This window comes from Serinus canaria, chromosome 7 (assembly GCF_022539315.1).
Source record: "Serinus canaria isolate serCan28SL12 chromosome 7, serCan2020, whole genome shotgun sequence".
Lineage (NCBI taxonomy): Eukaryota > Metazoa > Chordata > Aves > Passeriformes > Fringillidae > Serinus > Serinus canaria.
The window spans coordinates 29,182,569-29,451,359 of NC_066321.1; the positions used below are offsets into that span (position 1 = coordinate 29,182,569).

The 268,791-nt window shown below is 45.7% G+C and overlaps 3 protein-coding genes and 1 long non-coding RNA gene across 4 annotated transcripts; 2 read left to right on the top strand and 2 right to left on the bottom strand.

Annotated features, from left to right (window-relative positions):
* Positions 1-36,828: 36,828 nt before the first annotated feature.
* TMEFF2 (transmembrane protein with EGF like and two follistatin like domains 2) lies at positions 36,829-167,719 on the top strand. Its single transcript, XM_030241541.2, has 11 exons — positions 36,829-37,026; positions 38,388-38,497; positions 44,315-44,444; positions 47,121-47,147; positions 113,239-113,335; positions 133,752-133,900; positions 135,002-135,061; positions 158,960-159,083; positions 161,210-161,368; positions 166,058-166,144; positions 166,547-167,719. Exons 1-11 carry the CDS (start codon positions 36,846-36,848, stop codon positions 166,641-166,643), a joined length of 1,221 nt encoding a protein of 406 aa, XP_030097401.1. The 5' UTR covers positions 36,829-36,845; the 3' UTR covers positions 166,644-167,719.
* LOC127059824 (uncharacterized) lies at positions 159,678-233,294 on the bottom strand. Its single transcript, XR_007777998.1, has 4 exons — positions 233,204-233,294; positions 232,649-232,701; positions 162,162-162,239; positions 159,678-161,082 (listed from the first exon to the last, which is right to left on the bottom strand). It is a non-coding gene; the product is annotated as an uncharacterized LOC127059824 (long non-coding RNA).
* On the top strand, positions 194,742-205,304 carry CAVIN2 (caveolae associated protein 2). The gene is made up of 2 exons (XM_009088120.4): positions 194,742-195,146; positions 202,746-205,304. The coding sequence occupies exons 1-2, from the start codon at positions 194,742-194,744 to the stop codon at positions 203,529-203,531; spliced, it is 1,191 nt and encodes a 396-aa protein (XP_009086368.2). The 3' UTR covers positions 203,532-205,304.
* A 17,930-nt stretch (positions 233,295-251,224) lies between the features above and the next one.
* Positions 251,225-259,400, bottom strand: NABP1 (nucleic acid binding protein 1). Its single transcript, XM_009088121.4, has 6 exons — positions 259,078-259,400; positions 258,831-258,969; positions 255,779-255,850; positions 254,355-254,427; positions 254,009-254,075; positions 251,225-253,206 (listed from the first exon to the last, which is right to left on the bottom strand). Exons 1-6 carry the CDS (start codon positions 259,166-259,168, stop codon positions 253,019-253,021), a joined length of 630 nt encoding a protein of 209 aa, XP_009086369.1. The 5' UTR covers positions 259,169-259,400; the 3' UTR covers positions 251,225-253,018.
* Positions 259,401-268,791: the final 9,391 nt, after the last annotated feature.

Consider the following 268,791-nt stretch of genomic DNA (forward strand, 5'->3'; position numbering starts at 1 on the left):
ATCACAGCAGAAGATGGAGGTAGAGAAGAAGAAAGGCTGGACAAGCCCAAATCCTTCCATCTTGCCCCCAAAACCCCTATTCTAAAAATCCCAAAAATCTACTTTTGCACCCAGTGATAATTTTACTATGACACTCCTTAAACTGCTGTGGCTTGCAGATCTTCATCCGGAGCTGGCAGTTTGCTCCACGGGTCATAATGGAACCCACAGGTGCTCTGGGCTGTGTGCCAGGGTCTCTGAGCCCCCTGGCAGGGGTCCCAGCAACTCTGGACACCCAGAGGGATGTCCTGAGCTCGGACAGGGAGAAGGATGGTAGGACCTGTGCTGAAGTGACTTGTCACAATAGCCCAAGACACTGATCCCACAGCAGTGAGATGAGCAAGAAAGGCAAATTGGCACCCTAATGTTCAGTTGTCCTTATTCCGAAATGCTCTCCAGTTATTCCCTCTGTTAGTCGGGTGAAATTGGGCACAGCAGGCTTAAAACTTGGTCCTCCCCAGCAGAGATGCTGTCTGGGAGAAGGGTGGTTTGGAAATGTTGTCTGGAGTGGCTGTGCTTTGGTCCTTGAGTGTAGATCAATACCTATTGGAATCTGTATGTATTTATCTTAAGACAGAAATAATGTACAGACATCTAGAGCCTGAGACATGCTCCATAAAATGAAATAATTACACTTAATGCTAAATATTCCCTGCATAAAATGAAATAATGACGCTTAATGCTAAACATCCCCTACAGGGCCTGCCACTGTGGGAGAATGTAAGGAATTTTTGAAGCGTCCCAGACTGTTCCAGTAATGTTTCAAATTGCATCCAAAGCGTTGCCAATACTCTGTGTTTCACAGCAAAAGCTAATCCTTCCCGAGGTCTGAGGGCGTGCAGCCTCGTTTGCTCCTTGGCTAATAGCAGGCTTCAGCCACTGACAAGTCAGCCAGCCCACTGATACACAGCATGCAGGGGTAGCTGTTACTGCAAATGGACAAAAAAATATAGGTTCAAATGACTTGTATGTCTTTTTGTGCACTTGGCACGCAAGCATCATCTTGTGCAAAGGTTATTCAGGGCCACCCCAGCCCTTTCTGTACTTTGCTTAATTGGAGTCCAAAAAGCATTTGATAGATAAAAAGCTGCTTCTGCAAGCACATTTGAATGGAGGTCTTTGAGATTTCAGAGAGTTTCCTCCTGCCTTTACCGGTGTGTAGGACCAGGCACCCGGGGAGCACTTTTCATTCCTGCAGCCACAGCTGGTGGGCTCGCTCAGAGTTGGGAGGGCAGGCCAGGCAGCGCCTCCGTGCTCTGCACAGCTCCCTTTGAAGCGCTGATGTGATGCCATTCCGGGGTGATGGCACTCCTTAGGACGCCTAAATCCCCATCCCTTTCAAGAGACCAAAGGAAATAATTGGTTTGTAATGGTTGCCAACGGGGCAAGCACTGCGAGAGGGCTGTTATGTGTTTCTCTGCTCAGTGATCACTCCATGGGACCTGCTTTACCCATTCTGAACACAGCCGGGGCAGCTTCCAGTACTCCTGCAAGGCACCCCTCTGCGAGTGCTCTGCTCAGGCTGAAAGAGCCTGGAAAAGCTTTGGCTGCAGCCCTGCAGGTGTGTGATGTGGGCCCACACTTGGTGTGTCTGATCTGTGCATCTCTTCTGCACGCACTGAGGGATTGACAAATGGTTCTCAACTGTTAATATTGTTGGAAGGTGGGTTTTTTTCAGTCTTGGCATTTCCAACACCTATCACCTGTGTTAAACAGTGAGTTTCTGCTCTAAACCAATCTAAAAGTGCCAACATCACAGCAGAAGACAAAAGTAGAGAAGAAAAAGAAGAAAAGCTAAACATGCCCAAGTCTCTCCATCTTGTCTCCAAAGCCCCTCTTCTAAAAGTCTCAAAACCTACTTTTTCACCCAGTAATAATTTTATTATTACACTACTTAAACTGCTGTGGCTTTCAAGTCTTCCTATAAAGCTAGCAATTTACTCTACGAGTCATAATTGAACCCACAGGTGTTCTGGGCTGTGTGCCAAAGTCTCTGAGCCCCCTGGCAGGGGTCCTGGCAGCTCTGGACTCCCAGAGGGATGTCGTGAATTCCAACATTTCAATGATTTTTCAAGTGTAAAAGCCCACCAAACACCATCTTTTCTCAATGAGGTTGTTTTAAATAATATCAGTTACTTTACTCCTTCTTTGCTTTCTTACCTTGCTTACTTTTCTCCAGCAGTCAACACTGAAGCAATGTATCTATGAATAATTTTTGCCTTTGAATGCAACAAATAATTAAAGAAAACTCCCCACTGCTGATGTGCTACTTCCTGGGACTTTACTCTCATTATCAGTGTGGAGTATAATTGCCTCTTCTTTTGTTTTTTTTTTGTTTTCCTGAGGAGGGAAGGAGGCATGCAGAAGTTTGATCAGACACAAGGATTTCTGTGCTTGTTCTTGGTGTCCTCAATTTCATCACCCTGTAAAATTAGTCTTGTTCTGCCCCTTCTTTTTTTTTTTTTTCTCTCCCTTGCTATTTTTGGTTTTGTTTCAGTTTTTTTTTTTTCCTTTTTATGGTAGTGGCAATATCTATAAAATAACCCAGCAGTACAAACTATTTGAAAGCTCTCAATCTTTATAGAACAGTCTTGAGAATTTGTGATGAATTTTATCACCCTTTAAATGAAAATGTTCCTCACTTCTACCTGTTTCCTGTTCTTTTGGAAGGTTTAGTGTGAAACCCCAATGGGTGAATTGAGGCCAAGCACAATGGGTACAGGGGTGTGTTTATCTTGGAACATCTCTCACTGTGGGGGAGAAGAGAAAGGAAAAGGGAGAATGACCTTTCCAATCCTGTCTTGGCCTTTACTTGTTGGAGACAGAATGGAATAAAAAGGAGAAAAAGACATCTAGGTTTGCCAAAGAGCATCATTAAAATGAAAACAGGCAAAACTCAACAGACAAATTATCCTCCTGTAACTAGCCAGCTACAGGTGTAAACTTAGATTAAATCATGCTTCTCTTATGGCAGCAACAGAGTTTGTGACAGAACAAAATAATTTTGATATTTAGATCATTTAATTGAACATAGAGGGGGTTTGAGACTAAAAGCAAAGCTCTGGGGGCTCCCCTTGTGCTTCTGGGGCATGGTGATTTTTGCTTGGGAGTCCTGCTCCTCTGCTGTAGGAGCACAGGTGTCCCAGATTTCCCCTCCCTACCTGGGACTGCTGATTTAAAACAGAAAGGAAAAAAAAAAAAAAAACCTAATGAGCCTTTTTTCAATTTATATCTGAGGGGTGTGGAAGGTGCAGCAGAAGATAAATGCAAAATCAGGCTTCCTGTCCATATGAAACAAGTAATAACTGATGCACTTTTAACTGGGTGCACCTCATTACACAGCAGTAAATGTTGGTGCCAACATCTTCCAGCTGGCTTGCATTTGAAAGCCCTGCACGTTTAATTGGAGGGCACCATTTAGAAGGGAAACTCTCCTCAAAGACCACACAGGCATTACTGGAAAGGATATTGTGGTGTGGGAGAGATCCAGTGCTAGGCATCCAATGGTTTGCTTCCACCTGAACTTAATGGATGGTAATGCATCTTTTATGTCATGTATAATGATAAATTTACTGCTCTAATAGGTCCATATGCCAGAAGAATAGACCACTGCTCCAGTAAGTTCCTCTCTTCTATGAAAAATTGCTGGTGTATTGAGGAGAGGCTGACAGATAAATTGCTGGATGCTACCATCTTTGGTACAGTGATGAACTACGTCTCTAGTGAAAACTATTAAATCAAAGTCTGTTAATGAAAGAAGGAGGGGAAAACAAGAAATTAGGTAAGGAAGAGAATCACTACAATTCTCTTAAGTAAACATACAGAGAATAGGACTGCTATAAAGAAGGGCTCTGCTGGACTCCTGAGCTGCAAAGCAATTCTTAAAACTATTCAAATATTTACTTCTAATAATACACTTCCAAGGCAGTTGGTAATCCTTTATTTTTCTTATTACTTCAGCATTCAAAAAATATGTTCCACTATCTATTTAAAATATATTGAACTATCAATCAAAAGATATTCAAAGAGTTTGGGTTTTTTTACAAATTCAGAATTACTTGTAAGAAATCTATCCAATACCTAAGATCTCTCTGAGTCCCTCCTTTCTCTCTCATACTTCCCTTTCTCCCTCTCACTCTTGTCCTTCCTTTTACTTTCATCCCCAGTGTGCAGTATGACATCAGCTTAGTGGCAGCAGGGAAATACACCACAGAAGAAGCTACAATCACTTTTTTAGACCCTAAATGCAGATGGTCTCCCTTAAAATGGAGCAGTAGTGCAGCTAGAGGAGGGGAAGGTGCTGGCAAACAGGTGTGTTTATTTTTTTAAAGGCAAATTTTCATTGAGTAGGTGAAGGACCTCTGTAAGAGAGGCCAGGAGATCTTCTGCTCTGTGAGGATCTGAACTGCATCATTAGCACACATTATTTTGGCTTAACTTTAGCTGAAATATTTTAATGTAAATTAAAGGTAGTTTTTCTTACTGGAGATCTCTTCAGCAGCCAGAAAAGCATAGGGAAAAAAAAAAAAAAAAAGATTTCCATTTTCAGCAGATTGTCAGAAATTTGGACCAAGTGGAACTGTGTCAGCTGATCCTGCTGGAGGTCATGGCTCAGGCCTTTTGACAAAGGGACTGGATGAAGAATAGATGACATTTGTCAGAATCAAAAATAAACACAATTATCATCATCATTACAGTCTCATTGTTTGCTGCACCAAAGAGGGAATGTCACAACTGTGGGGGTTTTATAAGGGCTATTATTAGATCTTGACCCTGAAAACATGTGCCAGAACTCTGCTAAAAAGAACGAGAAAGGACATTTTATTTGAAAGAAATTCATTCTCCTTAAGCGAAATAAAAGCACGAATTTAACACTCAGCTATCATCTTTGAAAAGGCACAGTAGAATTTCTTCTTTGTGAATAACGAGAGAAAATGGACAATTGCCAGCCAATTTCTGCTCCAGGGGCTTAAAATCATCTCTGCCAGTGTCATAGAAAAAAAAATCCAATTAACTCCAGTAAGCACTGGGTCAGGCCCATATTTTGTAGGGTATCTTGCTCGTAGAGTCTTCCCAACAGTCCCAAACTCGTGGGCAAAACAATTATCAGTGTCAGGCTGCAGTCTACAAGGGCTGCATATGCTTGCATCAAAACTCAATATGATCCCCCTTTACTGCTGCTGAAATATATGTCAGCCTTCACTGTGCTCCTTTCCTGCACATTTGATTAAAGAATTATATGAAGTGAAGCTGTTTGAAAATACACACATGGCACTTGAAGGATTTCAGATTTTTAATTATTAGTTTATCATGCCTTATAAGTAACAGAGAGAAAAGTTGTGGTCAGGGCTGTGTGCATCTTGGTTTTCCTTTCAAAGCAACTTCAGACACTGCTCTTGTACTGCATTAGCAGTGCTGATTTCTTCTTGGTTTTCCTTTCAAAGCAACTTCAGACACTGCTCTTGTACTGCATTAGCAGTGCTGATTTCTTCTCTGCTGGGGCCCAGGAAATGAAACCTTAAACAAGGGCTGCTAAACCAGTAACCCAGATGTCTTCATTGACTGGAAACCTCTGCAAGCAGAGTGAGCAGATTTATTATGTTTCCATTGCTATTGACATGGAAGTAGGCAGTAAGGTTACAGCATAACAGCTCCCATGCAAACAGATTTTTGGAGGCAGACTCAGTTCACAGTGATGATGAGGAAAAGCTTTTTGAGCTGCAGGTCTCAGACTCCTGAGTAAGCTCTATCCAAGGTACCCTGAGTACCAAAAGAAATTATTTAGTGGCCAGAGTGTGAAGCCACCTTGCATTTCCTCTTTGGATTTGAAACCTTTTTCGTGAGCCTTGTTCCCAGGGACTGTGGCAGTGGAATTAACATGCAAGGAAGAAAGTGACTGTAGGAGTTTGTGAGACAGAGGTTGCACCCAGTGACTGTGAACAGGGAGACCTGCTGGAGGCTCTTTCAGCAGAGGACATTTGTGGTTTGCAGTTCTGCTCTCAGAAGCTGTTCTTGCCATGCTCAGGTTTCCTCAGATGGCTCCACCACACCTTTACTCTTTGATTTTCAGTCCTTTGCCCCAACCTTTTGATGACCAAAATGTCTCTCTCTACCCTTGGCAATCTGGGCAAATTTCACCTGGAACTGGGTTCTCACTCTGATATGGTATCAATCATTTGGAATAATGCAGAATTCACCTCTTGGTTTTAAGCTGTGCTTACCTAACAGGCACACAGTTCCCAGTCATAACTAAGTTTTTATGCTTATTGTGGCTATGCACTCCTACAGAGCACTGGAACAGTAGTCAGTGCACGTATCATTAAATGCATAGCCATTTTCCAAACATTTCCTGGCAAATCCCACTAAATTACTCTTGAGAATAAAAAGCTTAATTAATTATGCTGAATGTTCGGGCATTGGATCCAAAATACCACAATAGAGAATTTAAGGGAGGAAAAATATTTGAAAAGAAATCTTGTTATGTTCCTGTTTATGCCAAAAGCCATATAATTGTTGAGCTTTATTTGTGAATGTAAAAATGGAAGTTTTATCCCCATGATCATTTTAGCAAGGAAAATACAGATAATATTTGTCAACCGTAAACAACTAATTCTAATGGGAAGGAAAGACTCTAAATTGATGAAGACATGAGCATGAGATAGGAGTTTATCAAGGAATTGCAGGGGACTCTGCCTGGGACAACAAATAAAAATAATTAATTTCTCAGTATCATTGCCAGCTGAAACAAACAGATGTTTTAAAAATAAAAAAGAAGAAGCAAAAGTAATTCTCACATCAAAATGTCTTACCAGTATTTCCTTAACTGTCTTGCTTTCAAGAAAATTTTGTCCTCCTTTTCCCCTTTGGCTTGTACCCAGTTTCAGGGCTTTTTCTTGTGGTAGCCTCTCTTTGTTCTGTACCTGTGGCCTGATGCTAATGGAACTGATGGTCCCCAATATTCAGAATGTCCTGGCAAGAGTTTTTGGGTACACACAGCCATTTCTTCTGCAGTCCTTCCCTCTGAAAAGGCTGCTTTTCATGTAAGCAAAGAAATGTAATTCAGGCACAGGAGATCCCATTTTATGCTGCCTTCTAATTTATCTAGAAGAATAATCTTCTTGAGAAATTGAATAGTAATTTAGTAGTCTTTCAGATTCTATTTAAGATTTAACTATTGTACCAGAATGGAAACTTACATATCCTTTGGTTTGACTCTGGTATGAATGACACCAAGCCTCCAGTGTGTCCCATTAATTTTCTTTGGGAAGGACTTGGGCTGGATGCAGCTACTGCACTGCATCTAGAGCAGAGCTGGATGCTGCATCTGCCTCTGTGATCCAGGCATCCACACTTGGAGAGCTGGAGGGAAAAAGCCAATAGCCTTGCTATTAATAATGGAGGAATATTGTATTTTGTGGCCCCAGCTGAGGAACAAAGATGTCACGGAAGAGTGGAATTGTGAGGCATAATTTTCGTGTGAGTTCAAGTTCAAACCCATTCTTGAAAACAAACAGCTTCTAAATTTAGCACATTTTATCTACTCCTTTTCAAGCTCCCTCATCACCACTTTGCACCCATTAGGCTGTGACATCCATCATCCCCTTGGCCCAGAGAGGCAAGGGATCTGATCACTGCAGCTGGAGATGAGCAGAGAGAGCCTGACACCATCAGCCAGGGCCCACCCAGGCAGAGTGCTCTGATCTCCCTCCACTTTGAAATATTCAATTAAAATAGGTGTAAAGGATTGACAAGACCCACTGAAAGTGGCTCAATATTTCAAAGAGAAGAACTTGTCATGCTGGGCTGCAGGGTGTGAGAATCTACATAGGAGGGCAAAGAGAAAAAGATTTTTAGTTATAAAATATTCAGGAATATCTTGCCTCAGCTGGGGAAAGAGGATAGGAATTTGCTGCTGGAAGATAAAGCTCACAAGAAGAGTGTTTCAAATTTAAACATGTCTGTATTATTCATCCTAGCTTGAAAGAGATCAGGCGGTCCCTGTGCTTGGAGAAGTTGGTTTTTGTTTTTTTAAATCCTGGGTTTAAGTCATGGCCACTGTGGCCATCTTGACAGCACTGATTAGGCTCTTGTTAGGTGGGTGCAAAGCCCCTTGAGTTTAAAAATGTGAATTTGCAACCCTAGGTACAAACAGCCTTTTCACTCTGGGCTAATTGTTGGCTTTTCAGCTATGTTTTCCCACAGTGGCTGAAGACTTTCTTTACTCAGGTGGTTTTGAAATCTGGTTTACTCTGGCAAAAGAAGGAATATTTTCTCCTCCTTTCTCAGCAGACTCACTGCAGGCTGATGTTTTATGCCTCTGACTCCTTCCACTAAGAGTAAAACCAGGTTGATAGCGAGCTTTTAGTTATTCTTGACACAAAATTGTGTTTAATCCTCTCCAAGCCCACTAAAAATGCATTTAAAGTTTTGCAGATTTTGAGTAGGTGATGACAATTTCCTGAAATAACAAGAATCATGAATTCACAATCAACCTGGTGTTCAGAGGAGCAGCCACGAGCTGTGCTTGCTCTTGTGAACCATAAGTGACAGCACTACGAGGATTCCCTTCAGATCTCAGCTCTCCTGGTGGTACCTGAGCATCCTGAAGCATTGAGGTGTCTGTGACTTCCAGCAGTAGCTGCTCTGTTCTTACACACTGCAAGGGGTGTGTAACAAGTTGCTGTGAGAGAGCAACAAGGGATAACCAGAGAATCTGAGTCAGAGGGTCCAGAAATGTCATCAGGAGAACACTGAGGATATGCTGTAAGTCCAGCTTGCTCCTTCCTCCCTGGCACAGCTCATTGAACAGACCCAGGCAGGTTCCTGGAGAGAAATCTCAGCAGGTGCAGCAGCTCTGTCACGAGCTGTCCTTGCAGACGGTTTCATGGTGGTTCATAGGGGATCTCAGGGTGCAAAAAACCAACACGGTACAAGGGGGTTTGCAGTAATAACCAAAACAAATGCACCTTAATTGAATGGCCACAGCAAAAATGGGATAGAGGGATTAAGGGAGAGAAAAAGAGAGAGAGAGAGAAAGTGGGGAATATAGCTACCAAATGTAGAGACAATATCCTTAGGTCCAGTCCAGTCGAGGATCCACCTGTTACACTGGGGAGATCTCAGAGATGCAGTCCATCTGGACTCCAGTGATGCACTTTGTGATGGGGGGAAGGGATTATTTCAAAACAGAATCTGTTGTATTGGGGGAAAGAGTGTTATTTGGAAAAGGGCACACACAGTCCATCTCTCAGTGGGTGAGGGCCATTGTTTTCATGGTCCAGTGCCCGCACCTGCAACATCCATCTTGCTTTGGTCAGCTCACCTCCCCCATGCACCTCCCCTGGGCTGGGGGCTTCAGTCCCAGTCCTTGGGGAGTGTGAGGGACCTTTTCACATGGGGATTTCACATCTCGGGTTTTTTCTCTGCTGGAGAGGCTTCTGTCATCTCAGCTTGTCTGCCACGGTGGTTGCAAACGAGCAAGAGGGGTCTTCTGTGGGAGACCACCCAAAACTCAGGAGAAGTCCAGCCAGGCCAAGAGGTGGGACAGCTTCCAAGGCTATTGTTGCAAAAAGGGCACAGTGCCCCCTTCTTCTTCTACAGCAAACACACCTGTGAAAACAAGAGCTTAGCAATGCTCTCAGCCCTCAGGGCCTTCCTGTAACTTTCTCCTACAGAGCCAGAGATTTTAGACAGGGGGGTCTTTTCTCCAGTGGTCCCCCAATGACAGTCATGAGGCAGCTGAGGGATGTTTTGGACAGACTCTCACAAGCTCTTGCTCACATCCCAACAAATCCATGGGCAAGGCTTGTTTCCCTCCTGACTTATGTCTCCTCTTACACGGAGAGCTCTGCTACATTCACAAGATGTATAAATTCCCTTTTCTCCACCCAGTTCTATTCCAGGCCCCACCTCGAGTGCCAGCCCAGGGATGTGAGCTGCTGTTTCCTGATTACTTGCTCACAGCCAGCATGAGCACATCCTGCCATATAAATGATTTGTGGGAGTTTTTTGAAAGTGTCATACACACATAAATCTTGGGATGATCCTACTCGTGCTGGTTTGTGGGGCTTGTCTTTGTGAATTTATAGTTTACAGGAAACCAAATGTGCACCCTACTAGAAATTACTGGAAGAAAATGCTAGTCTTATTTAACTGGAATGGGGAAGGCAGTTTTTCTAGCACTTGTGCAGATACTCCTAAAAAAGCAGTAGGAAAATTATTGGTACTGAATTTCTCTCTTCTTCCCTCTGCATGTGGAGCACACAGCCTGCAGCCTCTGGAAGGCTGTGATTTCTGACTTCTCTTGTAAGAATTGCTAGTCACCTCCAGCTCGAGGATCTTTCTGTGGGTTTGCATTTTAGGGGCTCCAGTCCTCTACACCAGGGAGCTCAGGTACTCTCTGCTGTTCAGTGGTAGGAAATGCCAAGAAATCTCACCCCTCTGGGTGTTCCTGTCACCTCTTTGAGCCACCTTGCCAAAACCACAGTGCCTGGAGGCTGCTGCCTCCTCCGGGAGGGCTGGTGGGTGTCCCATGTGTCCCCAAACACCTCCACCTTCAGGCAGGGTCCCTTGAGGCTGTGCAGTTCAAGCTGCAGTGTGGAAACAAAGGGAGGGGTCTGCTGGACACCTCCACTTAAGAGGAATGTTAGAGATGTGCTCATCCAAGGTTTCTCCTCAGACCCCTTTTGGGCTGTGCTCCGTTTTAGGCTTAGCTGAGCTCAGCTGGGTTCTGGTGGCAGCTCTGCAGTGCTCTCCTTCCTTTTGTCCTTTTAGCAGGAGGGCATAAGGTAGCTGTCTTCCCCGTGTCAGGGAGAAACAGGCTAAGGATGGTTAAGGTTGGGGTTGGGTCAGGGTTCACCTGGTAAAATGAGGCTAAGGGGATCACTTGGAAAGTGCTATAGCCCCTTCAATTCTGGGAACAGGTAACAGCTCAAGACAGGGTTCAGGTGAGAGCTGAGGGTGCTGTTTGGGGGGAAGAAGGTCAGACAAGTTCACAGACATTGTCTCCCTCTATTAGTTTTTGCCCATGTTTATTTTCAGACCACAAACCCTCAGGTAACTACATCTTTCCTTTAAATGAATGCTTTTCCATCCCAAAAAAATGCATTCTGTTTCACAGCTGAAATACATGCTGGAAGAATGAGTTCCTGCCATTCCTACACCACTCCTGTTTTGGCACCCCAATAGTCTTTAGGATGCCACTGCCACTGCTCTGGGGGGGCCTTAGGGCTTTGGTCCTTATCACAGATCTGTGCCTGGCCTGGGCACAAAGCAGATCTTAAGCTCTTGTTTCCCATGGTATTTCAGAACAGCTTTATTCTTGACTATCCAGTGGAATTTGGAAATAAGGCAGCTTTACCCAGCTTTAAAATCTAAACCTTTTGTACTTTCCAATATTAAGTGGAGGGCTTTGTTTCGTTTTGCTGTTCAAGGAGGAAATTAGGTCTGGCATTCCATTAAGTGACAGAGGAATGGATCCCAAACACATTTCCTTGGGTTTCAGGATGGAAACCAAGCAGCATGAATTAAAGTCTGTGCACACCCTCCCTCTTGTGCACACATGCTGAAATGTGTGTGGTGCCAGCGTGGTCTCCTGCAGCTCAGCAGCAGGGTCTGGAAGGACCCTCTATCTTTGCCACTGTGTGGAAAAGCAGATCCTGGTATTCTGGAAACCTTGGTGAAAACTGACATAAGGGGAGTAACAATTGTCTCATGGCAACTTCCTTGTCCACTAATGAATAGTGGGAGTTCAGGCTCCTCAGCTCGTCCCTGTCTCCTGGCAGGGACAGGAGATGACAGCTGGTCACATTCTGAAGTTCAAGATGGAATTTATTACCGACTACTGTTATTAGCTCTGGGGTTTTTTGTTGACAAACAGGCATGGGAGTCTCTCTTGCCACCTCACACTGACACAGGAGAGCATTAAGTGAAGATAATAGTTAACTCCAGCTGCAGCATGTCCCAGGCAGTGCTGGTTACATCTGTGCCCTGAGCACTCAGCCCTGCTGCCGGGGATGGACGAGGCTGTGCTCGAGCTGCTGTGGCTGGCCCAGCTCCACCAGAGCAAGCAGGACAAGGTGCTGCACATGCACCAGTGCCCTGATGTTTGCCCAGGTCAAGTCTGCCCCCAAACATGCCAGCTTCAGTGCACTCTGGTTGGGTCATGCAGCTACAAGAACATTGTTCTGTGACATGGAGTGATTTCCATGGGAAGAAGCAGGTTCTGCTCTCATTACACTCACTGCTGTGTTTCAGTCCTAATAGCAAAGTCTCAGAAATATTCCAGTCATCTTAAAACATCTCTCCCTAATTAAACAATATCCAATTCCTTGTGTGGAAGGAGAATGAAGCAATTCATCTGTGTCATGGTTCTGAGGCCACGACGAACAGTGTTTTTTACTGTGTGGATTGAATAAAGACCTATGAAATAAATTATTTCAATTCTTCAAGCTTAATCCTTGCCAGCCTCTCAAAATACAAAATTGAATACAGTATTAAATATTGAATCCTTGTTTAAACTGCTGTATTTCCTACCATGCTGCTTTATTTTGAGGGCTTTTGCTGCAACCTTGTGCAACTCTGTCAGGAATTTTTAATATTGTCTGATATGTGACCTAATTTGACCAAGCAGAGGCATATTCAAGAATCTAAATTCCACTGGGAATTTATACCAGGGCAATCAGTATATTGGCATCAAATAAGGTTTGATCATTGTTTTGCTATTGAATCTAAAGCTGAAGCTGGTAACATGGAGTAGTTTTCTGAAGTTACATGCAACTCCACCAGAATATATTCATTGTTGTAACGGTCCATGTTGTAATATTGATTATTTATCTTATTTTACAATTGTTGGAAAGGATCATCAATCAGAAGACTGTGAGGAGAAGTAGCAGAATTCCACATAACTCCCCTTTCTGAACTTTTCTTCAAGATCTTTCTCCATCCTCCTTCGTTCTGCAAGCAGTGCCTTAAAAGTGAGCTTAGATTGCTGTTAAACCCTCAGTGCTCCCCAAGCTTATTGAGGCCAAATTTAGCATAGTTTTTAAAATGTGTTCCTTGGCGTGCACGTACATCAGGACAATGGTGTTAAATTAAGCAAGATGTAATATTTGAAAAGGTTTATTGGGTATGTCCAACCACTCCAGGAAATGAGAGGTGCCAAGATGCCATCTGGGGAAGTTCCTACCTACAGTTGAGTGGGATGTGAGCAGTGAAGGTCATCACAGAGGGGGGAAGGAGCACTAAACCTAAAGTTACTCCCTAATTCTATGATCCTTCAAAGCCTGAGCTCTCCAGCAGCATTCAGCTGAGCAGTTCTGTTAAATATAGTGTTCAGCTTCAGCTTCGCGCTTTGGCTGCGGCTGTTGGAGTTCTCATCCAGCCTCCTCCACTCTGTCTGTCTTGGTGGCGTTCCTGCTTCCTTTTCCCTGCTCTTGGCACTCTGTCCCCCAGCTCCCTTGCCAGCCTTTCCCCCCTTCCCACCATGCCATGGAGCTGGGGAGGGGCGTGCTGCCCAGCGTGGCCCTGTGGAATGGGACAGCAGGACAGCAGGACAGCAGGACAGCAGGACAGCAGGACCCTCCTCCCCACCAGGTGCCAGGCACAGCAGAGGCTGCAGCAGGAGCTTTCTCCTCGGATGGATAAAGGGCAGCTCCTTCACAGCCTGCTTCATAGACTTGGGAAAGAGAGCAGAGAATGATAAGGGCTGCTGCTTTCTTCAATTTTTTTCAGTCCTTCATCTCACAATGCACCTGCCTCCTATTTCTTTAAATCTGCAGCAGAAAGATAGGCAGGAGGCTGGACAAGGAAAAAAAAAAAGTTTTAAAACCATAACAACAGGTCTCTAAGAAAAAGGCAAGTGTTATCTGCTTCAGCTGAGGCAGACTGTGACTTGAATTCTGCCAAATTCTTTGTCCATCTTCCTTTCCAGCAGTGCCCTTGTCTGCCCTGATCACAGTTCTCACCTTCTCTTTTCTTTGGCTATCCCCACATGTCGGAGAAATTCATGTTCTCATTTAAAATGCTAGTGTTGCTGGCTCTGACTCCTCATATTTTCTTTTCCTCAGCCTCCTGTGGTACTTGGATGTGTTTTTCTAGGCAGAGCTCAGGAATCTAAGGGTTATGTGAAAAGCTGTTTTTGTTTAAAGGAAGTATTTCTCTGGACTTTTGTTGGAATACGAAGAAAAGTTTGCAAAATAACTCAAATGTTCTCTAGAGGCTCAAAAGGCAGCAAGGGTGCAATTCTCTGCTTATTGATATCTTGGGGTTTGATCAGCCTTGTGGTTTTAGGCAATGTGACACGTGCTGGTTTAGAGGTGGAGGTCAGTAAAGCTGGCTGAAGGGGCAGTTTTCTGCATCTCCAAAGAGCAAAATCAAGATCTCACACCCAAAGAGGATTCACTCTCCTGTGCAGAGTCACCTCTCACTGCAGTATCTATGTGATCTAAAGTACCACATAAATGTCCCTTGAAAATATGCATCTAGTAAAGGCCTCGTGTTTATTTTTGCATGTCAAGGCCCAGAAGAGGCCAGAAAAATAATATTTCCAGTAGCAATATTCCCTTCCCATGGCAGTACCTGAACTCTGTAGTAACAAGGACTGAAAGGAACCCCTCCAATACAACAATTTTCTTTCTCTGGTAAGAAACAAAAGCTCTGACACACAACAGCTTTGCTGCTATTTAGGAGAGAAGGAGGAATATGGTGTTATGACACTTGTGCTGGGGAAACTGGAAAGATTGAAGACGGTATTCTTATTTTTATTGCCCTGACAGGTCTACGTCAGTGGACTGTATGAGTACTCAGCAGTGCTGCCAAGAGCTCCAGAAGTTTCTCTCCAAAGAGAGCTCACTGCTGGTGCTGTTGATAGATTCTAGAGTGGCCTCAGAGGTCATGGAGCACCACCCTGAAGATTTCCATGTCTCTGCCCTCTTCGTGGTGGGTAGGAAATGGGAAATTCAAGGCAAGGTGTATTCCTTGCACCTGAAGATCTTCCCCCTAGCAGTGGAGCTCGGTGGCAGGTCAGTCAGTGCCGTGGAAGGGTTGAAGGGGGCAGTGTGTTTTATTCTGTATCATGATGCTCTTGGACCTGGAATTTTGAACTTTCCACCAATACATCAGGCAATCTATTTAGTGATTGGTGTTGAAACAGTTACCCAATATTTTTGCCTCAAAACAGAGGCTGTGTATTTCTTTTTTTATACCAGATTTGTGCAGAGCCTAGAAAATAGAGCCCAGATCTTTAGTTGCGTTAATTCAGTGACTGATGTGATTATTTTTTTTAAATTATGAATACTCATGTGGTGGTTTGATGTACTGAGTCAGTCCAATGTTTATTAATGTCTTTCATTTTATATTTGCTTCCTTATCTTTTTAATAAAATGAGCATATTACTGAACAAATGAGGTACACTTTCAGTGATATCAGCAAAAATGGATGCGATGACTGAATCATGGCCACAATTAAAGAGAGCAGATAAATCTGGAGACTCAACTGAGCAAATCACCAGATTAATATGGCAGATAACTTGTCAAGGGTTATGCGAAATGGATTTGCTGTGTGGTGCTTTGGCATGAGGGGAAGTTGAAGGGGACTGTCTTGTTTCAATCCATGGCTCGAGCCTATCCTGGGCAGCATGGTGTGGTGACCTAGACAGCAAAGATAACACCAGTCCCTTCTGGCCTTAGGTCCTTGCCAAGTGACACTGCCCAAAACAGATGGCAATCCATCCTGGCTGGTTTAATTTGCCCTCGGCAGCTCTCTGTGAGTGCGCTCTCGTTAAATCTCACTGTTGTTGCAAGTTTCTAATTTATTGTTGGTTTTTGTTACTTATCCCTTCTGCACAGTAAGACAGAATCTGTCAGCCACATAAATGCTGTTTAAATCCTACACATTAGCAGCTTTTAAATGACATTCCTTGCTGGCTGTGGACTGCACAGAAATGATGGTGGCAGACCCAGAAAGGGGCGCTTTTGGAAAATGAGAATAGCTAAGGAGTAAATATTATTAAAAGATCCCTAAAAAGTGTGTGTTCACATTCATTACTGGAACATGAGGACACTTTTTCATCATGATAAAAATGAAATGCCTTTGAGTTTTCTCTGCTTCTTCTTTCTTTTTTCCTTCAGTGTAATAATGTCCTGTGGTTGCCAGTGGCACTACAGCCAGTCTCTGCTGGAAGCTGTCTGTCAGGTTTTTGGGTGACTTGACCAGGCAGGAGAGAAGAGGCAGGTGACATTGATGCTGGCCAGAAAACCAGTGCTTTTCCTTCCTTCTGCCCTGCAGTTTCCCACAGTCCTTTCCCAACAAAGTGGTTTTGGGATCCTTAGTGTCCTGAGCAGCCTGGTGGGAAGGAGGGGACACGCTCCCCTGGCACCCATCACTGATGGACTCCACATCACAGTGGAAAATCCCAGAGCCAAATAAGCATGGATGCTGCCTTTCTGCTCAGTTTGTTTTGGGTTTTTTCCCTGGAGTTGTCTCACTCTGTTGTAGCCAGGTGTTCTTCCAGCAAAGCAGATTAGGGGGAGGCAGTGGGTCCATGCCAGGAAGAAGAGTGTTAATGCTGCCACTTAGGTTAATGGACATTAGTTCTGCTGACTGTGGGTCTAATGATCTAATCTCCACAGTCACTGCCTTTTCCTTACAGTTGGTATTCCTTGATCTAAATTAGGAAATTAATACTTGTAAGACCATAAATTGCTCTGATGACTTTTAACCTAGAATCAGAAGTTGTTCTGCACATCTCCAAATAGATTTCTTTTCTAACTAAACAATTAAAATTTTCCCAACTCAGCTGGAAGCTGAGCCTGCGTCCCTCATGTGTAGTCTAAATTGTATGTAATTAGCTATTTAATTTCTATTAGAATATGAAACAGCAGCCTAAGGTTCAACAAAGACAAGACAAATCCTGCAGCCTTTACAGGAGTTAGTTCCATGTTTATGTGGTATCAGACTGTGGTCACAGGGGCAATTTATTCAGAAGTAGTTCTGGTGTTCTCTGCAAGGACTCCAGCTTCTGCCTTTTCTCCAAAATAAATCCCTGTTACAGAGAGTAGATCCCTGCTGATGATGTAGAGAGAAAAAAGCAACAGTAGGTGTTGGAGAGCAGAAGCCATTCTGAAAGCAGGCAGGAGCTGGGCATGCACCCATCTGTGACATTTGGTTTCTACCACTGGAAGAATCCTTTTCCCTTAAGAACAACCTCTCCCTTCCACTCCCACCCCCTTTTGCCTCATCTCCTTGCCAGGAGCAGTGTTTTGAAGTGCCCCACCCCAGGGAGGGCAGGGACAGCAGCTCACCAGCCCATTGCTCAGTGGTGGAGGGGGGCAGACACGGCCACAAGGCCATGTGGAAATATTTTCCTGTTTAACATCTTCCATAAGGAATTGCTGATTGGCAGTGCCCTGGGAGAAGGGTCGATCCAGCTTTTGTAGGGGCTGTGCTTGCTTTACATTATATTAATATTTGTTATTTTAATATTTGGGGATTGAAGAACGGTGCCTGTGTTGGCTCCTGTATTCAGCTTCTTACTGCAATTAAGTATTTAAAATGTCTCCTTATCCCCTGGTACTAGAAATATTTAGACAGCTTATTGTGTTATTTAGACAGCATATATCTCTCCTGTAATATAGGCTGATGAGGTTTTAAAAATAAAAAAACCAAAAAAAACACCCCAAGAAACTGGGGAAAAATGAAAAGGTCCAGGGGGGGTTTGTCCATTTCTAGGCATACATTTGTGTTGTGTGTGGCACTCTGTGGCAGTTACTGTACAGCTGGAATATTTCAAAATTTTCTCTTCCTGCAACAAATATCCTACTAATGGCCATTTTTCATTACTGAGACTGCAGTAACCTAGGTGTGCTATCTCTGTTCCAGAGACAGGAGCTGAGTCTCAGAGTCAGATAAAATCTAGAAAGAACAGAGGCACAGAAACACAAGAGTGAGGGCAGGGGGGATGCAGAATCAGATGATCACAGCAAAAGCTGGGAAAAATCTCATCATTTTAGATGCCTGCTTGGTTTTCTCTGTTAAACACATTTATTTCTCCTTTTCCCATCATATAAAATCAAATCAGATAAATATACTGACAACTCACGTGGATTTATTAAACAGGTCTTGAAATAACGTAAGCAAAGATACCTCTTCATATCTCTCACAGGAAAAAGAATCCTGTTAAAATTTCACTTTAAAAAATGTGAGTGGAGTTGTTTTGTTGGGGATTTTTTTTGCCATTCACTATTGTAGGGCCAGGATCCAAGTCAGCCATTCATTTCAGAGTAAATGCCATCCTTATTTTACTCCAAACATGGATACTGTATGTGTCTTGTATATTATTAAAAGCTCCATCACAGTAACTCATGCTATGCTCTTTCAAGAGACTGGAGCTTTGTTTTGTCCCTGTTCTTCAGGGCACTGCCAGAATCATTTGGCTGAGGTCAGGAGACACTGACACCAAGCCAGTCTAAACCACAGATGAATCAAACCACATACCTAACTCAGATATAGTTTATTCATTGCTTGAGTTTGGTCTAGATTTTGTTTTTCTGATCTCTCTGCACACACATGAATTTTGTTTCCAGCCATCATCTGCTGGGAAAACAGAGATGCTGTATTTAGCACAATCTAACTCAAAGCTCAGTGAAGAGTGCAGAGGTAGTCCTGTTGATAACTGAAATTTAGGTTGGACCCATACAGTTTTGAACAAAATTCACATTATATTGATTAATCAAACTCTCAAAAGCTAGAGCATTGTCCCACCTTTCCAAATGGCACAGCTGTTTGCAGAGGTGGCCTTCCAGCACATGGGAAAAGCAGGATCTGTCCAGCAATCTCCTGCCAATGAATCACAAATCCCAGAAATTGCCTCCAGTGAGCATCCTCTACCCAAGGAGAAGGTAGCTAGAGAACAGCTGGTTTCCAGGTGACTCAGAGAAAACAGCTGCCACCAAAACAGCCACTGAGCACTCAGCACAACCTCAGCCAGGATTTGGAAGTGCTTTCTAGGTATAAAGCCAGGACTTAGCAGCACAGCATTTGTAATTTGCAGGGATAGGTTTGTGTGGAAGGAATGGAGCCAGCAGGAGAGGGGGGAGAAAAAACCAAAACCAACAAAACAGAACAAAACAAAGCCAAAAAAACCCCAAATCCATCAGCAACAAAACCCCCAAATTCTGCTTGCACAGTAGATGCAAAGAAGTGAGGTTTTGTTCCAAGATGGGGAAGAAGCAGAATGGCACTTCTCGCTTTTGGGTGAGCACATATACAACAGCTGTTGTATCTGCATAACTTTGTGAAATTTGTGGCTACTTTTCAGAAAGCAATTTACACCAGATGTCTTCAAGGAATGAGCAATTCAGAGGTGTAATTGGAACCAAACTTTGTGAGCAGAGGAATGATCATTCAGTGGCCCATCTAGAGCTAGGAGATATACTTTGTTTTGTCACTCAGGATTTTTTGCTGCTTTGGCCCTCATTAATTTGGCAGTGTAATAGACAATGTTGCCCAGGGATGTTCTTCGAAGAGCTGCTTAGATATTTGACATCTTTGGATTCTGTAGACCTGCTTGGGGATGAGATTTGGGGTAGTTCTGTCATTAAGGATGCATTTAAACATAAGTCAAATGATCTGGCAGTATGGGAGTGCCTTTGCTTTCTTCCATTATTCTCTGCACAGCAGTAAGATGACCCAGGACTAGACATAAAGACAAACCACTTGGTTTCTGGTTTTGTCCTGGAGTGCCTACTGTGTATGAAATGGGTGATTCTCTTTTCATCTAGATAAATAGAAGTAACCTTACTTTAGCATTTGACATGTCAGATTTGGGAGTTTTGGTTTTATGGTTGTTGCTTTTGGTGGTGTTTTCTTTTCCCCAGAAAGGGAGATGCTTTGAGAACCACAAAAAAGTAAAGAGAAAGTGAAATGAACTTAAGTAGAACAAAACTTCCACCAAATGAAAAAATTTCAGCTTGTAAGATAAATTAATTAATTGGGATGGGAAATTAGAAAACACCCCTGTACACTATAGTTATGGAGATACAGGTTTGTAATGTGTGTGCCCCTTCAGAGCAGCTCCCTCTGTTCTGCTGTGGTATCCCATCCCTGCAGACAGAGTGCATCAAAGGGAGTGTGGCTCTGAAAGGACACCAGGGCTTACCCTGCCCACAAGCAATGACTTTTCTCCAGCTGCTGGGAATTAGTGGATTAGATGCCATTCCCCATGCCTGTGGCTCTTCATAGCTGATTGCCACATATATGCATCTTTCCTACTACTGATGGTTTTCTTTGGAGACCTGTTGAAATTTTTACAATTTGGGATGTTAATTTTATAATTGTCTCAAGAGAAAAGTTACTGGGGGTGTATTATTGCAATCAACAGGGCATGTAGATCAAACTGCAGGCAGAGTAGCAGTTCTCTGAAAATCCCAGCTGTCCTGGGATGCTGCCTCTTCACTGCCTTGGACTCTCTTCCTGAGGCTTCCTTCTGAAGCTGTGAGCTGTTCCTCTAGTGCTCCCCAGGCTGATTATGTATCTTGAACCACCTTGTAGGAGCCAGCTGGTGTCAGAGGATAGACAGAAAACAAAAAAGGTACAAGAAACAAGATATGTAAAAATGAAATCTAAGTTATGCATTAAGTGGGAGAAAGGGAAGCCTGTGTGGTAACTTCCTAATTTTCTCCAGGGTCTTTGAGGTTCCTTCTTTGTGTCCCCACATTGTGTGAGTGCCTTACTACCTGTTGCATCTTTATTTGTAGAGACCAAAGGCATCATCATCCTCATTTTAGCACCATAGTACAAATCCCAATCCATAATCACACAGAGGTGTGTGGCAGGGCAGAAATGTCTCTCCAGATTTTAGGACAGTGTCCTAACTTTGGACTGCACTTTCAACACACTGAGCACCCATGCCAAATGGAAGGGACACGCAGCAGCTGATGGCAGCTAGCACAGATTCCCCAGCACTAAAATTGTGTCTGAGAGTGTGTAATTTGTCTCTAAAGACCCAAACCAGGGTCAGAGTTTCACGTGGATATTTCTTGTAGTTGGTATCATTAGCTGAATCTCCTCTAGAGGTTCTTTGGTGTCTATTAAAAAGAAGCTCTGTTCAGAGCATGTCTGGGCTCCCTGTCCTTTTCCTGTTTGTCTGCTTCAACGAAACTTGTAGGAATTTAATTACTTTGAAGAAACCTGTGATTCTCTAGTTTGGTTGAAAGCAGCCAATTAAATAAATAATGTATGAGGGAGAAAAGAGTTGCATGCTCATAATCAATGTAATCCCATAAGCCCTGTTTCCCTGGAAAGGAGGCTGGGACCTGACCTCCCTGCAGCTTTTCTCGTCTCTAACAGCGAGGATGGAGCACGAGCTATCTGCACTAAAAATGAGCAATAACTGGAAATGATTAATGCCTCCATAAAGAAAGAACACATAAGAATTTAATACTTGGGTTTGTTTGAAGCTCTCTACGAAGCTTTTTTCCCCCTAAAGTTTTCACGGCGTGGTTGTAGGAAATTATTTAGCCCAAATGGGCACATACACTCAAAACAAAGGTTGCAGCTGCAGCAGGGTTAAATAATTTCTCATGACAAGTTACTTTTGTTTTGGTTGTTCCTCTAGTTAGATGTGAACCAACTGTGATTTCATGAATAGCTTGCAGTGTTCTATTTCTTGTGGAAGTCCTGATCTGAGTGACTTAGATTTCGAGCAAGAGGGAGATGATCTCATTATCATTCAATAAACCAAGCTGGTCAGAACTGCTGAAGCTGGTGGGACAAGGACTGTCACTCTTCTGAGTGCCCCTGTGATTGCTTCCTGAGGGTGTTACCTGGGAAGACTCTTAACATCACACACCAGTCCCTGTTTTGTCCACCACTGCATGATAAGTAACAGCAAAGAGAGGTCTGCAGTCCTGCTAATCTACTCTTTGCCAAACTGCATATTTTCTAAATGTGGCCAGAGCAAGACAAACCACTCCTTCTCCTTTCTCAGCATAGATGAAATGACAGAGTGGGAAGTGATTTCCTCTGTACTCCAAAGGTTTCATTACTTTTTATAAAATAGAATATAGCCTGTTAAAAGGAATGATAAATTATTAATTTTAAATTACAGTTCTCTAAATCAATACACAATATACATTTTAGTCACAGTGTTTTTTCCTCTCCTTCTTCACCCACTTAGTAATTAACAAAATTCTGTAATGTGCTGTGGGTCTCCTAGGTATTGCAAACACAGAGAGTGTGTGGTAATTGCAATTGAGAACCCCAAGCTGGCTATTTATTTAATGCTGATGTATCTTCCTGCTTTGTCACTACCTTGTTTTCATTTTGTGCATTTTCCAGAAATCTCACTTCTAAGCCATTTGACAGTCTTGAACAGAGGTGTCCTTTGCAGAGTGCAGTTGAGCACTTGCCCCTGGAGCACCATCTCTCACGGGCAGGGCTTCTCTGGATGAGCAGCCTTGGCTCCGTGGCTCCTCCTCAGGCTCTCACCTTCCCTTGGTGGCTGCTGGGCTGGGCACCCAGCCAGACCCCAGCACCAGCCCTGCTGGCTGCAGGACCTGCTGGCACAGGGAGGGACAGGCCACATGCTCAGTTCCTCCCCAGCAGGACGTCAGAAATGCATTTGAACTCGGATTTGGGAAGTGCTCTGGAGCTCAGCTCCAGCCACGGCTTCTCCACCTCTGGGGGTCTGCTGTGAGCAGCAAATCTGCCTTGGGGGAGCCTTGGTGGGCAGCTCTGCTAACGAGGCAGGGAGACATTGTCTTTTAAGTCTGTTCTGGGGCTGCTTTCCAGCACAGAACAAATTTCTGCAGTAAAGTGCTGGCTGGCATGCTGGTTTTAGGAGAGAGAGGTAGTAGTGCACACGTACTGGTGCTTTAAAGAAACTGTTTTCTCTAAATTTCAAGGTGCCAAGTTGGTTAAAAGTACTCTTGAAGGTCAAACAAAGAAACAGATAATTTTGATACAGCAAAATATCCCAGATGTGGTTTTGGCAGTTGTGAAGAGGATCTGACCAGGCAATCCAGAGCTCACTCCCCACATCTTCAGGGCCATTTTACATCCTCTGAATGACAGATTTGTCACCTGTGTATCAGAACAGATGAATATGACTGGGAGGGGTGTTTGGACTGGATCTGCCCCATCAGTATCACTGAAAAATGCACTGTTATGGCAACACAAACCCTTAACAATGGTTAAGCCTTAGAGAAAAGAGACAAGAATTATATACAAATAATCTGTGCATGAAATAAATATTATTGACACAAAAAAAGAGAAGCCCTCTGCTCTGAAAAAAAACCTTAAAAGTCCTAACTAAAACTTGCTGCTTGAGGTGTGGAAAATCCCCAAGAGTGCCAGAAGGTCTCTTGTACAACACCTAGTATGTCACCTGGCTGAGCAGAGCTCTGTCCCTGCAAGAACACATTAAAAATCCTCCACTGGGCTCATGAGCTCCTGAGCACTCACGTTTCCACAGCACATTTAACAAACTGTGTGAGAGCAGCACTGCTGCTACCAGCAGCTCTGCCTTTCTCACTCCTGAAGGCCTTGGATCTGGGATTATTTGGCTTCATTTGCTGAAGTCATTGGCAGTGAGCTCCACTCTGGAGACATGGGATGTTAAAGAATTTTGTGCACAGCGTTCACATCCAATCCAGATTGTTTTAGCTTTCTATTTGGACAAAGCTTAGAAGGTGATAATCACCTTTCCATGTCCCAAAGAGGGGTTTTGCCAGCACACAGCATTAGCAGGCCCCACAGATCTGACTGTGCACTGTTGGAAAGTGTTCTGCCTCAGTATCAGAGAGCATTTCAGGCAGCAGGCTGTTAAGGCAGCCATCATTTAAATTGAAAAAGATGCTTTGGCTTAAGTGTGGGTAATAGACATTGCTCTCAGAACAAGGGCTGAAACTTCCTGCTGCCACCTGGCAAATGAGATGGGGGAGATGAGAGGGAGTTCAAACCTCTGTGATCCCCAAACATTGCTCAAACAATTGTTTTCAGGTGTGTGAGGAATTTCTGCCTTCTGGTCACTCAGCAAGTACTTGGGGTTTTTTTCCCTCATGGTCCCATATCTGTTCAGAGGTGGATTCAGGAAGTACCAAGATAAATAAAAGGGTTTTACTCGACTGCTAAGTAAGCTTTTCTAAATCTCCTATGCTGTACAGTTTGCATTAGTTTTAGATTAAGTTTATTTTTTAGATTATCCACACTGGTTCAGCAATCCCTTCTAAAGCCCAAACCATGTAATAAATAATAGCTGAGGAAATCGGGAACCAGGCTCCACGTGGAAGAATCTTTTTAAGGCACACCAGATGTTCAGACTGGGAGACTGAATCAGGGCACAGGTCCATAAAAGGAGAAGCATAATAAGTGAAATTCATTTTAGCAAATTTATCTTGAAAAATTCCCATCACCACTAGGAGAACAGTTCTGTAGGGGAAGCCATGAATTCATTAGATAGCCTGCATTTCCAGAACCACCACCTTTTCTTCCACACTTCAAGGTGAGCTTTTCTTTAATAGTTTCTAGTGCTGTAATAAAAAGAAATGAGCACAAGATTCTCTAAAGTTCAGAGGGAGATAATAGCATGTAAATCAAGGACTAACTATATTAGTCATGAAAGCTGATGGGAAAAAATTCTGGCTAACTAAAATAACTAACTCACATTTATTTCTGTGGGATCAGAATGTCAGCCAGCTTCCTCCCAATGCTAATACCAGCCTCTACCTCCTCACATGGGAGCAATCTGGGGTGGAGTGGAAAAGAGAAATGATGACCTTGGATAAGAATGGAAGCTTTTTTCACATGACTCACACAGCTTTTGGTACCCCCATTAATACCAGAAAGGTTCAGTGATGTAACTTAAATTAACATTGTTTGAGGTCAACAGTTCCTTCTCAAACCTGAGAGCAGAGTTCCACACAAGGCTTTGGAGACTGCCATGGATTAAATGACACTCATCTTCTGCAAAAAATGGGGTTCAGAAAACCAAAGTAAAGCAGTTTGCTCCTTCCTCAACTCAGCCCAGCTTCTCAGTGAAAATTCATCCTTTTTTTTTTTTAATAGTCTGAAATACTAGATACTCTTCATGCAAAACAGGTGGCAGACCTAACTTACCTGAAAAAACTTACCCAGCTGCCTTCCTTAAATTCCCTCTGTAGCCTGTGGTTGGACTGGAGTAGGAGGAAGCAAAAGGAATGACATGAACACAAACTTGGGAGCAGAGCTGGAAATTAGGAAGTGTTGTTCCTCTGGAGGGCACAGAGGAAGGTAGCTCACTCAGGACTGGCACCTTCACTGGTGCCAGTGCAAGCCCCCTGCCTCACCTTTGTTTTTTTGTGGATGGAAATGGTTTGGGCACACTGTCTAATAATGCTGTATTATGTTATTGTCTTATTCTACCTTATTTCATAATACTCTGATATTCTGCCTACTTACACTATTGCTTGATGGGGTTGAAATACTACAAGCCTGCATTCTTCCCTCCTATTATAATGGGAAGCAGCAGCTCTACACTTCTATAGATGCCTTTATGGGGCAAGAAAAGGGAGAGAAAAAGGTATCATTAGTCTAATAATGAATGTGTGAGATTTTAGCAATCACATTTTCTCCCCACTTTGCTCCTGGAAAGTGCCAGGAACTTATAGGGAAAGAGATTATGAAAGTTAGTTTTATTTTCTTGCTAACCTAATGACTACAGAAACATACAGAGATGGTGTTCCCTTCGCTGATTATTTAGTCAGCAGTCATTCTAGCTGTCCCTGACATGAAACCAAGAAACAGAAAGGGGTGTAATATATATAGGCTGGGGTTGCTGACCAGGAAAATATATCACAGCTGACTGGCAAAGGCCTCAGGACATGCTTAGTGGAAAACTGCATTTAAAGTAACAATAAAACCAAATTTAATTTAAAAAAATTAATAACATTTCCAGCAGAATTTCTAGTACATACATGAAATGGCCAGTTGTCTGTAGAAGGTTGTGGTGTACAAACCCTCTTCCTTGTTTTAAGAGTGACTGGATAGCTTAAAGAATTTGGTTGCTTTTGTTATCTCTATATTTACTCAATATCACAAAAATTAGACTTGGGAGATAAATTGCTGTCCAAACTGAGAATGAGAGTCTCTCCTCTCCTCTCCTCTCCTCTCCTCTCCTCTCCTCTCCTCTCCTCTCCTCTCCTCTCCTCTCCTCTCTCTCCTCTCCTCCTCTCCTCTCCTCTCCTCTCCTCTCCTCTCCTCTCTCCTCTCCTCTCCTCTCCTCTCCTCTCCTCTCCTCTCCTCTCCTCTCCTCTCCTCTCCTCTCCTCTCCTCTTCCTCTTCCTCTTCCTCTTCCTCTTCCTCTTCCTCTTCCTCTTCCTCTTCCTCTTCCTCTTCCTCTTCCTCTTCCTCTTCCTCTTCCTCTTCCTCTTCCTCTTCCTCTTCCTCTTATTAAATGTTATCTGCTGTAGTTACACAGTACTATAAATTCATTTCAATCCTCTGTAGAATTTCTAACTGTGAGCATCCCTCCTGGACCCCCTCCCCTTAGGGGTGTTAGTTCATGTATGCTTGAGAAAATCAGCTCTAAATAGACATAGCTCAACTGTTTAGTTAAGAAAATCTGGCTTATTAACTACATAACCCCGCTGGGACTGGCAGTACCTCTCCTTGCACACTACCAGGGCTGCTGCAGAAGCAGCATTATCTCAGCTTTTCCCAGCCTACTTAAACAGCCCTTAAATCTCATTTAAAGAATTAAAAGGAGATTTCAAGCGTGTTTTAGTGAGGAGTGCATCTTTGCCTTGAATTATCAAAACTAACAAAGCCAAGAACTTTGCTGTTTTGAGCCATGTCTAGGGAGAAGATGCCCCAGTTCCACGCCACCCCTGTCCTGTGCCCAGGTCCAGTCTGAGTGGCTGTTTTGTTCCCGGCATGCAGCAGCAGCCCTGCTCCCCAGGGTGGCTCAGCCCTGTGAAAGCCAATGGCCTCATATCTTGAGAGCCATCTACTGGCACCTCGTCTGTTATCAGCAGATTGCACATCCACACACCCTGCTCGCTCACAGAGCTGGCACAGAGCAGGATTTACATCTTCCTGCTATGGTGGAGGTGAGAACCATTTCAGAGCAGTCTGAGCTCATGAAACATCTGCAGGGGATCTCTTGGAGTCCTTCTTGCACCAGACTCTGTCACCAACGTGTTCTATGAAAAATCCTTTCCTTAGGATTTTCCCTCCTGAGTTGCTGAGAGGCCTCAGGAACAAACTGCAAACAATGATTCTCTGCTGCTGTGGGATGCACCAGGTGGGGCTGGGATTGGTCTCTGTGGTTGTTTCTCATTCATGGCCAATCCCAGCCCAGCTGTCCAGACTGTCTGGGTCACAGACAAACCTTTGTTATTCATTCCTTTTCTATTCTTAGCCAGCCTTCTGGTGAAATCCTTTCTTCTGTTCTTTTAGTATAGTTTTAATATATTATCTATCATAAAATAATAAATCAGCCTTCTGAACATGGAGTCAAGATTCTCATCTCTTCCCTCATCCTGGGACCCTTGTGAGCAGTGTCACAAGACTCCTCCCTGCCCTGCCTGCTGTGAGGCAGTGGCTAATGCAGGGCAGGGGTCTGCAGAGAACTTCTCAGAATTGCTGTGTATTCCTCCTGCACTGAGTTTCATGGCGATTGCCTCTCACCAAAGCTGGGGCAAGTTTTAGGAAGCAAAGGAAAAGCAAATGATGAAGGTGTGTTCTGGGCAGAATGTGCCATTTCCTTAGGAAGCCAAAGCCTTTGCCAGTCCTGTCCTTAGAGCCTCACCCATCTGGGACTGAGATCCTCCAGCAGGGCTGCAGCAGGAGGAGGGTGAGCACTGAACCAAGACAACTTGAGCCAGAGGATCTCACTGCTCCAGCAGTGTGGGACAGAGGGACAGCAGGGTGTGTGCTGTGCCTGGAATCCTCACAGCACAGGGAAGAGCAGGGCAGGGTCAGCAGAGACATGGATCAGCAGCAGAGGCAAACACAGCTGAGAGGTTGTGGACAAGGGTGAGCGGCTCTGTGGATATCTCAATTGCAGGGATGTCTTGCTCACCTTCAGTTTGGGTGTCCCAATGTTAGATGTAAAATCCACTTTTCCTGCATTGGGCAGCAAATACCCGGGATGCTTTCTGTTTGTGTGTCACAGACCCATGAAAAATTACTCTGCCACCATTTTCAGAGTAGATGGGAGTGGTATTTAGGACTGCACTCTGCCTTTAATTCCTCTTTAAATGGGAGCTATTAAACTTTCTGATTAAGGCAGCAAGGAGTTCTGTATTCTTCCAGAGCTTTACTTGATGTACTTGACAAATCTTTTTTTTTTCTTTTATGTTACCATTTGTATATATAATTTGACATCATTTTAGCTAGTGAAGAATCTTCATTTGCATTTTTTACTGTTTTGAGTCAATATGCCTTCAAATAAAGGTAACTATTATGTAGAAATTGTCTGACTGATCATAAAAAATGTTTCTATCATACACAAGCAATGACATTTTGAATTAAAATTTAATTATGTGGAGTGAACTGTTTTCAGGTTTCAACAATACTTCACTGTATTGCTGTTTTGTTTCATTTAAGGTAAAGTTAAATGCATATGTGATAGCTTGCAAATCAGTTAGGAGATTAGTGTGGCTTGCTAAGAAACTCTACGAAAGTATTGATGCCATACATCAAATAGGAAACAATATTAATTTTCCTTAGAACACCATTTCTGTGCTTGCTGTTGGTAGCCTGTTGTGTACAATGTCAGTGTTGACAAAACATCCCTTTCAGATCCTAAAATGATGCTTCACAGAACTGTAGCTCTTCCAGGCCTCTCCCTTCTCAGATGTGGAATCTGATTTCATAATATCTAAAGCATTATGTTTCATGCATGTGTGCAGGTATGAGTGTATTTGTGTGTGTGTGTGTGTGTGTGTGTGTGTGTGTGTGTGCAAAAATTCCCAAAGATTTTGACTTCTGACCCAGCTGCAAATCCTTCTGATGCAAATCCTTCAAGAGCCTTAGTGGTTTTTCTCTGATACCCAATATTCATTGATGCTCCATTCCCAGGATCAGCTGGCAATGCTGCCATGACCCTTCACTCTCTGAGCTGGGACAGGCCAGCTGAAGGCTGTCCACCAGGCTCTCACTGAGCAGCACACAGCCCCTCTGGTCACCACTTTGGCATGATGCCACCACAGAGCAGTTGAATTATCCCAATATTCTCCTGGGGTGTACAGGTGCCCTTTAGTTCCCAAACCCTCGTGTTTGACAGGTAGCAGCGTCTTTGGGTTCACACCCTGTACCCGTGTGCCCAGGACAGCAGGGATACTCTCAGGGCTATGGAAGGGACACTCCTGATGGCAGTGGTCAGACACTGCCCATGGATGCCTCCTATGAGTAGGGACACAGGTGCCAGATCTCCATCCCTGCTCAAAAGGAGAGCGTGGGCAGGATGTTATCTGTTAGAATGATTTAGCAATATATCAGAAGACACAGAGCAGGGCTCCCAGAGAAGGGCTGGCACAAGGTGCTGAATACAAAATGATTGTTTATTGTTTCATAATGCATGAAGTAGGAGTATCAAGTGATGTTAGCAGGAGCTGAGTTTAGGAGAGTTATCTTCTCACATGGTTCGTGAAGCTCGTGACCACAGGTCCTCCTGGCTGCCATATGTTCATGTGCTTCGTGGGAAATTCATGGAAATAAAACCTATCAGGAGCTATTAACCACAGAGAGACTCCCTCTTAGCCCTGAGCAGCACCATCCACCTGTCCTCGAGGCTCTGCTGGAGACAAGCCAGAGATGGCTCCTGTGATGAGCCGTGCTGCATCTGTCTGTGGCTGGGCTCTCTGCTCTACAGAGAGACACAGCTCAGGTGTCTCTGCTGACAGCACTGCCAAGCACAGACAGGAGGGATAGGTCAGACTGCTTGGGATTTGTTCAGGTAAACTATGAACTTCCCTTGGGGGCTTGCAGGAATTGTATATAGCTGGAAGGATACAGAGTGGTCAGTTGAGGTGAGCAGAATGCAACTTCTGCCAGCTTCACTTTCACAGAGGGTGAAGATAAAAGTTGACTGAGAAACACTATTTGAAAATGCTGGTTTATGTCTGAGTTGTTTTTCTTTTTCATTGAAACTGATTTATTACCTGCTAGGAAGAAAAGCAATCACTGCAATTCCAATGAGGTGAAGTAGCTAGAAAGACCAAAGGTATGCTAAGGCTGAACTTACTTTTACATTATAATCCTTTCAGGCCCTTTGTCTTAAAAACAACTCTGGGCAAAGGAGCCCAAAGATAGAAAATGAAAACAAGAAATAGATGTTATATTTCATCAGACAGAAGAAATTATTCACATGGCCACGAAACTGATGTCACACAGAAATTATATCTGTGGATAACTGTTGTGGGGTTTCTTCTTGCAGGCCCTAGTTCTGAATTTCCATTCAATACTGTGCTGGGAAAAGGGCTGCAAAAGTAAAGCTCAGATATCTCCACAACAATAAAGGTTCCCCCACCACCACCTCTTTGAATCCATTGCAGTGCTGTCTGTCCTGAGAGATGGAGGTGATTCCCACTGCTGATAGCAAAATGTCCAGTGTTCCAAACACGCTCATAAGAGCAAAGGTCTTTGTAATCAGTCATGAGAAAAGACTTTAAAGTTGGCTAACCCTGGTAGTAAACCAGAGTTTTGAATTTCTTCTTCTCCCTTGAAGGTATTTTGTTGTTCTTCAGAAATAAACACAGCTGAATAACCATGACTTTTTATAAATAATACACTTCCTCCTACAAGCTGCATGAAATGTTAAAACTCCAGAATGGACTATAAAGGGATTCATAAATCTTTAGGATCCATGCATTTCAATCCATCTATTTAAAACTGAAGGTAAAAAGATCACAGTATTTATTTACGTTTTCCGTGCCCTTTGTGCACTTTTTCCTGGCATCAATTTCATGTGTGGAGCAGCACAAAATAGTGTTCCAGTATAAATTGCAATACTTTGTTCTGTCCCTTGGCATGTGCTGGCAAATTCAGCTGATAGCAAAGCGTAACACAAGGCAGCTTTTTTGGCACAACAGGTCACCAAAGCAGGGAATGTTTCAGTCAAAACTCAGAGTGTGAGACGTTACTGAAAGGCAAGTTGTCTTTCAGGCAAAGCTGAGGCCTTTCTTCATCTTTATACATGAGAAGTCTTGCTCTGAAGCAGTTAATTACAATGAAAAACATGGCATGGTTTTCTCATGACTGTACACGAGTTGTGCTTGGATTCCATGCTAGTTCCAGGGAAGAACAAGAGCCATATTTTGTCTCACAAGCAAGGGGGGGAAGTCTGCCATGATGTAGATGAATGTAATCTACTTGTTGTTTATAGACCCAAAGGATCCCTCAGAGCATTAAAAATCCATGTGATATCCAAGAGTGCCATACTTTGCATGGAGATATGTGATTTAGCTGAAAGTTGTATAAAATCTGTAAAACTGCATGTAGGCAAAGAGCTCCCTGCTGCCTGAGCACTTGAGTGAAGCCATGTGTGCTTCTCCTGCACACATGAAAAATAGATGATCATAAAATCTGCTAGAGATTCACAAACTTCTGACAGAAACATGTGTCTAGGCTAAGTATGCCAACTTTTGGTCAAACCAGGCCTGAAAATACACAGACCTGAAATAAGTATTGTTCTTCCACGGTGAGGGGAGAAATTCCAGCTTCATACACAGCAAGTGCATGCAGATTTTATGTCCTTCACTGGTCTCCTCCTGGAATAGGTAGCATCCATTCCTTCTGCCTTAGGTCTTTCAGCTGGCAATCTGGCTTCCAAGCCTTTTCTGGTGGGATCTTTTGAAACGTGGGTCTGAACCCATGTTTTGTCAAGAAGAATTACCACTGAAAATTGGTGAGCCCCACACTCCATTTTCTTTAGGATTGGCTGCGACCATGTATGGGCAAATCTCTTGTAGGTTAAACAGATTTTTTTCACCTTTTTTTCCTTAGGAGCTACAACTAGTGCAGTAGTTGTAGTTCTCTCAAGAATTGTGCAGAGTGGGGTTTGGTTGGGGTTTTTTCAGTTCTGTAAATGTGTGTTTCATAAACAGGCAGTGATGTGGTGGCAACAGGGAAGAGGCTAACTCAAATGACCCTTGTAATTTGGTGGGACTTGTACTTAGCAGCTGTAGAATGTTAGCCCATACTTCTAGTGCTGGCTCAAAGAAAACATTGTTCATGAATATTAGCTGAACTGTAAGAAACCTTTTTTCACTGATATTCTTAACCAAAGTTACCTTCCTAGGCTTTTAGAGACATCAGACACAGGACATAAAGTGTTTTAAAGATAGGATCCATGAAGTTATCTCCATAGTCATAGCTTCATAGATAGTCAGAGAAGAAAGAGAGCGGGTGTTGTGTACCCAGAGCTTGTGTAGCTAAGGAGGTTTTGATACACTCATCTGTACCATTTGGCTTCTCCCGAGTTCTGGGAAACTTTTTGGAATCTGCAGCCTCCCAAGAGCAGCACAGCCAAGATAAAATACAAGTGTGAATAACTGAGGTTGCGTAACTCCTCTCCAGTACAGCGTCTGCTGGCCAAGCACAGCAACAGAAGGCATTACTCAGACGTGCCCATGTGGGACTGGGATCAGGTGCAGTCTGGCCCCAGGCCCCCTCTGCCAGCTGCTGCTGCCCAGTCCCAGCTCAAGGAGTGCAGTGCACAGCCAGAACCCACCCTGCCCTTGCTTTGGGACGTTTGAGGGCCTGCAACTCCTCAAACAGCTGCTTGTCAGCCAGGAGCTGATCTCCGAGCACAGGTACACATGGCATGGCCACGTGTATTGGATAAATCTGCATTGGTATCAGCTGCCTGGGAACACACTCATCAGCCTGTTTCTTGGAGCTGAGCATCTCAAAACTGTCCTGGCCTCAGAAAAGCTCTGCAAGAGGTGGGTTAGGTACTCAAGATGTAGTCTGCCCTCATCATGTACAAGGAGGGCTCTTCCAAGAAGGTTGTGATTTTTTTTGCTCATTTGGCATTAGAGTCAAACATGCAGCCACAAGGAACCCCTCTGGTGGCTCAGTAGCATGACCTCAGCGTTTCAGGGAGGAGATGCTGGCTGCAGTTTGTACCTCACACCAGCCCAGCGCTGCCTGCGTGGTTTACAAGCAGTAGCTTTTGTGCAGTGGTGAGATGGGATGGGCACATCAGGGAGTACAAGACTGTAGATGTCAACTAGCCTAAGTGTTGAAGTATAGCTGGGAATAATGTGCTGCTGAGAGATCGTGTGTGCAGTGTCGCATTAAGAGGGTGGAATGCTGTGGAGCCAGGAACTACATGAAAAAATGATGGTATCTCAGTCTCTACAATTCAAAAGAAATTGCTAGAGAGCATAATTGAGAAAAAGGGGCTTGTGGGTCCAGCCGTCCCTTTTGGTGCAGACAGATTTTTTTTTTTTTTTTTATCTCAACAAAATGGTTTTATAAGTGGAGTTTTCATATCAACAAGGAAAATCTTTTAAAAGGAAGACACCAGTGCTAGTCAGATTAAAAACTGTCCTGCTCTGCCATAAGGAGATTGCCCTTCAGGCGCTTTGAGGTTCACAGGTTCATCATGCTGTGGCAATTCCAGGACCTCTGGTAGAACTTCCACATCCCAAAGTCTGAGAACCTGACTATACAAACACAGGGGCTTCTTCATCTCCCCAGGCAGGGCCTTTTGTGTGAGTGTGGAAATGAAGCAGGGTAATTGTCAGTCAGCACGGTGAGCCTGCAGCTCGGTGGCTGCGGTGTTTTACAGCACTCTGGGGACAGCACAGGCCAGAGCCAGGCTCTGCTGCAGGATTTAATGGTACTCTGTGAACACCGGGTACACTTGTGGGATCATCTGGAGCGTGAGTTATTGCGGCAGGAGGGACACGTCACAGAGGCTCTGGCTGCTCGTCTGGGAAAGACTGACCCAGCAGTTTCATCCCCCATGGGGTCTGGTTAAACTGGTCCAGAGATGAGGCCAGCAGTGCCTTTATGACCTGTAGCTATGTGGAAATGAAGGCAGGCTGGGGTGGAAGAAGGGAGGAGAGTGAAGAAGAAGAGAAACTGCAGGCTTTGCTATTTGCAACCAGGGGAATGGAGAGGAGTGAGACTGCACAGAAGAACCAGGGAAGTAGGAAGAAGAAACAAGGGAAGAGCAAAAAGATAGGAAAGCAGAGGAGGACATTCCCCTGGTGAGGCTGTGTGACTGTGGTACCTGTGGCCAGCCAGGACATTTTTGGTTTTTAACCATCTCAGTGATATGTCGAGCAGAGAGCTGAGTTTTAACAAGCAATAATAAATATGAGGGGGAAAAAAAGGAAGAAAGTTAAAAGAAAAAGGAAGAGGGGACGGAGGAATAAAAGGAACGTGCTAGTGTATGAAATAACTGAATGACATGAAAAAGCCATGAAAATAGATAAAAGGAAGGAAAAAAATTGATCTGGCACCAGGTGCTCAGCTGGCAGATGCTCTGTAAGTCCACAGAAGATGAAGGATAAGATTCAGTACAACCACTAGCAGGCAGTAAAAAATTAGTATTTTCTTTCTGCTTAGGTCTTGATTAGTAAATAGGAAACTGTAGGCACGGATTTGTGTGGGTCTTCATCAGAGCTTTAGAACATATTGGAATGTGCAAATTGATACCCTTTAATTGTAGCAAAGGCTTCTGGAGAACAGGTGGGCAGAAGAGGTCAATACAGATAGCAGCAGGTGGGCAGAGCAGGGAGCAGACACAGATGTACAGGGGAGAAAGGAGCCAGAAGAAAACCTAGTTTAGAGCTTAGGGAGAAGCTTGGCGGGGATTAACTGAGCGTGAAGTATTCCTTGGCTCCCGCACACCATGCCCCTATATGAAGGGATAATAAGCAGTAGCGCGGGTGTAAGGATTTGTGCGGACACTCAGCTTAGGGGTCGAAAAGAAGGCCATACTTTCGGGAACAGCAAACTTCCAGCAGGGTCTCCTCGCACACACTCGGGGGTCTCAGGCCCAGAGGGAGCAGTACCCCACTCTCGGAGCTCTCCCGCGCCGTGCTGGAGCCCTCGGCGATGCCGAGCTGCCCCCATGGGCGGAGGAGGGGGCGGAGGAGGGGCAAGGCCAGCCCAGCTCAGCTCAGCCCAGCCCAGCCCAGCCCAGCCCAGCCCGCCTGCCCGCCGCCCGGCATCCGCGCAGAGCCCCGGTCTCGCCCGGCCCGGCTGCTCCGCCTGCGGCTCCCACCGGCACGGGCGGCCGCGGGGTCCAGCGCCCGTTTTTAGAAAGCGCTTCCCTGCTGCCATCTGCAGAAATCGATCCGATCTTTTTTTTTATTATCCACCAGTCTAAGGCGTCCTTGTCGCCCAAGCCGCCGGCCGCTCCATCCTGCCGGCAGCACGGCCGCACGTTAAGCGCCGCTCGGGAGCCAGGGTCCGATTTACCTGGCGGGTGTCTGCCGGCTTCGCTGCGCCCGGGCGCCGAGCCCGGAGATGCGCGGAGGAGAGGGCGAAGTTGGACCGCCCCGAGCCCTGCGGCGGGGGCCGGCGGCTCCCAGCACCGGCCGCGGGGGGAGGGTGTGGGGAACACCGCTGCCGGGCTCCCGCCGCCGGGAGAGCGAGCGGAGTCCCCCCGACCGTCCTGGCAACCGGCTGCTAAAACTGACGCCCCAGATGGGAGGAGGGAGGAGGATCCGCGGTGCAGGGCGCAGCGAGGGAGGCGGCTCCCGCAGCCCCGTGGCACATCGCCGGCTGGAGGCGGCGGGATGCTGCTCCGGGGCTGCGCTCCGCCAGCGTGCCTTAGGTGTGGGGGCCAGAGCAGCTCTCTGTGCTAGAGTGATGGTGCATTTTCCTCCGGCTCCGTAGCGGGGATAGTGGGATGTGCCGCAGCCCGAGAAGACCTTGGCCGCTGCCTGCCGAGGCTGGGCAAGATCTTCCCTCTCTCCTCTCTTCTCCCTGCTTTCCCCGCAGTGCTCGTTTCTTCCCCTCGTCACCTCTCCGGCCCCGTGCCCGCTCCAGACCCTACAGCCGTGACGGTGTTTTATTTTCCTAACGTCGCAGCCGCGCGTGGTTAAACACCGGCACCCGGGCGCGCGGTTGGCAACTTCAACAGCGCCCGGGCGAGTGCGGTGTGTGTGCGAGGAGGGTGCCACGGATGTCCCTGCCCGCGGGCGCGCTTGCCACCTGCGGCTCGGCGCCGGCCGGGGTGCTGCGCGCACATGTCGGGGCGCGGAGAGGCACGGCGCTGCCCGGCCCGCGCCCCGTCGGGGCCGGCGCATCCCTGCAGCCGGCGGGACGGCGCCCCCGGGAGCAGGGGTGCGGAGCGCCGCCCGCGGCCCCGCCGTCCTCGCGCCGTCCCCGCGCCGCCGCCGCCTGGCCCGGCCCTGCCCCGGGCGCTGCCGCGGGGCGCAGCGGCTCCGCCGGCCCCGCCCGCCGGGCCCCGCATCCCGCTCGGCCAATGGGGGCGGCGCGGCGGCGCACGTGACGCGGCGGGCCGGGACCTGCTGCTTCCCCCGCGCAGAGGGATGCGGGCGGCAGAGCGGGGCAGGCGGCGGCGGCGGCGGCTGCGCGGCGGCGGCCCCTCCGCGCCCTCCCCCCGCTCCCCGCCGCCCGGCCCCTATGGCAGCTGCTCCCCGCCCCGCCGCCGCCCGCACCCCCGCGCCGCCCCGCCGGGCTCCGCCGCTCGCCCCAGCGTAGCGCCCGGCCGCCGCTCGCCGACCCGCTGCCGCCGCCGGCCGGGGCCCCGGGATGCTCAGCGGCCCCGCCGCCCGTCCCTGCCGCCCGCCGCGCCGCCCGGGGGGCACGCCGCTGCCGGAGAGTTGAGTTAGGAAGTCATGGTGCCCTGGGAGCCCTCCCCGCCCCGGCAGTGCGGCGGCGGCGGCTGGACGCTCTGCGACTGCTGCTGCTGGCTGCTGCTGCCCGCCGTGCTGCTCGTCCTCGCCCGCCCCGACAAGCTGGCGGCCTTCCCTACCTCCTTAAGCGACTGCCAGACGCCCACCGGCTGGAACTGCTCCGGTAAGCACCGGAGCGCCCCGCGCCCGGCCCCGCCGTGCCCCGCCGGGCGCTCGGAGTTGCGCGGACGAGCCCGGAGAGGCAACTTCAGAGGGTGATGCCGCGTCCCGTTGAATGCACGGGAAGAGCGGAGGGTAAAAGTCCCGGGCGTCGGGGCTCGCCGCCGTTCCCGGTGCGACCGCAGCCCCCGGGGCCCCGCTTGCCTCCTGCTCCGCGGTGCCGGGCGCGGCAGCCGCGCCCTCCGCCGGTGCGGGAGGCTCCCCGGGCAGAGAGAGCCCCGGCCCCGCTGAGCGGCTCCGCGCTGGAACGGGGCACTCGGCGGGCGGCTGCGGGAGACGGGGCCGCGTGTGCGCATCCTGCGGGCGGCTGCCGCCGAGCGCACCGAACGGAGAGCGGATCGGGGTACCGGCGTCGCCACACCGGGAAGCCGCTGCCCGTGTCTTAAAGTCGGGCTGACCTTTGTAACGGGTTTCCTATGCAGGTCAGCAGCCGGTCCTTTTCCGATGCCTAAAATAATTCGGGAATTAGACTGTGGTAGCCTCCTAAGGGGAAGAGCGTTATTTGGGGTACTGCGTGGATCGCACATGACGTGTTAGATCGGAGGAATTTGCGCTGTGAGCTCTTCGTTTTAAACATATAGCGATACGGTTAAGAGCGCTCGGATGGTTTTAAAAAAAATCAATGGATTCAGATCTTAATAGGTTTGGAGTCTGATATAGCTGTTTTGCTTAGTATCTCGCCACTCGCTGTTGGAGTGGGAAGTCAGCTAGCGAGATCTGAAATTCATGCTTGTATTCGTGAACTGAATGTTCAGTCAGATCTGTTGGTTTTTCCTGGAGAATATGAAGGCAAAGAGCTCGGTTCACTCAGCGGCTCGTGGGGAACCTGGCACTTCTCCTGTTAACTTAGAGGTCATCAATCTTCATTGGGATCAGGCAGACCATCACAGAAAACACACAGCCTGTTTGTCTTTATTATTGGGGGCTTTGTTGTGTCATGGGCTGGAGAAATTCCGATTTGGACTTTTGTCCAACAGATTTGTGATGGGATGGGGGTAAGTTGATGACATTTCCAACCCGGAGCCATGAAATAGCATAATTACCGGGTGACTTTTGAGGAAACCGAGTCTGTGAAATGGAACAAAAAGTGTGTGAGGTAGTGGGGAATAAGAACTGAGAGAAACACCGAGGGAGAAACGAGGAAAAGTGAGAAGCTGAGGACAGGGAAGGACAAAAGGAAATCTGGACTCTGTCAATTTCATCAACAAGGTTATTGTGCTGTGTGCACTAGAATGCAATCACCCCGTTTTGTTCCTCTTGCTAGACCAAAGCTGACTTTTTTTTTTTCCTCTCTTTACATTTGAGGTTACGATGACAGAGAAAATGATCTCTTTCTCTGCGACACCAATACCTGTAAATTTGATGGGGAGTGTTTAAGGATTGGAGACAGTGTGACTTGTGTCTGTCAGTTCAAGGTAAGAAGATTGATATTTCGTTCTCCAATTCACTAATGAGAATACAAATCAAGGAACTGCCTTTATAACCTATCACTTGGCAATTTATTTCTCTATGTGCAGAGGGCAATTTATTTCTCTATGTGCAGAGAAGTTAGAGGGCAAGCCTGGCAGTGTGTATAAAAGCTGGCAGGAGAACCAACTGGTGTCAAGAAGACATAAGTTTCTCTGGGAAAATGTAGATGCTGTGGCTTTAAATGTCCCTTTGGGTCTGCACTTTCAGGTTGTGCATTTCTGATTTTCCATCCCTGCCCTTTTAACGAGGATTTAGAGTCCTTTCTAAATTCATTTCTGATACAGATCATGGCTTATTGTATTCGGAGTTCTGATCTAGTTAAAGAAATGGATCTGTAATGTGCTTATGCAATATTTTCAGGAAGGGCTGCATAGTGACAATGCTTCTGCCTGTTTATCTGCCCAGCTGATCAGATTAAGGAGCAATCCCTCTGTTCCAAAATGATGAACTTCCTTTAGGTTTTATATAGTTTTAGGAGAGCTATTACTGAGTAGTAAGGGGTTTTCCTTCTATTTCTTCTCTCTTCCTCTCTCAGCTACATCTAAACCTCAGCCCTTCTCAAAGTCAGATGATTTCATTATGAAGGATTCCATTTAATGTTTTAGCTAACTCGCAGAACAGCTGGTCTTTAAATAATGACCTGAATAGAAACTGCACAAATTAAAGGAGTTTAAAGCATGGACCAGCACAGAGTTGTCCGTGTGTTTATGCACCAATGTTTTTCTGCATTTTAATGTGGATTGGTGAAGTTGTGAAACTTACAATGCCGATTTGAGTGTTTGCAGGCCAAATAGTGAACAGCTCAAGACTGGGCACATCTGTAATGGCTGTGTTAATATCCAGCTTTGATAGATGTTAAAGCATTGCAAGTATCATTTATATTTCTAGAGACAAACGTGCCTTTGGAGATAAAACCCAAGTGATAAGTTCCTTCATTTGAAACAAGGAAGGAATTTTCTCTAATGAGAGCAAGACAGCAGTTCTTAAATGCTTGTGTTTCTCATGTTGGAAGGGAATTCATATTGACTGTGGGAGTCTTTTATTCCGTTTGGAGTTTGCATGCAATCAAAAATTCAGCGTGAGAATGCAGTTTTGAGCATTTCCCTTGGCTCAGCATATGCAGTGATACAAGGGTTATGGTCTGGTCTGTTTTATCTTTCTAAGAAAAAGCTGTGAGGCAGTGAAATGTCTGTGACTTGTCCCATAGCCTGATGGTAAGCCAGGGCAGATGTTGTGCTGTGAGTCTCAGGAACTTAGAGCAGCCACTGAGAATGCTTGGGTCTTGTCTTTGCTCCCAGTTTGGTGTTGCCATCTGGAACAAAGCAGTGAACTCATAGCCTGGAGGGTGCAAACTCAGATGTTGCCATTGGCAAGGAAGAAGGCATTGGGAGCCCTGCTTTCCCAAGGCAGGGGGCTAATGCCTGGTGGGCATTGGCATAGCATTTGGGGTAAATGGAGCTAGGTAAACCTCTCCAGGCTCTGTGGTCCCCTCTTTGAGAGGTGAACAGTCTAAGTATGCTGAGTTTAGCAGTTCTCTCGGGGGCAGTTGAAACAGATTAAAGGAAATCAGGCAATTGGTATATGAATATGTAAATAAGATCAAAATAATGAGTTGGGCAACTGTGGGCCGATCACTAGGAAATGGGTTGAAATCAACAGCAGTCTTTGGTCTCTGTGGCCTTTGGATCAGGCCCTGCAAGCCCTCAGAGCTCTCTGTGGAGCTGCAGGGCTGACTGTGACCTTGGAGGGCAAATTACCTGTGGCTGATGCTGTGCCAGCGCTGCCAAGGGCGCCCTGGTGCCGGGGGCTTCTGTACTCAAACACGAGTGCTTTGAGACAGACAGAGCTTGGAGGGATGTCAGCTGCTCTTGTAACATCACTGGACACTGTGACAAGCCAAAAAGATATGCCACTGGAGCAGAGAAATAATTTCTAGTGTGGTGTGTAAGACTGGGAAGTGAGACAGAGAAAGATGGCCAGGTAACTTCTGTCACGAGTAACGGGGACCCCCATCAGAATTCAGGGCTCCCATTTCAGTGACAGCTCTCTGTGGTGATAGTGAGCAAATCAACAGCAGACTCCTCATCACTATAACTGTGCTTTGTGTCTCCTTCAGATATTTGGCAGAATAGACAAGGATAGAGAGCTCATTTTGCCTCAGTACTGATGAAAAGCTCTGGGCTGACTAGCCTGTGTCTTGAGGGGCTGAGAACATGGAAGTGGAGAGCAGGGCTTCTGCAGTCTTTGTTTGGGGGTTTGTTCAAACCAGAATTACAGATGCTTCATGTCTGCCCAAGTGGAGTTAAAATTAATTTATTTTTATTTGAAAGTTTGAATATGATCAGACTGCTCTGGAACACCCAAGTTAGGCTTCCAGCCCTGGAGAGCCAGCAGGCAGGTGCTGAGAGAGGGCTCATATTGGCTCGTTCTCTTGTCACAGTCTGCTGTGACAGCTCTCAGTGAGACATGTATTTTATTGAAAAACATCCTGTCCCACTCTGATCAGGATATGCAGATGTCCCCAGTGCAGGACAAGCCCAGACTTTGGTGCTGGCAGGGAGGGAAGGCTCTGGGACTGTTCTGGCTCCTGCAGGAAGGCTGAGCATGTGGGAAACCACCAGCCCTTCCCTCCCTCACACTCAGTGGGTCCAACAGAGGGGGTGTAGAGCTCTGCCAGCAGGCAAGGGGCTGGAGACCTGGCTTGCTGGGGTCTGTAGCTGTTTGCCCAAAGCCATAGGTCTGGCAGCTGGGCTCTTCCCTCTGACATTTCATGAACATATCAAGAAATGTGCCAGGTGTTTCCATCAGTGTCTTTCCTCTTGAGCCACCAAGCCTGTGGACAGTCACTGGTTTTTATGGGAGGAAGGAGTCCTGTTTTCATGCATTTGAGTCTTCCACGTGCTTCAGTGTTTGTGGAGCTGCAACATCACCTGTCCTGATGACCTGTTGGACATCACCTGTCCAACCTCCAGCCTTGTTATATTTCCAGAATATATCTTTCTGCTGCTTGGTTCAAGATGTGGGTGGCATTTTGGGAGTAGTTGATCCACGGAAGTAGGAGGAGGTCAAGCTTTTAACAGTGTTACCAGGAGGAGGAGGAGTTATACAGGTTACAATTATCTTTGGGAAACAAACCACCCACTTTCAGTGCACAGCAGCGATCCAAAGGCTCCCAAAGATGGTTTGTCCCTGGCTGTGACAGTGGGCACTCGAGGCTGCAGGTGCTGAGGAGCCTTTGACTGGCACTTGATGGAATTGCATGAGTCCATTTCCCTGCTCTACAGCTGTGTTTTAAAAACTGGCACGTGTGAGAGAGAGGTGAACAGCATGGCACTGTGCTGCTGGTTCAGTGGGTGTTTTAACATGGATTTCCCTGAGGCCTTGCTCAATTTCCTTGGGGGGATGAGCAATCATTCCTACGTGTAGGGCCTGGTCTAGTGAGCCCTACACCAGTGACAAAAAGATGTCACTAGGCTGACATGCAGCACGTGACATTCTCCAGCACGAGCAGGAGGTGTTTGTGACTGTGATGAGCTGTGAGAGCAGGACTCAGCCTGGGCAAACACAGGAGTCTGGCTGTAGTGGGTTAGGAACCACCTGGTGACCAACATCACAGCCCTCTCATTGCTGGGCTTGCTTTCTTTCCTGGGTAACTTCCCTTACAGTTTCCAGCTCAAAGCCAAGGCAGGATCCATATGGGTGATACCCTCCCTTTGCTCCTTATGGCTCCTGCCTTTCCCCTCTGAATCCTAGTTTTCCAAAGGTTCTGGTGGGAAGAGTGGACTGCTAATACTTCCTGGGATCCTGATGTCTCTCAAATGCATTTTAAAATTGGCCAGCCTTTGGAAGAAGTTCCAGCCTAGCTCGTAGCACTGCTCTGTGTGGATTGGGATTTCACCATTTCTGTGAAAAATTGGGATTTCACCATTTCTGTGGGGCTGTCTGGCCTTTCAAATCTGCAGCTGAGTCCGTGTCAAAGATCATCCCTTGCCCTGGGTGAGAGCAGCAGAGGAGTTGCCTCTGTGCTTCTCAGGCAGAAAAGTTGCCTCTGTGCTTCTTAGGCAAAGAATCCAACCTTGTTTCTACATGTGAGAAAGCCTGCTGAGATACTCCAGGCCAAATTCCTCCCAAATCCTTGGGTGACAAGCAGATATTACACCTAGAGCAAGCATGATTTGATGCTTCATGCTTTAAAAAACATGCACGATTGTGTTAATTGTCCTGGTTATGTATTCCAGATCAGCCTCTAGCAATTGCTGCTGAGCTTCTGGATGAAGTTGGCATTTTATGCTTGAAACGTTGCTCAGATTTGGGACATAATGGTGAAAATAGCCTAGAAACATTTTTAATCAACAGTTTAAAATCTCTGCATGGAGGAGCCCTTTGTGAGGAGCAGAAGGAGAGGATTTCTGCTGTTGTGGCTGCTGTTTTCCTTCCTTGTGCTGCAGGAAGAGGGTGCTGGGGGTGGGCAGCGTCTTGGGAAGATTGAAGAGAATACAATGCAAAAGGAAAATGTCATTTGTTTTGGCCCAATCAAAATGTCACTCTGACCAACTATGAATAATTTCTTGGCAGCTGCTCTGTGTGGAGGCCTGCAATTAATGCAATCTATGCAATTGTTTGTGTTAATCACTTCTGTAGTCATTCAGTTTAAAGCATTTTTGATGTTAATATCCCTGATATTTCAGTTCTGTGTGTTACATTGTGCCCAACAAACACACCTCAGATGCATAATGGCATGATACAGCTAAACAGGATGTATGATTTCTTCTAGATTTTTACTTGGATTTAGGCAGAGGTGAGCATTTGTAAATAATAATTGTGATCATTCCATTTGTTCTAATTAAACAATGAGGCATACCAGGAGTAGGGTAATCACGAGATAATAATGTCCCTGGTGTAATTGCCATGTTCTGGGCACATCCAAGTATTTCTAAGCCTCCAAGCATGATTATCTTGTGATAACTGCACCCTGTAGGTTGCCCAATTTTCAGTCTAAAATGAAATGATTATCTTTTTTAAACGAAGGAGAAGGGGCAAAACTGTCTTCCAGTGGGAGAGGAAATCAGGCAGAGCTCAGCAGGAGTTTGAGCCCAAGCAGGGGTGTGTGGTGGGAGACACTCCTGCCCTGGCTGAGCTGGCTGCAGTGCTGCTGCTCCTGCCCACTGGCCACCGTGGGGAGAGCTTGGACCTTGATGGAGCATCCCAGCTGCAGAAATGTCAGTGCAGAGAGAGGGATGGGCTTAGATGGTTGGTGTCTCAGGAATCATTCCCCTCTGCCAGTCAGTACTCCAGCAGCTGGACACACACTGGTGTGTGCAGACCTCTGTAGCACTGCAGGCTGTGTGTGCAGGAGCAGGGAAGAGAGAGCCTGTTGATTACTGTTTGTCTGGAGCCTTCCAATGGTAGCACAGGAGCTGTGACTGCAGATGTGAGGAGTCCTTTGCCTTATTCCTTCCCTGGGAATGCCCCCTGCTCCTGCTGGCAGTCAGAGACCTCTTGGGGCACTCACTGAACACTTTGCCCACTCAGATTACCTTTCCTCTAATCTCTTCAAATCTGATTTTTCACTTTAAAAATACCCCTCCCTCTCCCCAGTAGCTGTAAAGGTGAGGGAGGAACGTCAGTGTCCCCCTCCCTGTGGTTTTCCCAGGGTTTTTAAGCTGGCAGGGAGCAGGGTGTGTGTGTGGGGGCACCCCAAGGGGTGCAGTGTCCCCTGTGCTGGTGTGACTAACGCTGCTGCTCTCTGTCCCTCCCCCCAGTGTAACAATGACTACGTGCCCGTGTGTGGCTCCAATGGTGACACCTACCAGAACGAGTGCTACTTGAAACAGGCTGCCTGCAAGCAGCAGAGTGAAATCCTGCTGGTGTCCGAGGGATCCTGTGCCACTGGTAGGTATAACTCACCCCAGGAAAATGGCCTGGGGATGGCAAAAACCATTTGCATTCTTGCTTTGAGTTCATTGCTGGTTAACTTTTGTGGAGAAGTCGCTGCCATCCTTCCCTTTTAAGTACTTTCCTACAGGCTCACAGTCCCTGACCCACTGTACCCCTGGCGCTGTTTGGAAGAGTTCAGCACAGAAGTAGATTTGGTTTTTAATTTGTGTCTTGTGCTCCTGATCATCCTGTGCCCTGCCTGCACTTCTGAAGTGAGCTGGTAGCAGATTAAGTGAGCAGATGTCTGATAAATGGGCATCTGGATTACCACAAACCTCTCCATAATCTGGAGAGAGAGAGCTGCACCATGATTGCCTGCAATCCAGTTCCTTAGGTTTTTTTCCTTATCCTTGTAGGGCCAGATCCCCAGCTGGTATGATTCACCAGAGCACTGGCTGTAATGAGTCCTGCCAATTCATACCAGAAATTAGATTTAGTCCAAAGCACACATCATGAGCAGGTCTGTGCCACAGGTGTTTTGTTCTGGGCTTGAGCAAGCTGACTGGTGTGTGAGACAGCTCTGCTCAACTCTGAGCCTCGTGAGCTGTTTATGTCTCAGCTTGCATGAAAACAGCTAGAAAGGTGAATGAGCAAAATCTGCCAGGAAAACCCAGTTGCTTGTGTGCAGCAGTTCTTGATGTTTTCCTTTCGTGCTCGGTATCTGTTAGAGGTGGGCAGTGAAGTTACCTTGAAAAGAGCAGGAGTAAGCCTTTGTTCTTGAGAGAGTTCTTTAAACTTAAAGCAGAATTTTTTCTTGGCTGAGGATGGAGGAGTCAATAAAAAGTACATTAGACAAACTTTTTTCAGTGCTGTAATTTCATGTTTCATACACCTGAGAGAAAATAAACTCCTTTCTCTGGAAATGTTGTTCCTCTCTGAAGCTGTTACCTGACAATTTTCAAGAAGAAAAAAACATATGCTGCAATTTTTTTGTCCATAAATTGGTATTAAATGGAGCTCGGGCTGACAAAACCTACTGTGGTGTAGGATTTGTTCAACTTAGGAAATTCTCTCAGCACAGCAACTGGTCTTTTTGGTTCAAACTTTTTGATTAAAGAGATAATTTCAGCACATTGCTACACCTTTTCTGAAACTTATTTGCCTGCTGGCAATGACTGTGTTGGCAGCGTTCTCTTTGAAACACGTTGTGGATTTCAGAAACAGAGAAGGAAATAAAAAAATATTTTCCTGAAGTCTTGCTCAAGGTCTTTGGCCTCTTTTTCCTTTTCCCAAGGAGGAGCTCAGTGGAGAAGGGAACAGCCATTTTTTTTAGGTTTTCTCTATGGGATGGGGCAGAGAGAGAGGGTGCTGAAGAACCCCAGCAGAGTCCTGGGCTTCTGGGAGAAGGCAGGAGGAGGGACACGAGGTCCTTTTCTGCAGAGAGCCACATACCATGGCAGCTCACTGTGGCAGGCAGCTGACAGCAGATGCTCGTTTCTTTTTCTGTGCTGGGCACATCTGGCACAGCTGGAAAAGCAAAGCTTCCCAGGGCCATGGGGGCACTGTAGTGCAGACCTTCCTTCCCTCTTTCCTCAGTAGCTCATTTGGGAAAGAGCACCAGGAGAAAGGATCAGACCAGGAGAATTCAGGACATGGTCACTGGGAAAACACTGTTATTTCTGTTCCCTTTCTCAGCCACCTTTTGCAGCTGTCCTTTGCAGCCTTGCTAAACCTACCACTTGAAGCAACTCTTGCAACCAATTATTTAGCAAAGATTTTCCTTTTCTTTCTTAGTTTTGAGCAGTGATGGCATGTGCAAGTTGAGGTCCACCAGACCTTGCCGTCAGTAAATGAGATCTAACAGTTCTCAGGGTACTTCCATCCCTAAGCACAGCTTCCAAACTCTTTCTGTTAATCTTGATGCTGACCAATGCATAACTGCTCCACCAAGGGGAGGATAGGATGGCAGCCTCCCTCCCTTCCCTGCAGAAGAAACTCCTCTTAGGCATTATTTTTGGTAGCCCTGTGTGTGTGCATTTCCGTGCTCTGCCTTGCTTAGAAAGTTTCTTACTGAAGCTCTGGGCTTGGCAATTTTGTGATGTTGCACTTTCTAAATTTGTGGCTCATCATTCCAGCCAACAAAATGTCGAGCAGAGGAAAAAGAAAGCACTCAGTCTTGAAACTCAGCAACAACCTTGAGGAAAATGGCATTGTACTAATTTACCTGAAGGCTTTGAATAATAGTAATTTAATGGTTTATTCCAGCTAGTTAGAATCTGATGAGATGTCCTGTTTCCTAAAGATAATGATACAAATTTACAAATGGGCTTTAAAATTTCACCTTGGTGAGGATTAGCAGCGACCAATTGGAGTAACTTTGTGCTACTGCTGGGAGCAAAGATTTACTGCTCTAAGTACAACAAAACGAGGTAGGGACTCCTAAGGACATTGCAGCGTTCTGTGGCTTACATTATTTTCATCTGATAGAGAGACTTTAAAGGAAAAAAATAAAACAGAGACATGAGAAAGATGGCTTGAGTGAATTACATTCAGATTAGATCTCTATAATTTACCCAGGGATGCCATCAAAGGCGAGCTGCACTGTAGAACACTTCACTGAAGCCTTGCTTTGCATGCTCCCAGCACATACTGGAGCACATGAATATCAATTCCTTTCTGTTCTTTTCTCAGATGCTGGCTCAGGATCTGGGGATGGAGGTAAGAGCCCTCTTTTAATATCTCTGTTCTGGTGTGTGCACACATTGTCTTCCACAATTTCAGTTGTAAGTGGATATACTTTGCAATCTAAGTTGTTGCACTGCATATTGTCTTTTGTTCAGCTCTCTCTTTGAAAAAAGTGGTGTTTTGCATTTCAGTCAAGCTGGAACCTAATCATGACATGCTGTTTTCCAGGGAAATTCAGAAAGCAGTGTTACTTCTAATAGGACTTGGAATTATTCATAGGTTGTGCTAGGAGCTCTATCTCCATCTACTGTTACAGTTGCACTCATTTGTTTTATGTTTAGGGTAATATTACTTTTGTTTTTAAAACATGAGCCATACCCTTGGCTCCTCCTCACTGGAGGATTCAAGCCAAATATTTTGTGGTAGAAGAAAGCATTCTTTCAAAGATATGAAGAAATGTCACAGGGAAAGAACAATGTGTTTTTATAAGAACAGCAGCAACAAAACTGAACATGGAAATAGCCTGAGCCCTTTGTGGCATGCAAGGGATACTGTAAAATGCAGGCAAACCAGCATTTAAGTAGGGGCTTATTTTATTGTTTTTGGGGGTTTTTTTTCCTTATTTCTTGGTGCAGTCGTGGTGAATTTGCTTGTCTGACATCAGTCCTTCTTGGGAGTGTAAGAGTTGGGTCTGGGTAGTGCCCTGCCTTGGGGCAGGGAGTGTGACTTTGGGGCTGGTGGGTTCTCTGGGGGGCCAGGGCTAGGCTGGGTAGTTGGGGAAGGCTGTCCTGGAGAGCTCCACTCCCTCCTGCCCCAGCTCCCTGAGTAAGCTCCAGGAGCCAGGGAAGGGCAAGGCCAGCATCAGGCTGGGGGGCTGCCACCAGGAGCTGAGCCAGCTTTTGGTGTGACATGGACAGCAGGGGTGGCTCAGACCCAGTTTTATGGCTACTCCTGGCTGGATTCAGGTTTTTCAAATACAATCACATCTCCTAGGCCTTGTTTGATGTTGGAAACCAGGATATCAGTGAGGGCAGTGTGTATGGAAGGCATTATTTTACCTGTGAAGTGGTCAACAGCATGAGCATGAGGCACTTCAAGGGGTCTGGTTTTGCTTTCTGGAACTCAGGATGCTTCAAGATGCTTCAAATCTGGCTCTCCCAAAAACTGCAACATGAAGTATTGCTAGTTTTTCCCAGCTATTCCTATTTTACTCTAATGTTCTTTTAGATTCTTTTTAAACCATTACACCAGAAAAATGCCTTGTTCAGTGCTTACTAGAAATCCACTATTTGATTTATATGTACTATAGGGTTTTCACAACTATGGTCAATAAATTGGTTTTCAAATGAAGTTGCACTAAATTCATTGTGCATGTACTAAGGAAGACAGATAAAGTTTTCAGTTTGTTTTGTAATTAGGAGATGGGAGAACAAAGTTGGCCACTTTTCAGAAAGTAATGAATTGCATTCTCAGAAAGCATTGGAGTTTAGAGGTGTGATTTCCAGAGACTTTCATTTTAGAAGCTTGTGTGGACAGAAGATGAGCAGAGCAGGGCCTTGGGACTGACTGTGCAGGTGGTAAGGAAGCAGATTTAGGAAGCAGACAGAACCAAGTTGGTACATGTGTTTAAAGGTCTACAAAGCTGCCTGGTGTTATTCAAGATTTAGTAGGCAGCTATGGCTGTTCTTGAAGCACAAAAGTATATTTATGTGCCCAAAGAAGCTAAATCCAGACAAGTAAATGTTGTCACTACATCACTCTTTACTAGACATGCTTTTGTTGTAAAGCTGTAATAAATTTTGGATGTCATCACAGTAAGTCTTGTGAAATCCACTCCAGCAGTCATGAGTGGGACGTGTTCCTGTGAGAAGCCCAAGGTCTTAGGCAATCTTCTGTGGTTTCTGATTTTTATTGAATTGTTCTTTTTTCTTTCTTATGCTTCTCCACGGAGTTTTGGTGAGCAGAATAACCAGTGCAGCATCCTTTTTAGCAAAACTCCTGCCTTAGGGATGGTCCCAGCCAGCTGTGAGATAAGGGAACAAAATTTTCAACAGCCTTGTATCTCCTGGTTGGATTTCTTTGCTCTGATGCAAGGAATGAGCTCAGCTTGTGTTGTTCTGGTTCTTAGAACATGGCAAGTTTCCAGCTTCGAGGTGGTTTCGCCCATGACTGACACCAGTTCAGCTCCCAGTGCTGCTGCTCCTTCAGTGGAGCTGTCACATGGGAACTGTACTTGCTGGAGGGCTCAGAAGTAGCTGGACAGGGGTTGGTGTGAGGGACAGAGGTAGGTGAGCACACCTTCTGGTCAGACAAGCCTCCTTTTCTCAGGAAACTGGCCAGAGCATGAGCAAAAGAGCCAGGGACTCTGTTTTGCTGCCAGGTTTTCCTTTCAGGTGCTCCCATCTGGGTTGGCAGGGAAGTCTTCTCAATTCACTCTGTAGGATTTGGGGTTTTTTTGCTTTCCTGTCATGGATGCTGAGATCAGAGGGGTCTCAGCTTTTCAGCACTTTAATGATCTTGAGGGCTTTCCAGAGGTGATTTAATCTTCCTTTATGCAGCAATAACATACAAAAGTCCCCTTATTTGTAAAGTGATGAGGGAATCTTAATCTCATTTGATTACTGAGCCTTCAGCATACACTTTTGGGGATATCCAGTAGATGGGTAGGACAGTAGGGGTTCAAATTTCTTACTGCAGAAGACATTTTTCCCTGTAAATGAAGATGAAAAATGCAGAATCAAGAGCCATTTCAGTGTTTTGATTGCAGAAGCTGGGAGTGTGGTGTGGAATTATTTAAAAACCCACATCCCAGAAAGATACTAATCAGAAAGCCAGAAAGGATGAATGTGAAAGACTTTATACAGAGAGTAATTTAAAGAGATTCCATTCATTTTCATCTATGCCGTTCTCTAGACAACTGGGTTTTTTTAGAACCCAATGATTCATGTTTTGGTCTTGAGCAGCTTGATAATGAATTCTTGCTCGTTTCCTGGCTTCCTTCTAACAGCAACAAACTCAAGATGCAGTATTTCATTATAGCTCCTAATGGGCTAAGAACATCTCTCCTGTTTCATTTTCACGCTGAGCACTCCTTTGCCCTGCCTGCATTGTCTGCACTCCCAGCTCTGTGGATTGGCTTTCACTCGCACTCTGCTGCATTCACTGAAGGTGACTGTCACCCTGGGTGCTGCTGTGACCCCCCAGCAGGACAGTGCACAAGCACCTACCTTGAATTCCTTTCAGAGACTTCTTCAATTTCCATTCAAGTCCTAATGGCTTTGGTGGGAATTCTGTGGGGCCTTGGGTACACACATCTTATCCTAGTTTGATTTTTATGTTCATTCTTTATGATCTAGGCTACAGCCAAATGAAAACAAACCAACCAAACGAGTGATAATTCATCGATATCCTCATCACCATTTATTTCTCAGTAGCATCTAGAGGTGCTAATTCCAAGAGTAGGACTCCAGGGTGGTACACCCTGACACTGTGAGGCAGTTCTTCACAGCAGGGGAGAGAATAAAAACTGTGAAGCAGTGCCTGGGTGTTCCAGCTGGGCAAGGGCTGGAAGCTGCATCACATTCCAGGGTCTGAATTGGGAATAGCACGTGCTGCTTCAGAGCCAGCCCAGAGCTGGGGCTTTTGAGCCCCAGTGTTTGTCAGCAAGCCCATGTGACATCCAGAAAGAATCAGAGATTATAGTGCTCTTAAACTTATTCCTGAGCTGTTAGACAAACCTGAAAGGCAACCACCTTACAAGACACCTTCTTTTCCCCCTCTCTCTGCCTCTCTTGCTTCGTGTGTGTATTTTAAGGATGAGCATGCCTTGTTTGTTTGTTCATTCTTTCAATTTATCCCTTCAGTCTTAGCCAGGAAAAAAAAATGAAGCCCTGCAGCTTTTTGTAGGTGCCAACATGTAGATTTAATGATAGATTAGGTATTCTGGTCTGCCTTTCCTGTTGACTTAGAGATGTGTGAATAAACACATACATATTATAAATCTATATGGAGCAGCAGTCATCATGAAACACTAACCCAGAGAAAACAGGCTGGAAAAAAATTAACACTTTGGAGCCCATGTTATTTTTTTAAGGCAAACCACAATGCAGCATGTATATGCTGTTTTGTTTTTCCTTTAAGCAACAGGTAAATGGCTGCTCTGACCCAAATGCCTTTGCATTTTCTCTGTACTAGTTTTGAGTGGCGTACCTGAATTCAGCAGCTCTGCTGCTTTTCCAGTGATTCCCTTTCTGCTTTATTACAGTGTTGATTGATGGGCAGGGCTATGCAGAACACGCTGAATATTGCTGTAAACACTGTCCTAGCTATCACACTTGAGCCAAAGTACACCATAAAACCTGGAGTGTATATTGGTTTGAATGAAGCAGGGTATAAAATGCAGTGCTGATAAATACACACATACACACCTGTTCTCAATATGGGGGAGAATGCTCTGACTGTTCTAGTTTAACCTTGGAAAGAAAAGGAACTCATGTTTTGAGCTACAGATTCTTTTCCTGGGTGTAATAGGTAATTCAAGCTTCTCTCATGTGAATTCAGAAGATCTGCTGACCCCACGTGCGATTGTCAACTGCAATAAGGAAATAGGAAAGCTTCTTCTACTCTAATTTGATTTGGGAGATATAATTTAAAGCAGCATCAGAAGGTACAGAATCAACGTGCACCAACTGGGTAAATACCTCTGGAGGGAATGTTTAAGTCTTAAATGATTGACCTGGCTGTGGCTGGTCAAATATGTCTCCTTTGTTAAACAGGTTTTTACCTTGTTAACCTCAGCATGGCACTGAGCCCAAACCAATAAGCTCTTGGAAAGGCCGGGTTTATTAGCTCAGCCTCTTCGTTGTCCTGACGTGATTACATGGCATCTGACCTGTATAAGAGTTGGGTCATGGAAAGGCAGCTCATGTCTCTTTTTGGCCTTTAAAAATTAGGAAAGGATGAAGTTCCCATGTGTTTTTGTTGACCAGAAGAGAAGCACTTGGGCATTCGCAGGTGCCGGACTCCTAGACGCCTGCCAGGGCATTTTGTGCTGAGTAGGATGCATTAGCCACTTTGGAAAATCCTAGGAAGTGTGGAGATGACAGATTTAAGCTAAGTGCACTGAGCTCATCAGCCCTGCTGGGCTGAAATGCTTGAGCAAATCCCCATAGCTCCTGGAAGCTCCCCAGGGCTCTAAAGGACCAGCCCTGGAAGATGGTGGGCTTGGATTTCCTTGCCTGGATCTTGCTTGTGTTTGGCTTGCTGCTTCTGAGGCTGCAATGCAAGCACCCAGTGAAAAGTGCTGTGTGTTCTCCCAGTGTTATTGATGGGCAGCAGTCCTTGCTGTGCTCCTGGTCCCATCAAGCAGGCACTGAGAAATGCCACGGGGAAGGAAGAGTTTTGACGGGCAGGGAATGATTTGTGGCCCATTTTCAGCCATTCATGCAAAACTGAAGAGAATGAATAGGAGATGCCATGAAGATGCACAGGCTTGTGTAGGCAAGAAGTATGAATGACGTTCATTCATAGCCTCTTTCCTGCATTATGCAATCCTTTAGGTTTTTGGCACTTTGTGTAAGTAGTTCAGAGCCACACAGCGATTCTATGAATGGAAGATGTTCACCTACATTAAAAACTACTGAGGATGGCCTGGTTTTGCTTTGGAAGTCAAAATTGCTTCTCTGCATAGAAACAGGGGAAAAAAAAATCCAGAATATGCTGGCTAATCATATGCAATCTGTAAATCCACTAATAACTAAGTCATCAAATTATCAAACAAATCCTATGATACTCCAGCAAACAGATTAAAAAAGCAGTGCCCGATCACAAACGCTCATTTATTGGTCTGCTATTGTAAACACAGCAAGAGAGAGATGTAGTGGTCTAGATTTGTCTGCTACATCTCTGTAAACCTGGATTAATTTTCCTTGTGCCAACTGTGGAGTCACTAGAGATAAGCCGTGATGACACTGAGAGGCAAATCTAGCCCACTGTTTTGCTTTTTTGTGCAGGAAGATCTTCCACAGAGGAAAAGAATGGTTTTTAAGTTTTCAAATGGCTCTTCCAAGCTTGCTACAAACACCTTCCATCATGGGGCAAGAGCATGTGTTCAAGTACATGCTTCGTTTTTATCACACGCTTAAAAGCCACTGACTTCTAAATTTCTCTTCTGAAGGGGGATATCTCGCACAAGTGGGATCTGAGGCAGTCTGGGAGTGACCAGAACTGCTTCAGATCCTCATGCCTCTTGTCATTATGTATTCTGTGGTTTAGTGGTGGAAGAAGCTGATTCACTGTCCACTTGCTTTGAGCAGATTTTGGTGTGACATAGGATTTTGTTAGATGCTCTCATGAGATCTTAAAAAGAACAAATGGGATGAAAACTGCCAAGTCTCTCTAAAGCTTTGTGTTTTCACTTTTTCTAACTCTTGCATTTCAGATCTCAGCTGCATCTGGCAAATTTAGTATATTCTGCACTTGATGTTTTAATTCCCTTTTGTCTAAGAGGTTTTCTTTCCTTTCAGAGATTGGGAAATGAAACCAGAAATTTTGCCTGCTATATTTGAAGTCAGTGGGAGTTCATCTTCAGGAAGGGCACAGCTGATTCCTAGACACTTAGCAAACTGGAGACACAGCCTCCTCCTTTATGTAAATGCACACACAGGACAAGTTTCATGAGTGTGATGCAAGCCCAGGAATCCAGAGCGATTCATAGTCAAATCCAGACGAGTTAGTATTTTATAGGAGAGCACTACCAGTTCTTAAGATGCTGCCATGAGTCTTCTAGCCCAGGTTTTTGAATAGCTTTATAGAAGAACATGCTTAGTTTCTGCTTTAAAACAAGCACACAGCTCGTTGCTCAGGAGAATACTTGAATAGAAGCCCAAAGTGTTCCAACAACAGGGAGATCTCTAAACTGCAGTTTGAAAATATCACAGCTTGGGGAAGGAGAGGTCAAAACCATTCCACATTATTTCACATGATTTTTTTTAATGCCTTGGACTTGTTTATGCCATTTCTTCTAGCTGCATGGGAGTTAGATCCTGATGGTGCTTATTTAAGCCCATTGAAAAAGCAGATATCAAAGCAGGGCTCTTTTAACCCCTGCAGCCCCAAATATCTTGCAGGCAGCAGTGTAAAGAGAGCTGGTTGAGGAATTTTAGTCTTGGTTTTCCATAAAGGTAAGAACATGGAAAAGTTCTAAAGGTCTGAGAGAATGTAGATGTGTAGGTATTAAAAAGGGTAAGGGGGGGTGAAAAAATCAGATATTTATAGGCCTGCCAATCTGACATTGATTGAGGTAGAACAGGACATGCAGTCCCGGACCTGCTCAATAAAGAAATAAATGAGAATTAATGCTGAGCAATGTGGGCTGATGTAATAGATTCTGTCAACTAATTGAAATGTTATTTATGAAGCTACAAGTTTGGTTGATACAGTGTACGTGGATGTCAGTGAAGCGTTTGGCATGCTGCTACATGACACTGATTAAGGAGCAAGAATCGTGCAGAATTGACGTGGTGTGCAATTAGAGGAGTAAAAACTGCCTTTCAGGATGTAATTATAAGTGGATTTATCATTGTTAGATAGGCAGCAAAAGGATCTGCCCTGTGCTCTTTATTTATTTGTTTGTTTTATAGTGGCCTAGGTGGGCACATACTGTTCTCACTGATCAGGTTCTCAAGTCATATCTGGTATGAAAAACACCAATCACTTGTTCTTAAAATTTTAAAGATTTAATAGTAATAAAATAGCTATAAAAATAGTAATACAATTAGAGTAATAATAATTTAGGCAATTTGAATTAAGACAGAATGAGACAATACAAACAAAGAGTTATGGACAGTCCAGGTACCTTTTCTGGGCAGCACAAGCCCGAAAAAGGACACAGTTAACAGAGGATTAACCCTTAAAAACAACAGCCTGTTGCAAATTCATACACCTCACACATGGTGCATAAATTCCATTCAAACACAGGATTCTGTCTGGTCATCGTCAGCTCTTCCTCCTAACCCCAACAGCACCTTCCAGGTGGGAAGAAGTTCATTTCTTCTGATAATGGAGCAATAAATTCTGAAAGATTGAGATGTCCTGTGGCAAGTCCTTTCTTAAAAAAAAGTATCCTACACAGCATAGTTTCTATTTTAACATTTTTTATAACCTAAAACTATATTTACCACACTACTTAAGAGAATTAATACAGCATTGCTTTTTAACACAACACATCTAATATTCATTTTAATATTTGCAAAAGCCAATCATAAAATAGGCATTTTTTCACATCTGGGAAACAAATGAGTGGCTCACTGTCACAACCCACTCTGATTTACGTGGTACTCTGGTGCCAAAGCAGGTCCTTTCATGTGGCCAAACATAAAGCCACAACCACGGAGCAAAGACAGGAAAGCAGAAAGTGGGTGGGGAACAGTGCTGGAAACAGTGATGCTGCAGAGGAAGCTGAGTTTTGGTAGTGGGCTGGTGTGAGAGTGCTCTGCACACACAGCAGGGCCAAGGGCCACTGGTGTGTTGAAGAATCAGGCTCTGGAGCAGGAGTAAGGATGTCAGATTACTTCCACCTTCCCCAGAGGAGGTGATGCAGCTCCCAGGGCCCTGAGAAGCAGGAGACAAAAGCTTTGATGCCTTAGGCTTTGTCCAGGAAAGGAAAGGGTTGCTCAGGTCACCCCCAGTCAGTACCAGTGTGGGGAACACAAAGGAGCAGCAGGCTCTTGATGCTGACAGACAAGGGTCTAACGAGATGCTGGGCTGGCAATTAAAGCTGGACAAACTCAGAGAGAAGTTTATGTGTGTTTGTAAATGAAGGCAACAGCACAATGAAGTGATTAAAAGTCAGGTGGGATTCTGCAGCACTTGAGGTTTTGACCCTTGGGTGTCGGGAATGCTCTGCTGAAATGGGGATGAATTTGAAACTCTCATGGAAGATCACAACAGATGCTCAGCAGCTCTTAGTTCTAGGTACCATAAATTAGTTTACACATGAATTGGGCAGAGTATAGCTTATTTTGTGCAGCAAGGTTGCTGTGCTAAGCAGCCCAGAAAGGGATTGATGATGTGGATATATTTGTTCATTTCAGAATCCACACAAGTGTGTTTCTCCCTGCCCTCTCCCATCTGACTGTGTACATTTACATCTGCACGTAGGGAAGCAATGTGGGCTTTAGTAGCAAGTGGAAAACTTCATGCATAATGCTCTGCTAATTGCTCTGTATTAAAAAATAGGCCAGACTGCACTGCATTGCATCCTAACACTTCTCTGTGCTGCCATTACTGGGTAACTTCAGTAGCTCTGATCTCATCTGAGCTGTGACAGGCCCCTTGGAGATTCTCTCTGTCCTGCACTGGTTCCCTGATTCCCAGTGCATTTACTGGGCTATTCCAGCTGGTGCTTGGAGGGAGTCCTGAAGGGCAGGAGGATCCCCAGATGTCTCTGGAGGATCTGTCCAGGATTGTTTTCCCTCTCATTTCTCCAGGGGAGGATCACACCCAAGGAGCTCTGAACCAGTATTCTCACCAGTATTGGTCACGACTAAATATAATTTGATTTTTATCTGTTGCTACAAGAGAGCCTCCCTGTGTTTGATGTGGTGTGTGTGATGTGTTTGGGAGGCAAAGAGAAAAAGTAGCAGAGTAGGCTGGAATTGCTTTGGCTCATACACATTGTCCACTAGACTCCGACAGAGAGGCATCTTCATATTTGTTACAATCGGGCCTTGATAAATAAATAACTAACTTCTTCTTTTGCACACTGCCTGAAATGTTCATCAAAAGAGGAGGAAGCCTCTTATATGAATCACAAGGCCAGTGCAGGACAGGTCTGTGCCATAATTCATTTAGACAAACGTGGAGGTGAATTGATGGACTCAGGTTTGTTTAGATTAGTGGCCTTTTGAAAAATGAGTTGTCCCGTGTGTACATTTTTTCAATCTGTTTACATCTAATTAGCTGTTCAGATTGGCTAAAATGAAGCAGTGTCACCTGCAATGCATTCAGAGGTGAGGTTATGATAAAATAGCTCTTTCATAATCTCTCCAGCAAGTGCCTTGGAGCACTGGCATAGTGTGAGCTGAGGGCGTGTGGCAGATCTGTCTCTAAGGTGGAAGCAAATATAATCAAGCTGCAGTCTCACAAATGTAGTGAATTGTCTGCAGCACCTCTCTGGTACTGCTTCAGAGAGAGAGAGAGGAAGTTTTGCTGCCATCCTCTCCCAGGGCTCCTTTCTGGCAGATGTGCCTGCCTGGCTGGGGCAGCTGCCCTCGTACCCTGGCATCTTTACCTGTTCCACCACTGATTCCTGCAGGCTGCACAGTCCTCCCTAGAGACAAGTCATTTCAACAGCTTGAAATCTAAAAACTGATTGCTGCAATGTCAGGTTTCTAATTCTGCAGCACAGCTGACAGCTCTGGAAAGTCCCTATCAGAGGCAGAAAATACAACATTCTTCAGCAGACTTTGTTCTGCCACCATACGGCCCCAGTTCTATTTTACTGCTCCAAAGCCTACAGGCTTTCACATGTTTCTGACCAAAAATTCTGCTATTAATATGGAAGCTTCCTGGCAATTAAGCTGTGCTTTTTGCTGCATCAGTGCTTTTAGACCGTGACCAGCAAGCAGCACCCTCTGCACGGCAGCAGCAATTCACTTCTCGTGCTTAGTCATGGATACACATCCAAGGAGATTTTGGCACAGGTTTTCTCAAATATTTTTGGAAGTTTTTGTTAGTCTGTTCTTTTTTTTTTTTCCTTGGCTCTCTGGAAGTTTTTGCTAGGGATGTGCAGAGCAATCCCCTGTCCTTGTATAGCAATCCTCAGAAATGAGCATTTGAGTGTTTCCAAAACTGTGAGTTTTGGGTGCTGTCACCTGGCTCCTGCCTCCAGCATTCCGTGACTTGGCACAGCAGTGCTGTCCCCTCTCAGCTGGACATCAGCCCCACCATACAGGACATCATGGGCTGTGCATGAGTCCCCCCTCCCCATTTGTGCAAGGAGTGTCCTGGTGTCCTCTTTTCCCAGGATCGGTGGTAATGCACCTGTGTGTCTGTGCTGGAAGTGAAAGCTCAACAAAGTGCTCAGAACTTCAGGGGCAGGGTCCTGCCATCCCTCAGGTGGCCCAGAAACAGCAGCAGGGGACCTCTGAAAGCTGGCCTCACAGGGCTTGAGTGCCCTGGGAAGCCTTTGCAGGCTCTGGAGAGGCTCTGCAGATGGCTTGGTGACAGCACCCAGCCCCTTTGTCATCACAAGCCCCTCCTGACCCAGCTCCCTTGGACACTGCCACAGCTGCTTTTGGACCCCTCACATCTCCCAGAAGGAGAGGGAGCTGGGGGCACTCAGCAGGGTGCACAGTCACACCACGAGGTCTCAGGGACTGGGCTCATGCCAAGCCTGGCTCCATCCTTGCTCTTGGAGTTCTCTCTGGTTTCCTCCTGGGGTTTCTCTCCTCCTGCCCCCTTGCTGGGGTGTTGTTTGAGCCACACCAGGTTCCCTTGTGTCAGCAGGGAAAGGTTGCATCTTTCCTGTGCTGTGGCATCCTGGAAAATGTGTTTCATCAAATCCGAGGCTCTGGATCCCAATGCTTCATCAATCTCCTGAGGGTGAGGGTGACAAATGACTAAGCAGTGTCTACAGGCAGCAGCAGTAATTTTGGGTTTTTGTTGAAATGAGAGCATTTTACACGGAGAGGAACTCTTTTAAACCAGTGGAGTAAATCTGTATCTGAACCCATTAGTGCTACTTAAGGCTCAGGATACAAAGGTGCAGCATGTACAGCACCTCTGCTATAAGGAACTCTTTTCTGGACACCTTTAGCTGCATAACAGCTGCTTTTAGGCTGAAATTTTCCTTCTATTGTCAGAAGGATTTTCTTGGATTCCCTTTTTATTTGAAAACGCCACCATGAGCCACTTTTGAATTGACAATAATACATAGAAAAGTTTTGGGTGTAAGGCATTCATTCTTACTTGAAAAGAGTGGTTTTAACAGGCATGAGCTGGCACTGGGCTGCCTTTCACAGCATTTTCTGTTTTCCTTTGTGCCTGTCCATCTAAGCTGTACCTGAGATTTAGATTTACTTCCATTCCATCTCAACTCCTGTGCTACAACATTTGTTGGTTAAAAGAGAACCTGTTGATTTCCATGGGCAGTTCTGGTCAGGCGGATGTGTTTTACAGAGATCAGCTACACTGAGGACAATCCATGGCTTGATACAGTCTCAAGCCAGTACAAACAAGTGCTCTTAATTTGGAAGTAATGCTGAGAAAATCTGTCAGTGATTTATGCATTGGAAAGAATATCTGAAGTAACCTTCTAGAGCATTTCAGTGGTCTGCAAACAATTATAAATGCAGAGCACAAGAAGGTTTAAAGTTATTAAACAAATGGGAAGAAACTTCTACTCATAGTATCCTGGGAATTCACCAGGCTGCTTCACCATGTTTTCCTGTCTTCTTCTCTAGATTTTCCTGCTAGATTGCTTTTCAGCTTCCCAGGAAGGAGAGATTTTGCTTTGTCTTAACTAGGGAATTAAGCAGCTGCGAGGGGCAGGAAAGAAGATACCTCTCCTATAATACCATCAATCTTTGATGGTATTATAGGAGAGGTATCTTCTTTCTTGAGGAGATTACTGGTGCAATCTGTGTAATCAGGAATACATACCCCCATTTGTTTTAAACAGCACGTGGTGGCTGTGCACGTAATCTGAGTTTGCTCCCTTCCCATAAAAGTGCTGTGCCTTCAGGATCAGGGCCATCTCTGTCACCTCTGCATTTTCTGTGCTTATGGCTCTGCAGAACTGGCTGATGGAGTGCCATTCATTGGGAGGGATGTGCAAGGAGCCCAGGATCCCCAGCAGACCCTGCTCTGACTGCAGTGAACTGCCCTGCCAGACTGCACAAGTTGCTGAGGCCAGGTTAAATTAGTGCCCAGTTACTGGAACAGTGCTAGCTGGTGCTAGCATGTGTGATACAAGTGTCACCACAGAAACCCCTGCAAATTCCAGCCCTCAGTCAATGGCACAGAGCATTCCACGTCACTCGTCAACTGGCAGTGTCTCAGAGTGGGGCAGGCAGTGAGAGTCCTTCTGGTTTTTAGGACTTAACTTTTAGTGCTGTTCCTAAGAGGTTGGACTGGTTCAGCTTGATGTCTCAGCTGAGCTTATGAGCAGTTTTAGCAGCCCTCATCTTCCTTACATCCCCTGAGGGGGAAAAATTGTGGTGAAGGTGGCATCATCTCATGGAGACAAAAGCAAGCAGACTCTCCTAGCTGTGTTTGTGCATAAAGAGGGGTGGGAGGGGACCTGCAGAGCACCCTGGCCTTGTGGCCCTTTGGGATCCAAGAGAGGTGGGGAGGGAACTGGTGAAGCACAAAAGAAATAAGTGATGAGGAAGGGAAAGCTCTTCTGCTATCTATCTCATCCTCCTTGCTGTGGTTGCACTGTTATTGTCTGGAAAGATTTCATGCCAGAGGGTTTCATAAAAGGCAGTAATCCTGCAGGCTGTGTTACAGAACTTGTCTTCCTTTAAGGCAGGTGGTCACACAAGGCTGCTCTCAGCAACAGCAGCCAGTAATGCCATAAACACCATCGGGACAAATGTCACATCTACCAGAGGCAGCCCCCAGATGATTTATCTAAACCTTGGGCTGCTGCTGGCCAGGCTAATTTTTGGAATATTTCGCATTACACTGCCATTAAAAAAAATAAGAAAAATAATCCTCTCCTAGCTTGAGTTTCTTCAGAGAGCTCAACAAAGACTCCCCTCTGCTTGGAGGAAGGGCAGACTGTGTGCTTTTCAAGAGCTCCTGCTGTAAGCACCAGCTCACTGGGCAGTTTGCAGGCATTGTGGAGGATTAGCTAGAGAGCAGTCCAGAGGTGCTCTTCCCTTGTCATCCTGCAGCTGACAGTGTCATCTGAGGGGGAAGAATGCAGGTAAGAAATGCAAATAAGCCAAGGAGAGTGAAAATGTTGCTTTTTCCTTTGGCTTGTCTTTCAGAAACAGAATGTAATAATTTCTGATCCTTTAAACCCACCCATGGATGAAAGGATGCCCACGGCATGCCCCAACACATTTCCCTACTAGTGCCTTCTGTGTGGAAGCCACTCTGACTATGAAAAGCTGTGCCTCTGCTTTTACATTCAGAATTGCAATGTTGTAAAAAAAAGGGGAGTTTTTAGGCCAACCACAGTGTCCTTGTGAGAAAAAGAAGAGAAAGGTTAGTGAAGCCTGTCCTTGATGTTAAGCAATCCCACCTGACATTGAGAAAAGTGGGGTGGTAAACTGAGCCATGCTGACATGGAGCAAGCACAATCAAGCTTTGCACTCATTTCAGCTTCTCCTGGACAGTCATTTTCAACTAGATCTAGTCTTCAGCTAGATTTAACTGAGGAGCTGGTTTTACTAATGAATTTGTAGGTTTTTACTGGCCCTGGAAGTTTTTGCTGCACTGCACTCAGTATATTATATTAAAAATGTATACCACAACTGAAGCAGTTTTGTAAAGCAAGCTTTAATGCAGCATCTGCTTATTTGTGCCTTGGGGATGTGAGACAGCAGCAAACTGCTTACTGCTTGAGAAATCAGCACAGCAGCACGGGCATTGCTCTGGTGTTAGAAGTCAGGGCAGTGCCTTTATCTGGATGCAGATCAAATTGCTGTGTTGATAATTAGAAGACAATAAGCTTGCATGAAATTGAACCAAGATGTATTGGAAGCAGGTAGTAATTTTCCTTAATGCTGACTGGAAGCAAGCCATGTCAGAAGGTAACCAGAATGCATTATTGTTTGCCATTATAAAAAGGTCCATTTAAATATCTCTCTCTCACTCAGGGCTGTTTAACCTTTTGTAGGTATGAGCACTACAGGGGAGCCTAATGCATATTTTGTGTGCATTATTCTGCATAAATGCATGCTCACAATTTTTATGTTTCCATGTGCATATTCATCATGAATCAGACTGGGGTCAGTGTATTTCCAAATCATGTCACTGCAGATAGCCAGGAGCAGCTGTTTCCCAAGAAGGTGAAAGCTTCATCCTTGAGTTATCCTAGTGGAAATGGCTCTCTGGAAACCACCAACAAATGTTTAGCTTGTGCCTCAAGATGGGAGTGTAAATGTGAACATGAATGGTCTCATGCAAAAAATGAGTTTGTGTGTGAGAACCAGCTGTGAATAAACCTAAATGCTGAGGTATGGTGGTATGATAATGATCCTAATAGTGATTCCTTGGCTGGAATGAAACCAATTTCTCTGGATGTTCTGTTTCCTTGGATTCTGAGAGCTGAACACAAGACCCTTCCAGCTGTTGAGGACCTTTCCCTGTGCTGCCCCTTACTTTGTTTGCCTCTGTCTGCTCCTCTTAGCTCTAACTCCTTGGTAAAAGACAGGTGGTTTTTTGGGGGGCACTGCTCCTCTTGGGAGCACTTCCTTTCCCAGCATTTCAGCTTGTCCATTTCCCCCCTGTGCTTTTTGCACCCTGCTCTTGGTGCTAATAGGACTTTCCTAGTTATACCTGTGTGGAGTACTGTTACTGATTGTTAGGTGTGTTCCCACAGCCTGACATAACTGGTTTGTTGTGTTTCTCATAGCCCTTCTTTCAAACCAGATGAGCTTGTGCTTGTGCTGATCAGTAACTAAAGGAAGATGCTAGGGCAGCGTTTGGAAGCTCATGGATACAGTACGGCTGTGAGCTTTGGTTGGCTCTCATCAGCAGCCTTCTGGTGGGTTTAATTTGGAAATCATTATTTAGACAAAACTGGGGCAGAGCTGCATCTCAGCTGGTCCTGAATAACCTCACAAACATCAGCCTCTCGGTGCCCGTGCAGCTCCGAGAGCAGATGCGCTGTTTATTTACAGACAGATGTAACTGGAAGCTCAGATCTACGCCTAATTTTGTTCTGCCACAGTGAAGAGTTCTGAAATAACTCTAAAACGGGCACCTTGCCATCACCCAGGCAGCAGGACAGGAGACACATCCTGTGAGCTTGGAAAGGTAACATCCCAGGAACTTGCTTGACTCCTCTCCTGCTCTCAGCTCCACAGCACCACTTCAGGTGGTGGTAGCAGCACAGAGCAGAGTGTTAAGATGAAGTGTTGTTTCCATTTATGGTTTTAATTCAGCTATTAAAACCATCAGCAGAAGCCCCTGGTGAAACTGGAGGCGTTCCTGTGCTGTTCATTTTGGCAGATGGATTGGGAGAGTGTTAATTCCCTTTGTGCACTCCGTGCCAGAGCAGTCTGGGTGCAGGCAAACAGAGATGACCAGTGACTTTGGCTGGGGATTTATCATTTCCAAGGCTGCAGCTGGAGGAGTGAATCTGGTGGTGGTGCAGCTCTGCCTGAAGCCTGATAGCTAAATTAAAGCAGCCACAGCAGTGTGGAGGCATTTAATGCTTCCCCTAATCATGTAATAGTGCAGAAGGAAGTACAGGTGATCTGCAACTTTGCTTCCTGAAGTCTGATGCCTCAGGAAATGCCTTTGTTTCTGAATTGTCTGCGTGTAAGTATTTATTCAAATACTCAAGGATCATGCAGTCAGGTGCTTACAAAACAGATAAATTCCTGGGAATATGTTAAATGTTTTTCAACTATAATGTCTTGGAAAAAAGTAACCTCAGGAGATCCAATGACTTGTGCCATTCCTCAAGGGGGTCAGGATTCAAAGGTCTGAGTTCTGTGCCTTCTGCTTAAAGGCATTTGAGTAGGTGATCCTTTTCCTGCTTTGTTCTTCTGGAAGCTCACTTTGTCTAAATATGAAGGCATTTTGTGGCTATTTCTTAGACCACAGCAGAAGGAGAGAAGAGCTGTGTGTCTGTCAGTGTTTGCATATGCATCACATAATATATGGGCATATAATAAGCAAGACCGAGTTACTTGCATTTTTTAAAAATCAAAATGATTGGTTCATTTATTTTTAAAGCAGGATTGTCCTTTTTTCTGTCTTTTTGAAAAAGGCCTGCAGCAGGCACAGGCTATGGAAACCTGCATTATTAAAATTGACAATCACAATAATGCTCTAAAATCCACAGGAAGAGGCTCTGATGATTGAAAAGCCAAGGAAATAATCAGTAGTCAAGGGCAAGACAGGACTCCTAAAGGGATTCCAGCTTGTAGAGAAGAAATAATACACCAGGAAGTAACAAATGGAATTAATTGGTTCTTCAAGTAGAACAGTTACAGAAGGAAGGAGGATTATACATATGTATTATTATTTAAATAACGTGGATGAATAGAGGACTACAGACCTGCAGGTAGCACACAAACACTACTGAGAGACCCAGGGCTGCTGAAATAAATCTGCATTACAGCTGGGCAAGGAAAGAGGATAATAAGGTGCAGCAGGTCCACTTGAACTTACTTTTGCTGATGATGAATTTGTTAAAATGTTAGACCTTCAGGTTTTAAAACCCCATTTTTGAACACTGAAAAGTTCCATTTGCTTTTCATTTGGGTTTTTTGTTGTTTTTTTTTCTTTCCTCAGGTCCTTGGTTGCTCCAAAATAAGCAGCTTCAGAGTTAGAATTCTGCAAGCCTGACATTTAAATGGCAGTTTCAGTTGTATGTAATTTCCTTCTTCAGTCCTTTTGGGAGTATTTTAGTGTCCTATTATGCAGTGACTATACTACAAACTGGAGTTGTCTGTGTACAGTGGATTGCATGTCCTCTTCCATTTCATCTTTGGCTCTAGGTGGGAGTTCTGTGTGGGAATCTCTTAAGATTTGAGAGATGTTATTTGTAGTTTGGCCATGTGCTCTTTAAGTATGGAGGTGCTGGATAAACATAAAATACTGTTCTAATTGTGAGGTGGAAAATCTTCAGCAAGTCTAAAGGCAGAAATTGGTCATAGCAGCCACGCTGTTTCTGTTAGAGGAAATCCCTATAGCATCTTTCAAATAGACTTTGTGTGTTTCTCCTAAAAGGCATAAACCTACTTTTTTGCTTTTCCCAGCTCTTATAATTATAAAGGATAAAAATGTTTAGGATTTCATTGAGCCTTTCTGTGTGAGTGCAGATGTGACTCTTGGTGACTCAACCATTTCCCAGAACTTAACTCACCCTCTATGTAATTATTTCAAAGAGTTATCCTTCCAAAATTAGAAGGAAAAAAAACATGTAATTACAACTGCAATATTAACATACTTAATGTCTGCCTAATGTCTGAGCATCAAGTCAGAGACTGTATTTTCAAGAAGTATATAAACCATGAGCAAAATTACTTGGGCCACGCAGTGTCTTCAGCAAAGATGCTAAATATGTGAGCTCTGCATCATTTATGCCATGATTGGCCTTGGAACTCAAAGAGAAACTGAGGAAAGTTCCATCTCACTGTAACTGCTCTTTGCCTACCCTCTTTCTCCTTTCCATATTGATCCGGCTGTTTTGCCGAGCGCAGCAGTCCCAGCTCAGCCCAGGTCCTGCCCTGCCTTTTGCCGGCCTGGCGCTTTTCCCAGCCCCTCTCAGGACAGCCCCCAGCAGGAAACAGCTCCTGTGCCCACGGCTTTGTCCTTGCCCACTGTTGCAGTGCAGGGGCTCAGCAGAGGAGCCAGGGAGGGTGAACCTGTGTCTGATGCTACGTGGTTGGAGTGGTGAGCAAGGAGCGTGGCTCTCAGTCCCACTGCTCTCTCCTTAGGGAAGAATTCACTTTTTAAAAGGAGCAAGGGCCTTGTCGGAGCTCAGGACATCCCTCTGGGTGTCCAGAGTTGCTGGGACCCCTGCCAGGGGGCTCAGAGACCCTGGCACACAGCCCAGAGCACCTGTGGGTTCCATTATGACCCGTGGAGCAAACTGCCAGCTCTGGATGAAGATCTGCAAGCCACAGCAGTTTAAGGAGTGTCATAGTAAAATTATCACTGGGTGCAAAAGTAGATTTTTGGGACTTTTAGAATAGGGGTTTTGGGGACAAGATGGAGGGATTTGGGCGTGTCCAGCCTTTCTTCTTCTCTACCTCCATCTTCTGCTGTGATGCTGGCACTTTTAGATTGGTTTAGAGTAGAGGCTCACTGTCTAACATAGGTGATAGGTATTGAAAAGTAATTGTAACCATGTTATATGTAGTTTTTAGTATAAAGAGATAACACTGCCCTGAGGGCAGGCAGAGTGCCTGGAACTGTCCTGCTGGACGGACCTCGGCAGGGCAGGAGAAAAATTTGTATATTTAAGATACAATAAACAATTCTGAGACTGAAAAGTGAAGAATTTGACTCATCCCTTGAATGTGTGGGCTGAAACAGAGACCTTGCATCATCTCGGGCTCACAGTGCTCTGCACCTTTCGAGAGTGCCTGTTGTGGAAGAAGGGGGGCAGAGGGCAGGTCAGGCCAGAGGTGTGTGTGTTAGCATCAGCAGTGGAAGAGGAGGTGCTGTTGAAAGCCCTAGAGCTGCATTCTTTTTAAGGGATTACTCAAACAGAAACACTTAGGTAAAGTCAGGTTGTATAAAATGAGCAGCATTTATGAGTTTTGGTGGTTGTTTTTTGTTTTAATATAACACCTGGTTGTACTCCCTCTTTTTTTTTTCAAGAGGACTTTGTTTCGTGCAGTAGTAGTTGGTTTGACTCCACCTATTTGAAAAATGGGTTTTGGGCTTGCTCAGCCTGATTAAATCTTGCTGGACTTCTGCTCACAGGGAGCTGTGAGAGCTGGAGTGTGGGAAAGGAAGGCAGCAGACTCACAGGAGGGGTAGAAAATGTAACTTGCAGCTCAGTGCAACAGTTATGTGACGTGACATGCTCATGTGAATCAAATGTGCTATTTTTACAGCATGTATTAAATGTGAAATTCTGACTGGTGTTAGAGCAGTGCCAGAACTCCTGCCAATGTGCCGTGTAATTTTACTTTAAGAATGAAAGGTCTTGAATGAGAACCCTCTATTTCCAGCAAATTTATTCCATTTGTCTAGGGTCAGCTATGCCCACAGGTCGTCGGCCCCTTTATGTTTGATTTCTTCCCTACACAACATTTGATTTCATCTCAGGATATGAGCAGAGGAAGCCTGGGTGGCTTCTGCAGCTGTAAAATCGTGTACAGCACACAAGAACAACCCTTTTGTGTGAGGTGTGCTCCACACCCTCAGCCACTGTTGACTGAAGTCACTGGAGCTGTGTTAGCACAGTGGAAGAGCACAACCCAGGAGATGAAGAGTTGAAGCACTCTTGGCTGGGAAGTAGCTTCTCCCAAAAGTGGGACACCAAACCCGTGGCACTGTGCACAGCAGAGACAGCCTAGGGCTGGGTTGTTAGCACAGAGGTGATCCCAGAGCATGGTAAATAGTTTGTGGATCCCTGACTTGAGACGTTTTGTTTTGCCATAAAAATGTAATGTTTCAGAGGAGCTGGCTCCCCAAAGTCATGCTGTGCCAAGGAAAATGCCTGTCTGCTTTAAAACATGGGCATGGCTTTGATCCCTCTGCATCAGGAGGAGGTGATTAACACCAGGGACAGACTGGAAATGGAAAATGGAAATGGAAAAGTCTGGTGGGCACCAGACTCTTGAGGAGGCCAGTGGGGCAACAGAGAAGCAGCAGTGTGTCATTGTTTTGGCTAATTGAGGTCTGTCCAGTTAAGTACAAAACTGGGGACAAAAGGAGCAATATGCAGATGAGCTCGGCAAAAAAAAGAGTAGAGGGAGTTCTGATATTCACTTCTGAAGTGTTTCCTCATCTCTCATTATGTTCACCTAAGTTCAGGTCTCTAAAAATAAGACTTAAAAAAAAGAAATCCCACAAATATAACATGATTTCAGGAAATTATTTTATAGTAATTATAGCTAATCCAATTAAAGGTGATTTGTAATGGCTGCAAATTAATTACAGAAATACTGGATTTAATGAGTGGATTACTATTTGTTTTGATAAAAAAGGAAATGCAAATATCAAGCTAGACTATTTAGTTCACTTAGATCACGCTGAGCTCAATACTGCTGGATTTACAGCACCATTTGTTTCCACAACAAGGGAGAGCACAGTCTCAGCTGAACTCATGGGGACAAATACCAAGCCCTCTTCCTTTCAAGGAGTCTATCTGAGTCAGACTTCCATGATTTTCCTGTAATGGAAATCAGATGTGATGTCTGGGGTCAGAGCTTGGTGTGATTGTTAAGTACAGAAGTGTCTCTGTTTTTAGTAGGTTTTTTATTTTATTTTCAGTATGGGCTTGCTGGCTTGTACATACATGGGTTGCTGCTTGAGAGGATGCTTCCAGGGACACACCATGTACCTGTTCTTCCATCCACAAGAAGCTGAATCATTGCTGGCTGGGCTGATCCCATTATGGGCTGATCCTGCAGCTGGGAGGATGTGTGGGGAAATAAAGTGTGTGTTTGTTTGTAGTCAGGCCAGGCCACTGGCAGCCTGGCAAACCCAGGGTGCTCTCAGAACAGGCCTCAGCAGTGCAGGAAATGCCATGGATGTGGGAATATTGCATCCTGCAGCTCTGAAGTGAGGCAGGGACAAGGGCAGGGTTGGAATGTCCAGGGCTTTGGGGAGTGGTGCTTTTGACTGTGGGACACAAAGCAGATACCACAGCTCTGCTCCTGCACTTTCCTGGGCTCAAGAAGAGGTGTGTGATGTTATCCTGCTCCCCATGGGTCTGAAATACAGGGGAATTTGAGAGCCAGCACTGAGGGCTGCCTGTGTGTGTTGGAAGGCTGTTGATAAGGCTCAAGTTTTGGGAAATCACCAGGTCTATAAAGCCAAGAGGAGCTCCCCTGTCAGGGAACACAAGCGTCTTGAGGTTCTGATGGGGGACTTGCCAAGTTACTGAGCACTGCACGAGTAGAAATGCAAAGGCTTGTTCCAGAGAGGTGCACAGACCTCAGCCAGGTGGTTCCTTACTGGGCTTACCACCTTTTTACCACCTTCACCACCCTTCCCCTGCCTTTTTTTCATCTCATCAACCCTGTCACTTCATTTTGGCTGTCCGTCAGCTTCTGAGCTATCTGCCACCACCACACCATCTACTTGGTCTCCTGGAATCACTTCATCATCAAAGCCTTTGCAGCTCAAAGTCAGTCTTACAGCCTTGGTAAAGAAGTTGTATGAGCAGTTTTTCTAAGAATCTAACTCTGGTTTTGCTTTTGAAGGTGATTGACTAAGGAAATGGAAATGAGCTTCCTTCCCAGCAGCTCTTGCAGCAAATTAGCAATGGAACAAACTCTGGTTCCTAAGGAAGTCAGAAACTACTGAGCAACCTGTAATCAAGGTTCTCCTAATGTTGTGTTTTAAGTAGACCCATTATCATAGCAGCGTCTTCCTGAAAGTATTTAGACTTCATTACCCTATTAGAGAAATTAGCATATTTTAGCTGATAAGCTTCTGGTGCATTCAAAAACTTGTAATAACGCTGGGTGTTGAAGCTACTCCAAAACATGCTTTCATTAAAGGGGGCTTGTGCCACATAGGAAATGTATAAATAGAAAAACCAAAATTAAAATGCCACATTATCTTGTTCTAAACTTAGTGTGTCTTGAAATCTAAGTGTACAACACTATCTTTAGAATTTTCCAGAAGAATTTTTCCATTTTATCAGTATAGAGAGAAAGAAACTGCATGTGTTTTTTTGGTTGGTTTTTTGTGTTGTTGGGGTTTTTTTTAAGAGCTGAATTTCAAATATGACTGTAATAACTGTCTTTTTAATGAAAAAGTTGGAATAAGTCTTTTTAGACCGGTTACCGATTCTAAGAGGTAACTGATCATCACTGTGGTATTCAGAGGAGAGATTGTACAGGAGCACATCAGGAAGAAATGACAAGGAGGATCAGCAGGGTCAGTGCAGAGCCCAGTGAGAGCGTTGTGTGTAATTGCAAAGTCAACAGAGAAGAGCCGGTTTATGCCAGGATTTGATCTCGAACAAAAATGAAAAATAACAGAGTCCATAAATATGGATGTAAGGAGACCTTCCTTTTTCGCTTTTTGCAAAAATAGCCAAAATTCAGATTTCTGAAGGCTTTCATGGCCAGAAGAATGTATAAAGCCAGTTCCTGTGGTTTGGGTTCACAGCAGCTCTCTCCTGCAAAGGTCCTTAATGCAGCATGATTTCTAGCACAGCCTTTCCATCAGTGGGAGCTCCGGCTGGGTATCTCATCTGAATGAGGCTGCCTATTCTCCTGAGGCTTGTAGGGAATTAGTATTCTTTTAAAATCTGATCCAAAAGTTGTGGGAGTCATGCAGAGACTGACGGAAAGAGCAAAATCAAAAAAGTTATTGTGCTTCTCTAGCAGCGATGGAAAGTGGCATGTGATCTCTGGAGGGCGGATTTAACTATAGAAGAGCTAAAACATTTTTGTATTTGCAGTGCAGGGCTGCCCCACTCTGTTCCAAATCAGAGTCGATGCCTGGCTATAACAGAGCTGGGAAAGCTCAAGCTTTGCAGCCGTATGCAGAGCGCTGCATGGGCCCTGGGGTGACAGGGAAAGCATCCAAGGAGAGGGGATCAATACAGCCACTTGATTAGCAAAAGGGTGATGCAGAGCGTAAGGCTGGATCAGTGGGCAACCTCTGATTGTAATTACTGCCACCTCTTCCAGGTCATTTCATGGTCTTTCAACTCAGGGAGAGATTTTACAAGTTTCGTCTTTTGAAGTAGTTTATGTTTAAAATTAAAAATAAACAAACACACAAAAAAAATAAAAAGCCTACCCTCGTTCCTGGTTCATTCACAGAAATTTTAGACCTATTATTCTTTGCACATTCCCATAAGTTAGACCTATTTCACCTTTTTGAGAGGGACTGCAAACAGGGCACTGAGAAATCTCTCATGAGCAGGGGAAGGTTTGAGTGCTCATACTTCTTAATGGGCCTTGGATAATTGGCTGCCTTATTAGTCAATAAGTGACCTTCCGTGTGCTTACAGAAAATTATATCTTGATTGATTGCAGGCGTGTTGTGTGTTTCTGTTTGTTTGTTTCTGCTGATAGGGAACACCCCAGCAGCGTGGCCAGAGGCAATCTAGGTGTCTTTCCCTGGGTGCAGCTTTGTGATGTATTGGCCAAGCTGCACACAGAAGTAGCGAGTTCCCATTCATCAGCCTGAGCTCCAAAAGCGTGTCAGGAGAGAGGGCTGTCTCTGTACTAATGATCTAATACACACTGTTTGTATCAAAGCTGTCACAGCAAGGACACTGGTGGGAGTAAGAATGCAGTCAACTCAAAGCTGTGCTGCTGGCATTATCTGGCACATTGGCAAAATACGTCCTCAAAAATGTAATTATGCAGAATTCACAGAGGTCTTTTGAGAAATGTGTCAGGCTGGATGTTTATTGCGATGGCAAACCAACTCTGGCATTGCTCTCTGGGATGAAATGGGTGTGTTATGGTGAGTATTCATACACACACATAGGTGTATGAATCTGCATGTGATACACAGACAGAACTTGTGTGGCATTGTCTGGGTGCATATTTATGTGTTTGCTCTCTCACACCTGCAGCAAAGAGGTGATTAGATGCCAAAAAAAGGTAGATTTTCACAATATCTTTGTGAGGCCAACATGTAATTCTCTGATGCAGCGTCTTACATAAAAGTTTCCATGTGGCTCAGGCTTAAATCTATCTTCCTCCTGTGCTCTAAAAGTAAGTTCTGTATTTCAAGTGGGGTTTTGAGGTCAAGGGAGCCGCCTCACAAATGCATGGCTGCTGGGTTACCTGTGGTGGGCAGGTCAGTGGGCAGCAGGGGCTCGCTGGGCAGGAGGCAGCCTGGGAGCGTCCCAGATACAGCCAGGACACAGGTACAGGCAGTACAGGGACCAGGGAGCGCTTCCAAATCCTGCCTTGGGCCTGCCTCTGCCTGACTTTTAGCGCAGCATTTGACTTTCATGGCCTCTGCTGAATTTATAGAGGTGGTTGTGCCAGGAAACTCCGCTCTGGAAACGCTGACGGGCTCCGCAGAGCAGGCAAGCAAGCGGGCAAGGAAAAAGTAGTAGCTCTCCTTCCATTTTACTGCTAAAGAACTGAGATGCAAGAGATTAATGGATGTGCCCAAGGTCATATTGGAAATCTGCAGCAGAGCCAGGCGCTGAATCCAGATACTCTGCATCCTAGCTCAGTGCCGTAGCCATATTTTTTTCTTCTGATAGTATTTAGAAGAAATACTGTTCCTGGAGAGTGGAACAAATCAGAAAAATGAGCTGGTGGTGTGGGAACGAGAAAAGGTCATTTGTCCTGTTTCATCACTTTGTTGTCCAAAGATCTAATTACTTTGGGAATTACCTCAATGGCTTTCAATCAGTGCCTGTCTGTCTTAGGTCATTCCACACACCTCACCTTGTCAGTTTAAGGTGCTTTGTAAAGATTTTTTTTCTCCCTCTTAATTAAAAAATAATGCTTCTGGCCAGCTCTTCTGCAGGTGTTTTTCAAACCTATGCATGAGGCTGAATAGCAGCACTTGTGCTCCTGACATCTGCTGATTGCCGTGTAAGGAGCGAAGCTGTAATCCCTCAGAGCTTTCCTCAGATTGGAGGTGACTGGTAAATTACACTGGGCAACTTCTTCACCTGCCATTGAAAAGTAATCACTGGGGTGCTGGGAGGTGTGGGCCACTCAAGAGCACAGAATTTTTACACTGTGCCATCCCTGGTGGCACGTTTTAAAATCAGAAATTACTCTAAATCAGCTTGTTTTAAAATAATGTTTCTGTTCTGTTATTGCATTTCGGTTTCGGGATCTTTATAGTACACTTATATTTTCAAGGGTTTTTTCCTCTGCAGTCATAGAGCTGGGCAATACATCTCCTCAAGCATTCCCCCACCCAATCCACAGAATCACTTCTGTGTTTGCTTGGTTCCAGCACACAAGGCCTGAGCAAAACCAGGAGGTGTCATACATATCACAGCAGAGCCCTGACAATAGGTGGCTCTCTGCAGATAGCAGGTCATGCCAGCTCTGACCTGGAAGAAACAGAAAATCAAAAGTAATGTGCTCATTCTCAGTGAACAGTGCTTTCAGCCTGAAAGGTACTTGGGATCAGTCCTCGAGTGCTCCTCTCCCACTCAACTCTGTAACTCTTCCCATTCTTTTTTACACTGACCCAGATTCTGGATAGCTGGTTCTGGTGAGGGCTGTAGGTATATCCCTGAGCTCTCAGGAAAAGCTTCTCCTGGCCTGGCTTCTGGCTCGTTCTGATCTGGGCATGGAGAGGATGGTTGCCTATTCAGACTTTGATGGGTTGAGTTGAGTGTTAGATTGAACCTTTCTCTCTTCTTTCCACTCTAGCTCATAAATCTCAAACCACATTTTGCCAGCAGCTAATTTCAAGTGAGAGCTCCAGAAGTCCTTCAGCAGCAGCACAGCTCCTGGCACTTGTCCAGCCAAGGCTGGCTCACCTTCTTGGCTTGGAGCATTAATATACTGGGGTGCAGGAGCTCTGGTCAGGGACACAGTCTGCATTTTGCAAGTACTGACAAGAGCCAGTCTTTGCCCCTAGAAGTTTGCAATCTAAGTAGGCCAAATCTCAGTTAATGGCTCGAAAATAATTTTTACAAAGCTATAATTAGGTTAGATTGTACCTTACCCTCTTTTCTTTTCCCCTTCTATGAATGGAGTCAGTGACCTAAAAGCTTTGTGCCTGACTCCATCCCTTTGTTTCTATAATTAACACTGTTTACTTGGTATTTTCCTCACTGCTGAGAGGGACAAAAGCTTTTTTTGTTCCCCTTAGATGCAATTTGTATGATACTGTGTTTATTTAGAATTAATGACAATAACCATGTCCTTTCTGGGCCCTTATGCAATTAATCAATCTCCCTCAAATTCTTCAGGCATTAATGAGCTCACTTGGGTGGCAGAGAAAACACAAGAGTGAAGTTGCCCCATTTCACAGCTTTCCTAAAACTGTACCCTCATTTTCTTTTCTCCTCTTCCTCCTCTCTCTGCCTTCTCTTGCTCCTTGTCTGCTGAACCTGATCAGTGTAGCACAACCTGATCTTTACCTGAGAGCATCATTGCAAATTTAACCCAGAAAAAGTGCAAAGTGGCTTCTGAAAGGAAAGGAGAGAACTTTTCACTTTTCCAGCTACACCTTACAGCATTTGTTCATCTGGGGACATAGAGGAATAACTTCTCAATGGGAAAAGTCTGTTTTCTCAGGTCCTTGCTTCTTTAGTGTTAGGACATTAGCTTTCCTCAAAGATCCTGAAAGCAATGGACAAGCCAGTTCCCTGGTGACTAAGTAGAAGAGCAACAGGGGAAGTCCAACATTTTTGTAACAGCTTCTGTGGCTCTGAGAGGCCACAGATCTTTGCTGCTCTTAGTGTAGAGACTAGCACCAGGGGCTGAGTTTTACAAGAGAAACACCAGTTCACCTGAGCTAAAGAAATCAAAGAAAAGTCAGCCAGTGAAATGGAGCTCCACACTTTGCCGAGCTCTGCAGAGTGCAGACACCAGTTATCACCCCAATGGGAGTAACCATGAAATCCTCACTCTTGGGGATGTAAGGTGTGAATCAGGGATTTTGGCAGTGCTCTGCTGAGGCTCTTATTTGCTGGCATTGTGGATCAGATTTACATTAAGCCCCAAATTGAATAAAGCCGTGTCACTCTGCAATTCCTTTTTCATGTCAGCAGCTAATTCAAGTAACTGTTGACCAAAGGTCCTTTCACAGTCACCTGGCAACTTCTACTGAATCACATTAATCACCCTCATAAAGATGTGCAGAGGTGAAAGAGCTTTTACCAGTTTCAGACTGAAAGTGTCTTTTGAAAGAATAAATGGAATAATTTTGTGGCATTTAAAATACCACTGTGCCACGCTTCAGCCTGCACATCCTTGGGTGAGTTTAAAATTGCCCTTGTGTTAAGCACAGTGAAAGGGTCTCTGCAACACTCTGCTGCAGGTCACACAAAGGATTGCTTTTTTCCCCCAGTGGGAAAAGAATAGCAATATCAGCTTTGAAACTTTTGGGCTGATCCGTCAGCTTAGTCCTTTACTCGGTGTGACCTTTATCATCCCAAATCTTATTAGAGCCAGAGATTAGTGATTTGTCTTTTGAAAGATCAAACTCATCATTTCCAAATGCTCTTTCATATCTGTATATTTATATCATACTCTCCCTTGGCACTTCAGTGTGTGGTGTGAAGCACTGGGTTTTAGCTCTAACAGTTCTAAGAGGGGAAGAACAAAGCACTAGATAAGTGTCAGCATTATTACAGCTTAAAGAAGAATATTACAGTGTTTGCAGTCAGTGTGTGTCTTCTTGTGATGAAGCTACGTTCCTCTCTGGGAAGAGTACAGTTATTTTACAAATAAGCAATTGAGATATAAATAAGCATAATAGTTTTACTGAGATCGTAGAAGGAGCTTTGAGAGAGCCAGTTCATCTCTCATAAATCTGATCAAATCAGCTAATGGAGAAAGATTTACTAGAATAGAGAAAACAGAAAGCACTGGGTGTGTGCAAGAAAACATCCATAACCACCCCAGACTGGTGCTTTCAGAGATGTCGTCCTTTGTACCTGGAACTTGGTTTCTAACTATTCCCTACAGTGAAGTAGAGAGAATTGGTGTTTATTAATGCTCTCCTTTGGTCAAAGCTGAATGCTCAGCACAGTAATTCTCATTGTATATGGGGTAATATTTCGGTCAAGTGGTAAACCTAAAGGCTGATATGGAAAATCTTTTTTTTTTCTTTTCCTTTTTGAAATTATTATTTTTTTTTTAGCGAGAGCCAAACTTTGTAGTATTTGTTGAACAAAATACATGAAAGTTTATTAAGCAAACTAAATAGAGAAAAATCAAAATATTTAATCATACAACTACAAAGGGAGGAATGAAACAGCTTGGCAAATTGCATTGGCAGCACAGTAAAATGTGTACCGTGTCTGCATAAGTAGTAAATCAGCATTTTTATAGTACTACTGTGTGAAGCCTCAAACTAGAGATATGTAAATATTACAAAGTACAGATATGTTTGAATATAAGAATGTAAATACACCAAACCATAGACCAAAAAGAGGCAATCACCTCCTAGTAATTATCTGTAAACATCCTGTTAATCTCAGAACTCTCTATTTGGTGTTTCAATGCTCTGCTCGGGGATGATGTGAGGCTGCATTCAGACAGTCATTAGTTTGCAAGTTTCCGTTGTTAGCAGGATACTGGGAAGATAAATGATGAATTGTGGTTTCCTGATTCCATCTTTGCTGTGCTCCCCGTTGGCCTCGTGCTGTCTCCTCTTGATTTATGCCGGAATCAGAACTTGCTTTCAGTCTGACTGGTCTAGTCTGAGTACAGGCTTCCTTCTGGGTCTGCAGCAGGGAAATCAAACCCCTTGGGAGCCGCCACACGTCTTGTCCCTGGGGCCTAAGAAAACCTTCATCCCCACGCTGCTGGTTCTCTCTTCCATGGCTCACAGGCTGCCTGTCTCTAGAGGGCTGCTCTGGAGGTCATTAAAAGCATTGGGAATGCTGGTATTGGCTTAATGGCTCCCTGTATAGCTAAATATTGTCAAGAGAGTTGTAAATAAACGCTTTGGCAAGATGGTTCCTTTCCCAGCTGCGCATAGCAAGGGGTGGCATTTGCTGCCAAGTTTTGTGGTTTCATCATGGGCTCTGTGGTCTTTTGAATTTATACACAAGCTTAGGATCCTCTACATGTGATTTAATGAAGATCTGAGATTTCTTTGATTGCTTTCAAGGAGTTTGTCTTGTCACTCTGTGGTAGAAAGCAAGCTGGCAATGCAGTCTCAAAACCAAAGGGGAAGGAGAAGGTGTGCTTCAGATTGATCATTTTTGATGAAAGGTATTTTTTGAGCTGGATTCATGGTTCCTGGGTCCTCTGAATGCTCGTCCTTGTTTGCTGAGCCCTTGCTCTGCAGCCATGCTGCTTTGCTTTCTCACTCCTCTTAGCAGTGCTGGGCATTGAGGTGTTTTATACTGTTCGCCCAGTTTACAGTCATCCAAGGTAACTACAAAGAGTGAAAACACAAAAGAGGCCTAAAGAAAACCTGTGATTAAAGTGGAGGAGAGGGTGGAAAGGCAGGTCCAGGATTCAGTCCAAATACCCAGCTGAACAGAAATCTTTTAATTGCAGATCAGACCCCGAACACAGATGTGCTGTTGCTGTGCTTTGAGTCTGAACCTTGATAAAGCACTCTGACATGAATGGATCTCTGGGAATAAACAGCAGGTTGCCAGGATAAGGCAGTTGTTCCAGGGCTGCCCGGGCTGTGGATGAGCTGCTCATTGCTCAGGGCCTCTGCCAGCACTTTGACAAGGGAGCACAAGGGAGATGATGAGCCAAAGGAGTCAGGGACCTGAGGAGGAACTTGCTCCAGTTAGCAGAAGGCATCTCATCAGCCCGAGCTGAGCACGGAGCACACTGGGGGTGAGCTCCAGCCTTGCCTTTCCCCTTGAACAGTTACATAAGTGTTTGGAAAAATAACTGTGCTTGGCAGAACACGGTGTATGGAAAATGAACTCGTTCCTCATGATGATTTAGATGCCACAGAGATTATGAAGTTAAGGCTCTTGTTTTAAAGGGTTGCAGGCTTTTAACAGAGATCACAAGGAACATCACGCTTTGGGATTTAACATTTATTCATTCAGTTCATCAAGTACTGGTGTGCACATAGTACTTTGTTGCAAGCATCACAGTGCTGATAGTAGCCTGAGGTTATGAACAAGGGATCTCTAGACAGTACAGAAAAGGTTGGCCTTGCATAGTTCTAACCCAGTTGTCATATAATTTTTCCTTAGATCTGACTTGCACGTTTTGTACTTTGAACAAATACAAGCAGTGCTTTAGCTCACCTCCCCTGCTTTCTGTTGACAAAGGGCTTTACCAATTGATTCTCCAAGGAGCAGTGAAATGGGTGATTTTTCTTTGCAGTGAGTTTCAGCCATACCAGGACTGTGATAAAATCACCAGAGCCTGCCTGTGCTGAGCACCAAAGTAATCAGAATGAACATACTACTGAATTTCCACAGAAGCCTTTGAGTTAAAATTATTAAATACCTTCCATTTCCTTTGAAAACATTAACACAGCCCGGGTTTGCAGAGATCATAGAGTGATCAGAACAGGGTATCAGCTGAGTTCATGTCAGAATTTCACGGGCCGCATTCAGGAGGAGGGAAGGGGACATGATAAACACAGTGTCATGTTATCAAAACCAGTATCCATTGATTTAGCTAAGGAATGATACTTCCATGTGCATTTCCTTCTCTCTTGTGCTCTATTTTCCCCCCATTTTTAAAACCTTACAAAAATGCTGTCACTTTTTCCATAGAGGTGAAAAGTTTAACAAATAAATTCCAGCAGAATAGTTGGATCTAGTGGTAATTCCCGTGTGTGGATCTTCCATCAGGAGAGAAGTTGTACAGGTTCACAGTGCAGATTTCCTCTGATGAGAGCCAGCTGAGTAGCTACACACAGAACAGGCAGAGACCCAATGGCCCAGACCCAATGGCCCACTGATCCCAGACCCAATGGCCCATTGATGCCAGACCCAATGGCCCACTGATCCCAGACCCAATGGCCCATTGATCCCAGACCCAATGGCCCACTGATCCCAGACCCAATGGCCCCCTGATCCCAGACCCAATGACCCCCTGATCCCAGACCAATGGCCCACTGATCCCAGACCCAATGGCCCCCTGATCCCAGACCCAATGGCCCCCTGATCCCAGACCCAATGGCCCCCTGATCCCAGACCCAATGGCCCACTGATCCCAGACCCAATGGCCCCCTGATCCCAGACCCAATGTCCCCCTGATCCCAGACCAAATGGCCCACTGATCCCAGACCCAATGGCCCCCTGATCCCAGACCCAATGGCCCCCTGATCCCAGACCCAATGGCCCCCTGATCCCAGACCCAATGGCCCACTGATCCCAGACCCAATGGCCCACTGGTCCCAGACCCAATGGCCCATTGATGCCAGACCCAATGGCCCACTGATCCCAGACCCAATGGCCCACTGATGCCAGACCCAATGGCCCCTTGATCCCAGACCCAATGGCCCACTGGTCCCAGACCCAATGGCCCACTGGTCCCAGACCCAATGGCCCACTGATCCCAGTTCTTTCCACTTCTTGACACATGTCCTCTCTCTCCTGACCAACAGTATCCTCTGACAGCCATTGCACTTCTTCTTAGGCCAAACAAGCCAGAGTCTGTGTACCTTTCCTATTTCCCCTTATGCGCAGAAACTAGGTTGAGAAATTAGAATTCATTCAGCATGGCCACTGGAGCACTCCAGGGACAGGAATGGCACTTCCTTGGTGGTGAAAACATGTCATCTCAGAAACTCTAAGGTGTTTTTGCCTTTCTCATGGTGGCATCAGATGTTAGGGTCTGTCCATCACTGCCTTGCTGCCCCTGTGGTGTTGCTCTATCTGCAGTGTTTCTCATGACTAAAGGAGTTCTGGTCATTGCTGCTGCCATCTGAACTTCACTCCAAAGTCTTGATGCTGGGACATCACTGGAAGCTGATGCTGGAAGTGACTTTCCTTTGGTTTCCTGGAGAGGTTTTTATGCTCAGATAGTTTTTTAGTGCCCATCTACCACTTCAGCTCATGGCAAGTTGTCTTCTGCATCACTTCTCCAAGGAGGCAAGGAATGCAGGTCAGGCATGGGGGTCACTTTGTCACAGGCACTTCCTGATAGATAACATCAACAGAGTCTGTGCTTTGATGTGCATGTGGCTGTTGCTCACAGGAGCTTTTTCAGCATTTTGCTGACTCGGAGTAGAAGGATGGAGATGATGTTGGTTCTTCCAGTCAAGAAACTGATGATAGTTGATGAGCTGGATGGCATCAGGCTTGTTCTCCAGTAATGCTCTCTGTAACTGCACAGCACAGTGCCAGGATCCACTGCACACAATGTGTTTTCATTTGCACCAAGCTGGCTGAGTCTTTCCTCAGGACTCAGCCCTCTCTGTACTCACAGTAATGTTGTCCTAGAAATCTTCAGGAAAGGTCATTGCAGCTGTAAGACAATTTGATGAAGCAGCACTCTTAATGCAATTATTTAAAACAATGATCACAGAAATGAGGAAAAGACATGTTGAAAAACCTTACTAAAAAGCTGGTAAAAGCAATATTGCTCACACTGTTGATTAACAGCATTCAGTTGCTTTGCATTGCTTGTTACAATGAAATCAATGGCCTCGCTCACTTCCTTTTCCATTTGTGTAAATACAATCCATGCTAATGAATATGATGTTTGGGCACATCCAAACTGTTTGTCTTGGGGACTACAAGTAACAGTTTATTTATAACCTCATTGGAATCAGATCAGCATCCAGGCCAAGCTTTTTTTCTCTCTCCTTATTAAGAGCATGGAGTAGCTTTCATACAATTATATATACATTGCTAGAGCAAAACTCATGTAGTGCAGGGGAGCTCATAGCACTGGATTATTTGCCATGTCACTAATGTTTTCAGTAGCTGAAAGCTAAACCTTTAGAAATCAGTCAATGCTTTCACTAAATGGTAGCATCTAATTTTTGAGTGCTTTTACAAAATCCACACAGTTGATGAAAGCAGATTAAAGGAGCATGAAATTAGTGGGGCTTGCATCTCTTTATGGTTTGTGAGCTGAACTATTATTGGTCTCTAGACCTGATTCAGAATCTCAATAAATGAAGGCCAAAGTTTCTTATATTTAGATTTTCTAAATAGAAGAGCTTTTAAATTACCTTCTTCACACCAGATGAGCACCAAATCTCTTGTACATTTGTGTATGAAATTACCCTCTGTTCTTCTCTTTAAGCTGTAACAAAAGAGAGTAAGATGTTGAACGAACTAACACTTTGGCATGAATTTAAGGGCCAGTGGTGATTACTAGGGCCTAGGGAGAAGTGTTCCCTGGGGCCACATTATTGCCTTGATTCTAATGATGGGCTGGCGCTGACTGCATTTGGAAATCAAATAATGCACCAGACTGTTAAACTCCCATTAAATGGTGGTGTCTGTGGATCAGAGCTTGCATTATTAGGCAAACCCCAATCCAGAGTTGAAGAAGAAATGCTCTTTAGGAGCACCTGGAAAGGATCTGGGCTTGTCTACTTGTCCAGATGACTGTTTTATTATTTACTGTGATAATATCCATGCTGGGTTAAAATCCTCCTGGTGGAAAAAGAGGACCTTGAGAGTTCAAGTTCTTCAAACAGAAAGAATAAGTAGAGACTGATTTTGCAAAAAGACTACAGGAAGTAAGCAGAGCTGTAAAAACTGTTTGTGGTCACACCTCAGTGTAGTAACTTCCCTCTTCCTTTTACGCTGGTTTTGTTTCCCTTGTCAAGTATGGTACAGAAAATGATGATCAGGAAGGTTTCATGAAGGTTTATGTACTTTCTAGGTCTTCTATGAAGGCAAGAAAGCAATGGATGTATGGGTTTGTAGTGTTTGTAAGAGCCACAGAGATGGGATGGACACCAGGAAGGGGCCAGGGATGGAAACACAGTGGGAGGGAGCCAGGGAAAAGTGTTGTACTGCTGGAGGAGATGTACTGTTAAAGCAATACTGCACTCCTGAAGAGAGAAAGGCTGGTCAAAACATGTTCTGAGGATGTTTTTACAGGCAGAGAGTCCTGTGTGTGTTTGCCAGGTGAGACAGGCTGTAAGACAGCATGGAAAGGATCAAATCAGGCTCAAACTTCTAGAAGCAAGAAATGGCAGGTGGAGGAAGGTCCCCACTGTGTGATGCAAGACAAGGAGAGCACAGTGGTGGGTTTGGGCTTGGTTTGTTCCCTCTGGGGAAGAGAGACATCGCTGGGATTTATTAAATTCTCTGTAATCTTAACTTTTCCTTAGGTTGCTGTCTGAAGAACTGTTGAGCCAGCAGCTCCTTTTGTGATGGCATTCTCTTCATGTTTAGGGTGGCTCAGTTGGTATTTTGGCACGTTAATCTCACTTTAGACACATGAATTTAGGTGCACACACCTTGAATGACTGCTCAGGATGTGAGGGCATGGGCCACATCAATTCCAGCCACCTCTGAAAGGAGCTGCAGTGACAAAAATATTTTGTTTGCTAAGAGGTTTAAAACCTGTGCTGCCAAAACCACTTCACTGTTAAGATCATCTGCTTTCATGCCAAAATTAAGGGAAAAAAAAAAAACAGGGAAAAAAATGTTTATGATACAATCAGAAGCAGAACAATCTGTGATTCCTAGAAAGCTCTGCTAAGCAAGGCTTCCACAAATGTGAGAGTCTATAGCTTAGAAAAAAGAGATGGGAAAGTAAAAACTATTTTCCAGATGAAAAGTTACACCTTGACTTTTGGTATTGTTTTCATTTTTAAAAAATTATTCCATTGCCTTGGTCACAAAAAACCTGGTTTTATATTTAATATTCTTAACTATCATGGGTTCTCAGCCATCCCCAGATAGTTTTGGTTTTTAAATGCAAAGACTTTTATTCCTTTGCCTTGCTCTTCTTTACAGTTCTATAATTTTATTCTTTTTTAGAGCATAAATACTCCTTCACCTTCACAGTCTGTAGAGATACAGAGGAACCAGCCCTACTGGCATTGCCACGCTAGGACAATATGGAGCACAGAACTGGATCCCAGATGTCTCTAATATAAGAAAAATGCCCAGTGAATTGCAGCTTATGCCTGTTTACCTGCTCTGAGCACAGAATAAATGTGTAGTAGCAGCTGGGGATGGATGGCAGGGTCTGCTACCCCGAGGAGAGCCCCTGTAAAATCAGGTGTTTGCAGTGAGCCTGCACCACGCTGTAATGTACAGCTAGAGGCACCAAAATAAGAATATAAGCTTGAGTTCTTGCACAAAAAAATCCAAAACTTTTCATTGAAAGCAGAAACTTTGCACTGAACGCCACAATTGGGTTAAGGACCTTTTTTTTACTGGAGAAATGTTAAATTTTCAGTGAAATTTAGTTTCTTATGGTTTCATTTTTCACCCATCCATCCATCCATCCATCCATCCATCCATCCATCCATCCATCCATCCATCCATCCATCCATCATCCATCCATCATCCATCCATCATCCATCCATCCATCCATCCATCCATCCATCCATCCATCCATCCATCCATCCATCCATCCATCCATCCATCATCCATCCATCATCCATCCATCCATCCATCATCCATCCATCATCCATCCATCATCCATCCATCATCCATCCATCCATCCCTCCATCCATCCATCCATCCATCCCTCCATCCATCCACCCACCCACCCACCAAGCACATGAGCAGTGTCTGTGCTGCCTTTGGTGGCTGGCTCAGCTCTGGGTTGGAGCACAGAGAGCTGTGTCTGAAGACAGCTGTCAGTGCTGCTTTTAGTGGGCAGAGCCTGAGTGAGACCCCTTCCCTCTGCCAGGCCTTGCAGAGAGCTGGAGGGTGACCCAGCAAAGCAGACAAGCAATCTGCCCAGCAGAGAGTTTCACCTGGAGCCTTTTCTGTGCTCCTTTTTTATGTGCTGGGTTATTGCTGAGTTATTGCGCTCATACCAAGGTACATAAACGTTGTGGGGTTTGGGTTTTTTCCTTCTCCAAATGCACAGCTATAAAACCCTCCTAGCTGAGAGAAAAGGCAGTGTAGCAACCACGTTTTCTTCTGTGTCTTTTTGTTTCTGTTTGGTGTCTCCAGCTGAAAAATATTTCAGCCATCAGAGGTGTGATCCAAGCCAAGAGAATGTGCACATCCCTCTGTTTTCAGCGGGAGCTTGCGTTCATAAACCGCTTTTGATTAATATTAACACCAGGTTTTAGACTCTCAGTTCAGATGACAGGAGAGACCTTTGAATATAGCTTGGCTGCATTGCCTGCATACTTAAACACCTTCACATATTTCAAGACTGAGCAAAATCAGCCCTGTGCCTACAGTGGTACTTTTGAGGTGAGGGACTCAGAGAAGGCCAAGCAGTGACCTCTGAGGACATCTCACAAAAGAGACAGGGCACTGTGATATTATGCAATATCACAGGGAAGGAAATCAGAATGAATCCTTTTAATCAAATAAAGATCAGAGTGTTAGGACCAGAAGATAACTTTTTCATCTATAGGAAATGAAATCCCAGATGAAAAATTCTCGCCAGATACTCACAAATGTATGCTCACTTCCAGCTAGCATAAGAGCAAAGATCAGACTTGCTGTTTCACCTGTAAACAATTAAAGGAGTGAGAACTCAAAGAACTGTCTACCAGCAACCTTAAAATGTGTCAGAACCTGGATTTTCTGGCAAACCTGATGTGAGTCTCAGTCCCATTAAGTTCTCAGTAGGCCTTCAAGTTAGTTGTTAGCATCAAGGAAAAGTAACTGTTGGCAAGTGATGGTACAATGGGCTAGGTGTTCAAAATAACACTTAGCTGTTGTGTGGTTTGCTCAGAATTTAATGAATGAGCACAATATAGATCCTCTAGGACAGGTGCTCAGTTCACTGATGGCAGTGGAGATCTTCATGGCTGGCAGAGTTGCTCTCTGAGAAATTGCCTCGACATCTCTGAGCTGGATTTGTTTTGCTTTGGTTTGATTTAGAATACCATTAATTTTGAGGCCAGGCAATCACAGGCTATTATGATTTCTTTATCTTGCATCTTGCACAAGAAAAGCATCGTCCAAAACTTCCTAGAAGGTCAGTCATAATATCTCATTTACCTAATCACTCCACAAAGGGGTGTGAGCCAACGAGCTGTGCCAATGCTGTTCTGCAGCTGGTAAGCTGTTCTAATCTGCTACGTGAGGGTCAAAGCACAGAGAAACCAACCTAAAACCTCTGTTGATTTTGGTAGATCATACCCTAGATTTGAATGGAACATTATAAAGGACTTTTTTATTCCTAGTCTTTCCATTTCATTTGCTATCACAGTTAAATTCTGCATTTTTTTTTAAATGATTTGTCTAGCAAGCACTTGAAAACACAGGCTACCTCCTGACTGAGTGAATGGTCTAAAAGTTCATTTAAAAGAAATGGATTGACCAAGATAAATCCAAAAGCATGAGTGGCAAACTAAAAATTGTATTTTATTTATTTGCCACCTTTTTCTGCCAAAGACCTGTACACCAACATCGATATCTGAAGAAAGGAAAATTGGTTCAAACAACATAAAGTTCCTGTTGTGTTAATGCCCACATTTGGCTTGTCATGCCTGATTTTCTAACAGTCCTCTTTGAGTTGTGTGTGTGCTCCTTTTGTGATAGGTGCTAAGATTATGGTGTTCATAACTTGGAGGTAAATCTGAAAGGTTTATCAAACTTTCTAGGCTCCCTATCAGTGATATGATTATATCTGTGATCTTTCTTGAGATTCTAGCAAACTGGACCTAGTGTCTCACAGGGTCCCTTCCAAACCCAATTTTCTAAGATAAGCACATTTCTGAGATGGTAGGAATGGTGATTTGGGGTTTTCTCACTGGATCTGATATTGGGCCATTGCTATTAAATGATTGTAAAGGCCACTGTGAGGGGAGAGGTGCTGACTTTCAGACACAACATCATTAACTTATGATCATTAGAAAAATCCCATGATACTTTTAGAAAAAGTAGAGTAGTTAACCTTGGTGGCTTGGCCAGATTCCAGCTTTTGTAATTGCATCCTGCCTAACTAAAACTGCATTGCACTCATTCAATTGGATGGTGTATTCTTCACCTTTTGCCCCAAGCTGCTGAGTAGTTCTGTTCAATATTTTCTATATTTCAACCCAGAAATATCTTAATTCAGCCTTATTTGTTTTGAATGATAGCTCCTAAAGTGCTTTGAAATCCTTCTGGCTGAAACTTGCTGTCAGTTGTAAATGTAAATTTTCTTTGTTGCCAGCTGTAAAATCATACAGGATTTGACATCAAAAGATCCATGCCTTGCACCACTATGATTTGAGCTGAAGAGCTCCTGAAAGCCCAGGCAGAGTGTGCTTTAAACACAGCCCTTTGCTGCGAGGATGGCAAAGCCCAGCAAGGAACATAATCTACCTGTGGATCAATAGTGTGCCCTTCAGGGACACTGATACTGCCAGGCACTCAGGGAATTAGCTGCATGGTGTGGGTGAAAAACACCAATCTCTTGTTTGTAAAATTTAAAAGATTTAATAGTAATAAAATAGTTATAAAAATAGTAATACAATTAGAGTAATAATAATTTGGACAATTTGAGTTAAGGCAATATGAGACAATAGAAACAAAGAGTTATGGACAGTCCAGGTACCTTTTCTGGGCAGCACAAGTCCGAAAAAGGACAGAGTTAACAGAGGATTAACCCTTAAAAACAACAGCCTGTTGCATATTCATACACCTCAGACATGGTGCATCAATTCCATTCAAACACAGGATTCTGTCTGGGCATCCTCAGCTTCTCCCTCCTAACCCCAAAAGCACCTTCGAGGAAGGAAGAAGTTCTTTTCTTCTGATAATGGAGCAATAAATTCTCTTTCTCTGAAAGATTGGGGTGTCCTGTGGCTGCTATCTCCCTGCAAGTCCTTTTTTTAAATAAGTATCCTACACAGCATAGTTTCTATTTTAACAATTTTTATAACCTAAAACTATATTTAACACACTACTGAAGAGCATTAATGCAGCATCACTTTCTAACGCAACACATCTAATACTAATTTTAATATTTGCACAAAGCCAAACATAAAATAGGCATTTTTCACAGTGTGCACATGCTGTGATGGTCTCAGCTTTAGGAGAGCATGGCCATGCTCCAAACACTGCAAGAGGTCAATGTGCTGTGTGCTACAGCCTTGTCTGAAATGGGACTTTTGTAGGCAGCCAGGGGAAGATTTTTTGCTTGTTTGCACTGAGACCTTTCAGGGGAGTTTGGAGTGGACTGTGGTCTAAACACACTGGTGATTGTTTTCTAAGCAAATCTTACAATATTTTTTGACAAAAGTCTTCCATCCGTGCATCAAAGCAATTGCACTTCAAGGGGCTTTATCTCTGTAGATAAGGCTATGTGATACAGGAATTAGGAGAGGAATAAAGCTGGAATTAGTGCTAAATCCACAGTAATATTCTGCTGTGAGATACTTCGACCCACAGTTCTTTTCAAGTTGCACTGTGTGCACTGCCAGCCCGCTGTATGTGCTTGTAATGAAACATTAAAGGAAGTTTCAGGCACCTGAAGGTGAAAATCACCTGTTTATTGTTCTCCTGGTAGTATCTACTGTGAGAGTCAAAACCTGCCCATGTCCCCAGAAAGCAGGCAGAGAATTCAAGGGTGAACATGAAAGAGGAAATAAAAAATCTGCCTAGGGAGAGAGGTAATAAAGACAAAGCTTTGTGCTTTGCCCAAGTGTAAATTCAGGATTATTTTCCCTTCAGATAATTCTCTGTATTTCTTCTTGGGTTTTTTTTTTTCCTGTGGGATGCAGGCAGACCACACCAGCACAGGAAATTCTGCTCTTGGGATGGCTTTTGCTGGCATCTGTGGCTTGATGCAATGCTGACCAAAGGCAACACAATGCTCCCTGTGGACTTAGCGAGTTTGAGAGCAGAAAGCTCAAGTGCTCCAACAGTGCCTTTATTCTGCCAGCCTCTTCAGAGGGCAGATGCTTAAAGCCACCTTTCATCCAAAAAGCCTAAAAGTTTTCAGGCTTTCATGTGCTCAGACTGGGGAAGTTTTTTTCTGCTGGGAGCCAGGTTATCATGGGCTGATAAGCTGCCTGGTGCTTGATCTGTCCGAGCAGAGCACCTTTCTGTAGGGCTCACAGAGCCCAGCAGAGCTGCTGCCTGCAGAAGGGACAGGCATTTTCCAGCCAGGGCTGTCTCCTGTCCTGTGCAGCACTGCCACTCAACAGGCAGTGTTATATTATCTGAGACACAGCTTATAAATGTCACCAGAGGGCCATGGGTGTAACAACTACGGCCCGAGGAGCAAGGCTAACGATGGCTTTGTGCTGAGTGTGGGGCTAATCAGGGACCCTTGGCACCAAGCATATTTTGTAGTTCCTTGTCCTGGTGGAATTGGCAGGCAGAGGTGACAGCCTGCCCACAGCCTCTGTTGCAGGGGTTTTTGGGAGCAGGGAGACCTTCTCCCATCCATCACGCTGCTTCCTGGCGAGACTGGAGCAAGCAGGGAGAGGGGAAACCATTGGCAGTTTATAAAACAAACAGCTGACCTCTCCAGTCTCCTGGCAGCCCGGCTGCAATCTGATTTCTGATCATGTTTCAATGTATTCAGCGGCAGCCGGGTTTTACTCACACAGAGCCAGCCCCCTTCCTTAATGTGATGACTTTCCTTCCCTCCCCAAGGAAACACTGTACCCACCCTTCTTCACTTCTACAAGTGGTTCAAACTGAGCCCACAAGGATTATTTACTCATCTGCGTGCCTCGCTTCGTGAAACACTGAAGTCTGTGAAATGAATCATAGGCAGGGGTGGTTTTGTTTTTTAAATACCATGATTAACCCTTGCTCTTGGCTCTCTTAATATCCACTTGTATTCAGAGCATGCAGAACTGCTACCCAGACATTGTTGCTACAGCAGGCCTGGATGTGCTTATTATAAATTTATTAAATTGCTGCTGGTAGTCTGGATTCCCTTAGAAATGCAAAATCCATAGAAATATGAACTTTATAGTTGAACTTAATGAGTTGGCAGTTTGAACAGCTGAAGATGTATGGTCCTATTTAGCTGGGCAAGGCACAAATGTTGATGTAGTTAGCATTGCTCCTCCAAAGCATTGTGATGGGAGCCCTGGCATTCTTTGTCATTTTATTCTGTGCTTTTCCATGTGTTCTGCCAGTACAGGCTGAATTTCTGGTTATCTCCATGCCCAGCCATTTTTCCCAGGTATTCTCCAGCTGTGAAGACAAGGCCTTATGGAACACACTGCTCTACTGGAAGCAGCTCTTCCACCTCTAATGAAGGGTGGTGTTGCCGTAGTAATTTCTTCTCACCTGCCTGTGGAAGGTCTACCCTGTTTCATTGCCACAAATGAAAACCTTTCAAAGCCTTCAAAGCCTTCTGCTCCATAGAGGGATGCTTCCAGAGGAGCAGGGAGAATGTTAGCCTGGGCTTCTGCCGAGCTGAGCTCAGACTCTATTCCCAAAGACTGTGGCTGTGTTCTGGTCCTGTACAAGGAAGGCACACAGTGCACAATCCCGTGTGCAAAGTGAGAAAATCCAGTGCTGTGGCCCCAGAATGAGTCCAGGTCTGCCAGGCAGTGGGAGCATACAGCTCTGCAGTGCCCACACTGTGAGCAGCCTCAGCACAGCCTCCCTGCTGAGGTCTCTCCAGGTGACGTGTGGACAGTGGTTTTCTCTCTAGGAAATGTTCCATGCAGATACAGACTCCTTGCAAAAGAAAGCTAGGGTCTAAAAAGGGCAACTAAGACCTGTGAGACACTGCAAATGGCCATCAAAACCATCCTGCCCACTTCTGTTTCCTTCAGCATCCATCAGCTGTGCAAACATCCAATCTCCTGTGCAAAGCCACCCCTTTTCTCTAGCTCAGAACTCACCTGCTGCTCCTGCAGCTAATCTCTGCTGGGAATAGGTGTTTCCAGGATGATACTGATGAGTTTTTCTGGGGCATTCCACAGACTGGAGAGCAGGTGACAGGTGGATGAGAATGTGGTAGCTCTATTTTGGTTACTGTAGTCATCTCACCAGAACGAAGCTCCCCGGGCTCAAGGGACACCTCATCAGAGGGTGAGACCTTTGGTGGGGGTGTTTTGGGTAGCACTTATCTCTTGTATACTAATGGTGGGATTTGCTGTCATGTGATCAAAAGGTGATGTCTTTGTTTCTCTTCTAGCAGAATTTTTCTAGAAGATTCTTCATCCAGCAGCAGAGAGGTTAGCTTTGAAGCTTACAGATGGCCACATGGAACAATAATCTCAACACCTAAAATAGCAAACCCAATTAAAGCATGAGGATGGGTGCTAGAGCATCTAGAGATAAGAAAAATGTATCAGCAATAGTCTGAAAGCATCATCTGCACCCCTCAGCCTTTTCAGTGGAGCAGGGTGCAAAATTGCTAGGAATTCAAGTGTACTTAAAAGGTTTGAAAAAACAGATCTGCAACAATATAATGATCTGAGTAGACAGCAGGGGTTATGCTTCCCTCCTTCCCATATAACTCCAAAGTAAGAGGCAAGAGTGACATTCAAAATTTGTGGAAGCAATTAAGGAAAAAGCCCTGGTGTCATGGGGCCTGTCCAGGATTTCAGGACTGGTTTATGGGCCAGCTGGACAGTGTGGAAAAACAGGCTCAGCCAGAGCAGCGTGGAAGGGAGGAATAGCAAGGAGGTTTGGCCTTTTGCAAAGTACACACCAGGGAACAGTGTTCTGAAATACTATATAGGTGCTGGGGAGTGCACTGAAATATTATACAGGGGCTGGGGAGTGCACTGAAATATTATATAGGTGCTGGGGAGTGCACTGAAATATTATACAGGGGCTGGAGAGTGTACTGAAATATTATACAGGTGCTGGGGAATCCACTGAAACATTATATAGGTGCTGGGCAATCCACTGAAATATTATACAGGGGCTGGGGAGTGCACTGAAATATTATACAGGGGCTGGGGAGTGTACTGAAATATTATACAGGTGCTGGGGAATCCACTGAAATATTATACAGGTGCTGGGAAGGGCACTGAAATATTATACAGGTGCTGGGGAGTGCACTGAAATATTATATAGATGCTAGGGAATCCACTGAAATATTATATAGGTGCTAGGGAGTGCATTGAAATATTATATAGGTGCTGGGGAGTGCACTGAAATATTATATAGGTGCTGGGGAATCCACTGAAACATTATATAGGTGCTGGGGAATCCACTGAAACATTATATAGGTGCTGGGAGTGCACTGAAATATTATATAGGTGCTAGGGAGTGCACTGAAATATATAGGTGCTAGGGAATCCACTGAAACATTATATAGGTGCTGGGGAGTGCAGTGAAATATTATACAGGGGCTGGGGAGTGCACTGAAATATTATATAGGTGCTGGGGAATGTCTGCTGGCACCAGACCAGTTGCAGAAGATAAATAAAAAAGGGAACAGTGTTACCAAAGACTCCCTGGAAATAAATCATTGAGCTCTGATTAAGTCTCAGGGATCTCAAGCCCAAAGAATCTGAAGAAGGAATGCAGATAGGCTGCAGGAAATTGAATCTCCAAGAATGACCCGTATCATTTTTTCCATTTGTTAATGATACCTTTGATGTGATTTAGAGCTCAGCTAGTTGGACTATTTGGATCCATCCATTTGGATACTGGTAGCAAGAGAAAAGAGTAGCTCACAGAGACAAGGTGTTTATGACTCTGGCAAGGATTTTTGAAGCTGGCTATAATGTTTTTCAACTGCTTAATGTCCTCATTGGCTTTGAAAGGGTTCTGAACCAAACACTGGAGAAGTGAGCGTATAGCAGGTGCGCCATTTCACCTTGGCAGTGCTGAAAGACCACAAATTATTTGGGATAGCATTTACTCAGGTGCTTAGATTTGCCACTGTTTTAGAAGCATGAGAAATAACATGATTCAAAGCCAAAGCTATAGTACTGCTTGGTAAGGAGGAGTGTGTTTCAGCAGCAGTGTTTAAATAGAACAAGAAGAGCCTATTCTGACCTGTCAGGGAGGCAGTGACAGTCAGGGAAAAAACAGGAGCCTGTCCCACAGGCATGTGTGACCACAGGCTGAGATGAAGCTTCTGATGCTGCATAACTTCTGGTAATCTGTTTTTATTGTAAATAAAAAGTAGCCATTGAAAGAGCAGTAGGGGTTTAACCCCAGACAGTCGAAATACAGCGTCACTGTGAGGAAAATTAACTGTACCTCAGCCAAAATCAGCACAAAATCTTATGCTTCCAGACGGAATATAGATGATCTGTGCATGTTAATATCCAGAGTCCAGTCTAAGTTTGGACTTCTGTTTGCAAATGTATTTTGAAAAGGGCAGGAATTAAATAAGTAAGAAAAAAAAAATGTAGAAGCTGATAGAAAAACATAATGGTGCATATGGCACTGAGATGAGCTCAGATGTCAGAGCAGGATGCTAATAACACCAGGGTTGTGGGACTGATCCCTGTATGGGCCATTCACTTAAGAGCTGGACTCAATGATCCTTGTGGGTCCCTTCCAACTCAGAGCATTCTGTGATTCAGTGATGGCATTTTTTCCTCTTTGTTTCAAATAATGGTGGTTTGGTAGAATAGCTTAATGGGTGTTTTCCCTTTGGCCGGATGCAGGTCCAAGAGCAAAATGGAATCCACTTAAGTAGGAAATGCATATATGTCTTATAGGTCACATACTGCAGGGAGCATTTTAGTAAACCTGACCACAAGTCTCTAGGCACTGCTTCTGATAGCTGAGAGTGTCTAATGCACACTGTTCTTGAGGGTAATTACCAGGAAATGCAGAGGGATCAATCATACTTGATGCGCTGAGCAATTATATTTATTCCCTGAAAAGTCTTTAATGTTCATGGGATGCAAAGTGTGTGAATTTCATTTTAGCACGGAAATATTGTTAGGAAAACAACAGCAGAGAGGCACAGTGTAAGGCCACGAAGCTGCTCAGACATTAGGGAGATGATTCCCATAAAATAATCCTATTTTAGATATATGAACTGAGAAAGAAGTGGAAATTTGCAGGTTGGGTTTGGGGTCTTTGAGAAGAGCCATTCCTTACGTGAAGACCAAACCCATGCAGGGGCAGATGTGGTGCTTTTGTCAGCGAGGGCTCTGAGATGGGAAATAGTGAAGTGAGCCCATATCCAGGTAAGGATGTGATGAAGAAGGCCGTGCCTGATTCAAGAGTGATAAATACCAGGTTCTTCGAGATAAGAGAGAGCTGTGTTTTGTGCTCTGCTGCAGGGTTTTGGATGTGCTGGCGGGCACTTGGAGCTCTTTGCAGGCTTAGCTCCTGGAAGTGATCCCTTGTGCTGGCAGAGCTGGGTCGCCCGCCTCGCAGCCAGCTCAGCCGCCAACTCTCAGGTCACTGGAGGTTTCTGTTCCTCCAAAGCATCTTCCTTGTAGCCAGCACAATGCATGCCTGTGTTTTTCCCACTTGCTTCATTAGCTCTTTGATTAAACTACCTGTGATAGTAAGACCAGAAAAGGGGGTCTGTGTTTGGGTTAATAAAGTGGTGACTTGGGAGCCAGGCAGAGCATCTGGTGGGTGCTGGTCGTGTGGTGCAGCTGGGATCTCCTCAGATGGACTCCTGCTACCCACCCTGACTTCTTCCAGCCCTCCCCTGACTTCTGCAGCTGTCCATGGTGTGCCACTGATGCTCCCAGCAAACGCTGGAGGGCAGAGTATGAGTTCTGCTCTGCCAGAAAGCAAGAGCATTAGTGAACTTCCTACAACCACAGTTATCTTAGGAGAGAAAGGGCTGCCAGCTCTGGCTTGGACAGCTGGGATTTCCTGGCCTGCCCACATTCTGGGCAGTGATGCAAAAGCCTGTGCTGTCCTCCATGAGTGTTCAGATTCAAAAGAAAGCTGGAAGCAGAAATCAAAGCTGGCAATTGTTTCTGGTTTGTTGGAGCAGTGTGATCAGGAAGGAGGCACTGCCCAGAGCTGGGGGCGGGCACCGGGGGTTTGCCACCACCTTCTCCCAGCGCTGCAGGAGCCACGATGCCAGCCCCAGGGAATGGAATGGGCAGGAGGAGCCAGCAGCAGGGCCTGCCTGTTTGAAATGCCAGAATAAGAGATGGGATGCAGACCCCAAGTTTTGTTAAGCTGAAAGAAGGCCTTATCAGATGGCAGGTCTTTTATGGATCACCTCTGTGCGGAGGGCTGCAGCTCATCGGGGCTGCTGGCATTTCGAGTAGTGATATTTAACCAACGATTTTTCTTTTTCTTCCTTCATTTTTGCTCTTTGAAGTATCTCCCTGAGATTTGTGATGGGGCATCCCTTCCTCCCACTCAGCCATCTTCCTCCTCCCACTCAGCCAGGCCAGACTTTTTGGGGGAGCTTTTTGCTGCTGATGCAAAAGGATGAGAACATTCTCAACCCCCATGAGGAGAGCTCATAGCAGGATGTCTTCAAAACATTCAGGTGCTAGGACTGTAGGCAGGTGCAGAGCCCATGTGGCTACTGTTAAGGGGTGAGTCGTGCCTGGGGTATAAACCAGATCACACACACCACATAAAATCCAAGCCTGTGTTTGCTCTTCGCTCTGTCAGTGCATTAACATGATTCCACTTGCACCCAAAATGGGAAAGCAGCTTAAAGAAGGCATTTGGAAAATAAGGCAGGCAAATAATCAGGCTACAGAGAAGAATGTGTCTGGTTTTTTTTAAGGTGTATTCACAAGTTAATTCAGGTAGGAAATTATTCTGACAGGTAGAGAGTAAAGTTTACTCCTGTAGGCTATTTGTGCTTTATTTAGGGCTTAAATGAAGCGCAAAAGCTCATGAAAGACAGAAAATTCTTCAACGTGGAAGACAAGCCTGTGGAGGTGAAATGTGGCTAATCCAACACCACCTTGCCCCCAGTGATTTTGAGTGCTGCCTGAGAGCAGAGCAAGGAGCTTGTTAATCCAGCCCGTGGCAGGCTCAGGGACCAGGGTCAGAAAGCTGATTTCTCCACTACCTCTCTCCACATATAAATGGACTCTTTTAAGCTTTCCTGTGTATGCTTCAGGGTGCCAGGCTCCCAAGGAGGATAAAACACCCCTTGGAAACACACATGGTTGTTTTCAAAACCATGCACTGCTGCCAGGGGGGTTGTGAGCAGCCTGAACTGGGACAGTGCTGGTAGCTGCCAGAGGGCTTTTTAATGTGTGCCTTTCCCCTCAAATGAGTAGTTTTCTGTTTTTCCTATGGTTGAAACATGGATACAAGCTATGCACCTTGCACTTACATTTTAATGTAGAAATGTTATTGCAGAGTCTGAGGTAATTACCTGGTTGTTCCTTTTACTGCATGTAATTACAACAAAATTCTACAGGGATAGTTTATAGCAACTCGGTGTGAAAATAAGGTACTTGAAAGCAATGGTTGGGTTAGGTGATGTTTACGCTTCTTTCACTCTGAACAGGATTTGAAAAGAAATGTACCCACATCTCCCATATGCTAAGCAGCTTTTCCTAAGAAATTTTCATAGTCAACACACAGGGCTTGGCCCCAACATGTTAGAAAGCAGCTCTGCTCCCCTGAAGTCTGATGGGCACCCACCTGAGAGGAGCTGAAAGCTCACCTCCCATCCATGAGCTAGGAGGCACATCCTGCTCCTTCACCCTGCTGTGTGCCTGGGGCCACAGCAGTTCCTGCATTTTAGGCAGGCACATACCAGGTAGAATTTATCCCCAGGGCTTTTCCTGAAGCCAAATTTTCACAGTGTCTTGAGCAAGAACATCATTGCATCTTCTATAGCAAATACTTAAATGTGATCACTGAAGACTTTTCCCTACCACACTGGGCCAGATCCTTTTTTTCTGCCTATCTGTGTGTACACATCAAATTGCACTGCTTAGCTGTGTTTACATTGCTTGGCTGTGCATGGAGAGTCTGACTGCCTTACCTGATGCTTAGCTGCCATTTCTGTGGCAGGGCTTCCTTTATTCTTACCTCTCTGCTCTGTCTACTCAAGCAGACATAAAGGGTTTAGTGGGATTGTTAGCAGAGGTAATGGAGAGAGTCCTGTTGATTAGAACAGGACCTGAATCAGACCCTTCATTTTTCCTGGCTGTCACATGGGACACATTTATTGTTCTAGCCTTTTTTTTTTTTTCTTAGATCAGAATTCACTGTGGACATTTTTTCTATCATTATCTAAGAGTTTGTGGAAGGAAAAGTTGCATTTTAAAAAGTTCCTGCCTTGCTTCAATTTATTCTGCTCGCTGTTTCCTGATTCTAGCTGTGCCCTCTTGCTCCAGCAGGGTTATAGAGGTTGAATTTCCCCAGCACTAAGCAGAGAGAAAATCTCAAGGTGATTCAGGAACCATGCATGTAATATTCTTAATTGTTTTGTGCATCATTAAAATATTCACACATTTCTAGCTAAAAATTGCCCATTCAGCTTTAACAGGTAATTACAGGAGTGACCAGGCATTCACAGGGCACCCGTGTGCTTTTTGGAGATGACAGTTGGATGTGCCTGCACCCAATCCACTTTTTTGAATTTCCTTTCTGGAAGGCTGTGTTATCACTGTGCAAATGAGCTGAAATCCTGCCCTGGGCCTGACTGCTCTCCAAGGGAAAGGAGGGGAACAAAAGCACACCCTGTGTGGCCCCCAGCAGCTATGTGGAGTGGGCACCTGAGGCTGAGGAGCCACCAGAGGCTGCCTTGGCTGTGGAAGGGCTGCTGTCTTGCTTTGGAAAGACAGGTGCCTGCTAAAGAAGGCAGGAGCCTCCCCTGCAATGGAGAATGCAAACCCTCCCCACCCCTCCAGATTGCTAGGGATTTTAAATTAAGGGGCTCTCAGGCAAAATTATGGGAGCAGGAAATAACAGTTCTTTAATAGGGAAGAAAAGAAAAAGGATAAAATAAACAAAGCAGTACACTGGAACACCCCTGACAGGGTCAGAACTCAACCTGACACCCTGTTGGTCAGGGTGTTGGTGGCAGTCCAGTTGGAAAAGTGGCTGCAGCCCTCCTGAGGTGTCAGGTGTGGTTCTGTTGGAGCAGGGGGGTCCTGTAGAAAAGGGTGTATTCTTCCTCTGCAGATCCTTGGAAGTGGAAGCAGCTGCTGTTCCTCTGGGAAATCCAGTGGAGAAAAGCTGTGTTGGGGTGTCAGAATCCCCAGATTATATCTGGGTAGCAATGCTTGGCTCCTCCCTCTGGGCAGGGCATCTCCCAATGGGATGGTATAGTTCTTATCAGCCATGCAGTGACATTCAGTAGCTGTTATCAGCAGGTGTCCCCTGCCAGGGAGGAGTGCTTGTGATGGTAATAGAATACATCTTGCCTTGCAATTGGAAGCAGGAGCAGAGGGGACAGACTTTGTGCTGTGCCTCTGGCAGGTGTGCTGCAGAAAGTGCAGCCCCAGGGCACAGGGAGCAAAGCCCCCCCATGAGCCCCCTGTGAGCTCTCGCACAGCCCACCCAGGCTCTTGACACACATTCAGTGTCAGGCAACGCCCTGGTTGGAAATGGAGCTCCCTGGGGTTCCCAGCTTTCCTGTCCTCAGATTTGGAGCTGGCATTAGGAGCTTCAGTGCTTCTGTCACCTCCTGATCTCCGCATCAGGGCGCAGTCACCACAGGCAGCATCATTTTGGCGTGAGGGTGACGAGCTGAGTGCTAGCACTAGAAACTCATCACTGACTGCTCTGGGAAATGCATTAGCTGTATTTCTGTATTAACACAGATTTTGCAGTCCATTTAGCAATTTTTTTGAAGTGTCTTGGTTTTAAAGAGGACTATGCCTCTTCTCTAAAAGGTGTTTTATTATAACGGAACAAAGTCTTGGTCAAGTGGAACAGATATATTCAAATCACTGTGTCCAAGGGAATAAACTTCCCTCCCGAGAGAGGAAGATGTGGTTGGCTCCCCTACCTCTTCAGGATTAGATGAACTGAATTCTTGACCACAAGGTCTTGGGTGTGACCAGATCCTCTGTATTTGCAGGAGTCAGAAACTTTCAGAGATTATGCAGAAATTTATGCTGGCCCCATACATGGGCATTCATCACACACCCAAATGCCACGAAGGTGCTTTAATTATGTTACCAAAAAGTGTGCCATGATTTCAGTGGGGATTTGTGCAAGTGAAGATTTGAGTAGTGCACAGTGTGGAGCCCAGCCATTCCCTGGCTTGCTGGAAAGGTGCAGTCACAGGCACATAGCTCTGGAAGTAGCTTCAGCTGCTCACCTCATCCATCCTCCTCAATCTGATGGGAACAGCTACAGTTAGACTGTCCCTCGCTCAGACCTTGCATGGAGCAGTCTTGGAGCCACCTCTGAGCACACCAGCTTCACCTCAGCGCAGCCTGTTCCAGCCCACAGTAATTATTAGAGGTTGAGGGGACAAAATCTCCTAATATCTAACCTAAATCTCCTCTGCTGTAAATTATGTCAATTATTTCTTGTCTCGGGAATAATGGATGTGGAGAACAATGGACTATCCTTCTTTTTATAGCAGCCTTTTTTACATTCCTTTTTGTATCAGACAAGTAGTCCTCTTTCAGTCCTCTTTTTTCCAAAGTAAAAAATTTCCATTCCCCTAAGCTCATCATGGAACTGTGTTTCCCAAACCTTGTCATCCTTGCAGCTCTCCCTTGGACTCTGCAAAGGTGGCTGTTCCTTCTTAAATGCTCTGCTGGAGCGTTTCTCTACATGAAACCACAGCAGCATCAAGCAGAGTGGGATAAGAATGCCTTATAAATGTGTCAAAATGTGCGGGAATAAATAGGCATCAGACTAGCCAAAATATTGATTTTTTTTTTAAGCTCAGAATGAAGCTGGAATTGAAGCTTCTAAATTTCTTCTGCATTTCATATTTTCTCTGCCAGTTGTCCTGTTTTGACCTTTCCTGTCCCCAGGAGGTTTGTACTGGCAATTTCTATTGTATTATAACAATCTGGTCCTGGTTAATCAATGTGCAAAGCTCTCGGTCTCTACTCAGCTACATGTCCGTGTTTCCTCCTCTAAATCATTCATGCTTTCTCTGTTTTGGTGTTCAACCACTCCACTAGTGAAACTTTTGAGAAAATTGCTTTCCCTCTCCATCAAAGGGTAACATCTTGCATGTTTCTGCAACTCGTAGGTCTGAGTTTCCTCTAAGTAATTGTTCTTACTCTGCCTTGGATTTCAATTTAAAAAAGCCTTAACCTGATATTTAATCAGCATTGGCAGCAAGAGCCCATTCATGGGGTTTTATGTCCTGTGGGTAAATAGCTCGTTCCCTTCATCGTTCATTACAAACAAATACAGTTTGCACCCTTTGTCTCTCCCCTTCAAACAACAAAAAAAAAAAAAAGAAAAAAAGAAAAAAAAAAAAAAAACCAAGCCAAACCAAACTTTACTCTGCTGCCCACCATCGAATATTTCATTATTTATTGTTTAACTGCTGTTTCATACTTGGCATAAAAGATGTAAAACAGGGTGGGCCTGCTGGAGGAATAGTTGTTGGTGGCGAGGGGGAGCAGCAGACCCAAGCCAGCTGCGGCAGTGCCATTTCTCAGCCGGGGCTGCTCGGTGCCATTAGCCATGACAGCAAACCCTCTCAGCCAGCATGCTGAGCCCTCACACCATGGAGCTCTTGGGATGGCTCCTGGTGGTGCTGCAGCACGGAGAGACACCATTGCCTGACTCCTTTCTGTTGGGTTGAGATGAGCTGCACAGTCTGCGGACGCGGCCTCTCCAAAGGAGCCCCGTGCTCGATCATCCTCGCCGTATTTAACTGGGGCTTGTAGTGTCCACTTGAGTCTACTGACACAGCGGGTGAGAAAACAGAGAATTAATCTCCTATCACATTGCCTTCTGTAGAGGAATTTCCTAATTAAACATAGCAGAAAATTACTTTAAAAGTCGCGAGGTGGGGGTGGAAATCCTTCCTCTGTCGTGAGCATGGGCAGTATTAATTGCAAAATTGTAATTTATTCATGCAAAGCTTCTAACTGCGCCTCATGTCCGCAGTGATTTTGCCAGCGTGGATTTTGCTTTGCCCCTAACAAGGACCTGTGTTAGGGAAATAGAAGAATGTACTGTAATTACTGTTTTGCTTCTGGTCGGTTTGCTTCAGCTTTTCGGTTCCTATTTATCGGTGTTTCCAAATTTGAGAAAAATCCCTTGGTAATTGCCTCTTCTCTAAGATCTCACTGTGACAGTTGTCACACACACTGAGAATTTTCTATTTTAATATTCCACTCTATTAGCTGCTAAGAGCAAAGATAAGATAACGAGAAATGGAAGTCCCTTTTTTAAGCATTTTTGTTTTAAAGTGATAACTTTAAATGTATTACTCTGTTTAGGAAGAAAAATCTGAGTGGATGGCATGATGGGTAATGATATGTAAATGACCATTCATGCATGAAAATCAGGGCCACAGTTGAATGTATTAAGCAATGACTGATATAATCATTATTTTGGATTTTGCATCTGAAGAAGGGGGGGATTGCAGATATCAAGTGAATTGCATATTTAAAGAAAACATTAATGTGCATGTAGAATAAAGAATATTTATTACATTTTTGCATTAAGTATTCTAGTGTTGTGCTGTTGAGCTTAAATAAGGTCAATATGCTGGGTTGATGCTTTTTGTATTAAGTCTGGCTCTCGCTTTGGCAGATCCTCCCCTTCCCTGTTCGTACAGGACACCATCAGAGAGCCAAGTTTGTAATGTCAACTCTTTCCAGCTCCCTATAATGCAATTTATCTACAGAAAGCTGCCTCTTGCTCACATGGGGCAGAGCTCAGGGAAAGCCAGTTGCTCACATTTTTAGAGCAACATTTTAAAGTTTACCATGGCTGTGATGCCTTTGTCTCTCTGGGGTTTTACAGGCGCTTGCTGCATCAGTGGGATGGTGGGGGAAAGTTGGTGCTGCAGGTCTGCTGGAGCTCTGGGGGCTATTGCCCAGGAGGGGACAGTATAACTCACTCCTTTGCCTCCCAGCCACGGCTCTGCTGCTGCTCTGCTTTCATGAGAAGACTGAGATAAGGAGAGGACAACTTGAGAGGGGTAGGCACACAGTTTGGGAGTGGGGCTGGCCCAGCCCCATCCCCAGTGGGCACAGCTGTGAGCAGCACTGACAGCAATGAGCCATGGAGTGCCCAGGGGCACTGAGCAACCACCACAGGGAACAGAGGGCACACAGGTGCCATGCATCAACAGGAGGGGATAAAAGGCTGGGCTAGAGAACCATAAGGGCAGATGCTTGAAGCCTTCTGAAGTGGTATAGTGCTACTCATGGCCATCCTGTCTGTGACATATGCTGTGACAGAGAGTGGTTGTTTTCCTGTCTCATCTCATTTTGTGCTAAGATCTTTAAAGGAAAAAGAAAATTCTGTTCTGGCACGTGAGAGAAATAAGCCCCTGTTATACAATATCTACATTAACAGGTTCCTTGCATCAAAGGCAGAAAAATAGCTATGGTGCTAACTAAAATTAATGCACCTCAAGTTTGGAGAGCATTATGCTGAATGTCCACGATACATTCTCTGTCCCCCTTGGCAGTAGCATATGATCAATTTTGCTACTCTGTCCTTGCCTAATTATTGCTGTTGCTAATGAAGGGAAGTAGAGAAAAACATGTCTTAGTAGGTTAATAAGCCATCCAGAAAATTATATTAGCATGATCAATCCTTAATGATTATGGTTTCTCATAATATTAGATCACCTGAAAGGTGTTTTTGGCAGAAATGTGAGGGGCAGTATGTATCATTTTGCAGCTGTTCTTCCAGGAGTGCTCAGTTGGTGTTTAGAGAGAAATTCAGTCTAACTTTAGCTCAGGAGTTTTGACTGCTCTCACGAGCATTGATTTACTCCATGGAACTGGCTTGTTTTATCATGAAAAGATCTGGAAGGGCAGCAAGTATGGGGGATTTTCTGCTTTCCCTTCTTCCACAAATACCTGTGGGCAGGCAGCGTTCATGTTTTGTGTTGCTTTCCATAAATTTGGGTGAATAAGCTGTCAGTCTCAGATCAGTCTGACCACCTTGCAGCTGGCATTTCCCCCTTTCTTCTCTCCGTTATTACCACCTTCATTTGCAGTCTGGTATCTGGATCTAGCATCTCTCAGGATTTCTTTAATTTCTGTGGGGTTTTTGTCATTGTTTTTTTCTTTAAGTAACCCTGTAGCCACCACTGCAGCTTGCTCAGGCATGTTTGTTCCAAGGAAAGCATTTCTCTTAGAGCATGTCCAAAGAATTAAAGCAAATAGCAGAGGGTAACGATCCTCAAACATCAGACTCATCAGACTCCTTTTTTTATTTTATTTATTTAAAGATTTCCCCCAAATTAAACTGAATCACAATCCTCCCTTTTAATTTGTTAATTACACTTCTGCAATGGTAATGCAATCAGTGAATATAGCTAAAGTGTTTGTGTGTGGGAATCAGTATTAATGAGAAAGAGCATATTTGCAAAGTGTGATGTGTATCAGCTGTTTGCCTTGTGTCTGTCTGCTGGGCTGAGGCTGCTCTCAACTGGACCCAGCTCAGCCAAGGAGGCTCAGCTGCAGGAAGGAAAAGGAGAGAGTCCCTTCCAGGTCATTCATTCCCTACACTTCCCATGTTTGGGGGATGCAGGGGCAGGGTGCACTGCTGTTGGGGCAGGGGAGTGCCCCCATTTGGGGCAGCAGAGCTCAAGCTCAGCAGCTCGGCAGCTGTGCTCCCCTGGCCAAAGCAGCAAGCCAGGGCTTTTGCAGCCTGCATGCCCTGAGTGCCCTCACAGGTGACAGAACTCTGAGCGAGTTCACAAAGGTTAATCACGACTAAGTGGGAATGAAATCTGGCATTTCCCTGCTGGGCTTCCAATTTTCTGTATATGCAGTGTATTGAAGCTAAGTGAGATTAAATGTTTAAACCTTTTGTGCCATGTGGCTCCCCCTATATCATAAACACATCTGTAAAATTATACTCAGAAGGGCAGCATTGTTCTGGTGTGAAAGGATTCAAATCCACACTTCTCTGCTGCTTCAAACTCAAGGCTGAGTTGGAAGTGTCACACTCAGCCTATTTGTCCTTTTAGGGGTGGTCTGGGAGGCTTTTTCTCCCAGTTATGTAAATTCTGTGTGACAGAACAAAATTAGATCCCCTGTTTATTCACAGACCTGGTTCATGGAGGCTCTTAAATGCTGGCCACCCTTGCAGGAGGGGCTGTGCTACTCAGGCAAGGAGCTCCTTGCCTTTCTGCCTAGGTTATCAGCAGTGCTGCCAGTATTTCTCATGGGTATTGTGCTGGACACAACTATTTCACTGCCTAGACCATAAACCAAGGAGTGCTTTAAGCCAGTACTCGTGCACTGCCTCAGCCTGCCCACTAATAATGGGAATAAAAGGGGGAAAATGGCTTGCTTGGGTTTTTTTTTTTCCCATTTGTCCCGAAAGATTGTCTTCCTACCAAATATTTTCATGCAATTAACGAATGCCATATGTTTTCATGTTTGTTTGTTGAAGAGCAGGGTTACATAAAAGACAAGATCTATGTTGCATAAATATTGTATCTCCTCCAGCAAGACTTGGAGGCTTTGCAGCTGCCCTCGTCTCAGCTTCTGGCAAGTTCTTTGGGTGCCAGCACCGCCGTGCACCCCGAGCTGCAGCAGAGAACCAAGGGCTCCCTGCCTACAGCCTTGGGAAGGCAGAAATACCTTCACAGGTCTTACCAACTAGCTCTGAGATGCTTTTTGGCTTTCTGTTTCTAGAGGGAGTTCTCACAGGGAAGGAGCAAACTCAGGGATGAGCCCTGGCTGTGCAGTTCAGAGGCTCAGACCAGGCAGTGCTGCTGCAGAAGGACCAAATTCAGTGGCAGGAGCTGTGAAGGTGGGTTGGGGATGCACTGAGCTGATGCTGAGGAAGGAGCCATCTCTCCTGGCTCCCAGTGATGAGGTGACAGCCTGGCTGGGCATGGGCTGTGACTGTCAGTTTTGGCACACCACTGGACTGTCCCCTTCTCAGATCCCACCACTAGGAATGAGCTTGGCACCCAAGCTTGATTCTCCCCAGCCCCAGGGCAGCTCCAGCTCTCTGTTACATGTGTGTAATCTGAATTAACACCACAGAAATCAAGAGAAAGGAGTAATACATGGAAGAAAAGTGGAGAGGGAGAAGAAAACTTTGTTCTTCTTGTTGCATCCGAGGTAGATCCAAGTCATTTTTACAGTGGATCCACTTTACACACCACTGATTATGTAAATGGGCATCAACTAAATTGGACTTTCACTTGCTCTGGCACTGCCTTCCATTGCCAGAGTGATTTTACAGCAGCTTTAGTCTAAATTAAAACCAGGACCAGTGTCTGCCATCCATGTTTTAGGATTTAAAACCAGTCATTTCCCAAGATAATTGTGGTGCAGTCAAGACCAGAAGCAGCTTCACAAAAATTGGTTAATACCCAGATTTGAGTTTCTTCACTGGCTTAAATGGAGTGGAATATTATCTCCTCTATAGTCTGCCTAAAAGATAGATTTGATGTCTGCAAGCAAAGACATGAAATTGCTATAGGCTTCCATTCTTATAGCCTGCCACCTATTTGATTTATGTGATAAGTGATCTCAGATGACCCTCCAAGGCACTGAACCATTAGAGAGTTATGTTGCACAGTGATAAGAAATCTTCAGAGATACCTAAATCTTCTTTTACCACTGGGAGTTTCATCTGTTCTGGAATAAAGAACATTTTTATGTATGATGTTGCTATCTTGCTAGCCATACTAATATTCAAAAGGATACACAGACTGAAATCAACAGCAAAGTGACAAAGATCTTAAAACTGAAGTAGTCACCAAGTGGATGCCAGACAGCTCTTTTAGGTTTTATGTTTGTTCCTTTCATTCTGTTTCTTGAAAGATGAGTAGCTGTAAGGCTACTCATTTAAGACTCCTGTTAATCTTTCCACCAGGTAGGAAGCTGGCCAAAGCACCCTTTCACTGTGGAAAGCCCTGGAAAGTCACATCACCCCTTTGGGACTTGCTTATTTTAGGCTTTGTGAAAGCATGGCTTTGGATATTTTATTTTTTTTCACTGAATTTCTGTAAGTTTGGTGACGAGGGCTTCTTTCTCTCTGCCTAGAATGAATGGAAATGCTCCGAACCTCAGGTGGGAGGTGAATTCTTGGCAGAGGCCAGGGAAAGCACAGATGGGTGATTTCTGTGGTTTGTGTCCAAGTGTAACACCTTCTCCAGAGGAAGGCAGCGCTGCCTCGTGTTCCTCTAACTGAGCCTGCACCCCATGCCGTATTTCTCCATGGAATTTGTGTTGTTCCAGCATGTGTGGGGCCCATCCATCCCATGTACAGAATTTCTGGCACACAGGACCAGCCAGCCAGAAGCAGCTCACACCTCCAGGGGAGGCTGTGATGGCCATTTTCTGACAAATAAGAGAAGCGTTAAGACATTGGGCACTTTCCTGGGCTGCAGCTGCCTACCTGCCTTGGCACAGAGCTGAGGTTAATCACCTGTGTGGCCAGGCAAGTCAACCTGAGGGAGGAATCAGACATCATCTTTTTTTACTTCTCCTTGATCCTGAAAAATCTTCTGGTCCTTGCAATTTGGGCTACAGTAATTTCCTTCCAGGCCCTTTAATAATTGCCTTGATTGGTGACCCGTGGCTTTGCATCCTCCAAGCTGTGGCCATGTCCACCTGGTTATTCTCTTCATCCTGTGGTGCATATTGAAAGACATAAAAGCAGGGACTGATGCCACCGAAGCTCTGGCAGTATTGCAGGCATGTTTTCCCAAAAATGATGTATCTATTTCTTGAAAACTCTCCTCCAAGGAAGTGAGGCTTCTCTTTAAATTAATGCAAGGCAGAGATGAATAGTCCCTATGTGCTATTTTGGCTTTTTACTCCAAGCTGTTTATGAGGGGAAGCTCTTGGCACAATTAAACGAGCCTACTCTTCCTCATGCTGCAAACACTGTCAGTGCTGGTCATTGTACACCTTCATAAAGGTGCTGGCACCTAAAGCTGCACTGCTGGCAGCCCACAGACACCAGGCAAACATCAAATTTTGCAGGGGGACCACACAGTGGTGCAATAAGCACAGCTGCTTCACGTCAGCGTTCAGAAAGCTTCCTGCAGGGTTTTATTCAGTGAGCCATTCCTTTTGTGACACCATTTGAGTTCTTTGCTGGGAGAAACTGGCCTCGACAAATTGCTTTTAATTTTTTATCACTTGCACTGTGGGAGCTGCAGGAATATGCATGAGACAGCAACAAGCAAGTGGTGTTTGTTTAGAATAAACACACTCAGAGCAAGAATCGAGTCCATTCCCTCCTGGCCCCGGCTGTAGAAATGCAGATGTGTCCCTGCAGAGCTCTGTGGAGGTCTGGCTTCAGACAGGGGTGCTGCAGGAGCACCTGCTGAAAGGAGAGAGCTGCAGGCACACAGGTGCAGAGGAGCAGCGCTGTTCCTGGGAAACCATTCCCATCCCAGCCTCTTTCCCATCCCAGCCACTTTCAGCCACAATCATGGAGGTTTACAGGGTGGGAATGCTGCCTTGAGCCCCCAGGCCAGGTGACAGCTGGAGAAGGCTCCTGAGCTTCCAGAGCAAGGGGCCAGCTGGGCTGACAGAGCTGCTCCAGGTGTTTGGGAAAATGCTGCTGGAAAACTGGGGGTGGTGGGAAAAGGAAAGAAGACCCAAGAGAGTTAGAAGGCGTGCCAGGAAGGAAGACATGAGGTAAAGACAGAGCAGCAGTGCTCAGTGATAGTGTGAAACAATTTTTGTGCTAGTTATTCCCCATACTCAGGGCACTCCCAGGCAGTTTTCCTGCACTACAGGGCTCCATATCCAGGGCAGAAGCACAGCCTTCATCCACAAGGTGGGGGTGAACCCCTGTGCACGAGGTGAGCTGCTCCAGAAGTGCTGCTTTCCTGTCTGACAGCAACTCAGCATTGGAACCAAAAAATCATGAATCAGCCCTGCAAAAGTAGTTTTTAAAAATAATAAACGCGAGAGTTTCTGGTGTTTGTTGTACTCACAAGCATTTTCTCCACTGCTCCAAAGCTTAGGCATACCTTTCAAAACAAATATATACATGGAAGCTGAGCTCCTTATGCATTCAGATAATCCACTGGTTATGATTGTTAAGAAAAAAAGACCATAAGCTGAGAATCACAGTAGAAATACAAGAGCTGAAAAGCACTGCAAATTGAGTCTGACTGGCATCAAAGCAGTGCCAGGCTCTATCTACATGGTCTTTAGCAGTAAGATAAGAGCACATTTTATCAGCAATCTGAGCTGGCTGGGTGCATCTCCTTCCTCCTCAAAAGCCCTGCTAGGTATCTACATCCTGCCAAAGCCATCCCATTAACCTTTTCCAGCGTTTGGCTGAGGATGGCAAGGCAGAGGTACCCTAGGATGGGACCTGAGGCAGAGTAAACCCTGAGAAAGGGGCTCTGATTTCCCAGGCAGCCAGCTCAGGTGTGGCACAGCCTCCCTTGCTGTTTAAATCACCCATAGAGCAGAGAGGGGTTTCAAGGACTTGCCTGTGGTGCTGTGTAGGAACCACAACTTGCCTTTGTAGGAATCAAAGGCACGTTGGTGTGAAGGAGAATATTTCATTTCAATATTGAGGAGTCCTGCGCTGGGTCCTGAGCGGGGCACAGACGCCGTTTTCCCCTGCAATAAGTGATTTCCCCAGAGTGTTTATGGGTGTGAGAGAGGGCAAATTTGTATTTATTGAGATGGAGCCAGCTGGCAGGAGTAAAGCAGGGCAAGTCACGTCAGAGTTGGAATTTATTACCAATCCTGTGGGCCATTTTCCTTTCCTTGTGACGATAATGCCGCTCTGAGCCTCTGCCAGACTTGGAGGGCAGAGCCTCTGGCGAGTTGACCCCCTGCTTTGCACCCTTCATTTTTCTCACTTTGCTGGTTTTGACAGAGCTAATGCTTTCAGGAAAAAAGGCTTATTGATTAGAGTGAAGTCGCTTGCAGCATCTGGGCTTTTACTGGTGCAGTTTGTGAGGTGTTGTTAGCTGTCTGGTAGTGCTTGTTCTCACACATTCAGTAAATTCTTGCTGGCTTCTCTGCTCTCCTTGCTTAGACCTTTCTCACTTTATCTACTCACCTTCTCACCTGCCCAGAGCACTCCTGTTAGGACTGAAGCGTGTGGCAGGATCACCTCAGCTGGTCTGAAGATCATCCTCCTCCACTACGTTTTGATTTGCACATTGTCTTTCATTCTGCAATACAAAAATGGCCATCAGCTCTCATCTCCACGGGACCTTTGTCTTTACCTAGATTTTCTAGCTGAAAACAAGCATGAATCCTGTTAGGGCGAGCTAGAGCAAGCCTTTTTTTGAAGTTTTTCTTTCAACAATATCCCACTCTGAGGAGTCAAGTCAGAATCAGGGGTTGTGATAAGCACGTGTCTGATCACATCGATCAAAGGAAGGCTGCATCAGAGTAGTCATAATTCATAATTCATTATAGTCATAGTTTGTATATTCATGTTTTATATTGTTTCTTTGTTGTGTTCTCCTGTGTAGTTGAAATATATCGAACAAGGATTGTTGTAATAGTCCTAAAAAGCTGCGTGAAGCCTGAGCTGAGGCTTTCTTGAGTTTGCCCTATTACCTTCAGAGTCCTGTTAGCAAAGAGGTTCAGAGATTTGTGTCCAGCCAACGTTGCCACCTGATTGTCTCTCACTCCTGTGGCTCCCCAGCTGCTCTTTGTGACACTGTTCTCAGGGGTCCCAGGATGAGGGAAGAGATGAGGATCTTGACTCCATGTTCACAAGGCTGATTTATTATTTTATGATCTATATTCTATTAAAACTACACTAAAAGAACAGAAGAAAGGATTTCATCAGAAGGCTGGCTAAGAATAGAAAAGGAATGAATAACAAAGGTTTGTCTGTGACCCAGACAGTCTGGACAGCTGGGCTGGGATTGGCCATGAATGAGAAACAACCACAGAGACCAATCCCAGCCCCACCTGGTGCATCCCACAGCAGCAGAGAATCATTGTTTGCAGTTTGTTCCTGAGGCCTCTCAACTTCCCAGGAGGGAAAATCCTAAGGAAAGGATTTCTCATAGAACATGTCAGTGACAATTCTTCCCACACCCCTTCACTCCTCACAGTATGGTCTGTGGGGCAAGGTCCCTGCATGTCCCCTGTGGCACTTTGTGTGCCAGATGCTGTGCATACCCTTAGCCATCCCCCTGCTGCTGCTTTTCTGGAAATTGCAAGGAATTCATTCCCACCCTGGCTTTGCCACTCATCAAGCACCTTGGGAAGACATTGAGGAAGGGTTATTCAGCAGCTCAAGCACTGAGATTTTGATGTCTGTTGTGAAAAATGCTTATTTTATGATTGGCTTTTCAAAAATATTAAAATGAATATTAGATGTGTTGTGTTAGGAAGTGATGCTGCATTAATTCTCTTAAGTAGTGTGTTAAATATAGTTTTAGGTTATAAAAAAAATGTTAAAATAGAAACTATGCTATTTAAGAGACTTTTTTTTAAAGAAAGGACTTGCAGCAAGATAACAGCCACGGTACACCTAAGTCTTTCAGAGAAAAAGAATTTATTGCCCTCTTATCAGAAAAAGGCGCTGTTAAGATTCAGAGGAAGAAGCTGAGGATGCCCAGACAGAATCCTGTGTTTGAATGGAATTTATGCATCATGTGTGAGGTGTATGAATATGCAACAGGCTGTTGTTTTTAAGGGTTAATCCTCTGTTAACTGTGTCCTTTTTCGGGCTTGTGCTGCCCAGAAAAGGTACCTGGACTGTCCATAACTCTTTGTTTGTATTGTCTCATATTGTCTTAATTCAAATTGTCCAAATTATCATTACTCTAATATATTACTATTTTTTATAACTATTTTATTACTATTAAACCTTTAACATTTTAAAAACAAGTGATTGGTTTTTCACATCTGTGTTTTAAAACCTCTAAACCACTGATCCAGCTCCTAATAGAGCCTGAGTCTGGGAAGCTGTGTGGGTCAAGTCCTAGCATGATTTTTTGGGGCTGTAGCTACAACCATTTTGTAGGTCTGTACCTCCAGAAGACTTGATGCAAAGAGATTGAATATAAAGAGAAATTAGAGGTGGCTACAGTGGCAGTGGGCATTTTTGGGGCTTTTAGTTTTCTCCTGATGTTACAGGAAATAAGCACAGGGTCAAACCAATCTACTGATGATACTTTCAATCTGGGTTTTTTTCAGCTAGGGAGACAGAGTAAAATGCCTCAGAAATGGTTTCTTTCTTGTGGGACCTGCAAACAATACAGACATTCTTGAAATCACAGCTATCTCATCAGGGCACTGTGAGAATGCCAGAGAAGGACCAAATGATTAAAACAGGAGCTGTTGTGGTTCCCACAGTCCATTGACTCTGTAAATTGTGTGTGGTGCCTTCACAGCTGAGAATTTATATTGCTTAGGAGATTGACTTAGTCTCTGAAGTGACTTTCAAGTAATGTTAGTGACCTTCTAACCCTTGTTAGCACATTTCTTTGGACTCTGAGTTGATAATATTGCTTAAAATTTCTCAGTTGTGTGAGAATGAGTAATGAGTGGTGGCCTTCAGTGATTAGCCTCCCTGGAGCCCTACTATGTTCCTGCAGGGTCTTGGTGTTAAAACCTCAATTGTTGCTAATATGAAAACTACCTAACATGCATGAGAAGGAGACTTATTCTCTGATTTAGAAGAGGAATCCAGAAACTAGATTATTTTTTGCTAACAATTTTCTCCAGTTGGGTTAGGAAAGAAGTGCAAATCAGCAAGTGCAGTGAGGGGGGAATAAAAGAAAAAAGAGTCACCTTAGAAAATAAGCATCCACCAGTCCTCGAGCTAGAAAGCAGCAGGAAATATTGGGAAAATAACTCGTTGTAAGATGTCTGATTTATCAAAGCAGTTATCTGCACAGCACGGAGGAAACAAGCCCTGTGTGTGTCAGAATAATCTGGGTGTGGGTGCATATGCCAGTGGGTATGTTTGTGTAGGGAGAGAAAACACACCTGTAAGAAATGTAAAGAATCGTGTTGTCTGTATTACTGACAACAGAAGGAGCATGAGCAGGAGATAAACAGCTCTCTGTTTTAGTAAGGACTGCTGCACATTTGCACATTTAATGGCAACATGCACATTGACTGTGGAAAGCTGCTCACTGGGCTTCTCCAGAAAAATATGAAGGAGTGACCTATTATTTTCAAATAGAAATGCAGAACTGCAGTGTGCTGCAGAGTGGATGGTCTTCTCCAAATCAGTTACTGCTCTTCAGCATGCTCAGTCTTTCAGATGCCTTTTTTAGGGGTTTAAGTAGCTGTTTCACTTACTCTGTGATGTGGAGCTGTGTGAGGTCCTGGCCAAGTGACACGTGCTGGGCAGTGATGAATGGAAGCCTTGCAGGGAGGAAGAGAGCAGGGCATATGTTTTAAATTAAAAGGAAATGCAAGGGAAGTGATTTGCAGAATTACAAAATAAAGAAATTAAAGCTCCATTCCATAAAGTATGTATTCTCACCCTCCTGGACTGGAGCAATTGTCGTGTTTCTGATAGGTGAGGAATGTTTGGCTGTTGGAAAAAGTCATCTGCCCTTAGGTGCCAGGACACTTGTTACATGTCCTGCCTAATATCTTAACTACTGGAAATCCCCTGCCACGGTTGGCTGTCAGAGTTATCTCCTCAGCAAGAGAGATTTCTTTGTTTAAAATGTAAATGAAACATTGCAGGCCTGGGTGCAGCTGCAGGGAGCTGGGGAGGACCTCATGTGAGCCCCGTGATGCTGTGGGGCCAGAGTCACACCTGGGGCAGCAGGTGGGGATGCTGATGGTGTGAGGGTGTGGCACCTGGACTCCTTGTCCACCCTCACACCTTGGCTTTTATAATGTGTGAGCCTCCAGAGTTTCTCAGTCATTCAAGGAAACAGAAAAACCACAGCTCAGACCTTCCCTGCAAAGCCTGACAACACAGTAGAACAAAAATCCAGAGTGTGTTTTTCCTGGTTTCCCCTTTGTTTTTTTGTACATTAATTTTATGGATATAAAGGTGAGCAAATTTGTACAAATAGAGCAAAACTACCTTTTTTTTTTTTTTTTTTTCCTTTTGGGATAATCAGATAATCAGCATGCTTTTCATAGGTGATTTTTTCTCAGTTTAATATAGTCTAAATTCAAGCATGACTGATAGAAAATTAATGCAGCACAGTCCATACCTAAAAATACCAACACTTCCTTTGACTATATTAAGGCTCAGGAAAAAAGCATTTTAGATAAGATCTACCTTTGGTATTGCTGTGATTTCCATCAATATAGTATCTAAGCTTATCACCATATTTTAATATACTTGTTTCCACGTTCTCTGTTGGGAGGAAATGATATTATTCCTGTTATCACATAGTGGGAAGCATAGGTTATGTAACTTGTCCAGGATAGGGAAGCAAATTTGTTGAAAAACAGGCATTGGAGTCACCTTTAATCTTCTTGGGGCAGAAGCCCTTTCTCCTCAAACAGTTTTGAGGATGGATGACAATCCCAGGCTTTTTTGAGTGAATAACAAAGGCAGCTTATTCAAAGTCAGAGCCCCCTGACCCAGGAGCCTGTGGTAACACCCTGGATGTACATCAGGCAGGTGATTTGTCCTGTGGGTGTCACTGGGGCTACCAGCACAGCCCAGCTTTGGTGGGCTGCACCACCACAGTGCTGACTGCAGATGCAGGAGAGGTGACACTGCAGAGGTTGGTGGTGCAGATAACAACATCAGTCTGAGCAGAGCTGATTGTTGGTTAAAGTCTGTGTTGGTTTAATAACTCTGCAGCTGGCAGAAGGATATCTCTAGGTACAGTGTCTTGCTCGAGTGTGGCATCTTTCAAAAGGTACCAAAGGGTGTTTAACGCTTCAGTAGAAACATAGATAATGTTTCTTTTGGATCTTTTAGCAAACTTACTTCTTGGTACCTTCCTCAGTGGTCTCTTTCTGTCTTTCAGCACTCAGCCATCAATATCTTTTTTTTTTTTTTTTTTTTTTTTTTTTTTTTGCAGTCCTCTTACACCCAAATTGTGGTTTTCCCTTTAGTCCCTTCTTGGTTTTGGCTTAGGGGCCAGGTACACACCTTACACAATTGCAGACATGAGCATTGACTTTGCCCTGGTCTCAAATTTAACCTCTGCTGGAGATTGTCCTCTCCTCTGGACAGCACTAAATCTTCCCTGCCAGAGATAACTAGTCCTTGGGGCTCATAGCTGTGCTTCTGCAGAGAAAAGTGTTTTGCCTTTGGAGTGGGCTAGATTGCACCACACAGCAGGTAATTTCAAAACATTTTGGAGGAAAGCATCCCCTTGGGGCCACCTCAAGGCCTTCATGGGCAAAGGACACAGGCAGCATGTGATGCTATCAGTGCCCCTCCATTATTCTCCCAGGGAACAAAGCAGCAAGGCTCAGCGTGGACAAGACCTTCCTGGGCTGCAGCTTGAAAGGGTCATTGATTAAGGGGAGAGGGAAGAGGAAGGGTTTTTCTCTGGTTTTCCTTTGAACTGTGTAATTGAGGAGTTTGTCACAGGCCAGCATGGAAATCTGTGTGTTGTTGGCCCACTCAGGAGCGCTGCTGGCCAGCCCTCAGCTTTGTCAGCAGCACATTGGGCTGATGCAGTGAATAGATTTTTCTAGAGAGAGAGAGAAGTGCTTTGCTACAGGGCTGTCTTTACTAATGTGTACTCTTCTGCTTTCCATCAAACAGTCAATGAAGGCTCAGGTGAAACCAATCAAAAAGAGACATCGACCTGTGACATTTGCCAGTTTGGGGCGGAGTGCGATGAAGATGCAGAGGATGTTTGGTACAGTAATTTGCTCTACTCTCCTCTTTTAATGAATGTTGTATTATTTAAAGGTGCTGTGGTTTGGAAGGCATTACAAATGTTAGATACTCTGTTTTCTGCACACAGAGATTCATCTCAAAGTGACTGAGGTGGTTATCACTCTGAAAAAATGGATAAAACACTCTGGTTTATAATTTTGGAACACGCACGATTTAGACCAAGTTTAGAAACACAGTTATCCATTTTGTTGCCATTATAACTTATGTTGTTCCATCTGGGGTTTTATAGCTTCATACTTCAGTAAAAAATAGAATTGGGAAAAATAATTGACCTAAAGCTTTTCCAGTTAAAAAGTGTCATTAGTATTATCATCATGTTAATTCATGTGTGGCATGAGAAAGGCTGGGAAATCTGTCTCGCTTTTTCCTATTTTGTTGGAGTTGAAAACCTTGCCCTCAAATGCTTGAAAAAATGAGAGTGTACATTTAGACATTTTCTCAATGGAAATGGTTTTAATTTTTATTTTTTAAAAGGAGTTTCAAAATTACTCAGATTTTTTTTTTTATTTTAAACCTTAATTACAAAAGCTGAAGGGAAATAATTCTCTCAACTCAGACTGTTATTTTTCATTTTGCCTAGGATATATGCAAGCTTGCATTAAGCCAACTCTGAGCTAATAATTTCATGGTGATTTTGGAACAGCCAATAGATCAAAAAGGTCACTATTCACAGAGCTATATTTCTAACACTGCCCTAATGCCACACCTCACGTTTCTCTCTAACTAAAACAGATTTAGAGAGACAGCAAAACAACCGTGCAAATGTCAGAGCTGCTGTGTGGATGGTGCCTCTGAGGCTGTGGGCTAGTGGTGGCTAGAGGATGGCTACACAAACTGGGCAGTGAGGTGTCAGAAAAGCACTGAGGCCAGAGCTGTGGTGTGGAGAACCAGACTGGAGCAGAGAGCAGACAATAAATGAATGGTGAACATGATAGCTGGGCAGTGTGGGCAGCTGACCCAGCCAGGCAAGGCATCTGTGCACCCCCTTGGTCAGGCATCAAATTAGGAGCAGTTCTCCTGTTGAGTGAAGAGCTCAGGAATATGGTCATGGTTGTCCATCTGTGCTCTTTTTGGTTTTGTCTTGCCAGCCTCTTAGTAATCTCTGGTTCTAGTCCTTAAAAAAAAGCACTGGGTCCTTGCTCTGGCTTCAGTCACCAAAGGAAATTGTGGTGTTGAAAAACAGGAGCAAGGTGCATCATGGTTATAGGTTTCAGTAATGTAATGAAATTTGTGAGTAAGAAATTGCCTAATGTTGACTTTGCTTAAGAAAATTACCCCAGGTGTTATGATTTTCATTGTCTCCTTGACTGCTTGTCCTTGAGAGCTTTGGTGGTGCAGTGTAGAAACAAAACCACGGTGAAATTAATATATCAAAATTCACAGTCTAGTGCTCATGTTTTCATAATTAAGTGTGCTTCCAAATTGGAAGGCAGGAGAAGAGAGGGGCAAGGAATAAAATTAGCTACAAGATAACATTATTAATCATAAGCGCTGAGCAGCAGTGTTTATTTTTTTCCAGAAATAGCTTGCTAAAACTGCCTGATCCAACTTACCCCAGTGTTCCCACTGCAGCTTCTGCACAGTCTGATTCCTCCCCTTTGAAACAAGTTGGCTTTTACAGAGCAGCAGGATGATGGCAGGAGCTGGGGTGCTCAGCCTTTATTGAGAGGCACTCTTTCTGCAGGGGAAGGTGCTTCTGGGGCAGGAAGCAGGGAAGGGCTGGCACTGGGAAGATGCTCCCAGACAAACTGTTAGGAGGCAGGAAAACCAATTCCCATTCAAAAACCCAAACCCCATCTAAAGCCTGTGAAAGGTCTGCTTTGAAGTAAGCAACTTCACAAGCCATAACTGAGATCTGTTTTACTGTCCTTGCCCTCTCTGATTAGTCTTGGATAAGCATCTTCCCAAACAATGATCCTTCTCATTATTTTTATTTCTAGAATAAAAGTGGGCTGTGTATGGAGGTTGTAGATCCCTCTTTCCAATATATGTTAGCTGAATTTTCATGTTTGGCATCAGAAGCACTTGTTGCCCCACTCCCCTTGCCAAGAAATGTCAATTTATTATTTGTTCACTATTTTTCTGCGGCTCAAGTATCAGATGTGAGCAGGGCTCCTTGAGCTCTCTCACCTGACTGGTGAGGTTTGTAAAATCCAAGCCAGGCCAGCAGTTCCTGGTGGTCCTGGGACCTGCTATTACAGGATGTCAGTGCCAGCACCAGCAGGGAATCCCTGTCAGTCAGGAGCAGTCTGAGGGGGCAGGGGCAGTGCCTGATCTGCCCCAGGTGAGAGGAACGCAGGCTGGTAGCAGAGCCAGAATTCAGAGAGCTGAGAGGCAAGGCTGGCTGTTTGCCTACTATTTCTAGGGTGGCAGAGGAGATCAGAAAAGGGAGCACAGGTGTGATAGCAGATGTGGTTGGGCTGCTGATGATTTAAAGTGACAATTGACATTCTTCTGCATTGTCACAGCCTATATTTTGCAGAGCGATTTCTCTGGTTTAACTCTTTTTTTTTTCTTTTTTCTTTCTTTTTTTTTTTTTTTTTTTTTTTGGTTATTCATTGCCAGTTGTCACTCATCTAAATTGTGCTATTGTACTCTGTCCCCATTATTTTTACTTCTTTTTATTTGTGAAAAACCAATCTGTTAATGGCTAGACTCCTGGGATTCTAATGGGGGTTTGGCACACAGAAGATTTCTTGAAGGGGTAAGATTTGTGTGAACATTTTCTGGAAAGTACAGAGGAAAGGCAGGAGAGAAACCTCTGTAATAACAGGTTTTCCATGGCATGCAGAATCACACATGTGTTATTATCCCATTCTGCAGTCAAGTATCATGAGAGTGAATGCAATTTGGCATTCCATTAGTGAATCTCTTTCTCTAAGTTAAAAACAAAGACTGTTCACTTGAAAGTCTTTAACATCTTGCTGCTTTAATATGTGAAAGCTTCTTGTCACTAAGAGGATCGTGCATTACTGGCATTATTCCCACCTTTAATGCATTTTGCACCAGTGGGCTTCATGAATATTTAAAGCAGGCCAGTGGCCACGCTCTTTAGCACAGGGCTGCAATCTATTGGTAAATCAGACATTTGGTGTTGCTTGCTTTGGCTTTTATTTCTGAGCTGGCTAAGGAATAATTGATTTTGTAAGACAGGGCTACTCAACAGAACACCCTGAGAGATTTACTTAAAAGGAATTGAAGAATGAGGCGTAACGTTGTGGTGGATGGCTCAGCTCTTCCAAAAAGCATCTGTGAAACACTCACTGTACATCAACAGTGCTCACCAAATGGAGTGCCTGCTCTCTGCTGGGGTGGCTTAGTGTCAGTGCAGAGCCACCTCAGAAACCTGGGCACCAGCACTGATCTCCTTCTTGTGAGCCAGAGGAAATACCAGCACTCCCTGCATGGTTTGGTTAAATACTGGGCAGCTGTTTCAGAGGTCCACCAATATGTCCAGAGTGGAAGGAGATAAAGAATAAGAAAGATCCTTTGGTTGAGTTTCCAGTTGGAAAATGCTGACAATAGAGAGGACAGGAATATTTTCTTAAAACGAGATTAAAGCCTGCAAACCTCTGACTTGCAGAGTTAATCGAAATCAAAATGATGAATTGGGGTTAAGTATGCAAACTTTCCCTTTGCATTCCAATAGCAGCAGGTCAGCCAGCAGCAGAGTGGAGGTGCAGCAGTGCCCACAGTAAGATGCAGGATGCTAGCTGCAAGGCAGGCACACAGCAGTGTGCTCAGAGAGAGCTTCCAATGCAGCCTGGCAGTGTCCAAGGAGGTGACCAGGCCTGTTGGGAAGGATGAAGGTTTGACAAGAAAGTCTCACAGATATGGATGCTTGGCAGAAAGATTTTTAAATGTGGAGTCTGATGACGGAATAGAGTTGGAAGCAAGTTTTGGTATAGAAGAAAAGAATTGCTGAGCCAGTCTGACTGGATGACCAAGGAGGCAAAGGGTGTGTGAGTTAGAAGGGTTTTATGGCTCAGAGCAAAGGATAAACCCACCCCAAACAAGAAGATGTTTTTACCAAGCAGGAAGAGAGCACAGGCAAACAAGCCTGCTGATGTGGCAAGTAGAAAAAAGGGCTCAGAATTTTCCACTGCAAGAAAATTGAATAACAACTTCCAGCTTAAACTGTAATGTACTGACTGTGAGTGATTGGAGAACAGTAACATAAATATGGTAATTACAGCAGTTATGATAGGCTATAGGTAATAGTTCAGGTATAGATTGGTTCTGCTGTATGAAGATGCTCAGCAAAGTAAATAATGCACTGTAACCAAAGCCAAAGGGTCTCCAGGCCTGCCTGCAGCTGGAGCTGACAGCTGTGGGCACAGCTCTGTCACCCACAGCCCTGGGCTGCTGTAACCTCGTGGATGGAATAAACTGCATTTTGGAGAGCCCCTGGAGCCCCACATCCCTCATTTCAGCTCTTACAGAGGCCTCCTCCAGAGTGCTCCTCTGCCTGCCCCTTCCTCCCTCTGGAGGCTGCAGGTGGAGGAGAGAGGCAGCAGCTCCCTAACCTTGGAATGGGCCACTCAAGTGTTGGTACCAGAGATAAAAAGGTGCCTAAATGCCCCTGCTGCTTCCTACTCACCCCAAGGACTTCTCCTTGCCTGGGAGTGGAGTATCATGCTCTGCAATAGGCACTGTGCACTGTGCTGGGGAACTTTCTGCCCTCCTCACAAGCCCACACTGGAGGAGCCTTTTCCATTCCTTGCAAGTGGGCAAGGATCCCACTGGACAGGTTCAGCTCAGGAGATACTGAAGCCATTCCTGAGGGTCACTGATGACCCCAGGCTGGGACTTGGAGGGAGGCATGCAGGCCTGAAGGAAGGAGCTGGGCTTGTTCAGCGTGTGGGTCAGTGGGGAAGGAAGGAGGGCTGGTCCCAGGCATGCTGTGCCCCTGGGTGGCATTCCCAGGTGAAGCAGTGACCCTGCAGCATAATTACAGCAGGTCCCTGCGCCCTGTGCCTCTGTCCACGTGGCTGGGACAATAAACTCACCCACAGCAGACAGGCAATGCACAAAAGGTGTTTCTGAGATGAGCTCTTTCAGTGCCTGGTTTGATATTTTACTGCTAATCACTGGTGCATTTAGTTTGGGTAAATGCTCCTGTAAGGCAAGCAAACAGCCAGGAGCACGTGAGGAGGGTGAAAGCACATTCTCATGCAAATAAGTGGCTCTGTACATGGGAGCTATCTGTGCAAATCATGCAGCTGCCATCTGCAGCGACCCCTGCAATCAATACTGCCCCAGCAGTCAATATTTATCTTTATTATTGCGTAGAAAGAAAACATTAAAGAAATTAATGATTTTGCCAGCTTCTGGACCCACGCAGCAATTAGGTCAGTCAGCTTTGGGCCCCTTCCCCCTTCCATCAGTTGCTCTCAAGCAGAGCATTTGCAAACAAGATGCTGTGCTGCTATCAAGTACTAAAAGGTGGTTTGAAGTCTCACATACATTACACGGGTATTGGCTGCTTCATGTTCAGCAGTGTGTATAATAACTGTGTGTGACCTACTTGTTCCAGATGCAGAAACAACGAGCTGCTTTAACATCTGCAATGTCCCAGGCATTAGACAGTAGATATAGTGCTGTTTTCTGTTGCTTTTCCTTCTCTTCTAGTGAAAATATAGAGCTGTGTTCAGAGCTGGGCATAGCACTTACACATACGTGTTGGACTTGTGCTCAAATAAGCACAGGAATGGAATAAAATCATTAAAAATGTGCAATTCTGCAAAAACTTACATTTCTGCTTAACTTGAGATCATACCTAAGGCACGAGGTGAAGCTGCTGCTGCATAAATCTTCACATGGAGATTAGTAGTCATGTCTAATAAGAGTCCAGGCAAGGGTTTGCAGAGGGAATTAAAGGCACTGGAGCACAATCTCTGCATTGCACAGCAGCAGATGACCAAGCAGGGTGCACCCTCTCACGCCCATGTCACTTATCTTAGCCCCAGCCTGGTAGCAGAGCTACCTCCAGTGCCTGCCCAGAAATCAGCCCACTTCTGTCTCTGTTACCTGGTAATATTTCATTTGGTGTGTCTCCTGTGGTTTAAAGATTTTGAAATAAAAGGGAAGCAGCTGACTTCCAGGGAGACTGTGGAGATAAGTGTAGGGACACCATTCAGTGGGCTAAGAGTCAGCAATACTGGAAAAAAATGTAGCCTAAGCCACTGGAAATTAGTCAATGAAGCACTTTGCAATGAAAGGCAAAACATGAGGAATATTATAAAAATCAAGATGATGCCTACACATCTGTATGTTATGTTTTAATTACAAAGGCAGCTCTAAGAAAGAGCCAGGTTGGAGGCTTTTCCAGGAGGCTGGTCAGCCAGATCCTGCTGCCAGGAGTATGAGAGCTGAAGAGAGAACCCAGCCATGCTTCTTCGTTCGGGACTTGGGGAAAAAAATGCCACGTGAACGGACACAAAAGGGGGAAAACTAGCAAAATACAAAATTGTGGCTGGAATTGCTGTCCACAGCACAAACAAGAAAAACATTGCAGCAGCTCCAGCTTGGTGAAAGGTTTGTCTTATTGGACACCAGTGTCTTGACATCATGTTAGGGTCAGAAAATAAGGTCCCCAGGTGAGCATTGCATGAATGCCATGGCTCCTGTCAGGTCTCTCTCTGGCAAGCTGCTGAGGTGTTGTAGCACTCTTTCAGAGGGCAGTCTCAACCTAAACTGGCCTAGGTGTAAAAGTGACTTTGTTCCCAAACATAAACAGGGAAAGATCCCCACAGCCTTCAGAAACACCCTAAATCAAGCCAAAATTAGGTGGTTTTCCTCTTTCTCAGAAGGAGCCAGGAAAGGTATGGAAAAAGCAGTTGGCTTTATCTTCAGCAGCCCTGAGAAAAGCCATTGTCCAGATCTCCAGAGGAGGAGGAGGAAATGAGCACCTTGTGTTTCTAAACTGATTGCACTACTAGTGGCCTGACTAGAAAGGTAGTGCTTGGAAAAATGATGGCTTGTTTGTCCAGCTGGTGAAATTGTTGTACTCTATATATATATATATTTTCTGGGTTTAACTAAAACCAGCCATTTTTCCCAGTCAGGTGAGTTTCACAGAATCACTTTTCCATCTCTGCATCCTTCATCCTGTGCCCAAATAGCCTATTTAATTTTGAAGTGAGACTGATTCCCAACTCCTGTAGGATGATGGTTGGGAGAATTTGAACTTTCTCTCTGTTGAGTCAACACAATCCTTCAGAGACATGTGTTCATTTGAGTAAGTCCTGCCTTTCCAGATTCTCAGGATTTATTTTCTTAATAACATGCTTAAAAAAACCCCAAACTTGTTTTAACATAGCCAAGATTGTCTGGAGTTACTTATACTTCATAGTGTTTTATTACCAATACATTTTGGAACACTCTGGTAAATAATTCAGCCTACACAAAGAAATTGGCTATATTTTCTCTATACATCGAGGAAGTCTGTCGTGCAGACTATATATCATGGCTCTAAATGTTCTCAGATAAATGCAAGCCCACATTGTATTCCATCTGTACTACTCACCCAAGCAGGTTTTTAAGGACCCTATATGACACATCCATCTCTTATCCAAAAACTAGAATCTCTAACATTTGGTTTTGTAATAAAAATGACATTTTTTTATCTTTTGCAATTACAGCAAAACCTGCTGTGTGTCCAGGGAATAATGCTCCACACAATCATAAAGCTTATAGATCTTTTTTTTTTTCCTTTTTGCTCCTCTTTTCAGATGCTCACCCAAACTTGGTTTTCAGTTCAGAAGGTGAACTTCCAGCTTAAGGAAGTCAGTGGCAGTTATCCCACTGACTTCAGTGAGACTAAAGTTCTCTCCCTGTTGGATAACTATGGAGTAACTTCTCAGTAGCCTGTGGAGCCTTTTGCTGGTAGAAGGGAGAACAAACTCAGTTGGAGTGTGGATGCTCTGGCAGTCTTACAGTGCAAAGGAATAACTTGGAAATTGCGATGACAAAAGCAGAATTTGCCTTACTGACTGCTTCAGTTGCTTCAGATGAAAATATTGATTTGTGAAAAGCCAAAAATAATTTCTGAGATTTTGGGAGGTTTTCATGTCTTACCATACCATGCTCCCATAGGAGCAAAACACAAATTCTTCTGAAATTCAAGGGGAGGAAGGCTTGTAGGAGACACAATCATCATTTGTCTTTGCAATTAGGAGTCTGTCAGCAATAGAGCTGGGGGAAAAAAGCTGCAATAATTTCAAAAGCATGGCTCAGCACAGACCAATTGTTCTGTTAGGTTTCCATGGCCAAGGTGCCTATCTCTGTGTGTGGATGGGAGACATGGAGAGGTGGGTGGTCAGCAGGGAGGAAATGTAAAGCCAACTTGCAATTAGTGCAGTTGGCTGTTTGCTGCAGAGTGGGGAGGAGCTGCAGTGGCTGCCCACCTTAAGGGGCTTGGGTGTAGCCATGATATTTTATGAAAAATCTTTTCTTTAAGATTTTTTCCTCTTGAGAAGCTGAGAAGCCTCAGGAACAAACTGCAAACAATGATTCTCTGCTGCTGTGGGATGCACCAGGTGGGGCTGGGATTGGTCTCTGTGGTTGTTTCTCATTCATGGCCAATCCCAGCCCAGCTGCCCAGACTGTCTGGGTCACAGACAAACCTTTGTTATTCATTCCTTTTCTATTCTTAGCCAGCCTTCTGGTGAAATCCTTTCTTCTGTTCTTTTAGTATAGTTTTAATATAATATAAATAATAAAATAATAAATCAAGCCTTCTGAACATGGAGTCAACTTTCTCATCTCTTCCCTCATCCTGGAACCCCTGTGAACACAGTCACAGCATGGGGGAGGGTTTTGGGGACACTACCCAAGGGGGGAAGGAGATTGTCCTCTCCTGCCTTCCCTCTGCCTGGCTGGGGGTTGGAGTGGCTCACCCAGCATGAGCAGGTGAATTAAAGGTTGCTGTGCCAGGGGCAGCTGGAGGATGCCAGCATGGAGGTGCTGTGGCTGTGGGACTGTGTTAGCACTGCCCTGCCCCATACCCATTACAAGGGTGCACGTGTGGCTCAGCATCGTGTGAGGCAGCAACAGCATCCCTCTCTCTTCTCAGGCAGTGTCTAGGTACAACATATACAGATGGCAGCATGGTGGAGAGCCACCATTTCATGTGTCCAGATCCACAGGGGAGCAAATGAACTCAGAGTTTGGGGGTTTTTTTTACTCCTCTGCCACCAGCTGTCACCAGTTTTCAGTCCTGGGCAGGAAAGCGTCCCAGCCTTCTGAGCACATCCCTTGATCTGCATTGGGAGGAATGGCTTTGGCAGTGTGTTTTGTGCTCCTGCTGCAGTACAGGGTGCTGTAAGGATCACCCAGCTCCTGCTGCTTTGTGAGAGGGACACAGGAGGGTCTCTTTGTGCCCCGCAAGGGCAGCGCTGCGCGCGGGTGCTGCCCAGAGCTGTGAGGGGCTGGGTTTGTGCCCCCACGGCGGTGTTGGTTGTGTAAGCCCATGGCTGGGAGAGCCTGGGCTCACCAGGCTGTGAAAGTGCACATAAGGGATGATAATATGGTAATGCTCATCAGATATTAATGTGCATTGACACGTAATCGTCCGCGTACATCAAGGCATTACAGCACGAAAGAGCAAGTGCAAGGGCCTTGCAGAGCTTTTGCACCTTTCTTGCCCCCCTGCTCTCTTTTAGCCTTGTTATTTAAAAGTAAGCTTCCCTTCCTCCCTGGCCCCCCATTTAGGCAAAGTCATCCCCCAGCAGTAAAGAGAGCGGTGCCTTCCTGGCGGCCCATTTAGGCGCAATAAAAAGCCGATTGGCCTAATGCGCAATCAAGAAAAGAGTGACATTTATTGCTTTGGTTTTATGATGCTGTGAACTGAGCAAGATTTGGAGCCTTACAGTGCCTTCAGGGGGCAGGAGATCACCAGCAATGAATTGTATTTATACCTTTTCCAATTTCCTACTAGCGTTTTAGCAATAAATAGAGTGTGTTGTTATTGAGTTTTATGTAAGTGTGTTTACGAAAGCAGGAATACAACTTTGTAGCTCGGAATTACGTGTGTTGGCTAAATAGATCAAGAGAGAGAATAACTATGTAAAACACTGGGAAAGCACTTACCAATTTATTATCAAATGTCTTAATGGAATGCTTCATCTCTTCCATCCCACTTTATGTTAACTATTAAAATAGAACTGCATCCGTTGCAGAAGGTCGGAGGCTCCTTCGCACACCCGTGTAGGAACATCGAGGCCAAGGTTTGTTCACACATCTAAACCATTAAAAATACATCCCATGCATTAAATATGAGCCTGAGGAAAACTCCGTGGGAGCTGATGCACGGGGCTGACCTCAGCTCTCACAGCCCCTGCAGAGTGGCAGGTGTCCCTTCCTCACAGAGCCCATCTCCCGCCCCAGTCCCTTCCCACGTGTGGGCTGCAGCTAAAAGCCTGTGTGAGGTGTCCCCAGACGTACAGATTTAATGGCTGTGTCTCAACCTGCCCATTTGGTGCTGGAGCTCTCCCCTGTGGAACAGCACGGGTGCCCCAGGGACACCTGCCCTGGCCAGTGCACAGCACTGGCTCCTCTCAAGGAGCTGCAGGGAGATTCCACTGATCTGGTGCCAGCCCTGAAGGAGATTACTCTCATCCCACTCATCCCAAGGATGTGTCCTTGAGATGGCACATTGCAGTCATTCCTCTGTCTTCCTTTCCCTGGCAGCAGCTCTGTCCCTTGGGGCTTGGTCCCCCAAAGGTCCCCAAAGCAGCCAGCCCATGGTCATCACGAGGCAGCAAGAGCAGATCCCCAGCCAGAAGGAATAATGCCTGGCTTTGTGCAGCAGCTTTTACCTGCAGCCCTGAAGGCTCTGAGGGAAAGAGGGGGTACCACCACTGTGCCCTCTCCTTGCAAATGCAGTGATCTGCTTGGGTGCCAGGCTCACACCTGCGGGCTGAGGTAATGTGAGGTGATCCTGTGCACAGACAACCTTTCTGCCTGTGCAGGAGGTGCAAACAATGCCTGAAGGAAAGCCTGGAAGGATCCTCCTAAACTTTCATTGCATAGCAGGCTAGATTTTGTTTGGTAGTTGAAGACAGGTGACCAAGCAGGGGATCCTGGAAAGTGTGGCCAGTTCAGATGGTGCTGCCTGAGGCAGGTGCCCCTGGTTAGGGTGTGGTGCTGATAACACCAAGGTTGTGGGACCAACCCCTGCATGGGCTGTTTTACTTAAGATGATCCTTGTGGGTCTCTTCCACCTCAGGGCTCTGTGAATCCCTGAGGAAATGAGAGGTTTATGGGGAGAGCTGGGCTGGGCTCATACAGAGGAGGTTTATGGGGAGAGCTGGGCTGGGCTTGCTGCACCTTTGGAGGCACAGTTCCCATGGAGGAATTCCTTTACCACAGTTTTTGCTCATTTTAGGAAGGTCTCCACTTCCTTCCCCACCAGCAATGGACAGCTCATGTGAGCAAGGGCTGGGGCTGGCAGCACACTGCTGTCTGCCAGCCAAAAGCCATCATCATCCCTTTGCTTCCACTGATAAATCAGAGTCCATTTCCACTTTCAGGAGTAACTTCTAGTGTTAACAGAAGTTTAAGCAGAAATTTGTGGTAGGTCCCAGACAGAGCTGCAGCTCTCTGTGAGCAGATGGATCCTTCCTGCATGGCAAGGCCCATGCCAGGACCTGCAGCTAGATAGTGCCCCGTGCTTCCCACTGGATGTTGCAATATTCCCACTGGCTGTTCGGTCTGGGGTGAAACCAGGGGATTTGGGGAAACAATTTTCATTATTCTGCTGGCTTCAAGATAGGAGTGAACAGCATCAGCAGTCTGAGGCACACAGCAATAGACTGTTCATGAAGGACAGCCTCAGATGTTTACAGAGAGAGGAGCAGTCAGCAAAGCTTTGTTTTAGCATAGCCCACAGAGACCTGAAGGACACCAGGGGCAGGCAAACCATAGAGAGGCATTTATTTTATTCTGTGAGTTCTCCATAAACTTTACACGTTAGATACCTGCAGACACTTGAATTGGCGTGTGCACAGAATTAGAATATTTTTCCTGTGGTCACACAGCTAGCACAAGGGCTTTTCCATGACTCCTCAAACCCATTCATCAGCCTTGTGATTCTCTGTTTGGCTTTAAAGCATCCAGTGCAGCAAAGATCACTTTATACAACTTAGTATCTTTAAAATAAGAGTGATATTTAGAAGGACAAAAAAAGAGAGAGAGAGAGGGACACATTTATTTTGCCCTAAAGTTGTTAGCCTACAATTCAATGTACTGTTGAGGGCACCAGAGGCACTGGGAAGCCAGGTGAAGGTCATGCTATAATTGGTGCTGTGAATTGTGAAAAGGAAGCAAAGGTGAAGTTTGTAATTTTTTTTGGTCAAAAATTTAGTGAAAAAACTTGCAGGTCAAAAATTAAAGGGGAATTAGGACTCAAGCTGCACTGCAGATAAAATGAGCTGCAGTCTCCAGGATGACTTCTTGAAAGCTGGAAGAGCATGAGCCCAGCTCCTCAGTGAGCTCCGGGAGCAGCCAGTGCCCAGGGACTCTCTTCAGCAGGGTGTCTCCAGGAGCAGCCCTGGGTTTGGAACATCCTCCATGAGCTGCCATGCAAAGCAGGCTCTGCAAAACCCATGGGTATTTGGAAGCACTGCCAGTCCATCCCAGCAGCAGCTGTAGCCCAAGCTCCTGGCTCTGTCTCCAGCTACACTCCCAGAGTGTGTTGCCTTTGGTTTGCAAGGAAGGCCATCAGTAAATACATTCACCACTTTAGTGCATTTACATATGTCCAGTAAACAATATTTTGGGCCCTTGCAGTTAAAAAAAAAAAATCACCTGATTATTCAGCGCTTCCTTCAGTTATGATGCTTTGGGGTCCTTCAAATCATTTTCATTATGCACTGCATAATAATAAAAATCTCCATGCAGTGTGCTGATAATTCCGTGCATGGTCTCTGTGATTTCTAATTGTTTGAATAACAGGATGCTATTGAAATGCCATGCAGAAACATTGCATCACCCTGAGGGGATCAAGCTTTTCTCCTTTTGCTCCTGGTGAAGATAAACATTTGAACAGTTGAAATAAGTAAAATATCCCAGGGAAGCCACCATGCAAAGTAGGCATGCTAAAGCCCTTGGTGCAAAGGACAAAAAGGAAAAATAAATTAGATAAATAAATTAGTAAGTAACAAACATTGAATGGAAGGCACTCAAAATAAGCCGTGCTTTCCTTCTCCTGTGATCTTAGAGCAGAAGAGAAGCACCAGCAGGCCCAGGAAAGCAATACTGAGTGCTATTTTTGTGTTGCCATTATAAAATATGCATTGTTTATTGTTCTGCACTGCAGCTAAAGTTTTGCATCAACCTCAAAAATTACAGCAAAATTTGTTTTGAAGGAGACACGCAGAGTCTCTATTCTTTAAGCCTCTTAATGATGTTCTTAAGAGTGCAGTGATAGGATTTCAGTCTCCTGGCAAGCACAGACAGGTTGTAGGGTATGATTCATGGGAAGTGTAAAACGCTGTGTGCCAGTGTGCACTCTGCAGATATTTTATGTATATGTATGTCAGTGGATATCTGATGTTCAGTGCATGCCAGAGCAGGCAGTGATGCCAGGCAGCTTTGGGTGCCATCCTCTCAGGCTGTGCTGCACGTGCTGCAGAGACCACTGAGGGGTACCTGAGTTTGGCCAGACTGCCAAAGGTCCCTGGTGACCCTGCTCTGAGGGGTCAGGACCTTGTCTCTGTGTTAGGGGTGTCGTGGTGCCAGCCTGTGGCTGCTGCAGGGCTGGCTGAGACCACTGTGAGGCTCACAGGTGTGCTTGGAGATGGGCTGAGGGTCAGAAGCTCGGGTTTGTGTGCTCCTTTTGACACTCACATCAAAACACAGGTGTGTCCAAGCAGCCTGGAGCAATCCAGCTGTGCTGCCAGCGTGTGCAGGTGGCTTTGTGGGTGGGTGATGTGCCGAGGTGGGTACAGAGGTGACCTGTCCCTGCTCCCCAGTGAGGGGCTGTCACACGCTGCATCTGACCAAGCTCCCTGAGCTCCCAGAGCTTCACCTGGCCCAGTCCCTGCCTGGAGCTCATTCCAATGTCTCTGCATGATGTTGTGTTGAGACATGAAACACCCCCAGAGCTGCCTGGGTCAGTGAGAGCTCCCACAGGAGCCTGACACAGGGCTGAGCTGTGCTGCATGCCTATTCCAGCGTCCAGGTGTAATGTTAAGCCTGGCTTCCTTTCAGCTCTCCTGCTGGTAACATCAGCAAAGATGCTCTGTGTACCAGAAGGAAACTCCTTGATGATAAAGGCATTTGGGACTGCTTGCCAGGTTCTTTATGCAGGCATATACACTGCCAGGTTTGCTTTAAATGGGCATTTAATGTCCTGCTCCGAGGGGCAGGGGGCTTGGAGAGGTCTGTGCTGACATCCAGAAATTTGGGTTCTGATCACCATGCTGGTCAGAGCAGAGGAAGATAAGAAATGTCTCTGGTCGAAATATCATAAATGTACAACAACTGTGTTATTATTTATACACTCTTTTGTGGCAAAGGGCTTTGGGCTTTTTTATGCTGTAAAATTTTGTTGGGGTTTTCATTGCTTTGTTTTGTTTTTTTATTTTTTTTGTGCCTGGAGAAGATATATAATTGCAGAATGGAACTTCACCTTCCCTGTAAAACAGTGCTCTCTGAGACAGGGTGGGATCTCACACTTGACCAAATTAGCATATGTGCTCAAATATCAGAGCTCTGACTAGTAAAAATAACACTAGATTTGCATGTTCTCATTTTTAGCTCTTGCCTCCCTGTCTCTTTGGTTTTATGCCTTTTTTCTTGACTGACAATTCTCTTTGAGGCAGATTTATTGCTGTTCTGCTGTTTAGCCCCTGTAATCAGCTAGACACTTGGCTGAAGACGTTAGTCATTTCATTAAGTACTTCTCTCTCAGATATCTCAGGCACAATTTTCTCTTGCTCTGGTTCCAAAAAGCAAATGACCCATGGCCAGCAAAGTCTGAATATGAATCTTTAATAAACAGAGGTAGTACCAACAATGCTCTCAGGTTTCCAAACAGCAGAGGGCTAATTAAAAGATGCTGAATGGGGAAGAACTGCCATTGCCATCTCGTTCTGACAGAAATGTGCCTGCATCTGTTCCCAGTGAAACCACTCCTTTGGAAGCATTGTCTCATTTATCCTCCTTGCTTCCCATCAGAGCTGCACAGGAAACCTGTCTCATGCTACGTGCAGATACTGCACAGGCATTTTTTAAAAATTATATTTCAGTAATACATTGCTGGAAACAAAAGACTGAAGAGTTGTCTTAGGAGTAAAGATGAAGCATGGAGTGCATTTCTTTTTGTCATCACCGTGTCACTGATGATTATATTCTATTCATGAGCTAAGGAAACAGGACTATAGTATTCTCCTACCCTTCATGGGCAAAGAACCATTCTCTCATTTTATTGAGACTCCTCCTTAAAATGCAGCTCCTCCTTCCAGGGACAGCCCTTCACAGCCATGAATCCTCCCTTCAGTAGCTTGCTCTCTGCAGGCAAAGGTACTCTCTGTGCCCAGGAAATTTTACCATATGCTATTTGCAGAAACATGGGGCATCAGGAGACTGGGCACTCACCCATGCCTGGTTTATTGACCCCATTAATTTTTTATGGAGACTGATCCAACAGGAAGCCAAGTTGGCTGCTCCAGCTTGGCCAAGCAGCCTGGTGCAGCACCTCCCCATCCCTGCTGGCACGTGGAGCAGGCTGAGGGCTGGGCAGGATCCAGGCTGGGAAGGAGTTCTTTGTGCTCCTCTCATTTCCCTGGGGAGGGAAGAAGCACAGTAAACAGGTGAAATCCCAAAATGCCCATGGGTTCCCTCGTGCTGCTGAGCACTCTTTGCAGTTCCTGCCTTGATGGAAGCTGCCAAAGCTCCCAGACCACAGTGCAGCAGCACACGCCCCACAGGTTGGCAGCGAGGCACCAGGAGGTGCCTGTCAGCATCTCACCTGCCTCAGGCTAAGCTCAGCTCTGCCAGCTCTCCCCCAGGCACCCTCCTGGGCCTCTCCTGCATCTTCAGAGCTGCACCTCTGCCTGCAGACACTTTCTGGTTCATCCTGGGTGTGACATTCTCATGGCAGGATCCAGCAACGTCCTCGAGCAGTGTTGCAAGATCCACCACGGGGAGGTAGCCCAAAATCCTCACAGGAGGTGCCCAGGCTTGCCCCTTCAACAGTCTTTTTCGTTTGCTTTGGTGTTTTTGGCTTCCATGATCACCAAAGTGACCACACAGATTGCTGGATGTTCAGCTCCTCCAGGATTATCATCATGTGGAATGAAATGGAATAAAATAAAGTGTATAAAAGGAAGGGAGTGCACTGGAGACTCTCACAATGACCTGGAAGAAAGACATAAAATGAGGCTTGTTTAATGATTTGTTATGGTGGCAGCCCAAATTTTAATCTATTAACATATGAGCCCATTACTTGAAGATGCAAAGGGCCTGTGGAACAGTATTCCTTCCTTTCTCAGAGGAGCTGCAGGATATCTGCTGACATCTTGGAGGCTCTCCTTCCTCACAGAGGCTTTTAAACCTGCAGAAGGCGTGGTTAAATCTTACACACTTATTCTGTGTATGCTCTGGGGTACAGTTTCATTCTGTGACCCCCTAGGAGACCTCACTGACCTTCCCACAGTGTCTTGGGCACCAGGAGTGCTCAGTCAGCCCTTCTGTTGCCAGGCTTCCTTCAGTGCTACACTCAGGAACACGGAAAGCAAATAGATTTATTGGTAGAACTATAATCAGAAGTCATAGGCAGGGTGATAACACAGTCAAATGAGCCAAGGACTTAAAATTCAAGGCAAACTGGAGTGCCTCGGGGACTGGGAAGCTGCAGGCAGCCAGCCAGCCTTTGGACACACCCTTGGCAGTGGGATGGGTGCTGCCAGCCCTGTGCAGTGTTAGGGGGAGGCTCTCTTCAGGTCAGGGGCTTTCTGTGTCCCACAGGAGCTGAAGGTACCCTCTGTGCCCAGAAAATAACACCATGGTACTGTCACCTCACACACACCCTGAGCCAAGCTGGGATGTCACAGCTTGGTTCTTGTTCAACACAAGAGAGACCCACTCTTGCATTTTATACTGTTCCAAGAAGTGAAGGCACCCTCACAGGTTTTCACTCAGCCAAATGCATTCAGTGCTGTTCAGCATGTGTTTATTGCCTCACTGGTGGATCCCCCTGAAGTCTGAGCTGCTCTCAGAGGCTGCATTTGCCTGGGCACACACGTTTGGGGTACATGCCTCACCTTTTGCACTGCAATTTGCCCTTTTGGGGTTTGGCAGCACGGTCCAAATGGGCAGAATTTTGCTTCCCCCAGTTTGAAAAAATGTGTTGGAATGCCATAATTTTCCCAGATAAGAGGAGCACTATAAATTAAAAAGAGCCAGCAACACAGGCACATTAATCTTCCTGATGCAATCCTGCCTTTTGCCCTTCCTGACATATATTTGATGTCGACCTAATTGTGCAGCCTTAAAGCAGGATTTGAGTGTCTGAGTGCAAAAGCAGTAATAAACTGTGGAGGCAAGCTAGAAAAGTCTGCTGGAAAGTGTGCAAGGAGTGGATGATCCTTGCAGCACTGAGATCAGGGTGGTAAATTTGGTGTTTTTTCAGCCTCCCTCTAGCTGGCTCTGAAAATCAGGCTTCACACAGGGGATCCCACAAGGCTTTGGAGCATATGGTGTCATCCTGGGGGAGTCCTTTTCTGCTTCAGAGTGATCTGACCCCAGCAGAAGCAGCTCGTGGTGCTCACGCGGTGTGTCCTCTTCGTGCGGCTGCTGCAGAGGTTTGCTTGGAGAGAAGGGCTGGTGTCACGGCTGAAATTCTACAACGGGGCACAGAAAAACCTTGGTTCTCTCCTCAGTTGTGTTGGAAGAGGTCAGGAAAGTCATTTTGGGTCTTTGTGTTTTGGAAGGTATCAGGAGATGTAAATAAATGCCTAGTGGGCTGTGAAGCAGTCTTTGAAATCAGCGGGAAATCGGTCTCTGAGATACCAGAAATCCCACACAAAGTGTTTGCAGGCATTTTTAAGCATTTAAACACCTTTAAAAATATGTCTCTAAAGTGTCTAACTCTGAGCATAGGTTCCTGCATCCCCTAGGTGTTCTTGAAACTGCATCCAAAGTTGCTGAGATTTCCCCCAAAGAGCACCCTTTGGTTGTAATTTTCCCGTTGGCTTAATTTTCTCTTGACTTGAAACATAATATATATTAACCTTCACTCATTTTTCTGTAGCAAAATGTAGAGAAGTGAAGCTGTTCTTTAGCTGGTTTATTACAAAAAAAAAAGGAGCATATGGCTGATTGTGTCCCATCTGAAATGCAAATGGTGGAGCTACGTGGAAAGAATTGCTATTACTTGAGCAGTAAATGTTTCCTAATGAAGTGAGTTTGACTAAGGTGGGAATCTGGAAATGGCTGCAGGAAGAAATGATGATGGTTAATATTTCAGTGGAGCAGAACATTCTTATTCTGCTGATAAGGAGATTCTTGGGAAATGCACTGGATTTTTTTTCTTATATTCTGTGTGTTTATCAGTGTGGGGAAATTGCTACACACAGGGAGCTAGACGCTTTTCTTCGAGTTATGAAATCATGTAATTTAATTTATAACCACAGCTTTTCACCACTGGCCTCTTTTTAAACTGGAGTTTTCTGTATTTAGTGAACATTTGGGGTAAATAGACCTACCCAGTGTAAAAAAAAACTTCTAAAAGACAACTGCTGCTTCCACTGTTTTCCATCACCCTGGGCACATTCCTGGAGGCCAGAAGCCAAACGGGGTGATGAAGACATCTGACCCAAACTCTCCAATTTCCTTCTTCCTCTTCCCACCCCAGTTTTGTGTACATCCCTTTACACCTCCAGTAGTCAAAGGTGTCCAGATGTCTGCTGCAGATGGGAGGTGGACTGACTTTTAAACACTTTCTTAAATCAAGCAGCGAGGCTGGAGGCTTGACATTTCCATTCCTTAGCTCTGCAAAGGGAGAGCTGTGGGGCTGGCACTGCCAGCTCCAGCACAACCAGTGGGCTGGGGAGACAGCATCGATCTCATGGCTCTGCCTTAATGTCAGAAGGAGCCAGGAAGAGTTTGGATAGCAGCATGTGCACAATTACGTGCTCAGAAGAGCTGGAGCAGCTGCCAGGTTTGACCTCTGGCTTTGTCCCCCGGCAGGATGACGTTGGGTGTGCTGAGGCTGAGCTGTCTGTTAATGGCACAGTTGGGGGACAGGAGATTAGCTTGGCTTTCCCCTGCGATGCCCAAGGCTGTCTGATGTTGCTAATGATAATGAAAGAGGAGAAACCCAAAGAAAAGAGTCTGCAGCCTGCTGTCAATGGAAATAATTAGGTTTCTCCATCTTGGAAGCAGTGGCGAGGCTTGCTGGGATTGGGATGTGTCCATGTGTTAGTTCAGATCCAGAGCAGACTCTGGAAGGGAATACCCCCCTGTGCTCTGGTTCACATCACAGGGCAGCCCAGGAGCTCACAAACCGGGTTCTGGAGTCTCTGGAGGTGGCCTAACCAATCTGAGGATGGGCCACCACTGCCCTGCCTGCATCTACCCACCCTGTGCTCTTGGACACGGGAGCCTTCCCCCTGACAGAGGTCAGGATCCTGACACCAGCTCAGGAGACCTTCCTGGGTAACCTCTGCATCAGGCTTTTTGCTTGCTGAGATATCCAAGTGCTTCAGAAAGTGCTTGGGCACCAAGTCTTCCCTAAACCAGCCCTCTCCTGGTTTTAATAGTGAGTAGCCTCTCTGTGTCCAGGAGCTGGGGAGATCCCACCAGCCCGAGGCACAGGGTGCAGTCACATCCCTGCTCCAGTCTCAGTCTTGGCAGGTGGATTTAACCCAGTGGGGTGAAGTGAGGCTTCAGTTTCACATCTGTTACAATCAGAGTGCCTCTAGGTGCTGTAATTATTTTCAGAATTAAATCATAAATCAATATAAACCCTCATTTATGGTATTCCATACCATGGATGCCACCTGAACAGAGGAGAATTTTGTGGCTCTGTAGTTTGCAGGAGGGATCAGCAGCTTGCTTTATCTGCACATCTCTTTAGTTTCCAGGGGATTACAAGTGGTAATGCTGTGATACAGTTTTCCATGTAAAACACACTTCCTTTATCTTTCTTTTTGCTTGCTTTCATGTGCCTCTTCCCTCTCCCTGCATCTCATTTCCATCAAGAAATACAAATGACCTCTTGACAGAACTTTCCACTTTCATTATGTTGATTTGCATTGTACAGTCAGGATAATACAAACACTTATATTTCTGAGATGTATTTATGATGTCTTGAAAAATGTTTCTCATATTAGCCTCTTCTTTTTTCTCATTCTATATCTTTTCAGGTGTGTGTGCAACATTGACTGTTCTCAAACCAACTTCAATCCTCTTTGTGCTTCCGATGGGAAATCTTATGATAATGCATGTCAAATCAAAGAGGCATCATGCCAGAAACAGGAGAAAATTGAAGTCATGTCTTTGGGTCGATGTCAAGGTAACTCTCATAACAAAACTCATTTCAAAGAATGTTTTCAATTTTTGCTCAGGGAGAAAAAAAGAAACAGAACCAGGGCTGGCTTCTTATTTGGTAGTTGTTATATTTCCATCAGACTGCAGTTGGTACTCTAGAGCACAGGCTGTGGTGAGAGGCAGAGCCCTCCATGATGCAGACACAGCGAGGCATGAGAGGGGAGCACCCCTCCTAACCCTGCCCAGAGCAGCAGCAGGACAGCCCAGCCCTGCACTGGCTTCTGCATCAGCCACCAGTCTCCTGCCCCAGCAGCTTGCCCAGAGCCCTGTGTGCCAGGCAGCAGCTGGAGCAGGACAGTGGGAATGTCCCTCAGACACATTCTGCCACCCAGGATGGACCCCTGGTGCTCCCTTACCTGGAGCAGCATGGGCAGTCTCAGGAGGCTCTCTGAAGAGCTGCTCCCAAACACAGTGCTTGGGCTGGTTCTTCAGGTGACCCCTGCTGGGGCCCAGGATGCCCAAGATGCCTGGAAGGAAGTTTTCCAATCCTGGCTCTGTTCCTCCATAAATACAGAACTTCTCTGGGCTACTACATCACCTGTAACCCTCGAGCTGACTTTAAAAACCTGTTTTTCTCTAAAATGAAAATGAAGAGAATTTGCCTTTCAATAACTCCAGTAAATGAAGTGTCTGCTGAGGCTCTGACTCTCAATAGCTTTTTTCCTTAGCTTCTGACCCATAAATCCTCAGTACATCTACTTACAAGGCCACGGTATACAGGTGTATTAAATACATTCCAGTTTACTCCTGTCTCTTTAAAGTTAACCACCCTAAGTGGCAGTTCATTTCAGGGTACATATTAAAACTCCCCAATTACTCCAAGCAGAGCAGAAATGACAACTCCTGCTTCAGATTGATGTATTTATCCCAGCTGCAATCTGTTATCACATATTGTTAGAAGAAAGATCCTGCTGTTTTCACCTGGCAGGCCCAGGAGAGCCCTGCAGCCAGCAGAGATGATGTGTGTGCAAGGGAAGTTGGCTCTGCCTGGGCACTCTGGTGGGCAGGGCACGGGCTGTGGGAGTCCAGGCTCCCCAGGAAACTCAACACCTTTCTTTTCACGCAGACAATACTACAACAACTACAAAATCAGAAGATGGGCATTATGCAAGGACAGATTATGCAGGTACTGTACCTATTCTGTGAGAATCACAACTCACAGTGTCTGTGTAAGTCTCTTTTCTCCTTCCTTTGCTGGGGTGAAATGTCCTCATCTTCTCGTATGGTTTTCCTGCTTTACTTTAAGAAAGCACTGTCTTTCCATTACTCTTTCTTTTGCTACAAACTCTCTTCTTAATAAATGGGCTGCTTCTATTTTTGTCAACCTACAACTACTCTGGCCATAAAGCACCTGTTCTGACGGAGGAAATGAGTGCTGTAAATTATTTGCCAGAATTAGCAGACGTTATTGAAAATTACAGAATCGGTGCACTAGATTATGCACATTTTTGTCATGATATACAGGTTTAAGGGAGTGAAAATCCAGCTCATAGCACTGCTGGGATACCATGGAACGCTGCCATAATAGATATTACCTGTCTGCATTTAACTACAAAGTTAATAAGGTTCTTAAAATGTGGGAGGGGGGTTAAGTGATAAATGGGTTTAATTTATTTAGAAGCTATAGTAAAATATAATGTCTGAATAGCCCTATATGGCACTTGAAATTAAAAACATGTAAATACTCGTGATGTTTGGGAGACATTTTTTACACCCTTTTCCTGGGAGGATTGATTTAGAGATGGAATGTCTGTGCGGGCGCACGTGCATGCAAACATTCCCAGCTCACACTGAGAACGAAAGCCTCTGGGAAGGTCTGGTGAAAATGGGTCAGGTGGTGCACTCATTGCTTCAGTTTCCTGATATTTCTGTGGGTTTTGGAGTGTTTGGAGAGAGTAGGGGTGGATGGCTGGGTTTGCCTGAGCTGCACGGCTCGGGTGAAACCCAGGTGACGGTTTCACAGGTGTGAACATTTCCTGCTGGGAGAGAGCTGAGGCAGTGTTTAATCCAGCTGGTCATCTCCTGTGCCACCCCTGCCACAGTGGGGTACCCAGCCTTAGAAATGATTGTTCTGTTCCTACTTAAAACAGTGTGTGATGATTTAAACATAGAGCTCTGAATAAGTGATGTCTCGGTGAGGCAGAGCAGAGCGAGGTGTTGGGGGTTGCTGCAACACGAGCAGGGAGGGTAGAAGTTGCTATGGAAAGAAAATGCTGGGATGAATTTCCAAAAGATCAAGGGTGAGCCATGGTCCAGGTGTTTCCTAGTGCCAAGGAGCCAGGGACATGCAAAGAAAAAGGTCTTCAGTGTCTTTCCTCCCAACTCTTGACTACCCTCAGCTTTTTGTAGCAGTCAGTTTTCTTAAAAGGCTGGAAAGGCTGATACTGTGTCCTGTGGGGACAGGAGATAAGACCAAGTAGGCCAAAATGATTTATTTTAAGTTAGAAATAAGATCAAGTAATGTTATCTTAAATCCTTTCTCTTTCTTGCTGGAAGGTTGAGGAGAGCACTGGCTTCCCCAAGAAGCCGAGATGAAGGCCAGGAGTCTCTTCAGAGTGCAGCCTGTCCTACACTGCTGCTGCCTGGTGGGTTTGCTGTAGGATGGCAGGGACACACATCAGCTAGAGGGGAGACAGAGTTGTAACAAGAAGGGAGGGAAAGGCAGGTTGGGGATTAGGGAGGAGGAGATGGCAGTGGTGACAAAAGAAAGCCATGTCATGGCACCTTGAGCTCAAGAGAGCAGCTCCTACTTCGGAGAGATGATGTTTCAGCCCACATTCAAGAGGAGAGGTGGTGGGTAGAAGAAAATTGAGCACAGCAAAGTGTTGTCAGGGGTTGGGAGCCAAGGAGGGAGGAATCTGGGTTACCTGACAGGGAGGAGGGCAGAGCCAAGGCACAGAGGAGCAGGTCTGTAGTGGAGATGGTCTCCAAGCACCAGGAGGTGAGAAGGAGTGTGGGAACAGATGGTCCAGTGAGAGATGACAGAGACCTGTGGAAAGGACACACAGCACCTTCCTCCCCTACAGCCTTGGGAGTGATGGTGGCATCCTGAATCAGCAGTGAAGTCCAGGAGGTACCTCAGGCATAGGAAGACCCCATTGTTGCCCCTTAGAAAGCCTCTTCTTGGGGCTTCTGGTGTGGCTCAGGCCCCAGTGGGCTTCTCAAGGGTGGTGGCTGTGTTCCCTGGGCAGGTCTCACCAGGTTCCATCCACTGATTTAACCTCAGCCACAATTGCCTGTGCTAGCTAAGGTTAAATTTCGTGTGCACCTATTCCTCTGGCTTACATTTTTCATTTTTACATACAGAAACAGCACGTAGGGTGAAAATTGCAAGTGTATGCAGGGCAATCCACTTGCCCCCAGTGTCCCCAAATGTCTGGGGCATAACCCTGTCAGGAGACCTTAGGGGAATGGGACTGCTGTATCAAAAAGCTGCAACAGCTCCAGCCTTCCGGAAATAACCAGGGAAAAGGAAGGCAGCAGTATAAAACTGAGGCTCAGTGAAGATTCATTCATCAGCATCTGCCAGACAGGAAGCTCTGTGCCATCCTCGTGTTCTTTCAGCTGCAGAAACATCTGATGGTGATGGCTGTGATAAGAATGTGGTGTGTGCTACTTTTTCCCCACCTTTGTACCACCTCAGACAGCAAATGCTGCCCTAACCATGGGGAGCTTTGTGTGAAAAAGCACCAGTTCCTCAGCCTCTGAAGCAGTTTCCCCAGGCGTGCAGCTTTCCACAGAACACCTTTGTTCTCTGCCATTTAACCGCGCTCAAAATCGCCGAGACCGTCAGCACCGCATGCCTTTAAAAACATCGGCCTGTATGGACAGCCTTTCCCAGGGGAGAGTGTAGCAGTGGGCATAATTGATGTTGTCAATTATGCTAATGCAGCCACACGCTCTTTGCAGGGCTGAGCAGAGCGGGTTTTTCCACAGCCGCCCCCGCACGCCCACCACGGGGGCTCACAAAGGCAGCAGCGCTGCAAACAGCCACAGGTCCCAACACCCAGCTGAGCTTTTCCATATCCAGCTCTTCAAACTGTCTGTTCCGTCAGCATCTCTGCTCCCTCCTGTTCTTGCCAGCCCGCTGATGCTCAGCACTAACACACAAATTTTTGGTTTGCAAAGCCGAGGGTACTCATTCCTTTGGGGGGCAAATCTTCGCAGTAGGTTTGCCTCGCCTCCGTGTCTAAGGGCTCTTGCTTTACACAGGCAGGATTTATGCCAGCACTCTTAAGTGCCAGACCAATATCACCAGAAAAGCAGTGCCCCCTTTTACAACAAAGCAAACCTGAGAAGAGTGAGCTGTAGGAGGCCCTGTCCTGCCTCTCCAGAGTCACCATTCCACAGCTGCCTGTGCTATCCATGTCAACACGGTGTCTGTACAGCTGTGCATTTGTGCCTCTGTGCAGTTCTGGCCTCTCCTCTTTCTGCAACCCCAAGGTATTTATCAGACTTGGGGAGATTTTCACTCTCCTCAACCAATGGCAGATCGTTGACTTTGATCAAGTTGGTGCAGTGGGATTTGGTTTTACTGAATAAATGAATGGGTGCTATTTTTCCCTCAAATCCAATAGAAACACACTTTATCTAGCAATTTCCATGAGAGAGCATTTTGAAGCATTTGAAGTGTAATGTATGTTTTAGAATGTAGTGTCTGAGCTGAAAGCCCCATGATGGATGTTGTCTTGAATTTCCCCATTATATGCATAAATAAGGCTGTTTTGGTGGCATTTTGGAATTCAGAGGCCAGGCAATCAAGGAGTTCTCATCTTGTTCCTCCATTTGCCTATTTATTTGTATTCTTCAGTATTTACAGTCTCTTCTTAAGATCTGGATATTAGCAGTTATCCCCCTAATGACTTTATCCTTTCTCATTATCAAATTACAGAGTGGTTTTTTCCAAGCCATTTTGAGCACCATAAGGAATAAGTCAGTATGGATGTGCCATATTTCAGTGTTATATATTCATGAAAATTGTCGGCGAGGACACTGACAAATTTGATAGACCTATTCCATAATATCATCTTCCAGGCCGGACAAACCTCCCCATATGAGCATTGATTAGATCAAGTCCCAGCAGCTGAATGCCAGCAGCACAGAGAAACCGATGGAAGGGGGAAGGAGGCATTTCCAGCCCAGATAGTCTGAAAAATGTGCATCCAGAAGTGGTCAGTTTGAGCTGTATTTTTGGGTTCCTCGAGGGCAGTGAAGTCTCCCTTGGCAGCAGCCTCAGGTGGTGCCTTCTGGGTTTTTGGGGAGTGCTGGGACTCTCCTGCAGGCAGTGCCTTGCCCTGCCTTGCCAGCGCTGTTGCTGCGTCCAAAACCGATAAGGAGCGCGAAATGCGGCGTGTCTGCTCGTGGCTGCTCTGCTCCCTGCTCACCCTGCTGGCTCCCCGTGGGGTTCCAAACCTGCACGACAGCCTTGGATCTTTCTCAGAGCGCTTCCTGGCACCGGGGCCCTCCTGGCACTCCCAGGGCTGCTCGGGCCAGTAATCCAGCAGACGGATGTGTTGCCCAAGCAAACTCACAGCTCCACCAAAAAGGGCAAAATCCATCTGTGTCAACACATCATCTTCTCTTGGCTGGGGCAGGGCTGTGGGGCTGAAGGCCGTGGCAGCCACTGCACATTACAAGGATAAAGAAGAGTCTCAGACTCTTCAATGAGTCCCTTCAAAAGTCCAAGAGTTTTGGATTCCAAAATAAATACAATTCAGTCACAGTCGTCTTCGTTGTCTGTAACAGGCCTGGAGAGTAGCCAGGAATCAGAACAGTAGTGCTGAATTTCTATAGTCACAATTTTTAATGTCTTCCCCCCCCACACCAGACTAAAATAGGAGAACTTCAGACTAGATTCCTTCTCCAGATCATAACATTTTCAAAGGAGGTTAAGTTTGGAGTATAAACCACTTGACATTGTCCGTTTAAATTAAATTTTGTGTCTACTAGTGTGTCAGCCATTTGCTGAACTGCTAAAGAATAATAAAGCCCCAGAGCTTAGCTATGGGATGTAAACTGCGGTGCATTTTTGCTCTCCCTTTGTGAACCAGGCTTTCCTCTCTTCTTAATGGAATTAGCAAGTGAGACACGAAGCTGGACACTGTGCAACCATCACAGCTAGAGAGAAACTATTTCTCCTCTGCAGCTTTGTAAAAATGTGAGGGAAGTTACATCCTTGCACATGCAGATTTGCTTGCCTTTCGACTCCTCAGACTCAGAGGTTCTCACACTCAATAAATAGATTATATAGAAAGCCTTCCTGCTATTCCATCAAATCACTTAAAATTGGAAAAAACCTAGATTTTAATATTTTGACAGCTGTGTGGCAGCATGAATGCTGTCGAGCTGCAGCCTCCACCTGTGCTCTCACACACACTCCAACCTGTGGAAGAACAAGAATGATACAATTGATACATTTATTTAAAAACTGAAAGCCTTTGAATGTTGCTTGAATTGTTGCTTGCATTTACAAATTGCTATTTGCATTTTTTTTTGCAAGGTTTTACGAAAATAGACTTAAGTGTTATGCACAGTGAAAGTTCTCAAAAGGTGGTAGATGAGCTCTGCAAAACACAGGGAAAAAAAAAACCCAGTCTAGATTATTCTTGAGGATTTCAAACACAAGAGAGATCCCTGTAGCCTGGTGGTCTCCAGCCCTTCTGTTGCCTTGCAGCTCCTCCAGTGTTGTTGGTATCCAGAGGAAAATCTGAAAGGCAGTGATAGCTACCAGCCATGGGCTCAGTAAATCTCACTGCCAGCTGCTTCTGAACTCGAGTCTGAGTAGGCAACAGAGCCAGTCCCCACACCTCTCCTGGCCCCCAAACCTCCACTTGTCCTGGGTGTTTCTGAAATAAAAACCTGCAGCTACTTCTTTTGTGATTTAACTCCAGGGCTGTAAAAGGTGGAGTGTGGAAAGTCCCACTCGAGCATCTCCTGTGTCATCAAGGAAGACTGGAAGTTTTATTTCTAAAGTAGGAAAGGCTGGGGCAATAATGCAGTGGGCACTGCAGCACAGTGCTTTTCTTCTGCAGAACCCTCTCAAATTTACCTTCAGATGCTGCTTGGCTCTATCTTGCTGAAATCTACATAATTTTTTTGGAATGGGAGACAGACACGCTGTCGTAGGGGTCACATAACAGCCTCACAAACAAGCCCCCTGCCAGGAAGGAAACTGCAGCACTCCAGAGCACTGTGCCATGTGATTTAACAGCACTTACTCCTAACAGTCTCTTCCTGAGGAGCATGCAAAATAAAAACAGGCTTATGGAGATGTTAAAAAAGAGAAATATTGCTCATTTAATCTGCCAGCCTCGAGAGAATACCTCACTTTTTATGGGAGTTCTCCTCTAACTTTGTATTGCACAGGCTAAGCTTGGTAAAATGTGCTTTGTTCTTTTGGATTTCTGGGGGGTTTTTGGTTTTATAATGAGATAAATTGTGCCTTTTTCATTACTTACAATTTCCCAGTGTCATGCTCATGGAACCTGTAATTGTTAGCATTAAAACCTAAATTAGGTCTCAGGTGAACTGCTAGACATCTCTTTGCCTTAGACTGATGTAGCTCAAGGAGGAAGAGCATTTCCATTTGTGCCTCCAAAGCTTAGCCCTTAATTCAGTCGCTAATGAGTGGGAATCAAAAGTTGCAGAATTCGTTTGTGCTTTTTTCTCATAATAAACAAATTCAGTATTGTTGTGAGTGAACATTATAAAGAAAGCTATTTGATTTGCATTAAAGCTTGGGAGCCTGAAAATTCAATAAATCCAGGCTCAGAATCTGATCTGTCAGAAACAAACAGGGAAAACAATTCCAACTTGTAACAGCAGCATTAGCATGGGCAGCCTAAAAAAAAGTACAAAACCAGATCAGGCTGTTTTGCTGTTGTCAGCATCTCTGAAGCATTTAACTCCTGCAAGTGAATTCAGGTGTAAGTGCTGTGTGGGGTGAGGGTGGAGGTTGTAATCCAAGTATGTTTTTTTTACGTGGGGTTTCCATCAGAACTGTGAGAAATTCATGAAGCTTGCTCCAAACACTTCTTCTGCTTGCCCAAGACTCTCTTGCTGTGTGCCTTTACTTGTTGGTTTTCCCCTTCTGCTACCATGTTAGCAGTCTTCTGTAACATTTTGTTCTCTTAAAGGTTATGGATAAAAACAGAAATTCTGTGTGCAACAGAGATGAGCAGACCTGAGTTCTTGAAGGCATTTCCACAGATCCTTCCATTTGTGTCCCAGTCCAGAAGCACACAGGGTTCCATTTACAGGTGGTTGGGTGCAGGCTCACAGTTTGTGGTGGTTGGGATGGGGCTGTGGGAGCCTCATCCCCAGTGGGCTCAGCTGTGAGCAGCACTGACAGCCATGAGCCTGGGAGTGCTGATCTTCTTCTTCTTCTCTGCTCAGTGTCTGTGTTTTGATCAGAGGAGTGGGTAAGCTGAAAGGAAGGTGAAGCTTGCAGAAAAGAGAGATACCTTCCTGCTTACACATAAAAATGTGATCCCAAAACTCAACACAAGCTGAATTCTCAAGTTTTCTTTAACCACATACCAACTTCCTAAACAGGACCTCTAATGGTAATGGCAAGGGTAGGCACCCTCAAAAAATTACATTTATGGTTTGCAGTCATGCTAGTTTTTATGCTCTACTTACAGCTACTCCCAAACCTTTGTTTTCTGAGGTTTATGGGAATGAAACAGCACAATCTAGAGCCAGTGCTCAGCTGCCATGGATATATGGAATGTGCACCATCATTCCTGGCTGCAGCACTGCCATTGTGAAGGCATTTACAGTTAACCAAAAAGGTCTTTTTATACCTGACTAAAACACTTTGTAGCACCTAGTTAATACTGCATCTTCACCATTGCCAGCCCCTCCTTTGAGAGGGACCAGCATTAAATAGCAGAGCTCTGGATGAGCTCCACCTAACCATGCTTCACCATGGCTTCACAGACCTGTACCTAAATTTACTGCAGACAGCCCCAGACCTGCTGCACACACCACAAGTGACAGGGAAGCTGAAATTCTTCTCCCTTTTGGGTCCAGAAGGAGTGTGCAGCCCAGTTCCTCTGTGGGACCAGCAGTCTGTCACCTGGGTGATGCAGGGTCACCTGTGACTCCTGGGGGACTCTGCTGGGGTGCCTGGGTTTCACACTCTGCTGCTGTTGGAGGTATCAGTCTGCAGCCCCAGCACTCCATCCAGGTGCCAGGAGCATGGCAGATGCTGCCTTTGGCATTTTGGCACCCTGAAGGCATTTCCCTCTTGATAGAATCTTCTTTCCTTTCTCAACTCCCCTGCTTCCCCTACAAGAAAAGAAAGTTGTTTTTTTTTTAAAAAAAAGGGCATCTGAGACAAGATTCTATCAATCTTCCTCAAGGAACAGGCTGGGAAATTAATCCTGTTTTCTGGATTTGGGGAGGAATTTCCCTCACCCTCGGTTCCATCCTTCCTCTAGGCTCCAGGCACTTTGATCATCTCAAGAGTCATCCTTGAAGGATACTGTTCAAAATGGTGCACAGCAGCTGTTTGCCATCCACTACACTAATTTGAATTAGTTAGATAGATATTAAGGAGTACCACAGTGTATTTTTATGCCCAGCAGCTCTATTTTAGGCCAAATTTCTAATTGAATTTGCTGTTAGGAATCCTTGCCTTCCCAAGGATTTGAGAGTTAAAGTTATAATGAGATGCTAGAATATCCATTTTGAGGAAACATCAACATTTAAATATTTGTGTTTGATCTAGTCTGAAATGTTGAAAAAAATTATTTTGAAATACTCATAGAACTGAATTTCCTCAGAATTTTGTTTCATGGGATGTTTTGGCATTCTTTATGAAATGTTAGATATCAAAATACCACAAGATGAAAGCATATGACAGTTGTAATAAATAAATTGTAACCATAAGGAAAGTTGCTACTTAGAACTGACTGAAACATCCTCTTTTGTAGAAGGAGTATCATCATGTCAAATTGCAATACAAACACGAGATAATTTGATCATTTAGACACGTGCAGTGGTAACCTGAGCTTTGTTTCACCTGGATTCAGGAGTATAAGTGCATCTGGTGGAATTAAAGGAAATACAGCTGGAGAAGAAAAGAAGGAGCTGGTATACTTATTTTTAGTAGACCTTCAGAATTAGACTAGATGGAGACTAGTGCCAAATTTTGCCTGGTTTAATAGATTTGGGTAAAGAAAGTAAAAACAGACAAATGTTTTGCTACAACAGTTTCACTTGGCTGATGGTTCCTCTTCTTCCCCATTGCACTCACCTGCTGAAAGGTGCATTTACCTCTTCCCCATTGCACTCACCTGCTGAAAGGTGCATTTACCTTTTCCCCATTGCACTCACCTGCTGAAAGGTGCATTTACCTTTTCCACTGAACTCACCTGCTGAAAGGTGCATTTACCTTCCCCCCATTGCACTCACCTGCTGAAAGGTGCATTTACCTTCCCCCCATTGAACTCACCTGCTGAAAGGTGCATTTACCTTTTCCCCATTGAACTCACCTGCTGAAAGGTGCATTTACCTTCCCCATTGCACTCACCTGCTGAAAGGTGCATTTACCTTTTCCCCATTGCACTCACCTGCTGAAAGGTGCATTTACCTTCTCCCCATTGCACTCACCTGCTGAAAGGTGCATTTACCTTTTCCCCATTGAACTCACCTGCTGAAAGGTGCATTTACCTTCCCCATTGCACACACCTGCTAAAAGCCACACCCTGCACTGATTTTTTCAAGCAATGCAACATAATTATCCTTTCCATATTCACATTTAATGTGCGAAACCACAAGTGACAGGAGCTTGTTTCTGAAGGAAAAGAGAAATGATTTAGAAGAAGTATGAATTCCAGTGGGAGATGCAGCAGTTTGAATATAAGCTGTGCCCTCTCCCATGCTTCTGTCCATACAAACATTCCTCTGCACTCGGGATAAACCCAGCCTTGGCAGTTTGAGGAGCAAGCAGAAGTGCTCTTAATAACTGAGGTTTGAAGAGCAATATTTAGCTGCCTGGAAAGGTGACTTCTTACACACTTGGGCTGTCATTTTACCTTGTCCCCACGAGTGTTAAGTGGCTGTGAAACTCTCTTCTTGGAAATACAACAGCTGTAAACAAAATGTGCTATTAGAGTACCTGTGGCAGTGCATGTCAGAATATTATCAGCACTGGATCAAAATGCACTGCTTTGCCTACTGCTGTTGCCACAAGCTTTAACCATTTTAGACAGCATTACAAATATTTTTGGGGGAAAAATAAATTAAAACTCTCTCCTTATGGTTTTAATCTCCCTCTTATTTTATCTGTGGCTTAAAACTGTGTCAGGTATACATCAAAAACACCCCTACCCTAGAGTATTTAGTTTACAGTTTCATTTAATAATGGAAGTGTGCTTCCATCCAGCTAGGATGGGAAAGGATTAAATAAAATGCACAGTTCTAAAATCAAGTAACAGTAGTGCAGCCTGTCTCCATGCTCTGCAAATGAAGTAGCCATGGAAAAGCTTGTTATTAGTCTATAATATCAAAACTGATAAACTATTAGTGTTTTGTCAGGCATGATAAATGCTAACCATTTTCCTCTGCAGATTGCCTCAACAAGAACTGTGACTGTTTTTAGACACATCTGGCACTGCAGATTTTTTTTCCATCCTGCATTTCAGTGATTTAAAAGGCCTTGGCTGGGCAGAAGGATGTCAGCTGTTTGGTTTAAAATTCTGTTATAAGATTTAAAGAGGCAGTAGGTAAAATTCCAGCCTTGCTGAAAGCAGTGGGAGAATGGCCATTGAGTTTAGTGTCTTTGGGATTTCTCTATGGCTTTTTTGTCCATTTTCATTCTTAGTAAATTTTCCATTTCATAGAATTGCCCTTCCTTTTCTATTCAGCTCTAGGAGTGGGCACAGAGTTAAAATACCAAACCCTTTATTTGCACAAATGCCATCTTTACAGCTCACTTCTGTGGCACTGCTGCAAGACAATAATAACAGGTGGATAAAAATAGTAAATGCAGGTATTCATTTATTTAAAAAAAAGATGTTCTTACCAGACTTTTCTGTCTGTGCCCCAAGATGAGCTGTGTGACCAGTGATGAATCCCAGGACCTCTGGGGCGCAGGGAAGCTGTTCCATTCTTCATGGAAGGAAATTGCAGGGCGAGCTCTGCGCTTGTTTTCTGTCCCATCACACAGGGATGGCCAGGGCTCTGGATGGAAGGGTTTGGTGGGAGATAGGCCACCAGGTGCTGCCTGCTGTTGGTGTGTTTGAGCAGGCAGAGTCTGGGCTGGGTCCCTGGGAAGTGAGGGAAGGGTTTGCAGTCAGCAGACAAGGGGAGGGGACAGCTCCGTAGCGGTGGCTTCCATGTGCCTTGGAGGGGTCTCCAGCAGCCCCTCAGGCTCTGAGAGGCACAAAGTGTGTTCTGCAGCCTTGGGTGGGCTCCTCTCTGTGCCTCAGAGATCAGCTGCTGCCTGATGGACCTGTGGTGCTGGAGTAGTAGGCAAAAAGCTTAAATTTGTGTGGTGACCTTGGAGCCTCTTGATGCAAACCCCAGAAGATGCAAAGGTTTTGGCTCTGTCCCTCCATTGCAGGGTTTCATGACAGATGGGAAAGAGTGAATCTTTGGTGAAACAGCAGGTTTTGCTGCAGTGACATTTTATATTGTTTTATCCATTTTCTCCTACACCTCAAATTGGGACTGGCAAGGGATATCTCTCCAGCTCCAGGCATGGGAAAGGATGCACACTGCTTGGTGTGCTCCTGTTTACCAAGTGGGAATTTCAAACACACAGTCTGCTGAAAGCCAGCCCTCTGGGCAGCCACAAAAGATTTTAACAATAGAGCTGGGCTGATACAAAAAGCAAGGTTGTAGACTGTGTGGACCCATTGCCATCACAGTTTTACAATGCAGGACTCAGGGCAAAGGGGTGAGTAAAAATAGCATCAAACCACATAGGATTCATCCCTCAGGTTTGATTTGTATGGAGGAGTGATCACGGGTTTGCAACATGCCAATAAAATGTTTCTGAGGATAACAAAACTTTTCTGAATAGCCTGAACAAAAGCAGGGAGAAGTATGGGTGAACCCATGCTTTTAGCCAACAACAGGCATATCTCTGAGTAGTCACAGGCCATTCAGGGTCATGCTCTGGCAACTAAAATAACCAGGATATTCACAAGGGATTTGCCAGGCATGTGATCCAGGAAGTGTACAAAAATACCACATATAGGAGTCAAGTATTTTTATTTCAGTCTCCTATTTTCTCACACACACACTACCCCCAAAATTCTGCAGCTCTTTCTTTAGTTTCCTGGATGAATCCTCTCAGGCAGCATGTTTTTACAAGCACAGATGCTACCTTGGAAAAAAAGAAAGGAGGGAAGGGAGCCAAGTGGGTGTTACACTTCAGCTTGGCAGCATCTTGCCAACATGTGCCCCAAAAAAAAAAAAAAGGAAAAGAGAAAAAAGGGCTGCTTTTAGTAATCAAAGCTGAATATGAAATCAGTGCAAAACTAGGACTGTAAAACCTTCAGAGTGTCAAAAGGACTGAAGGAAAGGCCTTGTAGCCAAAGTGACATCCCTGACCTACTTGTCCCCACTGTCACCTACCTGGGTAACCTTTTCTTATCCGTGCCTTCCATCAAGCCTCTGACAATTTTGCCATTCATACTTGCTTTCAACTGTAATTTTTTGAGATTGTTTGAAGTGTGAAACCAGAAAGCAAAGTCTCATAACACCATGCTGGCAGACCTAAATATAAGTCAGAGACCTTTTGAAGCACCGCTTCTCTGTGGAAAACAATCCATTCAGACCTGGAGTTCCTATTGGAAATTAGGGAGCAGCCTGGTAATTGGATTAGGGTGTGCTTTTATGTCCAGCAGTTCCTCAAGAGGAAGTTCCTGCTTTGTTTCATTGATTGCCTGCCTGATCTTTCTGCCAGTAAAAGCCATGCAGGCAGCTGAAGGGGTGAGGATGGATGGAAAGTGTGTTATGTAAGATGTGCCTGTTCTCTGAGCATGATCAGGTGGGTACAGGTTCTGAGTGCATCTCCACACAAACTGGAAGCATGCTTTGTTAATCTACAGTTTAATTGCTTAAAAGCAATTTCTATCAGGGTATCCTTACAATCTGGAAGAGCTGCTACTTGCATCAGTACTTAAATTCCTGCCTAGGTGCCAAAGAAGGGGAAACTTCAGGACATCTGGGCTTGGATGTGCGAACTGGAGTCTACATTGGAGGGAAAAGGAAGAAACTGTATTTGTCTTCCACATTTCTAGAAGGGGTTTGGAAATACCAGGTAAACTTTACAGGTGTGATCCTGGGAACATGCCAGGCTCAATCATACATGGCACAGGAGTTAATGAGGCAGGAATTGCAAGGGCACAACTTAGGGCACAGCAGTGCTGCTCCGAGAGGACTTGCACCCCATTTCTCCTGTTTCATCATACCCATCAAGGAAACAATATGTCCTAGGTAGGCAAGATGAATCCTGTTTTTTTTCTGGATGGGCTCCCTCCCATTTTTCTGCTGGAGCCCCCCCCAAGCACACCTCAGCTGGGAGATGGAGCCATCATCAGTCATGCCACTGTCCCCCAGGGCAACGCCAGCCAAACGATCCTGCTGCTTCCACACATCAATATTCCTGACACCCGTCTTCAAACTTAGGTCATGCATATCCATCTGCTCTTCAGAAAGTGTCAGAAGGATACAAATATCCCTTCACTATTTTTAGAGCCATATCAAAAGTATTTATCAGCTTTCTGGCACCTCATCCCATTTGTCATAGTTGATGCTATCTACCAGTTGGCAGTGGAGGATGAGGTGCTCTGGAAATGCAGCGGAGGGTGGGTGAGACTCCACAAGCTGAGACCACAGCAAAGGTGACTCCTGGGAGTTGCTGTGCCTGTTGTCACGGTCAGGAAGTGCCTGCCATGGTCTTCTGAGAGCAGGCAGAGCCCCGGGGCTCACGGAGCAGCTCATCCCCACCTTGGTGTTTCCCAACCCAGGGGGATGTGGAGGGAGCAGGGAGCTCAGGCTGGGAGCAGGGCTGAGCTGTGGGAGAGGAGGACAGCTGATGTCTGGTGACCACCGTGGGCTCTCCTGCCCAGCAGCCCTCCCACACTGCCCGGTGATGCCCAAGGAGTGCTTCCCTCAGCACACACCCTGGCTGTGCAGCCCAGCTGCAGCGTGCACAAGGCTCAGTCACACATATTTCATGCTGCTCATGCAAGGTGGCACAGGAGAAGTGCTGAGAGTCGTGCTTTGCCATGCACACGTTGCCAACAGGAAACTCTTGCAGCTCCTCCACAGCACCACACCTCGAGGCCTGAGCTCTTCCATGTGCAGGTACCGTGTTCCTCGGCCCCCTGCCACCAAATCCGGCTGTTTTCATAGCACTCATGGTTTTTAGAAGGCAATGTATTCAGGTTGAAACTTTGCCCACATACCATCTGCTTCAGCCTTATCTTCTTTGACAGGAAAGCTGAATATATAATGTCCACTTGGCTTTCCTGGTGTTACATAAGGTTGTGGTTTTTGTGTTAGGTTTGCAGTTTCAGAGCTCCTCAGCGGCTCCTGCTCCTGCTCTTGTTTTCAAGTGGAAAATCAGTGACAAAAATCAATACCATCTTCATAGCTATAATGAATGTGACCCACAGGCTTTTTTAGGATGACCACAAGCTTCCATCATATGTCTGAGGCCTATTTGCAAATATTGATTGGTATTGCAGATTATCTGCAGCCATTTCATAGGAAATCTTAAGGTCTTGCAGTTTTGCTCTCTCTGCTCGGTTTGGTATCAAAGGTGCAGCTATAAATCACAGGACCCACCCAGAGACACTATTGATAGCTAAGGTTGCTGAATTGTGAAAATTAGACAATTCAAGGGGTTTTTTTGACTGCTTCAGGAGGATGGTTCTCAGTCAGATCCAAGTGAGGGAAAGCACTGCTTTGGAATCGAAGCAGACTCTGTTTACTTGAAGTTGGGGAAAAAAAGTGGAACCTTCATATGCAAATGTATGGCATTTGGAAATGTCATATAGCCACATCTACATATAAATAAGCTGCTCTGGAGTGCTGCACTAGCCAGGCTGCTTTGATATAGAAATTGCATAGTAGCACACAAAGCAGAAACAGCAGGACGCCACTGGGTCAAGTTCAGGGAGTTTTGTTCCTTAATCATCACATAACAAAGTTAACTAATAGTGCTGTGTCACTGCAGTGCTAGTCTGGGAAGGGTTGTGAAGAGCTGCTGGTTAGTGAGAATCATGTCTGTGTGCTGCTGGGGCTGTGCAGCAGGGATGCTGTGCCCCTAAAAACAGTGCTAAACGTAGATATTCCTCTGGCAGCATCCCTCCTAGCCATCCTCTGCAGATCCAGGCCTGCTTTCTCTGAAGGAGACACAATTTGATTGAAAGGAGCATCTTCTGCTGCCAACATCCACATACTGGAGTGGTGTTTCCATCTCTGTATAATCTGGTATTAAGCAGTAAATTGAAACTCTCAGGCTTACTTTTTCAGAGGGGAGCACATAGAGAGGAGCCCTGATCTGGGTGTTCCTGTCCATTTTTTACCCCCTCCAACACTGGTGCTAATGAGTAGCTGGAGGAGAGGTGGATGGGAGAGAAAACAAGCCCTGGGCTCAGCTGTTGGGAGGAATTTCTCACACCCACTCAGGGTGAGTGGCACCCACTCTGCTCCTGCAGTCCCTGTGATGGATCCAGGGCTCACCCCTCTGCCTTCAGGCACGCAGCCTAATTGTCTGAACTGACACCAACTCTTCTTCAACACAGAATTACAATAATAATAAGGTTAACTCATCCTCTAAGGGCTCTGTCATCAGCTGCCTAAGGAGATCATGTGCAAGGAGATGAACTTTATTTCTTAACACTGCTGGTTTCTGAAGGGGGAGGATGCTGCTCCCACGGGGCTGGTGGCATCTCTCTTAGGCAGGAAAATCTGAGTGAGGGAATGTCAGCAGCTTGCCAAAAACAAAGAGAAGCTGAGTTAGCACAAAGAGGGATTTAATCTCTTCTAAGAATGGGGTTAACACAGATTTATTCAATCCTGACACAAAAGAAGGCAGCACAGCCTATAAGGTCTTTTTTACCCAGGGCTTTGATAAATCCACAATACAGCCCTGCATCATGAAATCACAGCCTAGCAATGATTGCAGGCCTCAAGAATGGCCCTGGCAGTGGCTGCCTTAAAGATCTCTGTCTGTGTTACTTCATCCACACAAGTGTGGGGAGGTGGCTTGGGGACAGCTGACACACAGGTGACACGGGGAGCCAGGGACATTGCCAGTCTGCTGGCCTGGAATCAAGGGTGGAGTGCAGCATCAAAAAGCAGTGACTGCTGCTTTAGGGGTGGCCTCGGTCAGGGTGAGAGGCTGACATGTAGCAGGGAAGCAGAGGAGGTCAAACAAGGTGAGGCAGCAGCCTGCTTTGCCTCCCTGAATGAAACAATCACCCCAGGGAGGAGCTGAGCCTAATGTGAGCACCTGAACATGGAGAAAATGCTGCTTTGGAGCAACAGATTAGCCCATGTGGTGTTTTTTCTCTTCCAGTGTGACGGTGTTTGCAGGGGTCCCAGGATGAGGGAAGAGATGAGAAAGTTGACTCCATGTTCAGAAGGCTGATTTATTATTTTATGATATTTATTATATTAAAAGCTATACTAAAAGAACAGAAGAAAGGATTTCATCAGAAGGCTGGCTAAGAATAGAAAAGGAATGAATAACAAAGGTTTGTCTGTGACCCAGACAGTCTGGACAGCTGGGCTGGGATTGGCCATGAATGAGAAACAACCACAGAGACCAATCCCAGCCCCACCTGGTGCATCCCACAGCAGCAGAGAATCATTGTTTGCAGTTTGTTCCTGAGGCCTCTCAGCAACTCAGGAGGGAAAATCCCAAGGAAAGGATTTTTCATAGAACATGTTGGTGACATTCCAGTTTAGGAATATTGCTGGGTTCCCATTCAGAGGTGTGAGCAGTGGTTGCTGCCATGTGCCCACATCACTCTGCAACTTTGGGTTGTATTGCACCTTGTATTGCAGTACCTGCTTGGTAGAACCTTCTTTAACATGCAGGAGCCTTGGCTTTTAGGGGCCTGTGCAGTCTCTAGGGTAAAGCATCTGTGAATTCAAGGGGACAACAGGCACTGTGAAAAAGAAGGGTACAAAAAATAAAAAGGCAGCCCTGGTTTAGTTTTGATTAGACAAATGGTCTTGTTATGTATGCAGGAAAATGATTAACAAGTTGCTTGATTTCAATCACTTTTCTCAAAGAAGGAAGATATATTCACAGATGTTGTAAATAAAAGTGCTTCTTGATTTCCAAAGTTCAGCAGCAGCTTTAACATATATAGCATAGCCCCCATATATATGCTGACAAGCTGAAAGTATTCTGTTCTCCATTGGAACATCTGGGGATTATTAGTGTCTTAATTCATTGGTTTCTATTATTAATTATGGCAGCAGGCTGAATAATTACGATGCATTGCTGCAAAGACAGAGCACAATATTTTTTTTCGAAGTGCACTAGGACATCTTGCCATCATCTCCAACATAAAAAGCCCTAGATTATTTTTAAAAAGGAAAATGGATTTTATCTTATTCCAGGGAACTGATTTGCATAGGGACATTTAAAATTAATAAATTACTGTGTTCAGCAAGCCTATTTTGTGCCTGAGAAAAGAAGTGAATGTAATTTATTTCACCATGTTCCATTTCTTTTTTTCCCCTCGGTGAAGCAGCTAATATGGGAAGGGTATTTTTTGTGCAGTTTATATAGAAAAACTAGCTTCAAGTTTGTACTTGGAGTGGCTGCAGGAGGAATTTAGGCTCAGGCTGCAACATAGTAGTGCCAGACGTTTTCAGCTGACATTTGGTGTCTCATTTTCCTCTTGCTCTCAGGGAGAGTGGGCTGGTGAGCTCCCTCCTGAGCAGCAGCAAGCGCTTCCTTCGGGATTCTCACCCAACGCCCACCCAAGCAGTGATTTTCAGGAGAGCTGCTTGCACACATTTCCCTCATTGTGAAGAGGCACTCTGTAATTGTAAAAGGCAGGTTTCAGGAGAAAGGGGGGAGGGTGCCCCCCGGGCTGGCCCTGAGCAGCTGGCAGAGGGCAGCAGGGCAGGTTTGCCAAGGACAGTGGGCCTTGGAGCTGGTCAGCAAAGACCCAGGAGGAAGCTCTGGAGCTGGGTCTGAGCTGGGATTGATCATGGCAGAAACGAAGGCCTGCCTAAGGACTTCATCCCTAAATTGCTGTGGGATCTCACTTCCTGTTGGATGCTATTGAACAGGGGGGGAATCTCATGGTTTGAGCCTGGGAAGTATCAGCAAACCTGCTAAAGCAATTCTGCATTTTCAGAGGAAGCAGCACCATTACCATGCTTCTTTGAACCATTCCTGCAGGTGTTCCTGGCCTGAGAAAGTTCCCTTTTACATCCAAAGAGCATCAATTGTTGACTCTGTGAAGATGAGTAACATAAATATCCCTATGCTCATCCACCGGGTTCAGATTCCCATCAACTGAAGCTCTTTGCCAAAATTCAGGGCATCCCTGCCTTTGCTCCACAGGTGGATACTCTCTGCATGTTTGTTTGGATTTCAATTGCACAAGAAGTGTCTTTCATGCAGAGCAGAAGAGATTTCTTAAGAAGGTTCCCAGTGCTGTGCTCTGCAGCATCTCTTTGGGAGGTACAAGAGGAATATGCTTCCAAAAGAGGTTGAGAAGGTTAAAGGCATACATTTGACCCAAAAATCCTTTTTTCCCTTCATGTGTCCTCTGATAATGTGATGTGTAAGGGGTCACTACTTCAATATCAGCCAGAGCTTCCATCTGCAAATTTGACTGACCTCAGCAGTATTAAAAGATTAAATTATTATTATGTAAGTCAATTCTCCTTAACCACTTTTTCCAAGGAGATAGGTGTCAAAATAGCTTCTGCTGCACATCATTTACTGTCTCATCCTTTATTTGATGAAATATATGTGTCCATATGTATTTTCAGGCCTTCCTTGGTCCAGACATGACTGTACCCCAGGTGTTAACATTGTATGTGAGCCAATTTTTTCTCATATGGGCATAGCCTAATACTTATTATTTCCAAACCTTCAGCATTACCTGCTGTACATCAGCCAAAATGCTAACATCAGAATTTCTGGGCTGTGCATATTCTACTTTGCTTGTTGGAAATCCCTTAGAAAGTCTCACTGATTCACACAGGAAGAATGACAGATTTATCAGCCCTGCAGAACTAATTGTTAAGTGCCTGGCAGTCAGTTCTTGGATACAAGAATGCTATTTTTGCCTAGATTCTTCTTTTAATTTCTCTAAAGTGGATTGTAGGACCTTATGTCTGGAAAGAATTTTCTGGGCACTCCAGACAGCACTTCATTTAATCCTCATCAAGGGCACTAATGGATTTATTCCTTTGTCAGCAGCACTAGTGCACGTGTCTGGTTGTGGAACAGAAAGATGGGAGCTGGGGACCAGTGAGGGAGAGTCTGGCTGCCTTGTTTTCATCCCTTGCAGAGTCACATCCTGCCACCAGGCAGGCTGCTCCAGCTTTTGAATTTCAGCTTTCACTGAAACAGTTACCTGAGAACTCAGGGGTACACATTCAACTTCCAAAGACTGAGGGGAAGCCATATAGCTAAGCCAGAAATTAAAATTAAAATGATCCAAAATATATTTGAAATCATTCTTCTGTGTCTTGATGAAAGACAGGAACAGGCATGGATATTAAGGAATTTAGACAAGAATAGCTTTAAATAATTTATTTAATATTTCAGAGGACAATCCATCAGGGAAAGCAGGATCACTGAGAGGGTGGTGAGCCACGCTGGGTATCTTTTCAGGATCCAGTTTATCCCAGGGAAATAGCTCATCATCTCAGCATCTCCCTGCCATCCACAGGGAGGTTGGAGAGCAAGGGTTTAGCTGGGAGAGCTCTCCAGTGAGAGATGATAAGCTGTTTCAGGCTGCACAAAGTAGCATCTGGCCTCCATGCACTTAAAAATAATGTGTTTTGACTAGTGTGTCTTGTTTGATAGGCTATCATGTCATGTGCTGGCACTAGCAAGGGATGGGAACAACATGAAATGTCATGGTAGGCTAAAGATGAAAAAAAATGCTGCAGAAATGCAAAAGATGTTGGCTTCATCAGAGTGACTTTCTCGATCACAAAAGTGCTTCAAGTAAAAGATTCTTGAATACAATTGATCTGGAGGGGGAGGATGCATTTCTTTTTTGAATTCTGAGAAACGTGGCAGGGATTTCTTTTGTCCAGAGATGGGAGAGACTGATCCAGTCAGTCCAATCTTTGCTTCTAGTCTTTGCAGCTGGCTCCTGCCTCAAATCCTGTCCATCACAAAAAGGTACAAGTCTGTCCCTCTGGCACAAATAAAACTCACCCACATTGTTGCCAATAACAATGCAGCAAGTCTGGTGTGTGAAGAGGAGCCACTGAATTTAACATTACTGAAACCTGAGTAACTTTGAGTTTGGTCTGTGTCATTGCTTCATGCATACAGATCTGCTGTGCTTGGAAAAAAGTGGGTTTGTATTTAGCTTAGCTCTCTGTGTGTGTGAGCTTGGTGTGATAGAGGGGCTCCTCACTGTAGTGATCCTGTACAAATTGCATCCAATTCCGAATTTATAAATAATCCCAAGTTTTTATAAGGGTGGAAGTCTTAATTTATTTCATTTGGGTTTAATTTTTTTTTTTTTAAGATATGTACAGTTCTTGTTTGCTTCACAACCTCAGCATGGTTTTTGTTTATATCCTCTCTTTTTAGAATCAGTTTATATTTCTTGTTCATGGTGATGTAAAGCCTGTGATGCATTCATAAGAGTTAGTGTCTCATCAACAGCTGGATTGCTGAAAAGTGCTCAGGTCCTCCCAGAAATTGGAGCAGTCAGTTTTAACATGAAGGAACTTTTAGAGCATGCCTGGGTGCTTGGGTCTCTACACTGGCTCCAAAAAGATGGATTTTGAAGTGAGAAAAATAACCTGTTCTGAAGCAGGGAAATTCTCAGTCTGAACGAAATGATGTTTTTATTGTGGTCTGTATTTCAGGTAAACTAAAAATGTGTTTTTCCCCCTCTCTGCCTTTATATAAATCCCTGACTCTTTTGGAGGAGTCATCAGTCAAAATGAGATACAGATAATTTGTGTCTAAGTTTTGTGGGCTCTTCTGAGACAGGTGACAAGTGTTCCTGTGTGAAGTGTTTACCCTATGAAGTGTTTATCCTACAAATGCTAGCAAAGCTTGAGCCATCTCATTTTAGATTCAGTCAAGCATTTTCCATCCCAACATTATGTTCAGAGGTGTAATTACAAGTTCTGCACGATCCTGGATTTACTTTAAAGTGTGCTAGAGACCCTGTTAAAGAAAGCATGGTTTCTGCCCACATGATTGCCAGCCCTACAGCCCACACACACTGAGGGCACCTGCACATCCAGGTCCTGGTCCCCCTTTCAAATCCCAGCTGAGTCTGTCCTGAAAGTTACAATTTCCCCCCATCTTGAAGTGAGCATTTAAAAAAAAAAAAAAATTGAACCAAAGGATTTCATACCATTTTAATCACACTGCTGGCTGATCTGAGAGAGGAGGGGTTCTTGCACTGAGTGGTGGTGCACAGACATGGCAGAGGTACCTCAGTACCTGAGAAGGAACAATCAGAGATCCACCCACACAGAGCAGTCTCCTGCCCTTCAGAGAAGAAGCAAACTTCCTCTGCTAATGGAGGACGTGAAGGAAATGGCATTATGTCTTCCACCATGGAAAAAAAAAGTGTATTAATAAGGATCCCATACTTCTTGCTGCAGTTTCCTGGCCATAGCAGAGGTGAAGCACACCCAGAACCCATCAGGCACAGTGATCATTACATGGGTATGGAGTCCCACAGGTCCTGAGCACATTGAGATCTCCACGTGTGCCATGGGCAGGTCCATTGACAGCTGACACAAAACACACATTTATTCTGCCTGGGGGGATTTCCAGGACATAAAGGAACATGCCTTTGTGTGTACATTTCAGTGTCTCACTCAGAGGGGGATAGGTAGCCAGAAATGTTTAGTGCCAGCCCAAATGGACCTTGTGTTCCCACCTTTTTCAGGGAGCAGAAATTCCTGAGCAAGCTGTCAAAGGAGGTTATAGCATCCCTGTAACATGTCAGCACACCCTGTCTGTGCTGTCCCAGAGACAGCTGCCAGCCCCCAGCCCAGGAATCCTCAGTGCCCCCCTGCCCCTGCACTGCATGGTCCCCTGTCACCAACATCTTTTATGAAAAATCCTTTCCTTGGGATTTTTCCCTCCTGAGGAGCTGAGAGGCCTCAGGAACAAACTGCAAACAATGATTCTCTGCTGCTGTGGGATGCACCAGGTGGGGCTGGGATTGGTCTCTGTGGTTGTTTCTCATTCATGGCCAATCCCAGCCCAGCTGTCCAGACTGTCTGGGTCACAGACAAACCTTTGTTATTCATTCCTTTTCTATTCTTAGCCAGCCTTCTGATGAAATCCTTTCTTCTGTTCTTTTAGTATAGTTTTAATATAATATATATCATAAAATAATAAATCAGCCTTCTGAAACATGGAGTCAACTTTCTCATCTCTTCCCTCATCCTGGGACCCCTGTGAGCAGTGTCACAGTCCCCAGCAGCCTTACCCAGGTATCCCACTGCAATCAGGGAACAGGGAGGGGCACAGGGGCTTGTGTTCAGCATTTGTGCATTTGAAAAGCTGCAATAATGGTCCAGAGTGCAGAGGTGCTGAAAATCCTAAGGATGAAAGAGAAGCTAATGCTGTCAGCAGGGACAGGGAGGTTGCCTGTCATTCTCATTTGCTGGGAGCTGGTCCTTGCCTGTTTTCACAAGAGGACAATATAACCAACTTTATTAGTGCAAGTGGTTAGAGACTCTTACAACTCTCCTCGGACAGCAGCGACAGGAAAGAAATTCATTATGAAAATCTGAATCTTGGATCTGCTGCACACACTTTTCCCAGAGGTGGGATAATACCTAAGCATGCCTGCTGCTGGCATGACTGGCTTGGAGGCAGAACACAAATTGCAATTGTTTTATAACACTCAGGGACTTCCTCTGGAAGATAAAAATGCTTCAACTTATTTGCGTGTGAGCTACATTTCCTCAGACATCCATCATGAGATTTATTCTTCTGCTTTTAATTAATCATGGCTAGAAGACACTGTCACAGAAAAAAGAGGGGTAGCATTTGAGATATCATAAGTATTGGTTAAATGGGAGAATTTGCCAAAGTTACCCAGGTTATTGAATACCTTGGTGGCCTACAAAATTCTTGTGAGTTCATGGTGGTGACACTCTGTGTTTCAGCCTGTGAAGCTGAGCACAAACCTGTTTCAAAACTAAATGAAGCCTTCATTCTCCTGGCTGCATGAAGGGATTTCCCAGAATTTGCAGTCTCAGTGACTCTTTAACTGCTGTAGAAGTAACTCAGAACATCAGAGTGGTTTAAAGTGCTGGATGCTGTGGGATGTGGAGGAGGCCACTGGGCTTTGGGGCATGGCTGTGCAGCACTGATGATAAACTTCAGCTCTGGACTCCTGCTCTACTTCAGCCATAAAATTGTCTTTCTGTATATGTTCTGTTGAATTAAAAAATGTAGAATGTATATTACATGCAAATGTCCAGAGTCGTTTACCCAACCTTGTCTCAGTTTGAGGAGACAGTCTGTAAAGTAAAACAGAAATAATCAGGTATTTTGCATGTGCTATTCTGTCATCAGATTTTGAATAGTCATGTTATTTTCTCAGTTGTCTCATTAGCTGTAACTTGACAGGATTTATAACAGACTGAGATAAACCCTTGCAAATCTCACCAACCTGTTTGAAGGGGCAAAATCAGCCAAGCTGTTTGAAGGGGCAAACCTTGCTCTTGCTTCCCGTGAACATCATCTTTCACATCTTGTTCTTCTGGTTTTCCTTTCTTTCATTTGTTGAGTTCTTTCCATCATCCTAAAGGGTCAGGTTAACTTTCCCTTCACCTGTGTTCACAGAGAATGCAAATAAACTGGAAGAAAGTGCAAGAGGGATCTACATCCCTTGTCCAGAGCACTACAACGGCTTCTGCATGCATGGCAAGTGTGAGCACTCCACAAACATGCTGGAACCGTCCTGCAGGTAACCCTTCTCCTACCAGCCAGGGAAGGCTACACTCATGGAAACACTGACTTACAGAAACACTTAATCTGGATCAGCTATGGAAAATAATGGCAGCCATGGCCCTTTGTGCTGCACAATCCATCAGACTTAAATTATTCAACGGAGTCCCAAAAGCGTATTGAGTTATGAACAGTGTTAATTGACTGTAAAGCCATCCAGTAACCTTCAGTTGTATTCAGATGTGTTTTTAAAAGCCTTTCACAAAGCACTGAGACCTCACTAGGTGCCCTCCTGAGCCTGAGGGACAGGAGTGCCACCAGTGTGTGTCCCTGCTGGGGCTGGAGTGGTGCTGGTGGGGCAGCTGGCTGCTTCAGCAGGAGGTGATTCTGGGGGAGGTTTGGGCAGGGAGGAGGAATATAGTGAAAGCACTGCAGTGCTCCTGCAGTGAATGCCTCCCTGCACAGGGAGAGATACTGCTTCTTGTGAAAAACACCAATCACTTGGTTTTAAAATTTTAAAGCTTTAATAGTAATAAAATAGTTGTAAAAATAGTAATACAATTAGAGTAATAATAATTTGGATAATTTGAATTAGGACAATATGAGACAATAAAAACAAAGAGTTATGGACAGTCCAGGTACCTTTTCTGGGCAGCACAAGCCCAAAAAAGGACATAGTTAACAGAGGATTAACCCTTAAAAGCAACAGCCTGTTGCATATTCATACACCTCATACATGGTGCATAAATTCCATTCAAACACAGGATTCTGTCTGGGCATCCTCAGCTTCTCCCTCCTAACCCCAACAGCACCTTCCAGGTGGGAAGAAGTTCATTTCTTCTGATAATGCAGCAATAAATTCTTTTTCTGTGAAAGATTGAGGTGTCCTGTGGCTGCTATCTCCCTGCAAGTCCTTTCTTTAAAAAAAGTATCCTACATAGCATAGTTACCATTTTTACATTTTTTATAACCTAAAACTATATTTAACACACTACTGAAGAGAATTAATACAGCATCACTTCCTAACACAACACATCTAATATTCATTTTAATAATTGCGAAAAGCCAATCATAAAATAGGCATTTTTCACATTCTGAAGTCCACACAGTGGCCAGGTAGCTGGAAAATGTCTGTTACACATGAAGCACCATTTTCCTAGGAGCCTGGGATGGGAGCACAAAGATACACACCAGACTCTCCCCAGGGCAGAACCTCAAACCAGCTCCTCCCAGCTCACACAAACAGCCAGGACACATTTTGCTCTTTGCAGCTTCTGCATTTTAGGTGCTCCATTCAGCTGAAAAATGTCATTTCCTCAAGGTGCTGGCAGCTGTGGGAATGCAGGGGAGGAAAAGCAAGGAAGCAGAAGGCTTAGCCCATCAGGGTTAGTGCTCCACTAGCACACCTGAGAGGAGCCCGAGCCATCTGTCTCAGTCCCTGGCAGTTGCTGCTGCCATTGACCTGGATTTTCACATCTTGCTTGGGCAGTTAAGGGGAAACAGGGCAGGAGCTAGAACTGAAAAAGCAAAATCACAGAGCAAAGTGGAGATGTCAGGCTGCAGCAGGGGGACTGGTGAGCAGTGCAGCAGGCAGCATCGGGCTGGATGGCTGCAGCATCAATAGAGGGGTTTTTTATAGCAACCAGACGAAATGTAAATGATGTATCCACTTTCAGGAACATCTAATCACATTTCATATGGAGCCTGGATGATTGCTTATCACCTCCTTAGGGGTAATCTGCATAAGGAACCACAGCTCGATGGCTTTTCACCCTCCCCCACCTCCTCAAAGGAAAGGAGAAATCTAAAGTATGTTGTGCAAGGAACTAAATGGGTTCTCATCACAACGTGCAAGTAGTTCCACTCGAAGCCACTTATGTCTTGGTCCCCTGGGCCCCTCCTGGCACTCTCACAGTGTTGTTGACTCTCTTAGACCTTGGTGACACCGAGGACCACAAGTCCAGAGGGAACTCTGAGAGGCTGAGCACTCACTGATACTCTCTCTGTTGGAGTCCATCCTGCAAAGAAAAAACCCAACACATAAGCTTATGCTTCAGCCACTAAATTTTTTTTTTCTACATACAATTTTCCAGCATTCATTGAAAGCAGCTGTTATAATGAGGAAAAAAATATGTTTTATTTCAGATGTGATGCCGGCTACACTGGACAACACTGTGAAAAAAAGGACTACAGCGTTTTATATGTGGTTCCAGGTCCAGTACGATTTCAGTACGTCTTAATAGCAGCTGTGATTGGAACCATCCAGATTGCTATCATCTGTGTTGTAGTCCTTTGTATTACAAGGTCAGTATCTCTGGTATTTTACAGTAGAAAGAGAAAAGACTTTTGTTTTTCCTGCAATGTGTGCTGATTATACCGATTTCTGCAGTGACACCACTGATAACAAATGCTATTTAATTCACCAACAAACAGAAGATATCATCTGGTCCAGCCAGCCAGTGCTCCTTCATTATTATGACTGGATTTTCACTTCCATCTTAATCAAACTTAGGTAGCAACGGTGCCTAGAGCAAGTGAAGTTCTCTATTTTGTATTCAGATGCTTGGACAAATATTGTTCGTATAAATAGGGGAAATATAAATACAGCAGCTGGATCAACACTTAATAAAACTAATCATATCTCCATCTGGTTTCCTTAAGGGCCCATTCCCCTAGTCCTAATCAGGCAAAGCATACAGACTTTGAATCCTGTTTGCAACCCTCCTGATTAAATGATTTCATTAGGCTTGAGTGCATGTTCAAAGGCACAGCTCATGTTTTAGGGTCTTCCATTGATGATGTACTCAGGGTTTTTTCCTTTAGCGAGGAGCTGAGGGTTGTGTGAATAGAAAAAGCCCCAGGGTAGTTCAGAATGAGAGGGGTAAATGCAATCCTTCCCCTCCGTGGGCTGCTCTACTCCCCCACTTGTCTGTGTTACTGTCTCTGGGAGGGCTTGGGGTAAGTTCTGAAGGTCAAACACCTACAGGCTTCTCTTAGAAATCACAAGGATAAATTAATTCAGCTAGCAGCACTGATAAATCCCTCTTTTAAAAATTATTTTCTTTTTAAAATTAAAAAAAAAAGTCAGGTATCATACCTCCATATATAATAAAATCTCAGTTTCACTCCCTCTGTTGCACTACCTGGCTGGAAGACAAGTGTAGAGCATTTGTTCCTGGAAAAGACAAAAAAAAATATTCATAAATCCTTCTCTGGCCTAAAGGCACAAAACAAAACCTTTTTTGGCCAGAGTTCATCACCTGAATGGCAACTACCAAATGAGGCAGTAGATTAGAGGAGGTGGTGTTCACAGAGGTAATTCAAACAACCAAAAATACAGCGTGTAGTGAGAGAAAGAAAGTGGTGTAGGAACTGATAATGGATAAATGTGTATTGTTTTGTCAAGTGAGTCTGGTTTTGTCACCTTGATGCAGTGAGCAAAGTACTTCACAGGGAAGAATGAGGACAGGGAGCTCTGAGTGATCCGGTACTGTAATGCAAATTACCTGTCACACTGTTTTCATACAGACAGTGCCTTTTCCCCCACACTTTGTAACCAAGTCAATTCATGATCTTTTGACTCTTTTCTGTAATGCATGTAATTACTGCAGAGCATCCTCCATCCCAGCATAATGATTTGAGGTACATTTGCAGAAGGGTGCTCTTAAGTGGCCTAAGAGAAATCCATGTGACAAGAGAGCCTTGTGGCAGCATATGCATGAGCAATTGAGTTCTTGAAGTTCTCTGCTTTGGAGAACCTGACTGTACTGGTTGGAACTCCAGAATTCTTGAAAGCACTGAAACCCTGAATTCTTGAAAGTACTGAAACCACCTTGCCAGGCTCCTGGGAGAAGGAAGGGAGACTTCACTCCGAGGGCATTGCAGCCAAATTCTTTGCTGCTCATCTCAGTGCAACGTCAGCTAATTAATTAATCAAGTTTGGTGCACTGCATCCATGTGAGCCTCACGAAACTGCCACTGTAATCTTCCAGCTATCATTTCTACAGTTGCTCTTACAATTTTACCTGGGCAGTGGTGCAAATCTCTGGGGGTGTCCTCCATTGCTGGAAGGCTCTCAGCAAGTCCTGGAGACTTTTAGGGCTGTTGCACAGACACTTTAATCTGAATTAACAGGCTGCTGACAGATGAGGTTTGCCCCTTCCTCTGCCTCCTGGGCACTCGGCCCTCCAAGTTGCCCCCATTACCATTTCTGTAGCCACACAACCAACAGAGTCAGAGGATGGGCTCAGCTGAAAATAGAACCAACAGAAGTGATGATGACTGGGGTTTAAGTGACTTGGTGCTTGGCTATTCATCACTAGTGCAGCAATGGGAATAATCTTCTGAGGTGGAAGAGTGGGGAACCAGAGGCCAAGAGGCACAGTGAGGCATAGTCTGCCCAAGGACTTTTAGCTTAGAGATAAAGCAAAATCAGAAGCAGTGATTAAAGTGAAGGAGGATGGCAAATAATACAGGTATGGCCTAGTGTCGTAATGATTCTCAGCAGTTTTCTTTGCAGCTTTGCATTTTTAGTGCTTCCCTAATGTTTAGTCACAGCAGCTTATTTATGTGAAGAAATAACTTGATTAAAAATGAATGCATAACGTGTTTTACCTGCTATGAATCACATTGTGAGTAACTGGAGCTCGGGAGCAAAGCTTCAGTGGAGGGAGGGAGGGAGGGCAGCCTGTGCTCTGTACTGGGTTTACATCGATGTAACTGCTGTGCTCATAAATGAATGCACCCCCCACACAGTGCACTACAAAGGACTTTTGATTAAAGAGTTAAGAACCAAGGAAAAGCTATCAGGCAGTTTTAGCAGATGATTAAGTCTCAAAAGCTGGTTAAACGCCAATGCTCCCCTTATGAGCCCCTGCTGCACTTCAGACACAACTCACCTGTAAATGCTGCAGCATTGTGTGTGAGCAGCCTGGGGCCTTCCCAAGCTCCCAGCCATGGGTAATGTACAATTGAAACACAGGCATTTTTGGTTCTAAGATGCTTTTTCATCATTAATCAGAGTAATCTCTACATTTGAATTGATTTCTCTCGAGCTTGAAGCGACCATGTAGATACTGTCAGCAGTGGTTGGGGAAAGTGCCTATGAGATGTTCAGCTCCTGGACACCAGGAGCAGTTGGTATCCACCATGCACAGCTGCATCCCCTAGGATTGCTGACCATCCTCATCATCCCCCAGCCTCCTCCACATCTCATAGAAAATCAGTCTGGTTGTGCCCACCGTGCCCTGGCTCCCTAACCCTACTTCCCATGGCTGAGTGCTGGGGCACAGCAGGGCTGTAAATCCAGATGCTGGGGGCTCTGGGAGGAGCCCTGGGTGTTGCTGGGGCTGTCTCAGCCCATGGGGCTGTCCCTGCCCGTGCCTTGCAGAGCACCAGAGGGGCTGTGCGGGGACAGCGGCCGGGGGGCTCTCGGTGCGCCCGTGGTGCTCAGGGAACCAGCCTGTGCCTGCCAACAGCAGCTCCCTGCCTCCCTCCCAAAGGCTGCTGGCCTTTCCAGGGAACTCACAGCTGGATAATGAGTTTGTCATGAGATCACAGACCGGCTGAAGGCTGCCTCGGCTCCGTAATGAAAGCTCTGCCGTGACCCCCGAGAGCGCAGGAGAGGCAGCCTGGCTTTTCCTGCAGTAATGACAGCAGCCTACTTCACTGCTTCCCAGGAAGGAACCAGGCAAAATATAGCCCACAGCCACACAGCTTCTCATGAGGGGGTGGTCCTGGTGGCTTAAAAGTGAGGCAAGTCAGGACAGTCTGACCCATATTTTGCTAGACACTTACATAATTGTATTCCAGCATTTTTTAAAATGCTTCCTAAGTTCTTATGCTCCTGTTTAGCCCTTCAGTTGACATCACAAAACTATAATATCACTCCCATTCAACAGGGGGGGTGGAAAATGACCTTTTTTATTTTATTTCACTCTGTTCTGCTCTTAGTTACCCGACACAGAGCTGCAGGCAAGTGCTTTAAGCTCTCACTGCACTGAGGTGGGCTCTCTCCAGTGCATGAGCCACAGGGTTTTTTACCTAATGCTGCTGAAAGCCCTCCTGTAACATACATAGGGAATTTTTTTCCATGCCAGTGTCATCTGGAGTATTGTGGGACCCCTTTTCCTGGCACTCCAAGAGAGTGTTTCAGTCTCTGTTGTGCAGCTGCCCACAGTTTTTACCATAACCACCCTTGGCTTTCAGCTGATTGAACATCCTGTGGCCTACACCTGGATTAAACTTCTCCATGCTTTCTGCCCGAGGGTGCCTTTCCATGAGAGGAAACCAGAAACACACCATGAGCTTTCCATTAGGGAGAAATGCAGCATCCCCACAGCAGGTGCTGCTGCAGGTGCAAGGCTGAAACGTGCCCTTGCTGAGGAACAGTGGAGCTGCTGAGGCACGAGGGGTTTGCCCCTGCAGCTGTTCAAGGAATATCAGATCTGGGGCTCTCCAGAGCAAGCCAAGCAGCCGTGGCACGGTGCAGGCACCTGTAGGTGCAGTGGCTGTTTGCTGATGGGCTGAGCATGGAGCACTGCCATGCTCAGGGGGGCTGCAGGCACTTAGGGCCCTGCAAAGGCAGCCCCTTTAGCCACTGTGTAAGCGCTTCACAGACCTGGGACACTGGCCAGGTGAGCATGGGGCCATCCTGGATCTTCCACCTGCACCTGGCTCACAATAAACCCGTTATTTAGAGCTGAACAACACGGTGTGCTTGGGATCATTGCAACGCAGCAGGAGTGCCCAGGGTTCAGGAACCCAAACATCTCCCCTGCCATCATTTTGTTCACAGTATTTCTTTGGGGGGTTGTGGTGGCTTTTTTGTTTCCTGGTGCCATTGCCATTAGCCAGCTGGTTTCATTTCACTGAGGAGGAAGCACACTGAGGGCTGCAGGATGCCCCTTTCACCCTCGTGTCCCTGCTACCCCTGCCACCTCTGGAGCAGATGTGTTGCTAAGAGCCGTGTATTCTCACAACTCTCTTTTCCAGGAAATGTCCCAGGAGCAACAGAATCCACAGACAGAAGCAAAACACAGGGCACTACAGTTCAGACAACACAACAAGAGCATCGACAAGGTTAATTTAAAGAGAGCATGTTTCCACAATGGCAAAACTAACTGCAGAGAGCTTGGACTACAAAATACAGTATTATAGACAAAAGATTAAGACAAGATCTACACATGTTGCCTTGCATTTGTGGTAATCTACACCAATGAGAACATGTACTACAGCTATATTTGATTATGTATGGATATATTTGAAATAGTATACATTGTCTTGATGTTTTTCTGTAATGTAAATAAACTATTTATATCACACAATATAGTTTTTTCTTTTTCATGTATTTGTTATATATAATAAATACTCAGTGATGAGAAAAAAATTGCCTTTCTTAAATTTGCTGTATCTCATAGCTGTGTATAGTCTTGGGATATTGTGTATGGACACTAACAAGTCTCTTTTTTTTTCTTTTTCCAGTTCTAGTGGCAATTTTGAGTCTACTGAACTCAGTAGTAGGGTTTTGAGTTGGTCCAAGATCAGCGACAATTATGGATGTGGGAAAGGTGAAGAATAATTTAACCTACATTGAGGAGGGATAAAATATTTCAGATCCGGAGTCAACTACATTTCATCAGCCTTCTTCTCCCATGCCATCTATCTTTACTCTCCCATAGCTTAGGAAGTCTTTGCCTTCTAAATTAAATCCTAACCGAAGGGGAAATGGAAATTCTCGGTAACGGCAATGAGAGTGTCGGGGGTAACGTTTCCATTTGGGATGGAGTTAGGTGGCTGTCAAGGTGAACCCTACAAGAACACTTGGCAGAGTCTCCAGCTCTGGTCACTGGAGTGAGTGAAAATTGCTTCTCACTCTTGATTGAAAATTATTAGGTTAAAAAAGTTAATAACATAATAACAGCTGAAATGCCAGTCCCATTTGCACCTCGTGAACATGCTGATATAATTTATTTTTTCAAAGAGAAGGTGAAAAACACTCAGAAAATACCTTATAAATAACTTTATGGGTGACCCCACTCCATTAAATGTAATGAACCCAAATGTTGGCTATACCTCAGGAAAATAAGGGCATGTGTTTTGTCACATCCACATGATGGACAAGATGCAAAGTTATTTCTGTGATAGCTGAAACTCTCCAAAGCACATCCTTTCCAGAAGGTAATTCTGCTCTAGTTTGTGCTGTGAATTTTGAAGACAGCAGAGTGGGGTAACATCACTGCTGCTGGATAACCCTGTGCCCTGAGTGAGTGCCCAGGCTCAGTCCCACTGAGTGGCAGCACTGAACTGGAGAGCCCTGTAACAGCAGTCACTGTGCTGCTCCTCTCCAAAGAGACTTTGCCCGGGCAGGATGTGCCCAAGAGAAGAGTTAGGAGTAGTTCTCACTGTCATCACCACGTCAGAGTCAGACCTGGGGTTACCTGGGGTGATGTCTCATGAGTGTGTTTCCATTTCCTGCTTCAGCATCCATCTGGTCACTCACAGCAGTCACCACCAAGCCCACCAGTGACAGCCCACCCGGCCTGGCCCTCAGACACGGGTGCAGTGGTCCTGCTGCTCTAACACAACTTTGGTCTTCCCCTCCCTACCCCAGCCTGCTTTAAAGTGAATCCATTGCATGATGTTCACACGGGCTCAGTTTCTGTCTTGTTCTGGGTTTCTTGGCTTTTTAAAGGTAATAAAAGGTGATTGGCAAGAGATGCTTCCAGACACCTGGTCTGTGCTGATTGATGGGAGTGGGAGTGGTGCTTGCACAGGCAGAGGGGCAGATGATGGCACAGGGCAGCTCTCTGGGGTGCTGGCCCTGCAGAGACCTTCTGCTCCCTGGAACTGTAGGCTGGGCCAAGGCAGAAGGAGAGGGAGCTGTCCAGCACCCCCCTGCTCCTGAGCCCTCACCCCAGCTCTCCAATATCAGATCCTTGCTTTCAGATTGGAAGAGTGCTAGAGTGGGGCAGGAGCACACAGCAGAGGCTGAGAGCAGATGTGACCCTGGCTGGCTGCACCACAGGGACATTTCTAGGCTCAAACCCACTGCAGGATGCTCTTCTCTGTGCCAGTCCTTGCAGGTTTTGTGTCTCACGCTCAGCACAGCCTGGGTGCTCTGACAAGGAGTGCAGGGCAGGCGCTGCATAGGTCTGGTGGCACAAACCCCCCCTCTAGGGAGACTTTGCAGGCTCTGTAACTCATGCCCAAGTGGCATTACAATGTCCAGGAGGAGCACTTCAGCAGCAGGTTGAGGATTAGGCTGAAAGAGGCAAACGCAGCCCTACCCTGCAGACACCCTTCCTTTGTTCTTTGTGCTTCCTGAGCAAAGACTTGGAGTCTAACAAGCATCAAAACCACCTATTCTGAGCCAATTCCAAATGTCAGTGTCAGTCCCCCCACTGGGACTATCGGGTTTGCATTGTTTATGTTGGTATTAAATTAAATACATTAAATACAAAAATCCAACATTAGCACATACACATTGCCATGGAGCTACAGCAATAAACCTAATTAAAAAAGGCAAAGTTTGGCCTGGACAAAAATAGCACAGCATTGCTTAGGAGTGAAAACAGGAGTCTGACACACTGTCTCCAAACTTTCCAGCATTATGAGCCTGCCTTTCAGGGAGCAGTGGCACATTTAATCCCCAAACAGCATTTGCCAGGTGTCATTAGCTGCCTCCCCAGCTGCAGGGCCTGTCACAAAGGCTCACACCTCCCCAGCAAGGCCAGTGTTTAAATACCTGCTGAGGCAGGAGGGCAGAGAGGAGAAAGGGATTTTTATTTTAACACACTTGGCAGGTCCCACCTCTTTTAATCTTTCAAACTTAACCTTCAACACTCTGGCATGGACACACAGTCTGACAGCAACAGTGCCTTGGGGTTGTAGGTACAGGAACAGAGATTTCTACCAAAGACATTTGCAGGAACTACAAGACACAGCAAATTTGGAGATGTGGACTTTTCCTTTTCTGAAGGGTCTGGAAAGTGTGTGTTTGTTAGATCCCCGTGCTGGCCAGAACTCGAGATGTGGCAATGTCTGTGCAGTTTGACAGAAGATGCAGGGAGGTGGGCTGGGCACGTGGGCAAAGCCATGGCTGTGAGGATGAGGCAGAGCCCAGCTCCTCCACCTGGAGTGACACAGAGGGGTGAAAATGTGTTGTTCTTTGTCCTCTTCTCAGTGCACACTTCAGCAGCACTGAGCCAAGAGCAAGATGCCTTGTGATGCCCATGGAGACAGACTCAGCCCTTGGGGAGGGCAGTGATTCACCTGTTGGGGCTGTTTCACAGGCTTTCTTTGCATGGCACAATGGCAACTGCAAATAACCTCAACTACCAGCATTCACCTGCTTTAAAAACCACAGTAAATGACCAAATGTGCAAAAAGCACTGAAAATACCAGTACTCTACACTCAATGTGATGGCTGTGGGGCAACACACATGGCCCAACAGCCTGCAGATACTTCCTCGTTGTTGTTTTACCACAAACCACACTGAAAGGTATAAAAGGTAAAATTAAGAGGTAAAAATAGGACTGTTGGCACAGCCATTCCCTAAGGAACAGCCTGTGACATTCTTGGAGCAAGAAACCATGTTCTTATTTTGTATGTGATGCATTTATCACAAGAGCATCCTGACCTCAGTCCTCAAAATAAAGCCAGGCATGCTATTGGCAGAGCCCCTCACCCTCCCCAGCCTGGGGTGGTCAGATGGGTCCAACACCTTCGTGCTTTGGGATGCTGGGCTGGATCCCAGCCTGTAAGGAGCTCACCTGCAGCTACCAGCCTGACTGCCTGCAGTGCTGGGGCATTGTGGGGGCATGTGTGACACACACCTCACCTTTCCCCACCCCAAATGCTGCATTACAGGACACCTCACCACCACGGTGCTTCTCCTGAAAAGTCTGATCAGATGTTCATGATCCAAAGCGAATAAGACACGATTTACAGAACATTACCATTACAAAAATATTATAATTAACAAAGGGATGCCGGACACCCTATTCTAACAGCTCTGAATAGATGTGCTCCTGCTCCATCAGGGTGTCACCAGCACGGGCAGCTGTGGTTTTGCAGAGGTTCCCTGTGGCAGGGCTGCCCAGGTGTGTCCCACGCACAGGTTAACCCAGCGGGCAGGTGGGCGCGGGTGCGTCTATCGCTGCCTCCCGTTTTCCAGAAGCAGCCCTCAAAAAAAAAGCCTCATCTTCAAAGAGCTCTCTAAAGCTCCTTTGAAAACAAAATGATTAAAGGCTATCTTGCCTCTCATCCAACATCAGACACATGGCACGCCGCATCCTCGCTTTCACCCTGATTATGCATGCGGCTTTTCCCAGCTCCCGTTTTGCGTCGGCACGGAAGTTACAGCCCCGAATTAAAAGCGAGGTTCATTACTGCACATCAAAGCCAGCGCTGTGCCTCGGCCAGCCTGGCCCTCTCTTTAATTTATGGGTGCATGGCCAGGCTGCAGCTCTGCTTGCGAGGCAGCTGCAGCCCCCACAGGTTTGGAAGGCAAGCTGAGGGTGTCTAGCACAGCTGGTGGGGCTTTTCCAGAATGATCAACAACCTCAGCTGAACTTGAAGGGAGATGGAGAAACACTGGGCCATCACACATTAAGTTTTTAGAGTCATTTAAAACTGGTATAATTAATATTATGAATAATACAAATATTTTAGCTGTATTTCAACAGGCTGATGGAGCCTCCTACGCTAGGCTCCGTCAGTTATGGAAGCCAAAAATCTCATTTTTTTGTCCCCCCCCACACACACAGAGCATCTGGAATGCTGCACCCTGACAGTGCCACCAATGGCACCTGCGAGCAGAAGGGGCACAAGGAACAGCCACAGCAGCTCCTGCGCTGCCAGCCCTTCAGCTGATGTTTTGCTTTCAAATGCCTGTCATATTAGGTGAGCTTAATTTATTTTAGTTTCAGTTTAATTAACAGTTTTGTCACAGCAGGAGGGCTGTTAAAAACAGAGATGCGCGCAAGAAGAAGAAAAAAAAAAAAGGCAGGATTTTTGTCAACTTTTCCTCTTTTTTTTTTTTTTTCTTTTTATTTGCCGTACTGAATGCGAGCCACAAGGCAGTAAAATATTCCGCAGTCTCACACAGCAGCAGCCAAGCTGCGGAATGGAAAAAAAGCATGTGAGGAGCCCGCTCTATGATGCTAACGAGGTGGCACCCGCCACCGCCGCTCCGTCAGTAGAACGGGGGGTCGTTCCCACACCCAGGGAGGAGCCCTGGGGTCAGTCCTTCTCCTATTTGATTTTCCCCGGGCTCTGGGAGCCGTGGTCCAGCGCTGGAGGTGTCACCGCGGTGCCCCGCACATGGAGGGGACCCGGCCAGCGCCACCCGCTCTGCGGGGACCGCGGCGCCGCCGCCTCGCACCGCCCCGCCCGAAGGGAAAACCACCGGCAGGCGGAGGATGTTAAGAAAATGCAGTAACGCCTCATAAACCTGTCCCGAGAGAAGCTTTAGAAGGGGCTTGGCGTTCATGGGGTCACGGGGAGAAGGAGTGCAGTTCCTGGGGGTAGGATGCGGGTGGAAATGCAGAGCGGGGATCGGCCCCGACGGCAGCGCTGCTCTCGGCGGGGCGGGGATGGGCGCAGAGGTGAGGCACAGCCGTGTAATGTGACCTGAATTAGCGGCTATGGATACTGCTTCCTGCGTGTTTTACATCCTCAAATAAAAAGGATACTCTCGTTTAATGGTTAATAAAAGTGATCAGTGCTCCCAGGGCGTGGATCCTGACAGATGCAGAGCGTGCTGGAGGGACCCGCTACAAGACACCAGAGAAGACGAAACCGATGATTTTATTTTTTTTTTCCAGTGGAATACATCACCGCCAGCATTTGCAAGTTAATTTGTAACATAATTATATATTGCTTCTGTCACAGGAGCTCAGCACGTGTGTGGGGCCAGCAGCCTGCCAGGGGCACAGCCCAGCCAGCACTGCTGCAGGCAGGAGCAGCCAGGAGCTGCTCTGTGTGAGCACACACAGGTACGGACAGCCTGGGATGTATAAATGTACAAATGGATGCATCAATGCATAGATGGAGAAATATATATGCAGCTATGTGTGTGTATACACACACACGTACCCTATAGACACACAGGGATATGCCTACATGCTCACAGATCTAATAAATACACGTGCACATACAAAAACTTAACTTGGTATAGAAAAATGAAATTGTATTTGTGTGATAGATGCTGTAGAGAAGAGCCACCTGACTTCCCTGCACCACTTCCTGCATCAAAGCCACAAAGAATAACAGGGCAGAAAAGCTGTGCCCTGCCAAGCTCCCCGTGCAGCTCCCAGCACTGCCAGCTTCCTAAAAAAACCAAAACCTACCATGCCAGCCTCGTGGCAGCATTGCACCCTCACTCTGGAAGCTGGGTTGACTTTTTTCCTTTAATTAATTTATTATTATTATTATTTCTTTTCATAGCATGCCATGTAGAAGATTATGGTCAGTAATAGTTTTCCAAGAAATAAAGTGTATGATGAAAGTAATTGTTAGGAACAAGCTGCAATAGCAAATTGCTGAGTGGTTGCCATAGTGCAGCAGCACAATTTGAGATTTAATATCATTACTAATGATATTTACTTGGCCTGCAGGAGAGAGTGAGACTTGTGCTCTCTAAATGTCATTTGACTGCTAATATGTCAGCGGGCATACCCCGCCCGGCCGGGCCAGCCCTGCTGGGCTGCTGCCCCTGCCCAGGCTGTGCCAGGGAGCCCCATGGGGGACCCCAAAGTGCCCCACGTGTGTGGCAGCAGTGCCGGGGCTCAGCTCCTCCCTGGGACACCCAAACCAGCCCCAGACTGCTGCTCACTGATCTCAGCCACAGGCTGCAGGCTCAGCCTCCTCTCCTGCTGGGCTCCTCCATGGGAGGGGGAGACACATTGCCTTGCTGTAAAGTGAGCCATTTAGCTTATTAAACGCTGTTAAGGGTGCCCTGAGGTCTGTGCACATGTGGGACCATCAAGAGGGAATGGTTATTATTATTGTTCTTATTAGTCATAGTCATTTTCCCATCTCATGTCCAGATGTCTTCCCATCCATTGCTTAAATTTTCTGAGGCCAACGCAAAACTGCTGTGAAGATGGACTAGCCCAAGTCCCACTTCAAGCAGTGCAGGAGGAGAACATCCATGCAGAAATAAATATATATGTTTTTAAATTAAAAGACAAATGAAAGAAAGGGTCATAGTTGGCTAAAAATGAATTGCGCAGTGCGTAAAAGAGAAAACAGATTAGGGAAGATAACGTTTTAGTTTAAGTGTTCCATCATTATTAATTCATTTGGTGCTCTTTATGATAATACCAACCATTTGGAATTCATTTGGTGTTTATGTGGATGTCATCTCGACTCCTGCAGAAATTCCAAAGTAATTCAGCATTAATGTGCTATTAAAAATTGTTACCAGCCACTACCTTCATTACTCCACCAGCCCAGCCCAATCTTTCCTCTCTCATTCTCTAAATTCAAATTCCAGTGTTTATTTTGCTTTTATCTTTATTAGGGGTTTAAAATGTAATGCTTCTATTTAAAAATTCTCCTTATGCTACATGAGTATTGTCTCTTTCTTTTGACAGCATCAAAATGATGCAAATAAAAGAGGGGAGATTCTTCATTTCATTGCTGGCACGTGACTGAGAAACAACCAAAGAGGCTCCAGCTTATTTACAAGAGTGAATTCACCCAGCTGCTACTTGTGTGTGCAGCAGATCACAGTGAACCAAATGTGGATGAAATCACACCTGTCCCACGTGGAGGTCCTTGGGTTGGGGAAGGGATGCAGCTGCCACAGCCCTCCCAAGGGTCCCCAGGAGGGACCAAGCTGCCACTGATGACCCCCTTCTGCACTCACCCCACCAATGGAGCATCTCTCCAGAGGGGGGCAGCTGCCAGAATGGATGTTCTGGGTCCAAGCCCCAGCAGCAGAGGGAAAAAAGGCTGCATTTTCATGTAACATTAACAAAACAAAACAAATTAAGGAGATTAAATGCAAAAACCTTACATTAAAGGAATATCAATTAGCTTTTCTAGTCAGGAACTTGATGGTTAGAAACTGCCAGATTGCTGAGAAAAATAAAAAAGAAAATCCCAAGGCTGGAGTCAGCCCCCAGCTGTGCCTGTCTTGTTGTGCAGCTCCATAATTACATGATCCATACTATTTTCCCCCTGGATATCTGCTGCTTTGGACCACACACTTCCCATGGCACCCTGGGGCAGAGTGAAGCCTGGGCTTGGCAGCTTTCAGCATCCACAGCTGGGGTGTTGACCTTGCCACCAAACTCTGCTCCCCAGTGTTGTCTTGTTCACAAGGGTCCCAGGATGAGGGAAGAGACGAGAAAGTTGACTCCATGTATCAGAAGCTTGATTTATTATTCTATGATAGATAATATATTAAAACTATACTAAAAGAATAGAGGAAAGGATCTCACTAGAAGGCTAAGCTAAGAATAGAAAAAGAATGAATAACAAAGGTCTTCTCCCAGACCGAGACCGGCCGGACAGGTGAACTGTGATTGGCTCTTAATTGGAAACAGCCTGACGAGGCCAATCACAGATTCCCCTGTTGCATCCCACAGCAGCAGATAAGAATTGTTCACAGTTTGTTCCTGAGGCCTCTCAGCTTCTCAGGAGGGGAGAAATCCTAAGGAAAGGATTTTTCATAAAACATGTCGGTGACATCCCAGTAAATGTGACTTGTCTGAAAGCAGAGTTATCCAGCCCCTGTGTGTGAGCAGAGGCACAGGGGCAAGGATTCTCAGGGCCCTGTAGCCCAGAGGCCGCAGGGAGCACAGCACACAGCTGGCCACCAAGCACTCTGAGCACAGCTCTCATGGAGAGCAGAGCCAAGAGAGGGTGCCAGGAGGGGCCAGCAGCAGGGCCAGGTCAGTACCAGGTGGGAGAAGGGAACAGCCAGGGCTGCTCACACCACCAAGCCCCCCTGGTGCTCCCCTAGCAGTGCAATAGGGAGGTGACAGCCCCATGCCACGGCACGGCCAGGCCCCAGCTGAGCATCCCCTGCCACTGACACGACTGCAGAGCACAGGTTCACAAGGAGAATAAAGCCCCTTGCAGAGGAATTTTCCACTTAATCAAAACCCTGAGAAGGATATGAATGCTTATAGGTTAAAGGAACCTGGCAGCTCTAACTTGTCTATCATGTCTTTAAGGATTGCCATTAAGTCATAAACGTGACAAAGATTAAAGAGTTTATTAATGTTATTAGAGAGTTGAGATAAAATGCTGTGCCTTGCAGGGTCTCTCTCCCTCTCTCACTATTTAATGAAAACATTTTCATCACTTTCTGAATACATTATACCAAATATTCATTTCAGGAGTCCTAAGATGATTTTATTTTAATTAGAAAAGATGTGGCAACCACCTGAAAGTAATACAGTTAAAATACTTTGCCATGGTTCCCCTTCTCACTGCTGCCCTCAGATGAGAGTTTCCTGTGCCCTGCAGAGGAGCCCTGGGTGAGTGAAGAACAGGGAAGTTCTGTGGCGCGGTGAGACCATCAGGCCAGCCCCTCCTGGGCATCCTGAGAGCCAGCAGCACCTCAGCCCTGCCTTGCAAGTGGCTCTGTGCATGTCCAAAGTCACCACCAAGGCCATGGGGTGAGGAGAGACCCTGCACCCACAGGCAGGACCAGGGGTACATCCCTGGGGAGCAGAGCATCTTCTGCAGGCACAGGAGGCAAAGTGAGGTGCTGGCTGGTGGAGCAAAGCAAGTGAAGGAAAAGAAGCTCAGGAAGATGAAAAAGGGAGTTTGTGATGGCCCATGAAAGGAGCCCTATCCTCTGCAAATCTGGCAACTAGCCACAAAACCAGAAGGACACGAGCAGCCAAAAGCCTTTCTTGATGTGGGTGCTAATTCATGGTTAGAGCAGATCCAGTCTTTTCCTGATAAAGACTGGAAATCAAAGCAGCACTGGGACAGTCACAGGTTTCTGTGTGAGCCTTCCCTTCCAGCTCAAGACTTTGTAACTGTGTTTGTAAAGCCAGCAGCTCACAAATGCTCCTCCTCCTTAAACCTTCCAACTAACCCAATTTATTTTGTTCATTCATTCTGCAACCTGATTTACTGGTAACTTATCTTGGTGAGTAAGATATCCCAGCTTTAAGTTCCAATTAAACAAAGGGGAGAGCTTAATGCTTTTTTTGCTGCACAAGACCTTCATGGCACACTGTATTCCATTTTAACATCACTCTGAAGCATTGCCAAAGTTTACTGCCACTAACTAATACAAATCCATGCACCTGCAAACTGATGTCATGCAGGCAACAGATGGCTCCTTGCAAACACACCTTTAAGAGGGCAATATTGGCTACAGCAGGCATCACTTGTTGCTTAGCAACAGCCATAGCATCATTTGGGGCAGGCCTATCCTAAATAGGAATGTAAAGCCCAGGGATGTGGCTGTCCACCCCAATTCACCCATCCCTGCAGGTGCTGCTCAGCCCTGGTTAATAGATTCAGGATTTATTAATTTTTTTTTTTTTTTGAGGTGTGTTTCATTTTAGGGATGTTAAAAACGACAAAATAATCTTCAGCCATTAAAGTGACTTTAAGCAGCAACCCAAAGCTTTCTGCTCATGGTGGCAATGCCAACCCAAGCCAGCAGCAGCACAAACTGCTCAGGCTGTGCCACACCACTGCCAGCTCAGCACTTTGCACCCGAGACTCATTAAAAATTTACACACAGCTTGTTCCAACCAACTCCAGACAGCAAGAGGGAAATCAGATGGTGTTAGAGCCATCCTGGGGGTATCCTGAGGCTGCTCTGAGCCTTCCTGAAGCCCAGGGAAGCCCCTGGAGCCAGGAACTGCCAGACCTCACCTCTGCTCTTGCGGCCAGCCCCTGCTGTGAGAAGTGACCTTCGAGTGGTGCCTGCAGCCCTGCACCCACCCACGGTCCGTCCATCCATCCATCCATCCATCCATCCATCCATCCATCCATCCATCCATCCATCCATCCATCCATCCATCCATCCATCCACCCATCCACCCATCCACCCATCCATCCATCCATCCATCCATCCACCCACCCATCCGCACGGCTGTGCCTCCCCCAGCTCCTCCCCTGCAGCTCTCCCCGTGCTGCTCCTGCCAGCTGTGGGTGCCAGCCAGCTGCTGCCCTGGGCCAAAGAAGTGGTGAGTAAATAATCCAAGAGCATCCATTAGCCCTGCCTTGGAGAGCAGAGCAGAGGGGCCCACAGGCTCAGGCCCAGGTTTTTAAAGCCATTATGGTGTGGCTGTGGGCACGGCTTATTCACAAAAGATGAATGCAGGGTTTGCAATCAAGGGGAAATTAGCATCTCTGCCAGCAGAGAGGGTGAAGATCGAGCCAGCCAGCACTGCCAACAACCTTGATTCTGTTTTTGGCAAAGCTGGCTGGCTTGGCAAGCACAATGGTAATGAGATAAACTGAAATGCCAGGCAACAGGGCTGCTCTTTGAAGTAACTATCCTCCAGGGCAACAAGGAACAAGAGGAAAAGGTTTTTAGAGACATGGTTTGGATGCACAGGGAACATTATTTGCATTCCTGAAGTCTGCCCTGGGTTTGCAAGGCTTAGGTGTGCTGATGCCAAGCAGGCAGAGCAGGGGCAGGAAAGCCCAAGCAGCAGGTACAGCAGCAAGGCAGCACAGAGAGAAGGGGAGCCCTGCAAGGAGCTTGGCAATGCTGAGGTCACACCCTTATTGCCCCTGGGAAATGCCCACTGGGGTGGCCACACCCTTCCCAGGGCACAGAGATGCTTTGCTTCAAGCATTTAACTTTCAGAAATGCAAATCTGTGTAAGAGGACTGGATGAAGGATTAAATAATACACTGCCAAATCCCCCAGTCAGGAAGCACAGGTGAGCAGTGAGTGGGATTTCAGGATCTGCAATGTCACAGGCACAGGAGAAGGAGCAAAAGGCAAGGAAAGGGCAATGCATGGCACAGCTTGTCTCCCCTGGGTTGTTTGTGACTGACCTGGGAAGGTGCTGGCTTTGCCCTTGGGGACACTTGAGTCTGGTCTAAACTGGAGGCCTTAGAAAGATTTTCCAAGCAGCACATGGGCAGCACCAGCTCCCTGAGCTCACTGGGCCACGAGGAGCAGGTTTCAGGAGAGGCCCCTCTCTGCCTGGGCAGGCAGCTGGCATGGTGAGCATGGCCCAGCCCTGTGGAGGGGACAGGATGCAGGACATGTCCTGCAGCTCCTGCCTTCCCCTGCAGACAGCAGGGCCTGTGGCCATGCCCCTCAAGCACTTAGGAATTTAAATATTTTTTAAAGTAATGACAAAGGCTAAACAACAGAAAGCTCTATTTTTTTTGCCCACAGTCCTGAGGAGGAGGGAGCCACCTGCCCAATGAGCCCAATCACAGAACCACAGCATGGCTTGAGCTGGAAGGGACCTTTTCAAGGTCATCAAGGTGATGACCCCCCCTGCAATGAGCTGGAACATCCTCCAGCCTGGCCTTGAGTGTTTTCAGGGATTCCTGCTGGACCTTAGAAACCTTTCCTCCTAACAAAGAGAAGAACCAAAGGGTGAAGCCTAGGTGCATTCTCCAAACCCCTTAAAAAAATACAACATTTTTAAGAAAGATCGTGCAGGAACACCTCCAGGGGGCTAACCAAGGCTCCTGTCCAGGCTGGAGCCCTGCAAATGGTGATGTTGGAAAGAAAAACTCTATTCTATCAGAAGTGCCACGTTTTCCTCTGCACCAAAAATAGTCCCTCTCAGAGCAGAGCCAACCGAGGCAAGAATGTTTATTACATAGGAGAATTATAAGAGAGAAGTGCCTGAATCAGAACAAAATGTAAAAGAGGGGAAACAAATGTAAAAAGCTCTATAAAAGTTTTAATGGATCCTTTCAGATGTGGAGTGGCATTTTAATGTGATACTTAAAATTATTTCTCTTTTTTCTTTTTTTTTTTCCCCTTCAGCTCTCAGGCAGACCATTAATCCAAGGGGCTTCTTCTGCCTGCAGAGGAGCAACTCCCCAAAGCAGGCTCCTACCAGATGCTGGCTGGTGGGCAAGGCACAGGTGGGGTGGGGAAGGTCAGGGCTCTGGGCTTTGCAGGATGGTGTCCCCAGGGCCACACACCCAGCCAGAGCCCGTGGGAGCCTGGCTGCAGGTTTGGTGTGGAGGGACAAACAGCCAGCCCACAGTGGAGTGGGAACACCTCCTGCTGCTCACACGGGCACACAGATGCAGCACTCCAGCCCTTTCCTTATGCCAAGGATCTACTTCGAGGATTTGGCACTTCCAACACCTTGAAAGTCTCAAACTCTGTGCTGGAATATCTTTGGCCTGGTGCAGACCTTTCCAAATCCCAGGAACAGCCATTTCTTCTTGCTGATGCAGATGCAGGAAATTCTTAACTAAATCCCAACTGAAAGGCAGAAAAGCAGATAAGCAGGCTAATCCCATCAGACCCCAGGCTCCCCGGGACTGCAGGTCCAGCCCTCGCTCTGCAGCCCAGCTCAGCAGTTTGCTCACCCCTCTCCTGGCTGTGCTCTGTGTGCCTCTCCAGGGCTGGGAAGGAAAGCATGCCCCACTTTCCAAGGAAAAGGGAAATATTTTGCTGCCCTGTGAAAAATGCCTATTTTATGATTGGCTTTTCGCAAATATTAAAATGAATATTAGATGTGTTGTGTTAGAAAGTGATGCTGTATTAATGCTCTTCAGTAGTGTGTTAAATATAGTTTTAGGTTATAAAATTGTTAAAATAGAAACTATGCTGTGTAGGATACTTTTTATAAAGAAAGGACTTGCAGGGAGATAGCAGCCACAGGACACCTCAATCTTTCACAGAAAAAGAATTTATTGCTGCATTATCAGAAGAAATGAACTTCTTCCCACCTTGAAGGTGCTGTTGGGGTTAGGAGGGAGAAGTTGAGGATGCCCAGACAGAATCCTGTTTTTGAATGGAATTTATGCATCAGGTGTGAGGTGTATGAATATGCAACAGGCTGTTGTTTTTAAGGGTTAATCCTCTGTTAACTGTGTCCTTTTTCGGGCTTGTGCTGCCCAGAAAAGGTACCTGGACTGTCCATAACTCTTTGTTTTATTGTCTCATGTTGTCTTAATTCAAATTGTCTAAATTATTATTACTCTAATTGTATTACTATTTTTATAACTATTACTATTAAAGCTTTAAAATTTTAAAAACAAGTGATTGGCGTTTTTCACACACCCTAAATTGATTTCCTGGCATTTGTGGTGTGTGAAGCCAGTCTCTGGCTACTGCTCCCTTCACAACAGATCTTGCAGAAGTCTGTGGAAAATGTATTCAAGGGAACAGATGTGGTTTGGGTGTGTATTTTTTAGATTCTGGGTGCATAAAAAGCCCTCCCCTCCTCAAAATCCAAATTCTCACCAGAAATATGTGTTAATACTCCATCAGGAACAGCCATGACTTTTAAAGATATGTTTATGTTAGTTAATGGGGCAAATAATTTCAAATGCAAAAAGTATCCATTTTGATGCCTTCAGAGACTCTGCTCTGGTTTGAAGGAAATCAGAAAGAAGACGTTGGAAGTAATTTAATCTAGAAAACTGTCACTTTTGTCTGAATTCTGTCTGCTTTCTCAAGAAGGGGTCTGCAAAACCAGTATGGGGGAAAATGAAATCCAGCTATTCACTCATTAACGAAAGAGCACCACACTCAGTAAGAGCAGCCATGGAGTTGGCTGGAAATAACTTTAATAAACCAACTCCCCCCGAGGTTAGCTTTGTCCCCTTGCCTCTCAGGCTTCTGTAGGATGGCTCTTACCGAGTCTGCTCACCAAGGAGAGACCCAAGGACAGCCTAGCACGAGATCAGAAGACAAGTGGGCAGCCTTTCAGCCTGGAGCTGTCTGCAGCCCATGTCCCAGAAGCTGACAAGCCTCGTGCTGGAGGTGGAAGCCTGAAGGTCAAAAAACAATCCCTAAAAATGCCTAAAAGTGCAAAAGTAATTTCAGAAGAGGCGAGTGACACTGCGGATGTGCTGCACAGAGAACGCTGCACAGCGGGGCTGGAGCCATGCCTGCAGGACAGCCTGGGCTCCTGGCCCTGCTCCCCTCAAAACGACCCTGGGAGGGCAAGAATACAATACCTACAGTGCTGTTGTTCCAAAAATACTATTTTTCAAACGTATTTGCTCTACCAAGTGCCCCTTAAAAGACTGGCTGCAAGTGATCAATGTCATGCCCCCTGAGGGAGCCAAATTTCATCACCCCAACACACACCAGCTGCTGTGCCAGGGGCTACACCAGGAACACAGGGCAGCCCAAAGGTCCAGCCAGCCCTGCTCCTCAGCCCTGGCTCCAGAGAAAAGCAGAGGAAGGCTGTGTCCCTCAGCAGGGCTGCCCTGATGGACACAAAGTGTGTCTGCCTGCCAGCAGTGCCCTGCAGGCCCTCTTCCATCAATTGTTATGAGTAAAAAGGTTACCCATTTCTTTAAAAGAATTACAAGTTGAGCCAGTTCTGGCAGAGGAGAGTTCTTTGTTAGCTTCATGTTATAATCACCTGTTAAGAGTCAGTCCTTAACTCCCTATTGCTGAGATTTCCCCTTTCTGTCAGTACCACCTGCCTGCTGCCAGGAGGATGGCATCCCCCTGGACGGTGAAAGGAGAGGACATTGAGGTTGACATGCAAATGAGGACATTGAGGTTGACATGCAAATGACCTTGGACCCAGAATGCCACGGGAAATCCACCCCACCAAACTTAGCAAATAAACCCCTAAAAACAACAAGCCAACCCAGAATTAAGAGATCAAAGTGATGCCTGGATGTGAGGAACAGAATCCAGAGCCTGCAGAGACACGAGACCCTTTTTGCCCCGTCCCATAACCTGTCAGCTGGACCTCAAACCAGAAAATTGGGAATCAATGTGTCAAGCCAGAAAATTGGGAATTCCTGGTGCTGTCATGAGGATGGAACCCCCAGCTCTACCCATGAACTAGTGGACAAAGCTGCACTATTCTCCTTCTCTGTGCCCCTCCTGGGAGCAGCAGCAGCAGCGTGAACATGGACCCGTCGGTTCTCCCCACCTGAGCTGATCACATTTAATAAAGGCATTGGAAAGGAGAAATATCTCCTGCCCTGTTTATCCCATCCATGCCAATGGATCAGCACTGGGGAAGGGCAGCCTGGGGACTTTGGGGTGGGCAAATGCTGCACTGGATGGCCCACCCTGCCCTGGGCAGGAATAGCAAGGGGGAGCTCACCTTCCCTCTCTCTTTCTCCCAGGTCTTCACAAATGGAACAACATGTTTGACTGGTATTAAATTGATGTATATTGATGGTGCCATAATGAGAACTTTGGATAAAGTAAGAAAAAGCCCAGAATACTAAGAAACACCAGGCTCAAACCCAGGAGTTCAGCAGCACAGCTGAAGTACTTCCAAACCTCTCCTATCAAAAATAGACAGAGAATGAAGGAACCTCTTGACCATGTCCTTATCTCACCCTTGGGAGCTCCAGGGACTGCAGGGTTGGGGGAGAGTTGTGTGCTGTACCCAGGAGATTATTAAAGGTTGGTCTAAAGGATGCAGAATGTATTTGTGTATCACATATTGCACAGGTACTCTGTGTTACACACCTTCCACATCTTCAGATTCACCCACACCACTGGAAACAGCATCACTCCCTGTGGGTTACTGGAACCCCAAAGCCCCCACCAGTGCTAGGTATGGCCCTCTCACTGGTTTGACCTGCCCTCCCATGTCCCCATGCCTTTGGTTGCTCTATGTCTGTGTTTAGTGTTCCTAGAGGAAATTTTATCCTGGGCCATATCAACATATCCCAATGACAAAATATGTCAATCATAGAGGGTGAAGCAGCAAAACCAACAGCACTGCACAGCACTGCCCTTCACCAGACTGAGACCAACCCTCCCATGTGAAACCTCTGACCCCAAGTCATGGTTTGACCCTGGCACAATGCCAGTGCCCCCATGAAAATACCTTCTCCCTGGTGTCTGCTGTGAGATGTGATCAGAAATAGAGCAAAGCAGGCTCCAGCTTAGGAAAAAAAAGGGAAAAAACTTTATTAACCTACAAGTAGCCAGGGTTTGGTGTCCTGCCCCTGACTGAGCACCAGTGACTGACTGCACCACGCCACTCCCCAGGGCTGCTGGCACAGAGAAAATTAATAACACTGGCACACAGGGCAAGGATTTGCCAAAGAAGAACACATCACTGCCCCTGATTTTGCTGAACCACACCCAGCAGAATCTGGGGGCGCCAAATAGCCTTTGGTGACACCTGACACTGATCTGGTCAGCTGGCAACATCATGCTGAATTTGATGAATATTTTTAATGAGGAAAGAAAACCCTGAATCCAGAAATAAATATTTTGAAAGAGGCCTTGACATTTTCTCCAACCTTGTTTTCTTACCTTGGATTTTTCTGGAAGGGCACACACAATAGATTGTAGACATTTTGTCCCTACCTGGTATTCTCTCTTTGTAACTAAAGGAGAGATTTATTTAAGATGCTTTTAAAATTAGCTGCTGAAAAGCCTCTGCAGACAACCATCATCTTCCACAAAGAAAGTGTCAAGGGACACCAGCTAGCACTTCTAGACACTGCTGATGGTGAAACTTCTCCTCCCACTGTGTTTGGAAGTTCCCACGTGTCTTAATGCACCTGGAAAGACTGCTGAAAAGTGCTGTTTGCCCTTTGAAAGCAAAAACCTTTCAAACCTAAAAAATAATTACATGGATTTCACATGAAGTGACACGGGTAATATGCTGTTAAATAGAGACGTGCAAGGCACCAGACAAAAATGTCAAGACCAGAAATGGACTAATCCCAAAAAAACCCAAAACACTCTTACAGGAGAGACGGGGCGGGGGGAAAAGGGAAAATAACCATGGTCTGAATAATATTGGAGAAAAAGTACTTGAAGGTGCAGAATTAACATTTTCCTAATTAATTATGAGTCGCAAGGCAGAGGAAATCAGATTTCAGCCCTGGAAATACTTGGGCTGTGCTTTAAAAGCAGCAGGAGAGGAGGGGAAGAGGCTGCAGTGAGGAGAGGGGGTGGGATGGGGCTGGGACAGCGCCCCAGGGCACCAGGCACAGCCCCTGGAGCCTGTCAGCCCAGGGCAGAAAGCCATCAGCAAACGCATCCTGGACAGGGCTATTCCAGAGGCAACTAAATTTTTGCGAGAGGAAAATTATCCAGGAAGACTTCTTTAACCTCCCACAACCTTCTATTTCATATGCTCCTACCATCAGCTCTTAATTCTATAAATATTACCATATTTAGTAACTGGAGAAGAGGTGAAATATTTGCCAAAGGTATAAAGTGGAGAAAATTTGATCTTTTTTTCCATTAGTCTGGATCTGCAGTTCTCAAATCATCCAACAGCCACTGCAAACCTCCTGCATCATCCCTATGGCACATACCTTGAGTGCAGCTTGGCCAGAAGCGGGGGATTTTTGTCCTCTCTTTTATTTTTAAACCACTTCATTTTTATTAACACCCACACTCACATCCCAAGATGGAGAGCTCTCGTGGACACCGGACTCACACAAACGCGGACCTGGCAAATGACCCAGAGAGGATTCAGGTGGAGAGCCACCCTCTGCTCTGTCTGCCTGCGCCTCTCAAAGCTCATTAGAGCAGCAGAAGGTGCAGACCTGCTGTCTGGCACAGTAATGTTGAATCTGGGGAAATACACAGCTTTAAAGAGTGCTGCTTGCTTCCTTGGATTACGTGCTGTCACACTACACAAAGCCCTCGACTGATGCGATGGTAAACGGGGGGGAAATATTTAGCAGCACTAAAAAGAAAAGAGTAACAGAGAGGATGGAAAGAGTTCTATGTTTTACTGCAGAAATTTAGCCTGCCCTTTTTTCCCCCTTGCACCTCCCATTCAGCTGGGTTTTGTCCAAGAGGACAAGATATTTTTCTGAGTCCCTTAAAAGGTATTTTTCAACTCAAGTCAGCTAAAGAAGCTAGGATTTCCATTCATACTAGTCCTTGGATTTACATGTAGCTCTTTTAGAGCAGCCAGCTTTTTTCAATCTGTGCATGAAGGTTAAAAGCATCTTGCTTGCCTTAACCCAGCGTGGTATCCTCAGATGCCTGGAAATCACTCAGAAACAAACCAACCAACCAGCACTGTACACTGCAGAACAGTTGCTATGATGCCTAGTGCTAAGAAACAGAGTTATTAGTGAAGCTCTGAGGTTGGGCAAACATGTTTAGCAGTGAGGGACCAGGCTTGTTTTGTTCTTCTGTACTTTTTAGAGCAAACTTTGCTAAAGCAAAATGCCAATGGAAAAAAAAAAAAAACTTACTTCTGCGGGCCTATGGGTTTTATGAAAGGGAGTTTATCTAAGGGGAGAAAAAAACAGAAGCAAAAACATGCTGCTCTATTTCTTCAATTACAACTTTGCCCTGCCATGGCCTTTCTTGCTCCCATTCAGTATTGGATTTGTGGCTACTGCTCCTGGCAAGCAATGAAGTATCTGGAAAGGGAGATTCTGTAGAGAAAGCATGCTAGGAGAAAAAGCCCTTCCCAAATGAAGATTGATTTTTCGCAACCCTTCCTTCAGCAATCTGCAATTCTGTCAGAAGATTCAGAGAGGAAAAACACTTTGGTGTTTGTTTTGGGTTGGTTTTGTTTGAGGGATGAGGTCCCTTTACAATAGATCCGCACTACCAAAAATCAAAATCCTATACTGAGGAAATCCCTCAGGCATGTGAGATCCCCATGTACTCCTCCTGTGCCCTAAATCCCCAAGCTCTCCCTGTCCTCCCTTCCTAAGTGATGAAGAGCAGAAGAGGTGAGGAGGGGAGCTGTGGGACCTGCCTGCAGCTGGCACTGTGCAGACAGGGACAGGTACGGTTGCCACGGATTTATGCGTCACCCGGGGAATTTTTAGTGAAATGATTCAAGCAGCACCATGTGAGCATGAGATCAGGGTGAGAGCCAGGTGAAAAGCAACGGCCCAGCAGCTGCTTGGTTTGGAGGACTAGTTATGGGACAGAGTCCTACACATCTGGGTCACGGCTTCACATCCATCTCAGCTGCATCCTGGGGACAAGGTCATGGCTTTGGTAGCTCCTTGGTGGCACACAGGAAGCACTCTGCAGCTCCAGACTGGTGTGGGGGGCACTGGGCTGCTCCTCAGGGTACCCTGCATGGCAGGCACTAATTGATCTTTGCCTTGGCAGCCTAAACAGAGATCTCAGGGCTGATTTGATGCACAGCAAGAGGCCAGCCTGGAAGACTGGCTACCCTACCAGCTTCCCTGCCACCCGGGGAGCAGAACGCTCTCCCACGAGCTTGCTCAAACACATTTGACACTGCAACACAAAATGGATCTTGGCAAAACATCAAGAGTAGCAGAGTGCACCCAGTGCACTCTTCACCATCCTTTCTCACAGCAGGAGAGAGTAACCTTTATGTGGCTGCAACCCTGAATTGTCTGAGAGATCTCCAGAAAGCCTGGCAAGACAGCCAGGAGCCTGTGGACAGAGTCAGGCTTCAGCAGTGAAAGATCCATGAGCTAAAATACAACCAGGCTATACATGCACCCATTTGAGGGCTGCAGCAGCAGGGCAAGGGGAGATTCTCTGGGATGGCAGAGGAGGAGGGTCACAGCTCTGGGGTGGGTCACAGGCTGTGCAGGGCACCAGCCAGCAGCCATGTGAAACCCCGAGCAGGGCTCAGTCCTGCAGCCAGCACATGCAAATAACTCCTGGTGAACTGTGCCCGGGTTAAAAACCAGGTTCAGCCAGCTCATGGCTGTGATTTGAAGGCAGGGTCACCGCCTGTGACCCAGAGCACGACAGCACACGAGAGGGCAACTCTGCAACCCTCACTGCTTGCTGCCTAAACAAACTAATTTGCAGCCTGACATTTTAGCTGTTTCCTATGTAGATGACTTGCTGCTTATTCAATACTTCTGAATAAAAATGCTTAATGCCTGTGAAGTAATGAATAAGCTATTAATACTGTGCACCGTGGATGCTCAGTACCTGATTTAACCTTCTTTTTCTTCTTCTAACCTCAACAGAGGCTCTGAAAAATGTGCCTTTTTTTTTTTTTTTTAACTAAGTTAATAAGTGTTTTGAATCACTGAAAATAATTACTATCAAGAACAGACAGCAGTATGCATAGGGCATATAAAAGCCAACAAGGGGAGAGTGCAGGTGAGAGAGAGGGAGAACAAGAGAAAAAAAGCTGTCAAATGCCACAGATTCTTGCAGCCTAGATTTCTGATTTTCACAAATAAGAATAAGCAGTTTTCAAAATATTCCTCTGTGAAGAGGAAATTACTCTGGAGGTCCAGGATGCACCCCACTTTTGACTTTTGGATGCTCTCTGACCCTGTCACTCCCAGGGGGCTGAACTGGCTTCTCCCTGGGGCCCTGTCAGATCACACCAATGCAGTGACAAACCGGCTGAGCAAGATTTACATCCAGCTTTGGGTTTTAATAATTTGATTTCAGTTCCTCATTTAACCAGTTCACACAGTTTTCCATATTTTTGGGGAGTTGCTTTTTCTTTCCTCCTCCTTTCACTGCCCTAATGCAAGCCCTCTACTGGTGACCTCTGCTAAAGGGTGAGTTAAAACACCAAGTGGGCAGAGGCTGCCAGGGAGGACAGCTGGCCTGTGACAGATCCTGTTTGACTCTTCCTCACACTGCTGCCATGCCCAGCCCTGTGACCCTGGCCCTGACCAGGTACTCAGCCATGAGCTCTGGGATGTGCACCCGGAGCCTGCTGCTCTTTCATCCTTTTCATGCCATCGTGTCCCATCAGGGCTGCTCCTCACAAACAGTAACTCAGGTTGACATCACTCCTACCAGAGATGGGAGCTATTGAATTATCTAAGGACAAACCTAAATACTAGCTTTTAAAGGATAAGTGATCTACTAAAAGCAAGTATTGTTTTGGACATGCCATGTCCTATTTATCACGCTCGGCTTTGCATGGTGCTGTTATCTTCTGCCATGTCATCAGAGCAACATGAAGTAGCATGGCACAACATGACAGATGCCTCAGCAATGAGGGAAAGACACTCTCTAGATTCCAAGTCCATTATAGCTCATCTCAAATAAAAGATTCAAAGGAAGTGAATGATGGTGTGTCTGCAGGCCAAAGTGACTCAAGTCTCCTCAATTATCTGCAGAAAACAGATCTTAATTCACATGCTTTTCACATAATTAATGCCCTACTTGCTTCCATTAAATGTTATTTCATTATCATCCTAGTCCAAACAACCTGATTGCAAAGTAGGAAAGCCTGTTTCTTCAGCTTTGTAACAACAATAAAAATTCTCAATAAAGGCACAATTCCTTTTTTGTCACAGCATATACCACAGCTGAAACAGCCACAATACACAGAGTACCATCACACAATTTCAGAAAGCTTCAACCCAGAGTAACACCATACCTGCTCAGAAGGCTTCAGGCATCAGCCCATACAGAGTATCACCACACAACTTCAGAAGGCTTTAGGCATCTGCCCTTCTTGTTCTTTAGCCCAGCCTTTAATACCTCTGATTGTTCATGCGTGGCACCTGTGTGCCCTCTGTTCCCTGTGGTGGTTGCTCAGTGCCCCTGGGCACTCCATGGCTCATTGCTGTCAGTGCTGCTCACCTGCTGCTCACAGCTGTGCCCACTGGGGATGGGGCTGGGCCACAGCCACACTCCCAACCACCACAAACTGTGTGCCTACACCTCTCAAGTACAATACACATCATAATCCCTCATTTACTGCTAGAAAATCTCCCCTCTATTAGGACGAGGCATCACCTCAAGTAATCTCCACAAAAACACAAGAACACTGTCAGTCTTCACAGGAGGAGCCCATTCTTGTCCTTTCCAAGAGGGTTGATTTCTTAAATGTTCCTCAAGAAATTTCAGAAGACAATAAATCACTGAGCACATATTGTAATAAAAAGTATCCTAGAAGAAAGCATCCATGGGTATTCAGCTTCAAGTTATTAAAAGCTTTCTAGTTTTTACTCTCTTTTTTTTGAAGAGGGAAGGAAAAAGCAGACAGGTTATCCTGCCTTTCACTGAAAACTACATCCCCTTTTTCCAGAAATACCCAAAAGTGAAAGGGAAAAGCAGCTCTGTTTCCATATATAGCTTCTGTCTGAAACTGGGGAAAACAACCAGCATTTTCTTCCAGAAAGAACACAGCCTTTTTGAAGGAAGCTAAAACATTGGTGAGCATTTCAATCACACTTCCTAAAAGCCCACCCTCCACTTGGAAAGGGCTTTTACCAGGGACAACAAAACCCCTTCCCTGAAGCTCTGGCTGCCTGGTCCCTGTGACCTTGCAGATGCCACCACAAAGGCTCGGCTGCGGGAGCAGGTGTGGAGGACGGAGCTGGAGCTCTGCTCCAAAGGCAGAGCTTGTCCCCTGTAGGTAATCACAGCCCAACCTGCAGCTCCTGCCATTTCTCACATCCTTTTAATATCACCTCTGCATCATTTTTTAGTGGTGCTGCTCCTCCTGCTCCGTGCCCCACATATCTGCTGGAGGAGCACAATGCGCTGCCAGGCCGGGCTGACCGGCCATATGCTGCTCCATTTGTGACTGCTGCTGTCCTGACCTCGCTTTTGTCCGAGCTGCAGAAAAGTCCAACCGAGCAGCTGAAATATCCTCTGTTCTCTGAAGCTAAGGAAACTATTTTTCCCCCCCTTCACAAAACTTAATTTGCTTTTCAAAGGGAAAAAAAAAAACCCAAACCCAAACATGCAGATTATTATTGTGCTCCTTGAATGTCTGAGGAAATACACAGAAAAAATTGCCTGGCACATATGGTATTTTTATGTGGCTTATTTTTTTCCTTTGTCTGCAAGTCTGCATAGAACCATTACTACTTGGCACACAGCAAAAGGAAGTCTCCTGTGCACAACATGATTTAGTCTGGCCGATAAAGGGGAAGTGGATTTCTTCATTGCATATTGAGTTCTACTAGATGCCATTTGCACGGGAGAGTAAAATTGCAGTCTCATGTTGTTCTACACTGATACATTTCCTGTCAGACAGCCACATCTCTCTCTTTCCCCAAATATTAAAATTTCTCCTGGCAGAGACTCTCCAAATTCCCCATTCCCACCCATGGGCTCTCCAAATGCAGTTACTCTGTGAGCACAGAGGCACCAGCTGGGAGCCAGGCACTGGGGTTCCCTCTGTGGGGAGCAGGCTGGGTGGCCATGGGACACACAGAGCCCTTGCAGGGAGGGCCCTGCTCCCCTGCACACCCCAGGGACGGTGCTGAGGGAGGGGTGCTGTCCTCCTGGAGCCTCCTACAGCCACTGCCTCACCCACAGCCTCTCTCTGCTTCTCCAAGGCTCACAGTGCCAGTGTGCCGAGGATGCTGCTGCATCCTCCTCCTACAGCCCCCCTTCCACCAAGCTCCCTCTCTTCCAGCAGAAGCCCCAGGGCCACATGCTGCCAGATCCCAATCCATCCTGTGCATGGGTGCTGGGCTTCCCCTTGCTCCCCTCATGCTAAATATCCCATGGACTTGCCAGGCTGCATGCAGTCTCCTGGGCTGAATCCCTCACCTCAGGAGCTGTGGAGCAGTAACAGGTTTCCCCTCCCCAGCTCAAGTGCTTGCTCCTCTACACAAAACACCATATCACATCTGAGATACTGACACCTTCCCAAAATGGAAGGGCTAGTAACTACTGCTGGAGGAGAGCTGGTCCACAATCCACCACAGTTGCTGGCATCCATCAGCAGGCTGGGGGGGGTTGTGCTGGTCCAGACCGGCTGCTCGGTGCCAAAGACAATGCAGGACATCAGCCCCTGCTTCTCTAACCCACAAAGTTTCTTCTCTAATGCTTTCAGAGTGCTTCTAGTGAGCCTGACTCATAACAGACATACTACTTTCTTTAAAAAAACCATCAAAAGGCAACATTAGAGGTTCATGGACTAATTTCTCTGGGCTGTGTCCCTGGAAGAAGCAACCGGTGCTGAGAGGAGAAATGTCTTCCACTGGAATAAGTCCCATCAGCATTGTTAGTCTCACTGCATAACATCAACCTCACTCAATCAACACACATTTAACAAACCAGCCAGTCCAGCCTCTGTTTCCCCAGAAGCTTCTGACCAGTGTCCAACAGCCCTGGCTGGGCAGCAGAGGTGCCAACGGCGTGACAAGTGTCACTGTGACAGATGGGGCAGGCTGACAGGAGGGAAATGGCACTGTGACCCAGCCCTCAGAGAAGCCCTTCAGCAGCAGACAACAGATTTCATGTCTTCAGCCCTTGCTGGGGTGCAGACACTGCTGGCTCTGGTGCATGAGATGTAGATCACTTCTTCCCAAGCCACGTCCCATCCATATCCCTTTTTCTGCCCTGTCCAAGCGTGGCAGACATCAGCCCCTCAAGGCACCAGCCCTCCCATGCTGGGCTCTCCTCCCACACCTTCCACAGCTCTTCCCATCAGCCAGCCCTTCACCTTTGCAGTCAGATGGCCTCACACCATCTCTTTAAAGTCACTGGTAGCTTGGACATGAAATTCAGTAAGATGACAATGACCCGCATGGCCCCCGCCGTTCTTCCCTCCCCTATTAATTCCCTTCTCCATCCTTTCCTGTCATTTTGTTTTACCTATTACTCCATGCCCAATAAATTATCAGTAATGCTCCAGCATCAAACATTTATTATCCTGAGCACCACGTGAGTAATGAGTGAGTTAACCTCCAATTTTTGTCCGTATAATTCACGCATATTGATTTTACATGAAAAGAACTCTTGACTTACATCGGGTGACCCTGATAAATTTAATCTCTTTAATGCTTCTTCTTTCTAAATAAACGTAAAATGTTTTCCCCTAGAAAGTTTCTCACCAGTAAAATCCATATTGAAACTTGGCAAAAAACCTCCTCCATTACTCTGCCAAATTAATCGACAAAATTAAAAACCCCAAACCTGCACAAAAATTCTCCAGTCCCTCCAAGCACTGGCAGCCCAGCAGCCTGACAGTGTAGTTACAACAGTGACAGGTAATCAGAGCTGACAGCTGGTGTCAAAACCCCCAGCTGGAATTTAGCAGCAGAATAGGACAGGTACCAGTTTGGGGCCATCTTTCCTGTGTTCCCATCACCCCTCCTTTCCCACAGCGCTGCCTCAAGCAGCAGTTCTGGGAAGGGAGCACAGGGACAGCACAGCACCTCTTCCCAAGCCATGGGGACCCTGAGGAACCCTCTGCCATGGGTGTCCATGGCCCTTGTAGCTCCATCAGGGCTGCTCTCCCTGGCTTGGCTTTGCTGGGTCAGAGGACCGACCAGAACCCAGACTGGGTTTGGTGCTGGCTCCCCTGGGGTGTCACAACTTTTCTGTAGGATGCACATGTGGCTGGGAGTTTTAAACACACAAAAACTTGCAGAAGGCTCATAACAGGAGTCAGGAGAGTGTTTCTTTAGATTCCATAGACAGGGCAGCTCTCTCCTCCATCATCCATCTGTGCCAGGTACAGATGGATGATGCAAAAAGGCTGGAGGAGACAGGCTCCAGAGATGGGCTGGGCAGCCGGCTTGGCCAGCAGCTGGGACCACAGCCAGGCCAGGGCTTCACCACAGCCCAGCAAAACTGAAGAAAAAAATTAATTTGGAAAATTAAAAAGATATTTTGCCACAGGAAAGACATGCAGCTGGGCATGGACACAGGCTGCTCCCTGCCAGAGCCAGGTAAGCTTACTGCTCTCTGCAAAAATTCCTTCTCTTTGCCTCGGCTCCTGGTCCCAGCCAAAATGAAGGGAGGGAGAGAGGAAGGGAGATGGGCAGGATGCTGTGTGAGAGGGGCTGGCACTGGCAGCCCTCTGGAGACACAAACACCTCCTTCCTAGGGAAGGGCGTATCAGGTGCTGCTGCCAGGGAGAGCTCGTGGAAACAGAAGGGTTTTGTTTAGGTCGTGCCTTTAAAATATGTCCACTCCCCTCTCAGCCTGCATAGTTTACAGTCTCAGCATAGTTTCCCCTGTGGACAGCTCTGGCAGACTCAGTGATTTTTTTTTCCAAAGTGAACTCGCTCACAACTGCATTTTTCAAGCTCCCACAACTTGAAGAATAGAAGCTGCAGCCTGAGGAGGAAAAAAAAGCATGGACCAGAAAAAGGTAACATTGCAGAACATTCAGGGGCTCAAGCACACAGCATTTGAAATGGGTAACTCATTTGCATAGCTCTTCAGTCATTAGGTTTTATTCCTTCTCATGGCAAAATGCTTTTTTTCTTTTCTTCTGTGTACAAAGGACAGAAATCATGGCCATTTGGGCTCCAAATAGATGCTTTTAACCTGCAGGATGTAGGGAAATCATAAAGCATAACCAGCCAAATATTAGAAAATGTTTTATGTCAGCCACCCAAATTTCAGAGTCCTGTATACCCAAACATTGGAAACATCTGTGCTGCAGCAAGAAGTCCTGTTTCCAAGCAAATGCAGAGGGTAGATATTGGCTGCCTGAAAACATCAGCACAGGATGAAACACCCAAGCCCATCATGGAATGTTGCAACAATTTCTCTGGTGATAACAGATAAAGTTATGCTCTATTCTAAATAAACAGCTTGGTATTTCTTCATGCCAAACAGCTCCTTTTGGTGCTCGGGAACACAGTGCCTCTGCCACCACACCCAGTTTATCACTGTTCCCCCAAAACAGCCACGCTGAACCTTATGATTCTTTCTTACTGAAGAAAGCCTGGAAAACCCAGGCAGGACAACCAGAGTGCCCAGCTAATCTCCACATCCCAAGCAAGGAATCCAAGCTCCTGGCATTCCCTCCATCCATGCAAGACCACACTTGTTTCAGATTTTTTACTAACTAAACAAATTAGAATAGAATAGAATAGAATAGAATAGAATAGAATAGAATAGAATAGAATAGAATAGAATAGTCATCAGCTAAATTATTTTTAAAGCCCGGTAATAATACCAATAAAAACAATGAGGAGATAAAAATATTTACATTATTATTTTTAAAAAGCCCAAAACCCCGTCTGGTGTTGCACGGGGTGGAAGGAATTACGGGAGCTTTGATTCACCGTGAGTCAATGTTTCATAAGTTGGTTAATTATTATGACAATTATTACAAATCATCATCAGGATGCTGATATAAGAATAAATATACGGCTATAATTTTATTGTATATTGTCAGGGCACATTAATATGTGGTTAATGTAATAATTGATGTATTTATTACGGTAGTAACTTACTTTGTAAAACAGCACGCTTTTTTTACAAGCACCTCGACATACGATTACTGCAATAATTGCGATATTGCAGTAATTACAGCAATAATTACAGCAATAATTTAAACACTTTTAATTATTCTTAATAGTTTAAGGCCTTCAGCCTAGAACTCCGGTCTACACCCACAACCTCTCTCCGGGACGATCCCCACCAACACAGTCTCCTTCTCCTCCTCCTGGCGAGGGGCTGCATTCCGCGGTATCTCCTGCCATCTACTGATGCTGCCGGGCAGGCAGCGAGCGCGCCGCGGCCGCTCACCGCGCTCACCGCATTCCCCGCGGGCCGGACGGGGCCGGGCCGGGCCGGGGGAGGCTCGGCGCTGCCGGGGCGGTCACAGCCGCTGCCCGGGGCGGGCCGGGGCCGGGCTCTGCCGAACCCTCCCCGGGGCAGGGCGGGGGCGCTGCCCTTATAGCGGCTGCGGGCGCGGTGCGGGCCGTGCAGCCATGGGCGAGGCGGCGGCCGTGGGTAGCGCGGTACCGCCGCTGCCGGCGGCGGCCGAGGTGGCGGCGGGCGGCGGGCAGGTGAACGCGCTGACCGTGCTGGCCCTGCTGGAGAAGCTGGTCTCCATGCTGGAGAAGGTGGAAGGCAAGCAGCAGCAGATGGAGCAGAGGCAGCGGGGCCTGGAAGGGACGGTGCGGTGCATCCAGGCGGACGTGGTGAAGCTGTCCCACAGCCACGACGCCACGGGCGAGGCGGTGGAGAAGCTGCTGGAGAAGTCGCGGAAGGTGTGCGCGAACACCCGCGCCGTGCGGGAGCGCCTGGACCGCCAGTGCGACCAGGTGCGCCGCCTGGAGCAGCACCACGCCCAGCTGCTCCGCCGAGACCGCTTCAAGGTGCTCATCTTCCAGGTGAGAGCCCCGGGAACAGCCCGCTGCTGCTGCTGCTGCTCGCTGCCTGCTAACCCTCCGCACACTCCCGACACCAGAGCTGGCTTTGTGCTAACGCGGCAAATGTGGAAGAAAAAAACCTCTTCACCCCAACAGACTTGGGGAAAGAGTAGTCTTCTTCTAACTCTTAAACCTGGGGGGCGTGCCCTCTTTTATTCTTAGCAAATTCAGGAGAAACGCCTGCATTTCCTCTTCGTGGACGTGCGGAAAACGTGTTTTCCTAACTCTTAGGAAATCTGGGAAAAGAGCTGTCTTCCTTTTTTACTCTTGCAAACTTGAGGAAAACACTTTTCCTTTTTTTGGCTAACTTTTGCTAAACTTTGGGAAAGAATAGAATAGTATATTCTCGGTTACCTTTGCAGTCTTGGAGCCCTCTTTAACTCTTGCAATTTTGTAGATAAAATTTTTTGCTAACTCCTAGCAAACGTGAGGAAAGAGACCTTGTTTTGCTAACTCTTAGCATGCCGTGAGGAACCTGCCACCTTTTATTCTCTGCAAATGAAGGGAAAGAGATGTGTTTTACTAACTCTCAGCATATGTTTGGGAAAAGCTTTGTTTTATTATGTGTTTTGGGGTTCAGGTAAACTGGAAAGGCCCTTATGTTTTTCCAGACTCTTGGCAAACTTGAGGAAAGAGCCCGTTTTGCAAACTTGCAGTGGAAATGTCTCTAAAAATTGCCACTGCCTCTGCCCTTGGAAGCAGGAGAGGGGCAGGGCTGCATCTCCCTGTGTCCTGGTGCCCTGCTTCACTCTGCAGGACTGATCTGGCCCATTCAGGGATGAGCTAAAAATTCAGCTGAGAAACTTTGCTTCCTGGGAGTCCATCCAGTGATAGCAGCAGTTTGCATATTTTCCCCTTTTTAAGCAATGGCCTGGATAGAGCACGCCGTGAGTTTAACTAAACACAGGACGTGGCTTTCACATATTTTTTAAAAAATCAAGACAGGCCTCCACAAATCACTGAGGGAGGGCAGGAGAGCAGATGCTGGGCTGGGGTAGTCACAGCTCAGGCACCTCAGCATTCTGAGCTTGTCAGCTGGGTGTTACCTCTGTCAGCCACTAACTCTGCTCCTTGGCTCCTTGGGTCATTTTCCTAAACAATCCCAAAATAAGAGAGTGGTGCTTGATCATAAAAAGCTGGCAGGCCTGGTGAGTGCACAGGCAATTCCCCCAGAAAGGAAGCCCCCACCTCTCTGCTTATTGTTCTCCCAAATTGCAGTCCAGGCTTGTCAGGCCAGAAGAGGAGGAGCTGCAGCGTGTTCCCACCCCAGAAGGAATGTGGAAATTATTCCAGAGACTGGGTAAATTAAAAGACACATGTTCTCTGCAGTTCTGCAAGTAATTTAGGATCCATGCCTGTGACTGTGTTCACAGGGGTCCCAGGATGAGGGAAGAGATGAGAAAGTTGACTCCATGTTCAGAAGGCTGGTTTATTATTTTATTATTTATATTATATTAAAGCTATACTAAAAGAACAGAAGAAAGGATTTCATCAGAAGGCTGGCTAAGAATAGAAAAGGAATGAATAACAAAGGTTTGTCTGTGACCCAGCCAGTCTGGACAGCTGGGCTGGGATTGGCCATGAATGAGAAACAACCACAGAGACCAATCCCAGCCCCACCTGGTGCATCCCACAGCAGCAGAGAATCATTGTTTGCAGTTTGTTCCTGAGGCCTCTCAGCTTCCCAGGAGGGAAAATCCTAAGGAAAGGATTTTTCATAGAACATGTGGGTGACACATGACCGTGCTGTCTTCCAGGCCCCGTTAGCTAATGACTGGCTAATGAACTGACAGGTTCAGACCTAGACAGTGTCCTGTGGGGTGGGTGCACCAGCAAGGCCTGGGGGAAGGTAATTTTTAACATTTCTCATGCCTCTGAGTGTGAGAATTAAAGCCTTGCTGTTGCAAGGAGTGCCTGCCTCCAGAGAACTCAATATTTACTATTTTAGGATGACATAATGCAGAGAGGAAAGACAAACAGAGCTCTGTGTGTGCAGGACAGCTGGCATGACCTCGGGTGGGGATCTTCCACTGGCAGCAATCTGCAGGGACTGGGTGAAAGCAACAATAAAAATCCTCAGGAAGGGTTTGAGGGCTAAAGCACTGCTGGCTCTTTCCTGACACTGAATAGGGCTGTAAGCTAAGGCCAGGTGAAACCTCTGAACCTTTCCTTAATAGTGCAAAAACCTAAGGCAAACAGCACAGGCCTGTGTCCCAGTGCAAGAGATAAAGAACATCCACTGCCTGTCCCTGGGCTGGTGCCTTTGGACAGCAGGTCTGTTCACCACAGTGCAGGATGGTCAACTTAACCAGTCCCAAGCCAGTGCAGATCAGGAGCACAAGGCTTAAAAAAAGAAACACTGCAGCTAAATTTGCTTAAAAAAAAAAAATAGATCAGCTTGGAGCTGGGAATTGCTCCTGGCAGTGTCCTGGAGCTAAATGGCAGCATGGAGTGTCCCTCCTTTCAGGCTGGAGGAGGGACAGTCTGGTAGTCAGCAGGGCCACTGCCTTGCTGGGATAAGTGCACAGGGGGAACAACAGCAGGCTGGCTGGGTTTCTGTCCTGCCTTGCACAGGAATCCATGGAAAAACAATTGCAGGAAGGAGAAGTCACATAATGAAGGCGTATTGACGCCAGATCTCTGGGAAAACAAAGGGGAATCTGGATGTGTGGGACTCCTCTTCAGCTGGGGGATCCTTCTCTTCCACTGAACAAAACAATGCCAAACTTCACAGAGCATGTTCCTCATTAGAAGCAGCTTCCCCAGCTTAGCCAGACAGCTCAATATGAAATAAAAATTCACATTAGTGATTCAGTTCTGCGTTCAGCACCTACCCCAAACTCCCTAATACTTGGTGGGAGCACTGAGCAAAGCCAAAACACACGACTGAGCTCCAGCTCTGCATTTTATCAAGTTGTGCTGCCACGTGCCAGCATCAGCTTTCCCTCTGCAGATGCACTGAGAATGAACTGTGTTTAGAAAAGTTCACCTATTTACATATTTTCCATTAAAATGCTCTTAGTTTTCTCTCCCTAGAACGTCTGCATATATTTCTTTAATTGGTGGCATATTTTAAGGGAGCTCCATTCCAAGAATTTGAGGATGCAAAAGTTATTATAAATGACACAGCAATTCAGCAAAACACTGAAGTGACTGTTTTAAAAATCCTCGTTAAGCTTTGGCATTGTTCCCCTCTATTTTGTTCTCACCACATGACCAGCTTTTTGGTTCTGGTTTGGTGGGGGCTTTGTTTGCTTTTTTAGCTGCAGAAGCGGAATGGAAGATAAAAAAAGGCTCATGTTTAATTTTTCAATTAAATGTCATGTTTACTGGTGAAATGTCATGGAAATAGGACAGATAAAATAAGTGAAAATTGCACCTTGGGGTCAAGCACAGCTAATATTCAAGTCCTTTTCAGATGCTGCTGTTGGTAAATCCTTCATCCTAAAATGAAACAAGAGGAGGGCACCAAAAACTATCCATTTTATTGTACCTTTTTATAGGAATAATTGCTACACCTTTTTGTTCAGATCACTGCAATAATCTTTTGCAAAAGCAACTTCAAGCTCACAAATGAACAAGCGAGGGAAGCAGAACTACAAGCTGATAATGCTGCATTCCCTGCTGGAGCCTTGCAGGGAGAATACCCTGATGCTGATTAATGACAGAAATTCCTCCCACAGCTCTTGGGGCTCGCCCCAGCTGTGCTGTGGGAGGTCAGGGTGCAGTGCAGCCACCACCCCAGCCTGCCCAGGATGTGCAAAGGGACCGGGGGCACTTTGCTCCTGCCCTCCCTCCCCACCGTGACACCCAAGCCTGCAGAGCTGCATTTGTCCAAAGGAAAGGAGCTGGAGCTGGTTTCAGGAGGATTTGTCATGTTTTGACCTATTTTAACAAGTTTTAGGCTCCTGATCATTTGGGCATGTGACAGCATCATACAGAGGAGCAGCACTGGGAAAATGCCTTCTCTCCTTCTTGAAGGTCACGGCCTCACACAGCAAATATAACAAAAGGAACCAAACCAAAGCAGATTGATTTCCCTCATGCAGCATCAGAGAATCAGCACTTCTGAGTAAATTAGCTACCTGTTAACTCAGGCCACCCAGTTTTGTAGCACATTCCTATGGATCTTACTCCTTTTTGTAAAATACAGGGATGAAATTCTGACCTGCAGGAAGTTCCCGAGGATGGCTGATGAAAGCCACAAGGAAGGCACTGATTTTAACTGTGCAAGTATTACTGGTGTTAGCAGGAGTTGTGTTATGCAGAGGACTTCCACTATTCTCTTCATCTCCTACATGGAAAAATGAAATTCAGAGGAGCCAGCTACCTACAGTCAAGCCCATCTGAGAAAAAAAATGCAAGGGCTGTTTTTGAACTCAGATGTGGAAAATACAAAGATGTATTGCTTTCTTAGAATTTTAGATTAGATCAAGAAGAAGAGATCAAAGTTCTACTTCTTTTGGCATGGAAAATAGTTATGCAGTTTGTAACAGCTGGCATTTTTCAGTGTATTGTTCTAGTCTTCCTAAATGATATAAGAACCTGCTTTAAAATGTATCAGAAACAAAATACAGCTGTCACATAAACTTGTAAGACCAAAAAGTTATCAATAGCCCACTTACAAGGTGTTATCAGTAACCATGTTTGAAATAGAAATGTCTGTTCCACCACAGAGCATTCCTGCTATAGCACCCTCGTGTTTCCAAAGCATTTTACTTCATTTATTTCCATTTGCATTTTAATGGTTCCTGTAATCCCGAGGTCTTTGGGAAGCAGGACATGGGAAGCTGTCATTCCCATTTTATAAGCACACCAATAGATGCCCAGAGGCTGATGTTTTCCAGAGCTTAGACAGAGGGCTGATCCCTTGAATTCCAGCACTGCCTAATAGCCAGAGACCACCTAGGATCTGCTTTCAATTCAGTCATTAGCTCATTATTATACAGTATATTTTTGTTTGGGTTTTTTTTTCCCCCTTTATAAACATGGGTAGCTTGACAGTCTTTCTTCTGCTCAGAAAATTGATAAAAATTGTAAGCAAATCTGCATCCATATTATTCTAGAGACTGCATGCAGCACTTCAGTTCAGCAGGAATACTGTAGACAGAGCCAAGCTGACCTTGAGAAGGACCTTTCAGACCCATCTCTGGCTCAGACTGCGCTGTGATTAAACTCACATGACACCACTTTCCTAGATAAAATACTTAAAAAGTAACAACCCACCTCTTTGCTCGTTAAAATCAGAGCTTTCTGTACCACTCAGGCACTTACACCTGAATGTTCAGATGTCTAAAACTGTGTGTGATTACGTAGGTTTGGAAAGAATGCACTAGACATGAAAATTATGTTTTATACTGAGTTCTCGTGCTCTGGGGAATAATTCAACGCTGCACCCACTCTTGTAATCCACATTTCATTAACTGCAGTGGAGAGAAAATACAAATATTTGTACAGCAGTTAGCAGCTGGTTTCACTTAAAGCTGGTGCAGGTTTCCTTTGTTTTGTTATCCTGGTCACTGTTGCTGACAGTTGCAACAACAGAATAGGTGTGGGGAGAGGAGTGTGGGGTTCAATAGATGCTCCCCTGCAGGCAGAGGGCTTGAACAGCTGTGTGCCAGTGGATCTGATTGAGGCCACTGGCCCAGAGAGGTGTGCAGATCCCATAGGAATAAAGCATGTACAGACTGTCAAACCAGCATCCATTTCTTTTATACTTCTCATTTTCATATCCACACAAGATACTAACCAGCACACTCAAATCACTCTGTGTGTATGTATAATATATGGTATAAAATTATTCTGCCTGTTGCATAGTCTTGGGTTCCAGAAGGGCTACCAAAGCAGTCCTAGTTTTTAACAGAATAACAGAAAGAATTAGGTTGGAAAGGAGATTATTGAGCCCAGCCTGTGACCCAGGACCACCTTGTCAAGCAGACTTTGGCACCAAGTGTCACGTCCAGTCTTTTCTTAAACACCTCCAGGGACACCTCCACCACCTTCCTGGGCAGCACATTCCAGTGTCTAATCACTCTCTCTGTGAAGAAATTCTTCCTAATGTCCAACCTGCCCTCTTTGACACACAGTTTAAGTGTCCTCTTGTCCTATCACTGGTTGCCTGGGAGAAGAGCCTGACCCCCACCTGGCCACAACCTCCTTTCAGGGAGTTGTAGAGAGCAATAAGGTCACCCCTGAGCCTCCTCTTCCCCAGACTAAACAACAGCCATGTACAACAGCCTTGACAGCAAATTTAACCCAAGACACCATTCTCTGCAGTGATCACAACCGTGTGCTCAGTCCTGAAATAATGAGCATGAGCTTGGAAGTGTATGTGGCCTTTTTCCCCCTTAACTGTACGCTCGGGCCCACTAGGGACAGATCTGAGACTATTACAGCCATTTCACTCAGCACTTACTGCTTTTTGTACCTAAAGATAAATGTGGAGGGAGGAGGGAAAAGAAAATCCTCCCAATGCACGTGGGGAAGTGAAATTGCATGCACTCTGTCTGAAAGCGATAAAGAGGGTAATGGGTAGAGACTATGCAGATCCAGGGCTCCAAGTGCTGAGAGGGGAGGGGAGTGTGCAGAGAGCCTCATTTTCTTTGCATGGGTAGATGCCTGCAAAACCTGCAGAGAACAGAGTGCTCATTGTGCTGCCTCTGAGCTGCTCGGGGGTGCAGAGCTTGTGCATCTTGTGGGCACAGACATCCCTCGTTAAGACCTGCAGCTTCTGCCCTTGCTCAGCCTCTTTTGGTTTTAGATTCTTTCTTTCTGTGTCCTTTCTTGGTTTTGTTTCTAAAAAGCAATACTTTCCCTGTTAGCTGGAAGCTCTTTTTCTCTATGTGGTATAGTGTCTTTTTATTTTTGTATACCTTAAATTTGCATCCTTACATTTCAAGGAGTTGCCCCCTTCACATTTTAATACTTACCAACAAAATTTATTAGTTTGGTTTTCTTTTCTGTAAATTGCTGTAAAATAGGATATACTCTAAACACCATAAACTTCATTGTTTCTCAGTATCAACAATCCATTTCTAAAAGCAACATAGATTTTCCAGGAATATGGCAAAAGTGCTCACTGCATTTGCCATTTGAGATACTTCCCAGATGCACCCAACACCTCTGCAGGGATATTCTCAGTCTTTGGCTCAAGAAGCTGAGAGCTCTGTGGGGTTAGGTGACTTTTGGAGGTGTGCAGTACAACCTCCCTCCCACCTGTCCCTTCTCCCCAGGGACAGGTGTACAACTCGACAGCTAAATTCTCATTAAAGAATAGCTAGTATAAATTAAAAGAACAGGGTTTCCATTCTGCATCCATCCCAGGTCACTTTGAAAGAGTAGTCTCACAGCTGACAGCTCAGCAGTCTCAAACTTTACCAGATAATTGGTTCAGTGGGCTTTGAGTGGTTTGTCACTGGTTAAATGTATTGAAAAAAACCAATAGATGTTCAACATTGATCTCATCATGGGGAGGGGGAAAATAATTGTTCAGGGTTGTGCTTTGTTTATTAAATTTGTATCCTGTGAACTATGAAACTCAAATATTGTCAATTCTTTCAGGAGGAAAATGAGATCCCTGCCAGTGTTTTTGCAAAAGAGCCTGTTCCTAGCATTACAGAAGGAAAAGAGGAGCCTGTGGATGAGAACAAGACCCTGGAAGAAACCTTGCACACAGTGGAGTTGGGTTCAGATGATGAAATGTTTCCTGAGGGAGATGACTTGGATGACAGCGCAGAGGAGAAAACAGAAGAATCGAGAGCTGAGAAACTTAAAAGATCCAGCCTCAAGAAGGTGGACAGCCTCAAGAAAGCATTTTCCCGCCAAAACATCGAGAAGAAGATGAACAAGATCAGCACGAAGATCGTGTCGCCCGAACGGAGAGAGAAGATCAGGAAGTCCCTCACTGTGCACCACCAGAAGTCCTCCTCTGCCAAGGGCTCGGCTTTCAAAGTGGGATTTGGCACGAAGAAAGGCCGTGAAGGGGAAAGCCCCGCCGAGGCCGAGGACAGGCGCTCCGAGACGGCCAGCGCCGAGCAGGCGGAGAACGAGGACGAGCTGTCCTTCGCCGACCTGCACTCGGACATGACCCCCAGCACCTCCCTGGCCCAGCAGGGCACGGCAGCCGGCGGCTCCCTGGAGAAGGAGCCCGCAGGGGAAGGCAAGGCCGCCATGAGCAACAACATCGAGCTGTCCATCGTGGAAGACGACGAAGAGTACGGCGTGCCTCTGGAAGTTTCTAGCCAGAAACTGTTGGATGAGAGAAACAACCCAGTTGGCGGGGAGGTGGAGCAACCTGATGAAGAAACGACCCAAGCAGCCGTCCTGCAGGTGGACCAAACAGCGTAGGCAGCCCGAGCCCCCTTCTCCTGCCTGACACACACCAGGAACTGGTTCCACCTGCGCAGGCAGGAGCAGCGGCTCTTCCATCCTTTCCTCTGCAGTGATAATTTATGGAATGCAGAGTGGGCAAGGTCAAGGACTAAAGCTGCAACGTGCTGTTTTGGGCCGAGTCACTGGGGTTCGTGAATTTAGAGATGCTGCCAGCTGGTGTCAGAGTCTTGCAGGAGGAGAGATGTCTGGTAGAAGCAAGCTGATCAGCTGGCTTTCTTAGAGTTAGGTCAGAGGAAGGTGTGGAGAGTAAAGACCCAAGCGTTTCTGTTCTCCTGTCTTGCCCCCAGTGTTCCCCAGCACTGTGAGTAGATTTGTATGTCAGTGTAGGAATACCAATGGGAATGTTTGATTTCAGTCTCCTTGCCGTGCTCTGTGAATGCCAACAGCCCCAATAATTGTGCACACACCTGCAGTTTGTGTGGGGCTTTGCTCCACGGCACCACAGGACTAAAAGAGCAGAGTGCTTGGAGGGCAAAGCTGAAAACCCAGATCCATCCATTTCAGTGGGGGAAAAATTTTTGCCAGTAATCACTCGCTATTCATTTATAAGAAATCACTGTGTTTAGGTAGGATGGGGGAAGGGGGCCAAAAAAAAAAAAAGTATTTTTCAATCTAACAGAGTTATGGAAATACATTAAGGACAAGCATGAATGTGTGATCAGTTACTGTACCTTTAAGGGTTCGGAAATTGGAAAGAAAAAAAGTGTTTGATAGGAACATGAAGGTATCCTGAAGAATATATGAAATGCTATGAAATGTAAAAAAAAAGCAAAAATAACCCCCCCCACAGTATTCAATCTATACTCCCAGCTTAGAGTATATATACTCAGATAACACTAATTAATTCATAGTCTTTATAGGAATATACTATCAGATTTTGCACCTGCACAACTTTGTATCTCAGAGTATTTTGAAAATAGCATAATTTATCTTTTTACAGATTATTTCGTATATAGAACTATATCTACACAGGAAACTTAGATAATTACAGGGATGTAAGGATACTTTCTTCAAAAAGGTGAAATACTCTTTCAGGCACGTCCAAAGGGAACAATGTGTTATGGATTGAACTTCATGGAAGGGATGAATTTACCCAAGTATGAGCCTGCAAAGCCACAGGATTTGGTTCTCTGCTAGTAACTTTGATCAAAGTCACCCACCTGCTCTCAAAATTACTAGTCTGTAATTTTTCAAAATTAATTGAAAGACAGTTTTTTCACTATGAATGTTCATTCCTGTCACTTAAAGGTGAGGGGCAAGGGAGGAAAGGGAAGCACAGTACCCACAACAGTTCCCTTACATCCTTGGTTGTTTATGCAGTGGGTTGTTTTTATTTTTTTACATACATAAAAATTCTACTGATACTTAACATTGCACTAAAAGGTTGCTTCCTTTTGTGTTTAGAATCACAAATTACAGGGGAAATACAAGCTACAGCAGAAGTACCATTATGAAATAATTAACAGGTATTACTCCACGGGGATAATATCTGTAACCAGTAAATCACACTGGAAGTTAGTTAGTTAGTCAGAACTTAGTGTAGGCAAGTACTGTTAAGAGTTAAGCTCTTAAGTGCATGGTATCATATAGAAGATACTGTTTCTAAGAAAAATCATGGCGTAACTCGTGCAGCTATATTTTTATTTTGTATTAACTACAGTGGATTTCAATAATTTTTACTTGTAACTAACTATGAGTATGACAAATAAAAGCATAATATGAAACACAGCCATGTCAGTCTTTGGGAGAAGCAGTCTGAGAGGCTGGCAAAGATGAAATTTAAAGGTCAAGTATTTATTACTTCAGTTCATGTCCCTGTTGTATCTATAGCATTTTCTTTTTCATCCTGTGCTGTTATTTAGCAACGCAAACACCAGTGCTTTGCTTTCCAGACACTTCTAGCCCATCTAAAAGTACTCAGGCACTTTCCAAAATCTCCTGGCTCACTCTGCATCTTTTTATTGGACTGCAGCATGCTCCTAATACCCTAAATAGACCTGAAAGCATATTTATATTGAAGACCACGTTCTGTTTATGCACACAGATAAACTCTTGTCTTCTGGAGTGCCACATAGTCTTTAGCAGGCTTAATTTTACTGACAGACCAAAGAAAGCACGTTTAACCTTTCTGCAGCAGCTGTCAACCTCCCACAGCCACGACGTGCTAACCAGGAGCCCCAGCATCATGTTTACATTTTGCTTTCAGATATGCTGGTTTGTTTGTCCTGCTAAGCTGTAATTCAAACAATACCCCTGGCCATGCTCTATCCAGTTCCAGAGATGCTGAAACGAGTCCCACCCACAGTGTTCTAAGAGCATTACATCAAACCCATTGGAGATGCAGATCCTGAGCACCTGGGGAAATTAACTCAAATACCCACTTCAGAATACAGCACACACACACAGACACCAGTTGCAGGACTGGAGTTAAATGTTTTGTCCATCACAGTTGCACATGTACAAGGACAGGTGGGTCTGTAATCCTGACAAACAAAAGAAAGCAAGCTTGGCAAGAGAGAAAAACGTTCTCTGGACGCGTGAATGCCTGCTTTTGTGCTCTCTTATAAACCGGAGGGGGAAGCAAGCTCAGGCTCTCAGGATGTTCCCCATTCCCCTTGCCTTCCACTCTGGAGGCCTGACTGAGCACATCAGCCTGCAGAAGTTGCTGTTTGAGGGGGGATTGTGGAGGATTGCAGACTGGGGGACCAGCAGCACTGCATTCTTTCACGCATCTCAAGTGCGCGCCTGATGCATTGTTCACAGGGGTCCCAGGATGAGGGGAGAGAGGAGAAAGTTGACTCCATGTTCACAAGGCTGATTTATTATTTTATGATATATATTATATTAAAACTATACTAAAAGAACAGAAGAAAGGATTCCATCAGAAGGCTGGCTAAGAATAGAAAAGGAATGAGTAACAAAGGTTTGTCTGTGACCCAGGCAGTCTGGACAGCTGGGTTGGGATTGGCCATGAATGAGAAACAACCACAGAGACCAATCCCAGCCCCACCTGGTGCATCCCACAGCAGCAGAGAATCATTGTTTGCAGTTTGTTCCTGAGGCCTCTCAACTTCTCAGGGGGGAAAATCCTAAGGAAAGGGTTTTTCATAGAACATGTCAGTGACACACGCCTGGATCTCGACAGGCTGGCAGATGTCAGGGACATGAGTATTCTGTGATGGTGCTGACAGGTTTGTCTGCATAATTACTTTTTTTAAAACTGCCTGTTTACACTTCCTAACTCGGTAACAGTGAACTCCACTTGTACCAGTATTCCTTGGAAGACCTGACCTGTGAGCTGCTGCACAGATTCAGAGCCTGACCTCCACCAGAACCGGCGGCAGCTCTGCACAAAGCAAAAGGGTGTGATAAAGCCCTTCAGGTATAAATATTTAAACTAGCAGCACTCAGCAGCTGCTGATACTTCCATTTTCAATGACACAAAACCAGCTGACATTTCTGTCCCCTTTTAGGGGAAAGAGCAAAGAGCATCCCATGTTGACCCCCACGTGCTAATCCACGAGCCAGCTCCTCTGTGAAAAGGCATGGATAGGGGTTTTCTGGGACATTTCACTGTCAAAGGCAGTGCAGTGAAAGCCATCATACAGGCCTGAGTGAAGCATGTTCTGTCTCTTTAACAGACAGAAGAAAGAGAAGAAAAGGATCAGAAGGTAAAATACACCTGGACAGCCCTTAACATGCAGTGAAAACCCTTTGTTGCTGCAGGCTGTAAATGCCAAACAGCTGCACAACTGATGGTTGATAGTCACACACTTAAAAAAGAGGTAAGCTCAGAAGAATTAGTGGAGTAATGGCAATTTGTTCAAGGTCAGACTCTTCACAAGGGGCCAGTCCAACCCTGAAAGTTAGTGAAAAGCCTTCAGCTGGCTCAAAAGGTGCTTTGAGCCACACAATGGTTTTGGGCCACACGTACAGCTCCTGTGATCATCAGTAAACTGCACGCACAGATGCAGGATATGGGAGCCCTGTATCTCCCCAGTCCAATCTGCTTAGCTCATCAACCCAACAAAAAGCTTTCCTGCCATCAGCAGGGCAGATGCAGCGGTGTGGCAGAAAGGAAGGCTCTGCCCTGCTTTGCAGGCTGCATTGGGAGCAAAATTTCAAGCTGAGTTCTGACTGCAAGGTTTGTGCTGTCGGGAGCTGCCTGTGACAGAGAGAGCACAGCTACAGCTCTTGAAAACAACATCAGGGAGGCAGGGGTAAAAGTTCTCCTGTGACCCACTGAGACACACTCACTCTGGGAGGCAAGGGGAAGGTGTCAGGGAGTCTTCCTAGAGGCAAAGAAAAGGGTTCACCCATAGCAAAGCGCAGCCTGCAGCTGTCTGGCCCCGGCCCTGGCCAGGGTTTTGCCTGGGCAAGGAAACGAGGGGCAGGGAAGAGCTGGCAGAGCCCCGGAGGTGCTGACTCAGCAGCCAGGCATCCACCGCTCCCTGACTCACCGCCCCGGCTTTCCCAAATAGTCGGAAAAAGGCTGAGAGCCACTTTCCACCGCTTCAGACTGCCTGTTGCCAGGGTTTTGTTTCAGGATTTGCACTGAACCAGCACCCACCCCGGGCTGGGTCTGACTGCGTGCACAAAGAAATTTTAATCAGCACACTTGCAGCTGTCAGCGGTGCCCGATCTTTCCTGCCCTCCCTTCCATCAAACTGCCTTTTCCCCCTTCCTCTCACTCCACCGAGTCATTTGTGGGAGTCTGCATTCAAATAAGGAACTCTCCCCAGCTGCATGTTGGAAACTGATAATCAATGTCATCTTTAATTTTTCTTATGTGGTTATCCCCTTTAATGGACTGTGCTGCAGTAACTGGGAATAAATCTGCTTTGGGTTAAGCTAGAGATTGTTATTTATTTTTCTTTCAGATCAGAGATTAATATTGCTGTATGACCATTGGCACTAACCTCTTTTTCCATAGCAACACCAAAGAGAACATAAACTATGACTCATAATTTCTCTCTGGAGGACTTTTTTGTAATTATGATCATTCCACAGTTCCTAAAATATGTTAGCTGATATATAGCTCTGGTATAACAGCTTTGATTTTCCTTCATTTGAACACCCAGGCAGAAAGAAGAGACTTCCATTATTTTCTCTCTCTCAGGCTGAGCTGAACACTACACCAAGTATCATATATTCATTATTCATTATAACTGTGTGGCTCCTAAAAACTCCACAGCAATGTTTTCTTCATGAAGGTGAAACAGGTTTACTCACTTTCAATAACCTTAAATAATACTGACCTTCCAGAAGAAGAGTGGTGTCCTTCCCCCCATGGTTAGTAAATTGGGGTCTGAGAGCTGGAATTGATCCAAACTGGGAGCTGTACTGTACTGGCTGGCAGCAAGGTTGCACACTAGCATTTTGCTCCTCTGCCACTCAGTGGCTTTAAACTCCAACCTTTCCTGTCCCTCAGATCACAGCTGCGAGGCACTGTCCAAATTCCATAATCATGGTGATGCTCTGCACTCCCTTCAGTGAAAATCTGGCCTTGGAACAACTTGTCCTTACAGCTCCCTGGAATCAGATAATCATATTGGATCACCACAAGAGATTACATGACTCTGTGTGTGTGTGTGGCTGCCCTACATGTCCCTTACAACACAGTCTGCTGCGTTGTACTGGGGCAGAGTGCTCAGAGAACCTCCAGTGCCTGTTGCTGGAGAATAATTAGAAACACACAGTTAGCAAATTCAAGGACACACACGTTCAGCCCACAGCCATAATCCAAAATGGAGAGACAGGACAAGCTTGGATCTCTCTCTCTGCTCTGCAGGGTGATCCCCAGCAGCTGAAGCAAGCCCAGATTGCACCAACAGAAGGGACACATGGCTTGCTCTTGGCCTTTCCAGTGTGAAGCTGCACAGGCAGGCTCAGGCTTGTGCAGGCACAACATGAAGGAGCAGAACACCAACCAACACAGCATCAATCACACCACAGGCTTCTCCACTCCTCCCTCAAGGTGGGAAAAACACCCACTTGAAGGGGGGGAGCAGAAAGTCACTGTAACCCCTGTGCATTATCTGCAGTGAGGAGACTCTGGCTGTGCCTTCTTTACTGCCTGCCATCAGGCTGGAGCTCTGTAGAAGTGCAGGTGGTGTGAACTGATGGGAACTGGAAATGTGCAAGACAGTGTTAGGAACAAGCAGCACACGAGGGATGGCTGCACTGCCCACCACAGGCACACACCCATTTAGATCAAGTACCAGGCACAGCCCCACTGCAGAAACACAGCACTGGTCAAGAAAATTTATCTTATTCCTCAGCCACTTAGCTCCTGATGTCCTACACTATCCATTTAAAGGGAGTTTCAGCATCTTTCCAGAGTGCTGCCAGCTACAGTCATAGATGCCCTGCTGTTACTTGTTCCTTCTGACATGCCTGAAGGCAAACGAGCCCCATGAGGGTGACAACATGAGCTGCATTAACTCCCTGCCTGCTCCCTGATGCACTGCAGCTCACCACAGCACTGCCAGAGACATGGGAAAAGGGACACTGGGAGCATCTGACTAGTGGTAAACAAATGATGAGCACAGGGAAGTTGCCTGCATTTGCAGGGTCATTGTCACTTCCACATGGCCACAGTGAAAGCTGTGAGACTTTTTAAAATAACCCTAATTTCCCTTCAAGGCTCACCATTTCACTGTGGGCAGTAGCTGGAGGCTGGCAGTCTGAGAGCAGGCTAGGACTGAAAGCTGAAGGGTGACATGGCACCTAAGGGCTCTGTAAATATGTCCTGGGTAAAGCTGAAAAGGAGGAGGTTTCTTTTGGCACATTCAGGCATAAGCTCTTTAGGAGAACACCTGTGTGTGCCACTGCACAACTCTTCAAAGGAAAGGCAAGCTGCAGGACTCAGAAATACACATTTCTAGGACTAGGCTCAACAGCACAGAGATCTCCACTGAAACAAAATCATGCTGTAGCTATTAAACACTACCTATGCCACAGATAGGAAATGTATGTGACACACAGCTTCAAATAAGGTGAGAACCTGGAAAGGTTTGAATGGATTTTGAAGTGGCTGTAAATTCTTTTGCTAAAAAGGGAAGCAGACTGGTAGGATCCTACAAATCTAGTCCTAAAAAACAATGCATCAGGGATATTTTAATTTTAATTAGCTCCCAGTAATTTTTAATGATACAATAGTTGACATGCAGCCAGAAGTGGAGGGAGGCATTAAACAAGAAGTGTGTAGGAGGAGAAAAAAGTAGGAAAATGTGGATAAGAAGTGGAACAGCAGGGTATGCATGAGAGAAGGGAATGTGTGAGGGAAGGAGTCACTAGGAAGGGTGGGGAACTGGAGGAAGGAGCTGAAAGGCTACTGAGAAACACCGGCAGAGTGCCCAGAACAAAGCCTGGGACAGAACCAAGAGGCACCAACAAAAAGGGGAAAAAGGAAAACCAAGGGTCAGCAGGGTCTGCAGTTCAACAAGATGGAAATGGGAGTAGGGAATCAGGATTACTGTGGGACAGCTGCCATGGAAGAGACAGCCACAGTGAGCAAAGAGCTCAGTATTTATCATCTCTCTACCTGCCAAAATGTATTGCTGAAGCAATGCCCAGGATTAGGTCTAGAAGTGATTTTTACTCCACAATGTAGTCAATCATTTTTATTTTGCTTAGAGTTTTTTGTTCCTTCTGTATGACAAAAGTTGGAATAGGCAAAAGCAACATCTTACATCCAAATAGCCCAGCCTGAGGCTGCACAAACCCAGCACCTCCTTGCAGACCAGGGGCAGGCAGGGTTTGCTGGAAGCACTGAGGAGTGCACCTCCAGCAGCTGGATTGCCCTGGCAGACCCCTGAACCCCAGGGCATCGCTGCAGCACAGCCAGCAGGATTTCTTCCCTATTGCAAACAGGATTTGGGGGAAGCACACCCAGCTCTCCTCCTCCCCCAGGCCTCACCCCCTTGCTTTGCCAAGAAGCTGGGATATATTAAGAGATGAGGCAGCCATGCTGGCTGGGCCATTTCTCTCTCCTTCGTGCCTGGCCTCCCGTGGGAGTTGCTCCATTCTCACGAATCTGTTGAGAAACAGCTTGTTCCTTCTGGCTTTCCTCAGTTTCTTTATTTAGTGGTGCCACTTTGCTCAGTGGAAGCCAGGTTCTGCTCTAACTCCAGAACAGACCTGCCCAAGAACCCTCCCCACCGTTCATTCTTCAAAAAAATAAAGCAGCAGCTCTCCTGCTCTGCTCCTCACATCTCATAAGCTGTTGCCTGTCATTTTATGGTACTTTTTCAGAAACTCTCCATTTGTAATAGAACTCATAAAATGGAAGGCTGTGCTATGAAGTCTTGTTAATTCTTGTTAATGTACAATTTCAGAAACTCTCCATTTGCTCTGTAACTCTCTCATAAAAAGGAAGGCTGTACTATGAATTCTTGTTAAATGACAAGGTTAATAGATACAGGGGTTTTCATAATTACCACACTTGGATCATTTCCTGCACAGAAGAAGACAACATGGGGAGAAAATGATGAAAAGCTTTGGAAATAACAGAAGGGAAAACCTGGATTAAGGCTCAAATCCTTAAATGGAAAATGTCTCCTCACTTATTTGTTTGCTGCTGTCAAATTTCAGTGCCTGAAAGGAAAGTCTCCTTCTACAGAAGAGAGGAAGGGGAAGGTGCATTGAGAGGTAGAAATGTATCTCATCCATGTGTACATCTGTGTAATACACATCACACATGTATCTCTATATGCTCACCTTCATATCCATCCTTGATATTTAATTTAAAAGGACTAATGTGCTGAACCCCCCCAAAAAAAATACTTGGCATCCAAGGCTCCTTGATTTTGAAGACATCTGCACACTTCTACCTCACTCTATAAACTGATAAAAACAAAGTTCCTCAGAAGTTTCCCTCCTGGTATTTTTTAAAGTGCCTATGCTACCAGAGTATTCAGCATCCAGCCTGAAAACAAAACAATTTCAGACAGCTCCCTTCTGCAAGATGTGACAGTAGTCAAAATCTGTGCCAGCAGTGGGAGCCTACCAAAATCAGTGTTTGTAGAAAATCAGGGACAGGAGAACTTGAATTGGTGCTTCTTGATCACATATGACCTACTCAAGCTGCATCTCTAATAGGAGTAATTCCCCATCACTGAGAGTGTTTCACTTTATAACAGTTTCACAGAGTCACTCTGCGAGTCCAGCCTTGTGCAACCGTGCTCAGGCAGAGGCAATGCCCTCACTGAGACAGCCCCAGCTCCCTGAGCCCACACTTCCAGCCAACTGGAAGACATGGTCAATGCCAGATGCTGCCCCAGGCTGGAATGCCACGTCTCTCATCAGGGCAGGCACTAACTGCATCCCTATGGTGCCTGGTCAGCTCAAACTGCAGACAGGGTGAGATCATCCCTGCCTCTCCAGCCCAGCCAGGCAGCTCTGCCTGCATCAGCAATGCAGTTGCAGGGGGTGTTAATCCACTGCAGCTCTGTCAATGCCTGATCCACCCCTGGTATTGAACCAAAATGAATCCCCGGGCTTTAATTCAGAACAGAACAAAGAAATCTGGGGATTGTTTTACCTGTAGTAGGAGCCAGAGGTAAAAATGTCTACTCAGAACTCAGCTGATTTGCTTGTTATAGCCAAAAGTGCTGCAAAACTCCCTTTCTGGTGCCATCCTAGTGGAGCAACCTGGAAGATTATTTTGGTTCTGTAGCTCCTAATTGTCACACTACAATACAGGGCTTAGTGCCTGCTCTCATTTTCTCTGCACAAGGCTCAATATGAGAGTAAAGGAGGGATCAGCTAAACTCTGGAGGGGTTTTCTTCCAGTCTAAATCCTCCAGGGAAAGGCACATGAAATATTGCCTGTGGACTCAGCAGCAAGGCATGTGCCTGCCCCTCCGTGGCACACAGCCCCTCCTCTGGGGCCCTGGGCAAAGCTCACAGGCACATTTCTCACCAGCAGCAGCTCTCCTGCCATGGCTGTGCCATCCACATCAACACAGGGGCCTGAGGTGGAAGGAAGGGAAAGATGCTTTCCTGATATTCCTGAGATGTACAAAGTAATTACTTCATGTAGGTAATGAACAGACTTCAGCCTACTCCTGTATCCCCCCTGGGATGGAGATTTATTCTTGAAGGTTGTGTATCATTCAGTGTTCTCTGCCATCCCTCTCCAACCAACCAGTGTTTTCACCCAACAGATCAGCTGGCCAAAACTGGCAAAAAAAGCATTAGCTGAAAAAGTTGTTTGCCAGGAAACAAGGTTTCCTCTTCTCCACCTAATGCACTCCAGCAAGTTCCAGCTGCATTGCTTCCTCCCAGCATTTAGCTTGGCAAAGCATGTGGTGAGCCTGGCAAGAACCTGAAAACCTCACATGTTCATGATTATCAGCATTACCAGTTGCTATTGTTCTTATCTCAATAGTTCAAGCTTGCCCATAGCATGAAATGCTATTTTTCCTCATTACTACAGATTTCTTTTTGCACAACAATCCTCCTTTCACAGCTTCATGACATTTTCAGATTTTCCTCTTCAGCATTGAGTGCTACACAAACACTGCTTGGTGAGGGAAAACCCTGCTGCATATCATTGCCATGCAGTGATCATTTGTTGTTCCTTTCCCCAGCTGCATTGCTGTGACTCTGCCTTCTAAGCCCCTCACCTTTTCTCCCCCATGCACATTTCCCTGGCATTACCACCATGATTTGCAGTGCCAGATTGTTTTTCACAAAGCTGTGTTAAACTTTGCAGCCACCGGACTGAACTGGTGTTTTTTGGAGGGAGTGGTGAAGGGGAAGGTGGGGTCCTGGCAAGCATCAGCAACAGCATCCAGGAATCATTTGTTTTACCCATTTATTCACCTTTATCCTGACCAGTCACAGTCAAATCTGAGTTTGTGAAGGCAGAATAATGCTACTTTTGAATGCAGTTTAGGAATGAAGGCACTGAAGGCAAGGAAACTGTCAGCCCTGGCTGGGCTGGGTAGCACAGGGGATGAACCTGAACCAGGCTGGGGTTGCAGAACTCCTCTTTGCAGGGATGCAGAACTCCTCCACAAGTTGCTTCAAAAACCACCTCTCACTACCTTCAGGAGCAAGAGCTTGACCTGAAAGGCTGCTGATGGATTCAAAGCAGCTCCAGAATGCTTTGCACTTGATGAAAACCTCATTGCTTTAACCTCCCCAGATGCTTGAACCACATCAGCTGGCCTTGAAGAGAGCCTGCTCTGAGCAGTGTGAATTCACATCTGCAAGACATTTCTCTGGATCCAAGGTAAAGCACCCAGATTCAGCTCTGAGGAGTGTGATACACAATATCTTAATTCTCACTCAAACAGTTCCTGTTTATCTTCATAGAGGACTAAGGCAAATATTAGCTTTGGGATTTGATAAGGGACACATTAAACAAACACTGCTGCCTGTATCACAAAAAACTGGCTCTGAGCCAGAGAAGTGAAGCTCTGCCTACAAATTAAGCATTCCTATAGCCAGGGTGTGCTTGCAGTGGTATTTTCTACCACTGCCTGCATTTTTTTCAGTAGTGCATAAGCATATCTAACAGAGTAGCTTGCAGAGAGATTTCAATCACCCCCAGCACAGGAGAAATGAGACATTTCTGGTGCCAGCTCAGCTGCACACAGCTCTTGCCTCCCTCCCAAGAACTCTGGAAGGAGCTGCGGGTCTGAGGCACCGTTTTGTCACTCCATTATCATGCAGTCATTAAGGAAACAACACTTTAATTGTTTTCTATCCCTGAGATAATGAATTACTCCTCTCTCTAAAACAGAGAGGCAGCAAAAGAAGGAACATGAATGCTCATTTCCTTTTCCAGTAAACAATTACAACCCTTGTCAAAAAATATGACAATTGGAAAAATCAGTGTAAAAGTTGGTAATGGCTTGGCACTTTCAACATTGCACAAACTCTCACCTAATCATCTCAACTAATAGCCTTACTAAAGCTGATTGGTTCCTTGGAATGAATGGTGCTTCCTGTGGGCTGTGCTGCTTCTCAGCATGGATTAGACAGGCAGAAATACAGGGTCTTACAGAGGAGTTCTGGAGAAGATCTACAGTAATTCCCAGAGAGTCCTTTTGATTAAAAAGGTAAAAAAGAAAAGCAAAGCCAAACTCAGCCAACAAAATAGAATAGAAAAAGGAGGGTAAGAAAAAGTCACACTTAATGGAAAACAATGAAAGTTTTCACACAGTTGGGATTTATCAGCTTCTTTACCCTGCACCATGCAAATGTTTAAACACATTATTACTAGATCTTCCAACAGCAAACAATTTCCCCCTTGAAGATGACTCCCACATCTTCTCAAACCTGTTTTTTCCCTCAAATTTTCCTGAAAACACAGGTACTGCACCAAAATGTGCCACCTGAATTCAACACCACACCTTTGGAATTTGGCTTCCAGCTCCTTTTCCCAGGCCTCAGCCTCCCACTGCTCACATCCTGGAGGAAGATGCTGCAAGGGGCTGTGTTGCTCAGGTTGGCCATAAATGCCACCAGCTCCAGCACTCCTTGAAGAACCAGTTGCTTTTTTCCACAAAACTTGAGAAAAGCACCAACCTTCAGCCAGTCCCCAAGGAACTTTTCATCCCCATCCTGCTCAGAGTCAATTCCCTGCACAAGGGGGCTCTGGACCCTGCCTGTGGCTCTCAGATGCTGCCACAACCAGGAGCAAACACCAGCAGGTTTCCCCCAGGAGGGCATCCAGAGCATCCAGACAGTCAGAGTGCTGCTCTCAGAACACTTGCTGTGCTCCCCAGTCTCATGAGAGGTGCAGGAGAAGATTTCCCTCTCAGGAGCCACTTCCAGGCGCTCACACTTCCCTGAGCCCCAGCTGGCCCTCGTTGCTCAGCCTGCCCTGCCACAGCAGGGGCCAGCCCAGCTCACCCCTGCACTGTTTGCCATAGATTTAATGGGCTCTCCTTGCCCCTGGGCAGCCCCAGGCTCAGCAGCCCTGGCTGCACCTGGACACTGCTGTCTGCTCAGGGAGAAGGGCTCCAACAGGTCACTGCTGAGGAGGGGCAAGCAAAGCTCTCTGTCAGAAAAACTGGCTCCAACTGGAGCCCAAAGCTGTGAAAAAGCAAGGATGAGTACAGACTTTTCCCCAGGCAGGCAAGATTCCATTTCCAAAGGTTTGGGATGGACTGTGATAGCTGCCAGGTGATCTGAAGCCCCAGGCATCCTCAGCAGACCTTGTTCCACCAGCAGGTGTGAAAAATGCCTATTTTATGATTGGCTTTGTGCAAATATTAAAATGAATATTAGATGTGTTGTGTTAGGAAGTGATGCTGCATTAATTCTCTTCAGTAGTGTGTTAAATATGGTTTTAGGTTATAAAAATTGTCAAAATAGAAACTATGCTATGTAGAATACTTTTTATAAAGAAAGGACTTGCAGGGAGATAGCAGCCACAGGACACCTCAGTCTTTCACAGAAAAAGAATTTATTGCTGCATTATCAGAAGAAATGAACTTCTTCCCGCCTCAAAGGTGCTGTTGGGATTAGGAGGGAGAAGTTGAGGATGCCCAGACAGAATCCTGTGTTTGAATGGAATTTATGCACCATGTGTGAGGTGTATGAATATGCAACAGGCTGTTGTTTTTAAGGGTTAATCCTCTGTTAACTGTGTCCTTTTTCGGGCTTGTGCTGCCCAGAAAAGGTACCTGGACTGTCCATAACTCTTTGTTTTTATTGTCTCATATTGCCTTAATTCAAATTGTCTAAATTATTATTACTCTAATTGTATTACTATTTTTATAGTAATAAAAATTAATTGTATAAAAATCTAATAAATAAAAATCTAATTGTATTACTATTTTATAGTAATAAAAATAGTAATAGTAATTTTATATACTTTTAATAATTTTATATCATTTTAATATAATAATTTATAATATTGTATAATTTTATATAATTTTATAATAGTAATTTTATTATTATTAAATCATTAAAATTTTAAAAACCAAGTGATTGGTGTTTTTCACACAGGTAAATAACCTCCCTGCAGCTGAAGCAGCACCACACCCAGCTCCTGGCTCCCTCCCAGCAGAATCACCCAGGAAGCAAGATGCATTTTGCTGAAGGGTACAGAAGGTCTGCTCCCACAGGAGAGCTTTGCTTCCTGCTTTGGGACAACTAAATAGGTTGATTATGTCTGCTACAGGCTCATAAATCCACATCATCTGCTGCCTCAGGGACAGGCATTGCTCCTCTGGGTGATTTTCTTCCTCCCTTGGAGAAGATGAACAGCTGGGTACGGGTATCACAGCTCCAGCAGCACACTCACCCCTCGCCTTCTGCCACTGCAGGAGCACCTTTCTGTCATTGAGACCACAGGAAAGCAGCAGGCAAAGCAGAGGAGGCTCATTGTCTTTTACATCAGCTAAATTTTCTTCTACACCAGCTTTTTCAGGTCAGAAGACAAACTGGTAGTCAGAGTGGGCATGGGTAGCTGGCTTCCCAAAAGGAGACCAAAAATCCCAAATTTTGAGCCTGCTAATGTAATTTTAATTCCTAAAGTTCTGGTGATTTGCACAGACAATAAAATAAACTTATGTACTGAAAACCAGCACGAGCCTGGATGAGATAGATCCTGCACTGTGGAGAGAGGGCTGGTGCAGAAATGTGCCTCAAAATGTGGGAGCTTCCCCTGCAGCTACAAGAGGCTCAAATTTCTGGTGCCCTTTTTGACTTTTAGCTACAAATTTGAGTGTATGACATCATATTCCCTCCCTTTACAGGAACCACACTTACAGGCATTGGTTGGTTTTGTTATTACTAATAGATAGCTAGGTATTGACCATGCCTATTTATGCCTGTAGATAAATTATATCACCTCTGTATCCTCAGTTTTGGGGGGTTTTTTGTGCTTCCAGCAGCAGGGCCATGTCACACAGCCAGCCCTGGGCTCAGGATGAACTTTATGCTGGCCATGGCACAGCACCCCCTGTACCCAGCAGCCTGGGCAGTGCTGACACTGAGTCACTGCCTGTGCTCACTCCTCTGGCTCCCACATTGCCCACTGGGGCTTCTGACCCAGGGTTTTGCCCCCAGGGACAGCCCTTATGATGCAGACAGACAGGCAGAAAGATGAATGACCATGAGCAGATCTAGTGAACCCACATCATCACAGAGCAGCCCTGAGTTTGTCTCTAAAAACACACACAGCTCCACTGATACCAACAGGGATACACCAGCTCGTGGCCACTGAAAACCAAGCACAAAATGAATTTAATAGCTTGGTGCTGAGGGTTTTACAGCACACTGCTTTGCATGCACATGGCAAGTCTGCAAGGCACAGAAAGTTCCTTTGTAGAGGGGCAGAAGTATTATCACACGAGTTCTCAACAGCCTGCTTTTCCTTTCATGGCTGGACGTGCCAAACAGACCACAGCCAGCAGATAAGGAGTGCCTGCAGAATCAAAGTGCAGATTAGAGAGGCAGCAGCAGCAGCTGAGAGAACCATCCACCACAGCTGGGAGACAGATCAAGGGAGCTGAGAAAAGCTAAGTGCAGATTCAAACTTTACATGACATTCAATAAATAAACAGGGATCAGTGGAAACACTGATTTTTCTTTCCTGCTGGTTAGCCATGGACTCTGTGACATCAGCTGTGGCCAGCACTGCTGCTGCTGGTGCCAAAAGGCACGAACACAGAGCAAAAGGAAACTGGCCCCTTCCCTCAGCTTAGAGGGGAGATTTCATGGATCAGTATTTGTGAGGAATGTATGCACCTGCTTCCAGCAGACTGCCACAGCAATGTTAAAACCTGGAACCGTCAGTATGGGAGTGCTCTGGGATTGAAAGGCATGCCTGAGTGTAAACCTCCCCCTGCAAAACACACATCACCTCGAACTGGCACAAGTACAGGGTTTGCAGGCCCAGGAACAAATTAATGCCATGCAGTATCCAGGCAAGGAATGCAACAGGACAAGGCCTGCAGTGTTTCCAGTGCTTTAGAGCTCAGAGGAAGCTCCCATCAGGAATGCTGTCCTAACCCTTTGTCTAAAGGAAGCTGTGCAGTATGGAAGGGGTCCCCCAGTAGGAGAGCCAAAAAAGGCCAGGAGATCATCAATCTCCCTAACTCTGATCAGGCATCCTCTGCCCACCCTGCTGAGCACCTGAGGCAGCAGCAGCTCCCACCAGAGGAGGATCAGCATTGATGGGTACCCTGGGGGCTGCAGGCAAGCAAAAATGCTGCATCTGTGGGAAAGCCAAAGACAAGCAAGCATCTGCTGTCTGGGGTAACATGGGCAGAAAGCAGCACCAGCCAGGGGAACTTCATTCCCTTTAATAATGGACTGCTTGTTGAGCCAGTTGATTCATGTTTGCCAGCGTGGAAAACTAACTTATTAGGCACCAGGTAGCTCAGTTGAATGGTCCTGAATTTCCAGGTGGGAAGTCCAACCAGCATGTAAAACCAAATCCCTCTCTGTTTAAGCTGGGTCTGCAGCTGGATGCCAGCCAGATTCTGGCAGGTGCTTATCACATCCATGACAGTGAGGACATCACCTGACAAACAATGCTGTGTGACCCCAGCTAACTCTGAAGAAACTTGCCACAGCCATTGAGATTTCTCAGCTGCTCTCCAGTAGGCAGGGCACAGAGCCTTGGTATTTTACCTTAGCTTTTTTCTGTTTAGGGACAAGAGCACCCTGAATACAAATGGCAGAAATCAGACTATGCAATTTTTTACTTTAGTAGCAAAAAGAATGTTTAAAGTAAAAAAAAACCAAAAAACAGTAAAACCATCTTCCACTTCTTCAACATCATCGTCCTTTGATCTACAACAAACCCCTCTGAAAGTCACCATTTCCAAAACACATCCTTCTTCTGGGTATGAGCACACAAATTCAAAATGAAAACATCACATGAATGCAACAGTGCCCCCGATGTCAAAACAGGAACAGAATCTAAGAGTAAACACACAAGATGTACATGTCATTTGTCCTTTCCTGAAAAAGAGTGCTCTGATGCTCTGAATAATGTTCCTTGCAGCACAGCATCTTCTTGTACAGCTTGAACAACTCTCAAGGACTGTATTTACCCACTCACAATAGGCCAAATAAAATGGTTTGAAATGAAATTGCCAAACTTAACAAAAAAAAACCCACTGTGGCAGCTTCAAACCCCCACCCCTTTCCTGCTCCATCTCAATGCGGCCACAGCTGCATTTGTGCTGTCATGATGAAACTCCTACAATGCACAGACACTACAAGAGCTAAGACAAACAGCCAGGGTGCTATTGAATTTCAATTGAAAATCTTACAGCACTTACAGTCTCCAGTTATTTTTACCTGGGGTTCTGGTGATTAACAAGCTGTGAATGTCAGATCCATCTAACTCACCCTGAAAGCACAGGAGAGGGAACCAAGGAGCAGGTCCTTAGCACCACTTACTGAAACAATACAAAAGTAAGAATTATTATTATTGCTAGCTCCACTATTGCACTTCAATTCAACTGAAAATCTGCCCTCCCATAACACAAAGGTAACTCGGGTGCCTTGGGAGATGAAACAGCCAGCATTTTCTGCAGCTTAGCTTATATCATACCTCACAAGCTGAAACTATGAGAAATCAAATTTCTCTGTGTGCCTCACATACACAGTGGGTGCTTTTCATTCACAGCTCTGCCTTCTCTTCCCTCCCCACCAAAGAGCCAGGGTATTGTGAGTATCAATTAAGACAAGGCTGTGGTACTAAAGGCTTAACATGCCTCACTACCCAATATCTGCATGCCTGCCTGCCTAAGCATCAGGCCAAAGCAGGAGACAGTGCCTGCTTCAGGGAAAAGGTGTGTAGCTGGGAATTACCTTCCAGTGGAAAATATTTAACCAGATGGGAATGTTATTTAGATGTGATGCTTCCCATTAGCAGTGACTAACATTTGTGCTATGAAAGATCTCCTTATTACAGCACTAGAGTTATGACAGGATTTAATGCTGTTTTTTTTCTCCTTCCCCAGCCCATGCTTTCAAGCCATCTACGCAAGAATCACTGAACTATTATGGTCTGGTGACCTGCTTAGCACGAAGAGAGGCAGCAGCCAGGAGATAAGGCAGGGAAGAGAGGCAGTGGTGGGACTGGAGTTCGTCACTGAGTTATGATTCATCACTCGTCTATGCGGGATGCACAGGCAAAGCCCAAGGACACACAGACACATTTTCTTCTCTGCATATAGGTGGGGCTCAGTTCACAGGATTTCCCCTTCCTCTGACATTAGATCTTCAGGGTTGCTTATCTGACAGGGAACGAGGGCTGGAAACACTCAGGGAACCCAGAGTTCACCCCAGCTGAGGGCAGGTCAGTGCTGTCTCCTCAGGACAGCTCAGGCTGCAAATGCCTCAGGACAGGGAGTTTTTGGACCTGCAGAATTTTGCATGAGTCACTGTGTGTTCATGCAAAGGCTGTATTTTCCTTCCACAAGATCTTGTGCCTAAAGTTACGGTATGTCCAGTGCATGTGTCTTTTTAAAGAATATTTATTTCATGGCCAGCAGCACAAAGTCTTGGTGCAGCCATTTTGCAGGTAGGAAGAGCCCAGCTCCCACACCTGGGACAGCCTGGAGGTTACCAAGCCTTGGGAAGAAGGATGTCACCTTGATGGTACACACAAAGAAAGCAGAATTTAGGGGCCACAAGAACAAGGATGAAACTACTGAAACAATTATTCAGAGCAACTGTGCTGAATCAGGTCCAACTGCATAAAAGGTAGATCTGGCAGGGACAGATCGCAGCCACAAGTTCATGGCCACCCACCCAAAAAATGCCCCAACCCAAAAGAAGAGTGTGACTGAGCATATGGACTAATTAGCATGGGAAGCAAGGGATTCATGAACCAATGGAAGACATAATACTAATTAATAAGAGAACTGGGTAACTTGTAGCCAATGAACATTGATGCCTTTGTTTGCTAAAGTATATAAATAGTGAAAAGTTTTGGTAATCTTTGTGGTGCCTTTGGGGCTTTGCCACCCAGCTCCCCTTCCTGTGCAGAACAGCAAATAAATATCTCAAATTTCTGTGTAGATTGGCCTCTTGCTCCCCAGGTGAAAGAACCTGATTTGGTACAACATCTCCACAGCACTGAGCTGCTTGCTCCCATTGCCTCTGCCCTCTCCAACACAGCTGCCCTGCAGGCTGGCACAGCCCCAGAGAGGGGCCAGGGCACATCACCTGGCTGTCTTCCCCTTCCTCAGGCTGCAGGCTGGCAGGGCAGAAGCCCCTCTCACCATGGCAGGCACTAAAATGGCAAAACCAGCTCTCCAGCACCCGTCCACCTTCCCATCAAACTGCTGCCAGCAGTTTGAGACAGCAGCTCCCAGAGCTGGTGTGTTGGCTGGCTGCACCTCAAGCCCCAGTGGAAAGCAATTAAAGCTGAGCTCCCAAGGGCCAGCCCTGGTTGGGGAGGTAGGGAAAGGCAGGGCAGGAAGGGAAAGGCAGGGCAGAAAGGGAAAGGCAGGGCAGAAAGGGAAAGGCAGGGCAGAAAAGCAGAGGCAGGGCAGAAAGGCAGAGGCAGGGCAGAAAGGGAAAGGCAGGGCAGGAAGGGAAAGGCAGGGCAAAAGGGAAAGGCAGGGCAGAAAGGGAAAGGCAGGGCAAAAGGCAGAGGCAGGGCAGGAAGGCAGAGGCAGGGCAAAAGGGAAAGGCAGGGCAGGAAGGGAAAGGCAGGGCAGGAAGGGAAAGGCAGGGCAAAAGGGAAAGGCAGGGCAAAAAGGGAAAGGCAGGGCAGAAAGGCAGAGGCAGGGCAGAAAGGCAGGGCAAAAGGGAAAGGCAGGGCAGGAAGGGAAAGGCAGGGCAGAAAGGCAGGGCAGAAAGGGAAAGGCAGGGCAGAAAGGCAGAGGCAGGGCAGAAAGGCAGGGCACAAAGGCAGAGGCAGGGCAGAAAGGCAGGGCAGGAAGGGAAAGGCAGGGCAGGAAGGGAAAGGCAGGGCAGAAAGGCAGGGCAGAAAGGCAGAGGCAGGGCAGAAAGGCAGGGCAGAAAGGGAAAGGCAGGGCAGGAAGGCAGAGGCAGAGCAAAAGGCAGGGCACGTCCCTGCTGGGAGGGTGTGCAGGCAGCCTGGCCAGGGCACAGCAGGGTTACACCAGAGGAACCAACAGGAACAGGCTCCCCAGCACAGAGCCACAGTCTGAACTTGGGGAATTAAGGAAATTCCCCCCAGTTCTTTCTGCTTGGCCTGTCCATCAAGTCTGTCCCTGTTTTACCAGGATCATATGGCAGGACTGGACAAAACTTGCATGAGTATTCACGAGCATCACGAGCTTCCCTTCTTTTTTAACCAGGAGTGATGACACACATTTTGCCTTCAGGAAGGGTTTCTTTGCAGACATAATCATTGAAAAAAGAGGGATACATGACCTAGTCTGCAGAAGAAGCTGTTCTCAGAAAGCAGTATCAGTGGTTCACTGTCACTTTTCCATGATGATCTGTCTTGGGTGACTTGAACACTTTCATGAATAATCTGGATGATGGAAAGGAACACTCTTACTAATCCTGCAGATGACAAAAGCTTTAAGGAAGTTTGACAACAGAGCTAGAATGAACATGATTTTGATAAAGCTGAAGAACAAACAGTTTTAAAAATGTTACCCAGCAAAGAAAAATGCAGTGGTCTACATTTAGTAAAGGTAAGCACCTGTGTGAAACAGGGAAGGGCATGGCAGTGGCACAGGAATTCTTCTGGGATGTTTGTAAGGAATCCTAAAATTAATATGTGTCAAAGTCATAATGATGCAAAGAGACTTAGATCATAAAATGCAGGATCTGTAAGAAATCCCTGTGGAGCAAAAATAACAGTAGAGCCTTGGCTGAAATAATGCCCTCACAGAGCTGCAGGCCAGCCAGACAGCCAGGAAAGCCAAAGGAACAGAAACTATGACATGACACATTTGTCATCCTTCTTTCAACCACCCTGCACAAGGTGAAGGCTGAATGAAAACATAACTGACTGTCAGGTACAAGGAGTTTCCAAAACTAGGAAGGAATCCTCTAGGTATTAAAGGAAGGGGAAAAGCAATGATCTGAGGTGTCAGTAGTGAGAGTTAGAGTGAGCAGAGAAGGGTGAGGGGATGCTCTTTCACAGCAGCCACCACGAAGCACCAGTGAGATTGCTCAGGTAGGCTGAGCAGCCACCAACATCAGCAGGTTGGACAAACCTCTGCCAGGAATTACAAAATTGGAGGTGCTGGGGCCAGACCCTTGCAGCACTGAGGCTCCAGTTGTGTTTGCTGGCAAGGGTGGGTGTTGGGAAGGATGAAGGTTTGACAAGTAAAGTCTCACAGATATGTATGCTTGGCAGAAAGATTTTTAAATGTGGAGTTTGATGAAGGAATAGAGTTGGAAGCAAGTTTTGGTCTAGAAGAAAAGAATTGCTGAGCCAGTCTGACTGGATGACCAAGGAGGCAAAGGGTGTGTTAGTTAGAAGGGTTTTATGGCTTAGAGCAAAGGATAAACCCACCCCAAACAAGAAGATGTTTTTACCAAGCAAGAAGAAAGCACAAGCTAACAAGCCTGCTGATGTGGCAAGTAGAAAAAAGGTCTCAGAATTTTCCACTGCCAAAACTGAATAACAACTTCCAGCTCAAACTGCAATGTACTGACTGTGAGTGATTGGAGAACAGTAACATAAATATGGTAATTACAGCAGTTATGATAAGCTATAGGTAATAGTTCAGGTATAGATTGGTTCTGCTGTATGAAGATGCTCAGCAAAGAAAAGTAAATAATGCAATGTAACCAAAGCCAAAGGGTCTCCAGGCCTGCCTGCAGCTGGAGCTGACAGCTGTGGGCACAGCTCTGTCACCCACAGCCCTGGGCTGCTGTAACACCTTGGATGGAATAAACTGCATTTTGGAGAGCCCCTGGAGTGCCCCATCTCTCATTTCAGGTGGAAGTGAGGGCATTGCTGAGTCAGCCCTCCCCCAGTCCCATCGAGCATCCACTCAGGTTTTTGCTTCCCTCTGCCTGCAGGAATGCAAACACCAGGCAGTTTTATGACACTGACCAGTCCTCTGAACAGCACTGCTTAAAATATCCCCCTCCCTCCTGGGGCTATAAACGAGCTCGGTATGTGAAATGCAAAACTGGATTTAAGTCTCCAACAGGAAATACAAAATTCTGTACTCTGACTTGAAGGGTTTATGTGAATCCAGTCAGGACCTTCTGAAGTGGATGCCTCAGATCAGGCCATTAAGTCCCTACACAGAAGCCTAAAGCAGTGGCCTCATTTTTAAACACACACTGGGCACCCAGCAGCTCCTGGAATGTCTAAGAGGAGATGGTGATAGCTTGTCACATCTGAGCACTCATGCCACTTTGGCTCTGAAGAGTCGACCTGAAAGCAATTTTCTATGCAATTTTTCACAGTCCTAATCTTGGTGTTTGTGAACACCTTCCCTAGATTTTTTTTTTCCTAGACCATCATTTTCTTTGTAACATAAAAATAAATATTTCACATTAAAGCAACTCCAAAAGCTCTAACTTTAGAAATCTTCAATAGGCGCAGAACTTCAGGCTGAGAACTACAGCAAGCCCAAGATTTTACCATATCAAACAGAGCTTGCAGTCCCACATCCCCTCTTGCATTCATAATTACATTCTGGCTCACATTATAATCACATTTGGGCCCCAGTCCTGCTTTGGAAATTCCATGGCTGCAGGCAGGGATGTATCTTCCAATGCACAGCACCCATCTCCAGGTAAACCATGTGGAACCTTTACTGCCACACCCAAGGGACAGACTCCTCCCCATGTGCCTGCACCTGGACTTGTGGCTGCAAAAGCCTCTTTTTCTGGTGCAGAATCCTCAACAGCCTCGTTAATAAACAGAGAGGCAAAAAGGAGCACTGTTCTGGCATCAAATGGAGAGATTTTGTTACTGTCTCTCTGTCAGATTGCTGGATTTTTCAGAGCTTAGGGACAGAACAACTGTGCTCTAAGAGGGATAAGAATTGGTTACCTACTCTTCTAGCAAGACAGAAAAAAAAAATCAATTTTACTCCCAAGCTCTACATCTTTTTGATGCAAAATGCATCAAATGCATGCTTCAAACTGGAATTCCCAATTTTTCCCAGAGTGCAGCCTCCATAAACTCTAAGAGCACATTTCAGGAATTTAGCCAGTAACAGATGCTTGGAACACTAATTAATGCTCAAAAATAGGAGAAAGGGACCCACTCAAAATGTCACCCAATTACTATGGAGCACTTGTGTTGGGCCAGCTCACCCAGGGTAGCAGCACATCCACAGCAGGGAAAGCAAGAGCTCCCACTTGCTTTAGTCACTGGTTTTCCTTGGATTATCAACTGGCCTTCCTTAGTCTACTGCATTTATGCCAGGTGGTTTATTTTGGAGGGTTGCAACTCATACAGCACCAAGTTTGCTCTCCTTCCCTCTTCATGAACCTCACAAGCCATGAAGAGGTTCATAGGGAACCACACAGATACCAGAGAACAGGAACCCTTACCTGACCTAAACTCCTTAGATTTCAGCTGTTTTAAATGAAGTAGAAGATAATTACAAATCCATTTATAGTATACTAAGGACATATTTCTTAAGAAAGCTTTCTTTTGTGTGGTTGTGTGCTGTCCTCTCATTTCTCCACCTAGAAATCAAGGTATCCCAAGGATACCCATGAACCATGCTGAAACTGGAAAAACAGCCAGCAAGAACCCACTGAGTCACCTTAGATCAGATGCAAACATCAACAGCTTCCCTTTTTTCAGTAGTTTCCATTCACAACTATTAAAACATGACTTTTTTCCATCTTCACATTAAAAATCCAACCTGACAATGAAAAGAATCCCCTGCCAATTCCAGTAAGTCACCCCAACAAGCAGCAGCTATAAATCTGGAAGGCATTTCTCACGGTCACACAGGACACCTCCAGTTCCTCAGGATAAAGTCCAACACCACCCTGGTGACAGGGACAGAGGGACAGGACATGCCCCCCGTGCCTGTGTGAGACAGAGGGGGAAAGTCACCTGCCAGCAGTGTGGGGGCACACACCTGGCCAGGCCCCCCTGCTGACACCACCTGCCTCTGCAGAGTCTGAGAAAGCCACATCACAGAGCCAGCAAACATTTCCCCAGTCTTATCCCTCTCTGTAGATGCTTCAGTAGCTTCTAGAAACAAATCAGCAGCTGGAAATAATCCGACAGAGGAATCAACACCAACAGGCTGGAGCAGCCACAGATCTGAAGGTGCAATTGTTCTGCAGGAGGCTAACAATATCAACATGATTGTAAATTATTATTAATTATATCGTTCAAAAAGTGATTTTGAATGCTTCGTCTCTTACCAAGAAAGTTTTTGTTACCCTGAGTTGTTCTGCCTGAAGTTATCATTATTTGGATTCAGAGAAAGAAGAACCAGTGGTGGGCTTCTCCTCTTTAAAATGTGGCTGTATTTCAGGGTGAACAAATAAATCCTGCACCAGTCATATCTATCAGCCAGTCCAGTCAGAGATGTTCAGAACAATACAGGCAACGATAAGACATTTGAGCTCGTGCTTCAAAGCAGATCCTGAATACTGAGCACCATCCCCAAGGAGCTGCTCTGAGCAGAAGGGCTGGGCTTTGGGCAGGTCCAGCCTGAGGCCAGGGCTCAGTGTGCCCCGAGCAGCCACCGCACAGAGCTCCTGAATATCTGCTGTCAGCCACAGGAGGGCAAAGCGAGCCCAACCAAGGCACACAGACCACAGGAGAGCTGCCAAACCGGGGCAGCATCGCACCTGGGAAAGGGGAGACAGTGGCAGGACCAACCAGAGAAATACAGATTGTTCCTTCACATTCAAAAGTTTTATCCCTTCTCATTAGACCAGGAGCCAGCTCAGGAAGGGCCATCAGGCAGTCCAGAGAGGAGCAGCCAGTCACGAGCTGTCGGAGCTCAGGACATCCCTCTGGGTGTCCAGAGTTGCTGGGACCCCTGCCAGGGGGCTCAGAGACCCTGGCACACAGCCCAGAGCACCTGTGGGTTCCATTATGACCCGTGGAGCAAACTGCCAGCTCTGGATGAAGATCTGCAAGCCACAGCAGTTTAAATAGTGTCATAATAAAATTATCACTGGGTGCAAAAGTAGGTTTTAGGATTTTTAGAATAGGGGTTTTGGGGACAAGATGGAGGGATTTGGGCATGTCCAGCCTTTCTTCTTCTTCTCTACCTCCATCTTCACTGGTGATGTTGGCACTTTTAGATTGGTTTAGAGTAGAGGCTCACTGTCTAACATAGGTGATAGGTATTGGAAAGTAATTGTAAATATTGTACATGTAGTTTGTAGTATATAAAGATAACACTACCCTGGGGGCAGGCAGAGTGCCTCTGTCTGTCCTGCTGAGCGGACCTCAGCTGGGCAGGGAGAAAGAATTTTATAATAAGACACAAAAAACAACCTTGAGACCGAAAAACTGAAGAGCCCTGACTCCTCCTTCAGGCACCAGGCTGGGAAGGGAGACTGCAGAACGTTTCTCGGGTCACTCTGAGCAGCTAGAGTCCCCAACAACCAGCAAAGGGCTTTGGGGACCAGAGTCCCTCTGTGCAAGCCCAGTCCCAACTGGCAGCTCTCTGCACACCAGAAAATTCATCCCAAAAACCTCAATAGCTGCCGAGCCGTTTGCCAATCAGGGCCCCCAGCGCTGATTTCCAAGTAAACTTATTTGGCCATGGCAGACACAGCAGCTATTCATAACTCAGCCCCAATCACAAACAATTTTGTGATTTGAAAGAATGCTCGTTTTTCATAAAGGCTGGCATCTCCCCAGCAATCACTGGACTCCCTGGCAGCCAGCCAGACACATCCACGGTGGCAGCAGTAATTCCTCCTCATTAGAATGTTTATATGGGCAGAGATGGGAGCCAGGTGAATTCACAACAGGCGTTAGAAAGACAAATGGATCACACACAGGAAAGGGTTGGGAAGGTGACTCTCAAGATTTTGTCACTAGATGAAAGCATGATTAAAAAAAAGTTGTTTTTTTTTTTTAATTTAAACACTCTTGAAACTTTTTTTTAAAATAAATCTTATTTTTACCTTAGAAAGGTAAAGCAGATCATGACCAGCTTTGCTGCAGGACCTGAGGGAAATAAAGGGTGCTTATTCTATGCATTTTTCATCCTAGCTTAGAGCTGTTATATACAGGGGTTTTTTTTTCCCCTCTTGGACACGTTCTCTTTTCTCACTCTCAAAAAATCAAGTCTTGGGGGGACCCAACAGAGCACAAAGGATGCTGTGGTTTAATTTGTTCCTTGTGTGTTTACATCATCCAAAGGAAAAATTATTTCAGCACACACAAGACCAGAAAGACAAAAGGCTGCCTCCACCTGCACTGGTCCTGCACTTTAGGCAAGGTGAACTCTTCTCCATGTGCCCATGTCAACAGCCATGGCCAAAACAGCTGGGCCAAAAATCCACATCTTCTAGTCTAAAACAGCCCAGTATTTCAAATGTAAAAGTCATACAAAACAAAACGACTTTTCAGAATGATCCTCTTTGCCTTGAGATGCATCTCCAAGAGGCAAATCCAGGGGAAACATTCCTTCATGTGCCACCTTAAAAAGAAAAGACAGCTGGGAATAGCTGCCAAGAGCACTCCAACATCTTCACTCTGGTTTCCTCCAAAGAAATCATGGCCTCTAAAGCCCAAAAGCTTTATGATGAGGGGTTATGTAGCTTTGCCTTGTGGTTTCCCAGCCAGATGCACACCCCTCACAAAAAACCTTTTCACCCCTTTCCCCTGTTGAAAACCCCCGTGCTTCCAGGCCAATTTGATTTGATGAAAGCAGTCTGATCACAAGACTGGAATCCTGAGGCCTTAGAAAAACACTGACCACCACGAGACTGCCTTGCAACAGAACAGGGGGGAATTGTGGAGGGCAGAGGTCTCTTTGAACACAGAATCCATGTTTCCCATCCTGCCATTGCCTGCCTGGGCAGGAAGCACGTGCCTGGCTGCTCCCCTTTCCCCTTGGATGGAAAGCTGAACCTGCAGGCGGTTCAGCTTTCCATCCAAGAACTGAATTTGCAATTTCCAGGTGTATTTCAAAAGGAATTTGAAAGATCCTCTGCTTGTCTGCAGGTATTTCAACCCCATCCCTCAGACAGGAACTGAGCAGCTGCTACATTAAAGGGAAAGAGGAGGATGCTACAAGCAGACCTGAGCAAAAGGCAGCTTATGATTTAGTCATGAGAAGGTAATTAGGGGTGTAAGAGCACAGGAATACCCTGGCAGACGCTTTCTTTGAGGCCTCTACCTTGGGAAGGCAAAGCTCTGCAGGGTCTGTGTCAGCTCCCCTTGTCACAGATCCCACTCTGAGACAGGCTGAGGCAGGACCTGGGAAGGAAACTGGTGCCACCAGGCTTGTGTCCAACCCACCCTGAAGAGCAGTCACAGTGACAGGGACATCTGGGAAAAGGACCTGGCCCTGAGGTAGCCTGTCCTGATGCATTCAGGCCTGCTGGCAAATTGCCCCAGTTCCATCTTCCCAGGGGAGGATTTTTAGCTGGAGCTGCAGCGGGGTCGCAGACAGGCAGGAGAAACGCCTAAGGCAAGGATGGAAAGAAGGGATGAGGAACCAGGGGAGAGCTGCTGGACTGTGGGGTGCAAGAACATGCACAGGGGCAGAACAAAAGAGTATTATTTCAAAATGATGGGAGGGAGGGGAATGGCTGAGCCAGAGATAACAGGAGTCAGCAGGGGAAGGAGCTCAGGTCAGACAGAGGCAGGAGGGCTTCACCACTGGAAAGTTTAAGTGACAAAGAGAGATACTGGGGGTTAGCAAAAACAGGAACAGAAGGGAAAGTCAGAGCCTTTCTAGACAAGGCTGCTTTGAGGAAGGTCAAGCTCCTTGCATTTGGTGGGCGGGGGGCAGGGGGGGATGGATAAGAAATACTTTTTTAAGTCCTTGAGCTGCTTTTGAGTTACCTTGGGTTGAGTTTAATTCACTATTTGCATATAATTAGTTTTTGCTGCTAGGTGGTCATATTTGCCATTTTGAGTCTAATTAATCATTAAGGCACCTGGAGACTTTCTACTGATATTTGAGAGATTCAGTAAAAAAAGGCAGGTTTGCTTTGGTTCCTTGGTTTGTGTCTTTGCTGAAAACAAAACCAGGGGCAGATCTAACTCCATCCTAACGCTGCATGCAATAACCTTCAAACCTTGACAATCAGGTGTCTTTATTTCATGTGTGCACTTCCAAGCCAAACTCTATACTCAGAATGTCTTTCACTGCAACTACTCATCTATTTGGTTCAGAAATAGATTTTGAAAAGCCAAATACACTGCAAAGGATGTGAGGGAGTAAAAATACTTTCCTGTCTGTATATGCTTAATCAGGGAGCCTTCTCAGTCACACACAGCCAGTGAGATGGGCCTCTTCAGAGAAGGATTCAGCATCATCAGGGTAAGTTTTGTGAACATCTAGGAGAGCAGACAAACTCTGGGAAGTGGCACAGCTCAGAGACGGACAGCAGGACAGAAACCCTGGGACTGTGGGTTCAGCTCAGCCCAGCTTGACAGGGAGCAGAATGCAGAGCTGGCTAAAAGGAGGCGCTCCCCAGGGGACAGGATACAGTCGGTACGAGGGAGAGGAGGAGAAGGAGGAGGAATCTCAAACCCAGCTGGACTCAGCCCAGCCACGCCCTTCACAATCTTTAGGCAAGCAATTAAGTGTTTTGAGTAAACACTGTGTCATCTAAGCATACAACATGAATTGAAAGGGTAACATTGGTAACAGAAAAGTCTGTGACTATCAAAACTCACAAAAATTTCAGTAATCCCCGAGTGAGTCAGACAGAAGAAACATTTCTAACGCTGATTTACTAGAGCTGCACTTTGCGTTTTTGCCATTACCACTATAGTAATAGGTTTGATTGACACAAGCTCATTTTTAACTAGCCAGATCAACCAAGGCACAATATCAGCATTTCTGAAAGCATCTGAAAAAGCAGCCTACTTCTGCAAGAAAAGCTTATTTTCATTTGAAGATTAAAGGTTCTAGACAGCAATAATATGTTTCTATCTGCCATTTCAAAAGGAAGACTTGAAAACATCAGGCAGTAGCACATGAGAGATTAAAAGATACAAGGAGATAACTCACAACCAATCCTGCTTCTCCTAGGTCTTTCTTCCTTAATCCTGTCCAGTGGCAGCCTTTAACCAGAACAGAATAATTGCATTAACCAAGGATTATTAGCAAGACATCTTAGTGCAGTTTCCCCCACCCATCTCAGATGCACTCTGTGTTTCACTGCCACCCTCCCCACGAGCAGCAACAAGAGAATACGGAGTGGAGAGACCCCCCCTGCTTGGCAGAGCAGGCTGGGTGCTGGGCCAGAGCCAGCAGAGGAGCTGGGACCAGGGCAGGGTCTGCTCCTGGGCCACAAGGGAGATCCCTGCAGATCACTGCCACCCTTTCCTGTGCCTTGGCTTCAGCACGGTGCCGTGCAAGGAGGGCAGCTGGCAAGGGAAGGGAGAGAACAAACAGCAGAAATACCAGATCTACCCCAACTTTTCTCTTCCCAGCTGTCTGAGGAAGGCCTTGATTCATCCACAAACGTGCCAAAGTGAGGATGCAGTAGAAAATCTGTCCAAACCCCGTTATCTGCACTGCTCCTATCCCAAGTAATGTTCTTGCTGTTAGAGACCTGCTTACCCAGGTAACACATTCCTGAAGCACACTGCTTCTCCAGACAGCATTTCTGCTTGCAGATACAGGGCTTCCAAAGAAAACAGCCCCAGAGGCTGGGCAGGGCAGGCAGGCACACACACAAACCAGGGCTCCAGCAAATCAGTGCCACAGTGACCCTGGGGGAGATGGTGCCTGCACCTGCTGCTCTTGCAGAACAGGACAAGCAGAAGCAAAATGTACTCTGCCTTGAGAACACACCCAGCTATTTTTACACCCAAACCAGATGTTTCCACTTTGATGAAAGCAGTCCAAAAGATTTTTTTTTTTTTTATTATTTCAAAGTGAAACAGACGCAGCAAAAATCCTTGAAAGCTGCAGCAAAAAGAAATTGTCCTTCCCTGGACAGCTGGGACAGGGTGACTGCCAGCTACAGGGCTTGGAAACAAACCCGTGTAGAAAATATTCCTGCAGCCAGACTGTACCACTTCAGTTTCTCACTCAGCTTCACAGTCTCCTTACACTGGGGTGTCCATGAGCATTAATTTCCTCCGTTGAGTGGACCTGCTAACAGCTATTCATAGGGATCACTTCTGAAGAAAAAGCTAAGCTAAATATTTCCATATAATACATTTAGACTCTACAACCCCATAGTTTACCACTGGAAATACCAGCACAGATTTCCTCTGGCAGTGGAAGTCCTGATAACTTTGTGCTCCTGCTCTGCCTCTGATTTAGACCAGATTTCCCCAACTGGCAACACAACCACCTGCAAACCTTACAGGACACATTTACAGCCTGACTGACAAACTCTGCATTTTGACATTCAGCATGCAGTGACTTGTTAGACACGAGCTTTAGCTTAAATCCTCTTTTTCCTTTATTTTTAGCAGCCAGAGCTGCTTTAGCTGAAATCAGAGGGCTTTGCCACTTCTGCTCAGCAGCAGCAAGGCTTTCGCTTTCCCTCATAGCCATTTAATGGCATGCAGAACATGGAGACCATGCTTTGCTGTCCTGCCCTGTTTGTTCCAGGGCTCATTTGGAGGGAGCAGAGCTCACCCCTCCTGCAGCAAGGCTGAGGCAGCCACCACCAGCCAGTCCAGGGTGACCTGGGCATCATGCCAACACAGCCTAAATGCCAGCTCCTGAGTCCCTGCAAGTGGCACACATGGCAGGACGCTGCCTCAGCTGCTTTGGTCCTGGCCAGATATTGAGAGGGGCAATATTTAAGAGTCTGCTTTTGCTTACAGCGTTCAGCTTCTCCTCCTCCGATCCCTGCCGCCTAAACATGCGCTGCAATGTTGGGAAAGCTGCTCCAGCTTTCCAGAAGCCGTGGCAAACTTGCACCACCTATCGACACAGCAGAGCCGCTGGTCTGGGGCCAAAAGGCAGCAAAGCAATCCGAGAGCGCTCCAGCCATCACCGCAATCCAGCGCCCTGCCTTGGAACGGCTCCTAAAGGCAGCGCTCCGCCTCAGCGCTGCTGGGCACACACCGGGGAGCTCCAGATGTGGCTGTGTCCCTGCCACCATCCCCGTGCAGGGGCTAACCCGGATCACTCCCTGCCACCATCCCCGTGCTGGGGCTAACCCGGATCACTCCCTGCCACCATCCCCGTGCGGGGCTAACCCGGATCACTCCCTGCCACCATCCCCGTGCGGGGCTAACCCGGATCACTCCCTGCCACCATCCCCGTGCGGGGTTGTGACGATGTTCGCAGGAGCCCCAGGATGAGGGAAGGGATGAGAAAGTTGACTCCATGTTCAGAAGGCTGATTTATTATTTTATGATAGATATTATATTGAAACCATATTAAAAAAATAGAAGAAAGGATTTCATCAGAAGGCTGGCTAAAGGAATGAATAACAAAGGTTTGTCTGTGACCGAGACAGTCTGGACAGCTGGGCTGGGATTGGCCATGAATGAGAAACAACCACAGAGACCAATCCCAGCCCCACCTGGTGCATCCCACAGCAGCAGAGAATCATTGTTTGCAGTTTGTTCCTGAGGCCTCTCAGCAACTCAGGAGGGAAAAATCCTAAGGAAAGGGTTTTTCATAAAACACGTCAGTGACACAGGGGCTAATCTGGGGACCCCAGGCTGGCAGAGGTGTGCTGCTGTCCCTGTGTCACCAGCTGGGCTTTGCAGAGCATGGCCTGTGCCTCCTCACCTCTGGCTCAGGTGGTTTTGGATTCATTGTCACAAACTTGAAATTAACCTTTTTTTCTCATTCCCATGTATTCCATGAACATCTTCTCCAATTTAATTTATTCCTGCTGTATAGCAAACTCATTTTACCATGCTTCCTTTTTGCAAGTAAGAGGTGCCCATCCCTTGTGCAGGTCACAGACATCCCTGGCACCTCTGCCCCACTGAGCCTCTGCTGCACACTTCACAGCAGGCACTGACACATTGCTATTATCAGAAATACTCCATTATAGAAAATTTTCTCCTCTGTGTGCAGCAGAAAGCTGCAGATACTTTGGGAGGCTGTCCCAGGTGGTGACATCTGCGGTGACTCCTTTGAATATAGTCACAGCCATGAGCACTGGGCACAATAGCCACACAATGCCTGCCAGCAGCCAAAGGATGCTATTTCTTCCTCACCTCTGACCACCACTGAGTGCCCTCAGGTCAGGGGCTCTGCAGAGGAGGGATCTCAGTGACCTGAGAACACAGCAGCCTCTGAGAACAGAGCTGCTGTGACCGAGATGGACGCCAGCCCTGCCCAGGGTGCAGGAGCTGGGAAGCTTTTCTTTTGCTGTTCCTTGGAGCCAGAAGGGAGAAGTCAAACTTCTTCAAAGAGCTCCACAGGAATACAGGGGGTCTGGCCAGGCTCTTCCCAGACAATTTAGCTGCTATTCAGCATGCCCCACATTTTGACCACAGAAATGGCACATTAATTCCACCCTAATGCACTGAGCTCCCTACTGTGGGTATTGTGGATTTGCTTCACATTATAATTTTAACTTGCAGGCCACAGCATTACCAGTGCACAGTACACTTTAACTCTTCCAAAGCCATGTGCTTGCTAGGAAAAGCTGGTTTTATTTAGCCCATTTTCCCCTCATGCTCAGCTTTCTACCTGCTCTGAATTCTTTTCCAAAAATCAAATCAAAGCAATGGTGTCAGCATTTTCAGATTAGGTCTTTAGATGGCATTAGATTTAGGTCATTAGATGTCTGTGACCCTCAGGGTTTAATTTCACCTTGTTCATAAAAGGAACATGGGGAAAACGTTACCATATGAACACCAAGGATTTGAACAGCACCTTCCATTCCTCACAATAAATGCTTTTCTCAGACACAAATTAAGTCACATCAGTTCCTCTGGAATAAAGAAAGAGAGGCAATACCCAGCAGATGAAAATTTACCCAACAATGAAAAAATATACAGTACAGAGGGCAAAACCCACCTGCTGTTTGCTCCTTTTGGTGGTGACACCACTCTCCACCCTCTGCAGTAACAGGGGGTTCCTTCAGCCCCTTCCAGGACTCATCCTTCTCTCCCACCCCTGCAGCATGGTCCTGCTTTGATCTGCTTGCCAACGAGCCCTGTGGCTCCCAAGCCCTGTCCAGCCTCACTAACAACACCCTGAAGCACACGTGGCTGAGGGAGGGGAAATGCCTGAGCGGGCACAGCTCCTGCCAGCTCAGCCCCCAGGCTCACAGCAGGCAGGATCCAGCTCCAAACCTCCAGCCCAGCGGGACAAAGCTCTGGCCACAGGTACCAAATCTGCAGCCAGCCCAGAAGCAATGAGGAAGATGAAAGAATGGACAACTCTTTTGTCTGAGTCCTGTGCCAGAGTCTTTGCATCTCCAAGAGCCACAAAACAAACCTCCGGGATAACCAGAGGTTATCTGAACCCAGGTGGCTTCAGAGTTGAGATGTCATTGGTGCCATTTCAGAAATGCTTCAGTGGCCTCAAGCTCAGAAATTCTATGTTTCAGAGGATTTGGGCACTTAGCAATTAGGTGGAACTTCATCCCTGGTGGAAATAACACAAAAATGCCAGGACAATCCACACCTGGGGAAAAAAACAAAACACTGACTTGGGAAAGTTTGGGAGCTTGGGATTTCAAAGTTTAAGACTGAAGTTTGTTAAGGTATAAAACTGCATCAAACCTGTGTCAAGTAGGAGGCAGTTTGCTGGAGAAAGCCAGAAGCACAGTCCAGTTCTACCCAGCACAATGTCCAGTTGCCTCTTTAACACAAGCAAGACTATTTCAGTGCTCATGTTATACTGATTCATCACATTGAACTAGAGATGCAAAATGTAGAAACTACTTCTGGCAGTCTTCAAAGACAGAAGGAGAAACCCCTTCTCAAAACAGAGATTGTTCAAATGAATGAATGAATAAATGATTGAATTAAAAGCTATTTCAACCCTACTGGTCTGATCCATCAAATCTTTGAGAGCCCAAGCACCTTATTTGTGTGTTTTATACACTTCCACCCAGGGTATGTTAGTCAGCACTTGGAAGAGGAACTGGTGGCATCCAGAGGCAAATTTATTTCTTTGTGCAAAAGACTCAGCTACATCCCAGCTTTGATGCTCAGTTTTACATAGTGCAGCATCTGGCAAATGCCAGCAGCCTCCAAGCACAGGTAAGAACCTCATGCCAAGAAAATACAGCAGTTATTTCATCAGCACTTTTGAACAAACATGTCTTAGCTTTTCAACATATCTGCTGGTATTACCCAGTCCATTACTCTGCATGTGCTCTACAGCTTGAAAGGTCTGTCAGGTTTGAGGTATTTTAATCCGTATTTTTTCAACTCTCTTTCTGGTGTTTGGAAAAAAATTACACCATCTTTCATCATCTATTATATATCAGTAGTTAATTACAGAATAACCTACTGTAACCTAGAAAATATTATTTTTATGGACTCCTCAAATGTTCCTTTCCCAGGTCACTCCCTTGACAGAGATAAAGCAAGCACCAAGAAGCTGCAGTGATCCAGAAAGTGCTCACCAACTCACACAAGGGCCAGATTCTCATCTTTATTATAATATTGTTTCTTTCCAGAAATTATGCATGAGACAAGTCTTTTGATATTCAATAACCTGTTTACGGGAAATGACTTTACACAAAACATCAAATGACTTGACAGCAGATTGAATTTAAAATATGATTTTTTAAAATGCTCATGAAATTCATATTGCTTTAAATATAAATTAGCAAGAGTGCCAGAAGGGATGAATGTATTTCACTTCTTGACTGCAGATAATTTAAATGTACAGTTTTACCTACATTACCTCTATTCATTGTTCTTTCCTATTAGGGGATGAAGGAGCTTTCCTAGCTGCTCTGCTGCCTGGTCACACAGATTTCCTGAGAATGTCAGGAGGAGAAGGGATGAAAGGAGAAGCCTTTGGACAGGCACACTGCCATGCCAGTGCCAGATCAAACATGGCTCTCCTAGATCCACAGGGCCCCAGGAGGAAAACAACAACTGCATGGCATGAGGGGTGGTATAATTCTGCTTTTCCAACCAGACTGTCACCTTGGTTCCCAGAACATTAACTGCACTACTGTGATGTGCCACCCTTAAGGGGAAGGCAGCCCCCAAGATTCAGAGATCCTTGTGGTTGAGAAGAATGACAAAAATCAAAAGGTCAGCAAAAGCTTACAAAGTTTTATTAGTAAATTACTCACTTGGCAGGGAAATTGCTACGATAGTCCCTGAGCTCCTCTGCAGGTACACAGCAGTGGGGTCTGAATAAAGAGGGAAGGTGAAAGGGAAGAGGGGAAGATTAAAGAGAGAAGAGATAAAGGAAGGAATAAAAAGAGATCACCAGCCCTGGTTCCAGCATGGATGCAGCTGATGGGGTGTCCAGGGCCTTTGGGGTACCCACATGCCAGGGCTTGGTGGGGGTAAATTTTCACTGCCTTGGAAATTTCTCATTTTCTGTGCAAATTAGTTACCATGCACAGTCCATTCTTTCAGACCTTTCTGGAAACAGGTCAGAAGGTTTTGGTGCTCTCAATCCCCCAACACCCATGCCCACCTCTCAGCCTCAATCCTGTGCTTGTGCTTCTCTCCAGGAGCCAGAACAAGGACGTTTGTCCCAGGAAAGTGCTGCCCTGCCCCGTAAGGCCCCTTCTGCAGCCACATCCTGTTCTTTCTCACTTTGTTTGTTATTACCAACAATGTTTAGATGATTCCTGGGCTATCTGGATATCAGTGTTTGAGAAATGCACATTGGCCCCTTATCCTCTTAGCTTGTGCAGCTACTGAGCGTGCATGTATCCAACTGAAAAGTGAAACCAGGCCCTTATACCCTCTGACCAGTGTTTACCCTGTAGCAGCATCCCTCATCTAAAGCAGTATTGTTTCACAGGGCAAATTCCAAATGTAGTAATTCTATCATTCTAATATGAATTCTTTCCACAGCTTTAAATAGAGTCTATATTCTTTCTTTTCTGCACATAAATCCTCTATGTTTTAAAGATTTGCTGCCTGCTACCCCAAAGTGAAGCTAATGGGATACATGCAATTATTTTGAAAAGCCTCTGAGCTCCTAAGGGGAAATATCCTCAACTTCATAATCTTACAACCATTAACAAATTCATACAGGAAGTAACAATAATACACATTTGATGGTTCATACTACTCTCACAAAGACCTTTATTCTCACACTCACACAGATATACAGGCTTTTATAAGATCAGATCAAAAATTTCACTTCATATTTGAATTCAACCTCATCCATGAGAAATAACCATCCCATTGGTTGTTTGCTTCCCATGCACTCAACCACCAAATGCCTCTGGAGTTCTATTTTTGCAGCAGAAGTAAAGCAGGAGGCAGCCAACATGATCAATCAAGAATGAACCTAATTGATCTCCACGGGCAGAATGCACATCCTTGAGACAGAGTCCTCAAAATGCCACTACCTGCACAGCTACCTACACATTGGTTCCTGATTCACTCTAAATACAAAGTATTTAAGGACCTGGTAAATTACCACAGATGTGTGCAAGGTTTAAGAGCTCTTCAACAGAAAGTGACAACTAAAATAAACCCCACTGCATTAATTCAGCCCTCTGTATTTTTCCACCCTCTATCAAATTACAGCATCCCCAAATAATGTTAAGAGAAGCCCTGTCTAAAAAGTGAGGTGCTGTATTTCATCAGCTATCTGAGATGACTCAGGATTACAAGTACTGAAATAAAATGGACATCCTGTTCCAGTTTCTTTAACTAAATTTTCTCCCTCAAATAGCATCAACAATTGACTCAGTACAATGTCATAACAAACAGTACTTGTGCTGCAGCAATGCACTTGGCAAACAGCAACTCTCACAAATAAATCAGACCCATTTTACTGTAGTGGCTAATCAAAAGATCTTCATTTTATCTTGGGGGGAAAAAAAAGAAAATATATATATGTATAATAACCAGATGGCAAATAAACAAATTATTTTTGTAATAGTGGGAAAACTAATTGCCTGCATTTGGATAAACCCATAAACAATGTCTAGGACTAAATTTGGCTCCAAATTGTGACACCAATACGATAGTGAGAATGTACTGCTCTTCTGTCCCCCTGAGACCAGCAAAAGGGACATCCTTTTGTCTCCCAGATTTTGGCTGGAGTGTTCCAAGCACCAGTGCCAGCCAGGCCAGGGAGAAAATGGTTTATGGCCCAGCAGGACCAGCCTGCTTTAGCTCAGAATCACTTGTGCAGGGAATGAACATCATTTGGGGCTGCACCTGGAGACCATCCTGGGGGTTTCTGATGCACTGGAGAGACACTGTGTCCCTCCCACATGCCCAGCTCCCAAGCAGTGACTTTATTGCCACCTCACTGCTATCAAAGCATCAATATCTCCACACTAGTATCTGCACTGCAAGTTTCTTGTATTTGGGAATCCTGGTAAAACACTGAAAGCCTCTTCTTGAACAGCATTCTTTACTCTTGAGCATTCAGCCATGTTACACATTACATTTTGCATTAGATTTGAAAAATAAAAAAACCACCCAAAAAACAACAAAACAAACCACAACCTATATCCCTAGAATACCAAGTTCTCAGATAAAAATTCTGTGTGTAAGGATATGCCATTTGGAGAATCCACTCATTCCCATCAAACAAAAATCTCATTAAAAATAAGCTTCTCACCTGTAGCTAGCTCAGTAATTAGGTGCAGCTCCATTCATTAGTTATAATTCAGAGATTACATGGGATAATGGCATGTTCTAATAAGGAAAAACGACACTTGCCTTATGAACATGTGGGTTTGTGGCAATTTCCTTAAAGAGGAGCCTGCTTTATTAAAAGCCATGGATACAAAGTAGCAATTTTAATTGTTTGCTGTGAGCAGTGAATATGAAAGCCTATCTCAGAAGCCCAGGAAACCAACCTTGCTGTTTCTTCCAAACATCAAGTAGCTATTCTGAAGTGGGTTTTTAGTTTAGTGGGTTGTTTGGGTTTTTTTTTTTTTGAGTAGTGGAAGCCCAGAAGTTCTGTGCTGCCCCAGCCCAGCCAGACCAGGACACCTGCTGAGGCAGACCCTTACCAGCACACAGGTGAGACCTGGGCAGCAAATTGTGGGTTCATTTTCTCATCAGGGGTGCTGCAAGCCAGCAGCAGGGCTATGACTGGCTGGAGGTTTCTTTTCTTGCTGCAGACTAGAAGACTCAAAGCCCATTAGCTTTTGTTTGCCTGCTCTGCAGCCCTCAATAACCTCCCTGTGAACCTCCCACTGACAACCTTCAGCTGTTCCTTGTCTGTCAGTTCATTTTCCTGATCTGCACCTTGGGGTGAGCCCAGGCACACACACAAAATCATACACACAACATTCAAGCAATACACAAGCTCCCATTATTGAACACCTTGTTCCACCCTGACAAACAAAAGCAACATCAGCTCTGCTTCCCCTGCCAGTTTTCTGGTAGATTTTTCAGCATCGGTTTCACCCTGTGAGAAAGGCTGCACAGCAGCCTCCCTCAAAAATTAAACAGGCTGCAGGGCCTGTTGGATTCCACTACAGAACATCAAAGTACTAGCAGTGAAAAGCAAGCACAGATTTTGGGGAGGGTGAGGCCACATTGGAAGCGGATGGAGCTGCCTTTGTTATTTTAAAGCAATAACCTATCCTTATGTGCCAGTGAAGAGCATACTGCCCCCTAGATTCAAAACACTTATTTTTTTATATCTAAAATCACATGGTGGTGATAGTTCAGACATTCTCCTACATAACTAGAAACAAAGTTGTAATCTTCCAAATGGTTTTACAGTGAGTTCATGTTTAACTTGCTGCCCAGCAGGTCAGAGAGCTTTTGGTCACCCCAATACACTTACTCACATGGTGCTGGTATGACTACATACCATACCAAAGGAAAGGCAGTAATTGCAGATGATCTTCCTTAAGTCACATGAAAGATAGGTTTCTTAGTTCAAAACAATTATTTGTTCAAACCCTCACAAAATTCACACTATGGAACTACCAAAAGAAACATTATGAATTTGCACCAAACCATTTATTCTGTGACAAAGCTGGGTGTTTCCTTAAGCAATTGTAGAAAGTCAGATGCACAGAAAAAATACCCCAGGTCTTTGTCTTGTAAAATAAACATTTTTCTGTTTGGAGAGACAGAAATGATGTTTTTTAATGTAGATCTGTTATGAAAATAACACAGCTGTTGCTCATGCACTTGCCCCACTTCTGTGAATCCAGACTCTGTCTGGGAACCTTCAGATTCTGATTGTGACCCTCGAGTGGAAGCCCCTTGAAGGGGGTCCTGCTGCCAGGGCAGTTAGCATGCTGGGATGCCACTGGATTGCCCAGAACTCCCACATCAAGTGCACAGCCCAACTTTTTGACAGTTCAGATGTTCCAAGCTACCCTGGAGTGGCATTTGAGGGCCTAAATGCTGCTGCCAGGCCTATGTGCTATTTTTGAGATCTCACCCAGCCCTGGGAGAGCCCAAAACAACTCCCCACTCTACTGCCTGCTGAAGAGTCATGCCTTTAATGAGTTTCTGCAACAGCTCCTTCTGCTGAGTAGATAAAAAAGATCACCTGAGATTAATTACAGTAATAATTAAGAGCTGACCTTCTGGCAGTTAAGCCAGATACCTTCCCTTCCTTACAGCCCATCTCAAAGGTGCAGCATGATGCTGTAGCTCCTCAGGAAAAGTTACTCTTCACCTGTCTAGAGATGTGCAATTTGCACATAAATCAAAACAACCCAAACCACTCTCATTTTCCATTTTAAGGACTCAGTGCTTTTTCAGAAATAGAAAAACATTTATTTCCATGGTCAAGGGAGAGCAGACTTTGTTTTCTCTAGTATGAATAACTTCTGTCTTTGCAAACAAAAACATAAATCCAGATGCTAGTGATAGCCACAAGAGGCAAAACTTACCCACTCTAGATTTAATTATTTTATGGCACAGATTAGGAGAAGATCCTGAAGCTGAAACAAGACTGGCATCCCCACTTCCCAGCAGAGATGCCTGGTGCCCTGGCATGGTGAGGAGGAAGAACAGCAGGTGACCTGGCCACACACTGCCTTTCTCCACAGGGCCTCGGGTACCACATGAACACCTAAAAACCTTCTAAATATCCAGCACCAGAGCACTGTGTGGGTTTTGGGCTGGCAATCAGCCAGTAGCACAAGGCACAAGCCCAGCAGTCACTCCTTCCTCCTCCCTGTCCATCACTTGCCTCAAAACTTGGTGTAGGAATAGGTATTTCCAAAAGCAGCCAGCCTGGTGAGACAGACTGCAGGCTTTGCTATTCAGAACAGCTCAGCCTTGGTTGAAGCAGATATTTTGTTGTTTGTTTAGCTCTTTTCCCCCATATCTTGGCACCTCATTGAAATGAGCTTTACTAGGCACTTACATAGCAGAGCTGTAAAGAAACCAGCTGGTTAATTTAAAAGAGTGCAGTCCTTACAGCTTTCCCCTCTGGGAATTTCTTGAAGCACACACACACACAACATTTATATTGTAACACTTTTTCTACCACATCATGACTTTTACTTCCAAATCCATACTCTGAGGGGAAAAAAAAAAAAGTCCCACTATCACTCTGCATTTTGCAGAGGAAAAAGGAGATGCTAAATAAAAACTAAAAAACCACGTAAGAGCAGGATTATGGTCTCACCTCCCATCCAAAGCCACAAAGATATTAGTATCTCTGCCAAGAGTACATTTTGTCACTAAAATAGTTGCTACTGCAGGGCAGTGTTAGCCCAGATCTAGCACATAGAAATAGTGAACCCCTGACATCCAGCTGGACAGGCTGGGGCTGCAGCCCCTGCAAGGGACAGTGACAGGCAGTGCCAAGAAGTTTTATGACAAGGGACAAGCTTTGGACAGGGCAAGGCAGGGAGTGATACAGGAGAGAAGGAACAGACAGGCAGGCAGCGTGCTGGAAGTGGCAGAGTCAGGAGTCCAGACAAGCCACAGAGCAAGGCTGGAGGCAAGGGAAGGCAAAAATAATCTATAAAACCTACTTCAGCTGAAGACATGGGAGCAAGAAGAATTTGAAGGGAGAAAGGGGAGTATGGCCCTGTGGGAACAATGCATATGTACTCATACAGCTGTTTTAGTGTCACCTTTCAGCAGGAGCAGATATTGTTTGTTGCACAGCAAATCCTTCCAAGGCCATGAACCAACAAATCCTTAGCCAAGGCTCACTCCCAGAAACTATCCATTAAAAAGCAGTTCTGCCTCAGTGTTCTGCACCCCACTGCCCAGTGCAAGGCATGACAGTGACACTCCAAAAAAATCCAGCTCCACACAGGGCCAGCCCACCAGATGCCAGAGACACAGAGCTACCCCAGCAAGTCTGCAGAGTATTTAAGAAGCAGTTTGCTAAATTATACAAAGGGAATAATTTGCAAAGTAATGGTGTGTTTGCATTCTGAATATCTGATTTCCTGTTCAACAAATAACCTAAACACTCCCAACCAAATGAAATGTAGACAAGACTTAAAATGTTTGAAGAAAAGTACTCATTCAGAAAATTAAGGTCAACATGGAACAGATGGTGCCTCTGAAAAATGTGGCTTCAACATTTATCTTTATGTAAAATAAAAATCTTTTTAAAACCTCCGGCTGTTTGGTGACAGTCCTACTTGAAATATTGGACCTCACACTCCATGGATAATAAAGAAGCACTAAAAAATGACTTCAAAATACTAAATCTAAATAAAGTTCTCTCAACGAGCATGCAATAAGATTTCTGTGGGCATGTAAATACATATCAATAAAATATAGATTCAAGCGCTTCTGTAACTGCCATAAATATTGCAACTGCTCTTCCCATTTCCATAAATATGACCCACGACTCCCAAGTGAGAAGCTTTTTCATTTGCAGCAGTCAGGGGAAAAAAAAACAGTCCTTTCTTCTTTATCAAAGTCTTTTGAAAGGCTGAATTTGAAGCCTGGCACATGGGGAGCTGTGAACAACTTGTTACAGTGATGCACGAAACGCCTTCTCCAGCCCCAGTGGATTCCATCAGTGGGACTGCAGGAAGATCGTGGTTATTCTTGAGGGCAGGCAATGTCACACCCGGCTGGGGAGGGACACAGGGGCTCTAATTGGGCAGGGCTGTAAATCACTTTGGTAATACAGAAAGGAGCTGGAACAAGCAGAAATAATGAGGCAGACCCGCCAAACACCCGAGGAGCAGTAACATGTTGAGGGATAAACGAGGAGAGGTGGAGCACTGGCAGGAGCAGCAGGGCAAGTGCTCACAGGGCAAGGTAACAACAGGCAGGGGAAGGCTCAGCAGGACACCAGGGGAGCACCTCCACTGAGAAGGTTTTCTCAGGACAGGTCAAAGAGAAGGCAGTCAAAGAAACCACAGAGCTGCACTGCAGGCAGCTCTCAAATCTACACCAAACAAACAATAAAACCCCAAACCCAAAGCCTTCATATCCTGAGTGAACCAAATATTTCTGGGAGATGAGGTAACCAGTGGTACCTAAAAATACTGTCCTGTGGAGACCTCCTCCTGTGCATCACCTGCAGACAGCTGGGACCCTCTGACAGGCTGTGACTTCTGATCACAGGCTGCACACAGCACCTGAAGCTAATCGCTTCAGCTAATTCCTCAGGGGCCACCTGCGTGCCTGGACTGAAGAAAAAGCCTCCCCAGCTTTGGCCACCAAAGCAGCCACAGCAGGAGCCATTTGTTCACACCACCCAAACTAAATCACAATTAGCCCAGTGACAACAGGCTGCTGAAGCACATCCCCAAAACCACAAGGTAATTACAGATCTACTATCAGTTCTTGTTTCCCAGTCACCAGACATCCAAGAGAACCACCATGATCAATGCACCTCTTTTTTTCCAGTGTGGCTTCCAGACATTTACATCTACTAGAAAAACCCAGATTTTTGTGACTCATGCCTTCAGGTCCAGCCCTGATGAAGTTGCAGAGTGAGCTGCTGCAAATCCACCTGGCTAAAAAGACTACAGGAAGGTAATTGCAGCACTTTTCCTGAGCTGACATATCCTTCTAATTGGCTTCATGGTCCTGACTTACTGATGTCTTGGGTCCCACTTCCTCTAGAAATTACCTCTGATTCCCCATACTACAGGGGAAAATAAGCTTAGCAATAACATTTAGACTCACTGTCCTTAGCAATGGGCCCTGCCATCAGTAAAGCACAGCCAAAATGAAACCAGACTGGCCATTCCAGGGAGATGCTTGCAAGAATGGCTTTTGCACAGAAGTTTCTTGCTTCAAGGTCATCTCAACCCACATCGCAGACAGCTCTGATAAGCAACAGCACAGCAGCTCACCAGAGACTTAAAAATAGTGGAGAGTCTATAAAGGTCTCTTTCTCTTCCTACCTAAGGCTTTTTTTAAACTAAAACAAATATTTTATTGTCTTCTAAAAGAAGATTGTGTTGATTTTGTTGGTCCTATTGCATAGCCAGGCACTGCTGCTGCACATAGAAATTCTGACTATCTCCATCAGGCCTCAACTCACTATTTCTAAAAATAAAGTAAGTAATATTAATTTGTTCCTCCAGCACCTGGTGTTTAAACTTATTTCTTGGCAACTTCTGTTCTCGGCATTTAAACATTTTTCATATTCACCTTAAGTCTGGCAGCACTATTGGTTATCCTTCTCTGCCTCACTAATAATTTGGTTGATGGCATGCAGGTGGGTTTCTCATAATTAAAAAACCCATTTGCAAAGTTTGCATTAGGTGATCTGAAAAAATAGAGCACTCCTTTCAAAGGTTAAATAAGTAAGCTGCAGAGCTCCATGAAAATATTGCATAATTTAGGGATAAAAATAGTTTTGCTTTATTCAAGCTAGGCTGGATAGGTAGATTTTTACTGCAATCAGCCTAATCCTCATCTCTCCAAGTTACATGCTCAAGTTGATTATAGAAAATTAAATTTAGTATTAATCAAGCTAGGAAGAAGGAAATTACAAAAATTAACCTAATGCATAAATCATAGAAAAGAATGGTGGAGCCAGCCAGAGATCATTTAATGCATCTTTACCTTGTCCCACACCAGAACCAACTCCCCCCTTCCCCAAGCCACTCTGACAGTTCTTGTCCAACCCTTTCATAAATTTCCCAGCACAGGTACCAGAAGCCACCACTCAGAGCCCTGCAGGGCCCCACCAGCCCTTCTGCTCCAGGCCTTGCCTTGGCAGCCCCCAGCCATCCTGATCTGGAGCATCCCCCACCCCTGCCCCAGCTGGCAGAGCCCAGGAATGCAGCTCCTCCCAGTTGCACTGACAGGTCACTTGCAGTTTTGGGCACAGAACTGCAGCACTTGGCACCACTGGGAAAAAAAAGAGCAAATCCAAAAGGGCAAGCCCAGTTACCCAATTACAGAGGATCCAGGCTTAGAAATATATATTTGTAAGTTTCCTGATTTAGAAAGAACTCTACATATTTATTGGCTGTGGCTTTCAGCTTCTCCACACCATAAATTACGAATTTAGTATCTGATAGATCTGCACTACCCTTTTATCCCAGTTTTACAGCTGAGAAACAACTGGCTGCACAGGACCTGTTCCAAATTATCCTTGAGGTCAGTGGGATCTCCCAGTGAACCCCATGGGACATGGGGTGGACAAGCATGGTTCCATATTTCCCAAATAGCTGTCCAGTCCTTGGCAAAGCCATTTCATCCTCTGGACACAAACCCAAAGAAAGCTTGGTAGAGGGCTCTCCTGACACACTACAACCAACATGCAACTATGCTTCCATGGAGTCACAGCTGATGGTGCATTAAGCCAATTTTGTCTTTTATATGCAAATTTATTAAACATGGAGCAGCCAAGCAGCCCTACAATCCACTCCACACAGCCAAAAACATCCCATTTAAACTTGTATAATAAGGAAACATTTAGCTCTGAAGGTACATTTAGAGCACAAGAGTTTTCTTCTCTGAGCTACATCCTGATGTTTTCTTCCTTCCCAAATCTTACTTGCTAGGACATGTACAAATCCAGACAGTCTTTATCAGCTAGGGGTGTGGGAGGGCAGTTCTAGACGAAGCTCTTATAACTGCATTGTTTTCTTAATGAGAAAATAAACAACAGCAACTTAGAGAAATTGAAAACCTAAATGAAGTCCTTAAGAGTTCCCCTTAGTCACTGCCAAACTTTTTTCCTAATCCCTTTGAACTCCAGTAGTTTAATCAACAGCTTGTTTAGGATTAATCTTCTCATCCCAGTTACACACACACACACGAATGTCCATCAGAGAATAAATTGAAAAGCAGAATTGCCATAAAGAGCCATAACAATTTGACATTCTCTGGAAGCAAGAATAAAGGACTCAGCAGGACAAAGGCTGAAGACAGAAAGAGCATCTCTTAATGAATTCCTGGGATGCCTGGGGCCTCCTGAGCAGCAGGGCCAGGCTCACCCAGCAGCAGTGCACAGTCAGGGGCAGACCTGGCTGGGCCACAGCCGCAGGAGCTCCACTGCGGTCATTAAGAGAGCTCAGCAGGTCCGGGCTGGGCAGCCACAGCCCTGCAGCCTCCCCAGGAGCATGCAGAGGTGCATGCAATTCCCCAATTAACTGACTGCAGCTCCTCAGCCAGCTGCCAGCAAGGGCTGGAAGGAGACAGCAAGGCAGCTCCTGGGCTGCCATGGGAAAGCACTGCTGGACACCACACCTGCACTGCAAATAACTGCTTGGCTCAGGGCTTCAGGACAAAGAGCACGTGTGACTGGGCACATCTACAAGCATTAGAGAAGGAAAGGAACAACCTGGCAGGTGAAAACACATGGGCCATCAAGGAGCCCAGGAGATTTCCCCAGAAACACTCCAAACCCCATTGCTTTTACAATTCCTAGTCCTATAAAAAGCAGGTCAGGAGCTTCTGAAGAAAACTGCCTTATGGTGGGGAAAAGATGCCTTGTTTTAGGAGTATGTACATGAGCTGCAGAAGATGGCCATAGCAGCCAGGTCATTATGAAACACAAGGTTCAATGTCTATGAACCACAAAAGGGGTTTCAGGGACCAGCACCTGTCTCCTGAACATTCCCCTGTCCAGAGAACATGGTGGACAGCCCTGCAGTGCTGCTAAGAGGGATGGCTGTGCAGACACTGAGGCAAGAAAAGTGTTCTGTACGACCCATCATGGCTTTGCAGAAGCAGCACTTACTGCAGACACCCTTCCTGGGATTTGTGATGCTAAAGACCAGCATTATTTGGAGAGCACAGGACTGCAACCTGCCCATTTCAAGTTAAGGCCAAAGCTAAAAAAAAACAAGTTGTGAGGGCAGATTGCATTAAGGTCCTGCATTTTGGTCCAGCATTTATATTTGTTCTTATAGAACCTTTCCATTTTCACTGTGGGTATGGGGTGTATGACTTTCCCCTGTATCTAAAGATAGGCCAGTATTTCACAGCACAGGACTGCTTTGCCACTTTCAAATCAAGGTGATTCATGCAGAGGATGGCAGCAGAAACACAGCAGACTCTTTCCATTCTGCCATCAGTCCTTGTGCTGGGGCAGGCAGGAGAGGGGGAGCTATTGTCAGGTGATGAGAACAGGGCATCTGTGATTCAAGTGAATGGGGAGTACTGAGCAGCACTTCAGCACTGTGCAGTTTGTGTCAGGGTACATGAACACCTTCCAGTGCCTTTTTTCCTTTGGAAATCTCTATTATCCAGAATGAGAGTACCCTAAGTGCAGCCTAACCATAAACAGGAAGGTATCTGTGAAGAGACTCCCTGACCTCATCTCGGAGCATGGAGGACCTGCCTTAGCATGTCACAGTAATTCACAACTGCTTGTTTGCACAGAGATGTGTGTGTCTGTGTCTCTGTGAACCGAGGTGGTATGATCCCAACAGCTGAAAGGCTCCCACATTCCTCTGCAAGCTGAGAGCTCACTATCTTGACACTGATACCTCTGAGGGAAACAATTTTGTCACAGGTTCAGTGGAAGATCAGAGGACCTTGAAAAATTATATTTAACTCCATGTCCATTTCAGGGCACAGATTTCCCCTGCAAAGAAGTAAAAATTTATTAATAAACTGCAAGTTTCATGTAGGAAACAGGAAAGCAGGAATGCTACTAACCTTGAGAATGTGAAGACCAGACTCTCGCTTTTTTCCTCTTGACTGCACATCATCCACTTGACTGCAGGGATTTACTCTTGTGCCTCTTATTACCATTAATCATATCACTTTTTACTTAAAATTTGTGAACAAGTATTCTGTTTATTAGCTTAATAAAAGCTCAGATGCATAGAGCTACAAACATCAGGCACCTCAGCACACACTAACACAGGGCTGCCCTTGATTTTAGCTTCTTTTTGCCCCAGAGAAGACCACCAGGATTTGTGATCCACACTGGAGATACTCCAATGAACACCAAGACCCCACCACATCACCTGCACTGTTGACTTTGCCAACTTTACAGCTACTGCTGACTGGGCAGCATGGCTCTCACACCATACTTACATCTTCTGTACCTCTGGAACACGTCACAGATACTTCCTGGTTTTAGAAGTCCTCTGGGCTTCCTTCTCACAAGCACATCAAATGTCTTAGAGCAACACTGCAGAAGAAGGTTGTCCATGCATCTCGACTATACATCACATTTATTTAAACAAGTAAGCAATTTAAAGTCCCTGAGTTACACGTCTCCTCCTTACACCATTTCCCCAGAAATGCCTGCTTTCTGCTTCACCAATGACCAGTGTTCTTCCACAGCAGCATGCAGAGGGGATCTCCTGAGGCATGCCACCCTCTTGTGTCCAAAACAAGTTTCACTAGTTCCACCTGGAAGTACCAGGAAAGCACTTCACCAGAGCAGAGACTAACAGCCCTCAGGTGTCTGGGCACACAGGTCTCTCTCAACCTCCCTTCAGCACTTTGTTGTTGCTGATGCTTGCATTTCAAACAAACTTCAGTTCATTTCACACCAAACAGGGAACTTGCACCAAGTAGAAGCAATTTTCAATAGATCATGATAAAGTACCAAAAGCAAAAAGTATCCAATGTAAACAACTTGTAAACATTAGTAACACATCGGTAGAGTCAAAGAACATGAATGACCACAGAGACAACTCACAATTCAGAAAAAGCCTTTTGTCATGAAGTCTTTATGGCTTGACAGAAAGAAAGATTTGTTTTTGATGTGGTTAGTGCAATTGTTTTTTATTGGAGAGGTCAGTTAAGAAGAGTTAAACAGATGAATCCAGTATGACACCTCAGTTTCCGAGTTGCTTTTGAACCTGATCTGAAATATGGCACTGGACTCTCATCTAGAGTCAAGGCATTTGTGATCTCAGAAATAAAACCAGCTATTTGCCCCCCAGGATATGGAGAGGGCTCTTCAAGGGATAATCCATGTTTCATATAAAACAGAGGAAGGAAAGCTTAACAGCATCACAAGGGCAGCTGTGTGCTTGGCCAGTACCTCTGCAATCCACATATACAGCTTCATCTAATACATAATTTATTTGGAAAAGTGAATGAAGGAAGGAGTAGGCAGACTCACTGAAGAGATGGGTAATGCAGCATTTGAGAACAGTCCACTCCTGGAAATTCAGGCTCCTGCAAAGTAACCTTGGGCTTTTACATGAGGAAAGGCTAGAAAAAACATATTCCTCAACACTGTCTGAATTTAGAACCTCCTATTCTGCTATCTCATGCAAAGCAAGAACGAATATCCAAGCTTCTATCCAAAGCAAAAATCAGTGTCACTTTCCTTGACAGTGATAATGGTGTTTAGAGAGAATTTTTCAAGTAGTGCACACCTTTCTGGAATCAGAATCCAGGCTCACAACACTCACATCTTCAGCTTTGATCTGAGCTATCCTTTCCCTGATTCCAGAGACACCACTAGGTCTGGCACCACCATTTCCTCACACTTATTGCTTCACAAGCCATATTCATTCCCAGGACACCCAGCTCACCAGAGCACTTTTGCTCTTCCCTTCATTTCTCTTCCCATACGAAGAGCTCCCATTATCCCTAACAGAAGTCAACACATGCTTGCACAGGACAGAGTAGACCTATTAAGGCTACATGGCTGACCAACAGAAATACATGTATGTAACTGAAATTTTCTTCTGTTCAGCAAAGGGCACTGAGTTTTAATTGAGACATTTTCACCTGTGACCCTTACTTCCTCGTATCCACCTTCTCCCCCTACCCCCTTTATGTATGGGGAAGACTCACTGTGCTTCCCTGATGCAAAACAAGAAATAGATCACATCAAGTTTGCTCCATACACCAAAAGGTAAAAAAACAAAACAAAAAAAAAAAACCAAAGGACAAACTGGTTCACAGTTAACTATAAATAAAAGTGCAGTAAGTGTTCAAGTAGAGTGTAGAGTTTAAGCAAGCTGTACAACCACATTTGGCATAGTCATCTTTTAAAGGCCCTGCGTGGGTCCCTCCCATTACTGACAGCAGGGGGAAGAGGCTGAACACTATTAGCTGGTGCTGGATTTACAGGTCCTCGGCCATTGCCTCTCCCACTACCTGCATAAATGTGGCCGTGGTTATACGTGAATGGAAATCCACTTGCTTCAGGTCCAGTTTGTAAACCATTACCTAAAAAGACAAAAAAAAACCCCATTATAACGAGTTCCATGGGTTGAAATCACCGATTCCTTACATAACTTAACCAACAGGGAATACATGGAGTTTGCAGTAAAATAAACACCAAACCCTGAAGACCAGAAGGAAAAGCCTCTCTCTGGCACTGCAAGACTCCAAATCACAGCTTACCTTTCCCCTCCATCCCTTTCTCAACAAAAGCAAGAAGGGTCACAATAACAGCTGTATAACACCAGCTACTGAGTGTGGGCATTGTGCAGGCAGGCCAGAACTAAGGTCCCCTCTCAGTTTACACCTGCTCAAAGCCTTGAAGCATTTTCATATTTAAGATTCTGTGTTTAAATACAGCACAAAATGATCTGGATAAGTCAAATATTGGAATTCAGATTACCACCACATCTGTTTTCGTGAGCTAACGAGGCAGGAAAGCCACGGTATCTAGCAAGACTGATGTAATTTTTAAAGCCAATGCCTCAGGAAGTTTAAAAAAGCAGAATTTCAAGTGCTGCAAAAACTTTTCAAAAGCATCACAACAATTTAAGATTAGTCAAGATCTCTTATGTGATATAGACACCCCAAATACTCTAATCTCCTCCTCTCTCCTACAGAAGAAATCCTAAAAACATTTTCAGGAAATGTTCATGCTTACATGCTTGAGGTTCTGGCCCCAGTTTGAATGACTTTTTAGAGGGTAGTACACTTTTTTTATCCCAAGAATGGAGAACCCTTGAAATAAATTTCTATTTCCATAAAGTGTTTCTCATTTTTTCACTTTTACAAACAGAAAAAAACTTACCCAGTGGCCCAAAAGTACAAGTACCCATACCACTTGATGCAGAAATATTATTCTGTTCACCCTGTGCCTTTAGAGAAAGGTTAAAAAAAAAAAAACAAAAAACAAAAAAGCATGGATCAGAGAAAGAAAACTCATATTTTTACAGAAAGGGGCTGATTTTTTCCCCCTCTGTGTTCTTACAGTGGCTCCACATGGAATTTATCTGCTACTTCAATTATTGGCTCATTTCTAGCTATATACCACCAAGTCCCTTTTCCAAGGAGAGTCACATCTGACCACAACCCAGCGTGAAATATTCAGAACAAAGAGCACTTTAGGCCAGAAGCCTCAGACAAATTTAACATACCAGTTTGTTCTGCCCAACGTGCTCTGAGTTGGGTTCGCTGTAGTTTGGCACTTCTGAGTACACCATGCAGAACCTGGGAAGAAATCAGGATTATTAGCAAGTCCTAAAGCCATTGTTTTAACAGAGTTCTCAACTCCACAATTCACAGAGCATATATTCTTGACATCCCATCACCTAGAAGTAATTAATCCAGACCCCACTGTTCAGAAAATATCTGTAGGTATTAAAAGGCTCTTTGATCCCTTTATAGGCTTGTGGTGAGGCTGCCACATCTTCCTGGTGAGGGCATTTCAATCAAGCAGAGGCAAGCTTTCATTTAATCAAGGAGGTAAACTGGCCTAAATAAAACAAAAGCTGATGAAAGGGCTCCCTTTGTCTCTCTTCCAGCTGCATAATCTTGTCCAGCACCCACTCACAAGGTCACCTGAGGCACTGAGTCACCCTGCCTGCTCCCAGACAGGGACTGCATTACACCTCTAGAGAAAAGTCACTCCCACACTATGCAGTGCCCCATTAACAATAATAGCACAGAGGAGCCCAAAACTGGTAATGAAATTGGAATGAAAAGGATGCTTTCATCCTTTTCCACTCAAGGGGACTATGGAATAGGCCCATCAAGTCACAACATGGAAATTATGGCCGAGAGGAAGAAAGATCTGGATCATTACACTGCTTGGAATGGTTAAACACAAGTGGAACTCTCACCTGCTGCTGGGAGGTACAACTCAGATAAGGACTCTCATCACTCCAGCCTGCTGGAGAGTAAGTCAACTGGGTAACACTTCTGAGGTAGTGGATTTTGTACAAGACAATGTGCAGATTTTTTTTTGTGTAAATCAATCTGAACACTGGGCATTTCTGAACGATACAGAAGGATATGTAGCAACCCCAGAGCCCCACTTCCCTGATGACTGCAGGGTTTCCCACAGCACTTTGTGCAACAGAGGAAGCACTCTTCTGGTTAGAAAAGGTTGCTATTTTTTCTGTTGCTCAAGTGTGTTACTCATGTTTGTTCTTGGGCAGGAGCTGCTGCCCCAGTCCGTGGGCAGTTTAAAGCAGATTTAATGAGGCCTGTTTCTGCTTGGATATGATTCACTGCAGTGACCTTGCTCTTCCTTCTCTGCACTGCCTGGCCCTCAAGGATGACACACATACAAAAGGCTTCCACCAAGACGAAGTGGTTAATCAAGGTAAGGCCTAGGTAAGCAAAGCACATTGTCATTTATACATTTCCTCCTACACCTGTGCCAATGATGGAGGCTGATTTTCCTCAAAGTACCTACAGTCCAGACAGGGTCAGAGCTCATTATATCCACAACCAACTGAGAACACACTTTTGCTACCCTGAATTCCATTCCTAAGAGCTACCAGGTCTCATACTTACCACGGCACTCTGCTGAGAGGTATGAACACACAATACTTACTCCCCAATTTTATGCAGCTCCCCTCCTCGTCCTGTGTAAAGTGTCAGGCATCCTTTCCACAGAGATGCGTACCTGGCCAGAAAAAGGAGAAGTGAAGCAGTTTCTCAGTGAATGAGCTAACAGAGGAAGTTGAAGGATGCTATCTTCCAGGAAGTTAACAAGTATTACACACCAGCATGGACCAAAAAATTTCCCAGGGACCCCAAAGTCACCAACACCAACTGTTTATAGATCTCCATGTACTACTTCTAGCAAAAGGTACCGGAAGCTCAGCAGACTCCTCTGACAATTCCAGGAAAGCAGCCAATTATTTTGAGATTGGATGCTCTTTTGTTGACTGGAGCAACCCTTATGACTCGTCCTGCAGAGAAAAGGCATTTTGCCAAAAGCAGTGTCTGTGTTATATTTGGTGACAAATCTCAGTTCTGCTTTCAGCAGGAGCCAGGAAGAATCACCTTTGCTTGCTGGAGAACAGCTACTGCTACTGAATGTGCATGATCAAAAGTGCTTCCATTCTTAATATAGGTCCTTACCAGACTGGGTTTTTTAAAGGCACAAGTCTGGCCATCAAACTCCAAGTGATATATAGAAATACACTGAAACAGGTTTTTGATTGCAGGAATGTTCCCTCACAAAGGGTGAGTGCACTCTATTCTTTACCGTGGCACTTGACTTCAAGCACTGAAATCTGAGCCATACAAAACCTTCTGTGTAATTATTCCCTTCAGTGAGGGGCATCACATATGTGTAGAGAATGAGGAAAACACAGACCAGAAACACAGGCACAGTGCAAGGGAGTTTAAAAGAATATGTGTGTCTTCTAGCACAGGAACAGGGAGCCTCAGCAACTGCACTCAGAGGAGTCACCAGTCTGGACAAGTCACCACTTCCTTACACCCTGGGTGTATCTCTGGAACTGAGATAACAAACCTTCCTCTTGCCCTCTGCCTTATCTGCTGAGACTGGGAGGCATCCGGCCACACGCAGGGCCCCGAAGAGGCACCAGGGAGGAGTCAGGCTGGCAGGAGAGGACAGCACTGCCAGGGCAGTGATAACCTTCTCTGTACTTCAGCAGCAAAGCACAGGCACTGAACTGCAGATTCTATCTTGGGAGCTTTCCATCCAGAACAAGGATTAGTGTTCTTCACTTCATAGATTCACTCTAAAGATTCCCTCACTGCTTAACCTTTAATAACCAGCTAGTCAGGCACTCTTGTGGCAGAAAACAAAGGAAAAGAGCTACCAAACAATAAACGTAAGTCAAACATACATTTGCTGGGAAAAGACCCAGCAAACCACAGGACTAACAACCCCCAGCACAAAGTTATTCCATGTATGCAAGCATTGGTTTTTTTCTCAAGAAGAGTTAGCCATGAAGCACTAAACTCCAGCACTAATTTCAAATTCAGAAATATTAAGTGCAACAGTTTCTTATAAATGGGTTCACCAGCCAAAAGCAACCAACACTGTCTGCTTTTGCAGAGGAATGCATCTGCAGCTTGAAATTCAGCAAGGGGCAAAAAAAAGGCATGTTTATTCGTGGTGCCTGTGTAAGCTTTTCTGCTTTTATCAGAGGGCATCCTGCCCTATGAGGCCAGATTAGCCTACAGAGCTGAAATTTACTTGCCTTGCAATGGCAACATCACACAGCCAATTCTATTTAAATATAAAATTGTATTTGGAGAGCCCTGTATGCCAGCACGAGGCCAGTTTTCTGAAGATGAGAGCCAAACCAGAATGGATTTAGCTTTTGCCATTTCACTCCCTCCGCAGTCCTAAGGGAGCATGCAATTCATGTAAATGAAGGCATGACTTTGCCACCCACCAGAAACAGTGATGTCAGTTCATAAATGTAATACATACAAGCCAAGCTCAGTTTGTTAGATTAAAGGATGCCAGGACTTGTTGCACAGAAACACCAGAGCAGTTACAGTAAGCCAGTCACAGAAGGGGGTACAGTAATGCAGCTGAACAGTATCGCTCTTAATTTGTTTCAATGTCATCTACACACGGGGCTTTGTGCTGGCCCAGAGCTCTGGTTTACTTCCACCCATCCCTGAGCTCCACGTGCTCTCCACGCAAGCAGCCTTGCCCAGAACAACCTCTGCTGAGGAGTCAGCCCATTTCGTGTAAAAGGACATTTGCATAGGAGGAAGCAGCTGTAGTTTTGGTGGCAAGGGTCATGCAATTTCAGTCCAGAACTGAGAATTACACTCAAATGAACAACTTAAGAGCTCAGTTAGCAGCCCGAGTTGCCTTTCACCTACTTTTTCATACAAACAAATTAACAGGACCTTACACACACTGCAGATCCCAGAGGGCCGTAGGCCAAAGGATCAGTGTAATGGATTTCTAAAAGTGCAACCTAACTGGCATGAAGTACTCAAATGAAACTTACTGTGACTTTGCTGGTGACAATTTAAGTGACACGGAAAAGGATTTTCAGATTGACTCTAGCATTCTCGCATTAAATTTGGGAGTTGGGTTTGTTTCTTTTTTTAATTAAATGACCTCTGAGGAACTATTCACACCCAAGCAAATTAACACATTCTACAGTGTAGCCCTAAAATGAATTTTACAGTGAAACTGACAAGGTTCTCCTCTGCCTGTCACTTTTGTTACGTCATTCAAATGAAAAGCAACTTTTCTGCGTGATATGTAATCATCCTCACCTTTCTTTTAGGAGCTGACTGCCAGAGTAAAAAAATAGCTGTGAAAATAAGAACAGGCTTTGGACTTCCCCTGCTTGATTTACAGGCCAGGACCGACTGTTGCATTCCCCCCTGCCCCAGAAGTATTTTCCTCGGGAGCTTTTTAAAGGCAACACGAATCTCTCCACCACCACCTCCTTATTACAAACCCAAGCCCCTCCTAGCCTGCACGCTCACACTAGGCATGTTCCGGCCTGGGAAAGGTGGGTTTAATTTGGCAAGTGACCTTAGGGCGCTGGCTGGGTCACAGGGAGCGGGTCGGAGGCGGCGGCCGTGCCCCCCGTGGCCCTGGAGGGGCCCCGCGGGTGACAAAGGGCAGCGCGGCCCGGCCCCGTACGCACCCTTTGGTCAGGCGGATGATGTCCCCCGGCTGGATGAGGCCGCCGATCTCGTCCCACACGCAGATGGTGATGCTGCCCGTCTTGTCCGCCACCTTGCAGGACCTCACCTCGTGCCCGTCCTTGGTCTTGGTGACTCGCCCTGCGGGGAGAAGCGCGGCTCAGGGGGGGGCACGGCGCCGCCGGCCCCCCCCGCCCGCCGTGACACGCGTGGGCGGCCCGGGGGTGGGGCGTGCCGGGCGCCACTTACCGATCTCCAGCACAATAAAGATGACATTTAAGTTTTTCAGTCCGGGTTTTATGTCTTTTATAAGGAAATACGTGTCGCTTGCCGCGCTCATGCTGCGGCCGGCACAGGGGTGAGGGCTAGCGGGGCGGGCCGAGCCCGCATCCCGCGGGGCAGCAGAAGCAGCGCGGGGCCGGGCAGGGGGGCACCGGCGACCCTCACAGGGGACGGGGACACGAGCACCGAGGGTCTGTGCGGTGACTGTGCGGCACGCCCGACCCCCACCGCTCCCTCTCCACACCGACACCACCAGCACGGCGACCACCCCCCCTCCCTCTCCCGCCGGCACTGAGGAGCCCACGTGCGCCGCGCTCCACTTTATACCGGCCGGGCGCCACCAACGCGGGCGCCGGGAGGGGGCGATTTCGGCGAATGGAACCGTCCGGGGCACGCGGAGCGCCGGGACTGGGTAACGGGCGGGCGCGAGCCGGCGCCGCGCGCTGATTGGCTAACGCTGCTGCCGCCATCTTCTTTTCTCGGCCCCTTGCCGCTGCCGAGTCGGGGCTGCCGAGCCGGGTGTACTCCGTCAGCTCGCTCTGCCTCTCCTCACCCCTTCGGCCTCCCCTCAGCCCCTCGCCCACCCACTGACTTCTCTCCGGGCAAGAGCCCCGCCGCGCCCCGAGAGCGGCTGGTGCGGCACAGCGGAGTGAGGGAGCGGTTCGCTGCCCTTCCGCGCCATTTTAAGCCCTGGCTGTAACACGGAGAGGAGCGTTGTCACAGGTTTCCCGGAGGGCGATTTCCCTGCAGTTCCGCCCTCCTTCAGTGGGAATAAAGAAATAAAGATTTGTTAGTTAGTTTTTTGTTTTCCGGAAAAGATTTGATGTTTGAAGTAGAAAAGGCTGTTGTCGGGGCTGCGGGCATCTCAGGGTTTGGCAGGGCTACACCGCATCGTTCTGACCCTGGGACAGAATGCTTGTGGCATGTAGGGAAAACCAGGGGTGGTGCACTAGCCTGCTTTAAGCCTTCCCGTGCTTAAAATGTGAGCTTAAATCGTGATGAACACTAAAAGGGCTCTCAAAGCGTCTGAATTTTGCCAGCAGCTTCTTGAGGAGGTGCGTTACTCCCTTGAGCTTGGCTGCAGGTAGGGTGTAAAATAGGAGGGAAGGGAGCTTCTGCAGGCTGGAAGCCATCGAGGTGGTGGACAAGCCCCCACAAGCATTGTGACACCCTTGGCTGGCGGGTCCCAAGGGAATAGCTGTGCTGCAGAACAGCCCAAACACCTGTAATTCAGCTCTACCCCTTAGGAAGGGTAGCAGAGCAGTGAGTGTGCTCCGCTGCTCCTTGTAAGGGCCAAACCAAGCTAGCTGGGCTTTTCTATTTGTGTGAGCAGAAATCCAGAGATGACAGCAGTTGTGAAGTGCCTGGCCACACGGGAGCTCTGGGCCAGGGAATTTTGAGCAATATTTGTGTGCAGGCAGCAGAGCAGCCTTGCTGGGTGCCACTCAGTGCTCAGAATGAAATATACTGCAGGAATCTGGAAGGAGAGTTTGCTTAAAGCCCCCGAGAGGTTTATCTACTTCTGTACTGAATCCTTCAGTGAGTGCAGGCGAGGGAAATGACAGGCTCCCTCAGGGGCCTGTCTCCTGGTGGGATCTATAACACGGTAGCACTAAAACTTTCAGAGTCATCAACTGTATTTCAGTTCATGAATGGCTTTAATTTAGTCACTTGGGAAGGATTTCAAACCAAACTCTAGGAATGACAGCGTCTCTGGTAAAGGTTGGACAAATACACTTTAACCGTTATTTAGAACTGGCAACATTTTTTCATACATTGGTGGTTTTTCTGCCTTAATTTCTTCCTTTTGTCTGCCGCATCTATTTAGAGCTCTGGGAAAGAATAATTTTGTATCCTGTGTTTTCTGCCCCAAGCACAATAGATTTGAGGAGAACCCTTCAATTTTTCAAGGAAAAAAAAAAACCAAAACAGCCAGTTAAGAAAGTTTATTCACGCTATGGTGAATATGGTGAAAGTTTATTCACGTTATGCTCAAGCCTTGAGCAGAGAGGAAATCACAAGTGTGGTTAGCTGAAAAAACACTAAAACACTTCAGCAAGAACACTTGTGTGGTGTGTCACTGGTGAGATGGTTTGGGGTGAACATCTGTCCAGGAAGGCAAGGGCTGGTGCTCCAGAGCAGCTGCAGAGGTGCAGATGTGGGTTCACAGCCAGCACACCTGGAAATGCTGCAGCAGGCCTGCACCAGGCAGCACAGGGACCAGCAGCAAGCATGGAGAATTTATTCTATACCAAGGTTTCTTTTGAAGCTGGTAGGAAGAGGTTTGAACTAGAAATGACAACCACAGGGAGGGGCTCAAGCAATCTAGGCGAGTTCAGAGCACACGGACAACTCCCTGGCAAGGGTGCTCTGCTGGACCTCAGAATTGAGGAAGAACTGCTTGGAAATGTGAAGGTGGGTCAGCATTTAGTCTGTGAGACAGCGGAGTTCAGGATCCTGAGAGGGGACAGTGGCACAAAAGGCAAAACCACAACTCTGAGTTTGAAGAGCAGACTTTGGCCTCTTCAGGGATCTGCTTGTGACATGGTCCTGGAGATCGCAGCATCCAGAAAAGCTTCCTGACTTTCCAAGGTCACCTGCAAGTGCTGCCAAGGTCCATCCCCAGCACAGAGAACGAGAGGGAGGCAGACTCTACTCAGTAGTGCTCACTGACAGGCTGAGAGACACAAACTGAAACACCAGATTCCACCTAAACACAAAAAACCCTTTTTTTTTGTTGTTGTTTTTTACTGTGAGAATGCCCAAAAACAAATCAGTTGTGCAGAAAGGTGATGGAATCTCACTCCATGGAGATACTCAAAACCCAACTGGACACAATCCTTGGCAACCTGTGCTAGCTCACCAACCAATTTCATTGACTCTGTGAAATATTTCCTGTTTTCTAAAATGCAGAAAGAGACACAGCTGGGGAAAGCTTGATGTGTGGGATAGGAAGGCAAGGTCACAAACTCCTTCAGTAAGGGACTGGAACTGTGCTGGAAAGACAGAGCTGGTCATCTGGTCCCTTACAAGAGCCTTCCAGATTCATTAAAAACATTGTTTACAGTGTCTGTTCCACTGATGAACATTTTTGCTCTGTTTGTTTCTCAAAGAGACATTTAAATTTTGCTCATATTTTTTTAATGATTCCAATTGCCAGCCTCTGAGAGTGCCCTTGGTATTATCCAGCAGTGACTGAATGATTCCTGTTTGCTGTGAAGGTGACCTGCAAAGCAAAACAGTTTCCCCCATCCTTTTTCTTTATAATATATAAAGAAACCAGAATGATTATTAATTTATTTCGGTTTTCCAGCACTTCTTTTCCTGCTTAGTAGTTGACCTCAGAACCGTAAGATTATCAAGTCACAGCTGTGGATAATGGAAGCACCAGCTCTGTGACCTTTCTGTAGTCTCACACAAAGGAGCTCAGGGCTCTGATGCAGGTGTGTCTTCATCCTCAAGAGCTTCCAGCAAATACCCTGGAACAATGGATAGGCCTGGAAAAGGAGCTGGGATGCCAGGACAACAGTATACACTAAAGAGAAGAGAGAGGTACTGGCAATATCTAGGGTTCCTGGTCTTAAAAAAATGTTGATGAGCACTGGCTGCATGAATGAGTTACACTGAGAGCACCAAAACTTTTCTCCTGCCGTTCCCAGCAGTAACAGGGAGCACGTCCAATAAACTGTGACTGCAGCCAAAGCTTGAGCCCTTCCATCACTGAGGCACTTGGGTGTCCCTGAGCCACTCAGTGTCCTACCACACAAACCAAATTCAGCCCACAGTGAATGCCTACAGCAAGGCTTCCACTGATGAAGTTCAAATCATTTCCAAGCTCATTTGCTTGCTGCAGAACATTTTTCTTCTGTGTGAAAGATGCAAGTGTTTCTAGGATGAGATCCACAGGGAGGTTTCAGTCCAAAGCAAAATCAGGGTTGAGTTGCTAAAAGAGTTCTCAGCAGTTGAAGCCTGGCACAAGTCCCGTGCATCTCAACAGGGCTGGGATTTCACCCTCTGGCTGCAATGGAGCTATGCCAGCAGAGACATTGCTCCAAACTCCCTATTTCTGTCACTTGCTCAGTATTCAGTGCTACTGGAGTCCCAAAGTAGATCTTCCCACAAGAAATCTGCCAGCAAGAGCAAAAGCTAATGTGTAATATTTTATTGTATACAGAGATTAAAAATGTACAGATGCCTGCAGATGCCACCTTTCACCAAGCCTTACCAGCCCATTACCATATGTCTGACAAACCCCTAAATTAAGCTACAGGTTCAGGTTTATAACACTGATGACACTTCAGCTCCCTAATGGCACATCAGTGTGTGCTTAACAAGCTGGCAGCCAGTCTGGCAGTCTGGAGACCCCCCAGCAAACAGTAGTTTGGTGTCTTCAGCATCTCAAACACATCATATTCTGCCATCAGGGTCAGTATTTCCCTAGGGAAATAGGAGTGATGACTAGGAATGACACAGAGGTTTGAGAGGAAGTTCTTCCTCTCAAATAGGGGAATCCCAACTCTGTTTGGGTCCTGTTCCCCTCACAGGAACACAGCCAAGCTGCCTGCTGCCCTCCTGCCTCCTGCAGGATGCCTGAAGCAGGAAGGTGCCTGTCAGGTATCTGACGCCAGGATTCCAGGCAGCTCCATCTACCTCCCTAGCTGTTAGCTAGGAAAGCTGAATAAGTACCAGGGCACTGTAAATACCACAGGAGGAAAATAAAAAGGGCAAGCAAACAATCAGAATTCAGAGCATTCTTATTCTTTCCAGAGGAGCCATGTGCTCATGTGGCTGCACTAATGTAGCCTTTTCTTCCTGGGTTCCACGCATTTTAGCACATGCTTTCATCTGAGAAGCCAGTCCTCCAAGGTGTTTTTGGAAGTTATTCATTTCCCTCTTTTGATGAATCCCTCACACACCAGTCAGATGACTTACATGAAATCACTCATGTGGGGCAGCTCTAGGTCACCTTTCCTGCTCAGCTGTGAATCAGACCCAAATTCCTCTGGGTCTAACTTTGCCCCATACAGATGGAGAGCACAGGAGCTGGTGCCTCTTCATCTTTTCCACTAGAGCTCCAAAGGACAAGTCTCAAAGCCCACGACCTCTTACAACTGCTGTTTCTTGGGTCTCTGGCGAGTGCTGTGGCAAAACCCTGACCTCTCAGCCTTGCACCTTCATCAAAGTGATCTTTAATTAAAAGGTTTAACAAGTGCAGATGAGGGGATTAGCACTTTCCCACTCTAGCTGTGCCAAAATAACCCACACTGTTCACAGGAACTCCAGTCACAGTCACCTAAACCAGTCCAGTAACTCCTGCTTACATAGGGAAAATAGATACCAGCTTTATGCCAACAAAAGTGTGGAGTGATCCCTTAAACTGCCCCACTGCCAAGGCTGATAGAAGAGACAAACACTTCAAGTTGGAGGATGAGGGCAGTTCCAGTGGGACACCGGGCTCTGCCTTCCCGACTGAGCTGAGTTCCTTGTTCCACACAGGACAGCCGGCACGGGAGAGTTGTCTGGAGTGCCTCAGAAACCCTTCAGGTGCCTTCAGGTGCCTTCAAGGTGAGCCCTTGCCTGACAGTTTTAGCCAGGGGAGGCAACATTTCAGAAGGCTTTGCAAATGCCTTCTCCTTTTGCCAGCCCTGTGTCTTCTAGGAGTGATTCCTGCAGTCATGAGCTTGTCCCATGGCACCCTTGTGGCAGCAGTGTGTTCCCTTGAAGATGAGAAGGATCTTGTAACTCCTTGCACTGCAGGAAGGGTTTTGCATCTTACCTCTTCTCCAGTGCCTGGGGGCGGTATGCAGACACACCACATCACCGTCTGCCGCCTGGCTCCGCAGAGCCTAGTGGGCTGGAAGTTCAGCCTTGTTCTTGCATCATCTATTGCTGACCTTCAAAAGAAAAATAGGGGATTTGTGTCCAGGAAGGAGGCTTTGAAAATTTAATTTGGTTTGGATTTACTTTTTGAGATAGGGATTTGTGTTTCTTTTCTATATTCTTGTTTCTTTTTTTTTTTTTTCACTGTAGCAATGTCAGCTTCTTTCTGAAAATTTGGTGGTGATCTTAACAATATGGGCTTCTGCCTTTCTCAAATCTTCATAAGCATTAGGGTGTGTTATAGATGGGAAAAGCCCCAACCTTCCCACAGGTGTGTTCCCTAGGCAGAAGAACCACTTTGTTCACACTGCCACGGAGCTGGCTGAAGGTGCCATGACCCCCACGCTGCCCAAGGCTGTCACCAGCCCTCCCCCTGGCATGCCAGCAGCGCTGTGTGTGTGACAGCTGCATTCCTGTGCGGCAGACAGCGTGCCTGCCCTGCCTAGCCGGGCAGAGGCAGCTCCAGCACCTGGTGGAGGAAGGGGGTGCGGTGCTGGGATGAGTAACTGTGGGAATATTAGCCCTCCCCTCGGTGCTGTGCAAACAAGGCAGCTGTGCTGCCGGGGCTGTGGCTCACAGCTGACAGGCACCAGGCACCGAGCAGGCTCCTATCTGCAGAAGAGCATGTAGACACAGCCTCGCTTGTTTAGCTCTGTGTTAACAGCAAAAAACAAATCCTTAGTGGACTAAACAAATCTCATCGTGGCAAAGTGCTTCATCAATTACTAATTCAGCCTCTGGCAGACTAATAGGGAATAAAGCTGTTTACCTCAGAGTATGACACATTTTTCTTTCTTGTCTTCTCCCTGTGGCACCTGTAGATAGATTCTGCTGTGCAAAGCTTTGTGTCAGTGACTAATGAGCAACAATTGCTGCAGAATTCTATAAGCTGCATATCATCACTGCTATTAAAGACATTAGGAAAAGCCCTAAGAATCATCCACCTGACCAAAAAGTAAAAAAACATTCTTTCAGAACATCAAACCTGATCATGTAGCACATTTCAAGTGCCGCTGGCAACAAGAAGAGGTTTTGTACCCCAGCTTTTGTATTTTCACTGCCATTTTCTGACCACGTATAACAACAACATTCCTGTCCAGGTGGACTAACAAAGGAAATTGTTCCATCCGAAAGCCATGAATAAATGTGAAGTAAAATGGGTACTCCAAGTGGTCCTTTGGAATGGGCACCCCTGGGAAGGTAGTGTTTGAAACCAAGTTGTAGTTTGGGATCTTTTAAAGAGGAATTAGAAAGCCTTACTCATAGTGATGTTTGTAGGTCACCATTTGACTGCATCCTGTGCTGTCACCCCATGTTGTGTGAGGTGTGGGAGGGAATGGAAAAATAAACAGAGTACAGTAAAAGCTTCCGAGGGTTTCCCAGCTCTTGGGCTTGCTGATAACAAACAGTTCAGGAGCACGGGTTCCCAGATATTCCTGAATTATCCAGACAGGGCAGCACAGAATAGGACCATGCAGCCAGTGAGTTACTGGGCAACAGGCATTGCACATTGAATTCAAACACAGCTGAAAGGCACGTGCTCAGGAGGGGCAGCACAGCTTGTGATGTGGGCATGGCACAACAGGGACAGAGCCAACATGGGCATGGCACACCAGGACAGTGCTGACAGTGGCATTGCACACACAGGGACAGAGCCAACATGGACATGGCACACACAAGGACAGAGCCAACATGGGCATGGCACACACAGAGACAGAGCCATCATGAGCATGGCACACACAGGGACAGAGCTGGTGTGGACATGGCACATGCAGGGACAGAACCAGCCAGCTCTGTATGATCCCACAGCAACCCCAGGCACAAAAGCTGTGCAACAGGCTCTCAGGTTACCTGTGCACGTCATCAGCCTCAGACCAGCTGGGTGAATATTCCCTCCTGGCATCCTACACCTGCCCACAAGTTAACCTTTAGAGGCCTCATTTAGGTCTCCAGGAGATCCTGCAAGAAAACACTGCCGGTGGAGCAGGTACCAGGTACTGAAAGGGGATTTTACCCACCCAAATCAGTCTGTATCCATTGTCTGAAGGACTGCAGGTTCACTGTAGGAAAGAGGAGTGTGATTCCTCACTGGCACTGCTGGGGAAATGGTTAATCCCAAACCATCAGATGCCTTCACTGCTCTCATTTAAAGGGGTTTGCCAACTGGGTGCATTTCCACTGTTGTGAAACTAGTACTACAGGAAATAATTATTGTTTCTGTTCTGCTGGGTCTCCTTGACCAATAAAAGGCTTTAGTAATAGTAAAATATAAGGTAATGTCTTCATGCAGCAAGTCTCTCCATTCCCTTCCTGTTACTATTAGATATGTACAAAGGAGAGCTAAAGATTTGGTTCTTGTATGGACTATTTTTGTGTGTTTTTAACTATTAAGATGTTGGTGCTGCCCAGAATACTTCTTGATGAGATTACATTTAAAGCTTTTCTAAGAGTCTCGTCTTTGCTGCAGAGTGATAGTAGAATACAGAATATATTTTCTGCAAAAGAATAATTAATTATTGCAATTTAGCTCAACAAGAAAACACAAGTAATGTCTTATACAGCCAGAGGATCAAAACCTGCAGTTAATTTAGCTTGCAGTTGTATTATCTGTCGGTGCCATAGTTTCATTATGTTCTCCAGGCAAGCCAGACAATACCGAAATCTTCACACACAAAAAAGTTATTTTGTATTGCAGATATTTCATTACTGATAAAATGAATAGTATCTCATACCCATTTAGCATCTTCCATAGATGCTTCCACAGGAGGCACATCATCTGTGCCTTGTCATTTAGTCATCCATCCTTTACGACAGAGCTTCAGCTGCTGTGGTGCAGAATTGAGAGACATCAACACCTCCATAACACAGTTCAGTAACCCCCCTAAGTTATATCCTGGTTCATGTCATATGCCATGTAAAAGAAGATACATAGTGACACACATCATGAATATTTTTGTACAGCTTTTCCATATTCAGGCTCATTTTTATCTTGTGTTATATCAGGAGTTTTAAAAAGTTCCTACAAGCCGGGCTTTAACCAGATGTTAATTTCAGAAGCTTGATGGCACCATTCTGGTTTTGAAATCGAGCCCTGTATTGGAACTATAATGAGACTCTTCAATGTATATGTTAGAGGAAGAAACCTCCCCATGGCATTTGTCAGCCTAGGTACCAAGGTGAAGCCATGGCCAGAGGTGTGCATCTGTACATCTGCAATGCACGGGGACCACGGAGCAATGCTGAGATCTCACTGCTGGTCAGAGTTTGTTTGCTTAGTCTGTCAGACACCTTCTCAGCTCTGCCTCTGCCATGGATGCCCCAGGAAACCCAGCTGAATTCCTAGCAGTGGGAGCCACCCCTGCAGCTCCCCTCAGCCTTCCCTGAAGCCTGCAAGGCAAGGGACCTCCCTTCTGATTGCCTCCCTGCCCACCTGTGGAGCCACGGCGTCATTTCCCTTCCTGCTGTTTGATTTTCCAAAATGCCTCTGTGCCAACACAACTGGGTTTCTTTTCCAGCCAGATAAGAAGTGGCTTTTCCTACTGCAATGTGTTTGCTTCTCTTGAGTTAGGAATTGTGACTTTTACATACATTTCTTTATCCCATGTCACTGTATTTCTGAACAGGAACGTCAGTAAATCCTGAAGAAGGTTAAAAACCCAACTGACCACTACTGTATTACCCATTCCAGGTTTCTCTCCCAAGTTTTTAATCCTTCACCTCTGCACTCACTGAGTCAGGTGGTCACTACCCCAGAGATCTCAGCTTTGCAGCTCTCCTTAATTAGCAGGTAGCAGAGCAACA

What these genes read in the sequence shown, in the direction of transcription:
- TMEFF2 (XM_030241541.2), top strand. Translation starts at nt 36,846, where the DNA reads ATGGTGCCCTGGGAGCCCTCCCCGCCCCGGCAGTGCGGCGGCGGCGGC. An exon ending in CTTGTGTCTGTCAGTTCAAG is followed by an intron (nt 38,498 to 44,314) that starts GTAAGAAGATTG and finishes CCCTCCCCCCAG; the next exon opens with TGTAACAATGACTACGTGCC. An exon ending in CGAGGGATCCTGTGCCACTG is followed by an intron (nt 44,445 to 47,120) that starts GTAGGTATAACT and finishes TTCTTTTCTCAG; the next exon opens with ATGCTGGCTCAGGATCTGGG.
- NABP1 (XM_009088121.4), bottom strand. Translation starts at nt 259,168, where the DNA reads ATGAGCGCGGCAAGCGACACGTATTTCCTTATAAAAGACATAAAACCC. An exon ending in ATCATCCGCCTGACCAAAGG is followed by an intron (nt 255,851 to 258,830) that starts GTGCGTACGGGG and finishes TTTTCTGGCCAG; the next exon opens with GTACGCATCTCTGTGGAAAG. An exon ending in TTGTACTTTTGGGCCACTGG is followed by an intron (nt 253,207 to 254,008) that starts GTAAGTTTTTTT and finishes TTGTCTTTTTAG; the next exon opens with GTAATGGTTTACAAACTGGA.
- CAVIN2 (XM_009088120.4), top strand. Translation starts at nt 194,742, where the DNA reads ATGGGCGAGGCGGCGGCCGTGGGTAGCGCGGTACCGCCGCTGCCGGCG. An exon ending in TCAAGGTGCTCATCTTCCAG is followed by an intron (nt 195,147 to 202,745) that starts GTGAGAGCCCCG and finishes CAATTCTTTCAG; the next exon opens with GAGGAAAATGAGATCCCTGC.